We start from the raw sequence: 288,358 nt of genomic DNA on the forward strand, positions 1-288,358 counted from the left end.
TAAGATATATTTATAGAAAAAAGTAATAAAATTTTAAAAATGTGAAGTATTTTACTAATTAAATTTTATTGAAATAATATATGAAATGAAAGTATGAAAGATATCTATGAAATTTTCAGATATTCTAAGATTTGAACTTTCTGGTTTATGAATGCAAAATGTATTAAGATCGATCGCTTAAAGATAAAACTGCTCTTTACTTATTAAGACGACGTAAGTTTTATTTAACTAAAATTTTTATAGAATTAAGATTGGCAAATAAACATTATTTTAGATTTTCATATATAAGGGTAACTCGTACAGCTGGGATCAGGAATCAATTTGTATGGTTTGCAATTTGAAAGAAAGGGAAACATTATATCATTTTTTGTTCGTTTGTCCAATCTACAATACTTACAAAAATTTTATTTGTCAAAATTGGGATTGAGTGATGAATACAGTGAAGAGATGACTCATTGTCAGATGTGTAATGCACCCCATGACGAATGTATTAAAAAAATTTGTTTTTATATGCTAATTGTATCGCTTTTCAAAATCATATTGTGATCAAACTGACATCAAAATTGGTTATGAATGACAAAATTGATAGAACTAATACTAACTAAACAATTTTGGTTGCAATTTAAATTATTGAATACATTAAATTAATTGAATTTAGATACCTAAATGATTGTCATTTAAATATCAAAGTATAAAAGTTAAAGTTAAAAAAGAAATGCTGACAGTGAAGAATTATATTTATAGTGAAAAATATTTCAAGAAAAGCCGGTTTTCGTATAACAAATATATGAAATTGTTGTAGTTGTATTGTAGCTGAGTTTAGAGAGATTGTTTTGCTTTTTATTTTACTTTAACACTCATTTAACGTCGAGATGTGAATTATTGTCGAGTTAAGTGGCGCCCACGGTGTTAATTTAATTTCAGCATATGTACCAAAAGGGCTTTTTAGTACCATTACTTTTTTTTGATATTGTTGATTTATAAAATTTCTTTATAAATGGAAAATGACATACGATGCTTTGTTTAGGCAGCGCTTTCTTTCTTCCTTTGTACTTGAAAATAAAGTAAAGTTTTTTTATTTTGCTCTATTCGGGAGAAATAAGAATGGAGTCTCTTCTTTTGACTAATTTACATAGGTATCAAACCACCGACAGATTAGCTCGGTCGGATAAATGCCTGGCTCGGTGGGCGGACCAAGGGTACTTGGTTCGCGCCCATTAGCCTGGGATTTTTCCGGCACGTGAGATAATCTGAGCGGGAGGTTTGACGTCGAAGTATAATGATGTGCACCGTCGATTATTGTCCGGTACACACCATTAGAATTCGACTGTCGATAAACCGGTTGTACTCGGAGAGGTTTTCTACAGTTTTCCTCTCCACTGGCGAGAAAACCCATTCGACGGGTAGTCCAGGCAAATGCGAGTACTCCTAATTTTCAAGTCGCTCTGTAGGCGCAAAAATTTAGTATTAAGAAATGTTTGTAAGGAACACAGTAAATCGTTAGGTATTAAAATAACACCAAAAAGGATTAAAATAATCCAATTTAGTGTTATTTTAATCCATTTTGGTGTTATTTTAACACCTAACGATTTACCGTGAATGTTCTACGGTTGTAAGAAGAAGAAGAGAAGGGTTTTGATAATTACTGTACGTTTTAAAAATTAATAGATATGATTTTTTTTTGTAAAACTGTGACACGCTTCGAAAAGTGTGTCACTCCTTAGGTGCCCTATGGAGCAAATAATTTTCTGGTTATACTTAGGTTATTTTTTTCTTTCTCTCCAAAACTAAATCAGTAAAATTTGACTAATTTTCAATGACTCTATGCTTCTTTTATTCTATGCTTTAAAGCATAATTTTACCCCCTTTCTTCTCTGTAATTCGGTTAATATTTGTCCTTGATTTTCTGAAATTAATTTAATTTTTTCGCATATATGTTATCATTATTATTTTTATTATTTAGCATATGTCGAAAAAACCACTGATTCATAGAGCACTCGTTAACGGTTACTCATAGAATCGACAAAACCTGCTTTACGATCTGTAAATGGATGACACACTCGGCACTTAGAATCTGAATTCATTACTGGCATCATTCCGTTAATCGATAATAATTATAACAATAATAATAAACATAATAATAAAGATTACATATATTACAATTATATAATTAAGATTTTATTATGAAAATAATAAAATATAATAATAAATAACTACAAAAATAAAAAAAGGTATCATATGTTCCATTTTTAAGCTGAAAGAGGAAGTCTCATTAATTCTGTCTTATAAAAAATGGAGCAAATTATATTATGCAGCTTTAAAGTCATATATAGTGTAAACAATCTTTGTTCAAAAGTTGCAAAATGAATAATGAAATAAAATCATTTTGTTTTCATTAATGGAAACTTTTTCTGGCACTAAAACTTTAGAGGTTGTTTTCTAAAATTTTATTATTATTATGATAATTATTATTACAAAGTATTTGTTGAATAAAAAAAGGTTTTTTTAATTTATATTTCCATGTTGATCTATTTTTACTTGTGTCTTATCGGTTTTATTACCTCTTGTTTCGCATTAATTAAAGTCCCGAGAAAATTAATTAGGAGTTTATCGTAATTTAAAAGGATTCTTAACTGAATTCTGCAACAAGTTGTTGACAATAATAAAATTCAAGATTGTATATATATGGAATATAAATAACAAGCATAGTAGAATTTTGTTTTTGCACTGATTTACTTTTTAAAACATTTTTTTGTAAATTTCTTTTTTTAACGAGAAACAGGTTCTTAGCATAAAGGGTTTTGAATACAAAGAGACGAGGCAAAAAAATTTCAGATTGAATGAAAAGAATGTCAGGATTTATTTATTGAATTTTTTTTTATTATAAAAATTATAACACAAAATTAATTGATAACAAAGATATTTTAAAAAAAGCAAAAGGTATACTACATTTACGTAAAAAGAAATATTTTATATTTAAGAGGTAAATAATAAATAGTTTACAATATATGTACCCTTTTCCTTAATTGTTAAAGCTAGTGATGGGTTATCTTCACGGTAAGTTTTTTAAAAATTTTAATGTAGATAATTCTTAAATTTACTATAATTTTTTTAAATTCATTTTTTTAAGTCATGTAAATATTATTTTGACTATTAATTTCTTCTGAATTTATACTGATTCTCGCTTTTTATAATTAAATTTTAATTTATAATGCACTGACGTTCTCAATACATTGGTTTGGCGTTGAGAACAGGAAGGAAGACGGGACATCACGAAGCAATATTTATTTATTTATAAACGGGACATGCCCTTTTGTACATAAGTACTCTTAACTTAATATCTAACAATCGTGCGTCGCACGTTTCTCGCACCACATGCGACTCACACTAGTGATGGTATTTTGCGTGCAATTTAGCAGTCACCTGTGATGCAGTCACTGGTGAGAGTAATATGAGTCGCACCCAAGCATCACCGTATGCTTGTCGCACACTGTATCGCACGATGCGTTCGCACATGAGAGTCATCAGTGATGGGTACATAAGTGCGAGTCATATGAGTAGTATATATGAGAATTATGACAAAATATTTTTAAATCTTATTTAAAAAATCGCTATGAGTTTTTCATATTATTAGTTAAAATGTTGATCTTAAAGTCCGTGTATAAAAATAAAAATTGAAATTTTTCAGACTTAAAAAATTTTGGAAAATAGTTTTTAAATGTTTTAATGTTTAAAAAATAAAAAATTTACTTCAAAATCAAAAAGTCAAAATTTAATAAAGTAGTCAACGCCTAAAAAAAGTAATTAAGAATAATTTTTTTCTTTTTCATAAAACTAATTAGCAATTGAGTAATTGCATTATATTTCAAGTCTGAACCCAAATTTAAAGAGAATTTAAATTTAAATCTTAATAAATTATTCTTTTTCTAAAATTCAAAATGTAAAATTTAAATGAATACGAGTTCAATGTATTTATCGAGGCATGACTAAATGAACATAGTTATCCCGGTATTCAAGGTTTGTTGGTCACCCTATAGAATTATTATAATATATTATTAATATTAATAATATTAGTTACACTGTAAAAATAGAGTTTAATTTTTACTGCCTAAGGAAAGAATAAATTAAAGTTTTATAAAAACAAAAGTTATTATCGCAATACCTAATTTTATCATGTCGTAGCTCGAGTTCCATCTCGTATTAACGTCAATATTGGGATGTCTAAACTTAACATTGCAAGATTCGCAACAGATTTTAAGTTTATTTCTGAATTGTTCGGAATTCTTTCATATCTTAAATAGGCTTCGTAATTTTGAAAGAGGAGTATTGCAATTTATTATCTTGTGATCATCATCATCTTCAATGTCCGCATCAGATGTTGTAGGATCTTCGTCGATTTCAGGATCTTCATCTATTATAATTTCCTTATAATCAAGGTTATCATCTTCTAATTTTGATCGTTTCAACATGTCCTGCACTGACAAGTTTAAAACATGAGCGTAACACCGGAAATGTTGATTATCGCTATCAAACTCAATCAATGAAGACAGTTCTGTCATAAACGATGTGTTAATTTATGCGTTGACAACAGTGATACCTTGAATTTTGTTCTCTAAACCGTAACTTTTAACAACTTCGCATAAAACTAAAGCAATATCCTTGCCAGAGTATTCTCTGAAAATTTGAGACAAATCGGACCATTATTTGTGGAGATATAAATTTTTGAATGGAGCCGTCTCAGCCGTTACTGTGGCCAGGCGGAGATACTTAAAACTTTAAACTCGTTTTTCTCAAAACCATGTTTTGGGAGTGGGTGATCACTGTAACTTGAGAACGGCTTTACCGATCGGTTTGAAATTTTTACCACTTATTTGTTATATAATTGGCCGGACAAAGGATTTTTTCATGGTGGTGTTCCAAGATCTATTTTTACTTTAAAAAGCAGCTTTTGAATCCTAGTGCAAGAACCTTCATTAGTGCAAAACGTTTTCTAATTTTACAAATATTTTAAGAATGTCTTGATTGGATTTTTAAACAAATCAATAGGAAGTAGATTAGCCGCTGTAATACCTCACAAATAGAAATAAATAACTAATAGAAATAATAATAAATAAATAAAATATTTAATATAAATAAATATTAAAATATAAAAACTTACAGTGATTACTATCCGTTTTTAAAAAAGATAAATTGCAACTTCGCCGTTGTTCGATGTCTTCCTCTTCTTTCTTGTTCTCTTCCGTCACTAACTTCACAGTAAAAAGTAAATCTTAATTTCAGAGCTGCCTTAAATTCAACACTGTCTGCTATAATGTTAACCCTTTAATGGCCAGTGGGACACATACGTCCCACCTACTTCAAAAAATCATAACTTTCTTAAAACTTAACAGATTAATTCCACTGAGGTCTCATTTTAAAGGGCAGAGCGAGTGTAACAAATGCATATACATGCATTTTTTTTAAAAACTACCCTTTTTGAAATACACCCCTTCAAAAAAGGCAAAAAATCACAAGATTCAAAAAAACTGTATAAATTTAAAAAGAAATTTTTTTTTCAGCTTCCACAATAACATATGTTTAAAAATATTTCAAATTTTGTAAAAAAAAATAAATAACAAAATTTAACCCCCTGGAAAAAAAATTTAACGAAAACTACCCCCAAAAACCACTCAGGGGTTTTCGGGGACGCTGATTGCGAATATGATGACAGTTTTTAAAAATTCAAAATGGCGGATCCTACATGGCGACCGAAAATTTTTAAAATTCACTAGATTCGCGTGAAACTTGTCACTCGGGGGTTTTCGTGGTTGCTGATTACGAATATGATAACAGTTTTTAAAATTTCGTCGTGGAGAGGAGTGCATTGGGTAGATGAAATGATAATAACCAGTGAAAATTATTTTTTTTTATTGTTGAAAACTGAAGTCACGGTATAAGTTATGAATTAGGGGTGGGTTTTAATATTATTATATTTAATTATATATTTATATTCAATATCAGTACTTAGTTATCATAGAAATATTTTTTCATAATTTCGAAACATATGGAAACAATGGAAATTATTTTTTTGATTGTTCAAAACTAAAAAAATTATGAATTAGGGGTGGGCTTTAAGGGTAGGGGTGAGTTTATTATTATTATAGATATCTGTGTAATTTTAAAATATTTATTTATAATTTATAAGCAATTAGAATTTATAGATTTTTTTAAATCATTTATAAAAACTTTCACGACCGAGGGGTGGTAATTTGACTTAAAGGGTGGTTTTCTAGGGGTTGATTATCATTGTTTTCAATTTTTAAACATTTAGGGAATTTTTATAAATAATTGTAAAGTAGATAGGAACTGAAAAATGTTTAATTCTTCAATCAGATTAAATATCAATTTTTTGGGGTAGTAATTTACCATGAGGGTGGTTTTGAGAGGTGAAACATGTTAACAAAATTTTTTTTCTCATACTGAATACTTTATTAAATAAATCTAATATACATTATGACTTTACATTTACCACAAAAAACTCGGCCATTAAAGGGTTAAAGGATACGAAAAACGTGCGTAAATTCAACATTGACTGTCTTAAAAATGTTGCATCTTAATTTAAGGCAGCTTTCGTGCCTTAAAATAAGATTTTCTTTTTACTGTGTTTCTTTATTTTTTTATTAAATACATTAATATTGCAATTATTAACTAATATTTAAGATTACAATATTTCTGAATCGCAAACGATAATTGTACAATAAAAAGTAGATGTTAATTTTAAAAACATGATATTAACCCTCTGCTCTGACAAGACCTACAAGGAATTGCTGTTTATTTGCAGTACAGTTGTACAGAACGAATTATGGGTTGCACTAATTAATTAACAGACTTTGTAGAGAGGCAAATGAAATTTCGACAGATATAGATTGCTTTGATGAAAATAAAAGGAGATTCACCTCACTATTGCGGAAAATTATACACGGGAAGATAAATTTAGCAGATTTTACGAAACTGTTACGGAGTAGCGGATACAGCTTTTTACGAAACTGAGTTTTGTAAAATGTATGGAATATTTCAGGATAAACTTAAAAAATATTCAGTATAAACTACGAAAGTTCTGTACTTTATCCTGAAATATTCCTTACATTTTATAAAACTCAGTTTCGTAAAAAGCTGTATCCGCTACTCCGTAACAGTTTTGTAAAATCTGCTAAATTTATTTTTTCCGTGTATTAATAGATAAATAGTAGCTAACCTAATTTTTAAGTGATTTAATTTATATATATATATATATATATATATATATATATACAGTGCCGCTCAATAACTTTTGCCCACCCTACAGCGATTAAACACCTTACAAAAAGTTTTGTATTTTGTTTATTATTAAAGTTAAAAAGCTCAAAAAGGTCTCTTTTTAAAGTTCTGTTCCTGAGCTTTGACACTATATAAAACAGAAATTAAAAAAATTAATTTGTTAATGTTTAAAAAATGTTATTGCAACATAAAATTTTTCAATTTTTTGGGGTTTTTTTAAAGCGATACCGTTTTTTAGGCAATCATCGCATGTGAATCACACTTATATAATTTTAAAGCTAGTTTTATCACCTTTAAAAAGCATTTTTCAAAAATTGTTTACGATAATTTTGAAGAATAATATGATTATTTGTTTAAAGAATTAGCCTTTTTTCAATTGTTGATAACTCAAAAACGGTTCATTTAAAAAAAATTTTAAGCACATAAATTGTTCATTTTTACATGGTAGAATCAGAAAAAAAATTTTTTAACTTATTTTTCAAAAAAAATTTTTTTTGCATTTTTTATATTTTTAAGTTTTAATTGTAGAAATTCGCAATTTTTACTCACTACATAAAGAAATAAATTTATTATCATATTTATGTAATTATTTTCAACTAAGCAATTGTTTAAATAAGTTTTTACAAACAATAATCTTAATTATTTATCAAAAGTTATTTAAATGATTACTGAGTTAAAAGTTATTAAATATAATTGAATAAATACGATAATAAATTGATTTGTTTGTTGTGGTAAGTAAAAGTTGCGAATTTCTACGACTAAAACCTAAAAATACAAAAAAAATTTATTTTTAAAAAATATGTTAAAAAAATTTTGTGTATTTTTTTCTGATTCTACATGTATAAATGAACAATTTATGTTGTTAAAAAAATTTTTTTAAATGAACCGTTTTTGAGTTATCAACAATTGAAAAAAGGCTAATTCTTTAAACAAATAATCATATTAATTTAAATAATTTGTAGGCCAGTTTTTCCACAATTGTTTGTTTATTAACTTATGTTATTAAAACAACGTTTCGGTAGTAACCACTACCCTTATCAAGTTTAAATTAAAAGCAATAAAGCATTGTTTTAATTTAAACTTGATAAGGGTAGTGGTTACTACCGAAACGTTGTTTTAATAACATAAGTTAATAAACAAACAATTGTGGAAAAACTGGCCTACAAATTATTAAAATTAATATATTAAGAATCCACAAATAAAATTTCATCTAACTAAATAATCATATTATTCTTAAAAATTATCGTAAACAATTTTTGAAAAATGCTTTTTAAAGGTGATAAAACTAGCTTTAAAATTATATAAGTGTGATTCACATGCGATGATTGCCTAAAAAACGGTATCGCTTTAAAAAAACCCCAAAAAATTGAAAAATTTTATGTTGCAATAACATTTTTTAAACATTAACAAATTAATTTTTTTAATTTTTGTTTTGTATAGTGTCAAAGCTTAGGAAAAGAGCTTTACAAAGAGACCTTTTTGAGCTTTTTAACTTAAATAATAAACAAAATACATAACTTTTTGTAAAGTGTTTAATCGCTGTAGGGTGGGCAAAAGTTATTGAGCGGCACTGTATATGTATAATCACCCAGATAGCAAAGTGCGCGCACTGTGCCAGACACAGTGCTAGCATGCGTGCGAAATAATTCGCACCTCGTGCTATCACTGGACCACACAGATGCGTCCTCATATGCGTCGCATATGAATCGCACGTCATGATGGTCGCATATGACTCGCATGTCGAGAGAGTACATTGAGTAGCTAATCTATAATGACAATTAAAATACATTTACAATAATAATAATTATAATAAGCCTAATGCAGGACTGAACAAGACTGCTTTCACTGTTCCCAAAATTACGCGTGTCTCTCGCGTTCATTCAATATAACGCTTGTCCCATTCAAAAAACAAATAACTTTCAGAGCAAATTTAGAAAACAAGTAAACTTCAGAGACATAATAGAAAACACGTAACTTCCAAGTCCAAATAGAAACCACGTAACTCTTACAACGTATTTAGAATACACGTAAACGTCTTTTTGCGATTTTTCAGAATAGCAATTTTAATATTTAAAATATTCTGATAATTCGAAACATGAATAAATCACCTTAAAATCCATGCAAAAATGAAGTTTATAACCTTCTGTATTTGTAAATGTAGCGCGGATCACAAAAATCCTTTTGATAACCCCTAAATAATTACGTGAAAACTGCATTGTCGAACATTATGAACCCAAAAATGATTATTTTTGAAAATTATTTTAAATTTATAAGTTTAAAATTGAAGATTAACATAATTATAATTAATGTAAATTATCATTAATTTTTATTATTAATAAAAAGTAAAATATTAAAAATATTATTTATCTCTAACCACAAATGTAAAGTCATATTTCAAAATTTTTCTTTGTAATTATTTTACAAGCTTCTTTTCTGTTATTTAAATTTTTCAATAATTATAAAATTTATTTAATTAATTTTAGAAATAAAATACAATTTGTCATATTTTTTAATTATTAATTATTACATTTTTCAATAATGACAACATTTATTTAATTAATTTTAGAAATAAAATACAATTTGTTATATTTTTTAATTTTTAATTATTAAATTAAATTATACACAACATTAATAAGTGTTTTTTGTAGAATTAATCATAAAATTGAAACAACTTAAAAAATTATTTTTAAACGTTTTGAAATTATTATTTTGACTTTTGACTTTTTTTCTTGTAAGTGCGTTTCTGCTTAGATGAAACAGCTTTTCTTTTTCGTTCTCTTCCAATGACAGGTTCTTCGACTGTTTCTTCCTCATCTGATTCAATTACATTTTCCGAAGTATGTAATCCCTTGTAATAATCGTGATGTTCCACAGGAATATGATTCTGATCACAATAGAGCATCAAGTCCTTGTGTTTTAATTTAGAGATTGGAAGGAAGTCTTGGTAAACATTTTTCAATTCATAAGAATCGAAATTAACAGGTCGTCCAGCACCTTTTGTTGATACTGTAATCGGGTTATCATCAAAGTTCACTTTGAATTGAAACTCATGAGGAGTAGAACCTTCAACTGAAATTTGCCTTATTTTCGTCCAGGGAATGTGACTTTTATTAACATCATTATCGAGATTCAACTTGTCAGAAAGATCCTTCCAATCAAAAATAATTTCTTGATTAACTTTTACTAAGACAATTGGATGTTGTTTTGACCTCTTCGCTGATGCAATGCTGTCATACCACATGGATGGTGTAAAAAGTTGTAGCGGTCGCGTTTTTCTTTCAATTAAGCTGTGAACTGTGTCGGCAGCATTAAAAGTGTGGCCCTTTTCTAAAAACGTGTGTACAATTTTGACATTAAATTTGCTTGCTGCGTACAAGAACGCAGTAGTTACATTTCGATTTTTATTCTGCCCAACACAGTTATCACTGTAGAACCTAAATTCCGTTATTCCAGCTTCTACTTTTCGCTTCATAAAATGAAGAAGAAAACTGGCTACCTCGTTTGACCCTTTTTTCGCGATTGTTTCATCATATACATAACAACAGTCTTCAAATCTGCCAACATCGACAATTGTGAAATTGTTGACAGATAACTTTCTTCTATAATAATAAACGGAGGCGTTCGCTTTAGGGCAAATAAGAGCCTTTTCATAGTCAAAATAAGCAACCACGAGATTAGTGCTTGTTTGAAGTCGTGCCACTTTTGTATCCGCATCTTTCTTTGCGAGAACTGTATCCTTATTCATTATATGTTTCGAGTAACTTATTTGGATTGGTTCTCGTTCATTTTCAGGTGTGTTTTTCCAAGTATCGCAAACATCACAGAGATCTTTTTTCAAAAGAAAAAAACTGATGTTATATTCACAGTTAAAAACATCCATGTACTGTCTTTCAGTTGCAACCTTTTCGTCTGGATGTTCTTGTGACATCCACTGTTCGTAATTTGCATGTAAATCAACTACTGACTGAAAATCTTGAACAAGATATTCTTTTGTGGAATTTTGTCTCGAATAGTGACTAGGCATTCGCTTAAGACTGTCAATGTGATTCCTGATAAACACCTTCAATCCTTCAGTGGTAGACGAGCTAGGCCTAGAATTTTTACCACGCATGTCAGGTGTAATGAAACCTCTGTCTTCCTGCTTTTTAACAACAGTTTCAACCCAAGAATCGGTAATGTCCAAAGTGTCCAGGAACATGACTTTACAAACTTGTACTAATCCATTTTGTCCTGGAAGAAAGAAACTTCTTGTTGATTTCTTTTTCGGGGTTGATAGATTAGATTTTTCGATTTCATTAATTTTTAAATTCCTTAATATGAATCCCTATTTTTCAACCTGAGTAGGAATTTCCCAAAATTTTTGAAAAACAATTTGTCTATCAGCTTCTGTAATATTTAGATGACATTTTCGGCGGCAACTTAAATCACACCCGGCTTGTAATTTGCGAGATCTTCTGGAAATAACTTCCCCATTCTTATTCGTACGTTCGTGTTCTAATCCTTTAGCAAATTGCTCTTTCAATACATTTTTTTTCCAAATTTCAGGCTTAGCCACACGTTTTCGAGTTAATTTCTGATTTGATTTAGGTACCATTGCGTCATTTTCGCCATCAATATTAACTGCGGATAATGCTTAAGTTGAAGGATTAGGCTGCAAAGTGTTCAAATTTTCATCTGCTGGATTATGAAAAGAGATCTCATCAGAAATTGGTCTTTCTTCTCTAATATTGTCAAGCAGTAAATGAAATCTCGCATCAAAATTCCTTTCAAAATTTTCTTCACCTACAATAGAACAAACATGATTAAAACCAGTGATTTAATATAAATTTTCCTTTTTTATATATTTTCTATTTCATTAATAATTAATAAATTATTTATCAAAAAATTTTCGGAAACCAATGATGAAGTTTATAAAAAAATAAAAAAAATAAAAAAAAAATAAAATAAAAAAAATAAATAAATAAAAAAAAATAAAAGTAAATAAAAAGTAATTAAATAAAATAATAATAATAATAATAGTAATTAAATAAAAGTATTTCTATCTGGTAGTTACTTTGGAGATCATCTTCGTCAGGATTAAATGATTGACACGAATTTTCATTTCCTTCTTCCATATTTGAAAATAACTTATTCTATGAAGACGCCGTATAATCATTTCTAAATGAAAAAATAAAATTTATGCTGGATAGTAGAATAGAGTTTTAGAATGTTTTGATATTTAGGGGTTAAAATGTTAGAATCTAAACATACAATAAATATTTAAGAAAAATGTATTTAATTTAAAAATAATGCTTTGATTAAATATAATTAATATTATTATATAAAATATGAGAAGATATAAGTAAGTATACTTACAACTATTTAAAAGTATTTTCCAAACATGACAGTAACTTTCTGTGCGTCAAAGTATTGTTTACACGAACTTAACCACTACGAATTATGACAAATCACTATCAAATTTTTTTTCAGTATTGAAGTTACGTGTTTTTTGCACGGACTAAATTTACCAATTGCACAATATGTCATTTCGTAAAACGAATATAATTTTTTAACTACATTTAATTTTACTAAAAACAACTAATTAATAAAAAGATAAATTTATCCTCTATCGAATACGATAAAAATGTCCAAACTCAAAAAAATCGAGTTACGTTGTTTCTAAACATGTTGTAAGTGTTACGCGATTTCTAAAACGCTTTAGATGTTACGTGTTTTTTACATTGTCTCTGAAATTTACGTGTTTTCTAAATTTGCTCTGAAAGTTATTTGTTTTTTGAATGGGACAAGCGATTAATATAAATATATGAATTATTAATAATTATAATAATAAATATTATTTATATTATATCTATGCATATATGTGTATTTATATATTTAATAACTATATTATTTTCATATCAATAATGAATTACTCACAATATAAATGTCATTTAAAATAGTAATTTTAAAAAATAATTTTTGTAAAAAAAGATAATTTTTGTTAATTTGGTTCCTTTTTTTAACAGATTTTTAATATTATTTACAAACATGTTCACAAGTTTTTATTCACAACACTTATAATTTATACAAATTAAATAATAATTTTATTATTTTATATAACGCTTAGAATGAAAAATATCCCGCTCGCATGTGGGATCGAAACTAAGGTCTTTCCGCCCGACGCATACCGGAAGTCTATAACGCAACGCATTTAAACCGCACGGCCACTGATGGCTGGATGAGAACTCTCCTAATCTACTATATCAATGCCAGTGCCGTATATTTTCTGATTTTAAATGATATTTATTTTTATTAATAATATATTATTTAAATAAGATTGATAATGAATATTTATTTAATATGATGCAGTTTCAGGAATATTTATTGCACAATTTAATTATCATTTAATTATCTATAATAATTTTTTAAATATTTATAAAAAAAAATTTTTTCTTCTAAATTTATCTTTCTTTACATATGAGTGTTACAATTAATAATTAAATAAATAAAAAAAAATATTAATATTTATTTATTATAATTGATAACTTAATGTTAATTATTTTTATTTTAAATAATAATATAAAGATTATTTTTCTATTTGTAGGACCTTAATTTTTATATATAAACTTTATAAGATTTTGTGGCCTTTGGTCCGTAAAAATAAGGTGTTGGTTTCAAGAATAAATTTAATTGAAAATAATTTTATTTCTATCTAATGCATTTTCGCTGTCAACACAGCTCATCAATAATAATATAAAGAATTTACTAAAAATTTATTAAAAAAATATAGTACTAAATGATTTATATATTTACATTTAATATTATTTAATTAAGTCCACACGGTAATAAATAAACTGAATATTGTGTAAAGATAATAATTGATTCAAGTTTGAAATAAGAAAATCTATTTTTGATTGATAACAAAAGATTCATGAAATTTTCTTGAAACTAATTTTAAAAGATTAGGTAAATTAATAGGGTCAAAATTCGTGAAATTTTGACTTAAAATAAAAAGAATTTTTTAAATCGAAATGTTGAAAAAACATTTCTACTTGTCCTGAAATATTTTTAGTATTTTTTATTTTTTAGTATTATTAAAAATTATTTTTGTTTAGTGATCCTAATTCCTTTAAAATCATTCTTGCAAAATATTATTTTTTTTAAATTAGTCGGCAACGACTTTAGTTGAAGTTCAGAGTTAAAAAATAAAATTACTTAATTATGCTGGAAATAATTTTTTTTAAATAACAATTTCAGAAAGTGTTTAATTTCTTAAATAAACGTAATAAGAATGTTGTAAGTTAAAAAAACATGTTATTACATATTACTTACTAAAAATCTTTACTCTGATATAATTAGGTCTTGCAATGCAGAAACCTCTGGATTTATTATGTCAAAATAATGGAAATTTACTTCACTTGATTATGCATCAAAAAGAATGGTTGATTCTGCAAGAAGTTTGTAAATATTTAAAAAATTTCCAAGTTCTATCGAAACTTCTAAGTGTCGAGAAATATGTAACTTTGCCATATGTTGTAATTGGATTCAACATGTTAATTGATAAACTGAACGAGGAAGTAGAAGAGATAAATGAAAGAATATCGAACGGCTCCAATCAAAACCTAATTCTTGAACAATTCTTGACTGCACTCGAAGAAGCGCGAACAAAACTATTCAAACATTATGACAAGAGCAACTGCATATATTGTGCTTCTTTAATTTTAGATCCCAGACATAAACCCGTGCAGAAATTAAAATGTGGGCCTGATAGGGTACTGGACAGTTTTCCCGATCTCTGATGTGGCTCTGGGTAGAGAAACTGACCAGTGCCCGACTAGTGTGTGACGCTGTTCCCGACCAATGCCCTACTTAGGGAAAAACTGGTCAGGGCCTCGTCAGTTTTTCTTAAAATTGCCCTATTTTGTGAGGTTAATTTTATTCAAAAGAAATTACAATAAAATTACTGTAATTGAAAATATTATTATATTAGGAACATAATGAACACAACATATTTATACATAACATAATGAGGTATTATAGTCATTTTGACTAATTTAAAAGTGAAAATGATAAAAATAATATAATTTCAAGAATAGAAAAACTTAAAAATTTTTGAAAAATATATTTTTTGGTTTTATGATTAATTCATTTTTCTTTTGGAGGTTGTCGCTCTTTTCTGCCTCTTTAATTTTATAACATTAATAAAGGTTATAAATTTTGTTTTCAAATGTATAAGTCATAATTAATATTTATTTAATAAATATTTTATTAAAATTTATTAATTATGTTTAAAAAATAGTTATTAAATATTGAAGGTGTTAAATTTAACAATCTCTCCGAATCATTTTCTCACTTTAAGCTAATATAATATAAAATAATTATTATTATTAAAATAATATAATATATATATATATATATATATACAAACCAAATAATAAATTTTTAAATAAATGTATAATAATTAATTATTTAATAACTATTATTATTCGTTATTTATAATTTAGTTGTTATTATTAATAAATATACTTTATTATAATATTGTACTTAAAGGAAAAAAAATTATATGTATTTTCGTTTTTTAAATATATTACCATAATTATTTTAAGTGTTTTAAAAGAACACGCTTTTTTAACTTAAATAACTGTATTAAAAAAGTTAATTTTAAAAAATTAAATTTATTTACATGCTTTTAAAACGAGGAAAACTGTCGAGGCCCTGATCAGTACCCTATCTAAAATCTAATGAACACCCCACTTAGGGTTTTGGCCAGAATTTCTGGTCAAACCCATAAGATAAAAAAATTCTTAAAAATGTAGTATAATTACTCCGTTTAATTAAATTCTTCAATTGTTTATAATTTTATTATGGGAACTAATTTAAAAAACTTAATTCATTTACACTTTATTCAAACGAGGAAAACTGTCGAGGCCCTGATCAGAGCCCTATTTAATATCTAGTGAACACCTCACTTGGGGTTTTGGCCAGAAATTCTGGTCAAACCCACAAAGAAAATGATTAAAACGATAGTATAATTACTCTCTTTAATTGTATTCTTTAATTGTTCATTATTTTTTATTACAAGTAATTTTAGAGATTTAATTTTTTTACACTTTATTTAAACAAGGAAAACTGTCGAGGCCCTGATCAGTACCCTATCTAAAATCTAATAAACACCCTACCTGGGGTTCTGGCTAGGAATTCTAGTCAAACCCCTAAAATAAAAAAATTATTAAATAACTAAAATAATGATTGTTTTTCATTGATTATAGCTTCTACAACAAAAAGAAATTTTAAAAACTTTATTAAAAAAAAATTTAATAGGGAAAACTGTGCAGGCCCCGACCAGAACCCTGTTTTAAATAGGGCAAAGTGGGGCATTTTCTGCACGGGAAGTAGAAATGTTTAATGCAACATCATGGGGAAAAGAAATGTCAGCACATTCTTTTAAAGTTTTTTAAAATATATACAGGAATAATTATTATTATTATTACTAGCGTCATATTCCTCGCTCACTCGGAAGACATTTTACTTATTTATTTCCACTTACATAAATAGTTTTTGAGGTAAAAATTTTATTAAAAAAATTTTTAACGTCAAAAACTCTCCTGATTAAGCTAATTTTGTTTAAAAAAATCTTTAACTTCAAAAACGATCCTTATACCTCATACAGTATGAATGCAGGCTAACTGTTTATAACATTTTTATACCAATAGGTCTTTTTTAAAAAATTATGTAATATATGTTTTCGTAGTGGTTTTTAGCGTAGAATCAAATAGCGCTATAAGTTTCTTATAAAAATCGACTTTTCTTCATTTGTTTATAAAAAAAATTGGTAAAAAAATATTTTTTTAACATTTAACGACAAAAATTATCATTAGATCCCATGCCAGGATTCCAATAGTTACTTTCATTATATCTGCATTCTTTTTCCTGTAGGCATCAATGGGTTAATGTAAAAAATCTTTTCCTTAAAGCATTTTTTCAGTTAGTAGAAAATAAATTTGATACAATAACGTTTGACTTTTGTTCCACTGAAGACCATAAAAATAAAAAATTAGAAATATAAGCCTGGATAAAGTGTGGAGGAAAAGATTTTTTACAATAAAAAAGGAAAATAATGTTTATAAAAAAGTTAAAAATATATAGTTAAACTGTTTATAATAATAATATATACTCTCTAAATTTGAATCAGCGAAAAGTCGCTGATTCACCAGCCCAGAGTATGCAGCTGATTAAACAGCGTATATACGCTGGAAAATCAGTGCATATACGCTGTTTCATCAGTGTATATACGCTATTTCATCAGCTGCATACTCTGGGCTGGTGAATCAGCGACTTTTCGCTGATTCAAATTTAGAGAGTACGTATATAATTGATAAATGTATTAGAGGCGAGCAGTAAAGGTCATATCATCTTTTAAAATACACTGATATAGGCGCTACTTAGTTAGCGCAACGCACAAAAACTCGTAGCGCAAACTTCAAAAATTTTTTTCTCAAAAACATCAAAATGTACTTCTTTAAAAATTTAACCACTTATTAAGGAAGGTTTAAATTTTAAGAAAATAATTTTTTTAGGAAACTTCATGATGTCCTTAGCATATTTTTTTAACAATAAAAAATTATTGTTTAAACAAATTATTGAAAATTTAATTTTTCTTAACTTTTTTTAATATTATAAAAAATTGACATTTATTTATTTATTTTCAGTTTCCGATTTTTCAAATCTAAATATCTTTCAAAAAAATTTTTTTTTTGCAAAACTGTTTGGCAGTTATTAAGTACCCCAAATACTACAAAATTACAAACTTTAGGAAAAATCGGTGATCCACCATTTACTTTTCGTATGGAACTGCCCTTGATATAAAAATTTTAATTTATAGTATTAAATAAATAGTTATTTGTAGCAAATTCAAATTATTTAAGTCAAATGAATGGAATAATTGGATCTAATAAATATTGCTTTAAATCAATTAGGAAAATTACTTGATTCAGTAATGCATGGATTTTAATTCGCTTTCTCAGAAGACATTTTCTTATTTATTTCCACTTACATAAATAGTTTTTGAGGTAAAAATTTTGTTAAACAAATTTTTAACGTCAAAAACTCTGCTGATTAAGCTAATTTTGTTAAAAAAAATCTTTAACTTCAAAAACGATCCTTATATCTCATATAATATGAATGCAGGCTAATTGTTTATAACATTTTTACACCAATAGGTCTTTTTTAAAAAATTATGTAATACAGTAGAACTTCGATTTTCCGTCTCTCGGTCTATCGTCACCGCCCAGTGGGAAATTTCCAACCGGCGCGGATCCTCGCCTGTACCGACGCCGGAGTAGTGGTACTGGATGGGAACCGCCTGTCTACCGCCCGAGAACTGGTATTCTACCAAAAGATGACTTGGCCAGGAGCTGGCTGGCCATCCGTCTCGGAACTGGCATTCTACCGCCCGGTAACCGGCCGCGAAGAGCCGTTCCGTGTATAATTCAACCGGCTGGGACCCGGCACTGTACCGACTGCGGATCTTTCATTTCCTAGTCAGATGTGCGCTGGCAATGCTGGCATTCTACCGCCTGACAACCGGCTCGGATCAAAATAATAATTTCAACAAATATCAATAAAAAAATAATAATTAATTGCAAAAGATAAATACTGATAACAATTCATTGATAGTTCCCTTTACACATTTTTTTATACACTTAACGGTATTTTTTTATATTCACATTTGAAAAATCCTAACGCTTGGGGGTACGAACCTACGCCTAACCGAATATTTACGAACCGAAATCACGCACGCTAACCACTATGCTACGCTCGCATGGAACTCTCAAATCTTAAATGCTTTCAAGTTTCACTAGCTAAAATGAAAATTGTAAAATTACTACGCGGCAATAAACAATTTTCAAATACGGACTGATGTTATACCGGTATTTATGAATATTTTAATATTTCGTTTAAAAAGGAACTTGTTAAAATTGTTATTTTATTATTATATTTTTTAATATTTTATTACGTAATTATTAATAATTGAATGAAATTTGAATGCACAACACATTTTTTTAATTATTTAATTTGCAGAAAAGTGTCAATACTTAATATATTGTTTAAATTAAAAAGAGATTATTAATTAATTAATAAATTAATTAATAATCTGTTTTTTATATATTTATTTAATGTGTTATTTATTGTAGGTATTATTATATATTGAACACATTTTCTTTTAAGTTAATATTATTATTTATTAAAAATTATTTATTTAATTGCACATTAATAAAGTTGGATTTTTATAAATATAATGAAAAAATTAAGTTTCTTATATTCTTCCTTTGCATCATTACAATTAATTAATTTATTGGTTAAATAATAATAATAATAATCCCCGCCGGGTTGTCCACTACCGAACATCATCGATGTCTTTGACGTGCTGGGAGAAGCGGATCCACTGCCAAATGTCATTGATTTCTTTGATGTACTGGGAGAAGTGGATCCACTGCCGAACATCATTGATTTCTTTGATGGGCTGGGAGAAGTGGGTCCGCTGCCAGACATGATTGATTTCTTTGATGAGTTGGGAGAAGTGGGTTCGCTGCCAGACACGACTGGCATCTTGGATATGTTCGTTAGACCTTACCGTGGTGGCAGGGCTTTTCACTAAAGGACAACCAACAGGGTGGTACCCTGATTCTAAAACCAAAAAAAAATATGATTATGAATCATAATATCAATGAATTACCCCAAGGAGGAACCCCGAAAGGGGACAATACTCCCGACGGTGTCTCTTCGAACACCGCCGCAGGCCCCACGGATTTTGGGGGGGGCCAAACAATAATCAGCCGATAATCTATGAGACAAATGTCTCAGACCAGTTCCTGGCTATTCCGGGAATTTTCAAAAGCTTGCGCCAAGGATTCAAGCGCCAAAAGAACGTCAGTCGTGAAATCCAGGATGGCGTGACGGTTTTGGAAGGTGCGTTTGACATAATCTGTAAGAATTTACGTTTTATCCCCAAGCCTTTCAAAGACCAAGAGCCGCAACTCCCAACTGTGGTAGCTCCACAGCAGACGGAGAGCACTACTGCACCTCTGAACAGCGCAACGACATGTCCTAATAAGGCAAAAGGCGTTAATAAACGCCCCAGGGAAGGTGCAAGCCCAGATGCGAGTCCGCGACGGGCGACTCAAGGCGGGAAGAGAATTAAGCGAAAGGAGGTTCCACAGCTTGGTTCTGAGTCGCTAGTTGGAACAAAAGAGGCGCCCTCAAACAGTCCTGGCAAGTCGTATGCTGGGACCGTCTTGAGGGACGGAGCGGACAATGGAGACGGTTTCAAAGTTGTTAAAAACAAAAAGAAACGGACTCCAAAAGAGAAACCCTCAGGTGAGAAAAAAGAGCTTCCGAAGCCCCCTTTGAAGCTAAGGAGCACGGAAGCTGTTAAAATTACGGCAAGCGACCCAAAGTTTTATGAGGGTATCTTGCCGCTAATAAAAGCAAAGGTAAACCCAGAAGATACGGGTACCGTGATCCGGAAAATCAGAAGAACTTTTAAACAGGAGGTTCTCGTGATAGTGAAAAAGGGCGGAAAGACCTTAAAATTTACAGATGCACTGTCTTCGGCCCTGCATGGTAAAGCTGAGGTCACACCTCTAGTGAATAAAAGGTCTCTAGAGATTAAGGATTTGGACAAAGCCACCTCAGAGGATGAGGTAACTGCACTAAGAGAAAAGCTGGGTAAACCTGACCTGAAGATGGAGTGTCGACTTTTGCCGCGCTACAGAGGAACTAAGGTTGCTCTGGTACGTCTGACAGAGGCAGAAAGTAACACTCTGCTAAAGCTTGGTAAAATAAAAATCGGCTGGATAAATGCTCCAATTCGCGAGTATGTTGAAGTAGCTAGGTGCCAAAAGTGCCTAGCATACGGACACTTAACCCGAACCTGCAAAGGCCCCGACAGAAGTAAAAACTGTCGGAGATGCGGCGGAGAGGGACACCTCGCGAAGAGCTGTAACGTTAAGCCGAAGTGCCTTACGTGCTTGGACCTGGGGAAGCCAGAGACGGATCACGATTCCGGAAAGAGAGCCTGCCCGGTTTACAGAGAAGAACTGCAAAAGATTAAAAGGGCAAATCCTTAAAATTTTTGCAGGTCAACCTGCATACAAGTAAGGATGCACAGTTGCTCCTAATGCAAACAGCAAAGGAAAATGAGGTCGATATCCTGTTCTGCAGTGAGCAGTATCAAGGAAGCGACCTCGCCCCTTGGTATCAGGATAAGGCGAAGAGAGCCGCCATAAAGCTGTGCAACCCAGAATTGCGGGTTGACAAGTTTCTGGAGACGAGCAGTGGGTTCGTGTGGATAGAGGTGGCTAATATACGTATGTATAGCTGCTACTTCTCACCCAACGATCCACTGACAAACTTCGAAGCCAATATCGAAGACCTAGAAGCGAGCCTCATAGAATCCAGGCTGGATGCCATCATCACTGGTGATTTTAACGCAAAGTCGCCAGAGTGGGGTGAGACGAGACTCGACAAGAGAGGAATTCGTATTAGAGAAATGATCTCCAGAAACGACATATTGGCAGTAAACCGAGGCAATACATGGACTTTTAGACGAGGTGCGATCGGATCAATTATAGATCTAACAATCGCATCGTCTAAACTATTTAGCCGCATAACCGACTGGCGGGTCTCCGAGGAATATACCGCAAGTGACCACCAGTACATTGAGTTCTCAGTCTCGATGGGAGACACACGAGGAGGAAAAAGACAGGATGCTCCTAGTCGCAAAACCTCCTCGTGGGATATGAAGAGACTCGACAAGGAAAAGTTCGGCCGGTCCCTAAGAGAAGCCCTTTTAATTGAGGACTTGGGCTGGGTGAAGAGGCCGAGCAGTCTGGATGGGGAGGTGCGAGCGGTGAGGAACATGATAGTCACCGCTTGCAATGCGTCAATGTCACGCAAAGGCGCCACTCCCGTAAGAAAATCCTTGCACTGGTGGTCAGAGGAGCTAGCCTCCTTGAGAAAGGAATGCCTCAAAGCAAGAAGGACATATACCCGATCTAAGGGAGATCCCTTGCTGAAAGAGGCTTTCAAGGAGGCGAAAAAGGACCTCAAGAAAGAGATCCGCAAGTCGCGACGCCGTAGCTGGAAGGACCTAATCGAGGAAGTCGATAAGGACCCATGGGGTCTGGCTTTTAAAATCGTAACTAAGAAAATAGTGACGAGGCAAAAGACCCCCGGCCTGGACAATCCCGATTGGGTCAGAAAGATAATAAGTTCTTTGTTTCCTCCTGCAGAACCATACCTTAGAAGGGACTGGAGTTTTTGCAAAGTCGAAGAGGAAGAACTCTTCACACTTAGTGAACTGCAAAAAGCAGGCAAAAGATCGAAAACAGGCAAGGCGCCTGGAATCGATGGGATAAGTAACGAGATCCTAAAGTTGGTAATCGACACTTCACCCCAGATTCTGCTTCGATGCTTCAATCTTTGCCTTGAGAGAGGAGAGTTCTTCCGCGACTGGAAGCGACAGAGGTTAGTCCTCCTGAGGAAAGGTGAAAAACCTCTAGATAAAGTCTCATCATACAGGCCTATATGCCTGCTAGATACGATGGGTAAACTTCTAGAGGATATGGTTCTGCAGAGAATGCAAAGCCACTTGACCGGAGAAAATAGTCTATCGGATCACCAATTTGGTTTCCGTAAAGGCAAGTCCACAGTTGATGCCATCCAGGCAGTTGTGGACATAGCCAAAGCAGGAAAAAACAAGTTGGGACCCGGGGAAAAGCAGAGCTTCTGCGCGTTGGTAGCAATTGACATACGCAACGCGTTTAATTCAGCAAGATGGAAAGATCTCATCGAGTCGATGGAAAAGAAAAACATGCCGCCCTACTTGTTGCGGATAATGGATAATTATCTTAGCGACAGGTGGGTTATATATGAGGGAGACACCTGCACTCTCAAGGAAGAGATGCAGCGTGGGGCTCCTCAAGGCTCGAGGGTGGGTCCATTTGTATGGAATGTATCTTACGATGATTTTCTGCGAATGGATCTACCCGAAGGTGCGGTGATCATCGGCTTTGCGGACGACGCGTTGTTCGTGTGCACTGCCGAAAGTGAGGAGGCTCTTGGGACATTGGTGAACGAATGTCTGCGACTAGCAAAAAGCTGGCTGGATACCAGAGGTCTTGAAATGGCCCTGGAAAAGACCGAGGCACTGCTGGTCACAGACAGACGTGGTTATGAGCTCCCACGAATCGTGATAGACGGATTCGAGGTCAAGTGGAGTAAGCAAATTAAATATCTTGGTGTGGAGTTGGATGGAAGGTTAAACTTCCACCACTACATGGCTACGGCGTCAAATAAGGCGATCGAGTGTGCGGCTAATCTTCTTTCACGGTTAATGCCAAATGTAGGCGCACCCCGTGAACACAAACGGAGACTGGTGGCAAGTGTCGCCCACGCTAAAATGCTCTATGCAGCACCAGCGTGGGCCCCATCCCTGAGGTGCAAAAGATGTGTGACCATCTGTGAAAAGATACTGTCGGCGCAGAGATCGATAAGAACGCGTATCATCTCTGCATATAAGACGGTATCTACGAGTGCTGTGCAGGTCCTTGCAAGTGTCCCGCCAGCAGATCTTTTGGCGAGGGAAAGGGAAGAAATGTTTCTCTTTTCTTAAGAAAGAAGTTCCTTAGATGAGGAAATAAGACCAAGCAAGGGCCTGATCCACAAAGAAGCGAGGCACAGGCTCATAGAAAGATGGCAAGAAAGATGGGATGGTGAGGAAAAAGGTCGATGGACTTATCGCCTTATCCCGGCACTCGCCACCTGGATAAATAGGAAACACGGTCAGGTTTCCTATTATTTGACTCAGGCGCTCACAGGTCACGGGTGTTTTAACTCGTACCTGTGCCGCTTGAAATTACGCGAGGACGAGGTGTGTGCATATTGCCAGTTCCCTGAGGACAACGCGGAGCACACCCTCTTCTCATGCAAGAAATGGGACTTGGAGAGGCGGGCCATGTTCGAAGGTGTATACAGTCAAGTTACACCGGAGAACATGGTATCGCTGATGACCCAGTCAGAAGAGAATTGGCGGCAAGTCAAGAACTTCATAATCTCGGTTATGTCGAGGAAAGATCTCGACCCGCTAAAAAAGCGTAATTTAAACAGCTTTTAATTTGTTTTGTTTGTTTTTTATTAATTTATTTTGTGATTTATTTGTCCCTATACAATTTTAATTTATTCCGTTTTATGTTTTTAATATGATATACGCGTTTATTTTTTTTTCTTTTTTTTATATATCCGTTTGCAATTTTATCTTTTGACTGTTTACACTTAATTAAACATTTTTTTTATTATTGTTGTGCTGTTAATTCCGCTTTTATATTGAAATAGTTTTAAATTTTTAACTATTAACGCAGGATGACCGCAGAGAAAAGCAGAAAGTCGCATTAGCGACAGAGTTGGAGCGCCACCCTCGAAGGCTAAAGTCTTACGACAGTTCCGAGGGAGGGTAAAGGGCTCCAAAAGAAGGGTTACGGGTTTTAGTGGGTCGGGCTGGCAGTAGGTCGCCAGTTTGTTAAATTTATTATAACATTTATTTATTTTTCTTTTTTTTATATTTCCTTTTGTTTTTTTTTATCATACCAGTGCGGAATCCAAGGAATCTGTAGGCAGATTTCCCAAAAGTCCCTAAGCAAAAAAAAATAATTATAATAATAATAATAATAATAATATTATTATTATAATAAATGCAATTAGTTATTGTAATAATTAAGTAGCTATGATATATATAAAATAATAAATTTATGATTATACTGATAATGTGAACTATAACAATAAATGACGAGATCCGCAGTCGGATCCGCCCCAGCACCGAGCCAGTACAGACCTAACATCCGTCATTCTTCCGACGCCCGTAGAAGAATGAAATCCGCAGGCGGAACAAATCCAGTACCACGCCAGTACTGACAAAAGTAGAAAGGCGGATCCAAAATTCTGAGCCTAATCTGTTCCGCGCCGGTTGCATTTTAGGATCCGAATCGGTACAAAACATCGGTACTGGCAGTCCGCACGGGCGCGGATCCCAGGCGGTTGTAAACTCCGACATTCGTCCGACTTTTCCTCCTGGGCGCGGGTATCCGTCACTGTCCAAGATCATTTTTTTTTTATTTAAAAAATTGACTTTGCAAGTTCATTCCAATATATTTCTCTGAAGAGAAATATCTAAGCAGCCATAACCTCTAATTTCCTGCAGTTTAGATATCTTCTTCAGTCTGTTTTCGGCTTTTTTAAATAAAAAAATAAGATGTTACGTTTTTTTTAATACAAATTTTAAACTAATTGCGTAATTGTTTTGTAAAATTGTTTGTTTACATGTTGAAGTTCAAAATATAGACAAGTATCCTTAATATGAAACGAGTAGATATGCAAATTAGGTAAAGAGAGACAGTCTAATGTTACTTATCCTCGAAAGAGAAAGAAAGCAATAGCGTTAGATTTTCTGCGTTATAAACAGAGACCGATTTATGTTATTTCTATTTGGAAAGAGGAAGAAAGCAATAGCGTTAGATTTTCTGCGTTATAAACAGGGACGGATTTATGTTATTTATTTAGAAAGAAGAAGACAAAAAGATATATATATATATATATATATATATATATATATATATATATATATATATAAGGAAAGGTCTGCTCGAGTACCTGGCTTATTGTTTGAAGGGTTTCTTTCAACCAGTAGGCAGTCTATTGAGTGACCAGTGAGCAGAGAGAGAGAGAGAGTTGCATTGGTAGTCTCTTTTATACTTGAGTATATGTACACTGTAAAAAATTTAGGGAGTTAACGGACTCGGGAGTTTGGAGTGAAATTTTTCGAGTTAAAAATCAACTCCAAAAGAGAGTTAATTTCTAACTCCCTTCATTCAACACCCGCGCGAGTTATTTTTTCATTGAGAATTTAGCATTTGGGTGTGAAGTTTTAACTCTCTTTATTTAACTCCCCTGGCATTAACTCCCCAATGGGTGCGATTTTTATAGAATCCCCTGAGAAGTTAAAATTTAACTCTCTTTTTTTACAGTGTAGTTACAGTTTATTAACAGATTTTTGCAGTATATAATACAGAAAAATAAAAGTGGAAAGTGAAGAACACTTTTTTTCTCTTTTTAAAATTAAAAAAAAATAAGACGAAAAAAATGTTTGTGATTAAAAATAAGGATAAGAAGGTAAGTTTTTAAAAATTGTGTAAAATACTACATTTTAATGAAATAAAATGATTTTTCTTTTTTGTAATTAAGAAATGCAAGTAATAAATTAACAACTTTCCCGTCTAAGTCAATAAAATTATCTACTTTTTCAACAATTAAACTTGTAAAGAAATTTAAATAACTTTCTAGAATCATTTTAAAAATTCTTGATCTCGTACTTGAGTTTGCCTTGTTTTATTAAAAAATTAATATAATTTCAGAAATACTTTACATGGTTTTTTTTAACTGAATAATATTCAAATTTTTTTTAATTTATAAAAATTTTAAATTTTCTTATAAATTTAAATTTAAAAATAAATTAATATAAATAATATAATTTTTTAATTTTTAAACTTTATTATAAAAATGTTTTTTGTGTAAAAAAATTAGGTAGGATAGTGTTGTATTACTATGATTACCAGGAGTAAAAATGAAAAATTTAAAAAAATTTTATATTGTAAATGTTTTGAAAAGGACAATTTTTGTTTTAGCTTGATACTTTTTTATCCAGAAATGGCCAAGCATTTAAGTTAGGATAATACATAAAATTCTGTCATGTTTGGCTTTTTTATTTACATATTAACTTGTAGATTTTAATGTAAAATACTATTAGCATTAATTAATACTATTAACATTAATTGTATTAAAATAAACTGAATGCTTATTTCAGCTTTATCCAAAGAACATTAAAACATGTGAAGTATATTTCCAAAATTATATTAATTTTATTAAACAAGACAAAGTCAAGAAATTTTTTAATGATTTTGGAAAGTTAATAAAATTTTACTTTTAAGTTTAATTTTTGAATACTTATATTGAGTTTTAGTGTCTTAGACGGGAAAAATGTTAATTAACCCATTAACGCCCACCAGGACACAAAAAGTACCATGATTTCACGACTCTTATTTTGTATGAAATAATTAGTTAAAAATTTTAGGAAATACCATTTCCGACGTAAATTATTAGTTTGACATGAAAAACTAAAGAATATGGCCTCCAAAGCACAAAATATCGCGTCCTCGGTTTTTCGGGTCGCTGATTACGAATCTGATGTTACTTTTTCAAAATTCAAAATGTCGGATCCAATATGGCGGATATATTTTTTAAAAAGTGATTGGATTTGCTTGAAAATAGTTACTCGGAGGTTTTTGGGATCGCTGATTACGAATCTGATGTCACTTTTTCAAAATTCAAAATGGCGAATCAAATATGGCGTACATATTTTTTTAAAAAGTGATTGTATTTGCTTGAAAATGGTCATTCCGGGGTTTTTGAGGATGCTGATTACGAATCTAACATCAGAACAATAATATGTTTATCGTTGCTCTTACCACCAGGAGGTCGAAGTGCAAAAAAGCCAGTTTTTTAAAAATTTTATTTATAATTTTTTTTTATTTTGCCTTGAAAAATATAGCCACTATCATGAAAAGTGCAACAAAAGGACACAAAAATTGTGCATTCAATGTGGCATATATATGTGCGTCATTTGTTTTCAATCAAACCACATGTTGTGTTAGTCTCTTTTTTATCATTGTATAAAAAATGTCATAATTATATAAGTGTCATAATTATCGTTGATTCAGATTTAGAAAGCAGAATTAAATTTTTATATTATTTAATTAAAAAAATATTAAAATATCCAGAAAACAATTTTTAAATAAAAAAAAAAAAAAATTTTTTAAATAAAATAAAAGTAGCTTTTTTGCACGTCGACCTCCTTGTGATAAGAGCTGGGCAACGTCATTGAAATTTTGTTGACGGCTAACGGACGTGGAGGATAAACATAATATTGTTCTAAAGTCAGATTCATAATTAACATACTCAAAAACCGCCGAATGACCATTTTGTAGCAAATACAATTACTTTTTAAAAAATTGTCTGACATATATTAGATCCACTATTAATCCATACTCAAAAACCGCCGAATGACCATTTTGTAGCAAATACAATTTCTTTTTAAAAATCTGTCCGCCATATTGGATCCACTATTTTGAATTTTAAAGAAGTGACAACAGATTTGTAATCATCATCCCCAAAAACCCCCGAATGGTCAATTTAAAGCCAATCCAATCAGTTTTTAAAAAAATTACCGGCATATTGGATCCGCCATTTTGAATTTAAAAAAAGTTATATCAGATTCGTAATCAGCGAACCCAGAAACTTCCGAGTAACCATTTTCAAGCAAATTTAATCACTTTTTAATAATTTTTCCGCCATATTGGATCCGCCATTTTGAATTTTGAAAAAGTAACATCAGATTCGTAATCAGCGACCCCAAAAACTACCGAGTAACCATTTTCAATCAAATCTAATAACTTTTGAAAAACATTACCTGAAAATTTTTTTCGGCCTTTTGCATTTTGAAAAAATGTCCATTTTCATATCCGCCATCTTGAAATTAATAAAAAGTAATTATGGATTTTTAGAGCTGAGAGTTCAAGGACGCGATATTTTGTGCTTTGGAGACCATATTCTTTAGTTTTCCATGTCAAAATAATAATTGAAAAATTTTTTTTCATAAAAAAGTGTTTTTTTGCAATAAAAATGTTATAAATTTTTTTGAGATAATTATAAACAAATTTTAGCTTCATATTCAGAAAGAGCGATAAATATTAAGTCGGAAATGGTACTTCTTAAAATTTTTAACTAATTATTTCATACAAAATAAGAGTCGTGAAATCTTGGTACATTTTGCGTCCCGGTGGGCGTTAATGGGTTAATACATTTTGCAAAATGAAATAGTTATTTTTGTAACAAGGGCGCAAAATAGGTGATTTCGCCAAAGTCGTAATCACCTTTGCGCCCATGATGCGAACATAATTTTTTGTCCTAACTGCATTGAAAGTATGGCATTGAGGCACGCACGATTAAACGCTCATATTAGTTAAAAATAAGGCTCTATATAAACATTATATGGAATAAAACATACTATTTATTTAGAATGTAGTAATTAATAATTGAACAAAACTGAAACAAGTACTTTTAAAATTGACAATTTTGATAAACGAAATGGGAATAAAACCAAATGTCTCATTATTTTTTTAGAGAAAATAAAAAATATTGCAAATTTTTATAGACAAAATAAAACAAGTTGAAAATGTTTGCAGTTCTATAGTTAACATAAAAAGAAAGTCGAAAATGTCGCATTTTAATAAAGAAAATCGAATAATTAACAAACGGGCGCAAAATACTTTTCCGCCCGCTCCTCCACTTCCGGGCGTAATGTGTTACTTTGCGCCCGCCTTAAGTGCCTGAAATAACATACTTTTCGTACAGGTAGGACAAAAATATTATTTATAGCACTAAAATGTAGCATTTACATAATTTTTGCAGATAGTGTACAATTAATTAAAATTGATTTAATAAATGGTAATAAATCATTCATTATAGAATAATTTAATCCCAACAAAAACATCTTTGATGTTTTAATATAATGGGTTTCGACCCAATAAGGGAAACTTTTTCAAAAAAAAATTTTATTATTAAAGTAATTTGGTGTTAAAGTTTTAGATCATTTTATTTTCATGTTATTATTACTTTGAAACAAATAAAGAAACCGCTGCCAAGTTTTATATTTTTTTCTAACTTTAGTGCGCTTATTTCATGAACACTTTGCTTCCTCATAGAGACAATAGTAATAGGAAAATATATGAATCACTTTTTATAAAGATGGTAAAAGTGATTGAATCTTGGGTCAATCAATATATTTTTAAATACTCTACAATATAGTTATAATAGTTTAATAGTTAAACAAAAATTTTCAAACAAAAAAGTTGAGAAAATGTCATTTTCCACAATTTTTGGTTTTCAAAATACCAATAATTTCGAAATTTATTATCGAATTAGGTTCAAAAATAGGTCAATCGAATCGTTTTATAATGCTCTACAAGTTGGTAACGACAATTTTAAGATTTCTTCTACATTTTTTAACAAAATTTTCAAAAAAATATTTTTTTCTAAAATTTATGATTTTTAAAAGTTTAATATCTCCGGTTAATATGGACGAAAAATGTTCAATTAGGACTTAAAAGATGCGTTTAAAAAAACTCTACAAAATTATTGAAAAACATTTATAGGTGTCCTAACATTTTTTTAAAGTTATGGTCAAAAAACTTTTTTTTGGAAAATTAAAAATCCAAAAAAAATTTAGTTAAACTTTATTAATCTTTTACAAAGTACTCTCACTTTATGTCCGCAACTCCTGAAATCAAAGAACATAAAGATATATCAAAAAATCGAACTCGAAAAATTTTGGTATTACAATACTTCCTCTATGAAGAAGTGATAATTAAGTAATTTTTTTAAATTAAAACTTCAAGTCTATACTTTAATAATAAAATAAAGGGATTGTTAAAAAATGAAATTTTAAAATTGTTATTAACAATTCTTTAAAACAATTGCAAATTCAAGAATGTTCTCAATATTTTGGGAAAATTAAATTACCCTGTATTGATGTGCAAAACTCCAAGTATTAATATTATAAAAATTTCGCCTGTATTTTAACAGAAAAATCTACACAATTTCTATAATATAGAAGGTTACTGATTTTTCTTTTTTTAAATTAATCCTTGGAGTTTGTACATAATTTTTCAAGTCATTTGATTAATATTTTATTTAGATATTTTTAAAAAATGATAATTTTTAATGTTTTACAAAAATTGTAATGACTTCTAAAATACTGAATGCTTTTTAATGATTTTAGGCTTATTTTAAAGGTGATTTTCTCCAGAATGAGAATTTTTTATAGGCATTAACGTGTAATTTTTTATAAAAAATTCAATTCGTCAAACTTAGATTAAAAAAATTTTAAAACAATCTTATTAACAGAAAAATAATTTTTAAAATATAAACATATGTTTTTATTAAATTAAGATTTAATTTAAGGTTACATTAGGGTTTTATTTTGTGTGTGTTACGGCCGAACTCCGTAACTTTTATATTATAAATGATTATTTATAATACTTTAAAAACCAAATTACACACAACACAATATTTTGTTAACACGTCATAAAACGCTTACACAAAATAACCCTATGTAATCTCACAAAAGGACATTCCCTCTTTTGAATATTTTAATCCAGGGCATTTTTAATGACATAGAAATTCTAATTCTATATAAATATAAGATTTAATTGAATTTAACATTCCTTTAGGTTTCGCAATTTCGAGGTGAAAAACCTGACAATATAGTAAAGTGTTTCTTAATGAATTCCTTTTTCTTGAAAAACAGTTTATTGACCCTTTTGAAAATTAGTTAGAAAATATCAAAGTTAAATTGCTCAATATAAGGAGTGGTGCATCCAAGTCACTGAACTCGGATCACACCACTGCTTAAATCTGCAAGGTTGCAGAAATTGACTTGACAACAGTCAAGTACAATGAACTTAACATACGATTTCCCCACTAAATTGTCTTTCAATAAAATTGATTGACACTGGGAAATCTGGGCAGTTTAAGCCAGGCCGTTGTAGCCGGCAGTTAGCCCGGGCAGTTTGGGCCCGCAGTTTAGTCCAGGTCGTAGTTACCTGTAGTTGTAGCCGGCAGTTTAGGCCTGGCAATTCTAAGTCCGGCAATTAGCCGTGTTAATCGTATTGAAAGTTTGACGGTTGAATAAAAAGTTTGTTTAAAGAAAGTGAATTTAATTGAGAATAAAAAGAAAATAAATAAAGAGTAAACAAAGGTTGATTTTTAAAAGAATATATCGAAATAAAGAATACAATAAAGTGACAAGTGAAAAATAATTAAAAAAGTAAAGAAATAAAAGATATTGAAAATAAAGTGAAAAAGAAATAAAAATAAAGAATTTGTAAAAGAGCTAAAGATTAAAAGAAAGAATTGAAATAGTATTAATGAAATAAAGTGAATTTAAAAAAAAAAGAATAAACGTAAAAAATTAAAAGAGTGTATTTAAAAATCTAGCATCAGCAGAAATAAAACAAGCATATCTTAAAAAGAATATTGATTTTTGAAATATTTTTAAAGACAACCTTTAGTTACGGGGTTTGAGTCTTCAAATTTGCGCGAGCCAAGGAATATTAAATTAGAAAACGAAATATCAATCTAGTGAACCTAGATCAGGTATTTCCTCGTTTTTTTAAATAAACAACCTAAATTCTGTAATACTAAAAGAACAGAATAAGTCATTGGAATAACATTTCAAAGGATTGAATTACCAGACAGTGAGTATAGAAATCTTACTCATCACTACACACACACATACTTTTCTTTCATACACAAGTATAGAATTACTCTTTACTCACACCAATTTAGAGTTACTTGTATTAGGGATTTCTTTGGGTAAAATATATCTTATTTGTTTAATCTTATTTTTGCTTATAATTTAATTATTTCTAAAACTATCCTATCTTCTCTAAATTCAAGGAGTAGGGTTCTCAACCTCTTAGTTGAATCAATAACTAAGTAGAGGGGGAATCCACTACCTTTACAATTTCTTTGTCCGAAGGACACGTTAAGTTAAAGTTTATTTAAAAATTGATATTATTAAATTAATCAATTTAATTTTTCAAATTCGACTCTAACAGTGTGGTAAAGGCCAGGAGTGGGCGCGCAACGCGCGCCCTTTTGGTTCTAGTAGGTTATAAAAATGTCAAATCACTTGTAACTACGACTATGCGTCATTTTGGTTTTCCGTCAAGGTGTTGGTCTCGTGTCTGACGAAAAATCGAAGTTCCACTGTATATGTTTTCGTAGTGGTTTTTAGCGTAGAATCAGTAGATAAGTTTCTTATAAAAATCGATTTTTCTTCATTTGTTTATAAATAAAAAATTGTTAAAAAATATTTTTTTAACATTCAACGACAAAAATTATCATTAGATCCCATGCCAGGATTTCAATAGTTACTTTTATTAAATCTGCATTCCTTTGCCTATAGGCATCAATGGGTTAATGTAAAAAATCTTTTCCTTAAAGCATTTTTTCAGTTAGTAGAAAATAAATTTGACACAATAACGTTTGACTTTTGTTCCACTGAAGACCATAAAAATAAAAAAATCGGGCAAGTGCGAGTTGCACTCGCATTAAGATCGAGGGTTCCGTACACCAAAATAAAACTCATTTTTTATAAAAAAAAATATATATAAGAAATATAATTGATTAATATTAACATATATAAACCTATTGAGCTGAAATTCGGTACACATATGTATTTTTATTACATATAGATTAAAAAAAAACTATAACTATAATCCACATTAATATTAACATATATAAACATATTGAGCTGAAATATCTCCACCAATCAGGTTCGCTATATTTTTCCTGTAATCTGCACTTAAAACTGATGATCCCTACCGAATTTCAGCTCATCAAGTTAAGATTTGTAAAAGTTAAAGGGGGGAAACAGGGTAATTTTTTCAATTTTTTCGAAAAAATTGAATTTCTTTCCCTCCTAGTTCGCAAATATGTCCGTCAATTGGGTTCGCTATATTTTTCCTGTAATCTGCACTTAAAACTGAAAATCCCTACCGACTTTCAGCTCACTAGGTTGAGATTTGTAAAAGTTAAGGGGGGGGCAAGGGTCATTTTTTGCAATTTTTTCAAAAAAATTCAATTTCTTTCCCTTCTAGACAGCCCATTTTGCGTAGCTGGGACGGACACACGAGTGATTTCATAAGGGTTCCGTCAGTACACCTATGGTGTACGGAACCCTAAAAATTAGAAATATAAGCCTGGATAAAGTGTGGAGGAAAAGATTTTTTACAATAAAAAAGGAAAATAATTTTTATAAAAAAGTTAAAAATATATAGTTAAACTGTTTATAATAATAATATAATTATTGAAAATTTAATTTTTCTTAACTTTTTTTTAATATTATAAAAAATTGACATTTATTTATTTATTTTCAGTTTCTGATTTTTCAAATCTAAATATCTTGCAAAAAAATCTTTTTTTTTCAAAACTGTTTGGCACAGTTATTTAGTACCCCAAATACTACAAAATTACAAACTGTAAGAAAAATTGTTGATCCACCATTTACTTTTCGTATGGAACTGCCCTTGATATAAAAATTTTAATTTGTAGTATCAAAAAAATAGTTATTTGTAGCAAATTCGAATTATTTAATTTAAATGAATGGAATAATTGGATCTAATAAATATTGCTTTAAATCAATTAGGAAAATTACTTGATTCAGTAAAGCATGGATTTTAATTAAAATAAATATTTATTTGCATCAATAAAATAATTTTTTTAAAATAACTAAATATTTATGGGACATTCCGCACGTCAACACGGACAGAGCTCTAAACAAAAATTGCTTTGATAGATTTAAACGTTCTAGGGCTTAAAAGATTTCTACATTCATGTACTTTAAGATGGCGATAGGCATTTTTTGCAAATTTTTATTTCCGATGCCAATGGAGCTGTCAAAAGTCAAATGGTCCAAAAATCTCAAAATACTTTTATAAATTAAAAGCAAAAAACGAGGTAAATTATTCTGTAACTCATTCTTTAACAGTTTCTTAAGGTCCCCGAATATAAATCTAAAGTTTTTTTTAAAAAAATCTAAAATGTCGGATCCAATATGGCGGACAAAATTCAAATTTTATCAGATGCGATTAAAACTTAAAAAGTTTAAAACTTTTCGTTTTATCAGCTAATACAAACTATAAAGAATAGAGTACAAAATTTGATAAAAATCGGGATGAATTAAAAAAATTACGTCCCTCATTTTCAATTCATAATTTTTTTATTTTAAAGACAAATTTAAATTCAGCGACCCAAAATATCCTTAGATACTGAAATTGATAAAAATCCAAATGAATTTTAAAAATTTTGTCTACTATTTTGAATTTTTAAAAATGAAGGTCAAATTTGAATTTAGCGACCCGAAAAACCCCTAATTACTGAAATTAATAAAAATCCAAATGAATTTCAAAAATGGTGTCCGCCATTTTGAATTTTTTAAAATTAAGGTCAAAATCGAATTCACCGACTCCAAAAACCCTTATACACTAAATGTGACTTAAATTAAAAATAAATTTTCATAAATTTTACTTGTTTTTAAATTGTTATATTATTTAAAAATAATAAATAATCATTTATTTATTACTTAATTTAGGATCATTGCAATCAATAGTTAATAATGATATAAAACAATTTATTTTATAATTTACACAAGAAATTGCATTTATTTTGCGCTAAGAAGTTTACTGCCTAACGTTCGTTAACAGGCAACGGGTTAACAGAAAACTAATTTTTAAAATTCAAACATATTTTTTTACTAAATTTTCTTGAAAACTCTACATCATATCATGTTTTATATTTTTTGAAGGATAGTTTTTTGTACAAAAAAATTATTTCAAATTGAAATTTTTGTGTATAACTTTGCCGACCTGCAATTTCTACAAGTAATTCCTATTCTGTAGAAAATAACCTTTAAAATAAGCTTAAGATCATTAAAAGTGTTCATGTTTTTAGAAGTTATTTAAATTTTTGTAAAACATTGACAATAATGATTTTTTTTAAATATCTTACACAGAAATAGAATTGTTAAATCTCAATACTCAATAATCTAATTCTTTTCACTTACATTACAATTCAACACTTCTTATTTTGGAAATTTCATATGTATTTTGAACATTTTGGGCTTTGGAAATTTTGTATTGTAGAAAAATAATTTTTAGATTGTGTATGGATTAAAAAATTCAATTTTAAAGTTCTGAATGTTCTTCGCATGCTTTATAGTGATAGAACACTACTGCGAATATGTTAATATTATAGGAGATAAATATTTATTTGCATCAATAAAATAATTTTTTTTAAATAACTAAATATTTATGGGACATTCCGCACGTCAACACGGACAGAGCTCTAAACAAAAATTGCTTTGATAAATTTAAACGTTCTAGGGCTTAAAAGATTTCTACATTCATGTACTTTAAGATGGCGATGGGCGTTTTTCGCAAATTTTCATTTCCGATGCCAATAGAGCTGTCAAAAGTCAAATGGTAAAAAAATTTCAAAATACTTTTATGAATTCAAAGCAAAAAACGAGGTAAATTATTCTGTAACTCATTCTTTAACAGTTTCTTAAGGTCCCCGAATATAAACCTAAAGTTTTTTTAAATCTAAAATGTCGGATCTAATATGGCGGACAAAATTCAAATTTTATCAGATTCGATTAAAACTTGTTACTCGGTGGTTTTTAGGGTCGCTGATTACGAATCTACACTACCGGTCAAAATTGAGAGACCATCCATTTTCAGGTGATTGAAAAACATTTTAAAACATAAAATGTATGGAAACTAAAATATTTTGCTTTTTATTTTTTGAAAGATGATAAAATTTTGAAAAGAACAAGATCTTTTTGAAGTCATTTGGCCAATATTTTATTTAGCTATTTTTAAAAATTCGTCATTTTCAATGTCTTACAAAAATTTGAATAACTTTTAAAATAATGAACGCTTTTTAATGATCTTTTAAGCTTATTTTAAAGGTCATTTGCTACACTATATGAATTACTTATAGGCATTAACGTGTATTTTAAAAATTATTTTTCTGTAAATAAGAATGTTTCCAATTTTTTATATTTTTTTTGGTTCAAGTTTGACCGCCTTTATTTTTGGAGAAAAAAATTACACGTTAATGCCTATAAGCAATTCTAATAGTGTAGCAAATGACCTTTAAAATAAGCCTAAGATCATTAAAAAGTGTTCATTATTTTAGAAGTTATTTAAGTTTTTGTAAAACATTGAAAATTGCGATTTTTTAAAAATATCTAAATGAATTATTATATATTATTATTTTACTTGTTTTTGAATTGTTATATTATTTAAAAATAATAAATAATCATTTATTTATTACTTAATTTAGGATCATTGCAATCAATAGTGTGTTAATAATGATATAAAACAATTTATTTTATAATTTACATAAGAAATTGCATTTATTTTGCGCTAAGAATTTTGCTACCCAACGGTCGTTAACAGGCAACGGGTTAACAGAAAAATAATTTTTTAAATTCAAACATATTTTTTTACTAAATTTTCTTGAAAAGTCTACATCATATTATGTTTTATATTTTTTGAAGGATAGTTTTTTGTACAAAAAAATTATTTCAAATTGAAATTTTTGTGTATAACTTTGCCGACCTGTAATTTCTAAGAAAAAATTACACGTAAATGTCTACAAGTAATTCCCATTCTGTAGAAAATAACCTTTAAAGTAAGCTTAAGATCATTAAAAGTGTTCATGTTTTTAGAAGTTATTTAAATTTTTGTAAAACATTGACAATAATGATTTTTTTTAAATATCTTACACAGAAATAGAATTGTTAAATCTTAATACTCAATAATCTAATTCTTTTCACTTACAATACAATTCAACACTTCTTATTTTGGAAATTTCATATTTTGAACATTTTGGGCTTTGGAAATTTTGTATTGTAGAAAAATAATTTTTAGATTGTGTATGGATTAAAAAATTCAGTTTTGAAGTTCTGAATGTTCTTCGCATGCTTTATAGTGATAGAACACTAATGCGCATGCGTTATAGTAATAGAACACTACTGCTCATGCGTAATAATGATAGAACACTACTGCGTTTGCGTTATAGTGATAGAACACTACTGTGCATGCGTGATACTGATAGAACACTACTGCGCATGCCTGACATTGATAGAACACTACTGCACATGCCTGACATTGACAGAACACGACTGCGCATGCCTGACATTAGTACAACACTACTGCGCATGCCTGACATTAGTAGAACACTACTGCGCATGTCTGACATTGACAGAACACTACTGTGCATGCGTTATAGTGATAGAACACTACTGTGCATGCGTGATACTGATAGAACACTACTGCGCATGCGTTATAGTGATAGAACACTACTGCGCATGCGTTATAGTGATAGACCACTACTGCGCGTGCGTAACATTGTCCGAACACTACTGCGCATGCGTAATATTGACAGAACACTACTGCGCATGTGTAACATTGTCCGAACACTACTGCGCATGCCTGACATTGACAGAACACTAATGCGCATGTCTGATATTCATAGAACACTACTGCGCATGTGTATATGTATGTACAATGAGTATATGTATATACGATACTATGAATAAATGATAAAACATAAAAGTCGAACGACCGAACGATGAAGTACGGAAGTACACGAACGACGGACGAACAAAACGACGACGAATATGTTAATATTATAGGAGATTATTATTTTTATTTCGGAAGAAAGCATGGTCAAACATCAAACTTCTACTTAAACAATTTATATAACAATGAACAAAAAATAACAAAATAATCATAAAAAAGTAGGATATTCTTCAATATCCGTTGTTATAAAATGTTCGAAATCAAATAAATTTAAATTTGATAAGAAAAAAACCGGGAAAAATTAGGACAAAGCCGAAAAAACTGGGAAATAACCAGGAATTTTATTGAGCGAAAATATTAGACACCCTGATATCTAAAAAAATTAATAAAAAATTAGCAATTTAAAATTTTTTTTTGAAACTTCTCATTATAACGTTCCTAAAGTTGACATCGATGCTCAGCACAGAAAAATATTTTTTCTCATTTTTATAAGTTATAACATTTTAAAAATTTTTACTTCTTTCATTTACCTATAAAGTAAAATGCTTTTAAAGAGTACCTTTTTAACCTTAAATCTTGGAAAAAAATGAGTAATTTTTTTAGGTTTTGTGAGAAAAATATTTTTCGATGATGAGCATCATTAGCAACTTTAGGGACTTTCATTGTACATATTAAAAAATAGGTCACTACATTGATGAAGAGTGGAAAACGCATTCTGTTACATTGGATTTACTTCCGGCAAATGGTTCACACACTGGAAAAAGTGTAGCAAAACTATTCTACAGTTTTTTGAAAGAGTATGGTTTAGAAGATAAAATACAAGGAATCACGTTGGATAATACAGCTGCAAATACGACTTTAATTAATGAATTAGGTCAAATTTTAAATATGTCGAAATTGTCTGTTCAAGATATTCATTTTAGATGTTAACTAAAGCTACAAAACGACGAGGACCTTCAAGAAGACGATGATTTTGATGATATTGAAAATGATGAAGTGAATGATGAAATAGAAATATCTGCGAAAGATAAAATGAATTGTTCACCTATTAAGAAATTGAGAACTTTGTTTATTAAATTAAAATATTCAGAGAAACTTCGTATCAAATTAGAATGTTCATGTGGGTTTTACCGACATTAGAATGTTTTACCAAGCGCGGACGTGAAAACAAGATGGAATTCCACCCATGATATGATTGAAAAAGCTGCAAAAATGGAAGATGCTTTAATACTTATATGTGACACAGATAAAGATCTTCATGCTTTGCGATTGGAAAACTCGGGAGGTTTTGAAAGCTGTCTCTAAATACTTGCGATATTTCAACACTTTATCCACAATTCTTCCAGGTGAAAAATATGCCACGTCACCCTTAGTCATCGTCGGTTTTAATATGCGCTTATCGATAAGCTGGAAAATCAATTGAAGCATTAGATTTGAAGAAGGACCAAAATCAAATTGATGTTAACATAAAAAATGCCCTCAAATGTTCCTTGAACAAGCTGATGAAGCATTACACGAAGACTAACTGTGTGTATTGCGCTGTGCTGTTGTTTGATCCCAGATTTAAATTGGAAACATTTTATATGACAGATTGGGGTCGTGAAATGGTTCAATGGTCTCTATCTAAATTTGAAGATATTTACAAAAAAACTATTATGTTCCAGAAACTGAAGATCCTCTTTTCTCTGAAACTGCTGAAGACAGTGACGATGATGATATTGACCCTGCTGCTCTTTTTTTTCATCGAAAGAAAACAAACCGAATAATTCAACATCCCAAAATAAGTCTACTGAAAATTGGCGCAAAGAAATAGACTATTATTTAGATTCAGGAAGAGCCGGAACAGTTTAGCAAAAAGTACTTGCCGCCAGCTCTTGTGTTTAAATAGTAGGACAAGTCAAGCAAATTTTACAGTTTTCAATAATTTTAAAGAATTATAAGTGAGTTTGTTTTTTTGTAATAGAAATTTCAATAAAAGAATTTATTTAGTTGAATAAAAGATTAATAAAGGTTAAATGTTTCAACTAGCGATTTATATATGTATATATAAATGGGCCAGGAACATTTTTTTTTGGCCAAAATTCATAATTCTCAAAAAATTAAAAATTTAAACTAGTCAATTATGACATTCACTGTTTTTGGGGTCGCTGATTACAAATATGAAGTCAAATTTTGAAAATTCAAAATGGCGGATCCAATATGGCTGACATAAAAGTGAAAAAATTAATAGTTTTTAATAAAACTTTATATTTAAAAGTTTTTTGGATCGCTGATTACGAATATGAAGTCAGATTTTAAAAATCCAAAATGGCGGATCCAATATGGCTGACATAAAAGTGAAAAAATTAATGGATTTTAATATAACTTTATATTTAAGGGCTTTTGGGGTCGCTGATTACGAATATGAATTTAATATAATAGTTTTTACAAATTTATTGTGGCTGATTCAGTATGACAGAAATAACATTTAGAAATTCCAGTTTCGCTTTTGCTGAAGCTCGTCAGTACTATGTGAACAAATTTGTTAATAGTATACCGGAACGGATATTTAAAATATATACAGCATTAATTATTCACAATAATGTGTGAAAAATATGTAGGGGGAGTGTTAGAGTTGGGCATAGTTTTGACCATAACTTCTCCTGTAGAACGAATTTCGCGATTTCGCGCATATTGTTGGAAAGATCAACACAAATGCAATGTTTTTGCTGAACATTGTAAAAAACTTTGACCAAAAGATTCAGAGTTATAAGCAATTTAAAAAATAAAATGTTGTCAGAGTTGATCATGGTCGCCAGAGTTAGGCCACTGCAGAAAATCAATGAAATATTTACGTAAATGATTAAAAATGACCTTCAAATGATAGAACCCCAGTAGCACGTAATATTACAGCAATAGTGAAAACACTGCCTAAACATTACCAATGTTGCCTCAATGTTACAGGTATGTTCCCAATATTACGTGCTACTGGGGAATGACACTTGGGAATGAGGAAAGGAACCATGAAATTAAAAAAACAATCCCAAATTATGCATTTTCATATAACTTTAGATAATTTATTCCTCATGAACGAAATCAAAAATTAAAAAAATTAAAAAAGGTTATCAAAAAAATTTTTTTTCTCTTTCCAATGAAAATTAAGTTTTTAACACCTCTTTAAGTGAAAAAATAAATTTTTGTTGCAAGTACGCTTTGTAATTGAAAAATTTCGGGTGGCTCAATTCTAACAACCGCTCGTGGCTCAACACTGACACACGCGTCGTTTTGCGTTTGCAAAGAACATAAACGCGTGACACAAACACCAAATTACTTTACACATTTTCACATATCATCTTAATGAACAATTTTTGAAAACTTATTTTGTCTTTTCTTCTACTTCTCTTCTTTTGACACCACAAAAAAGTTTTTGTTGACCCTATATCACAGAGTCGCACAATACTCAAATATACCCCAGTAGCACGTAATCTTGGGAACATTCCAGCAACATTGAGGCAATATTGGTAATGTTAAGGCAGTGTTCTCAATATTGCTGTAATATTACGTGCTACTGGGGTACGTTCGTATACTTAACTGCGACTTATATAAAAAGATGGCTGACACTTAGTAGCAAGAATTTACGTAAAAAGATAGATGGCGCTAGTGTGACAAAATGAAATAAACGCGGTGGCTCAACCCTAAACCCTGCCCAACTCTGACAACTCTCCCCTATTTAAAATACATCTGAATCCTCTAAAACATTTGATGACATAGCATAAGTAAGCTTTTTTAAGAATAAAATAACACCGAACAACAAAATATGTAATATATGCAGTAAGAACTATATACAATATTTACAAATTTTTAAATAATAGGCGTGAACAATAAAACAAAAAGTCTAATCATTCTTCACTCGATAGTTCGAGTTCATCCAAGTATGCGCAACCTCGAATGAATTCAGGATTTTCAATGTCTCTGTTGACATTTGTTTCATCAGCATCACTGCTATCAGTTTGTGTGTCGTTCATAAAGCTGTAAGCATTAGTCACCTTTACTTCAGGAGCAGATAGTAGATATCTCACTTCAATTAGAATTAGGGACATTTTTTGTATTTTCGGCGTGATTCAAGATACAAACTGGATATCTTGATATCCGATGTAACTGTTACCGGCAAAACCCGAAGTCGGGAAATGCCTAAGAATCACTAAAAAATTCGGATAATTTTTGAAATCTCAGGATGTTTCCAAATTTCCTAGTCATTTTCGGAAATTGCCTAGGCATTTTGGATTTTGCCCAAGGCGATTTAGTTAAAATGGAAATTAGCAAAAAGTTTGCGAAATATTAAATAAAAATTTATTTAGTCATTGGAATTAAATATTATAAATGTTTGTTGGAACATGGCAAACTACTGTGACACTTGGAGTTACACAGAACTCCTTTTTTCCTGCACACACATTTTTTTGTCTTACAACGCGTCTGACAATGTGTTACGAATAGGATTTAACTGCCCAGATTTGCAAAATTTAGATTTTGACCACTTCGTTGTTGTGCAATAATTTACAAATAATTGAAGGAAACCTTACCTTGCGATATTAACATAAAAAGAAAAATGTACTTTGCTTATGTAGGAATTTGAATATAGCGGTTCTTAAATAATAGTTAATTATTATAGCGATTGAGAGCGCTGTTGTATGAATGAGTTTTGAGTTCTTGGTTAGCAAGCGTCACGAGCTGCTTCTGTGTAAAATGTTTAACCTTTACTTTTGATTACAATAAATTACTGTCTAATATTAATTATGTCGTGTTATTAAAGAATACCCCTACAATTTTGGGAGCTCGTCCAAAATGGAACTATTCCTTTTGTGAAGTTTAAGTGTCGAATAATAAAATATCGAACGAAAGTGACGAGAAAAAGTTGCAGTGAAAATGCGTGGCGTTTTTTACGAAAAGAAAATTGGCTAACCAAAAGAGACGATAAAAAAGAGCTAGTGCTAAATTATTTATTTATGAGTTAACGTTGAAATATAATGTGGAATTAAAATTGTGTGCGTGTTCCTCATTAAAAAGTTTACTTTTAAAAGTTGAGAAGACGGCCATTTTTATTGAAATGGAATAGACGCCCTTCAAGGAAGTCGACGAGTAACGACGAAAGACGAAATAAGCCGAATTATAACGACGGAAGACGAAAGACGAAGAAAGCCGATGTATTACGACGAATGCCGAAAAGTGACGAAGTGTGTTGACATATCGAGGTTATGTGTATGAAAACAACAAAGTAAACGGGAGGAATAAGTTTAACTCATAAGTTTATAACAAGCATTTTTATTGACAATGGAGAATTTATCTCAAATACCAAAGGTGAATACAAAACTTAAGTTGAGTTCGCGACAAACAATAATGGCTTTACATAAGCTAGTGTTTGAACAAGACGGCGATAGAAATAATCGAAAAAGATTGCGCGATTTTAGAGGATTTGAGTTTGGTCCAGATTCCGACGAATTTAATGACAAGTTAGTGTTTGCAGCAAGGCTTTCCATAGCTGAGTTAACGTCAATTTGTAACATTCTTGGACTGGACTATACAGGAGATAAGGAAGCATTGCGAGTTCGCATAATAAATAGTCTCACGGATTTAAATTCCCTTATTCGTAATGACGATGCAGAAGAAGACGAAAGTAGTAATGATGACGGAGACAATGATGAGGAAAATAATGATGACGAAAACAACAATGACGGAAATAATGATGACGGAAACAATGGTGGTGGAAATGGTGAAGTCGTCGACAATGACGAAAATGAGGTCGATGAGGTTAATCGAAGGATGCAAAATCGAAGACGAAACGAAGACGACTCAAATGTTAAATTTACTATGAGTTTCAAAGACGTAGAGGAATCTATTCGACCATTTAACGGCAGTGACAGTTACTCCATCGAGCGCTGGATTTTGGATTTTGAGGACGCAGCGGGAATGTTCAAGTGGACTGATTTGCAGAAGGTTGTTTTCGCAAAAAAATCGTTGGAAGGTCTAGCGAAACTTTTTGTTCAAGGTGAAAGTGGTTTGAAGTCCTGGAAAAAATTAAAAGACGCACTCTTAGAAGAATTTTCAGTGAAAATTACCAGTATTCAACTACATAAGATGTTAGAACAACGAAAAATACGTAAAAGTGAATCAGTGCAGGAATATTTCTTAGTTATGAAGGAACTTGCTTCAAGGGGAAGTATTGAACTCGAAGCTTTATTCGAGTATGTTATATCCGGACTATGTGACGATTCCAATAAGACGATTATTCTTCGTGGAGCAAAAACGATTCGTGATTTTAAAGAAAAGCTGAAAATTTATGAAACAATACGGACTGATAATGAGCGAAATGTGAATGTCGCTGAGAAGGAAAAGTTCGAGTCGAAGAAGAAGACGTCAGATTTTAAGAAGTATCCATCTGGAGCAGCTTCATCGCAGAAGACGAAGCCTGCCTCAGGAGAAGTTCGATGTTACAACTGCGGCGTTGTGGGTCATCGATCAAAGGACTGTGGTAACAAATCTTTAGGGAGAAAATGTTTTAAATGTAATCAGTTTGGTCATGTCGCATCGCAGTGTTCTCAGGTAAGGTCGTCCAATTCAAATGTAAATATTATTAATTGCTCGACGAATGACGTATTTAAAGATGTTTTAATTGAAAATGTTACAGTAAGCGCTTTCTTCGATACAGGTAGTAACATAAGTATGATTCGTGAAGATGTTGTCAATTCGATCCCAATTCGAGATATTCATAAATTGAAACATACTGTGACTGGATTTGGGAAAGGAGAAACTACCGCTATGGGTTATGTTCAGACTGTTGTATATATAGACGATTCAGATTTTCCGATGACATTGTACATTGTTCCATCCGACGCCATGAAAATGAAAGTAGTTATAGGACGAGATATCTTTCAACTAGCGGAACTTAAATTTGATGGAAGCAGCGTTAATATTACTAAAAAATCACCAACTGCTTTTTTAGCCGACATAACTGTAAACGAGACGACGCAAAATAATATTGGACCTGTTTCCGATAAGATTAATCTTAAGAAGGTAGAATCTTTAATTTCTAATTATAAACCAAATAAGAGTAAGTCGACAAATATTAAAATGAAAATTATTTTAAAAGAAATTAAGACTATTTTTCAGAGAGCACGACGATTACCTTTGTCCGAGCAGGAAGTTGTTAGAGATCAGATTCTTGAATGGATTAAATTAGGAATAATAGAGCCGTGTTCAGCAGAGTTCGCGAGTCCTATTGTCTTAGTTCGCAAAAAAGATGGAACGTATCGCGTGTGCGTTGATTACAGGTTAATAAATGCGATAATAGAAAAAGATCGATACCCAATACCATTCATTGAGGAATTAATAGATAAGTTACTTAAAGCGAAGATTTTCAGTATTTTAGATTTGAAGAATGGTTTTCTTCATGTTGACGTGGAAGAGAGTAGTCGAGATTACACAGCCTTTATTACTGCCGAAGGTCAATTCAGATTCCGTAAAGTTCCTTTTGGGTTGTGCAACTCCCCTGCCGTTTTCCAAAGATTTGTAAACGAGATTTTTCGACCATTAGTAAAAGAGGAAATATTGCAGATTTATTTTGACGATATAATTATTCTTGCTAGTACAGAAGATGAAGCTGTTGAAAGACTAGAAACGGTAATGCAACATGCTAGCGAGTACGGTCTTGAAATCAATTTTAAGAAATGTCAATTTTTAAAGAAGCGCGTCGAATATTTAGGCCAGATAGTTGAAGATGGGAAAGTTTACCCTTCTCCAAATAAAGTTAAAGCTGTTGTAAATTATCCGGAACCAAAGTCGCTTAAAGATATTCAAAGTTTTCTCGGGTTAACCGGTTATTTCCGGAAGTTTATCGAAAATTACAGTATTATTGCTAGGCCATTGAGTGATCTTTTGCGTAAAGATAAAGAGTTTTCTTTTAATACGAACGAACGAAATGCTTTTAATGCTTTGAAATGTGCACTTGTAAATGAACCGGTATTGCACATTTTTAACCCTAAGAACGAGACGGAATTACATACCGACGCCTCAAAATTTGGAATTGGAGCAATTTTATTGCAACGTTGTCCGATTGATGGGAAGCTTCACCCTACGCATTTTATGAGTCGAAAAACGAATCAGCACGAACAGAATTACACTAGCTACACTTTGGAAGGATTAGCTATTGTCGAAGCACTTGATAAATTTCGTGTATATTTAATTGGTATAAAATTTACTATTGTTACAGATTGTTCAGCGTTTAAACAAACTGTGCAAAGAAGAGACGTGTCAACGAAAATATGGCGCTGGGTACAGAAATTGGAAGAATTCAATTACGTTATTCAGCATAGGTCAGGAGATCGTATGCGGCATGTCGATGCTATCAGTCGCCATCCTGTCATGATGATCACAGCCGATAATATTCTTTTACGATTAAAGAAAGCTCAAAGTGAAGACCCCGAATTAACAACTTTGATCGAGAATTGCAGAGACAAACCGTGGAAAGATTATCTCTTACGAGCAGAGATACTTTATAAATTCAATAATGGAATCGATTTATTGGTTGTACCTACAAGTATGCAAGATGAAATTATCCGAACTGCACACGAGAAAGGACACTTTGCAGTGGAGAGAACTAAAGCAGCAATCGACGGTGAATATTTTATTCCAAATTTAAGGACTAAAATCGAGAAAGTTATCTCCAATTGTGTACGATGCATCTTGGGTAATAAAAAAGAGGGGAAGAAAGAGGGTTATCTCCATCCTCTTCCAAAAGCCGATGTTCCTCTTTTCACCTATCATTTGGATCATCTAGGTCCATTGGATTCTACGAGTAAAAACTACAACCACATTCTAGCCGTAATAGACAGTTTTTCGAAATTTATATGGCTTTATCCGACTAAATCCACGACGTCTCGTGAAGTCATCGACAAATTAGAAAAACAAAAAGAGATTTTCGGAAACCCTGTGCAAGTTATTACCGATCGAGGCACAGCCTTTTCGTCAAATGAGTTTCTCGATTATTGTGAGAAAGAAGGAATCGCAAGAATAATGATTACCACTGGAGTGCCGAGAGCCAACGGCCAGGTAGAAAGGCTCAATCGAACCATAATCCCTATTCTTACCAAACTATCGATGGACAACCCTACGAAGTGGTATCAACATGTCAAAAGAGTCCAAGCAGTTCTTAATTCTACCTATCATCGAAGCATAGGAAGAACGCCGTTTGAGCTGCTTATAGGAGTTAAGATGCGTTGTAAGGAAGATATTCTTCTTCAAGAAATTATAGACTCGGAAATCGCATCAGTGTTCGAAGAGGATCGCGAATTAATTAGATCGAAAGCAAAAGAGCAGATTCTTCACGTTCAAGAAGAAAATCGTCGAAATTATAATCTACGACTGTCTACGACGTCGTGAACCGAAAAAATATTCCCTTGGACAATTAGTAGCGATTAAACGAACTCAGATGACTCCCGGCAGAAAACTTCGTTGTAAATTTTTAGGTCCGTACGAAATCACAAAAATTAAATTGAATGATACATATGATGTAACGCGAATCGGCGACGGCGAAGGCCCTTTAAAAACAAGCACTTGCGCCGAATATGTAAAACCTTGGCTATAAAACTAAATAGATTCATTCGAGACGAATGAATATAAAGGAGGGCCGATTGTAGGAATTTGAATATAGCGGTTCTTAAATAATAGTTAATTATTATAGCGATTGAGAGCGCTGTTGTATGAATGAGTTTTGAGTTCTTGGTTAGCAAGCGTCACGAGCTGCTTCTGTGTAAAATGTTTAACCTTTACTTTTGATTACAATAAATTACTGTCTAATATTAATTATGTCGTGTTATTAAAGAATACCCCTACACTTAATTTAATTGTGCTAATTACCCGATTAAAAGTGGGTTGTTAAGAATATTGCTTAATGTTGGAATTTATTGGTGTTGCTAATAAATATGTATTTTTGTGTAAGAACGATAATTGTGTTTTTAGGTTACAAGTCAAAATTATGAAATGGATTCTATATAATTCAATTAAAATTCGTTGTTTCTATGTAAATATAAAGGTTACGAAGTCATACGTAACACAATGGCAACGGAAAAACTCTTGTCCATCCGTGTTTGATTGCTGTGTAGCTATTGATCGTAAGGAAATCTTCTTCATTAATGGAACTTCCTGCGGTGTAATTAAAGATTTTTTTGCACTCATCAAACTGTGACTCGTCATTTTGAAAAATATGCGTACAACGAAAAGTCGAAATAGACATTAAACAAAATAAGAGATCAATAACTACAAAATAATAGATACTTACCGATTACAATTCCTTTATTCAATTTTATTTGTTTGTTTACATCAATACACGACTTAGAATAATCAAATTTCCAATTTGCCTAAATCGCCTTGGGCAAAATCCAAAATGTCTAGGATATTCAGAAACATCCTAAGATTTCAGGAATTATCCGAATTTCCTCGTGATTCTTAGGCATTTCGCGAAATGCCTCGACTTCGGGTTTTACCGGTAACATATCTATCAATCTATAAAATACATCAGATAATGTAGCTTTGCGATTAATTTTTTCTACTGTGATGCATTCTGTAATTTTTAAAGTGTTTGTTTCGAGCTTCACTTGCTTCTTCTCCAAGCATTTCTAGAGGAAGAACACTTCCCGTGTAGAAGTTTCCCCATTTGTCCCTGTCCCTAGTAGGGCCCTTGCTAGATTCTGAATAGAATCTCTAGTCTAGAAAAACTAGTCGGGTCCCTATCGAATTCTAGTTAGATAATTTAGACTAGAAAAACTCACTAGAAAACAATTATATTCCGAAGAGTTACTTACGACAAACAAATGCTCGAAGCACTGGAAATAACATACCACGGCAATACTACTCCATCATACATCATTGTCTCATCATTCGAGTTTATACTTACACCTGTCTCAGCGAAGCCAATTAGATGTTTTTACTGTCAACGTTACAGACACACGGAAAATCAATGCAAATCTAAATACTCGAGGTGTGTCTTCTGCTGCTAGTCTCATAAACATGATAGGTGTCTATTCGGTTTAAGACGTGCAATTTGCTGTAACTGCACTGGCAGCCACCCGGCTTTTTCGATTACGTACCCAATATACCAAAAGAAAGCCAAAATACAAAAGATTCGATCTCAATATAGCGTGGGATACCAAGAGGCGGAAGAAATTCTTCGGGGACAGACATCAGAAGATTCCTTATCAGAGGCAGAGATCACTATAGTTGAAGACCCGGAAACTTATGCTAGTGATAAAATATTTCCAATACAACTACTAAAAAATAAAAATAATTAACTGCAAATTAATAATACAGCAGCACTTTTTTGGTAAAATATTACCAAAGAAGATGACAATAAATTTTATAATGCCGCGTAATGAGGATTTGGATTCATCCTATGGCAAATGCGGTAAAAAACGAAATTGTTACAGTTAATCGGAAGGCAACAGTAAACATGAAGCTTCTAAACAGTCACATACAATTAGTCCTCCTAACATTCCTCATAAAGAATACAAGAAACTCAGACAAAGATCTCCCAGCATTTAATCACATGATTCCGCATCTTGTTTTTTTGTTTGTTTTCTTTCTTTGTTTATGTCTGGAAAAATTCTTTTTTTGCAATTATTTCCTTTTCTTAAGTAATTAATTTAAAACTCTAATTCGAAGGCCGATAGAAATTAAGGAACCATGAGTTATACAAAAACTAATCACAAACCTTGTAAATTCGGTGCCGAACCACCTACTTCTATGTTCTTGCATGGAAGCACTGTGGTTTCATACACAGGAATATATTTTAATTAGGACTCTCTTATTCTGCGGGACTCTTTAAATAGAGTCTTTCGCAGAGTACAATAAGGAGCCAAACAAATGAGAATGAAGAATTAAAATGGAATCAACAAACGGTGTGCACAGTATAAAATAAATAATTTTCCCAATAAGTTATTTGATAATATTCTTTTGACCGTTAGTCTGAGAAACCGGGGAGAGAAAGGGGAAACAATTCCACTAGTTGAATGGAAGAAAAGAAGAATTATTTTTGTTATTTTTAGTTTTTATTTCTACTTTTTTATTTATTTATATAGTTGTTTTTACCTTGTTTTTCTTTTTTTATTTCACTTTATACATAGTCCTAAGGTTGATCAATAAGCAGCAGTCTGGAACTAATATAGCTAATTATTATTTGTAAAAACTGCTTCTTCCAGCAGGACTTGAAGGACTTTAAGTCCGTCCTTAACTGTCCTATTTACATTCTTCTTGATGTCACAAGAGTTACTCATCTTGCGACTTCCAGTTGTATTTTTTCAAGACACAATGCTTCTTTTCTCCTCAAATCGAAGGCTGTCCTCGCGATTCTCTCTAATCGCCTCGTCATCCACTTCCGAGTGTACGGTGCTGAATGCGGACCTTCCGCTGCTGCCACTCAACACACTCTGTAGGCTATTTCCACTTTCTCTTCTTGTTCTGTCCACGATGATCTGTGGAACCTTTAAGGCCAACGCAGAATAGATCTGTAACCAGAACCGCAATCGTAAGCGTAACCGTAAGAATGAGTTAAAGAAGGATAGGTATTACCCTGCAGGTATTCCTGTTTTTGACGGTCGCTCATCATGTTCATTTCTTTCTCTTTGGTTGTCCTTTAGTGAAAAGCCCTGCCACCACGGCAAGGTCTACCGTATATATCCATGATGTCAATCATGTCTGGCAGTGGATAAGCATCCACTAATCCCAGCACATCGAAGACATGGATAAAGTTCAGCAGTGGACAACCATTGGCGGGGACTTAAAGTATATTTAAAAATTTTCTTAGAGGTTGATCAAGACATTCATATACTAAAAATTCTATTATAAATAAGTATATAAATAAACGAATGACCAAGAAATTTACAATACAATATTAATTTATATTCAAATTTAATACACTTACAAATATATAAATACTCAGAATCTCTTATTATTATTGTTTCTAAATGCCGCAATATTCCACAAGCAAACATGTACTTTTATTTTAAAAATAAAAACAAGTACCGGTGACACTTTATGCAACAGAAATTTGAGGTTATGTTGCATTCTAGCGGAAAGTGATCGCGCCATGCAAGGCGCTATAGAAGACGTCTGTGCGAGATAAACTGCTATGCAAATTCCAGTGGTGGCGCTAGCATGTATCTATACTTCCATTAAATTTTTCTATCTGGGAAGCTCCTAATATTATAATTACCAAGTTCAATTTTCAATTAAAATTATTTAATCAACTAAAAAAATGTTAAACTTTTACTTTAAAATTTGAAATAATATTCACTTCGACGCCCCCCGTCAATAAAAAGTTTATTCGAACGCCAGTGCAATAAAGCGTTAATTCATAAAATTGTGCTATATGGTGTCTATATATATATATATATATATATATATATATATATATATATATATATATATATATTGTATATGAATAGACATTCATTTGTTTGTGTAATATAATCTCAATTCACGTTGAGTTCTTTAAAAGGTAAATTTAATTTTTAATTCCAAATTACAGATCTGCAATATTTTTCATTTTTCGATAATATTTTGTAAAAAAAATTACAATTAATTCATGAAATTATATTGCACAATTGTTTGAATATAAGCATCATATAAACTTTTAAAAATTAAATTAACCCTTTTTTGAAATCAACGTGAATTAAGACTATGTTGGACAAACAATTGAATAGACACCATATAGCACAATTTTATGAATTAACGCTTTAATGCACTGGCGTTCGAATAAACTCTATATTGACGGGGGGTGTCGACTTATTTTTTATTTAAAAATTATTACTAAACTAGCTGTCGTACCCGTCTTTGACGGGTTTTAGTTTCTACCAAAACATTTAAGTGTGTCTACCAATCTGGAAAATCAGGAAATAGCTAAGGAATTTAATTTGACCGGAAAAAAATAATAATTAGTTACCATTAGCTATTTCAGTAGGAAAATATTACTATTTGAATCAGTGATTTACTTTTTATTATCAAATTAGTTATTTTAACCAATTCAAATGCAGAGAACAATATTTGTCAATTTGTAGTACTTTAATTAATGTATTAAAAATTTCTCAAATTTTCCACACAGTTTTTGGAGTTATAGTAGAGGGGCCATTCAAGTATTACGTAAGCATATTTTTCAGGTTTTTAGACCCCCCCCTCCCCCATGTAAGATTTTTTATATGCATTAGCGCCATTTTTTCTAATGGAAATAAGCAATAGCTGGACCCCCCCCTCCACCTTAAATGCTTACGTAATACTTGAATGGTCCCAAAGTCTATTTGGAACTAATTGTATCGCAAGTAGACCCTACGTTACGACTGCTAAAACCTAACATAAGGCCTATATTTTAGGCTGAAAGTAGGGCTTAAATTTTGACTCTGGTCTGTTTTCATAAATATTCAATGTCAATAAAAATTAAAGTAAAAAGCAATTTTTTAAAAGCGAATTAATATAATATAACTTTTTCTTAATTTGATAGTAAAATTCCTGGTTCGGCATATTCCCAGCTTTTTACAGTTTTTTACGTTTGGTAGATACCCAGTTAAATGTATTAGTAGAAACAGAAAACTGTACGACAGCAAGTAATATAATCTATATTTATATGAACTTAAGAAAGAGTATTTTCATAAAATAAGTAAATTTTTATAGCCATTTGTAGATTTATTTATGGATATAATCAAATAAATTTAAATTTGACAAAAAAAATATAAACCGTAAAAAATTTGGACAAAGCAGGAAATTTTATTAAACAAAGATAGACACCGTGTTAACTTTTGTCTCTACATTGCTCAAAACATCTCTTAAAGTTAAATCTAGAGTTAAAATAAAAAAACATTTTAACATATAAGTTTTTGCCTAGTGGCATAATATGCTTGTATTATATCACAGGTGACTTACAATTCTTGACATCCTGCAATATCATTTTAATCATAAAAAATTTCCGTTTTCAATATTTCTGAAGTTTTTACAAATATATTAGATTAATTTGATAAATAATTCTGAATTACATTATTTTGACGACAAAATATTAATCAGAGACTCCAAAAATACTACTGAATTAAACTTCATAGTAATTAGTATCGATTTTTTGATATTGAAAATATTTTTATATTTACTTATAGGATAGTATTTTTTGCAAAATTATGATAAAATCTGACTAAATAACATATAATATTCAATTTTAGAAAGTTTAAATTTAAAAGCTACACTGAGAGAAATGGATAGTCAGATTTTGATGTTAAAAAGATGATGTTACACGATACTATCATTATGCTACTGCCAACCATCACAGATGCTAAAAAAAATATAGTTATGCTACCCCGTACTACCAAGATGTTACTCCTGATGATATTGATGGTAACGGTGACTATCTAGATAGCTGTCTGTATACGTAGCATTAAAGATGGTCACCCTAACCACAATTATGTTACCCACTACTATAAATTTCTCTCCGTGTATCCATTAAAAATTGTGAAATTTGGAAATTTTTCATTTTTTAAAGTTTTTAAAAATATTTTTATATTTGCATCTTAGTTGTAGGATAGTATTTTTTGCAAAATTATGCTAAAATGTGACCAAATAACATGTAATACTTAAATATAGAAAGTTTAAAAGCAATCCATGAAAAAATAAAATATTTTGAAATTTTCGATTTTTTGAAAACATTTTTATACTTACATATTAGTTATAGGACTTTATTTTTTGCAAAATTATGCTATAATGTGACTAAATAACATGTAATACTCAAGTATAAAAACTTTAAAAGCAATCCATGAAAAAATAAAAAATTTTGAAATTTTCGATTTTTTTGAATTTTTTGAAAAAATTGAATACCTCCCGTTCAAATTAATATTTTTTAAATCTGTAAATTTATAAACCTTCCTTGGGTCAATACCTAATAGCCTACCAAGTTGGACTTAAATCGATTTACATTTTTTTTTGTGATTGGGGTACAAAGTTTTTGTGACAGACACACATACATACGTACATACATAAATTAAATTTTTTAAGAATATTTTTGGAATCTCTGATGTCCATAATAACTAATCATGTTAACATTTTGTAGTTTTAAGCAATGTACAGACAGACATCTGATTTTATTAATAAGGATTAAATTTTAGTTTTAAATGAGATAATGAGATTTTCCTCCGGCGCTTCCAAAAATAGTATATTGTGTGGCAAGGGCGGAAAGTTGTCAATTCCTGACCGAGTTCGAAATTTGCCGCACGAGCGAAGCGAGGGCGGCAATCGTACGAGGTCAGAATTGACATTTCCGCCCGAGTTGCACACGATACTTTTTGTCTAAATGCGCGATAAACAAGACGCATCCGTAAATTCAAAAATGAATATGCACTAATTATTAAATGTGTATGAAACATTTTTATTTGGCCTAAGGCGAGTCTGAATATTTTTGATAAATTTAACAATAAAATTTTACTTAAAAATTGACTCCGTTTTGATTTGAAGTAATAGAAAGTGATAATATAATAATTAGTAGTATTTATTTAATACTGGTAAAGCAGCGGGCGGAAAAGTCGTTTTTCCGCCCGCTGTTGGTAGTCGGGCGGCAAAAGCTTACTTTCCGCCCGCTATGCATGCACGGAAAGTCGAGTTTATCGCACATGTAGGACAAAAAATTAATTTACGGTCTACACTCTAACTCGCTATAGAATTATCTAAAACAAAAAAATCAAAGTGCATTTGTTAAAGGAGATGTTTCTTGAGGCAACGCTGGGAGGATTTTTTTTTACTTTTCGACTTTTCGTAGCAGTTGAAAGCCAAAAAGTCGATTTTCGCTATAAAAAATCGATTACCCACACAGCACCAAAACTTTCCTGAAAATTTATAAAAGATTTACTTGCAAACTTCGAAAAATTTACTTGCAAAGTTCAGTGGAAATTGTGTAAAGATTCAAATGTCCAACTTAAATAAATGTTTATAGTCAAATTTTCCTAAAAATTTAACTTAAAACTTTCCTGAACATTTAAATTAAATTTTCGACTTCTCTCTTATAAGCGAAAATGTAACTTAAAACTTTCCTGAAAATTTAAATTAATTTTTCGCCTATATACAGTAGGCGAAAAATTTTTTTAAATTTTTAGGAAAGTTTCACGCTAAACATTTATTGAAGTGGGACATTTAAATCTTTACAAAATTTTCACTAAACTTTTCAAGTAAATACTTCGAAGTTTGCAAGTAAATCTTTAATAAATTTTTAGGAAAGTTTCGGCGCTATGTGGGTAATTTGTTATTGTGAAATTTGCAATTAAAAACAAAGCTCCCAGCTTTATCTTAAAAAACATCTCCTTTAATAAATGCACTTTGAATTTTTTGTTTTAGTTGATTCTATTGCGAGTTAGGGTGTACACCGCAAATCAGTTTTTTTTTTAAGGCGCCTGAGGAAAATCTTATTATCTCGGTCAATTCTCAATATTTTTTAATTAAAATTTAGAGAAATATTGTTTAAATGTTGCAATATTATATGCAAAGCAATAAAATAAATTAACTTTTTGCGTACCGCAAAAAAAAAATTCTTAAACATTATAATAACATTTTTCTAGGTGTAGACAAAAGAAATGAAAATTTTTTGCACTTACCAGAATGTGGTGATTTGATGATTTTGCTCTTGAAGCCTTTTGCGTAATTAGAAATAGTTGATCATATTTAAAACTAGATTCCTAATTAATACGTAATTACAATTTTTTTCGTTTTAAAATCCCTAGCTAAATAATTTTTAATTCTAAATTTAACAAAAAAATATTTGAAACACTCGGCGATAAATATCCTAATATAATTAGAGCTAAACACTAATCGAAGATTTCCAGGCAATTTCGGTGTCTTCTTGTGTCCTATTTTTCTTTACATCTCTTATTGATGGCTTCACAACAAAAAAATTTGTCTCTGGAAATTTTTTTTAATTAATTCTACTACTTGTACGGTGAGCTTGGATGAAATTCAACCCAAAAGTCATGACCCTTTCTGGTTTATTTTTGATATTATTTAAGTGATGTCTAATAATCATTTTAAGATAAAAATTAAAATAATCGTTGGAGGGAAACTCAAATTATATTGATTTTTTAATTTTTTTTCTAGGTTATTGTACATATTTTCTGAAGAATAATGTTTTAAACAATATTTACCCAGTAAAAAAAAAAGTATTCAGAATAGAGAAAAAGTATTGGTGGAGACGTTCGGTGAATGCGTTTTCGCGACAAAACCGTATTGGTGGGTCACGGTGAATACATTTCGCTTACCGTGAATACTTTTTTTAAAAACTTTCGATTTAAAGATTCCTAAGCAAAGTTGAGAATATTTATAAAGAGCGTAAGTGACCTGAAGTATAAAAATGACTATTGCGAGAAGGAAATAAGAAATTTAAAAAAAACGAAAAATTAAATGTGACAAACAGATTGTCAAATGTTGATCAATTACCATATGCTTTTCTGTGCCTACAACGTATGATGATTAAAAGGAACTTTGACGTTACCGGCGGAACTTACTGTTTCACATACATTTACTTGGATTTCTCAAGTTTCTGTCGGTATCGTCAATGTTCCTTTTCATCATCATACGCTGTAGGTTTGTCACATTTAATTTTTCGTTTTTTCTCAAAATTTCTTATTTCCTTCTCGCAATCGTCATTTTTATACTTCAGATCACTTACGCTCTTTATAAATATTCTCAACTTTGCTTAGGAATCTTTAAATCGAGAGTTTAAAAAAAAAGTATTCACGGTAAGCGAAATGTATTCACCGTGACCCACCAATACGGTTTTGTCGCGAAAACGCATTCACCGAACGTCTCCACCAATACTTTTTCTCTATTCTGAATACTTTTTTTTTTACTGGGTATTACTTGAAAAGATATCTTTTAACATTAAAAAACATTCTATTTAGTAAAAACAATATTTTAATATTTATAAAGCTAAAAAATTGTCGAAAAAGTCGAAAAAGTGTGAATTTTTTCGTTTTTCTGAAAATTACTCTTTTATAAGTCATTAAACACTACTATTAAATAAATATACTATTAAATATATTAAATATATATACTATTAAATTAAAAATCGTTAATGGAATTTCGTTGAATTTTCTAAAATAAATGAACATGATTTCTGTTAGTTCAATAAAAAGTTTATTTATTTAAAATTGTTTAAAATTAAACTTTTTTAAACATAATTATTATTATATGGTTTTCAAGTAAGGTCCAGAAAAAAAGATTTCACCAAAGAAACTGGACTTAATGACAAATTTCAATTACTTTTTCATTAAAAACGAACTTTAAATCATCATATTTCTGTAACGACAATAGATAGAATAGTTTTTCTTGTTTAGTTTTCCAGGAAATTTTATGTACTTTAATTTACATTTGCATAATAGTAGTGTTTAATGGCTTATGAAAGAGTAATTTTCAGAAAAACGAAAAAATTTACACTTTTTCGACTTTTTCGACAATTTTTTAGCTTTATAAATATTAAAATATTGTTTTTACTAAATAGAATGTTTTTTAATGTTAAAAGATATCTTTTGAAGCAATAAATATTGTTTAAAACATTATCCTTCAGAAAATATGTACAATAACCTAGAAAAAAAATTTAAAAATCAATATAATTTGAGTTTCCCTCCAACGATTATTTTAATTTTTATCTTAAAATGATTATTAGACATCACTTAAATGATATCAAAAATAAACCAGAAAGGGTCATGACTTTTGGGTTGAATTTCATCCAAGCTCACCGTGGCTTATTATCTTTCAATTGTAAAAAATTTTCTTATTTTAAAAAATTTTTAATTTATGTTAGAAAGAAATTATTAAAATAATAGAAATGATTAAAACATATCAATAGAATTAAAGAAAAGAAATTAAGTTATTTATAAAAATAATTCATTATTATTAAAAAAATTTAATCTAAATTATTAACATAAAAAAAGTAAAAGATCAGAGTTTTTCTCTCACGCACATTTACTGAACTTTACGATTACTTAAAATTATGAACACTTCTTCTTAATATTATTAATTTTATATAATAAGGAAAGTAAAAAATTAAATGTAGAAACAGTTCACTATTTATTTTTGCATTGAAAATTTTATTTAAAATATAATTTAGAGTAGGGTGGGGCATTGCTATTCGCGTGGCGTAACTATTCTTTGTCCTGGAGAGAAAACTATTCATCCGATTAAAGTTTTTTTTACACTGTATATACTTGTCATGTGAAATGAACATTGTACGCCACATTTGAGCTTCTGGCGCCATCTATCATAGGAGTTAGGTACCCAAATGTGATTTTGATATACTCGCTTACTTGTTTTCACTCATTTAGTCTGCCATTGTAAATAGTGATAAACGGTCGGAAAAAATTATTTCTTAAGTCAAATTGAGTGCTAAACACGAATATTATAATGGATTTTTTATATTCTATATTCAGGAATAAAGTTTGAAAAGCCAATTATAGTTAAATTGAAATAAGTATTTTTTTTTAAATTGTAAAATAATATTTTAAGAAATAAAAATAATTATTCAATTCACTTACTTGTTTTGATGAAAAAGTATTGCGATGAATTTATTGAAAGCTGGATGAAAAATGGATCCCTCTCCTCGTTGGGTCCACACTCCTTCAACTCTTCAGTAGAAGTGGTCAACAAAGATTGTTATGAAGGCGCAATTTATTAGACGCAAAAGTGTGGAAGCGCTGTAGTGGGGAGAATGTAAGAGGGAGGGAGTGGTTACCTGGCGATGGCTGCGTACACGTATGCGCACCAAACTTGAAGTAAAGGAGAGGGAGGCTTTCTTTCTCTTTCACACTCATTGTCCCCACTCCAACGCTTACATTCTTTTTCCCACATGAATCATTTATGCCATCTTTAATTGTTTAATAATTAATTTATTTACATTTTTTCTTATAAAAAATCATTAAAAGTAAAATAACTTTTATTATTAATAAAAAATAAATTATAATCTTTTGCAAATTAAATAAAAAATATGAAATGTTAATAAATTATAATAATAAATAACTCATAATTATGAAAATTATGGATTAAAGTAATAATTTATAAAAATTCTGAATGAAAATCATTTACAATAATTATAAAATTATATTTCATTTTATAATTTATATAAATTGTACAGTAAAAAATAATCTATATATAAATTATAAAATCAATAATTTTATAATTATTTATTTATAATTTATTTATTTATATTGATATAAATATAGCTTATAATTTATAAATTTCAATTTTTAAATAACGATATTTAAATATTTTTAATTTTGAAAATAATATTTTTTCTTAGCAAAATTATTCATGATGTGAGAACGAATAACAAAATAAATTCAAACTGAGCCCATTGTTTTCAATCCAACTTCAATACACTTCCCTGTAAATGTAAACAAGACTCGTCTTTGTTTATTACCTGAAGTATTTTCCAAAATTGAATATGTTTTTTCCGTATTATTTTAATAAGTATTAATTATTATTAACTAAATTATAATGAACTATTACATATTAATTATTATATAAATAGTGATAATAAACTTATCAATTATTAACTATTGACTAAATTATTACAAACTATTAATTATTATCGAAAAAATTTCTTTTTTCAAAAAGTCAGGGAAGAAAATGAAAAATAATAATAGTAATTTATAAAACGTACTAATATAATATTTATTGTTTTTTTTTCTTTAATAAACATCGTAATAATATAATATCACCTCTGGCACAATCTCACGTTGGCAAGACGTCGCGACAATAAAAATTTTCATTTATTATTCATTTTTCTTTCCTTATCTTATTATTCGCTCTCTTTCTTTCTCTATCTATCTATCTCACACACTCTATGTTTCTCTATTTTCTCTCTCTCTCTCTTTTAAATTTATGATCCATAAAATCGATCAGCAAAACTATGCGACACTAATCGATCAAAACTACTGTAAATATATATATTTATATATATAATCTAAAAAAAGTTATTTTTAAGCTTACAAGGAAGGAAGATGGAGAACGATCTAACAGATTAAATCGATCGCTGTCTCCAACACACAAAAGTGATCAAAAAAATGATCCACATTTACATATTAACGCATTTGCAATCAAAAATAACGAGAAAATACATTTTTCTTTTCATTTTTATTTTTTTCTTTCTATAAACTAAAAATCGCAGACTCTTGGAGAAATAAAAACATTTTCTATTTTTTTTCGATCTTTCGAATATTGAGCTTTTTTACATACGCTCGATCTGTATTTATGATGATATATATATTTATTTATTTTTATAATGAATTAATAATTATTAATAATTAATAATTACATTTACATACCGGGTGTACAAAAAGTATCAAAACTATATTTTTTTATTATTTTTTTAAAAAAATTATAACGTACTTATTTCTATAATTTTTGAACACCCGGTATATAAAAACAGCTCCAAGATATTCTGCCCGCGAAAAATGATCAATGCAAGAGAAAAATTTTCCTCAAATTAAATTTTAATATACAATTTCCAATATACTGGGAATCCCAGCGTTGAAAAATAATTCTTTTATTCGTTGTTTGTTGTAATTACTGTTTTTTTAATAATAATTGAATTATAATTTTTTAAAAGTTTTCTTATTATTAATTTCTTTGTTTTCTTTCTTACAAATTTTTTTTAATACTTCCATACCCTGGGATTCCTAGTTATTTACTTTTTTTAATGAAAAACATTTTTTTTTAAATATACCAATAGAAAAAATAAATAAAAAATTTCTTTCTAATTTTCTCTATTAAGAAATTGACTAAATCGTTAAAATAAAATTAAGTCAACAACTATTTTTTCATTAAATCAAATTTAGTCAATTTTATTCGTTAAAACAATTTTTAATTTTAAACCATAAATCTTTTGTTTCATTAAAAAATAAATTTCGTCAAGAACTAATTACAAAATCACTTTTTTTCATACGAATCTAAATTCATTTCTAACGTTCAATGAATAAAAAATACAAAAAAATTTAGACTTCAACTTCAATATAAATAAAATAACGTTTGTAATATCTTCATTAAAAAAAATTCATTTACAAAACTTGAAAATTAATATCACTATTCAACAAACAGAAATAATTGCGCGATAATTAAAAAATTAAAAATTCAATCTCTAGCATCGACCAAACACATAATAATATTAATAATAATAATAATAATAAAAATAATAATAATAAAAATAATATTAAAAATAATTATAATAATCATAATAAATTCTTTGACTTCATTGCTCCTAGAGCAAGAAGTTACAAAAAAATGGCTTATTCAATAAAATGTCATGGACCAACACTAATAAGTAAATCTTTGCCAAATTTCTCTCCTTCTATTTTCATTCTCTAAATAAAAAAACACTCACACAGACATAAACAAGTGCTCTTTTTTAGCTCATATCTCTCTCCCTCGGTTTGTATTATTTATAAAAATAACAATTATACTTATGTAGCTCTCTAAGACAATAGAATCAATAATAATAATAAAATAATATCTATATGTTGTCTGACAATAGATGTAACAAAATATAGTATACTCAATAATAATAATATGCATTTTACAAGCGTATTTTGATCGTTGCTTTGATATCGGTACGACGTGTAAGAAATATAAACATTATATATATATATAATATGCTATTATTATTATTATTATTATTATAAAAATGTGTTTGATTCAATGTAATATAAAAGTCTATTCTAACCTAACGGAGCTATCTTGTTTCAACTAGTGCATTTTTTTCTTTTTTTTAAAGAAAAAAAAATATTGTTAGTTTGCAGTCATTTTGATTTACTTTTGTTAATTTTACGAAAAAATATTTTCGAAATTTTATTATTTATTGCTTAGAAATATTTTACTTTTGAATTTGGCGTCAATTTTAGTCTGTCGCCAATAACTATGTATCTTTTTAATGGCTTTTTTTAAAATCATTTTTTCCCTTTTTTTAAATACTTTTTTTGGGTTTTTATTTATTTTCATTTTTTTATTATTATTGTTTCATTTGATAATAATTGTATAATTTCTGTTTTATAAAAAAAGAAAAAGGTTTTTCTATTTTTTACCAGAATTCTATATTTGAATTTGGCGCCAAATTCGAAAGAAATATCCCTAGATAGACAACATTGGCAATCTTTCACAAATGTTGTATTGGCAACACTGGGAAAAGCCATCGATTGTCGGGGGATACCCAGCTTTACAAAAACTTTGAATAGAAATTTTAGTTTTTAAAAAGAATCCATAAAACTATAGTTTTAAAAACTGTTTTTCAAAGTATTTTTGAAAATAATATCAAATATTTAAAGATAGACATTATGCATTTCGAAAAAATAAAAAATGTTTAATACTGAAAGCGTGTTTTTTAAAATTTAATAACTAAATTTTTAAAAAATCTGTTAAATTAAAAAAAATTTATAATAATAACTTTAGAAATATAAATATCAAGTTTGTCAATTTCAATATAAATCTTCAATCTCCGAGACATAATTCAATTTTAAAAGTGCAAATTAATAAAAATTGCATTTTTGTTTTGTTAATCGATAAATTTTTCTTTGTGCTGGCAATAAAATTTTGATGCCGATTTAAAAAATTTATATTTTATTTTAGTCTTTATTTTTTTTTAATTTCATTATGATTTTATTTTTATTTTAATTGTGACGAGTACCTAAGAAAGGTACCTTAGAAGCAAATTATTTTAAGGTTATGTTATGTTACTTTTACCTTAATTAAAAGTTGTTTAATTTAAATATGAGTTTCATATTTAAAATCAGTTTTTATTTATTATTTTACATACAAAGACTTGAAAATCGGTAGTTTGTATTTAGAGTTGATCCCCTTTTTGTATTTTTACTTCAAAAATTAGAAACATAACCCAAAATTTTTGCTTCTCAGTTACCTTTCTTCAGAGGGCGTCACATTTATATTTTCATTTAAATTATATTTTTATTATTTTAATTTTATTTTATCAAGAAATTGAATATACTATTAAAAATTAAAAATATTTTCTTTTCGTAAAATTTCTAGACTAATAACGCTTAATGAGCACTTGACGAAACTTTGGGAAAGAATTATATATCTATCTCTATCTCGCCTGACCATTCACTTACGATTGTTACATTTTTTACTTCCCTTCTTCAGTACATAAAATTCAAAGCACTTCTTAACTTTAATTAAATTCTCTCTCTCTCTCTCTCTCTCTCTCTCTCTCTCTCTCTCTCTCTTACGCTTACAAAAGTCTTAAAATAGAAATGATTTAAAAACTAAAATTGAAAATTTGATACACATACGTCATACGTACTATCAAAAAAAATATATATAATATATAACGTCGACCTAAAATCAATTTTGATTGATTTAACTATACGATCTGAGCTATCAATCTAGTCTAATAATAAAAACTATCTTATCGAGAGCAATGATTGCTTGGCTTGATTTACATTATACTTTCTTTTTTTAAAATAAGGGTCCACTTGATTGTTTTCTTTTTTCAATATTTTTTTTCTGTCATATTCATGAGAAAAGAATTCACATTTCAAGTTCACCCAGACATCACCACCGTCTTTTTCTTTAGATTGACACTTCTTTTTTTGGATATCAATTTCAAATATTAAAAATTTAATTTTTCAAAATTTTAAAATTTCAATTTTAAACCCCAATTTGATCCTATTTTCAAGTTAACATTAACTGTCAGATAATCATAAAAGAAATAAAATAAAAAAAACCGTCTACATCTTGATTGAAAAGTATAGCCTATTTTTAAGCTTAAAGCTAAATTTTTTAAGATTCTAGACTGTCTAGATTCTTAGGACTTAAAATCATACTCTCAAGGCTGAAAGTCAGTCAAAAATGCTCATAATGCAGACGGTTTTTGTTTAAAAGTGAACTGAAGAAAAGATTTATTTTTTAAATTATTCAACGGGAACTTATCGCAAAATGAATTAAGTGAGGCTTAATTTTTAAAATATTAAATTTTAATATTTAAAACTTTCTTCTTTGACAATCAAAAATAATTAACAAAAAAATTTTCCCAACCAAAAGATAAGAAGACTCTTCGCATCACTATTCAATTGACGGTAAAAAAATGATTTTTCAACAATTTTTGGCGCCAATTTTTTTCTCCTGTCAACTTAAAAGAAAAATTTGGCACCATTTTTCCCTAATATAGTTATTTTTTTGTTTGCTTTATAATATAATGATCCCTCTGTTTGTATATGCATGTGTGCGTGTTTGCATGTATACAATGGCCCCGGGAGAGTGGAGATCTATTATTATTATTATTATTATTTTGTTTTTTTATATTTACAAAATTGCAATTATATTAAAAAAATTTTTTAATTTTCTCACGTATTACCTGCGTCGTGCATATGCGCATGCGCGTGTGAAGATGGCGTTATTGGCGATTGTGGAAGTGGAATTGGTGATGTATGAAGTTCAATGAGTGTAACGTCGTAACCATGATTTGGTGGATCACCCGTGTCTTGATCGTCAGGTGAACTTGGATTGTGATTTCTGTCCGTTACCGAATCCGATTTAATACGCGAATGACTAACCTGAAATAGGAAGAGGTCCTCGTCCACATAGTAGCGAATCATGTCGTCATCAATTTTCGCTGTAATTCTGAAACAAATAATTAAATTTTCAAATATAAATTAATGTTTCCACAAACAATGTATTTTAAGAATTTTAAAAATATACAATAAACTTATTTTTAAAACTGTTTTGCATAATAATAAATATAACCTATATTAATATCCCACTATATTCAAAAATCTAATGATATAATATATCGAAAAACATATCGATATATCAAAGTACTAATCGATTTATGGATATTTTGTATATCAAATTACAAATCGATATATCAAAATTAAAATCGATGTATCAAATTTGTAATTAATATATCAAAATCATAATCGAAATATCGAAATTAAAAACGATATATTTAAGTACTAATCGAAGTATCGGAAATGAAATCGATATATTTATGTACTAATCGTAATTAAGTCCGATTATTTTACGTACTTTACTATGCCAAAATTATAATCGATATCTTGACATATCAAAATTATGATCGATATATCGATATTATAATCGATATATTTAAACTCTAAGAGAAATATCGAAATCATAATCGGTATATCGAAATTATAATCGATATATTATTGAAGTACTCAGAGAAATATCGAAAATAAAATCGAAATTTCGAGGTACTAACGATATATCGAAAATGTTTAATGTATAAAAAATACCTAATAATGATGAAGTAATTTAAAAAGTTTCTTACAAGATGGATTTTCTATTAGAAAAGTAAAGTGAAAGTGAAAAAAATTGATGTCACAAAAAATATCGAAAAAAAGTTTAGTAATAGATAGATGAACAATAAAATTATATTTGAAAAGTCCTTCAAAATTATTTCTAAATAATTAAAAAATAAATTTTCAATTTTTGAAATAATATTTTTCGATATTTTATTACGATTTTAATGTCAACGTGAAGTACAAAATAAATGAAAAAACATTTTTTTTAATTATAAAAAGTTTGATTTCTTTTTTGTGATATGAAAATTTTAAAAAATTTCAATAACATGCAATTTAAACCATTTTTTAATTACTTTTTTCAAAAAATAGTATTTTTATAATTCAAAGAAATAAATTTTTTTTCTGAATGTCAATGAAGCCGCATCAAAGTATGAAAATCCACAAAACAAGAAGTCTGCAACAGAAAGAGACAAAAAACTGAAACTGAAATATTTTTTGTTTTTTTTATATCTAGACATAAGTGGAAATGACGCTTAATAAATACTCCACAATTTTTTTTATTTGCACAATATCGAAAGAAAATATTCTTTTTTTTCCTCATAATTCAACACCACTTTGTGCTCTGATTTCATAATTAAAAAGAAAAAAATCACTTAATTTTCTCCACAAAGAAGAGAGAAAATTGAATTTTTTTGTTGTAGATTCGAGTCAAAAGTACGTGCAGGTAATTTTTTTTTAATCTGTTATTGAATTTTATAATAAAAAGCAAAGCTCCTCATTGACATTAATATTGACAATATTGAATTTCTATTAAACCGACCATCAGGAAAATAGAAAGATGAGAGAAGAAAGAAAATGGAAAAGGAAAGAGAGAGAGAAAATGTGTTTTGTTTTTTATCATAAATTTGTGTTCTGTTAAAAAACATAACCTTAAAATGATAAGCGTGCAAAACAACGCAAGCATTAAGGCGAATCCACAATGAAATTCAAAATTAAAATAATTATTATACAAAGAACAAAATTAAGATTCAAATTGCAATTTATTTTTTAAAACTACTATATTATATATTAATTTATTGTTTATTAAAAAAATAATATTAGTTAATATTGAAAATATTACTTAATAGTAATTAATACTATTAATTAATATTAATAGTAGTATTAAGTATTTAATACTATGAATTAATATAAAATAACATTATTAATTAATTTATAATATTATTTATAAATATTACACAACTTAACAAGAAAATAATATTAACTGAAAAAATTGAATAACCACTAAATTAATTGACTTAATTCTTTACTTTTTGTTATTTAAAAGTAGTAAAATACGTAAAAAATACTTTTAAATATTTATAACTATTAACAAGTAAAATGAAAAAAAATGCAAGAAAGTCAGCAATATTTTTCAGTACTTAATACCCCGCATGCGCAAAAGCTGCGCGTGCAGATTAAAAAATTTAAACTAACAAATTTCATTGCAGAATAACCCTAAGAAAGATTAAGTTTAAAGCTTTCATGACTAAATGTTAAAGAAAGGATTTTTGGTTTTTTGTTTAGTAATTAATATGCAGGGAAAAAACAAAAAAAAAATTTTGGCACATGCGTTGCTTTCTCAAGGACGAGTACAGATTGTTTTAAATAACGGTATCGTCAGCAATTTGAGTCAAGCGCAATGTCACCGTTTTTATGTCATGCACTATAGTAGGCGTGCATGCAAGTAAAGATGACACTCTACTTAAACTTACCCCTTTGTGTTTTTGCGATAGAGGTTATTAATACTCGAGGATGCAATTTTGTACTTTGACTCAATCTGTAAAATAGAAAAAAGTAGAATATTAGAATTTTGAGACAACGATTTTGCCGTTTTTTTCTACTAGATAATAAACATTTTTTTTCTCTTCTCATTTCTCAACAAATAAACAAAAAAGAAAACCGTAAGAAGCGCTAATTTTTTTTTTTTAATTTTAAAGCCCAAATTTATAATCTGGAAAATTTACAACGGCACACGGTCATAGCCATTAGAATTGAGCATGCGTCACTGTTTTCAAGTGATTGGTTATCAGAGCGCAAGCGCAACTACGACCAATGACATGAGAACAATAACGCATGCGCAACTCGTTTCAATATTAAGTTACGTCTACAAGTCGTCTGTCTGTAAGTGTCATGAAGACCTAGTGCCGCCTAGGAATTTAAAAACAAAATTCCCGAAAATTAATCAAATCAAAGAAATTCAAAATTAAGAAATGCAAGAATTGAGAAAACAATGAAAAATAAGAGGCCAAATATTTTTTTCCACTTTTTTCTCCTAACGAGTTATTAATTGTGATTTAAAACCAAAAAAGCACTCTGTTCTGTACTTTCAAAATATTTATGTAATTTTGGGGTTAATTTTTTTTTTTTTAATTAAGGAACGTATAAATTGATTAAAAATATTAATAAAGGGTCTAAAAGGAATGATTTGGGCGCATGCGCATTTGAATTATTATTAATTAGCAAATGGAAAACGGCGTTTGAATATTAATAAATGGCATTTTGCAAATAAACATGCATGTTTTAATATAAATTCATGGTTAGATTTCAATAAATTTTTTTTCCTGATCCTGCCAACAATATTCCAATGAAAACATTTTATATAAGACAAATAAACAACACCATGAGGGGAAGATTTTTTTATATCTTCGCGTTTAATATATAAATACCGTTCGATATGTTTGTGTAAAATTATTTACTACCTTTTTTATATGGAAATCAGAGGAAGTGGAGTTTGATTAAGCCTTTTAAAAAAAATTAATATTAAAGCCTTACGACTTTTTTTTAATTAACAGTTTTAGATACAAGAAAAGCATCCTCTACATCCGAAATATATTGAAAAAATCAACATAAAAGAAGTTTTACACTTTAAAATATTTTACTTTAAACTGAATTTAAAATATATCCAATTTTTTTAAATATACGAATTAACATAGTGACATAACCTCAAAAGTCACAATGACTAATTAGTAGGTTAAAATTCCGTCCAATCAGAAAAATTGTTCTTGGGAAATTTTCGAACATTAATAATATTTCGGACGTTAGAGAGTGTTAGATTGGTTCTTCGTAACATGAGCTGCTGAAGAAGGCTTTATTTTATTTTGTCAAGTACTTACTGTGAAATAGTAAGGTGGCGAATTTTCAGCTCCAGCATATCTACAACTAACATCAGCAGTTCATGATACAGAGATTAAAATTTTTCATTTTCAAAACAGAACAGAAAAAAAACAATTTTTTCCATCATGTAAAAGACAAAGCCATACAGATTTTCTTGAATATAAAAAGAAAAGAGATCTAATATTATAAAAATTTCCAGTTAAAAAATAATTTTTTAAAAATAAAATCACTATGAATTTTGAAAATTTCAAAGAAAAAGTATATGGCTTTTTCTTCAACAAAGAAAATTTTCAGTTAGAAATAAAATTGTAAATTGAAATTTTTTTTGGAATGTAAATTTATAAAAATTGTCAGTTAGACTTTGATCAAACTCCACTTTGACATAAAAGTATATAACTTGTCTCTCCCTGTTAATTTAATAAAAATTAAAAAAAAAATATTTCTTACAGCATTTAGAAGTCCTTGAACTGTTGGCGGTGTGACGTGAAGTGGCGTGTAAACGTCGTCGGCCTCCTGGCGCACGTAAAGCATAACACGTTCCTCGGCATCGCTTGCTCGCAAATGTTGTTGAGAGAGGTGTAATCGATTGCCAACGGTTCCAGTAACAACGGCACCGCTCGGTATTCCCTGTGGTTGTACGCTCTGAAGAACGGAACCCTGAAGCTCCTGGACCTGCATCAGCAATGAGTCCTTCTTGTCGTGGAGGGAACTCAGATTGTCAGGTGGAAAGTGATTGTGAAATTTGAGGGCCGGCAGGCTCGGTCTACCCCCGCATGCAGGATAAGGACTACTGCCCCCTGCCTTTAATCCGCCGCCCTCGCCGTTACTCAGAGACGAGGTGTCCGTGTCACCCCCGTTACCCCCACCACCGCCTCCGTAGAATCCCGACAACTCCATTGTCGAAAACTGTCATCGGAAAAATAAAAGGGTATTGTCATTTTTTAGAAACTTGTGATATTCTGGGGTAAATTCAATATTCTCTCACATACCGTCCAGATAGAAATCAGTTTTTACTTTAAACTGTGGCAGTTAAATTACCTTATCGATGGCATGCTCCGCTGGTGGTGTGAACAACACTGGTGGTTTATGAAGATCCGCCATACAGTAGAACTCGCTCCTCTCCGTCACCGAATGATATAGTTCGTCCAATTTCTTTCTCCCCGTTGCCGTCATTTTCCTCTTTGCCGCCCGCCTTTCTTCATCCCGTGTTTTCCTCTCCGCTCCCTAAAATAAAAAGAAAACCATTTTTATTGCCTAAGAAACAGTTTTCTTTGAAAACATGAAAAGACAAAAGTCCCTAAATTCAAAAAAGAAAAATTTGTTGCCTTAGGCTGCGGTTACACCTCTGCAGGCAGTCTGCCTGCCTGCAGGTTGTCATGGTAACGTACAAGAGTAAGAGAGTCAGTGACTTCAAACTTCTCCTGCGCAGGCAGGCAGCCTGCAGAGGTGTAACCGCAGCCTAAAAAACAGTTTTCTTTGAAAACATGAAAAGACAAAAGTCCCTAAACTAAAAAGAACAACTTTTTGCCCAAGAAACAGTTTTCTTTGAAAACATGAAAAGACAAAAATCCCTAAATTCAAAAAAGAAAAATTTATTGCCTAAAAAACAGTTTTCTTTGAAAACATAAAAAGTCAAAAGTTCCTAAAAGAAAACCCTTTTTATTGCCTAAGAAACAGTTTTCTTTGAAAACATGAAAAGACAAAAGTCCCTAAATTAAAAAGACAAGGTTGCCACAGGTCAGGGAAGCCGGGAAAAGTCAGGGAAAGTAGAATTGGTGAGGGAAGTCGGGAAAAAATTAGGGATTTTTATTATAAAAATACTGGAAAAAATTAAATTTTTAGAATTCATGAGAAAATTCTGAATTTTTGTGTTTCTTTTGTTTGCCCCATAAACTATAAAATTACCAAGAAACCTTCAATTTTTTCTAATTCTGACAATAATTTATAATTAAATAACTTCATTCATAAATAGATGAACTTCAAAAGCTATTTAATTTGAAACTTTATAAAACTTCAATTTTAAATGAATTTAATTAGAAATTTTAAGAAACTTAGATTTTTGATAAATTGTAATATTTCAAATTCTTCTGAAATTAGTTAAATTTTTTAATATATATATATATATATATATATATATATATATATATATATATATATATATATATATATATATATATATAATTAATTATCAAAAATAATGGATTTATAGAAAAATTTTAGTTAAAATCACTTAAAATATTTGCATTTTGGAGAAGTTACAAATGATTGCAAAAATTAAAATATGTTTAAAAGTTTAAAAAAATTCTCATTAAAATTTCAATTATCTTTATAAATAATAAATTTCGTGTAAAATTCAATTGTAAACCAATGAATTGGAAAATTATTAAAAAACTTTTTTAAAAATTATTAAAAATAATTGATTTAAAGAAAAATTTTAGTTAAAAATTTTAAAAAATAATAATTGAATTGAAGTGATGAAAATAATTTTGAAGAAGTTACAGTGATAATATTCTTTTATTATTACTATTACTATTCTTTTATTATTTATTATTAATATTATTTTTAATAATATTCTTTTATATTATAAAATAATGATTTTCTCACTCGGTCTTAAAAATTTTTTAAATTTATTGAATTTTAAAAGGTTTAAATTTAAAATTTTTAAAAATCTTAATTCCTATGGAAAAATAATAACGATTAAATATTTATTTAAAAAAGAAGTTATTGATGTTTTTGAATCAAAATATTCTTTAGGGTCAGGGAAAAAGACAAAATTAAAATTTTGTAACAACCCTGAAAGAACAATTTTTTGCCTAAGAAACAGTATTTTTTTTGAAAACATGAAAAGACAAAACTGTAAATAAATAGAGTAGAGTCTGCTGTTTCTATTTTAGTATTAATTGTTATTAGAAAGACTATTTTTCTATACCTTATCACAGAAGACTTTAATTTGACAGTAGCCCCTGTGAGACGGTGGCGTGTACGAATGAGCATGTGGTGGTGGTTCTTCGTAAGTATCTATTTGAATATGTAGAGGAAGTCCCTTGACGCCCTTTTGACTCGAAAAGTCCGTGCTTAAACATTGAACCGCGACGTTGATCTACAAGGAAAAAAAATTGACAATTAAGTTTTGAAACAAATATAGAAATGGTGAAATAAGTTAACATACCTTAGCTGACGATTCCAAGGGATTCCAGTAAACTGCAATCGCGTTATGTGCAACTTCCTCGATACATCCAACAAGTCCCACACTGTTCTTCGTATCTACAAAAAATATTTCCTTAAATACCAAATTCTACTTAATTTGAGATTATTTTCTTACCTACCATCCGAATGGGAAAACATTCTTTCAAATCGCAGCTTGTGCAAAAAGGATCAATGTTTAGTCAAGTATTTTTTTGTTAATCCTCTGCTGATGCTAACTTATCGCCACAGAACTTAACTCTCATAGTTCCCACCAGTACAAAATGACGACTTCTGATGATAATGGTCATTAGCATCAACAGAGGGATAAATTACCTCAAAAACTAAATCTATTTTATATTTAACAAAAAAAACTCACCAGCGTCGAGAATCCGTTGCTTCGCAGAATGTTGTCTCGCGTGCCAAAATTGCCACGACTTAATTTCATCTTCAGGACTCTTCTCCTCCCGGAACATTAACATCACAACACTCTGTAAATAAACCACCAGACTGTTATCAATTTAATTTCTTTTTTATTAATTTCCAGATCTATTACGCAAGAGAAGTTCTTGCTACGATATAATTTAATCAACCTGTATAAATTACTATTTGTTTTGTTGTTATTTTGACCAGCAGGAAGTATTGAGACGTATCATACGCCATTAATTCAGCCCCTGATAAGGAACAATATACAACACATGTTGTCAACGTATGTTAATGATTTAGAACTAGTTCGAGAGAGTTGTATAACCGCGAGTTTCTAGGTGCTGTACTAGATCACATAAAAAGGAGCAAAATAATTTTACCCAACAAAAAAAGAAATAAGAAAAAAATAACCTCTTCCCTTAAAGAGATATCTACTTTTTCCGCTCTAAAGGAACATGCTTTTCATCTTGTACATACTCGATTACAACGTCGAAATGATCAAAATTAAAAAATAAAAATATATTTCTAATCTTTATGAACGGAAATTCGTGCGAAACAATCTATGGATAAAATGAGACCATGAGGAAATAATTCTTGAGAAGTTCTTTTTTTCTTATCTCATTTGTCAGCTGATAGGTTAACAAATGGCAAAACTTCTTCTGATATAAGAACAGGAACTGGTGTTACAGTTAGACTATATAAACTACACAACATGAAATAACTTTTTCAATATTATATATGACTTGAGAAGACCTGGTGAACTACCGAGATTGGTCACAAAAGCAAAAGCCGGCGGACATGTATTACTTATGTAACAGAAAAGTTATGTTAATGAGCGTCATAGACATGGCTTGTGAAGTGGATTCATAAAACGATCAAATTCGCCCTCAAGGGGAGGCACGCCTGATATTAATGGTCTCGACACTTGGAGAACTTTCTCAGGTCCCGGTGCGCGCAACGTGTCTTAGATACAATATCACATATCCCGCAACACGATATCAGCATCTCAATGCGCGAATGACTCTCGTGTGCGTGAGATAGGAGGCAATTTTTCGTGATTCGGGTGAATGGACGAATAGTTTATATTTATATATAGGAAAAGGCGACTGGGTACATATTATCTTTAAAATTATTTACTTATTGACATTGTACAAAACATCAATTTATTTACAATTAATTTTGTGCGTATGTGAAAAATGATATTTTTTGTGAATGCAATAATTGATTTGAAAAAATAAATACACAAATTATTAATGAAAATATTAAATAGACAAATGCATTTTTTTTAGTTCCGAAAAAACAGTTTCTTTGAAAACATGAAAAGACAAATTAATTTTATTTATGTTCGAAAAGACAAATTCAATTTATTTAGTTCAAAAATAAAAAAAAAAATTATTAAAACATCAAACAGAAAAATGCACTTTTTTTAGTTCCGAAAAAAATGTTTCTTTGAAAACATGAAAAGACAAATTAATTATATTTATGTTCGAACAGACAAATGCAATTTATTTAGTTCAAAAATAAAAATAATTATATTAAAACATAAAACAGAAAAATGCATTTGCTTAGTTTCGATAAAAACAGTTTCTTTGAAAACATGAAAAGACAAATTAATTTTATTTATGTTCGAAAAGATTATTATGAAAAAGTTTTCTAAAGTTATCTTTAATGCACCTACTTTCGGATAATATATAGAGTTGCTACAAAGTAGTTGCATTGCAGAAAAGAAATATTTTTTTAATTTCAATGCACCTACTTTCAGATAATATAGAGTTTCTACAATGTGGTAGCATTAGAGAAAAGAAAATTTTTCTGAAAAAGTGCAATTTTTTCGCGACGCTAGTAGTGTCCCCTTTAATGAACGTAGAGAACTTTATCTTTCACCGGACTCAAGTCTTGGCTTCCTACTCTTGTTAACAAAAATTGACAACAGATATTCCTAACAGCATACACAAGAGATAGTCGACTTGTTCGTTCGAGTTGTCTGCAAGCTCGTAAATAATCGGCATGTGGCCGAGGGTGGAGAGAAGAAGTTCGATTAGTAATTAAACGAGGAAGTCGTAACTCTCGAGGATCATTGAAAGCAAGAGAGAGAAAGAGAGGCAAAAAAATTACAACGCTATTTATAGGGTCGCCAATTGTTAACGGTATGAAGATATTCAGCCAATTAGACTGGCTAGAACAAACGACCTCGTTTCATCCGCGTGGTAAAAAGGGGATTTTTAATATTCCACTAATTTTAAAATTAATCTTCTTCTAATAAAAGTAATCTAGTTCTTATCAAAAAAAATATCCATATATTAAATTATAAAATTATATATACAATTGAGGGTCTGGAACGGATAACTGCCTGCTACGCATGGTTGAAAAGGACTATACCAGTCAGACAGCAGTGAGAGGCCAAGAGGCGCTCACTGTTGTCTGACTGGTATGGTCCCTTTCAACCATGCTTAGCAGGCAGTTATCCGTTCCACGCCCTCAATTTTTATCAAATTTTTAAAATATCATTTTTGGGCTCTTGAGGCAAATGCGAGTAATTTTAATTCACTTATAAAAGCGTAATAAGGTATAAGACGAGTGTATAAATAAATATTTAATAACCTTTTTTTATTATTGTGTACTTTGATCCCATTATGTAGGATCATTAAAATTACTTTAGTGATTAAAAAAATACTAAAGTATCCTTACCTTGACAGTCTGACCAGGTTTAAGTTGAGGTTTATCAGGATCCGGTACATAATCCAGCGTGATGCCGTAAAACTGTCCCTTATTGATGTAAGTTATTCTATCGTCCTCGCGTCGTTGCGATGTACTGATTGGCGACTCCAGGTGATACTTGAAACCGTAGGGTGCATAACTGCAAAAATGATTAATGATTGTCGCGTGGGAATGATCCGAATGGAATGTCATACGGGCTGGGCATTGTTACCCAATATTATTTCGTCACCTATATTCCAATCCTATTTTTCCAAACTACATTAACTCAGTATGTTCTATTTTTATATAATATATCCGTTTCAAAACAATTTTATATTGATTACAAATGGCAAATATTTGTTTTCAGGTGAAATAAAATGGTGATAACACGAGGAAGTTGGACGTAAGATAGTCTGCCAAAAAACAGTTAGGGGGATTTTTTTTTCTTTTGCTATCCAAAGAGGAAGTTGGTATCTACTTTTAACTTTCCTGTCTAGTTAGCGTATCGGTCAAACATAGTCACTTGGCTTCCTTTTTATTTTCCCAACCCAAACGATATACATATTAAAAGTCTCAGGTGGCACACTGGACGTAAGTAAAGTAATGCTTTCGTATTTCAATTTTTTTCAGCGGGACAAAACTTTGCAAGAGATAACCGAGTGCAACTACTGCGGGTGAACGTCCTGCTCTATAGAGTTTGCCGCCTACCTTGTGTGCCTTATTATAACTTACACCTATCACCGTAATACCAAGTTCCTATCTAGCGCGACATTTCAATTTTCACAATTTCGATCCGCTTAGGAGAATATTTCATTCGCTGTGGTCATTAAGAGACATTTATTTCTTATAAGTTCTTTATAAATTACTGAAGAAATGATATCGCTTTACTGGTCTAAGCTAAGAATGGTTTTCTTTAATAAAGTGTTTGGAAAGTCTATAAAATCTCTTATTATTAGCGGTAATCTCTTTAGTGAGAGAACCCTAACCCATAAGTGGTTTCTTAATAAAGTGTTTGGAAATTTTTTTTATAAAATCCCTCTTTTACTAATTGTAATTATTGACACGTGGGAGGACGTTAAAAAATTTAGAAATATTCCAGACTTACAGTTTTGCTATTTGTATTTTATCGGCGTCATTCTGTCGTCCAAAGTCGTGCCACGGCCTTGACCTTGGTGGATTTGGATTCGGATTGGGAGTTGTTGCACCACTGACGAGGGCACTTCTTGGAACTTGTGTTTGGGTGTGTCCTTGCTGCAATTGTAGTTGCAGTGGTTGATGGTGAATGACGGCTCCACTCTCGAGCACCACAGTCGTTGCGGTTGCACTGCCTCCAGGACATAGTTCCGTGTAATCAAACGACGACTGAAGAAGTAAGAAGCAAAATTATAAAAAATTTATAGAAAAAGTGAGTGCTTAATAAAGTGTTTGGAAAATTTTTTATCACTAACCTATTATTAATTATTATCGATATTATATTGTTATTGTTATTATATAACATAATTATAATGTATCGAACTCACAATATCTATATAATGTATCTAACTTATAATACCGTACAATGTATCCTATAGTACGTAGAGTATATTCTATAATTATATACATTATATAACAATATTATACTTAATCTATTATACAACAATATAATTATATTTCAATATAATACTACACAACAATATAATTATATTGTACAGTAATTTATTATATAAACAATAATTCATGAAAAAAGGGTTGTATATATACTTAGTTTTAAAAATTTACCGATTCGTCTGTGAATGTTAATTTAATAATTAATTCACTTGTGAATATTAATATTTATTGTGTGTGTCTTACATTGTCGAATATGAAGACATAAGTCGCGGTTTTTTACAGACAACCAATTATTATTGTTGTTATTAACGACTGTGAAGGTATATACATATATACTCGAGCACGGTTTGTAGATGTGGTTGATTTTACGAGACCGCAAAACTTCCATTATTCTTCTTCCTTCTTTTTTATTTTTTTGTTCCCCTCCCCTCACCCTTCACTTTCTTACCCCCTAACTCTTCGTACCACCCACTCAACCATTTTGCTTTCTGGCTCTTTAACCATCGACGATTCTCTTCTATTATATATATACATACATATATATTCGAGAAACTTTAAACACCGAAGGGTCGTAAAGTGTAAACTCTTATTCACTGGCACACATAAAGGAGAAAAAGAGAGAGAAAAACAGGCATTCAAATCAATTACTTACATTGTTTTAAATCAATGAATTATAAAGGCAAGAGAGAGAAAAAAAATACGCGACTTAAGTTTATATTTAAATTATTCCGATAATTTACATAATTGTAGATTTAAGTGAATATGCGGTATAAATATCAATATTTAGCAAACATTTTTTCTTACTCTGTTGTTAATTTAATTTAGATTTAATTAATTTTTTATTATACTGTTTTTTTGTTAGGAACGACATTTATTTTTGATATTTTCTTTATAATTTATAAAAATAAGTATTTGCTATTAACAAAAATATAAAAAAAATGTCTTTCACCTATATTGCAAGTTTTAATCATTTTAAATGAGCGCGCGGAAAATTTAAACCAATAAAAAAGCAGGAAATCGATGAGATATCGATATTAAAATACTTTTTTCGATTATAAGGGCAAAAAAAGGAAATCCCCGAAGTTCTTTACGTACCAACGATTTTAAGACACTACGGAAGTAAGTTGATTCAAATTAAAAAACAACATTTTTCGAAAAAGAAAAGTAAATTACTGATAAAAATCCAATTTTTCCAAGAAATTAACCTTTTCTATTTGTATTTCAATACATAATAATTTTTCTCCTTTTAAAAAAATCTATAATTCCATTAATAAATAAAACGTTCTATTGCTTTATTTTACGCATTTGTGAAAGTGAATATAATTCTAAAAGGCAAAATTATTACTCATTCGAAAATTGTAAATTTTTTTTCTTCTCTTTTTTTATTTCATTAAATTTGCAGCCACCGAGAGACAAATAAATACGTCAAAATTATTATTACTCGATTGGTGTTATCGGGAATTACTATGGGGAGGAAGGACGTTGGTATAAATATAATAATGTTGGGGCATATATATGTGTATATGGTAGTTACATGTATTTTCCCGTAAGACTATCGATCTCGATATCGTTGTTGAGATACCATGAGAGATAAGCCGAGACACGTTACTCAATGAGCAATCGAAAGAGAAAAAGGTAAAGCGCTATACGTGTGGATATACAAAGACTAATATCCAACAGATTATCATCTACAATATCATTCCACAGGGAACCTGAGTTTTGAACAAATTGCCTTCCGCTTTAAATGAGGAATTGTAAATCTCACATTTGTCCATCGTATATATATATATATATATACACAATCGGTTGAATATTAATTTTTATTATTGGACGAATTTTTTTCTTTGAATTTTATTTTTTGTTTGTTGTTTTGGTTTTTATATCTCGAAACAATAGGTTCAATTGACTTCGATTTATTTAGTTAAATAATAAAAATAATTATTAAAATAAAACAGAAAAATGCATTTTCTTAGTTTCGAAAAAAAGTGTTTCTTCGAATACATGAAAAGAAAAATTAATTTTATTTATGTTCGAAAAGACAAATGCAATTTATTTAGTTCAAAAATAAAAAAAAAATATTAAAACATCAAACAGAAAAATGCACTTTTTTTAGTTCCGAAAAAAGTGTTTCTTTGAAAACATGAAAAGAGAAATTAATTTTATTTATGTTTCTTTTGCAAATTTAATTTTAATAAATGTTATAGAAAATGAAAAGTATCTAAAATCGCTTATATTTCCACTTTAGAAAGAATGAAAATTGTTATATTCGCAAGGGGCGCATTTTAATCTCTTTGGATAATCAGGGTAGTGAATCGAAACGCTATAGATGGTTAGTTAATGATGCCACCGTCAGAGGTCTCTGGGGCTAGTCCAGAAAATGCTTCGATGGTAACCGTTACTTTACATATATTATAGTTTTTCTGTTTTGAGACTTGGAAAATCAGCTTACAGATACTTGGAATTTCGCACTTCAAGATTATGTAAGGTTGGTAAAAAAGAAGAAAAACGTTAATAGTTATTAAAATAAAAAATTGAAAGAAAGCGAAAAATACCTGATGAAGTGCCGTTGGCGGATGATGATCCTGCCTCGGGGTGACAGCGTCGGCACCAATCCCCGAATCAGGGCTGGGTAGATCGACAGTGAGGACTTTGCTGCTACTTGATGTGGTGCGAATTGCGTGTGTTGTCGCATATGAACTGGGCACAACTTCGTACCTCGTGTAGGATGCAGTCGTTGTAGGTAGTGACGAGGAACTCGACGAGGCCAATGGTGGCAATTGTTCACTCGTCACGTAAACTGTTGCCTCCTGATGAAGTCCCCCGGAATTTGCAGCATTTGCCGCTGCATTCGCCGAAGCCGACGTATAACCCGCCGATTGCAGTCGCGGACTGCACGACGAATAGGGATCGTAGGGACTTCCGTATTGCTGTACCTGAAAAAGGAAAATTAAGAATTAAAACTTCAAGATTTATATTCCAAATTTTTCATGTAACCTCAAAAATAAAAATCAAATTTTCAAAAATCATCGAGAGTTGCAAGTTAACTCACTACCCTATAGACTATCACTCAGTTCATTTTCAGCTCGTTTTAAATTTTTTCAAAGTTACATTTGATTAAATACGCCAGAGTAAATTTAACATTAATGCAAATATCACGATATGTTAACAAACATTTCAAACTCTTTGATTAATTGAAAAACGATTACACAACTAAAATATCAATTTGCCATAGAACAGGAATTGCGACATTTCACCTTCTCTATTAGCCGAACTAAATAATTTACCAATATAATTATAATCAATAAGGAAGTTAATATAATTAAAATTAACGATAATTCGAATAAAAGTACTACTTAATAGTAAGAAAAAATTAATAATCATTTTATTGAAAAATATTAAAAGAATTATGAAAATGCATACTCCATACAATTGCAATATACATTAAGTTTTCTTAATATTAAAATCCATAATTAGCGTCGTCGTCAAGTAAATAAAGGAAAGTAATCTCTGTCCAATTAGCCCGCTGCGTCATGCAGAAGCTAACAGAAATTAATTTCCCTAATTAGTTTCTCCAACGGTTTATAATAATATTGCAAGAAAAAAAACCGCTATATGAGGACCTTTTAACCCCCCCAACTTCTTGAGATGGAACTTAATTCTTGTCTCCTTAATTTCCTTTTTATAATAATATTCTTTTTCAAGATATAATGCTAGGTAATGTAAAACCGGTATAAATGTATATGTGGAGAAAGAGAGGGACTTACCTGTAGCTGGTGCTGATGATGATGGTACATTCCCGGCGGCGTTGGACTGTCAGGTTGCGATTGTTTGTGACGTTTACTAGATTGTTGACCACCTCGTGATGAACTGAGATCCTCGGGTTCACGTTTAACCCCCTGTATACCGGCACTTGACGAACCATCGTGACGTAACGATTGCGGACTAAGGGGAAGAGAGAGACCACCCTGCAGACTTTGCCCTGGACTGTGCGATTGTTGATTATACTGATGAAATAAGTGATGAAGCTCCCCTCCACCTGTGCCTTCGGACGTTTCCATTCGATTTGTTGAGCCGGCACCAGGAGCCTCTTGCACCAAAAGTTTTGGTCCCATCACACCCCTTTAACATAAAAGTAAACAAAAAATAAATGCTAAGTCAAAAGGATTTTAATGAAGATAAATCGTAAACATATATAAAAGTCTTAAATGACTTTTGGTTGCGCCGACTGTCTGACGTTATGCGCGACTATCTGGAAAAGTTTTGGCGCCAAATTCAAAATTCTTCAGTAAATGAAAAGAAGGAAACGATAAAAATCTAAATTAAATATTTTAGTTCAAAATCAACAAAACGAAATAATAACCATCAACATGTTCTCACTTGGACAACAATTACTATAATATAACGAAACCTGTTATTACTTAAGTAGCATCATAAATGCCTTGTCGCAATGTCTCATACTAGATTTATCTCTTTCGACCATGATAAAATCACAAAACCAGAAACAGTTTCCAGTTTATGGTTTAGTTCCTCATATATTCCAGTTACATCTTGTTCTATAGCGTTTTACAACTCTCTTATCAAATTTTATTCGTAATTTTCATGAGATTATATGCAAAAATTAACACGAGATTATAAAAAAAAAATTTCACGAGATTATACGAGAAAATTTATTTTTAAATATTTACGTTTAAAAAAGTATGCTTATCGTGATGTACTGTGCTGACATTTCTCGCACTCATTACTTCGTTTACTTACAGTTAGATGCAATCTAGTGGCGAAATGTATGCTAATTGTAAGTCAAATTGTTTATAATAAGAATAAATCATAAATATTTTGGTAAGAACCGAAGTGTTTATAATAAAGATAAATCGTAAATATTTTGTTAAGAATGAAATCCAACGTTTCAGTGATTAATCCAACCTGAGACAAATTTTAATTTTACAAAATTTGGAATACTGTCCTATGAGGAAGAAAACGTTGTGGTTAGTGAAATACCACTTGGGTTGAAACACAAAAATGAACCGAATGTACAATGTCAAAAGTTTTTTCATTGTAGGTCTTTATAAATAATCATATACATTTAGATTTATATTACTTTTTATTATAACACTAGAAAAACAAAGTTTAAATTTTAACCTGATTTTGGGGTAAATATTCGCTGCAACAAATTTTCACCTAAGTGAGGGCGCCACTTTCTATGTGAATTAACATTGGTTAAAATTCCCCGCAACAAAATTTATACTATCTTTTTTTCTGTGAATTATAAGATTTGACGAAAATTAATGATTACCCTGAACGTTGGATTACTTAGCTCGTTGGTCGATGAAGAACCTAACTATATAATTGCACGTCATATTGTGAACTGTAGGACACATGAACATCGACATTTCCGACATTTTCCGTAAGAGTTTCCATGATTTATAAAAATTTTTAAACATTGCAATCCTAGGGCAGAATATAATTCAGATAAATTTTTAATAGGCGAAGCTGGGAAATTAATTTTTTCTATTCAGCGTTCAATCTTCGATGGATCAAGTACGAATGGGAATGGGGGGAGAAAAAATTGAATACTTAAAATGAGATGAAGTGAGAAGACAGAAGGAACGATGCGCGCATTATGTGAAGTAGTTAACATGTTATATTTAGCATGATAATACATATCTACAATGCTGGGACCCTTATAAACTGCCAACGCTTTCAGTATGTATATATGTGCTCTTTTCCTTTTTCCAGTTGATCCTCTCTTTCTGTCTCTTTTTCTCTCTTACCCCTTTTTCCTTCCTCCCTCTCTGTCTTTTTCTTTTCCATCTTCATTGTCTCTTTCTCACTCCTTCACATATCAACTCTCAAAAGAGAATCCCAGGTCTCGGCACTAGCTTCAAGCATACCTACGGTCAGATGCTTTCATACAATGGATTTTTTTTCACTTGATACCTGATCTCTTTCGTCTTGTCCCTGTCTATACGCAAGCATACCGCGTGCGCGCATATATTCTCTTTGCTTCTTATATATATATATATATATGAATATATATACATAAAAAAAGTAGGGAGAAAAAAAGCGGACGCGCTTCTTGGAGGACCGTCATAACCTGAAGCTATAAGATCCCTAACATGCAGTATAGAACCCCATGAATTTGGCTTAAATGAAATTGATCCATACGCGTTCGTGTGTGCACAGTGTCAATGAGAGTGAGTAAAGTGTACACACTATAACTACATACATGTATATAATGCGATGCTAATCCGCGCGCGATTTTTAAAATTATTTTGCGTGCGAATTTCCATCTATGCAAAGGTACACGTCTACTATTATTCTAGAGCCTACAATATTTATACTGCTAAACAGCTTGTTCGGCATTCATGCTCTTTTTACGTCAGATTCATCTCAAGATGGGCATTAATATTAATATTTTCTACTCCATGAAAGTATGCGTACAAATTTTATTCTTGTATCAAATATTTTCTGTTATTTATTTTTACTGACACACACTATCACTAAATCCCCCCAGTAACAACTTCCAAGTGAGACTAAGGATCTAACAAAAAAATTTGTCAAACTTTTTGAATTTTGAAAATCTGACTTTAAATTCTTGTTCAACGACTTCAAAAGCCTACCGAGTAATAATAAGTTTCAAGCAAAATTAGTCCGTCATCTTGAATTTTTAAAATTGACCTCAAATTCATGTTAAGCGACCTCTAAAACTTTCGAGTAACAAGTCTCAAGCTGATTCGATCACATTTTAAAAGTTGGTCCGCCATACTGGATCCGCCATCTTGAAATTTCAAAAACTGACCCCAAGTTCTTGTTCAGCAACCCCTAAAATCCCCGACTAAGATATGTTTCAAGCTAATTCGATGAATTTTAAAAATTTGTCTGCCATTTTGTATTTTTAAAAATTAACCCCAAATTTTTGTTCAGCGACTCCGAAAACCCCCGAATAACAATAAGTTTCAAGCTAATTCGATCAGCTTTTAAAAATTTGTCCGCCATCTTAAATTTTAAAAACTGATACTTTTTGTTCAGCGAACCCAAAAACTCCCGAGTAACAAAAATCAAGCTAATTCTATCACTTTTTAAAAGTTGGTCAGCCATAGTGAATCCGACATTTTGTATTTTTAAAAATTGACCCCAAATTCTTGTTCAGCGACCCCTAAAATCCCCGAATAAGAAGTTTCAAGTTAATTCGATCAGTTTTTAAAAATTAGTCAGCCATACTGAATCCGCCATCTTGGATTTTTAAAAACTGACTCCAAATAGCTATTTAGAGTTGGTTTTTTAAAATTATTTATTAGTTACAGTTTTTCTGAGACCACCTCCACTAAATCGTCATTATATTATAATAATGAAAATTACAAAAATATATCGCTGTCGCCGCTGTTTCAAGATTCCATCCCCCCTCCTCAAAGGTCAAAGGGCAAACATAACCTCAAAACCCCCTTCCCACTTACAGGTCACATGGCAAACATAACCTCAAAACCCCCTTTTTTTTTCTTTTTTTTACATTTATATTAATTATTAATGAATTATAATTATTATATTTAACAATAATAATAAAATTCATAATTTCAACATAGAATTTTATTACTAACCAATTTAACATATCATGTAAACTTAAAATTTTGTAAATAAATATAAAATTCTAACGCCATATATATTACAAAAAGATATCGCCGCCGCCGCTGTTTCAAGATTCTGTAAGAAACGCCCTATCCCAAAGGGGCCGTCAAAACTTATGTCAAAATTGACCTATTTTTTGACCTATAGGTTTAAAAGTGGTCTCCATGTGGGCCCTTACATTACGTCAAAATCCATGTTTAATTTTACCTATTTTTTGAGCTACAGGTTTTAATGGTGCTTTAATGTGGGCCATTACATTACGTCAAAATTTGACCTGTGTTTTACCTACAGGTCAGAGCTTGCCCCCTTAAATAGGAGCGCCAAATAGGACGTCAAAACCTATGCCAAAGACAAATTTTTTCCTTGAAGGCTGTTAGTTACTACAAAATTGATGACAAAGATGGTAAAATGCGATCTTATGACATTAGCCAATCTGAAATTTTAAATTATTATATGTAATAAAAATGATTAGAAATCTTTTTAAATTTGGTTTTTAGCCAAATTCTGTAAAAGTCAAGTATCTTATGTGTTTGAAATTTAATTAAAAATTTATTTTAAAATTCGAAAATTGTAAGTGCATACACATAAATACATTTATTTATTTTAAAATTTATTTTAAAATTCAGTTTTAATGAATTTGTTTCCAAGATGCACCACGAGGAGGTACACTAAACTTTAAAATTAGTTAAAATTTATTACAAACCAAATTTAAAAAGATGTGAAATAATCTTTACTATATATGATAATTAAGAATTTCAGATTTGCCAAAATCATAAAATCGCATTTTACCATCTTTATATAGGGGGTTGGCGCGCGAAGCGCGCAGGGGGGCGAAGCCCCCTTAGTATATATATATATATATATATATATATATATATATATATATATATATATATATATATGTGTATATATGTATGTGTGTATATATATATATATATATGTGATTTCAAAAAATTATCACATTCATGTCTTCTGAAAATTTTCGTTTACACAACATTCTTTTGTCCTGGAACAATGTAAGACTGTGTGCGGTTTTGTAGGGTCGTAAAAGGCATAAAAAATTGCGAAAAGAAAAAGAAAAAATGTTAACGACGTGCGAGAAGAGGTTATCGCACGTAGAGTCATATAGCCCACATAACCGGTGGTACTTATATATATATATATATATATATATATATATATATATATAAGTAGTTGCAGTTAACTAATTCTTATAGTCGCTAGTCAAGTTAAAGGCCATGAATATAGGCTCACTTACGTGTACACATTTATATATATATATATATATATATATATATATATATATATATATATATATATATATGTATATATATACTCAACGTGTCGTATATATCGACGACGACACGACAAGTGTACACCTGGTATACCAGTCAAGAGTTGTGGAGGTAGGGTCAAGACGCGAGGTCAGACCGCATACGGGCAACCTGTACTTTAAAGAAACTTGCACGGGCATGACGCGACCTGCCACCGGGAACCGGAATCGGGCGACTTTAAAAACCGGAAATCGAACCAGAATAACTGACCCCGAGAGACGTGTTATCCAAATAAGATGACGCGTGCGACTCACCGCGCAAATTACACCTGATATGCCACCACGATTAAATTCCTTTCACGAACATAAATAACTTTGTTTTTTTCCTACTTAAACTTTTCCCCCAAATTATCGTCACGTCTCTGTTGTATTCCACAATTTTCCTCTATTGCACTGCTTGAAAGGTTCATCACAATTTTACTGATCAGTTTTAAAATTTTTTTTTCACAATACAATCTGCGCAGTAGAAAACTTAAAATACTCAATGTTTTAATTTGTAAACCTATATAAGATGGGAAATATTTTTAAATTCCATCCCAAGAGTTCTCTTGACGAAATTTTTCTTGATTTAAAGTTCTTATTGGATACATATGTAAAACTAACTGTAGGTGCAGTGGAGTGTGTAAAAGGTTCGATATTCATAAATTGAGGGAATTTTAATATGAATCGAACGCCTCTGTATATGGATGATGTATAATCCAATCACATAACTGTCGAAGAATCACTCTAATGCTCAATCTTCAGTTTATGAATATTGAAAACAACATTGACATCAGAAACGCTCAATGGAAGGGGGGGTTATTTTACATGACGTCACTTCCGCGCAAAAAAAAACTAGTCTTGAATTTACTTTTCTCTGAATGTTACTGCTCGGTTGATGTCTCCAGCAGTACTTTACTGAATTGGTTCTAAATACAGATTTCTGCATCGACATTTACCGATACTTTTTTAGCCTGGACTCAAAGCATTTTATCACTCTTCTCCTTATGGTTTGAGTCCAGAGTAAAAAAGAGTCGGTAAATGTCGGTGCAGGAATCTGTATCTAAAACTAAAATGCTGAAGTCAAATACACGCCTTTTTTAAAAGCGCACTGACTCGTATATTGTTATGATGTTTTGCACTATGTTTCACTCTCATGATTGTCATTGTGTAATTCTGCAATTTACTCGCGATTTTTGTTTGCATAAATATTAAAAAAACCAATCATCCACTCGAATCATGATGTCATAGTAATCATTTAATTTACCCATTACAAGAGTAATCAGCAAGTTAATGAGTCTTTGGAAAACTTCATAAATGTCATGCTTCATCTAACAACATCCATTCTTTTCTTCTATTTCGTAAATTTTTTTCCTCTACTTATTAAAAATTCTATTTAACATTGAAATTCTATTCTAACTTATTTAATTTATTATCGTAAATAAGATAAATTCGAATAGTTTTTTGGTTACTTATTTTCCAATTGTTTACAAAAAAAAGAAATGTCGATTAAAAAACGGTTGCTGGTGAAATTGCGTTAGAGTGGCGAAAAGGTAAATGGCTCACCGTGGTCAACACGGTGGCGCTGCGGCTACTCCGGTGATCTTTAACCCGCAAGTAACCGGTGTCACGTCGTAAAACGAAATGGGACTTGAAAAACCAGAAATCTGCTTAGAAGAATAGTATAAAGTATATATAAAAAGCCGCCTCCTTATGCTCGACACGTATATTGCCGTGAGCGCACGTTCTCGTTTATTTAAATTTACGATTATAATATTGTTATAAGACTGTGAGTCGACAGTGACAACGGTTCAGGCTATACACACTGAAACTTCTGGTTTCACCGGTGGAAGTAACCCTAATGCCCCACGCGAGGGTCATTTTCAGAGATCAACGGTTCTCGTTACGCACTCTCGACACATACTGAATTTCATATTGTATATACTCGTATCCATAATCTACAATTTTTACACATTCTATCCACATTATGTTTGAATAGACAACAAAAAGGAAATTTAGAAATATTTTTTGCAATTGTTTAAAAATTATTTCATTTTTTAAAACTTTTACTCAATTTTTAAAATTTTCACATTTTCTTATTTTTTTTAAATCCACGAAAATAAAATTCACGGAGTAGGTAAGTATTTTTAAAAATTGTTAAAAAAGACCCACTTTGGGAAAGTATAGTGAATATAAATAATTTTTTCAGGTTCTTCTTTTGAAAAACTGAAAAGACATTTCCTGAAATGGATCCACTTTGGGTAAGTAGTAATTAAAAATAACTTTTGTAGGGTTATTTGTTGAAAAATTGAAAAGACATTTTTTGAAATGAATCCACTTTGGGTAAGTAGTAATTAAAAATCATTTTTGTAGAATGTTTTGTTGAAGAATTAAAAAGACATTTTCTGAAATGGAACTACTTTGGGTAAGTAGTAAATAAATAAAGCTTTAAGGGTTTTTTGTTGAAAAATTGAAAAGACATTCTCTGAAATAAAAAAAATTTTAGGTAAGTAGTAAGAAATCAAAGTTTTAAGTGTTTTTTGTTGAAAACTTGAGAAGACAATTTTAAAACTTATTTCCCGCAAATCAAAGAAAACAAATATTTTCGCGTGGCGAAATTATTCTAAAAAGGTTCAATTTAACGGCTAATTCTCGACATCAGTGGGAAAGCATCGCGTATATATTTTTCTAAGCGGTAACATACCGTTATAGTGGCGTTAAGAAAAATAAAATAAAAGGATTAAGGATATAATGTTATATGTAGATAAATCTACGGAGCGTGAAAACCCGTATTTGTCGACGGAAATGTAAATAAACCTCTCACAATCAGTTAATTCCATAATAGTTGACGTACCCTTTTTTAAAAAAGAAATATTTATTTTATAAGCAACCCTAGAAGATATTTTTTAATAGTAAAGAAAAACTGAATAACTATCTAACAAATTACTTTTCTTACATTTTTTAAATGTAAACCCTAAAAAACTTTTTTAACTACTAACTACAAAGTGGATCCATTTCAGAAATTCTCTTTTTAATTTTTCAAGAAAAAACCCTTAAAACTGTATTTTTTGGTAAATTTACGCTTTAGTTAATAAATTTACTAGATTATTAAATCTAGTAAATTTACTATACTTATTTACTTAAATTTACTTTAAAATAGTATTATTAAATACTTTTAAAAAATAAAACTAAAAAAAAATTAAAAAAAAAGAATTCTATATGGCGAGAAAGAAGACGCGCGAAGATTAGAGGGAATGAGAGTCGGGAATTATTGTGTTTTATGACGGTGAAGTGATGTGACTATATCGATGTTCATCGTCAAGAATGTCGTGTACCGACGCGATACCCCCTGCCAGTACGACCCTCGACCTTCTTCAAGGAATAAAGAAAACCTGCAAACCACGCAGTCTTTGAAGAAAATTATCTTTATGATACGACATTATAGTCTACGCCTAACTCTCAAGACTTTCATAAACGCTTAAGAGTGCGAAATCACTCTTGCAAATAAACACCACAAAACTACCATTTTCCAACGCGAATTTATATTTAATGAATATATTTTATTTATCTCTCGAAAAAAACTTCCTTTCTTTCAAAGTGAGCTTTTTTTCAAAATCAAATCACAATTAGAGATAAGAATTTCCAAAGAGAACATGATTATTCATCATGTATTTTAAGATTAGAAAGAAGTACAAAATTTTACTGCGATCTGAAAAACTTAACTTAAGGGTCATGACCCTTAATAAGTTAAGTTTTACAGATCGGAGAAAATTTTGTTCGATGACCTTTCGAGTAAAGAAAAAGATCTCTTTGTGGAAAAAGAAGAGAAAATATAAAGTTGGGGCAAGGAAGGTTTATTTTTATATAAAGAGAAAAGGTCGACAACGAGAGAAACGCGCAATGATGTCCTTCGTGTAGGACAACATTAGTCTGATGATTCTACATTCTTATTACGCGCGTTTCGTTTCCCAGTTTATCGCGCGCTGAGATCTTTCTCTCCCTTGACATTGTTGCTGTTAAACAATGTACAAGCCGACATTGAATAATGTTAAGATTATTATTTTTAATTCAACTATCTTTATTTTACACCTACAAGTCTGTATATATTGACATTATAAAAAACTTTATTTTATACATCGAATTTATTCTTTTTTCGTTTTTTCAAAACTGCCCAAGAACTATTTGAGGATGAACCGATTTTTGATGCTTAACCTATAAAATATAAATGTATAAATTAAAATATACATTGATCCGAAGTTGAGTGTTAGGGAAATGCAACATCCACTAGAGGATGAGCCAATTTTCAACGCACTTACACTCAACATTCATCCACGCAGATATGAGTGTTTCTAATTCCGATTTATTGAAAAACCATTTTTTCTCATCTTCAGCTTTCAAGATTGCCTGTAACATTCATTCGAGGATGAACCAATTTTCAACACTTATGCACTGGATATGTGATTGTTGCAAACAACAAAATGAAATTGGATTAAAATCACACCTTTCCCGCCCCAGTGGTTTACGCGCGAAACGATGGGAGTTTTAACGATCAACCATCGTACAAATTGTCGAGATGCTATCTGTACACACAACAACCTATAGCAGAAGAGCAAGTGCGACAGAGAGAGAGAGAGAGAGGGGGTAAGAAAGAGATGGAGATTGATGCAAAAGATTACAGTAGCAAGTCCCCACGGCCTCCGCTTGGTATCGGTAACAGAAGCATCATCGTCTTTCTCTCTTTCTCTTTCGCACTGCAATGGCAAGGTGATTTTTTTCTACCTCTCCTCTTTCAAATATGTACGTTGAGGATTCTCAACAGTAAATTACGAGATATGCTAAGCGACCGATATAAATCAAAAAGTGGGACCACGAGGGGTACGTCTACAGTCATAATGGTATGAGAGGGTTTTCTAGCCACCCCATAAAGTTGGAGCCTTCGCGAGTTTAGAGGCAACTTTGGGGTCTCTTATATTCTTCATCGCGGAATGGAACCCACGGTAGTTTGCAAACGAAGCAAATGGACCGGAAGACACCACACTCCAAATAAAAATAGATCAATGGCAATGATAGAAATGAAAACTATTAATACAATTGCATTAATGAGGAATTTCAAGAATGCAGTTGCTTTAGTGACAAAGTTTAGAAAATTCAACAGAATGAATGGAAATTTAAAGAAAAAATGGATTTAATCCAATTAGTAATAATGTGGAAAATAAAAGTTAAATGTACAAAGTTTTTTAGGGGATTTCTGCTGGAGAATTAAAAATACAATTTCTGAAATGGAAATAGGTAAGTAAATAATAAGAACTGAAATTTGCAGGAGATTTTTGTTGAAAATTTGAAAAGACAACTTCTAAAAAGAAACATATAGCTTCGGGTAAGTAGCAATAAAATGAGCAAAGTTTCAAGGGTTGTTTGTTGAAAATTAGAAAAGACAATTTTTAAAATGGAACACTTCAGGTAAGTAGTAATTAACAATAAATTCTTTAAGGTGTTTTCTTAGAAATTTGAAAAGACAGTTTTTCAGATGAAACCATTTCGGGTAAGTTGTAATTAAAATAAATTCTATTAGTGTTTTTGTTGAAAACTTGAAAAGATAACTCTTAAAATGGAATCAGTTTGGTAAAGAGTAAGTAAACCTATGAAGTATGAAAGGTTTTTTTTTTTTGAAATTTGATAAGATAATTTTTAAAAAGAAACAGCTTTGGGAAAGTAGTAATATAATGAATAGAGTTTTAAGGGTTTCTAGTTGAAAAATTTAAAAGACAATTTTTGAAATGAAACTACTTTTAGTGAGTAGTAGAAAAATTAGAAGTTTTAAGGGTTTTCTGATGAAAATTGAAAAGATAATTTCTAAATAGAAAGGTTAAAGGTTTTTTGTTAAAAATTTGAAAAGACATTTTCCATAATGAATCTACTTCGGCTTAAGTAATGATTAAAAATAATTTTTTAGGGTTGACTGTTAAAAAAATGAAAAGACAATTTCTGAAATTGATCTACTTCGGGTAAAAAGAATTAGAAATCATTTTTTTTTTTTTTGGGAAAAATTGAAAAGACAAGTTTTATAAGAAACAATTTTATTTAAGTATCAAATGAAGAAAATTTTAAGGGACTTTTGTTGAAAAATTAAAAAACAATTTTTGAAATAGATCCACTTCGGGTAAAAACAATTAGAAATAATTTTTTGAAGATTTTTGTTGAAAAATTGAAAAGACAAGTTTTATAAGAAACAATTTTATTTAAGTATCAAACAAACAAAATTTTAAGGGACTTTTGTTGAAGAATTTAAAAAGACAATTTTTAAAATGGATCCACTTTAAGTAAGTTATTAATTAAAAATAATTTCTATAGATGTTTCTGTTAAAAAATTAAAAAGACAATTTCTGAAATGGATCCTCTTTAAGTAAGTATTAATTAAAAGTAATTTCTATGAGGGTTTTTGTTGAAAAACTGAAAAGACATTTTTGAAATGGATCTAGTTCGGGTAAATAGTAATTAAAAATAATTTTTTAGGGTTTTTTTTTTTAAATTGAAAAGACGTTTTCAGAAATAGATCCATTTTGGGTAAGTAATAATTAAACATAATTTTTTTAGGGTTTTTTGTTGAAAAATTGAAAACACATTTTCTGAAATGGTTCCACTTCAGGTAAGTAGAAACTAGAAATAATTTCTTTTGAGTTTATTTGTTAAAAACTTGAAAAGATAATTTCTAAAATGCATCCATTTTAAGTAAGCAGTAATTAGAAATAATTTTTAAGGATTTTTGTTGAAAAATTGATTTTAGGCAAGAAGAAAAAATACAAAGTTTTATAGGTTTTTTGTTGAAGAATTAAAAAGATAATTTTTAAAAGGGATTCACTTCGAGTAAGTAGTAATTAAAAATAATTTTTTAGGGTTTTCTGTTGAAAAATTAAAAAGACAATTTCTGAAGTAGAAATAATTCGAATAAGTTAGTAATTAAAAGTAAACTTCAAAGGGTTTTTTCTTGAAAATTTGAAATGACAATTTTTGATGTGGAACAAGTTTGGAAAAGTATAGTAAGGAATAAGTAGCAATTTTTAGGGTTTTTTATGTTGAAGAATTGGAAAAACAATTTTAGGTGAGTATAGAAAATATACAAAAATTTAAGGGTAATACTAATAATAATACTTTCTGAAATGAAACAACTTCGTGCAAGTTGTTAATAAACAAAATCTTCAGGATTCTGTGTTGAAAAATTGAAAAGAGACGTTTCGAATGAATGTAAAGTTTAAGAAATTCAATTGAATGAATGAAAATTTCCAAAAGTAATTCAATCTTATTATATAGCAAACATGTGGTATTTAAAAAGTAATAAAAATAGTTTTCTTTAAGACATTGAACGAGTATATAACAATTTGCCATCGACAATGTGTCAGGGCTGGTCATTAATATTTCTCTCTCTCTCTCTCTCTCTCTTACTCACTCATACTCAAGAGAGCTAAAATGATAACGCGAGGAGTCAATTCATACCACACGGTGGCTTTATTGCGACGGGTAATAATTTTTTTTCCTCTCATTTTATTCTCATGAAAGAATCTCGATTGCATTATATATGGACTCTCAATGTGTGCGCGTCGCACTGCGTGGAAATTAATTAACGGTGTAACTTCGCCCTTCGATATGACAGCCATGGGACGTAGAGAAATCGATGGCCTCTCTTAGGACTTGAAAGTATTAAAAAAAGGAGAAGAAATAAAATAAAATCTCATAAGTGTGATATCATATATAGCTTCTTCTTCTCCACGACATAGAAATTAGCTCATTAGTGAACGATTTGAAAAAATAAAACTACGCATCATCGTATACTATTTATTTACCCCGCGTTTCACAACTATATTTCTGTTTCACGTCTGTTATAAATCTTAAATTTGAAAATTTCCCCTCCCTTCTTTCCTGTTAAAAAAAAAATAATTTCTAATCAAATCCAGGAAGTTGGAGATAAATTATTTGTCAACAATTAATGAGAAATAATCGATTGACATTCCGCTTATCACTATTCCGGTTCAATTCTTTCGTTTTATTATATACGTATATATATATGAATTATTATTAGAATTCGATTTCCTGCTTGTCGGGCTAATCAAGCGCAATTCTTTTTTATTTTCTTTTTATCACTTATTTGTGTCCTCTCTATTTTTTTATTATCTTAATGAATATGGAATAAAGTGAATACGGGAATTTAAAATCTGGGTAATTGAACATTTGTCATTTAATGATTAAAATTATTTACAAAACGTTTTTCTCGCATTTTTTTTTGTTCCTTCTTCTTATAATGATATAAAGGATGTAATTACCGATTCACAAGAAGCTTATTAATATATATTATTAAAAAATTCAAAAAAAAAATTATTTAATAAATAAGATAATAATGAAAGTTAATTAAATGTAAATTTATGAAAAAGAAATCAATTTGGAGGATATTATAAAAGGAGTTGAATTAAATTCTTAATAACATCGGTATACTAATTTTTTCGAGGTAGGAGAGAGAGAGAGAGAGAGAGAGAGAGAGAGAGAGAGGAATAATTTTTGAATAAATACGAATGAGAAGGAATCTTTAAGGAAAAAGAAGAAATAAAAGAAGAAGAAGAAGAAGGAAAAAAAGAAACAAACAAATGTCAAGACTGTTGGGTTTGTCAGAGTTCTTAATCGTGTATGCTTGCTATACGAAAAGGTTGTTAATTGCTAATTTACCGACAAGCAGGAATTCCGCTTTATACGGTGAGCTTTGCTTTTCGCCTTATTTAGCGCGTCCTGATGCAAGAGAGGCGAATATTCGCGTGTAAAACTGTAAACTCATTTGCGAGTTTGTGTTGATAAGTACAAAAACCCGATGCGCTGACACCTACACTCGGTTTGTGGAGGGTACACACAGTGTATATTCAACTGAATTATGCGTCATTGCAGAATATAAAGTATAATGTTTCGACGGTATAAAATCCACGCTTCTCAGCTTTGTATAACCTCTCAAACGTTTTTTAAATTTTTCCCCCACTCTCCTCGCACTATCCATATACAAAACTCTATTTTTTAAAACTAACCCTATGTTTATTCTCTTCCTTATATTTATTATTTTCGAATTCAACCTTAAAAATAACTTCTGACCCAGTCGACTATCGATTTAAAAAAAATATATTTTTTATTAATTAATTTACATTTTAAATTTAATCAATTAATGTAACTCGCAAAATGATTAGATACACAAAAAAATGTTCATTACATTTATTTGCAAATTTCTTTAATTGAAAAATTAATCGAAAACATCAATAATTTCATTTTTAAATAAATATTTAATCATTATTTCGCCACAGGAAATAAGATTTTCAAAAATTTGAAATTCAATAAATCAGCATATATAAGAATATTATTATAAATTGAAGTTTTTTGAAAGGACCTTAATTTTATAGATAATAAAGTGAATATTTTTGTGGCGTTTGGTCCAAGAAGATGTAGTTTCTTTAATATTTAATTTAAATGTTTATTTTCTCAAATGTATTTTCGCCATAGAACATGGCTCATCAGGACTACAAAAAAAAATAGGAAAAATATTCCAAGAATTTTATTAAAATTTTTGAAAATAATTGAGTTTCAGAGAAAAATTTTATTATTTATAAAGAATTTTGAAATTTTGTAAATTTTTGAACATAATTAAATTTCTGCAAAGAATTTTCTTATTTTTGAAAATAATTGAGGCCTTGGATCCAATAACTCGCCCGACGCTCGGAGGAACGCGCTAATACCAGTCGGGTAGCAGTGAGTGGCCCAGAGGCGCTCACTGCTCACTGACTGGCAGTTGCGCGTTCCTCCGAGCGTCGGGCGAGTTATTGGATCCAAGGCCTCAATTGTATTATTGAGACGAATTTTATTGAAATTGTAGACATTGAAAATAATTGAATTTTGACAAATTTTTGAAACTTATTAAATTTCTATGAAGAATATTATTAAATTTATTTTGAAAAAATTGAATTGGTACAAAGAATTTCATTAAAAGTTTTGAAAATAATTTAATTTTTTGAAGAAATTTAATTAAAACTGTATTGAAAATAATACTTAAATTCTAATATATAAATTGAAGCAAAGGTTTTTAAAATAATTGAATTTCATTAGTAAATTTTAATATAATTTTTAAGAATAATTACATTTTTTGAGGAATTCCATTAAAATTGTATTAAAAATAATTGATAGTCTTCGATGAATTTTATTATTTATGAAAATAATTTAATTCTTTTAGATTTTTTTTTATTAAAGTTAAATCATTGAATCAATTAAAATCATTGAATTGAGAAAAATTTTTGAAAATAATTAAAATTTTGCCAAGAATTTTATTACAATTTTTGAAAATTATTGAATTTTTGATAAGAATTTGACTACTTTTGAAAATAATTGAATTTCTGCAATTATTTGTAATTGTTTCAAAATTCAATTTGTTTTAGTGTTTTTAACTAAAATTCTTCTATAAATCCATTATTCTTAATAATCAATTAAATATGTATTAAAAAATTTAACTAATTTCAGAAGAATTTTAAATATTTTTTTTAAAAATCTAGGTTTTTTAAAATTTCTAATTAAATCCATTTAAAATTGAAATTTTACAAAATTACAAATTAAAATCTTTTGAAGTTGATCTATTTATGAAAATTGTAAACGCATCTCTTTTAAAATTGAATTAATTTTGAAATATTTAAGAAAAATCAGATTTTAAGAATAAACACAATAACTTTAGAAAACAACAATTTTCCAGGATTTCGATCAAAATTCCCTGACTTTTCCAGGTTTTTTCAAGGTTTATAAAATTCCCTAACATTTCCAGGTTTCCAGGTTGCGTGGCAACCATGTATAAATTAAAACATTTATATTTTAAATTAAAATTTTATAAAATATATAAAACTCACAAATTGTCAATTTAGAGTTGTAGCCAATCAAAATTCACCATTTCACTCACCAACCAATCACGTTTGGTCTTCTTGCAGAGCACTCCGAGCGTGAGGTCGAAAACACCCCCTACCTACGAAACAACTCACAGCGCTCCCTGCGCAAACAATTAACGCGCGAAATTTAAAAACCATTTAAAAATACTCTCTACGAACAGCAATTTTCTTCTCTAAATAAAAAGATATAAAATTTTAAATGTCTTGGAATGTTCTTCTCTGATTATTCTTATTCTTAATCTTCTGCAGCAAAAGAGAGGGGGACAATTTACATGAAATTTATAAGAAATCGTAAAAGACGAAGACTACAATTTCAACGGATTGAAATTTGTTTCCAATTGAATTTATCTATACAGCAAATTTCATATATATGCAAACTTTATAAATTTTGTCTACGAGTGTATAAAGCTTTATTAGTTTGCGATAAACATTCACTCCAGACGTATAGTGCCGGGCAGGGAAATCATTTTGATTTTTTTCTCTCTTATGTCCGTGCGTAATTTTACAACTTATGAGGAGACAGAACGTAATGTTTATTTGGTAAATTTCACAAGAGAATTTTCTTCAGTCGTTCACTGATCATATATACATCGAAAGCACTTTTTATATTTATAAAATCCCCTGACTTGAAGTATCTTGCTTTTTAAAGGACGATTTATAAACTCGGTCGACCTCTGCTTGAGGTACGTTCTCTCTCTCTCACTCACTCTTTTTCTTTCTTTCTCTCTCTTTCTTAAAAGAGATTTATATATAAGAGAGAGAAAGAAGGAGGGAGAGGGGAGAGAGAAAAGAGAGAGAGAGAGATATCTATACATGTACGAGATATACTAAATTTCAGTGCGCAAATTACGCGTAGGATATAACGCGATTTGCACCGTGAGCTATATATTAAAAACGAGATACGTAAGTACTTAAAGATACGTAGGCGCTCAACTTGATTATACATATATGTATATATGTGCGCGGCAAAATGCATGTGCCGTGAGACAATAAAAGGAGGTTGGATGTAAAGAAAATATAAAGAAAAAAAAATGAGTCTCGAGAAGTTGCGAAAATTGTATCCGCGCCGCGGTGCAAAAAAAAAATCCCCAAGCCCTCAACACCGATTTATCATTCCAAATTGGTGCGCGCTTCTTATCGCTTTAGAATCACGCTTTCACCAACTGAGAAAGACCGTATTTTGAAAAAAGTTCATTTCTTGTCTGTAACTTATTTTCTACTCTAGTTAAAAAAAATTCGTTACAGAAATATTAGATTCGAAAAATTGTTCCTGCTACCCTCTATGCGTACAATATTCACTAGGGACACTTTTTTCTCGCAAGTTTCCCATCTATTAAAAATTCATGTTTTAAAATAACTTCTAACCTAGCCGACCCTGTAAATTCCATACGCGAATCGAATAGACACGTGTTCGGAAAAGTGAACTCGGTTAATAAAAAATAAATAAAATCGATTTAAAAAGAACTAAAAGTTAATTAATAAATATAAAAAAAATGTAGAAAGAGAGATAAATGAAAAATAAAACTTACGTGGACCAGAGTTCGTGCGTTGGTGGTAGTTTGACTTCGGTGGCTTTCTCGGGAATTTTGTAGTACTCGTAGACGTAGGATGCGGCCGGATCGTCATTATGACTGGAAACGGCCGTCACCTGATGTTGCTGCTGAAGATTAAGCATGGCTGCGGTAGCGACCGATAGCGGATGCTCGCAGTAGGCGCGCCAATCGCCCTCCATACCCTGCACTTGTACCTGCACGGCCGCGACCCTTTTGTGGACTTCCGGGTCGCCGGGTTCGGCCGCACCCTGGACCCCGGTCGCGTTCTGCAGGGACTGTGCCTCCTCGGATCCTAAATTTTCTTCGTCCTCAGGCTCACGTGATCCCGCCACTGCTCCGTAGCCAGCCTGATCCTCCTCTGTAACGCCGCCCGAGTCCTCCTCACCTCGACTTCGTCTTCTGCAAAACGAAAAATGTAAGTATAATCAATTATTATTTTCATTAACAATTTATTATTATTTTATTCAATAATTTTAATTAGTAGATAATTATTTTTAAATTAGTATATTATTCTTATTAATTAAAATTCTTATTATCTTCAGGAATTTAAATAGTTATTATTAAATTTTATAATTTAATTATCATTTTAAATTAAAAATGTAATTATTTCTTAGGATCAGTATTTATTTAATTTAATGCTCTTAACAGACATTAATGCTTTATTTTGCTACAGGTGGAAAATTACAATTTCTGGTGATGTCAATTTAAAATGGAAACACTTCGGGTAAATAGTAATTAAATAAATATAGATTGAAAGGTATTTTGGTGAAAAATTGAAAAGACAATTTCTGAAGTGGTTTCACTTCGCGTAAGTATTAATTAAAAATAATTTTTAGGGTTTTCTGTTGAAAAATTGAAAAGACATTTTTGAAATGGATCCACATCGGGTTAATAGTAATTAATAATAATTTTTAGTGTTTTCTGTTGAAAAATAGAAAAGACATTTTCTGAAATGGATCCAATTTACGTAAGTATTAATTAAAAATAATTTCTATAGGTGTTTCTGTTGAAAAATTAAAAAGACAATTTTTGCAATGATACCAATTCGCGGTTAAAAATACAATATTCCTCAAAAGTTTCTTATTTTTGCCTCATTAGATTTAAATAACAATGTATCAATAATAACCACGTAATTTATAAATCACAATCAATTACACCATTCACGTGTCTATGCGCCCATTTACAAATAATCATATACATCGACGACAAAAAATGATCAATCTTTGAATTTTTTCTATTTTCAATTCTCTAATTCCCGGATGTTCTCCCTGTCTGTCTATAATGCACACATAGCAATAATAGAAAAATCCTTTTCGATAAAAAGATACTTGTAATTTTTTCTTTTATTTTTCAATTTCTTTCAAGGTTCAAGATTTTCTCGTTTCATATTTCTTGATTCCTTCCCACCGACATGCTATCGATAATCCTCTAACATACGATACATCCCGGCTTCGTGATCGGCCGTAGGCGTAAGTCGTTGACTTTTAAGTGAGAGAACCAAAAGGATTGAAACTTTTAAAAGAGGCAAAAAAAAATCACTACGTCTCCGATTTCAAAAGATATTTATCTAGTTCTCAATTTTCGGTAATGAAAAATGTATCCATTATTCGATAAATTTTTACTAAAAGTTTTATTAGTCAAAAATTATAAATTTTTCCTTGTTTCTTTGAGGGGAAAAATATTAATTTTCCTTTTTCGCAAAAAAAGAATTCAGTAATTTATGGATATGATATTTTTTGAAAGTAATTGATTCGTGGCTAACGAACCACCCTGTCTTCGTTATATTGACATCCTTGACTGGTTATGGTGTATAGTGATCGATGTTGGTTCGCCTCAGTGACTCGCTCTTTGATTCATAAAAACAGAAATACCAAGATCCACTGTCGTGATTGCTTTCTACGTCCTCGATATAGTGCTCATTGGAGAAAAAAGAAAACTTCTCTTTTTAGGGAAAAATACCCCTTCTCTCTTTTTTTCTAGAACAAATTTATCAAAATTCTAAATCAGGACGTTCGCATTTGTCAAATTAGAATTGCGCACTTGTAAGTATTTAACATTCTAGACAACTGTTATTAATGATAATGACCTTCTTCAAACATATCCGTCTTATTCACTTTTCCAATTAGCCAGGTTAGTTTGTACCTCAACCATTTGTAAATTGAATATTTCTCTTACCCTAACAAAAAATGTTATCAAAATACAGTTACAATTTTTACTCGGTAGTTTGAGTTTATTTATCTATTTCACCACAACATAAATTTTACTTTTTTAAGACAATACAGACCAAGTTTTCTTAGTTGCGTTCAGTAAAAGTATTAGCGCTAGTTGGATATAGTTTTCGTATATATAATATATTAATACAGAAATTTTTTCTCTGTATTTTTTTTCGGAGTGTAAAGGAAAAAAAATAATTTTTTATCGCCCCCGACAAAAGTCGCGAGGCAGATGCCATATAGTGAAGATATACACAGACATATGCGAAGATTAATTATTATAGACCCCTTGGCTTTTGCCAACAGTCATCAATTTATACTCGCATTTCTCATGTGCGCGCATCCCAATTCCAATTGGAATACCGACGCATAACGCGGAATAAAGGCTTATCCTCTCTAATTTATGCATGTCGAATCAATCTCGTACCCCCCACTCTACTGCAATTTTTGCTCCTTCACATTTGCACTCTACTCTTCTTATATTATTATTTCTCTTCATTCGCCTCTCTCTTATACTGCGTGAAACTTCTTTTTCGTGTGTCTACTACCTGCAACACCTGGACAACCTATAGAGAGTTTAGGCCCCCAATTCGTCTCCTTGTCCTGATAATGAGGACCTGAATTATCCTGTGCAAATATTTTTCTCTTTTATAGTGTTTGCATAGGTTTCGTGCAAAACTACACGCTTCACTGCGGTTTCAGTGAGTTTCATCATGATGGGGTTCACAATAGGGATAAAAGTCTTGATTAAATTTTGATGATAAGATCTCAAAACTCCTTTTAGATTTTAACGTTTGGTTTTTTACATTAAAGATATTGTTCCAAAATTTTTATGCTATTTTCATGCTTCTTAAAGTTTGTTGTTGTAAATGTTACGAATTATTTTTGGGTTTCTTTTATAGGATTGATGATGATGATTTTGTTTGTTGTACTTCGGAAATTCACGGATAACTGTTAAATTCTTTATTAAAGAAAAATCTTTTATATTGAAATGTTTATATTATTTCATTAAAGAAGTTTAGCGTTAAAATATATTTCAACACGAAGATATAGTTCAGCCTTTAAATACACTTTAGCATTTATATTGTCGTTTAGCATCAGAATGTGTCTTATAGCATATAAAGATCTGATTTAGCACTAAGATCTAATTCAGTATTAAGATCTAATACAGCATAAAGATCTATTTCACCATTAAGATCTATTTCAGCATTAAGATCTAATTCAGCATTAAAATCTAATTCAGAATTAAGATGTAGTACAGCATCAAAATTTAGTTTAGCAGTAAGTAAAGTCTTAGCCTCAGGATATAGTTTAATACCGATTTTAGCTTCAGAACAACGTTCAAATTTTCAATATGATTCTATATTAAGATGTGCCTTATCAGGTTCACCTTTAGGATAAAGTGTAGCTGAGGTTTAGGCTGAGATTTAGTATCAGGATACAATTCAAGAATATGATCCAGAACCAAAATAGGATCCATCATCAGAATAGGCTTTAACATTAAAATAACCCCCATCATTAAAATATCCCCCATCATCAAAATAATCTCCAGTATCAAAATATCCTCCATAATCAAAATATCCTCCATCATTAAAATACCCTCCATCATCAGAATTTTATCCAGTATCAAAATAAAGTCCATCATTAAAATAATGTGCTTCAGAAATAGAACAAAGTTATAATAAGCATAAGATCTCAATTCAGCATGAGTTTGTGGTTCAAAAATAGCACATGCGGTGCACAATGTCAAATTAGAAAATGCTTCAAAAGTCAAGAAGCAGAACAAGGAGAAAAATTCTTGAAAGTGTTTTCAAAAACAAGGATGCAAACGAATTTGTGCGTGTCACGAAAGTTTTTAGTATACGACTCGACGCCACTGCTTGTATATATATACAGACACGATTCTACATCTTGATCTTTTACAGAGGAGTACACATTCACGCATACATTATGAGGCATCATTATCTATTCCTTCATCTTAACTGACTCTCTTAACTCATCATCTCAGTTGGCAACCTTTCTCGTCATTTTTACCATTTATTATTGCCTACCATCATTCTACTATATGTGTGCAATGCAGTGCGCTTCCTTAACGAACATCATTTAATCTGAAAACGTCCCTTCACATTATCTTCGTATTAATTTTCATTCACAAAATCCATATGTCTTTTTGGACGTCACTAGCTTTCGTTACTGTTTTCAGTTGCTAATTACTTATAGTTGTTAGTTTTACGGATTGCAATATCTTTACTAATTCTGCCAAGTGCAAATTTTGATTCTGGAATTTAAAAACAATAAATGAAAAGGGAAGGCAAAAAAAACAAAACTGAAGGAACAAGGAATACTTTTATTCGGTATATTCCCTTTTCAATTCCGGAATCGTCTCCTCGCTTCTGATTCTTCATCTTCAACTTCAAGGACCGATAAAAAGCGTATCAAACAAGTAAGCAATGCGTCGAGAGTGAAGAGACAAAGAGGCAAGAGAGCGTAAAGGATTCGTTGTTGGTGAGCGGCGGGGTTGGAGGATTTGGTAAAAAATGTCGGCTCTAACTGAATCGATTGCCTGTTGGTTGAACGCGACGTTCGTCGTATGAATTTTGAAATAATGCGAGCACGTTAAGGATCTTTCTCTTTTTTCCATCCATCCCTCCCTCTCTCTTTCATTCTTTATCTTTCTCCTTCTGATGTACAGCGTACTTGGGGCGCGCACGTGGCTTGCTTTATACGTGACCGGTGTATTTTATAGGTTATGTAGTATAAAATTGTTTTCGAGTTGATGCGAAATGCGCGCTATGTGCTTTTATAGCGATTTCACGAGAATTTGAAATCAAGTAATGGGGCGATTCCACAGAGAGAACGAGTAGACTGATATTTTCATTTCCTTATTCTCTCTGTCCACCATATAGTGTATATAGTAGCAACGATGGACTTTCTACTGAAAGTTGATTCGGTCATCATACATGTATATACACCATATATATATAATATGAACGGTAGTGCAAACGATAATGTATATATATGAAAATAATTTATACACTTTCTGTTGGAATTGGACCAAGATTTTGATCGTGCTTCTTTTTAAAAATCAGGTTTATGGAGGCTAATAATATTTTCCATTTTTTTGTTACGAAATATATATATATATTTATGTACTTCTTTAATTTTTAAATATTAAAAACGGAAGTGAAATGTGTATTATTTTGTTTGTTAACTTTTATTACTGAAAATTAAACTCCTAATGGTATATATGCTAATGATAAAATTGATAATAAATTAATGAGTAATATTGTATTTTTTATTTGCAGATTTTAACGATCCTTGAAGAATATTATATTTTTCTCATTACGGCTGGGAAAAATATTATTTATTTATTAAAATGTAGAACCACCTTGGGTATGTAAGGTAAACCTGTGTTTTTGTTGAAAAACTGAAAAGACAATTTTTTAAATGGATCCACTTCGGGTAAATAGTAATTAAAAATAATTTTTCTAGGGTTTCTGTGGAAAAATTGAAAAGACAATTTCTGAAATAGATCGCAACTTCGAGTGAGAAGCAACTAGAAATAATTTCTTTGGAGTTTTCTGTTAAAAAACTGAAAAGACAATTTTTAAAATCAAACCACTTCTGATAAGTTGCAATAAAAAAAATTCTTTTAGGGTTTTTGTTGAAAACGTGAAAAGACAATTCTTGAGATGGAACCAGTTCGGTAAAAAGTAAGTAAACAAAGGGTTTTTTTATTGAAAAGTTGAAATGCCAATTTCTGATACATTTTCTGTTCTGAAAGACAATTTTTAAAATGGATCCACTTGTAGATATAGTAATTAAAAATACTTTTTTTTTAAGTTTTCTGTTGAAAAATTGAAAAGACAATTTCTGAAATAGATCCACTTAGGAGTTACTAAATTAATTTTTTTGGGGTTTTCTGTTGAAAATCTGAAGAGACAATTTCAGAAATAAAATATGAAATAAGAATATTAAGAAAACATAGAAGTTTTAACGGTTTTTTTCAGCTGAAAACTTGAAAAGACAATATTAAAACATGACACCACCTTAGGCAAGTATTAAAAAAAAATTTTTTAATGGTTCTTTTTCGCCGTATGTCGGTGAAAAGAAGAAAAAATTTATAAATAAATAATAAATGAGAGGCAATAAGTAAAATGGATTATTATATAGACATGTGTGTTTTGCATGTCGCTTCTGGTTGGTCGCAAAAATATTGAAAGAACTTATTGTTACATATGCTAATATAAAGTAACCCCATGAGCCTTTGGGGACTTCACCTGCGCATCCGGTTTTCGCATGCTTCTTTGATTTCATCCTCGCATGTATCACGAGACAATTTCTCTCTCTCTCTTTCTCTCAAGTTTTTCACTTTGGAAAAATTTTTCTCTTTCTTCAGTACCATGAGTCTTTATAAATATTAATTTTTTTTATACAAAAAAAATATATTTTATATCAATACATTTAAAAATATTTATAAATATATATCTTGACCACAAATAAAGATTTATTTTGACAGAAGAATTATAAGGTGGAACTTTTATAATAACTATAATTGTTAAAAACATGCTTATCAATCATATCATAGTTTAATTTTCGAATTTTCTTTGCGTGGAAAAACAGCAAATCATATATATGTGAAAAGTGACTGTAACAAAATTCAATTGTTGAATATATTATATATACACACATATATCCCCTAATTTTATGCAGACTCACATACTGTATATATATTTTGTCTAGTCATTCTTTTTATAAATTTATGAACTACTGCAAACATATATATATATATATGAATACTTTTGTACTTTTAATCTTCATAGACATTCAACACAAACAGAAAAATTATTTTGTCTCCTGAGACGCTTTTTCTCACGTCTAGAAAATTTGAATTTTTATCCAATTTGTTGAAAAGCAAAAAACATATGTGTATATATAAAAAATTTTATAACTTTCGGAAGTCTAGAAACTTATATATATATATATATTATATATCAGAGTAATAAAGTGAAAGATATTCGGTGAATTTAAATTGTGTTAATTACCAACGGAATGAGTGAAATTCGTGGAATTTAGAATGAAAATATATTATTTTGAAATAATTCTCTTAACCGTTAGAAATTTCTATATATATAATAACAATTTCCTATTATGACTGCTGTTCTAACAATAATAATAATTACTAATAGTATTTGATACTATAATTATTTTATTGTTATTATAAATTGTTTATAATAATATAACAATAATAATTTATGATGAAAATAATTTTGCCTTTTAGGATCCATTTATTTTAAGATTGGCGATTTTTCAACCCCACAACGAGGTGACGAGTTCTTAAGAATAAGAAAATCATTTTAAGGTCATTTTTAAATAGTATAGTTTCTATTCTTTTTTTCTTGTATCTCGTGATTTAGAGGAATATAAGCATTGTATACATAAATTTATACAAAATGTAGAAAATATGATGTAAAAATGTGCCGATTAATATTCAAGAAAAGTATTGTCCACGCGACCTGTGGAACCACCCTGAAGATTTCTCATACGCATATCAATGAAGCCGCGCTTCTTCTTTGATTCATTACAAAGCCACATTTATATATATATATATATATATATATATTTGAGTGAATGTTTTCCGTCATTCCGACATTCGTAACACGAATAATCTTTTAAGGTGGGACTCACTTGCTGATAATATATCTCTCGTTAGTATAAAAGTTTTGTTTTATGTCAAATTTCAATCCGCTTTGTCAGAGTGTCATTTATGTGAACTACTACTTCTAGTAAAAAACTTATATATATATAGAAACGAACAAAATTATCAAAAGATTGCGTGGGGAATAATTTTCTATTGTTTGAGAACGTTTTGAAATAGCAGATGTGTAGTTAAAAGAACAGTTATTGTAGAAGTGCCATAATTCACTGTTAAGAAAAATAAAGCAAGGTTGGGCTGTGACGCTTAGAAAGTTTTTAATTGGCTGGTAATATTTCCAGTAATATTTCGAGCCAATCCAGAACTTTCCAAGCGTCACTATTATAGGCCTCAACCTTTCTTCACTGTCCGTAATAAAAAAAACCTCTTCACTTGTCCGCAATACTTTTGACATAACCTCTAAACTTGGGTTAAATGTCGAAGGCAAAAATAATACCTAACCTTACATTCCTTACACGTAAGAATATATCATATATAAATATATTTCTATAAATCATATATAAATTTTATAATATAATTATATTATATTATACTATATTGTAATGTATGATATTTATATATAATATATTTTTAGTTATTTTATTTTTCTGCATAAATATCTACAGATGGATGAAATATATACTTAAACACCGTTTTAAGATTTATAAATAGTAAATAATAAATAATTAAAGTTCATTTTAGTTGGAGTATAAAACTTGAAATTTAGATATATACGGTACGCGTGTAAATATACATTCAGGTACAGATATTGAAAATAAAATGAAGAAATTGAATTCGAGCATATCATTTGTTTTACCTCTCTCGACTACTCAATTATTATCTCACCTATATATACATCTCCTCAGCATTATATACTAACACACACATTCCATTATAAACTCAAACGGTTGCACGTATCCAGGGTAAAAATTTGCAAGGTCGCATACTTAGATTCTCGAACTCGATACTATAGTCTGCATAATAATTCCCTTGGTTGTAGACGCGAATTGAGCGTCTACACTTGCACTCATTGCAACTGCATATTTGTCGTTCCGCACCCCACACGTGAGATTCACACATATACCTTGTACTTCATATGTAATGAATATAAATATATATAAATACATATAAAAATAATAATATGTACTTATAAATGTTAGTATATATTTAACTTTTTATTTCTAATGTACTTTTTATATTTATTTATAATATGTTCTTTTATTTATAAAGTGTCGTTCATAAACTATGTTACTTTTTTTTAAAATTTTAACCCCCCTTCGCTATTGATACATACATTAGCGCCATTTTTTCCTCTTATCGTAGTCAATAGCTTGACCCCCCCCCTAGCTCTTAAAGGCTACTTGGTAAGAAGAAAGGGACCTAAGAGGCAATATCTTATAGGTTATGTTTATCTTCATTACATTTAAAATATTCAATAAAAATTAGTTTTTAATTTACAAGCTTAAAAAAAGTCGATTATTTAAGGCGAAAAAGTAAGAATGCGACTATAAAACCTATGAGACTTTTGCTTCTTAGGTATCTTTCTTCGCGACGTGACTTAAATCTATATTTCATATACAAATAATAATAAATAATATTTATATTTAGCCTGTATACTTTATAAAGAAATGATATTATAGTGACTTGGCTTCTTCACGCAAGCATGCATTCACTCACACCAATAATGACTGCGTGTCTTTTCTCAAATGTCTATGTGGACCAACACACAGAATTATGTTGGAAGACCGTGAGAGAGTAACCTGTCGTATGAGGAATTATCTGTGGAAAAATAAAACAAATATCGGGGCCTGAGTGGTTCGTGAACAAAAAGAGGAGAAAATTTTTCTGGGGCCCTGACGGAGAAAGAGAGAGAAAGATGATAGTCCCTGGATATCAACAGCGATTGGAGTGGGGGGAAGCAAAAAAATAGTGGAGGGAGATGGTTGACGCGAACTCCTCGATCCATCAAAGTCACTCAGACGCGACCCTCTCTCTCTCTCTCCTTTTTTTTCTTTCTCAGTTTTACCCTCTTTTTTTAAACCTCCTTGTCTTTCGACCTGTCTCTTTCTCTCTTACTCTTTTTTCTTTCTCTCTCTCACTCTTGGCAGTTCTCGTCTTCAGGTCGATTATATTTTTACAAGCGTGTCCAATGTCCTCGAGGAATATATTACTTGCGCGCTTGGTATGATGATATCTGGATTTGCCTGGGCCAGGAAACTGTCACAGGAGAAAAGGGTCTTTTTCTCTCTCTCATCCCAAAAAGGGGTTGAAACTGTATATCGTGCGAGAACAAAAAGTGACAACATCAATCATTTATTGAGGTGAGTTTAAATTAGTTTTCAGTTTTTTCTGTATTGTGCGTGTACTTTTCTTTTTTAATTTTAGAAGTTTAGAAATTTTTCAGAAATGTCAATGGAGGAGCATGATGGCCAACGGTAGATGCAAGAACTATAAATAGTTTTGGTTTTTTATTCATCGAAAGGATCATTTTTCAAATGAAAATATTTTTGGTAAGCACGTATTAAATTATAAATTATTTTAAGGGTTTTTTGTTGAAAATTTGAAAAGACAATTCTTAAGATGGAACCACTTCGGGTAAGTTAGTAATTAAAATAAATTCTTTAAGGGTTTTTTGTTGAAAATTTGAAAACACAATTTTTGAGATGGAACCACTTCGGGTAAGTATGTAGTAATTTATAATAAATTCTCCTAGGTGTTTCTTTAAAAACTTAAAAAGACAATTCTTGAGGTGAAACCACTTCGGGTAAGTTATTAATTAAAATAAATTCTTTAAGGGTTTTTGTTGAAAATTTGAAAAGACAATTTTTGAGATGGAACTACTTCGGGTAAGTATATTTATAATAAATTCTCTTAGTATAATTTTGTGTAATTAGTATTTAAAAATAATAACATGAGTGTTTTTGTTGAAAAATTGAAAAGACAATAAACTCCAGTTCTCCCTTTTAAATTAGTTGATAATTCTTACTCCTTAATAAATTAAAAACATCATTAAACGTAGAGTTTAACTTCTTGAAATGCAATTTTATAAATGATCCCTACAAATCTCTCCACGCGTCTCCTATACATATACACACACCTGTAAGACATGAAGTGCGTATTATTTTTAATTCCTTCCTTTTTCTTCCTCACTTTTATTTATTTATTTTCGCCTTCATTTTTCCGTAAAGGCCACTTACGGAAGATCCTTCCGATTTCTTTTATTCCCTTTTTACGCCTTTCAATATGTATAACTTTTCTATCTCTTTTTTTCCCTTAACCTATGGTTTACAATCATTTGACTGGCGCGCAGCACGACGTGGTAGCAGCCGGTTTCCGTTGACGAGAGAGAAAGAGAGAGAAAGAAAAAGAAGCAAAAGAAGATGAGAGGAGCAAGTGGTCTATTAATTATGGTCGCTCTCTCTGTATATTAACGGACTATGATAACGTCTTGAAAATATATCGAGATGAGGGGAAGAGAGTGAGACAGTGAATACGATCGGTCGAATTAAAATTGCACACCTGCAAAATGCTACCGCGTTTACGCAAGGCTATATCTGCGAGGATTATTATTTTAATTTTATTATTATGATTATTATTACCATACGAACATTTACGCTATGCTGGTTTATATATATATATATATATATATATATATTTAAAATTACACGCGACGCGATTCTAATTGGCTAAAGGAATCAAGGGTCGTTGGGGAGAGACGAAAATCAATTTTAGAACTGGAACCTGTTTAGCTCCTGTTATTTCTAACTTTCCTTTCTATGTTGCAGCTAATTGAAACTAAATTATCGATTAAGCGTGCAACATTTTGCAGTTGAAAATTATTATTATTAATCAACTCAGACAGTGGATTATCTATATATTGAGAATAGTGTAGATATGAAAATTTTCTTGAAAATTAACAATAAATTCTTGTCATTTATTTTAGAAAACTTCCAATGCTATTTATTTTCTATATTTAAATTATTTTTTAAAAATAAATTCTTAAAACATCTTCTAAAATAAATTCTCCTCATTCTTCTTCTTCTTTTTCTTCTTATTCTTAAAATATTTAATATATTTCTTAACAAAATTCTAGATTTTCGCCAATTTTCAAAATCTTTGAAATTTTCGATTTTTTGAATTCCAAACGTTCTTTCAAAATAATGATCAAAACGCAATTTATTGCTGAGGACATTTTCTATATTTAGTAAATTATAATATTGTTCCCCTATTCTTCGATTCGATATACTAAAGAAAAAAATTTGATATTCATTTCGTGGGATGAACAATAATATTCTTTTTTTGGAATTTATTTATTTCTGAGTGTTTTCGAAATGATCGTTTTGACGCGGATTTTTTTTTAAATTTTTTTTCAAGGCAATACATGATTGAAGGATAAAAGGCAGAGGTAAAAAAAAGTGTTCCGTATAAGAGAGGAAAATTGATGGCACCCACGTTAAGCGATCGTACCCACATTGCATCTTAATCGAATGTAAATTGCTGATTTGCATCTAAATTGCGGATATTTTGATCGAGTTATTACTTATTTTTTTATATGTATATATATATATGCCCATGCAGAAAGTTAAAGAAAGAGTTAATACTTTGTGCCTTTACGTCAATTATTTTTCTTGAGCTTCTATTTTTTTCGATTTTTTTTTATTTTTTCCTTTTATTTCATCGTTTCTTTTTTGTTCGTCAATTTTATTTTGTCTCAATTATTTTAAGTTGCATCAGAAGTTATGGAGACTATTAGTAAGAATAATTTACTACCAGATTATTATCAATGATTGTCGTTATTTTCTATGTATATTACGCGGTCGCATCCAAGACTAGGGTGAAGCAGACACATTTTATTAGCTTTTTCTCTTTATAATCTTCATTGCTTTTATTTTCAACTCGAAATTATTTTCTCAAATTGTTTTCTTTCGTGAAAAGGCGTAAAATTAAAATAATTTTGAGGTTAGGTACGATTAATGTCTAATTATCTGGCGCCTTATTATTCTCTCACAAGCGGTAAATTGTGTACCACAGGGGCGGATCCATCCATTGGTGCATTAATGGCCCAATATTGGAAGCCATTGGTTTTCTCTAGGTTTATTATTGGCACCCAATAATGGACCATTAATGGTAAAATCGTGGGATGTCCACGCCGATGCCAATAATTGGCAACCATTATTGGCACATTATTGGCTGCCATTAAAAAACCAATAATAAAAAAAAATTTTTTATTAAATTTTATTAAATAATAAATTTATTTATTTAATAATAATAATTATTATTATTATTATTTATTATTAAAAATATTAATTTGTTTTATTAATTATTTTATTAAAATGGTTATTATTTTCTATCACATCGAAATGTGAATAACCCTTTCGTTCAGAGTCTAAAAATTATTTACTTCACATCCATCAGTGCAAAAATAGGAGAGGACGGGCAGAATAAAATTCCACAAATATTCGTGAGAATGCTGCCTCCTTATATAGTTTTCAAGTTTCATGTTAGTTGCGAGAGAGTTTGAAACAACACAGCGTTGAGCGAACTACATATTACTTACCGACGCTGCAGAAATTATCATGTAGTAAGTATGTAGTTCGCTCAACGCCCCATAGGAGGTGTTGCGCGAAACTCTCTCGCAACTAACATGAAACTTGAAAAGTATATAAGGAGGCAGCATTCTCACGAATATTTGTAGAATTTTATTCTGCCCGTCCTCTCCTATTTTTGCACTGATGGATGTGAGGTAAATAATTTTTAGACTCTGAACGAAAGGGTTATTCACATTTCGATGTGATAGAAAATAATAACCATTTCTATAAAATAATTAATTAAAAAAATTAATATTTTAAATAATAATAAATAATAATAATAATAATAATAATAAATAAAATAATTATTAAATAAATAAATTTATTATTTAACAAAATTTAATAAAAAACATTTTTTTTATTATTGGTTTTTTAATGGCAGCCAATAATGTGCCAATAATGGTTTGCTAATTATTGGCATCGGCGTGGACATCCCACGATTTTACCATTAGCGGTCCATTATTGGGTGCCAATAATGGGACAATAATGGAATGGTGGCTTCCATTATTGGGCCATTAATGCGCCAATGGTTTTTTCCCATTGGGTAGCTTGATGACCTATTATGAATGAAATTTTTATTTAAAAAATTCCAGGAAGTTTGAATTCTCGGCGGGGCCATGCCACTGTGGGCCCCCCCCCCCGGATCCGCGCCTGGTGTACCAAATATAAATGCATAATTTATTTAATTATCAACAGTACGATCTGTCACTGAAAAACACGTGTTTAGTGAAAAAATTGAATGCGGTGAAAGTCAAAGTCAAGTCAAAATCAAATTAATTTACGTAATCGACCCCAAGATTTTTTTTTTTTTTTTTTTTTTTTTTTTTTTTTTTTTTTTTTTTTTTTTTTATTGTTTATACTCCTGCTCTATTAGCCTTACGCACTTCGACAAGAGTCCCCGAGAAATACTATTAGGAGTACTCGCATTCGCCTGGACCACCCGTCAATTGGTTTACCCAGATTTCTATTAAAAGAGAATAATTTAGGTGTTTATAATCCTACTAAGGGGCCCGCCCATGCTAATTTTCCCAGAGTCAAATCACGCCAAATAGTTTAAAAACAACATTTTCCATTGAAATAATGCATATATATAATGAAATCGAATTTAAAGAAACAAGAATAGAATTATGCGGAAAATTAAAAATTACACAGGACCACAAAAAAAATTCATTGAAAGGTTCCTTTGACCAAACCTGGTGTATTATATGCTTTTGGGGTCGCTGAAAGCGAATCTGAATTCCGTTTTGCTCCATCACGTCAGGATTTTTCCTAACCTCAAAATACATATCAGATTTTACGTGACAAATAAAATTCTATAAATATTAACAGATTTACCTCAATCTCGGTATTAAGGCTTTATTGGGTTTGCTGATTACGAACTTAGAGGCAGATTATCAAAATACAAAATGGCGGATCAAATATGGCGGTCGGATTTTTAAAAAATTCTTGAATCTTTACAGAACTTGGTATCTAGGTGTTTTTAAGGTCACACACTGAGAAAACTGGAGTATTGGACTAAACATCTGGAGGGACAAATCGTTCATATTTGAGAGTTAGCTATTGGATAACAATCTAAATGTTCAAATTCACCATTAACAGATATTCGTGCCATTTCTCTTGGAGGGAAAATGAGTTTATAACAGAGGAACAAATTAACCACCTTGAGAAATCCCTTCTTTATCCGGCGCGAAATGAATAAATATGGCAACCTAACCCCTAAATTAAATACATAAAATGTCAGAAAAATAATTTCGCGCGCATCAGATCGTACACATTTTCTGCGCAACTTTTAACCCTCAGATATAATGGGAGAGAATATACAAGTAGATTCCCATTATCAATTCAAAATTTATTTTAGAAGGACTATTTAACTCTCTTCATAAGCAAAGGAAACATACACTTTTTGAACCTCTGAATTTGACTCTCCAGTTTTCTCAGTGCAGGAATTCTTTTGTAAGTCTGTATCCAGGGCAACTTCACGTTGTAACGTCGGGCAACTGAGTTATTTCGTTATGTCAGAGTCCAAAAACTCACAGCTACTAAGTTCTGTAAAAATTCAAGAAATTTTCATAAATCCGACAGCTATATTAAATCCTTTATTTTTATTTCGAAAATCTGACTTAAAATTCGTAATTAGCGGCCCCAAAAACCCCTTGATATCAAGTTTTGTTAAAAATCATGAATTTTTTAAAAATCCGACCGCCATATTTGATCCGCCATTATGTATTTTCATAATCTGCCTCTAAGTTCGTAATCAGCAACCCCAATAAAGCCTTAATACCGAGATTGAGGTAAATCTGTCAATATTTATAGAATTTTATTTGTCACGTAAAATCTTATATGTATTTTGAGGTTAGGAAAAATCCTGACGTAATGGAGCAAAACGGACTTCAGATTTGTTTTCAGCGACCCCAAAAACATATAATACACCAGGTTTGGTCGAAGGAACCTTTCAATGAATTTTTTTTGTGGACCTGTGTTATTATACAAATTTGAAAGTAATTCAATTAATTTAAAAATATTTGCCATATACTTGACACGTTATTCAATTCTTCCCACGACTATATATTTAAAAGAGTAAATTCTATATTCGGAAACGTCATCTTCTTAAAACAAGTTCTCTAATCACTTTATCATTTAATTTAAGACATTTTATAAATATATTAAAGTTGGAAATTAGATAAATTCTTTTTATTTGAACAGATTGCAGGAAAAAGGTAGAAAAATTCTTATCAATGATCGATATCTGAGAAATTCCGGTAAATGCGGGTCCTAATTATCAGCAAAACAAACTTAATTAACATAAATGTCCGAGAGCGAGTTATAAATGCGAGGGAGCTTATAACTTCCTGTATATATAATTCTTTATTTCATCTCAGTGCAAGTTGGAGAACTTGTTGAAGTCGACAAGTGAAAAATAGATATATTAAAAAAAGGAAACAAACATTGCGATATAAGTGCATGGACATCATTATGGCTGAGTCCATTAGGTCACTTGTGGGTAAATTGTGTTTTATCATTTTACCCTCACAAAATATAATGTAGATTCAATATAAAAGAATGTAAGTAAGACAGAAAACAATTAACAACTATGTTTAATAAAATATATATTATATTAAAAATAGTTGTTAATTGTTTTCTGTCAGCAATTTTGAAGCCATGTAGAAAGTCGGGTAGCATCGTTACCCTATCAGCGCCATGACGGACGCATTTTGTATCTTTAGATATCGAGGACATGTTCACAATGACATTCAGATAGTCATATATACATATACTTGTGGTTGCTAACAAGGGGGGACGCTTTTAACCTGGAATTGCTTCGAAGCGCATCGAGGGAGAGAGCGAGAAGCTCTTAAACAGAAAAAAAGTATCAATTTCTAGACTGCTTTTGAAATCAGTGTTAGATATTTAGTTAACTAAAAGTCAACATGCATGTCATTATAAAGTCAGGAACAGTGTAAGAGAAAAATATTTAGTAGGCGAATTTGCGATAGCTTTAAGTGTTTGCTGCAGTAGAAAAAGGTTTGTAATAAAGTTAAATCGTAAAAATTTCACCAAGAAGACTGAAAATTGAATTTTTTTTCCCTAAATGAGAGTAGTATGAGGAAAAATTTCGAACAGACGAATTTGAGACAGTAAGGTTATCTAGGTTAAACTCGTATTTACCATTACTCTGAATCAGTAAGGGTAAAGACCGAAATTTAAACAAGTAAAACAATTTTTTGCTGTGCATCAAGTACATAACCTCAAATTGTTAAGACCAATGTCTTCATAACCTTATGTATAATAAGGGTCCATCCACACGTGTAAGAAATAGTATGAAAAATGCAATTTAATATATCGCATATATCTATAGCCGAGATTAAAATTTGCATTGGGGATGAAAGAATTTACTTTTTTTAATTTCGCTTTACGATTCACGTTGATAAGGTAAATAATATTTATTAATTGATTTATATTTTGAACTATTTGTCATGGTTACTGAAATGTCATATTTAAAAGAGAGTGTGTGTGTATATTTATAGGTGTATCTAATCCGAGTCATGAATCTGTCATGTTTTATTTAAGATGATCATCGTCCTCGTGAGATGAATAATGAATATCTCGATGCAGTATACTAATTGCTGTCGTCGGCCACAGTCATGAAATTTACTAGTTGACATTTTTCCAAATTTGGCATACGTTAATTATTACTCAGTTTCACGCGAATCTCTCTCTTGATGCTACTATATATTTACACATATACCCATGCACACAAATATATATATATATATTTGTGTGTACCTTGAAGATAATTAGACTGCGCAAAGTACAAGACTGATATTCGATCTCCCTTCGGATGGTCGAGTATAAGACACTACCTACGCTTGGAATCAAACATCCAACCAATTTGCTAATTAGGCACGATGGTATGTCTAATTATTCGGCGCCTGATTCTCTCACAACTGTTGTATACGAGCATAGCACTAAGGCTACGTGCACAACGTACTTTTTTTGCAGTGTGAATATAATTGACACAATTTACGAGGTTATAAAGTCATTTTGAAGTTATATGTTTGCAAATTAAAATGATAATTCAATATTAAATTCATTTTTGCAGTAACAAAATCACGTATGTTTAGGTTATGTTAAAGAAATAAATGTAGAAAGAAAACAAATCAATCGATAGTTTTAGTATTTTTTTGAAATTTTAAATTTGGGATACAAAGAAAAAAATTTAAGACATCCTGTCTATGGGTAGCGGAGCGAGCGCGTATCACAATGAGAAACAATGGTGTTTTGTTTATTGTAGCAAGGTTTTTGCCAGGTATAGAAGTGCAAGGAGGTGTGAAAAAGGATAATAATATAGAGTTACTCTGGCAAGGTGGCGAGAATATTTCATATTCAGTGCCGAGAGACACTACCGTTTTTTACCCCTACTATACCTTCTATTCTCAACGCGGATTAAATTACACAAACTTTTATATATCTAAAATATAAAAAAAAGTTACAAATGAATATCGTAAACAAATTTTTATTTCAAATTAGTAAACAATACAAATATGAAATTATAATTTTAAAAAACTATTTTATTCATACTATTTTGGAAAACAAGATTTTATTGCGATAACATAACCTCAAAATTAAAATAGTTTTTTGTTATTACCTGCAGTGTTGCCTCAATACAAGTTATTTAAGAGGGTATACTCTTAAAGATTATTATTATCAATACAATCTTAAAACAAATGAAGTTTATAGACTTTTCTAGTACGGCAGAGTTAATACTACAATTAGAGAAACAGACGAAAAAATTTTTTGTCACACGGTTCAAAATCAATTGTGTCAATTTTTTCCCTATTATAATATTATCGTGTGTTATTGTCATATTTGAATATATAGATATATATTTATATTGAAATAAGGCGTCTCCTTTCATTGAGAGTGCTACATACTAAAGGCATCCCTTTTTTGTACATATAATAATCAACCCTTTCTCGGTCCAGCGCGTCGACGTTTCATTTTGATCTCCACAGGAGAACCCAGGGGGTCTTCTCTGTGGAATATTCGTAGGCATTATTGCGCACATGTAGAATGCGTGAAAAGTCATTTGCAAAAGGGTAGTGCACTCATTCGCGAGAGGAAGAAGAAAGAAAGAATGGAAAGAAAAGAAGAATGAAGGAAAAAAGGAGAGAGAGAGAGAGAGAGAGAGAGAGAGAGAGAGAGAGAGAGAGAGAGAGAGAGAGAGAGAGAGAGAGAGAAACTCGAGACAGCCCTGCATCACACGCGAGCAAGAAGCGTGCGCCAATTTTTATTCCACGTCAGGTTCAGCATTGTCTTCGTTTGCTAAAGACCTCTCTCGCTATTGTCACAAACGTGGATGAAATTAGTCTCTTTTTAAACCATCCTGTCACAATATGAACTGTATTCATAAATTTCTAATTTGGGAGTGTAGTTAACCTTTAGAGGGCCGGAAAATTTTTAAAAATTTTACTAGTTTTTTATTAAGTAAAATTAAATAAAAAGTCAATTCGATGAAAATAGTAGTGAAAATTAATGGTGGCCACTATAGTGGCCACCCCGGCCCTCTCGAGGTTAACACTTGTTATTATATTATAAGTATGAGGCCTTTCAACTAACAAGTGTCAGAGTATAATAATACTTTAGGTAAGTATCAATTAACTTGGTTCAAAAAGTTGCAGGGTTTAATTGTTCACGACTTGAGAAGAGAATTTTTAAATGAAGCCAATTCGGGTAGGCAACAATTAATTTAAAACAAAAGGTTTGTAGGTTATTTTGTTGAAAAACAGAAAAGACCATTTTTTAAGAGGAGCCACTTCATGTATAAGTAGTAAATTAATAATACATTTTTTTAGGTGCTCCCCAATTAAGAACTAAGACTACAATTTTTGAAATGAGACTTCATCGGGTAAGTTGTAAGTAAACATAATATAAAGTGTTTTTGTTGAAAACTTGAAAAGACAATTATGAAATGGAACTACTCTGGAAAAGTAGTATATTTAAAAATAATAACATGAGGGTTTTTATTGAAAAATTGAAAAGACAATTTTGAAGTGGAACCAGTCTGGGTAAGTAGAAATTAACAATAAATTCTTTTAGGTGTTTCTTTAAAAATTTGAAAAGACAATTTTTGAAATATAACCACTTCAGGTAAGTAGTAATTAATAATTCCTTTTTTGTAGGTGCTCCCCAATTAAAAACTATGACGACAATTTTTCATATGAGATTTCATCGGGTAAGTAGTCAGTAAACAAAGTAAAAAGTGTTTTTGTTGAAAACATAAAAAGACAATTATGAAATGGAACTTCTTTGGATAAGTAGTATTTAAAAATAATAACATGAGGGTTTTTATTGAAAAATTAAAAAGACAATTTTTGAAATGGAACCACTTCAGGTAGGTAGTAATTAAAAGCAAATACTTTCAGGGGGTTTTTTATTAAAAACTTTAAAAGACCATTTTTTAGATAGATAAGTTGTAATTAAAATATAATCCACTGCAAAAAATATGGCGTCTAAAAATAAGACGTTTAGACGTTTATAAACGTCTTATGTAAATAAGCGTCTTATTTGAGCGTCTTAAATGAAAAACATAACCTCTAAATACATGCATTTTAGAAGGCAAATAAGACGCTTATAAACGTCTAAAAAGTGACCACGTAAACGTCTTAAACCAAGACGCTCTTTTTTTACAGTGTCTTAGTCGATTCTTGAGATGAAACCATTTCGGGTAACTGGTAAGTTGTATGAAAAGTTTTTCTTTGAAAATTTGGAAAAACAATTTTTTAGAAGGTACCACTTCGGGTAAGTAGTGAGTAAACAAAGTATTAAGGGTTTTTTGTTGAAAACTTGAAAAGACAATTCTTGAGATGGAACCACTTTGGGTAAGTAGTAATTAAAAGCAAATACCTTTAGGGTTTTTTGTTGAAAAATTGAAAAGACATTTTAAAAAGCCCACAAAGGTCAATTATACAAAAAAGAATATCAAACATCAGTATTAAAATATACCACGGCAAAAAGAGGACTTTTTCAAAAGAAATCATTTTTTGCACACGTTTTTTTTCGCATACGAGGAGACCTTAATCGGTTTACGTGTCTCGATTTAATTTACGAGCGATCAACGGTCGGATTGGATTAGTCTAGGTAGTCAAGAGACAGAAAGACACAGATAGAAAGAGAAGTAGAGATTCATCCTCGTCTTGCCTTCCTGGATTTTTCCTTCCGTCGCTATATGGTGCGCCAGCTGCATAAAATAATTCAATGAACCGCCTCATTACGGGAAATACGTGGGAGAGAGAAAGGGGGGACACTTCTCTTCACTCTGGTTAAAGATGGTGATTGAAGGAATGATGGGACGGTAAGGTAAAAGCTTATAGAAAAACTATGATAAAAAAAAATAAAGACCAGAGAATAGTCAAGCACGGTTACGCACGCCCGGAGGTGATTCGATGCGTGACATTGCTCATTTATGAACAGAATATAACCTATACACCGCTATCAGCGCTTCTATTCAATATCGTTTGTCGGCGCAAAAAAAATTCACTCCGATCGTGAAATTCTTTTTTTAATTTTTCCCTTGATGAGAAAAATCAACAATCTTGTTAGGATACAATTATTTCTTTAGGTTTTGTTTTTTTGAAAAAAGTGCACTTGGAACAATGCACGAGTATTGAAAAAAACTAATATTTACCTCAAATTGTCGGAGAAATAAGGATAATGAAGTACGTACCTGAAACAAAAAAGAGGATAACGTTAATATTTTATTAGAAGAATAATAATAAAATTTTATTTAAATTTTCCAGTTCTGGAGTCTTTTATAAAATACTGAACAATAAATATGTTTTTGATTAGGATTGATTTAGAACTTTAATTTTGGATAAAGACGATTTTCCTTTCAATATTGTAGTGTCTTCGAAAATGAAATTAAAATTTAAATCTTAAAGAACCTTCACAGCTGTGGCATGACCACGTCAGTTAATTCTTTTGTCATTTATACAATATGCAGAAAAAGTAAAAGTGCTGGGGAAGAGGAGACAAAAAATAATTCGACGAATTCTAATCATTATTGATTAATCAAGCAATAATGGATAATAATGGGCTCTTGGTGTTGCTGTATTCATACGATTAAAATGGATTGCCATCGCTATTACGTCCTCCTGTCTTATGCAATAAGTCGTTATCTCTCCACACCGTTAGGTAACTAACTTCATTGGCGACTTTTAAAAAAACAGTATCAAAATTACTGTCGTCAGGTAATTAGTCATTAAAAAAAAGAAAATATTTGTCTTCAATAACTTTTAAACAATAAAGATAAAAAAATTAAAACAAATTATAGATAGCATTCCATTTTTGTTTGTTTTTTTAAACTAATATAACTTTAAATACTTTACTATTTTAAAACTAATGCTTCAAAACTAATTCTTATTCTATATAAAATATCATCATCCTCGTTTTTTAAAAACACTAAATCTTTCTTTTTCTTTTTAGACCCAATGCGTTAAAATTTGTGCAAATATTTCTATACAGTCAATAACCGAAGTTGACTTTCTTATTCTTATTTTTTTTTACCAAGGTCAATGACGAAGTGTCGACTTGTTTTTGGACGAGAAAGAATAGTGAAAGTGTGATGAGAAAGAGAGAGATTGAAATTTGTCACCTGTGTCTATGGTTTAAAGGAGACGATAAAGCTTCTTCTGGTATTATGCATGCGCGCATAGAGGTGCATACAAGGTCTTTAGTATATATATATGTATATGTAGTAAGAATAAGAAAGAATGGCGCACGACGGGCAGCACGTGCACGAGGAGGATGCTAGATGGTAAATGGAAAATTGTAAATGGTAGACCACTCGTGCTCTGTACATGAATGAATGGAACCTGCTTCACCACTTGCATATCCATTATAGGAACTCGGCATGGTACCGCGTATACTCTCCTCCTTATGAACGAACATTTGGAATATATCTCAGATATCTTAAATAACCAAGACGATAAGTTTTCACATGCAGCCACTTTGGGAATAAGTATATACAGTAATTAAAAATATATATTCCTATAGGGTTTTTATGTTGGAAACTCAAGACAATTTTCTTGAGTCGAATAACCACTTCGGGTAAGTATAGTAATTTATTAATTTTTTTTATTAATATCAATTAAATTAATAATAAATATTTTAGGTCTTCTTCAGGCGTAAAACTAAAACGACAATTTTTATAAATGAAATCACTTCGGATAAGTAGATTCAAAACAAAAGTTTAAAAATAAAGTTTTTTCAGGTTCTTTGTTGAAAACTTTAAAAGACGTTCACTCTGAGAGGTGGGAAACACTTTGAATAAGTAGCAGTTAATTTGATACAAGAGTTTTCAGGGTTTTTCGATGAAGACTTGAAAGGACGGTTATTCTAAAATGGAGACACTTCGGGTAAGTACAAAAGTTAAAAATAAATTTCTGTAGTGTTTTTGTTGAAAAATTGAAAAGACAATCTATATAAAACGAAGCCACATTAGTTAAGTATCAATAGTAATTAAAAATAAGGGTTTTTTGTTGAAAAACTGAAAAGACAATTATTTTAAAATTAAGGCACTTCGAGTAAGCATAGAAGTTAAACATACATTTCTTTAGGGTTTCCTCTTGAAAACTTGAAAAGACAACACTTCTTGAGATGGAACCACTTCGGGTAAATATAGTATAACTAAACACAAAGAATAAATGGTTTTATGTTGAAAAATTGAAAAGACAATTTTAAAAATGGAACCACTTCGGGTAAGTATATACCTAATTAAAAATAAATTCTTTGAGGGATTTTTTGTTTAAAAATTAAAAATAGTATATTAGTAATTAAAAGTAAATTCCTTCAGGGCATTTTGTTGAAAATTCGAAAGGACACTTCTCGAATTCGTAAAATGCTGTAAAATCTGAAATTTCTCAGAAAATTGAAAAGACAAATTAAAACGTTATGTCGGCGCTATTAACCAAGTATTTCCAAAAATGTTTTAAAAATCAATGATTGATGAATCCACTTTAGCCAATAATGATAATAACAATAATAATGAAAATAATTCCTAAACTATAGCGATAACCAAGGTGCAAAAGAATCTTTTTCAAAGACAAATTTATTAGCCTCTCTCTCTCTCTCTCTCTCTCTCTCTCTCTCTCTCTCTCGCCTTCTCTCTAAAGAATTGTGACGAAATTTTGGAAAAATGTTCCCATCGAAAATGAGTCGAAAAGATCGTAAATAAAAAGGAGAATAGATATAACTTCTGATGTCATAAATACCAAAAAACGATGATGAAATCATAATCACGAATTAAATTACGATAAATTTTTCTTTTTCCGCATGAGTTTGTATATTTCCATTATATATCACGATAAGCAAAACTATTTAGTTGTACCTTTTCTTAATATTTGTATTCAACACGCTAATATAAAAACAAATTTTTTTCTTATTCCGAAAAAATATTAGGAAAGAATTTATCGCGTGTATTAAAAAAAATTCTGTATTTATAAATATATGGACATTTTTCCGTCAAAAACTTTCGTTTAAATAAAATATTTTCATAAAATATTCATATATATATAAATAAAATTTAAAATATGAATTTCGAATAATACAATATTTTGTATATATTCGACATTATTCATCATATATAAAATATACAATAATATAATAAATAATATATAAAATAATATATAACATTCACATGGAAATATTTTTCATAAACATTCTTACAAACATTTTTCATACTTTTTTCCAATTATTATTGAAAATTATCGGAATTTCTATAGAGAATTTTCCATTAGGAATTCCGATAATAATTTTCAACTTCATTTTCCGAGTTCAATCAGATTTATTAAAAATCAGTTTAAAATTTAGATTTCAATCAGAATTTTCACCGCGAGGATTGGTTACTCAACATCGGAAATTAGACCGAAATTCCGATATCTTTGAAATATTCATTTAATTATTGCAAATTGTTAAATAGAAAAAATTAAAAAAAAACAATAGTAAAGTTTTGAAATACCGAATACTGAAAGTATAATAAAGTAATAATAAGTATTTAAACGGATATCAATTTTCCTTTACCATCAAAGTATATTTTCTTGAAAAGGTTGCGCGCGTCGTTTACGCGTTTCACCCCAATTTCATGCACGATTAGACGAATTGACGAGGCGTACAACAGTATAGATTTTAAGACTCGCGATTATATCTCACGTTGACTATTGGGTAATTCACAAAGAGAATGAAGGGGTGAATTACGTGATTTTAATCAGAGACGACCGCTCATAAATTAGTTCCGCTTTTGTATTTATAAACATATACAACAAAAGGCAAGCGAATTAATTAGCACCTACAGAAAGCGAGATCTGCGATTAAGATTTCATTTTTGTGAATATATATCTCTTTACAACATTTTCGTATAGATTTAACCGAATCTTATCTCAATTGTAGAACACAATTATAATTGTTCAAATTTTGAAAAAAATAATATATTTTTTTCAAAATTTAAAGGATTTTTTTTGAAAAGACAACTTTTGAAATGGAACCACTTCTGAATAATTAAAAACTAATACCTTTAGGGTTTTTTTGTTGAAAATTTGAAAAGACAACTTTTGAGATGGAACCACTTTGGGTAAGTTGTAAGAAAAATAAATTCTTTTAGGGTTTTTGTTGAAAACTTAAAAAGACAATTCTTGAGATGGAACCAGTTCCGTAAAGAGTAAGTAAATCTATAAAGTACAAAGTTGTTTGTTGAAAATTAGAAAAGACAATTTTTGAAATGGAAAACTTCAGGTATGTAGTAATTCACAATATATACATTTTTTTAGGTGCATCTCTGAAAATTTGAAAAGACAATTTTTTAGATGGATTCACTTCGAGTAAGTTGTAATAAAGATAAATTCGTCTAGTGTTTTTATTGAAAACTTGAAAAGACAATTCTTAGGTCACTTGTAGGTCACCAATTAATTTTACAGCTTTAGAAATCACTTCTAGTTGAAAATACCTTTTAGCACTAACTCAATTTCATTAACAACGCAGTCATTCTTTAGTCAATTTTACGCTTCACGAAACTTTTTTCAGAATTTTTTTTTCCTTTTTATAAACGTTTTGTAATTTTTGACAATTTTTTTTTCAATTTTCTTTCAGTAAACTGACGTGGTAATTGAAAGGTTAACCATAAGCAACGTGGGCTAAACGATTCTCTTTTTTTTATTGTTTAGCAAAGAATTTTATTTTTATTTATTTTATTTTATTCCCCTAAAAGTCACGTGCGTCTATATACTTGTTTGGCGGGAGTTTTATTACAATATATATGTATATATAGATTTCAAGTCCCTCGCGGCTACCGGCGTGCAAGAAACTTGCGGCTTTACTGGTACAACATTCTGGAGAAACCAGTTTGAAATTCGGTGAGTCCTCTCGATATATAAATTGGTCTTCTGCTAATACACAATTCGTGTTCGTTGTTTTTTCTGCTTTTGATTTAAAAGGCTACTATTTTTTCCATAGGGAGTTTTTTTCCACTTTTCTTCATTCATTTTTTTGGTTAAGTAAATTGATTATTTGTATTGGTAATCATGATGATGATGAAAGTGATGACAATGATAATAATGATGATGATGCTAATGTTGATGATGATAATGATGATAATGTTTATACTAATGTTGATAATTCTGATACTGATGATGATAATGCTTATACTGATGATAATGCTGTTACTTATAATGATAGTGCTGCTACTAATGATGATGATAATTATGATATTGTTAATGTTAATGATGCTAATACTGTAATATTGATGATCATGATTATAATACTGATAATGATGATGTTGATAATGATGAGAATGATGATAATTCTGTTAATAATGATGATGATGGTAATGATAATGGTGGTGGTAATGACAATGAAGATGATAATTATGATAATAACGATGGTAAGGATGATGAAGATCGAAGATGATTACTCATTGTATTTAAGAATAATTTATGTGGACTTTGTTACAGTTTCCGTATATGCTACAAATTTCAAAAATGTTGGTTTTTCCTAATGTTTGGAACATTTTAATTCTGTTATCATCATTATTAACAACATTATCATCATAATCATCATAATCATCATTATTAACAACATTATCATGATCATTATCATAATTATTTTGATGCTTCTTAATCCTCGTTTTTCCTAATATTTGATACATCATAATCATTAATATTCCTAACATTTAGTGCATCTTAATTCTTAGTATTCCTAATGTTTTACAATAATTTAACTCTCAACGTTTCAAATTCTTAATATGCTTGGTTCCAGCACCTCTTATTTCCACCCCCAACGTACATATCGCAATACAGAAACTCGCACACAAATATTCATTCACATGGAAAAATTGTTTTACGGCATTTCACTTTTACTTTATGCAACTTGGCAAAAGATCAATTTGTCATTTCCGTCTTGAAAGTAACAGCCCATCGCACTGGATTTACCTGCAATTTTAATGCTACCGCCGCACCCGGCACATTTAAAATTCACATGTCGAGTGTAAATGTCGACTTACACCGCTTCTTTGTGTCAGTTCACGGTTGAATGGCAATAGTTAGAGACGTCCAAGGACATGCTTATTTTTGCTTACGAAGGACGAATATTATTTTTTTCTCTCCTTTTTATTTCTGTGTCAATAAGATCATAATCATTATGATGTATTGATATAAAATGTCAATAGTATCTCATTTATATAAACATTTGTATATATAGATATAGGCATTTGTACATATAGATATATATTGATATTCAGTTATTTATATTCAGTCACTAATCAAGATTGAGAAATTAATTAATATTATAATCGTTAAATCATGTATGCAAGTTTTCTTTTTTTTCACTATCGAAATTGTCCACACGGTAAATTGTATCATTTAATAAAGAAACTTTTTTTCTTGAATAAGTGTTTATTTAAATGACTAAAAGTTTCCAATCTCTAGTGATAAGTATCTTCATTTCCGTTTGTATCTTACGATAATGATCGGTTCGAATGATAAATCAAAATGTTCAACAAGACTTTGATTACTTCTTCTTCTTCTTCTTCTTCTTTTTCTTTTGTGATGTGAATCCTTAATAATTATATTACAGAATCTTGTTCTTTTTATCTTTCTTACTTTATTTATATACTTTATTTTTATTCACGAATATATTCACGTCTTTGAATTTTTGTACCAAATATCATGTTAATGGCTGATTTAAAATATCTGTTTAGAGGAGATAATATCGATTATAAACGTATATATAGATATTTAAGATTTGATTCTTTTTTTCTCTTATTTAATTTTAAAGGAATTCTGTAATGATGCTGATTACAGAGTGATTCGAATTTGCGAGAGTTTAAAATGTTGCAGAACGCTGAATCTAAATTGGTTGAATTAATTAAATTAAAATAGTAATCAGGCTTTGATGTATATAAAATTGTCAAGAATAATTATTTTCTCTCTCTATATATATTTATATATGAAGATATAGACATATATTTTAATCTTTACAATAAATATAAATGTTTCTCTAATGTTTGCTATTACCAGAAGTATTAATTATTATTTACATAGACATCCTATTTGTATTTGCGACGATTTTTTGTCACAAATTTAATTTGATTTTTGTTTCAGTATCATTGTTGACGTTAATATATTAACTATTGCTAGTAGCAGGGCTCGAACCAGTGAAAGTATTTAAAAATACGGACTTTACGGACCAAAAATGAAAAATTACGGACCATTTACGGACCAATTACTGGCAAAAATATATAAGAGAACATTTTACTTAAAACTATAAATTAGATTTTTTCATAACTAAAAAACATGAAGATATCGATAACTCCGAGTCTTCGACTCGGAGCGATCGATTACTTCATGTTTTATAATAAATTAAAGATAGAGTGATAAAATCATTATCAATTCAATTATTATTTTCAAGAATTTTTAACTAAAATTCTTCTTAAAATCGATTATTTTTAATAATTTTCGAAAAAGTTTTTTGACAATTTTCAAATCCATTTCTTTACAATATTCAATTTTACGAAATTTCAATTATTTGTAAATTCTTCAATTAAATATGTATTAGAAAATAAAAACTTCAAATAATATAAAAAAAAATTCGCAGTTAAAATTTCTCAAAAAAATTAATTCCACAGAATTGTTACTTAGTTAAAAATATGAAAAATTCAAATTTTCAAAGATTTGAATCTGAAACCTTTTCAAAATTTAATTATTTCTAAAACTTTACGCTCTAATACTTTTAATATTCAATTATAATCTAAAATCTTAACTGAAATCCATTTTTAAATCAATTTTTATGAGAAAATTCTACGAGAATCTCATTATTTAAATACAAAAAAAAACAATTTATTGAATAATTACATATGAATTATTACATTGAATTCTTTTAAAAAATTGTATCAAAATATTTGAATTCCCAATAAGAATTTTATTATTTGCCAAAAAAATTAAATACCTGTAAAAATTTTATTATTTATGAAAATAATTGAATATTGCGAAGAAATTTATAAAAAAATTTGTAAATAATGAATTTCCTGTAAAATTTTTAAGATTTTTTGAAAATAATTAAAAGTTTGTGTAGAATTTTATTAATTTTTTTTAAATAATTGAATTCTTTTGGAAAATTTTAATAGAATAGTATAGATACCTATTAAAAATCATTGAATTGAGGAAAAATGTTGAAAATAATTGAAATTTTTCCAAGAATTTTATTAAAATTTTTGAAAATAATTGATATTTTGGAGAAGAATTTAATTACTTCTAAAGATAATTGAAATTTTGACGAGAATTTTTAAACAATTTTGAACATAATTGAATTTTTGCGAAGAATTTTATTACTTTTGAAAATAATTGAATTCCTTCAATCATTTGTAATTTCTCTAAAATTATCCAAATTATATCGTATAATTTACGTACTTTACGGACCTTTTTCAATCAAATTACGGACTTTACGGACCTTTTTTCAAAAAACGGACTTTTACGGACTTCAAGCAAAGTTACGGACTTTTACGGGATTTACGGACCTAGTTCGAGCCCTGTAGTAGTTGCAATGCTGCTTTTAATACTTCGTGTTAATGATGCTAATAGTTAACGTTAAAGATGATAATAGTTAACGTTAATGATGATAATGGTTTACGTTAAAGATGTTAATAGTTAACCTTAATTATGCTAATGGTTAATGTTAATGGTAGTAATATTTAATATTAATATTAACTTAATCGTTAATGATCCTTTCAGTTAAGTACTGATTATGTTCTTGCATATTCCTAATGTTTCTTCAACTTAATCGTTAATGATCCTTCTGTTTAGTATATTGATGCATTAAAACAAAAATCGAGCACAAAATTGAAGTCTCCAACAAAAAAATAGGATATCGAAAAAATGTTCCTTCATACATACTGCTTAATTATTAATTAAGTGACTTTTTGTTTATTTCCTCAAAATGCAAATTAGTACGCGTTGAAGGCTATGAGAACATAATGAGAAGGCAAAAAGGATGCCCCCGCTGTGGATAAAGAATTTAACAATGAATTGTTTAAACCCCACATACGGTGTATATATATAAAGTCGTAAGTGAATATAAAGTTTAATACGTGTAACCCTCCTATTTGAAGTTATAATTACCTATTAAATTACAAATTCCCATCTTCAACAAAACACACGCTACAACACCTTCGACGACAATACAACCACGGGAGCACTTTCGTCAGTGCCTTCTATATATATACACACTATCCTTTTTGCCTTTATTGCAACTTCTCCTTCTTTTGCCCTCCCCTTCATCATTGCCATTCACAAAGTGAAAATAGCCTACCATTATTGCCATTGTCGGGATAACAAGAGCGACCGCCACGAGCAAAAGAACTCCACCTTGGACATTCTCTGCGTCAAGTTAACGATCGTGTACCATTACTTTGACAATCGAATTGGCAACTGTCAAGTATATTAACAGGTCAACCCATTTGTGATATATATACTTTAAATGACGGTGGTAAAATAATTTACCATTCCCCCCCACCCCACTCTTTTTTTTTGTATTTAATTTACACTGGCGTGGCTTTTAAAATTGTTTTGTGCCGACGGCGCGACAATTTTAATTCCACGTTATTATTCTCACGGGGTAATTGTTAGTATTATGACTTAAAGTCATATACTCATTCTATTATAATCGCCACGTTATGTGCGGTGTAAAAGTGCCCTTTTTTTACTTCGATTCCAACAGCGCTTAAAAATAAATTCTTATACACAAAAAGCAATACTTTTTGCGGAAAAAAACTTTAATTAAATCATTTCGTTTCATTCAAAATTTAAAATTCTCTAATTGGATTACACCACATTGCATTATTTATCTTTTTTTTTTGCCTTGTTTCCCATAGAATCGGAATTCTCTCGGAAATAAGCGGAAAGGAATAAAAAATGACTTTCAAATGGGTATTAAAAAAAATTTTTTTTTAGATTTTCGCATTATCAAAATTCGTTATTCATGCATTATAATTGAATTTAAATTGATATATTTGAATGTTACAATTTGCAAATAAAAAAAAATAAGTTAGTAACAAAACAAATGGTATTAAACTTGTTGTCCTTGAATTATTTACAACGTTAAATAATAGGAAGAGATAATAAAAAATAAATACCAATGTGGAAAACATGATAAGCAAAAAAAAATGGAATAATATTAAAAAAAAAATAAATAAATAAGTATCTGAAAATTATTTTATATTTGCTACTTATTGTTATAATAGTAAAGAAAAAAATTGCTAATTTTTTCCGCAGGTGGGAAATAATTTTTTAAAAAATAATGTTAAAAAAACGCAATTAAAAGTCGGAAATTAAAAATTGCGTTAGTTTTTAAGGTTATGTTGTCATTTAGGGTTCTTCTTACTTAAATTCTTTTTTTGCAACTAATGTACTTTAATATTTCGCAAATTATAAAATATATAATTTTATACTTATAATAATGTATAGTTATAATTATAGTAAATATAATGAATAATTAATTACATTTTGAAAAAAATTTTTTAGTAAGGATCGAACCCTGGTCCTTCTGGTTGCAAATGCAAAAAAGTAGCTACTAGGCCATCTCCCATAATTTAGAAATATTAATATATATAATATAATATATACATACATGTTGACATAATATATCAACCTTACTATATTATCGTACACACACTTGTATAAAATAGTAAAAATAACACACGTTCGGTAATTTACAATTTTGCAATAATATCATTGCCATTATTTAAATGACATTTTACGGTTATTACGGTTATCTAGAGACCGTTAGTTACTATTATTTCGAATTTATAGGGTGTCTCTCAAATTAAATCTCTGCGTGGACACACTGAGAGACCTTTGGGTGAGCAGCAGACTTTCGATAGATACAGGACTATACTTTTGGGTTGCTGCGGTACAATTTTGGGCGCGTGACAGTTCAAAAGTTGATTAGCTGCAAACCATTGACGGCATCCCCACTACTTCGGTGAGCTTCTCACCAACATTTTGGACTGTCACGCGCCCAAAATTGTATCGCAGCGCAATAAAACCATAGTGGAGCTGCTATCTCATACGTTGTTCCGCTGCAGTCCAAAAGGTCTCTCAGTGCAGTAATTATTTTTCAGAATAAATTTCAACAATAAAAAATTACAATTAAAAACATAACCTCAAAAAAATATCTTTTTTTAATTCAATAATTTCCTGTACTATTAAATTTTAATCGTGGAAAAAACCATATAACCTCAAAATTATTAAATTCAATAATTCCATGTATTATTAAATTTAAATTTATTCTTAACGACACATTAAAAAACAATATTTTTTTATTGAATTCTCAATATATGTCAGAGATGATAATTTACTTCGGCTTTCTTTAACTGATGATTGAAAACAAATAAATCATCGCTTTTTTCTATGTGTCATGAATTAAGTTTATATTCAATAATAACTTTTAAATGCTAGTATATACTATATTATATATATATTATAATATAATATAATATAGTAATTTTGGGGGGCTTATATTATATTATATTATATTATATTATATTATATTATATTATATTATATTAAATTATATTATATTATATTATATTATATTATATTATATTATATTATATTATATTATATTATATTATATTATATTATATTATATTATATTATATTATATTATATTATATTATATTATATTATATTATATTATATTATATTATATTATATTATATTATATTATATTATATTATATTATATTATATTATATTATATTATATTATATTATACTATATTATATTTACATTCTTTTATATTAATATATTTTTCCATTGTAATTAATTTTAAAACTTAAAAAAATATTATATTCTAAATTTTGATGTGCATGTTTATAAACAGAAAATTTTACGAGCATGCGAAGACGAGGAGAGAGATGGAAATATAAAAGTAAAACTAAAGAGCACCCTGTATAGGAGTTTTTTTGGCCGCCCGGGAAAATATTGTGTGTCCGGTCGTCGGGGGTTTTGTTAAGACCGTCAAGCGGTCACCCATTCGGCAATTTCTAAGGGTCAATTCTTGGCTCTCACTTAGCATAAAAGGGTAACTAGCAAATGCTCAATGCCTATATGTGTATATATGGACAAACCATAATAGAACGAGTGTCCCATGGTCATAATTAGGTTCTGACCATGGGAAATTTTAGCCCCCCAAAGACTTCGTGTTTTACTTTTCAAGAAGAAGAAGAGGAAGAAGAAGCAGCTAAAAAAGGGTGAAAGTGTTTAGAGAGACAATCATTTTAAATGGTCAGTTATTGCACTTTGAAAATACGCTATTAGCTCTTAAATATGCTTCTTTTCAATATTTTTAGTGCAAAATTTGTAACCACATGGTACAATTTTTTTTCACAATGTAAAAATTTACCTCTTTTTTCAATTACATGGTAGAGATAGTTCTCATAATACTAATTTTAATTTAATATTCAATTTAATTATACTATTTCAAGTCCTTTGTAAGTGCGAAATTGGATGATTTTCTTATATTTTGAAGAAAAGAAAAAATTTGCTGCAGATATATAGGAAAAATTTAACAAACTATATACAAGAAACTACGATAAAATTGATTTAGAATTAACTCAAGGACATTTTATATATTATCAGTTTTCAAAATTCATTTTCGGAAAGATCTTGTAAGAATTATGCTAATGGACCAGTTCGACTGGATTAAAGTGCATTTTTTTGCAGACGATCACCTCTATCGAGAAAGTGTGTGTGTATGTTTATGTGTTTCTTTTACTTTTGCTCATCCCTCTCATTCTGTTGAAGGAATTAATAGCAATTCAACCAAAATCAAAGTGTGGAATTTTAAATTTTATTTATATCACTGAAAGGTATAACATTCGTTTTTGTACAAGAGACAAATGTGATTTAGGAATTGTGATTCTGTTATAATTACTTTTTAAAATATTTTTCAGTATTTTTAAAAATACTATTATTTCAGTATTATTGAAAATAATATTATTTTAGTATTTTTAAAAATACTGTTATTTCAGTTTTTCTAAACATACTTTATAAACCTTGAAGTATTCTTAAATTAATTCACTTGTTTTATTTTTGAACCTAATGTTGAAAATAATAATGATGCTATTATAAACTGAATCTGCAAACTAAATTTGGATCAATAGAAACATCAACATCCGTCATTTATGAACCTAATAATCAAGATAATGACATCAAAATGATATTCAAATGATATCAAAATGATTCAACAAAAGTGTCAACATTTGTAAAATTTTAAAATTATTAAACAAAGTATGCAGCAAGTAAAATTGAAACGTCCAACAGAAATATCAACTTCCATAAAAATTTTAAACCGTAAATTTGTCATTAATTTTTGAAACATTAAATACAATATGATGCAAAAAAAGTTTGGTTAACTAGGATTGAAGTATCAGCATCCGTAATTTTTTAAACTGATTCAAAAATTTTGAGCTAAGTTCAAAAATTACGGATGTTATTGGATTAGGTTCAAAAGTTACGGATGTAATTGAACTATTATCAAAAATTTTTGAACTAGGTTAAAAAATTACGGATGCAATAAAACTAGGCTCGAAAATTACGAATGTTGATAAAATAAGAGTGTCAAAATTTGTATAATTTTTGAAGCATTAAAGACAGTACGCTGCAAGTAAATTAGAATCGTCTAACAGCAACATCAACATCCGTAAATTTTAAACCTATACAGTGATCCGAATAATTGTAAGAAGATTCAACAAGTGTTAACATTCATAATTTTTGAAGCATTAAGCAAAATACGATGCAACTAAAGTTTGGTCAACTATATACGATTAATGTATTATCTTAATTTTTAAATCTAGTTCAAAATTTTTGAACCAAATGATACAAGAAAAAATCAACAAGAGTGTTAAGTTTTGTAATCACTAAACTTTTATATCGTTAAGCAAAATATGATAAAACTAAATTTAGATTAAATACAATATTAACATTCATAATTTATGTATACCTAATACTCCAAAAGACGATATACAATTTAGATTAAAAATAATAAGTCAGTAATCCAAATAATGGTGCAAGTAAAATAGTACTAAAATGGAAATATCAACACCTATTCTTAAATTATTACAAAATCCAAATTCTAATCGAAATACTAATTTAAACTCTAATCGTAATACTAATCCAAATACTATTCCAAATAATAATCTAAATAAAAATCTAAATAATACTTCTAATATTAATCCAAATAATAGTCCTAATATTCTAAATAATAGTCCAAATGAATCTAAATAATAGTCCAAATAAATGTAAATAATAATCCACAAGCACATTCCAGATGATATACCATAAATCCGAAGGAAACAAAAATCTCAAACAACTATACCACATATCTATACACGAAACTAAAATTTTGTCACGTAGAGCAATACAATTAAACCACTTTAAAGAATTGTTTAAGCACATTTAAGCACACAACAAGCAAAAAAAGAGAAATTACCAAGTTAAAACCAAATTATCCTTTTCCGAGGATAAAAACATTTCTTGGAAATTGTATCGTATCTAGTGCGGATGAGGGTAGAACAAAAAAAAGGCCGGTGCAAGTGCGCGCGCTCTTGCGGGGGGAACAATTCCTTGACTTTAAAAGAAATTAAAACGACAACTTGACAAATGAAACATGGTATATACAACCATATAAAATCATTGGAAAACGGCACTCACATTTGCACTTTTCCGTAGCACGTTCAAAATGATTGGCAGTATAACTTGCAAGTTGCTTCTCTGGATGCCGATGAAGCCTCGTGTCTTCGGCGAACTTGATGTTGCTTGAAGAACTCGTCCCATAAGGATTCCCAAGAAAATCGCATGCTCCCATACGAAGAATCAAAACAAAATGTATAGATGAAAAAACTGATCTTCACTTAAAAAGAAGAAAAAAAAAGAAGACAACTACAGATCCAGTACAACTACACACGTAACGTTTTCTTCTTTTAATTCCACGCAACACAATTTTTTTTCTTCTCTTTTCTCTCAAATCACAATATCACAAAATAGTCTACAATTCACTCATCACAAATTTTCCCGCGCTGTCCAATTATCAAAATTAAAAATTGGAAGACTGTGAATCACCATCATCCTTGGTAAATTCTCCTACTAGGGGGGTAAAAGAAACCCTCTTTTTTTTTTTTTTTTTTTGAAGAAAGGTAAAAGGAAGAAGAAGAAGAAAACTGGTAGCCGTCCCGAGGACTAATTTTGGACGAACTTTCCGGTTCGGTGTCTTGTATTGGACTGTGCAGAAGTGGCACCACCTTCCTCCAGAGTTTCTGAACTTACATCTTGTCAAGTAAGTGTGAGCTTTAGCAGCGTGTGCCAGCCGCGACGATCAAAACGGTTTAATGTGGTGTGCGTGGCGGCCTGTCCCCATGCACCAATGCATGCGTCGACCACGTATGAGCTACGTGAGATACGCCCCTTTTGCCCCACTCTTGTTAAGTGAGCCGCCATACGTGTGATGGGATGTTCAGAATTGTTGTTTGTGTCGGTTACTATCGGTACATAGTGTGTTTATTTTCATCAGTGTGCATGAGGTTGTGTGTCGCCTACTGGTTAGAATATTATCTAGCCGCGCGACTATAAGTGTAGCGACGACGATGATGATGGTGGTGGTGGTGGTGGTGGTGGCGCACTCCCGCCACGGGGCTTTAGGGACTTCGATGCCTGGATGTACCAAAGAAGAGATGTCACACAAACACCGAATGGAATATTTGTTAGGAGATCACATTGGAATTTCAAGGAATTTCCGTTCAGCATCGAGACGGTATTATTTTCATTCAAGTTTTTAAAATCCCAAAATGTTGTGGCATGCCAACGTTTCCTGATGATGGTATAAAAGGACTAATAATCTATACTAATATGACTAAATCTACTATTTTATTGACTTCTAATATTGTTCTTTAGCGCCAGAAAATGTAAAACCGAAATCAAGTGTTACTTAATAAAATGTTTGGAAAATAATCTGATAGTCCATAAATTCCTCGTTCCCTCTTCTTATTCTTGTTAACTTTCCCCTACCACAAAAATATGTATACTTAATAAAGTGTTTGGAAAATTAAGTACTTAAATAAAATCATAAAATAAACGGCTATTAGTACTGATCAATTATTTAACAAAATTTTTATACAATTCTTCACAATAATTCAATTACTTTCACTAATAATAACATTTTTCATGAAAATTCATAAATAATAATAATAATACTCGTCAACGAATTTTAATTATTTTTAATACCATTTTTAATTAATTAATCGAAAAATTCGATTATTTTTAGAATAAAATTTTTCCACAAGAATTCAATAATTTAAAAGGGGACGTACATAAATTACGTAAGACATTTAGGGGGGAGGAAGGGGGTCAGCAATTTCTTACGAACAATAGAAAAAATGGTGCTAATGTATGTAAAATATCTTACAAGGGGGGGGGTCAAATTTTCCAAAAAAATGTCTTACGTAATTTATGGACAGCCCCAAATAAAATTTCCATAATATTTATTATATTTCGAAAAAATTAATTATTTAAAACAATGTTAATAAAATTCTTATGAAGAATTCAATTATTTTCAGAAATAACAAAATTTTTCACAGAAATTCAAATCCTTTTAAACACTTCAATAAAATTTTTCGCAATAATTCAATTTTTTTCATAAATAATAAAATTTTTACAGGAATTCAGTTATTTTGAATAGAATTCTAATTAAATTTTTCTGAAATAATTCAATTATTCTTTTAGATTTTAATAAAATTCTTCCCAAGAATTCAAGTATTATTCACATTAATAATTCTTCGCCAAAATTCAATTATGTCGATAAATAATTCTTCGACTGAATTCAATTATGTCGATAAATAATTCATCGACAGAATTCAATTATGTCGATAAATAATAAACTTATTCCCGAAAATTCAATTATTTTAAGGCATTTTAATAAAATTATTTGCAAAATTAAATTATTTTCATAAATAGCAATAATTATCACAAGAATTCAATTATTTTTAAAAGTAATAAATTTCTTCTTGTAAATTTAATTATTTTAAAAAATTCTATAATAAAATCGTTCACAAGAATTAAATAATTATTTTCATAAATAATATAATGCTTTTTAGGAATTCAATTATTTTTAAAAAAAATTTTAATGAAATACCACACAGTAATTTCAATATTCTTTTCATGAATAATAAAAATTCATCTCATCAATTCAATTATTTAAATTAGAATTTGCATAAAATTAGTCGAAAGAAATTAATTATTTAAAATTTTTTATTAAATTCCTCGCAAGAATTAAATTATTTTTATAAATATTTAAATTCGTTCATGAATAATAAAATTCGTTGAAGGAATTCAATTTATTAACAGGATAAGAAAGAAGTAAATAGTTTTTATGAAAATTAGAAAAAAAATCAAGAAAATAAAATATAGAATGGAATTTTTGTCAGTTTTGTGAATGTGTATAAAACGAGTTTTTTTGGTCGTCAAGTTTAATTTTTCGAAAGCTACTTTTTTACTACTTTTTTATTTTCAAAGATATTTTTTCTACTTTTTTAAAATTATCTATCGAGTGCGAAGTCTGTTACAATCTTTCTCTAATTTGTATAGTTAGAAAATTCTAACCTCAAAATTTACGAAAAAAAAGAAATAAAACCAAAATGTTTTCCAGAACAGAAAAACTGAATTATTTTCAAAAGAAAAGAATTGTTTTCTAAACAAAAGAATTCACAGTTTTTCTAAATATATCAAATTGAGACAAAAAAACGAATCAAAAGTGTTGATGTGTTAAATTCTAACTAAAAACCAAAATATAAACCAAAAAAACTAAATTGTTTTTAAAGAAGAACAATATTGTTTTCAAAACAATGTTGAAGTATATATAATCGAAAACACACTGAAGAACAATATGCAATAAGATTATCAATTTACCTTTTAGTGTATAAACATTTTATTTTCCGAATGATCTCGATAGCAAAGTGTGTTATTTCAATTTCTATCTTTCAAAGTGCGAATGGAATAATCTTAAAATTCATTTTATAAGATTTCAAGATATCTTGGAAATAATGAAAATCTAGAACTCTTGAATGTCACGTTTCGATCGTTGTGTTGATAATTTAAAATCTTGTTTCCTTTCCACACGTAGTCTTCCTTAAAACAAACGAAAAAAAAAGAATTCCGCCGCCTTCGGTGTTATGTAAGACATTGTCAGGACTTCCCAGAATCGCGAACAATTTCTCGTTTTTAAACTACATTACAAGTTCCATTTCGCAAAATCTTTTCTATCGTTGCGCCAAAAAAACAACAGTTTAAACAATTCGATTAAAAAAATATTTACAAAACAATTTTTAAACTGGAAATTTTTTAGGGTGGAAAATATTTAACTGCAAAACTAGCTTAACTGGCGAATTACTAGACAGCTACTGCATAACACTGTTAAAGAAAATATAAAGTTGAACTTGATTATTACTGCATAGAAGTCCTGTACAGTTATTTTCATGGCACTATCGAGGCGTTCCGAGAAATTATGTTCCAAAGTTTGTCGTGGCGTTAGCGCTACCGCCAGTTTCAGTAACTAAACAGTTGTGTATTGACATTTTCGAAATATTTTCTATAAAATAAATCTTTTGGTTTTACAGTTTATAGTTTTTATATTTTTAATTTTGTTCTTTTATTTTACTGTTGACAACTAAATAACAAATTTTTTAAATTATTTAATATTAAAATTTTGATTTAATAATAATAATTTCTTTTAAATCAAAATTTATTTTTAATGAAAATTCCTTTAGAAAAAAAAACTTTTAAAATTCGCTTCAATTAATTGAGTTAATTAAAATAACTAATTTTTTAAATTCAGAAGACAATTTCTTTTCAAGATTATATACTCTTATTATATGTATAAATATTAATTTAACAAACCTGTTACATACAAAAAGTTAGAATTGGTCCAATAAAGTGAGGTTATGTTTTACATTGATGTATTGACGTTGACATATGTATAGCTCTCCGATCTGTATAACAGAACTGTCTATAATTAATGACAGTAGCCAGTAACAATTTATTACTAATTCCTTACGGAAAAAATAGACATAATTCTAGTTATACCCGCGAATTATTTCTTTCAGTGTATACACTCCCGTGCAGAAATCGCCACTTTTGTTCCCGATTACCGCCCTGGCCCCGGTCGGGATTTCATGATCTGGCCCCGACTTCGTGGCCCCGACCAGGACCAGACCGGGTTTGCCCAAGGATCTACAAACAGCGCACAATGGGATTTTTTTTACAATTTACTGTTCAAAACTGTCTACAGCCTACAATTCTTAACCGGTTTCAGTATTCTTTATTTTAAATTAAAGGCGAATAAATTCTTAAGACATCCCTTAAGGTCAATTTTTTAGTTCTTAATTGTTTATAATTTTTATTTTCAATCAAAGTTAACAAATTAATACAATTTTTCAAAAAAGGAGGCTTATTTTCTTATTCCGTTGCTGCATATGATCTGAATCAGTTCAAATTAATACAATATGACCACCATATAATTAATAAAACAGAAAGTAATTTATATCAATTGTTATAAACAATATTAATTAACAAATAGTTAACTTTGATTTCTTTCCACTAAAAAATGTTTTTTTTACCTTTTCTTTTTAATTTAAGTTCATTTAAAGAATATTTGCCCTTTTTGATTATAAAATAACTTATTTAAATTGTTATAAACAATATTAATTAACAAATAGTTAACATTGATTCCTATTCCACTAAAAATTTTTTTTTCACATTTTCTTTTTAATTTAAGTCTATTTAAAGAATATTTGTCCTTTTTGATTAAAAAATAACTTATTTAAATTGTTATAAACAATATATTAAATAACAAATAGTTATGTAACTTATGCTCCTGTCCACCAAAAAAATTTTTTTTCACGTCTACTTTTTAATTTAAGTTCATTTTAAAAATATGTGTCCTTTTTGTTTAAAAAATAACTTATTTAAATGGTTACAAATAATATTAATTAACAAATAGTTAATTTTTGTTCCTTTCCACCAAAAATTTTTTTTTCACGTTTACTTTTTTATTTAGATAATGTTAAAAGACCACGGATATATAATATTAAATATTTAAATAAGTTATATTATAAGCAAAAAAGACATATATTCTTTAAAAGAACCTAAGTAAAAAAGAAAATTTGCAACAAAAATTTTCTGTTGGACAGGATCATAAGTTAACTATTTGTTAATTAATGTTGTTTATGACAATTGAAATATATTACTTTATGGGTTTTTAATTGTCTGCTGGTAATATTGGATTAATTTGAACTGATTTAGAGCATGTGCAGTAACGGAATAAGAAAATAAACGTCCGTTTTTAAAAAATTGTGTTAATTTGTTAACTTTGATTGAAATTTGAAAATAAAAATTATAAACAATTAAAAACTCAAAAATTGTCCTCGAGGGATGTCTTAAGAATTTATTCTCCTTTAATTTAAAACAATAGGACAAACGCACCAATTGTCGAAGGTGAACCATTTGTCGATGTTATCATGGTGATAACCAAAAATATTGCCTAAAATGTTAAATTTTTTTGTGGTTATAATATTAACATATTATTTTTGACATTTATAACTCTTAAAAACTCTTAATTGTTTTTCACACTTAAATTGAAATTCCATGTTTAAGGCAAAAAAATAAATTATTATTAATTAATAATTTTTAGTATTATTGTGAATTATTAATAATGAAAAAATTTTTATTATTTTAAAAAATAGTTAAATTATAAATAATATAGAATAAATAATTAAATTAACAATTTTTACCATATTATTATGATAATATATATATATATATATATAACATACATTTTTAATAATTTTTCTATAAATAAATATGATACAGTCAATTTATTATGATAACACTGTATATAACGGTCCCATGATTCAAAAGGAAGTTTAAGCGAGGTCGCTTCCAAGCTTGCGTGGCTATGCGGTATGTGTATTCGACTTGCGTCCTCGAGGTCTAGGGTTCGGTCCCCCGTGCGTGCGATATTTTTCCGTCTTAGTTTTAAGTGTTTTGTGTATAATTCTTAATAATGTTACATAAAGTATAGGTTTAAATAATTATTAACAATAATAATAATTATAAATAATTATTAATTTAAATAAGATAGTCTGTCTAAATTAATGAAAGAAAATAAGAAAAATATTTTTTTTAAAAACTTAGTCCAATAAAAGCAATTCTAATAACTATTTACATTTTTAATGACACTCATAAAAGTTTATTTACTACAAAAATATTAATAATAATCATTAATATTGAAGTAAATACTCCCCATTCTTTAATAATCAAATAACAAGCTTTAATATAATAAAATGCAGTCAGTATTGGAATTCTACCTGGGTAGCGAAAAGATCGGGGGAAATCCCATGGCCCCGACCGGGTCCCGACAGGGCGGCCAGATCGGGCAAAGTGCCATGGCCCCGGTCAAAATTTCTGCACGGGCTGATGTATTTATGGAAAATGTCTACATAACACTGTTCAGATGCTGGACTGACGGTAGCGCTAACATAACGCCACGACAAACTTTGAAACATAATTTCACGGAACGCCTAGACAGTACCATGAGAATAACTGGACAGACAGAACTTCTATACAGTAATAATCAATAAGTTCAACTTTAGAGTGTTATGCAGTAGCTGTCCAGTAATTCGCCAGTTGAGCTAGAAAATATGAAAAAGGGAACTGGTTTACCTGTCGGTAGAGTATGGTTCTTATTTTTCCGGAATCGTCCATCGACTAGAACGGCCGTGATGCGTAAGCGAGCGTTTAGGTATTTCGTCCCAGTGTGACCCGAGTTCGCTCCCCGATACCGCTAGATATTTTTCGTTTGAACTGAATTAGTTCTTCATGTTAGGGTTTACTTATAAGTTTGTAGTGTGATAAAATAATAATATTTATTTCAGTGTTGTGCTTAATTCAAGGAAAAAGTGAATGTCTTGCGTTACCTTTTGAAAACAACATAACCTCAAAATAACACTTGAATGAAAACATTTTTAAATTAATGTTCAAAGCGTATATTCAAATTCTATTAATTATATTTTTTATATTATAACTAATAAAATGTAAAATTAGTAAATTAATACGTATTTAGAGGTAAGAGATGTAAATTTGACATTTGTGATTTTAGAGAAATTTCTATGAGAATGGTAAACTGTCAAATATTTCCAATATGGATGACCAGTGAAATTCATTTTCTCTATATCAGAGAAACAGTTTGACTACTACATTGGAAATCATTCACTGAATTAGTTGAATAGATTCTTTATGTTATTTATTTTTGAAATTAGCTGTTCCCCACAGTAAAAATTTTTTTCCGTGTACTTCAAAAATATATATAATAATAATAATAATAATAATAATAATAATTTATTTAAAAAAAAATAAAAAAATAAATAAAATATTCTTAACTTCAAGAATATATAGGTAATAATAATAATAATAATTTATTTTTAAAAATATAAGGAACTAATTCTGCTGGGACTCAAATTAAAATTTTCGTTTTAAAAACTTTTAAAAAATTTTTGAAAAAAACATTTTGAAAAATGTTAAAAAATTTTTCAATGTTAAAAACATTTGAAAAAAATTTTCTCTTTCGATTTCAATAATATTGGGTGCAAAGTGATTGTTTATAAAACAAAACAAAAGAATGAAAAATAAATTAAACTCGCAATAAACTAAGAAAATTATTGTACATATACGACTTTCTAATTTAGACGTTTGAAAATTGAACAATTTGTTTTAAAGTCTAGACGCTCGAGTGCACCTAATATTAGAAAGAGTCTCGAATATTTCTTTTTTTTTGTTGAAAAAATACAGGTTCCATGATAATTATAAAGAACTACAATGATTGTTATTTAACGTACATTGAGTCAGAACTTGTTTCTATTGTCGTGTGTTGTAGTAAAACTCACTTCATTCAAGTAATAAATAAATATTGACACGTTAATTCAATGTCAACACTCTACTAATTCTGTACCTTCATTTATAATAGTAAACTGGATAATGACTTTATTTAAAAAAAAGTTGCAATAAATACTTTTTGTTACCCTATAAAAATGCGGTGAATCATTTCGCATCTTATTATATAAATAAGGATAATTTTAAACAAAAGTACCTAATCTAAAAAATTTTTTAAATCTATACTTAAATTTTTTTTTAAATATTTCAAATCCTACATTTAAAAATTTTTTAAAATATTTTATTTACTTATTTACAGAATACTTCCTAAGGCTATTCGAGCCCTCTATAAGAGACAACTATAGGATTTATTTTCGATTCAAATTTTAAAATATTACATTTTTCTCGCACTTGACCATATTGCATCCGCCATTTTGTTTTTTAACTTCATCAACACTTATGAAAAGGAATTTTTTTGAAAATTGAAAAATCAGCATTCACTGAAAGACCTAAATTACCCCCCCCCCCCTTTTTTTCTGAAATAACATTAATTACTATAGTTTACACTAAAAAAAAGTGATTAACTCTCGTGTTTTTCATTTTAGGTTATTTTATAGACCGTAGGTAAGTAAATCATATTTATGAATCTAATTAATGATAATGATTAACTTTGTGTGAAGAGAAAACTAGGTAAAAAGAAACGACAGACCCGCAAACCCCAGGAGACTTCAGGATTTCATGTAATGTAGAAAACCCCATGGAAGAAAATGATTCATATACTCGAATATGTATTCGACTTTTTTTTCACAGAATATGAATTATTATACAGAATCATCGTTGCTTACTTATTCTTTTTTATTGTTATTATATTAATATCGATTTTCATCAAATGTTTCATTGATCTTTCTCGAGTATCGTGTATTTAATTTTTTGTTTGATTTCCTTTTTTTTAGTCAGATGCAATATTTCACGCAGTATGACAGTATATTTTCAATTTTTCGAAATTTAAAATCTAAAAATACTTTTTATAGAAAAAAGATAAAATTATAACAATTTATTGAATATGAAGTATCCCAATGGGAAATTTACAACTGGCGGAGTACTGCGCCAGCACTGGCAGTACTGGCAGCTACGCTGACAGACAGCACTGGCATAACTCTGGGATGATAACGCTGTCTAACGCTGGCGAAGTACTGCCTGCCAGTGCTGCCAGACAGCGCTGGCGCAATAAATGCCGTATTGTTATTAATTAGTCGTAAATTAATAATTATAAATAATTCAACAACAAAATGGTAAATAATATTAATAAATAGTTATTATTCATAAAATACTTCTCTTCTTAAAGAAATTGTATTAAAGTTAGAGACTAACAATGGATATAGTTAATTAAGTAGAAAAAAATTGTTTATAACATTTAAAAATTAAATAATAGACAATTACAATAAGTGTGCATTAGATTTTTATATTTTACTACCTAAAGATTGGAATCTAGAAATATCGCAAACCTATGAAAATAAACAAAATTGCTGACGAGGGGAACCGAACCTACGACCTACGGACTAACGGACTAACGCTCTAACCACTATGCTAACGACACATGTGTACAGAAAAGTATTAATATCTCAGTATCATTCAGACATACAATTATTGAGTCAAAGATGAGAAAAAAATAGGGATACATTAGAAATAATAAAATAAAATAAACTAAATTCTTAAAAATTAAATTACTTTACTTATTATTGTATTTAACATTTTACGTAATTCTTAAATTACGTGGTAATTTTTTAATAATTTTTTATTCATAGTAAGAAGTATAATATAGTATTTTAATATGATCCAAATTATTATTGAGATTAAAGTTTAAATTTTGTTTACAATTTTAATTTGTTTAAATAATTTATTATTTAGAAAATTAGACAATTATGTTAAATTGTTATTATTAAATTTAATAAAAATAAAAAATGAACAACTGAAAAGTAAAATATTAATTTTTTTCAATAAATTTATATTTAATTTATATTTATAAACATTCATAAACTTTTTTTATAATTTTTTTCAAGTTTATGTCAAAAAAGCAATGTTGGCAAAGAGCGTTGTGAACAATTTTTCTATACTCAGCCAGCACTTGCCGCCGTGGCTTGTCCAAGCTTTGGCGAAACAAAAATTCTGTACTGCGCCAGCACTAATTGTCGAGGCTCGGCTAGACTACGCCGAACAATCGTCTGATTACTAAGCCAGTGGTGAACATTGGCACTACACTGGCATTTCCCCCTAATTGGGATCAATAAAGGGTGACTCGAAGGATCGAGCGCTCCATGGTGGCGGAAAGGGGGAAACAAACACGACGCGCGAAATTTCAAAATACTTAACGAATTTTCTGTTGAAAATTTCTTTTGTCGAAATAATAATCGAATTAAGGGTTAATTTTAAAATCTAGAAGGTTACTTAGTGTAAAACAGATGTTCTACTTTTATTTTATTTATATGTATATAAAACATTTGAAGAAAGATTCGAAATGGGAAAAAGTCGTTTTCATATGAGGGAAACGAGAAGACAGTTTCGAAAAAGTTATGTCGATAAATCGTGTTTATAATGCAGCGAGATTGCTCTAGTTGGCCTCTATATAGTTGGTCTATCGGGTGTGTATACAACTATTATGGGTGTGAGACACGACAAAGAAGGAAAATCACGCGACAGTTAGATATCCGGTCGTGAAACTTACACCTGATGATCGTCTTCTAGATATCCAGGGACGGTTTTTATTTAAAAAAACAACGAAAAATTTTCTTTTTTACAAAAAAATTTCTCCCCTCAGGACCGTTTCTCAAAAATTTAACTATAACGCAAAAAAATTCAATTTCTTCCAACGAGATTCAACCCTAAAAAATTTCCTTTTTCTTCCAGTCAAAAGAGAATTAAAAAATTTTTAAAATAAAAAAAATATTATTATTAAGAAAAAATGTCTAAATTTATATTTTTTAAGATTAGAAAATTTTGAAGAAATTTCAATTTTCGTTCCATTTCCTCCGGGTCTGGAGAATGACAAAGACAGGATCGTTATAAAGATCGAGATACTCTCCGTGGGTGAAACTCCAACGGGTTTCTATGGAAAAACGTCGATCTCGAGAGATCCGCCTTTTTTTTTTTGTTTTAAAGGTTCCGATCTCTAGACGTGTAAAAATGCAGCTCGTGAATTTCTCCACAATGCGCGAGCACGAGAAACGCGATCGAATGCGAGGAAATTTAGAGGGGAAAAAAACGTCCGTTTTCTAGTAAATTCCAAAAAAATATAGGATTGGCAGTTGAGAAATTTTTATTGTTTTCGAAATCCTACGAGAGTTTGAATTTCAAGATCAAGTTTTGAAATTTTTTCAAAACAAATGTTTTGTTCTTAAATAAATTTTCAGTGGAAAATTATTAAAATTCAGGTATAAAATTTATTTTACTATAATATTACTTTAAAATATTAAGAAAGTAACAGTTTTTTCGGAAGAATTATTATCGACCAATCAAACGAGAGTATGGATTTATTTGAACCACAGTGACCCAACCCTGTCTGTTCCATGTATTTTATTTCTTTTTGTTTAATACAAAGAACCCTAACCTCAAAATATACAGAGAGCCAAAATTCGATTTAACAATAACCCTATGACTAATTTTTAATTTTCGTCACAAAATTTATAATTTCAAAGCCTTAAAATACTGTTGAGATTTGAATATTATTTCCATAGAAATAAGTTTCGTGGAATTTTCAACAAAACCTACGGAATAAGAAACAGAGTTGGGTAACTTCCGAATGAAAACAATAAACGGGATGCAGGTCTTCTTCCCAGATAGAAAAGAGCATAACGACTATTAAGTCTAATTCACAACTAAAGAATTGCAAGTTTCACTAATTTCATTTGAAACGAATTGTAAATTGAACGAAATTCGTTGCTTCTGTAATGACATTTAACCTAATGTGAATGTAAACAAATCATATTTATAAAGAATTACAATAATTTTGTAAACGAATAAATAATAAATATTATTTTCGAATATTTAAACGTTTATTATTGCGAATTTTCTTAATGGAGTAATATTTATTGATATAATTTCAATTTTTGTTAGGTAATAATGAAAGTAATTTTTAAATGCTGAATTAATTAAAGATTTCAAATTTAATTTTAAAGAAATTTGAATTAACTTAATTATAGTTGACACTGTTTTCCTTGTAACGTAATATTATTTTTGACAAAATCTAATGATTTGTAATTCACAATAAATCGAATTCTCTCCAAACCTAAAAAGCAATGTTTTATCTACTGAATTAGTTATGACTTCATTTTAGAGAATACATTTTTACAGTAATAATTATATTAATGAAATAGAAATGAACTTAATTTTTAAATGCAGAAATGACACTCGGTATGAATCTTTTTAGATCATATATAAAAGTTGGAATAATACCTGTTTGCAACAATTAATCATTGAGATAATTTATAAATTATAAAAATATGGCAGAAAGACATTCTGATAGGTAGTGCTTAAATAAAAAACTATTTGATATAATTAGATATATAGAAAATATAAAATAAAACAAATAAAAATTACACTATACAACGATTCAGTTTATTATACATTGAATTACATTCATTAATAATAAAAATTAGTTTATATTAATTTACATAATGTATACTTAAACATTCCCAACGGGAAGTTGCCAATGTTAACGATTGGTTCAATCATTGGTTTGGGCCATGCTTGGTGCCCAATGGTTTTTTCTTGGTAAAACAATTGGCAACCATCATTGGACCACCAATGGTTTAAACTTGGGATGATCACGCTACTGCCAATGATCGGTAGCCAAGCATCGGGCCAATATTAGTTGCCAAGGAATTGCCAAGGAAACAAAATCGATTTTCAAAAGCTTGATTTTTTATTGGCAGCCAACAAAAAACCAAGGTTTTAAAAATTGGTTTTTTTTAATTATTAATTAAAATTTATTTTTAAAAAATATATTTTTCAAAAATTTATTTTTTAAAAATATATATTTTTTTAAATTAATAGAACATATTAATTTAATTTGTCACCTCTGGTAAAACAAAGATGAAAGACTGATAAATTCCCTCACTTTATATCTTACAGTGGAGGGATAACTGTGAATGTCTTTGCGAGAGAGGAGCAGGTACTTATATAGAGCCAGTGAAACAGGTCACAAGCGAGAAAAAATCACTAGCATGCACTCTGGCGGCGCTTGTCGGAACTGTTTTCTGGCGCGCATGCATATCCTGACGTTATCGACACAGCGCTTGGCAACCAACGTTGCGCCACTTCCGACAAGCGCCGCCAGAGTGCATGCTAGTGATTTCTTCTCGCTTGTGACCTGTTTCACTGGCTCTATAAGTACCTGCTCCTCTCTCGCAAAGACATTCACAGTTATCCCTCCACTGTAAGATATAAAGTGAGGGAATTTATCAGTCTTTCATCTTTATTTTACCAGAGGTGACAAATTAAATTAATATGTTCTATTAATTTAAAAAAATATATATTTTTAAAAAATAAATTTTTGAAAAATATATTTTTTAAAAATAAATTTTAATTAATAATTAAAAAAAACCAATTTTTAAAACCTTGGTTTTTTGTTGGCTGCCAATAAAAAATCAAGCTTTTGAAAATCGATTTTGTTTCCTTGGCAATTCCTTGGCAACTAATATTGGCCCGATGCTTGGCTACCGATCATTGGCAGTAGCGTGATCATCCCAAGTTTAAACCATTGGTGGTCCAATGATGGTTGCCATTAATGTTCCAATAATGGAACGGAGTTCGCCAAGCATGGCCCATTATTGAACCAATCGTTTACTTCCCATTGGGTTACATTAAAATTTAATTTTTAATATTATAATTTTGTTATAAATTAATTAGAAAATATTAAATTTATTAAAAACACAGATTCATAAACATTGTTTTTAGGTTATACAAACTTTCGATTCCTAAAGAAATATGCAATATTAAATTTCGTAAAAGTTCACATTGTATTAAAAAATAATTTGACAAAATGAAAAATAGGTTAAATCAATATTCAAACAAGTTTTAAATAGAATTTGTAACAAATTGGACATTTATAAATTATGTCAATGATTAATTGTTGCAAACAGGTATTATTCCAACTTTTATATATATGATCTAAAAAGATTCATACCGAGTGTCATTTCTGCATTTAAAAATTAAGTTCATTTCTATTTCATTAATATAATTATTACTGTAAAAATGTATTCTCTAAAATGAAGTCATAACTAATTCAGTAGATAAAACATTGCTTTTTAGGTTTGGAGAGAATTCGATTTATTGTGAATTACAAATCATTAGATTTTGTCAAAAATGATATTACGTTACAAGGAAAACAGTGTCAACTATAATTAAGTTAATTCAAATTTCTTTAAAATTAAATTTGAAATCTTTAATTAATTCAGCATTTAAAAATTACTTTCTCTCTAAATCTGAATTAGTAGAATTCTACTAAGAAATAGTAAAATTTTACTAATTTTTAGTAGTTTTCATGGAAGACTTTTCCCCTTTTCAATTAGTAGAATATTACTAATTTTTAGTAATATTTTACTAATGTTTTAGTAAAATTCCACTAATTGAAAGTAACTTTTTTACTAAATGAATTAGTGACACTGTTTTATCGACTATTAATAAAACAGTTCTACTAATTGTTAGTAGAATTCTACTAATCAATTAGTAAAATCTACTAATAATTAGTAAAATTTCACTATTTGTTAGTAAAATTATTACTAAATCATTTGGTGGAAGACTTTTCGTCATTTCATTAGTAACTTTCTACTAATTCAGATTTAGAGAGTTCATTATTACCTAACAAAAATTGAAATTATATCAATAAATATTACTCCATTAAGAAAATTCGCAATAATAAACGTTTAAATATTCGAAAATAATATTTATTATTTATTCGTTTACAAAATTATTATTTTAAATATTTATTCTAAAGAAACTTATTTATTGCAAACTACACTTATATTTAATCTACTTTATAAAACTAGAAATTTATAAGATTTAAAAATTTTGTTACATAAATAATTAAACTGACACTAGTCACAGTAATTTAAAAGTATTGATTATTGTAATTCTTTATAAATATGATTTGTTTACATTCACATTAGGTTAAATGTCATTACAGAAGCAACGAATTTCTTTCAATTTACAATTCGTTTCAAATGAAATTAGTGAAACTTGCAATTCTTTAGTTGTGAATTAGACTTAATAGTCGTTATGCTCTTTTCAATCTGGGAAAAAGACCTGCATCCCCAATAAATAACTCGAGCAAAATATAACCTATCCAATCTCAAAACTATTTCAAATTTTTTATCTGCGACAAAAAAATCTCACGCACATATTAGTGACACGCACGCGACATCAATTTCTTCGATAGCAATATACATTTAAACAAAGTTTCACGACCTCATATACCATAAGAATCACATTTTAAACGATTTCTAGGCGATAAATTAGCACTTGAATAATATATACTATATATGTAAAATTAAAAAAAAAATCTGAAAGATATGAAGGAAAACGAGCTCAACTGTGTTGTGTGTCCGCAAAAGATCTCCACACTATAAGCAGCCAAAGTAATTGCCTTCGAATGTAATTACAGGTTCCGAGATCACTGACATATTGCAACCTCTATTGGCAGCAGGCAAAGTATAGATGGATAAATAGAGAAGACAAGAAAAAGAAAAGAACATGAAGGGAGAAAAGATTGCAATTCGAAAAGTCCATGTCCGTGCGGAGATTGCAAAGCAAAAAATTTGCAAAATGATAATTAACTACTCGTCTTCCTCTCATTTTGCATGAATGCAATCATGTTCGCGTGTGCTGTTCAAAGTATCAATACCGGTAGCGCAACGATCTTGGGCATCGACGGTTTGATATCGTTTGAGAATTCTCTCAATGGGGGGTGGGTCCTGTTCCGTGTCCCCCCCCCCTTGGCGAGTACGAGACAACTCCTTTTTTTGGGGGGGGAGGAGAAAAATTTATTGCATATTTTTTATTTTCGTCGAGTTAAAAAAATGTACACCCTCTACATAAAGTTTATATATGTAGATTCATGTTACTCGCAGTAAATCAATATTCTTTTTTTCCTGCGTATTTAAAGTGACTTTTTCTTTTCGAATTTTTGAAAAGTGATATTTTTCTATAATAAAGTCTTTAATGTCTCAATGTTTTTTTTACTTAAAACAACAAAATTACTCTCAGCTAGAAAAAAATATAGAAATGAAGGAAGAAAAATTAACTCTAAAACCTACTTTTCGAGACAAAAATTTGCACTCATTTTACTTTTTTTCTACCATCTTCTATTGTTTATATAAAAATTTCCAAACACTTTATTAAGTACCTACAACTGCAGACTCCAAGTTCAAATTAAATCTGCAATGTGGCGATGGCAAAAGGCCTAAGCACAACTGAGTTGGGTGCGGGAGACGGTTACGGGATATGTAAGATTTACATACATTTTGAGGTTAGGAAGCCCATATCCCGAAGTCGTCTCCTGCACCCGACTCAGTTGTGCTTAGGGAGCGTTCACAAATTACGTAACATTATAAAGGGGAGGGGGAGGTCTAGCTATTTGTTATGTACAGCAGAAAAAATGGCGCTAATGTATGTAACAGTGTGTTACATGGGAGGAGGGGGGGTCAAAATTTTCAAAAATTAGCGTTAAGGCCAACGCAGAATAGATCTGTAACCGGAACCGCAATCGTAAGCGTAACCGTAAGAATGAGTTAAAGAAGGATAGGTATATTGTTTATCTTTCTCTAACTCATTCTTACGCTTACGGTTACGATTGCGGTTCCGGTTACAGATCTATTCTGCGTTGGCCTTTACGTAATTTGTGAACGCTCCCTTAGGGCTTTAGAGGAAAGTAAACAGCAACGTTGGGTTGCTAGGCGTACGAAATTATCCCCCTTCTCTGATTGGCTGATAAATTTCCAGGAATATTACCAGCCAATTAGAAGCAAGACGATACTTCAATTCGATATTATCTAAACTATTAAATTTAAAATAAACCCGAATTTGATGATAACGAATAAAATAATTAAATAATGAATAAAATAATAATAATAATGAAATAATTATAATGAAATAATTATAATAAATAATAAAAATATTATTCAAAAATGAATAAATTTAATGGAAATGAATAACAAAAATGAAAAGAAAAGAATAAAATGAATTTTATGAAAATTAATCAAAAGCGAGAGGAAAAGAATAAAAAATATTAAGAAAATAATAAACGAAAAAAAGACACAAGTTTGAAGAATAGCGTCCCAAACCTGGTTGTACGTCAGTGACCTATCTAGATGTATCTTATTCTATGGCGTCACGTCATCAATAGTACGAGGAGAGTTTGCACATTTTCATAAAATCTTAATTTCACAAATTGGAACTTTGCTGTGAATCTAATTCGAAAAAAAACAAAGCAGAACCTAAACAATGCAAGATAATATAAGTATATTTATCTAAAATATTTGGCTAAACAAATTTTCTCCACTTGATGTTATATTTGCATTATAATGAAAACTTTCTTTCAGATTCGAACAACAATTTTTCAAAGGGAGAAACAATAGCGGAACAAGTCTTGAAGAATAGCGACTCAACCCTGGTTGCATATCAGTGACCTATCTAGATGTTTCTTATTCTCTGGCGTCACGTCATCAATAGTACGAGAGTTTGCACATTTTCATCAGGAAGTCTTAATTCCACAAATTGGAACTTTGCTGTCGACCGACAGATTAGCTCGGTCGGATAAATGCCTGGCTCGGTGGGCGGATCAAGGGTACTTGGTTCGCGCCCATTAGCCTGGGATTTTTCCGGCACGTGAGATAATCTGAGCGGGAGGTTTGACGTCGAAGTATAATGATGTGCACCGTCGATTATTGTCCGGTACACACCATTAGAATTCGACTGTCGATAAACCGGTTGTACTCGGAGAGGTTTTCTACAGTTTCCCTCTCCACTGGCGAGAAAACCCATTTAGACGGGTGGTCCAGGCAAATGCGAGTACTCCTAACCTCAAAGTCGTTCTGTAGAAACGCAAAATCAAGTTGGTATATAAGAGTGTGTGTTCTGACAGTTGGCCAAGCCTCAAGTCATTTAAGAAAAAAAAAAAAAAAAAAAAAAAACTTTGCTGTCGAATTTTTGGTAAGTATTGCTCTACAAGCGAAAGGATTGTAATAAAGATAAATCTGTGACAAGAAGGAAACTCAAAATTAACCTATGGGGAAAAACGTCAATTCGTCCACTTGCAGAATAGGAATAATGTAAAAATATTCCGAATAGATTTGACGTTGGTAAGTGCCTAAAAGGAAAAGGATTGTAATAAAGGTAAATCGTAAATAATTAAAATGTGACAAAAAATCAGGTAAATGTAATAAAAAAATATAAATATAATAATAAGGAGTAATCCATAAACTACATAACCAATTTAGGGAAGAGGGGGTACAAAAATCCATAAAAATAAATAAAAATAACAATAGAGAAATATTATAAAATAATTATGCAAAGTGCGTGAAAATTACATACAATTTAAAACATTTTTAAAAAATTTTCTCACGCACTATTTATGGAGGGATATTGTTGAATATTAAAAAAGAGTACACGTATACGCGTTGTTTTGCGGCATAATCGCAGGAACATTTTGCATTCACGTAAACACATACACACACGCATATTAGATGCTAATTGCAAGCAGAGTATCGGGACAGTCGAGAGAAGTCAAACGAGCATGGAACTCGATTCAAGCGTCCTTGCCCTTTAAATCGTAAGCTTTACATCTTTCTTTACCTCTCTTTTTCACATTTGAAGGTGAAAATTCTCTCTCTCTCTCTCTCTCTCTCTCTCTCTCTCTCTCGCGATTGAATCCACCAACGCAATTTTAATGCTCCTCTCTAACTGCAAGTGCCTGGCTTTAATCGACGCAATTTACTGTAAAATATTAACTATTCCATAACGCCGATAGTAATATGAGTCTAAAAATACGATCGAATCTTAAGTACTGAGTGATTTAGTAATCAAGGGAATGTTGGCAATTCTTAAATACGTTTTATTCTTGCCATTAATTTTCTGCCTTTTATCTTTATAATTCAGGAAAGGAAAATTCTCGTCGACTTTATGAGCTTATTTATTCATAATTAACATACTTATTAACAGTTACTTTTCAGAAAATTCATTTTTAACATATTTCGAATTGTTATTGTGTCTCTTTTACTATAGTGTCACTATCGTCAACTTTAACACTTATTATTATTACTATTACTATTACTACTATTGTTATAATTATTATCTATTATTATTACACTCGAATCTCGCTATAACGAGAAGTTCGGGAGTCAAGTCTCCCTCTATTACGAGCGCAAGAGGAGAAATGAAATATCCCCACTTTTAAGATTCTTCATTCATTTTTTTTGTGTTTACAATTTACGTAATGTCAAAATTACAAACGTAACCTAGTTTAATTTGAACTTCAACATACAGAAAATTTATATAAGCTAAAATTTTGAAGATGTTCGACTCCTTGACATAATCTAAAAAAAGAAGTGACTTTTTATGCTCGTTATGATATATAAATAAAATTTATTTTAACCAAATTTAAATCAACAGAATGTGCATTTGTTTATAAATAGTGGGGGTAATCGGGAGGAAATTTTTCTAGCTATACCGAGAGACAGAGCCCTCGTTATAGAGAAGGTCGTTATAGCGAGATTTGAGTGTATTACATTTTAATTTTTATATGAGAGGGAAAAGGATACAAACATCTTCTGTCCTTTTCTAGAAAAAGACAAACGATATTTCTGTCCTTCCTTCTCTCATATAAAAATTAACCTATAAAATTAAAGTTACATTAAGGTAGTACGCTCGCGACAGTCACTCTCAAAAGTAAATTTTAATAAAATGCTATAGTATGGTGCAGTTACTGTAGCATTTTTTTGCTTGAACTGTACTGAATACATAGTTAGCCCTATGTACAGACACACTCACACACAAGTATACTAGTCAGATTAGAATATTATATTGTATCTTTTAACTGAAACGGTTAATATTGTTAAATCTTTTTGTTCTAAATTTTTCAAATATTCATTTATAATATATTAGTTTTTGAAAACAGTCTATAGACAATTTTAGAAGTTATTAGAAGAAATGTGCAATTTATATGCACTCTTTATAGGTTAACCATGTTAAATAACAAACTTTTAACTTAAATATCTTGTTTTAGAAACGGTCAATTGTTTTAAAATTGTGCAAGTTTGTAGATCTTGTTATTAACTATTCAGATTTTAAATTTCAGGGAATTCTATAGAAAAGTGCGATCGCGAGCGTATTACCTTAAAGGGCAAAGCATTTTAAGCAAACCATCCGATTGGATGGTAATATTTCGAGAAATATTTTTTTTTAAACTAATTAAGATAGATTTTTTTGTTTTTGTTTTTCCATTAATAGCAAACAAGAGAGGCATAGAATTCTCACTCATCTCGTGATATTTAAAACGATTGAACGTCTTTTATTTCTTCATATAAATACCTACATAGAAACGCATTTAAATTTATATATATTGTATCAAGCTCTCGCGAAGATAATCAACACAAATACATTTTCCCTTGCGTTCGCATGTGTTCGGGCAATAATGAGAGTGCACGTCACACACGACTCCCATCAAAAACGCACTTTTATAATCGCGTCACTTGTTGCGACGGATTAAAATATCAAAGGTGCATGCGATCAACGTGTATAGGTTGTGGTCGATTGAATACAGCATGTGTGTGAATATATATATATATATATATATATGTGAGCTCTACATGAGATCGAATAAGTATTAATTTTTAATATTTAAAATAATATTGATTAATATAATTAACTTTAATGAATATTAATTAATTTAATTAGCTTTAATCAATATTAATTAATTTAATTAACTTTAAATTTCATTAATTAATATATAATTAACTTTAATTAATATTAATATTATTTTAAAAGAGGAACACACTGTTGGCACTTATTTTGTGATAAACTTACAAGAATCCTAACCTCAAAATTCTTTTTCCTATTTTCGTCAAATATCGTTCAGCAACTTTTAAATAATTTACACTTATAAAAATTTCCTTTCAGATTTGGGTTTGGTAAGTATGCTAAAAGCGAAAGGATTGTAATAAAGATAAATCGTAAAATTGTGACAAGAAGAAAACTCAAATTGGACCTAGTGACAAAATTCACATTCGTCCATTTGCAGAATACGAATGATAAAAAATTTTGAATTGACGAATTTGAGTTTGGTATAAGTGCGCTAAAGGCATAAAGGTTTGTTTGTAATAAAGGTAAATCGTAAAATATTTAGTGCCAACAAATTTCAAATAAACCGAGTATTTTTTTTGTTACACAGTTAGCACTAGTTAAACCTAACCTCAAAATTCAGTTCATTTTATTCAATTGTCCTGTATCAACCTAAAAAAACCTTTTCCCCACATTCCAAAAATATAGAATTACTAATGAACACAAATATTTTTTAATTTTACACGAAAATAAAAGAAATCTATACTATATATATATGTATAATTTGTCATGAAGGAGTAACGTGATCAAGCAAAAAAAAAGAGCGAAAAAGAGACTATAAGAGAGAGACACAGAAAGTGCTCAATAGAAAAAAATAAAGTTTTAACATGTATCTCATCTCAGTCACCTTTTAATTAGTCACATGCAATTAATAGCATTCCCGAAAACAAGAATTTCGATTTTGATAAAGATCTTGGGTGTCGACAGAAGTCAAAACACACACACATACAAACGCAACTTCCTTTCACTGTATTTAATTGGATATAAATCTCGTGATAACATAATTATACAATTTTAATTAGTTACCGCGATACAGTGAATTTTTCCCCCTTATTTTTTTCCCTTTTATGCATCAGTGTTACGTTAGAGGAAAGACCCCACCTTTCTTCTCTACATTGTACATACAATGAGTATAGCACAATAATCCCTTATGGGGTCATCACCTCAAGATATTAACTTTACGTTCTCGCCCCCTCTTCTTTCGTAGAAAAAAAGGGAGGGGGTATTATGCGACGTCACATCCCTTTCTTCGTCGATAATATCAAGAGAAAAGAGGTGAGGGGGTCACTTTTATTTCTTCCTCGATAACATAAAGAGCAAAAGGGAGAGAATGTGAGAGCAAGAGAGAAAAATAGTGAAAGAGAGAGAAAGAAACAAAGAAAGAAGAGGAGAAATTCTAAGGGAAAGAAAAAGAAAGGGGTGAGGAAGGAAGAGACACCAACAAAGAAGGAAATTAAAGAAAAATATAGAAGAAAGGGTCAGTGAAAAGAGAAGGGTAGCACAGCTTTTGCATACATTTAGTTATTTTACCTCTAAAGAAAAAGGGGTTGGAATATTGACCACGGGATACTATATGCCATACCGTTCCAGGTGGTACTCATATACAAATTATGGTAATAGCTGATCGATCTTCTTGGACACTGTGTTCAACTTTTTTCCTCTCTCTCTCTCTTTCATCTCTACATCTTTTTCCCTCCTTGTTCAACCCTTGTGTGTATATATGTATAAATTGCCAAGACATAAAGTTTATATTATCGGCAAGCGTCCAATATTGCGCAGTGGTCTCCTGCTGATATTTTGATCCAACTTGAAATGTGATACGTAATTCTGCTTTTTTTCTCTTTTTAATTGACGGTTTTGAAAGGTGCACCTTATAAAGTCTCTCGTACAATGAAACCATGATTTTGCCATCTTACCCATTAGGTAATGGATCCTTTCTTTAAAAAGTATTCATGGTACTTTAGGGTTTCAATAACCCCAAAGATATCTTTAGTTCTTGAAGATATTCCTTAGTCTTGTTAATTATTCGGTTTTTTTCCAATTCGAATCTTACAAGCACCTGCGATTTGTTCACAGGTGTGAAAAAAGCTGCTTTCTGGTGTGAACTTGACTTTACGAAACACGAAAATGTACTATGAACTTGACTTTACTACCTCTGAAAGGATCTTCACTTATGAACCTGACATTATGAATTGACCTTTAGAAAACTATATACACACCTAGTGACATTGATGTTTCTGTACTTGTGAACTTGACTTAATAAATAACTGTTAAAAGCGTTAAAAGATATTAATAAACATAAAAATTTGAAAACAAAAAAATAATTTTTCTCCTTTTAACGACCACTTGTTTATTGCCTCTAAAATTTCTATATTTCGAAGATAACCTCACTCTATAGAGAAACGAAGAAAAAAATAAGAGAATGTATTTAAGGTTATGTCTCTTTTCCCCTATTTGAAAAAAATTTTCTTTTCTTTTATTTTCATAAATAATAATTCACGCATTATATATATACAAAAAAGTGAAAAATCACTTAAGAAAATAATATGGCATTAATAATGGAAATAAGATAAATCTTAATCCGAAGATTTTCATAAATTTTGCAAGAGTATTAAAATCTTCTCAAATGTAAATTACACATCAAATAGTCAACTCTCAAACGATAATGACTTAAAATCCATCAAGTTTGTGTAAAATATACTCCTATAGACTTCGTAATGTATATACACATTTTCCCTCTCTCTTATTCACTAATATTTCTTTCTTTCTTTCTTTTTTATCATCTCTTTAAACGTATGGATGATTAATCATCGGTATAAAAATTTCTGGCGGCAAAGACTTGTCATTACATTGATCGATGGCCTCTGTCTTTCTTCGTCTATCTCTTTTTCATGTCCCGGGAAAAACCGTTTAATGAAAAATCAAACGAAAAATTAAAATTCCAAGAAGTATATATTGTATATATGTACGTATATACATACGCGTGTTTCGCGCGCGTTAGTTGCGCGCTTTATGTAATTCACCCGTCACTCCGTAATCGCGCCAATGGACGTTTGCGAACCACTCAAGCGAGATATTTTTGCGTGTTTCTTTTTTTTTTGTTTTTCTGTCTCATTCTCTCACTACTTCTTTTTTTTTTGCATGGCGGAGAGTTGAAAATTTAAAACATATAATATTCCAGCACAAGTTAAGGCTCCATCGAGTAAAACTTGAAACGATAAGAAGCGACTCAAAATAAATAAAAAATCACATATGTACACTATAAAGGCTAAAGTAGGAAGTGTTACATTTATATCCATACAGGCAAAAACTTTCCACTATTGCCAAATCGAAATCAATTTATTTGTGTTTTTTTTTTACTTAATTTATCGAAAGTTAATACACTTTTTTTAAATACGCATTTATTAATCTTTGACTATACGCACATTTCACTTTGTATTATTTTCTCTCTATTCACTTCTTTCCTATGTATATACATATATAAGTTTGTTAACAAAATTAATTTACTTAATATTTAGTATTAGTATTTAAATTCATTACTTACTTACTTTTTAATTAAATTATTATTTTTTTAAATTTATCTAATTATTAATTTAATTTAACTAATTTAATTATTTACAGTATTTACATTTAGAGAAACTTGACCTTTACGGAAACAAGGACTAACCAATTGGAAGGGAGGAACAAGCGGAACAAGTCTTGAAGAATAGTGACCCAACCCTGGTTGTATGTCAGTGACCTATCTAGATGTTTCTTATTCTATGGCGTCACGTCATAGTTTTCTTGGTTTGCACATTTTCAGGAAGTCTTAATTTCACAAATTGGAACTTTGCTGTGAAATGTTTGGTAAGTATGCTCTATAAGCGAAAGGATTGTAATAAAGATAAATCGTAAAACTGTGACAAGAAGAAAACTCAAAATGAACCTAGTCTATAATTAGAATACAGTCTATATCCCGATTAGAGAAATTTAATCATATTTTCCAAATACGTAACTATCATATTTCAAAAATTCATTAAATTCAAACCGGACTTCATAAGATAAGAAAATAATTAAATTAACAATTTCAAAAATCATGCAATAATCAAGAATCGAAAATACAAAATTACAATCTTAATTTCAATTTAATTAAATATAATTTCTAACTAGTATGTTAAATTTCAATCAGATATTTCGAAAAACAAAAAAAAATGTTTACTTTTTTAAAACAAAAATAGTCTATAGACAAAAAATAAATTCGTTATATACTATATGTACATGTGAAAATTTGTCGGGAACTGATAGACATCAGTGGTAGTTTTACACATAAGTTGTGCTTGCATACGGCTTATCAAGGAATAATATTTTTCTCAATAATCTGTCGTCTAGTTTATAAGCCGACCGGGTGTCATTTCACACTAATATAACCTCGCTTTCTTCCTTATAAATCAGCCCACGACACATTAAATTTTTATAATTACACTTCTCTTAGTTAACTTATATTGGGAAAAGAAAAAGAAATTATCGCAATAAGTTGTTTTGAAATCGCCTACAACTTATAAATATATATCTTATTATTTTTTTTCCTAATTGACTCAATTTAAATTAATATCCTTCTCTTTGTCTCTCTGCATTTTAAAAATCAATTTGGAGAAAGTTGCACAATCTTTCGAAAATCCATGCTTAAAATTTATTTTTACTCTTAAGTCTTTTTTCTTAATTTTCTTATTTTGAAGTTTATTTTATATTTTCCTACTTTTAGGTATTTTTTGATTTATAAAATAGTTTCGAAGAAGTTACAGTAACAATAATTCTTATAACATAAAATGTCATCTTTAAATATTATAAAGCGCCCCAATGGGAAATTTACAACTGGCGTAGTACTGCGCCAGCACTGGCAGCACTGGCGGCAAGGCTGAGAGCCAGCACTGGCATGGCACTGGGATGATAACGCCGTCCGGCGCTGCCGAAGTACTGTCTGTCAGTGCTGCCAGACAGCGCTGGCTGAGAATATTGCCGCAATAAATGCCGTATTGTTATTAATTAGTCGTAAATTCATAATTATAAATAATTTAACAACAAAATGGTAAATAATATTAATAAATAGTTATTATTCATAAAATATTTCTCTTCTTAAAGAAATTGTATTAAAGATGGAGACTAACAATGGATATAGTAAATGAAGTAGAAAAAAATTGTTTATAACATTTAAAAATTAAATAATAAACAATTACAGTAAGTGTGCATTAGATTTTCATATTTTAGTACCTAACGATTGGAATCTAGAAATATCGCAAACCTATGAAAATAAACAAAATTGCTGACGAGGGGAATCGAACCTACGACCTACGGACTAACAGACTAACGCTCTAACCACTATGCTAACGACACATGTGTACAGTAAAGTATTAATATCTCAGTATCATTCAGACATACAATTATTGAGTCAAAGATGAGAAAAAAATAGGGATACGTTAGAAATAATAAATTGAAGTAAAATAAGTTAAACTAAATTTTTAATAATTAAATTAAATTATTTTATTTATTGCATTTAACATTTTACGTAATTCTTAAATTACGTGGTAATTTTTTAATAATTTTTTATTCATAGTAAGAAGTATAATAGTATTTTAATAGGAACCAAATTATTATTGAGATTAAAGTTTAAATTTTGTTTATAATTTTAATTTGTTTAAATAATTTATTATTTACAAAATTAGACAATTGTGTTAAATTGTTATTATTAAATTTATTAAGAATAAAAAATGAACAACTGAAAAGTAAAATATTAATTTTTTTCAATAAATTTATATTTATAAACATTTATAAACTTTTTTTATAATTTTTTTCAAGTTTATGTCAAAAAAGCAATGTTGGCAAAGAGCGTCGTGAACAATTTTTCTATACTCAGCCAGCACTTACCGCCGTGGCTTGTCCAAGCTCTGGCGAAACAAAAATTCTGTACTGCGCCAGCACTAATTGTCGAGGCTCGGCTAGACTACGCCGAACAATCGTCTGAGTACTAAGCCAGTGGTGAACATCGGCACTACACTGGCATTTCCCATTGGGAGCATGAAGAAATAGATCACAAACAATACTTATAGAAGTTGTTTAATTTAAAAAGGGTTGGAATTTTAAATTTTTGAATGTCTTAATTTCTGTGGAAAAATAATGATAAATTAAATATTGATTTAAAAAAGAAGTATTGATGTTTTCGAGTAATTTTACAATTAAAGAAATTCGTAAATAAATCTAATAAAACATTTTTTTGACTAAAATTTTTTTCTTTATTTTCAAAAAATTGAAAAAGTTTCAATTTAATTTTCAATTAAAATTTATAATTGATAACTAGAATTTGTAAACATTTTTTTCCTTTATTTTTAAAAAACTTTGAATTTTATTAAAGCAATATTGTAATTAAGAAATAGAAATGATGCAAATTATTTTCATATGAAAATTGAGAATTTTCTACAAAAATATATATTAAGAAACGGGAATATGTACTTACCTAATATTTTTTTTCAAAGAAAAGAATCAGTTTGTGAACAAAATTGTTATTGAGAAATAAAAATTATGTATAAAATGGGTATATTTTCTATTTTTTAATCATAATTTTTTAACAATGAACAATTTTATATTTTTTATAAATAAAAAGGAGAAAAATTTGCATAATTTAGATCAGTCAAACGAAATTTGTTATAAAAAGCATATAATAAACAAAATTTATTTGTTAATAATTTTTTAGTTTCAAATATTATTTTATTATAAATCATGAAAAAATATCTGCATACTCAATGGGAAATTTACAACTGGCGGAGTACTGCGCCAGCACTAGCAGTACTGGCATAACTCTGGGATGATAACGCTGTCTAACGCTGGCGAAGTACTGCCTGCCAGTGCTGCCAGACAGCGCTGGCGCAGCACTGGACCAGTGCTGGCTGAGAATATTGCCGCAATAAATGCCGTATTGTTATTATTTAGTCGTAAATTAATAATTATAAATAATTTAACAACAAAATTGTAAATAATATTAATAAATAGTTATTATTCATAAAATATTTCTCTTCTTAAAGAAATTGTATTAAAGATGGAGACTAACAATGGATATAGTAAATGAAGTAGAAAAAAATTGTTTATAACATTTAAAAATTAAATAATAAACAATTACAGTAAGTGTGCATTAGATTTTCATATTTTAGTACCTAACGATTGGAATCTAGAAATATCGCAAACCTATGAAAATAAACAAAATTGCTGACGAGGGGAACCGAACCTACGACCTACGGACTAACAGACTAACGCTCTAACCACTATGCTAACGACACATGTGTACAGTAAAGTATTAATATCTCAGTATCATTCAGACATACAATTATTGAGTCAAAGATGAGAAAAAAATAGGGATACGTTAGAAATAATAAATTGAAATAAAATAAATTAAACTAAATTTTTAATAATTAAATTAAATTACTTATTGCATTTAACATTTTACGTAATTCTGAAATTACGTGGTAATTTTTTAATAACTTTTTATTCATAGTAAGAAGTATAATAGTATTTTAATAGGATCCAAATTATTATTGAGATTAAAGTTTAACTTTGTTTATAATTTTAATTTGTTTAAATAATTCATTATTTACAAAATTAGACAATTATGTTAAATTATTATAATTAAATTTAATAAAAATAAAAAATGAACTGAAAAGTAAAATATTAATTTTTTTCTATAAATTTATATTTATAAACATTCCTAAACTTTTTTTTATAATTTTATTCAAGTTTATGTGAAAAAAGCAATGTTGGCAAAGAGCGTCGTGAACAATTTTTCTATACTCAGCCAGCACTTGCCGCCGTGGCTTGTCCAAGCTTTGGCGAAACAAAAATTCTGTACTGCGCCAGCACTAATTGTCAAGGCTCGGCTAGACTACGCCGAATAATCGTCTGAGTACTAAGCCAGTGGTGAACATCGGCACTACACTGGCATTTCCCATTATGGGTATTTTCGATTTGTCAAACAATATTTTTTAAAGATAAAAAACAAAAGTATACATAAAAACTAACTTCAAAGTGGTGTACAGACAGAATGAATGAATGAAATACGAAGATTATTATAGTTAATTTTTCCTAAATTAAAATTAAGTCATAAACTTTTTTTTAAGAATGAAATATTAATATATTTAAGTTAACTTTTTTCGAGGGAGTAGTTAAATTTAATATTTCCGGGGATGGGGAAAAATGAATTTTTTTTTGTTTTGGGAAAAAAATTTCTTTGTAAATTAATATTAAAATTTTGTGCGAAAATAATGTAATTTTATGATGTGGATTTTTTAGTCTTTATGGGAGAATGCGGAGACTTTGGTGCGCTCGTATATCATCGACCATAGGTGTACATGCGTGCACGAATAAATATAATTATAAGTAAGAGCAAGGCCTGGACCACGCCCTGTCTCCGCTATATTCTCTTTCTCTCTCTCTTCTTCTTCTTCTTCTTCTTCCCCTTTCACGTCTCCATCTCCTGTCTCTTTTTCTTTCTTTATCTCTCATGAGTGGTCTACTATACCACCTCACGCTGTGTTCAGTATACTAGGTTAGGTTTGCATTGCTTCCTTTTTTTCCTAGATTGCGCATGCGTGTCTTCATAACTTACATAAACCATAATCTTTTTGATCCTCGTCGACTCTTTTTAATAAAATTCTGATTTACAGTAACAGTTTTCAATTTTACAGGACAGTTCTCTCTCTCTCTCTCTCTCTCTCTCTCTCTCTCTCTTTTTCTCTCTATAGTTCAATTTTATATCAGAGACTCAATTTTAATCTCGAGTATAAAAAAACTTGAATAATTAATTTTCACATCAGCCGCGAGATGGCGTTGTAAATCTTTCTCGCGCAGTTTTTGTAAATTTTATAATCTTATCGTTGATTATATTATAGGTTGTTATTTTCGTTTACAAGTAAATCGAAGCGCCTTCGATTTAAAATAAGCGATAAAATTGAAAAACCCAATAACTTGCGTTCATTTGACAAAATAACGATCAGATAAGCGGATCTTGAAACTATATGTATATATACATATTTCGTTTGGCATGAACCTTAAATCGATAGAAAGATCGGATTCCACGTTCTCATAAAGTGACAAGTCAATTCTGGCTTTCGAACTAAACCTAACCCCCTTATCTCCAACCCTATTACGTTTCACCTTCCTTTATCTCTATTTCACTGTCGGTTTAATTATTTTTAAGAGACCGCCATATAATCCGCCTTTCGATCTTGAAACGATAGAGTTGTACATGTCCAACTTGGTATCGGCAGCAATTCCATTTGTCACACACGAGAGCGTAACGCACTCAAATCGTGTACATATAAAGCCTTTACCGACGGTTAATAATAATGATTTCTCAAAGAACATTTCAATTTTTTCCCCTTTTATTATTGTTACAATTTTACATTTTTTTAAAACAATTTTACATAAAATTACCATTTACAATAACAACTGCAAAGATTTATTTCACTTTTAATAAATGATAATTTGAATTTCGCGCCAATAATTATCGACTGTGTCTTTAATTCTAACTTAACTAACCTAACCAAGCTCTTGATAGGGGAAAAAAATGTGAATATTTTTTTCGAGAGAGTATTTATTTGTCTGCAAACGAGTGTTGAAAAAAAGGAGCAATCAGAAAAGTGGACTGCGGTAAAGAAAGTAATCAAGAAAAAGAGAGAGAGAGAGAGAGAGGAAAAAAGGTAGAGTTTGTTGTAAATCAAAAGCATTCTTCTTGTCGTCGTTTGACGGTAACAAAAACAGCTGTGCCCTGAATCGGCCATCTTCGTTTAATTTTAATTCATTCTCTGTCAGTGTGTTAGATGAGGGAAATATATAGCTCCAAGTACATGTGGCGAGGAATGTAGGCAACAAGGCTCGCTAATTTTCAAGCGATTGTACTTCGCATCGAGTGTGTGTCCTTAGAGAATAATAAAAAAAACAGAAGAAAAAGAGGAAGAAGAAAAAGAAGAAGTAGCGGAACCACACAGATTTGTTAGCAGCTGTGAATATAATATCCTTTTTCATCATCAAGTATTCATTTTTTAGTGACAGTTTTTTTTCCTCATATTTCTATCATACGAGAGCAGGTCTTTGACTTTATACTATCAAAAATTTTATCCTCACTTTTCTAAAACCTCTTCCTAACCACTTCATTTTCTAGACTTTTTCAAAAAAGTATGTTCTTAATAAAGTGTTTGGAAAATAATAACTCATTATACAATGAGAAAAAAAATTATAAAACTACTATAGTACACCTCTTTTTTATTTAAAAAATTTTTTTACAAAACGGAATTTTTGCTTTTGAGAGAAAGAAGAAGGGGGGGGGGGGAGCTAAACGAATTATGTGGCTGATCAAAAGGATAAAAAGCATTTAGAGATTTATATAATTGTTCGACCTTTCCGTTTATCTCGAAACCGTTCATTTATATTCCGTCTTAGCGAATAAGACATTTCCTTATCGTCTTTCAAAAGTTTCTAACATCAAGATTTGCTCCATCAATGAACATAGGATTTGCCAAGTGTATCAATCAATTACCGTGCGCACAGAGATTTCTAATGGTATATACAACAATAATTTCAATGTACATCCTTGCACAATAATTACCACGTCCTGAATATTTATAAAATATACAATAAAAATAATAATAATGAAAAAATAATAATTATTCGAAAAATAATTAAAAAATAATAATAATAGTACAAAAAATAGTAGTAAAAGAAATATTATAACACGAAACAAATTATTTTTTCCGGTGAGCACGAAGATTCGTCTTAATTGCTGCTGGACATTTTGGAAGGACTCTGGACTAAGAAATTTAATAGGTAAGTATATTCTTCTAAAGGATTCAGCTTAAAATTTGCTCCACTTGCTGGAAGATAATCTTCAATTTTAAAAATTTTTACTAATTACATTTTAAATTCCAATGAAACATTTTTTTCAGATTGGAACTACACACTGAAAAAAATTCTTAGTAGATTTGACTACTTTTTAACTACTTTCCTTAGTTCAATAAGTCCCCAAAGATAATTTTGAACTTACATTAATTATCAGATATGTAGTTGAATGAAGTGATAATACAGTTGCATTAACTACTTTTCTTAGTTAAATAGGAACCAATGACAGTTTTGCAGTAGAATTAACTGCTGATATGTAGTTAAAGTTACTAAGATAACTTAGTAATAAAGACAACTACTGAAAATGGTAAAATAAAATTATTTATAATTTATTATAAATATTATCGAGTTGTATTTTTTTATATTTCCCCCTACCCACTTTTGTTTACCTATACCTTATTTATTTAATGTCTATATACCTAACGGAGAAAAATCTCTAAACGTCGGGAGTTGAACGCTCGACCCTAACATTCGTAAACCGATAACCTAACCACCTAACCACGCTCGCCCGCTTCGATGAGTTGCTTAATACTTAAAGGCATTCCAGACACAGTTCAACTGATAACTGTAGTTAATTTTACTACTTAAAGTAGTTGCATTTACAACTTTTCACAGTTGATAATCTTCTATAAAAATCTATAACATAAATTACATGGAAAATAATTCAACTCCTAGAAGAAGTAAAAACTACTACAAAATTAGTCTATCGAACTACTTTAAGTAGTAGAATCTACTACTTTCTGTAGTCATTTCTATAACATACCTGCAGTTACAAAGTTAACTGTAAAATTACATTAATTTAATTAATAATTTTTAACTACATAAAACAGTTAAAATAAGTATCAAAAGTAGCCAGACTAACTAAAAAAGTAGTTCGTTTTATTACTTTTTACTCTACTAAGGGGATGTAGTTGAAAATGTCTCATGTATTTTTTTCAGTGCAGTTTCTAAAACGACATCCAAAGCAGATCACAATCGAAGTATAAGAAAACTTCCGAATTGAGGATTTTTGTTGGTGAGTATGCTACAGGCAAACGGTTATTGTAGTAAAGATAAATCGTAAAATTGTGACAAGAAGAACACTCAAAATGGACCTATAGTGAAAAACTTCAATTCGTCCACTTTCAGAATACGGATAGTATGGAGCCCAAAAAAACTCAACTTTTGAATTTCCATAACGCAACCTCAAAATTTTATTCTTTAGAGCAAAAAAAGAAATAAGTATTTTTTAAATTTATTTTTATTAATTTTTAGAGGTCGCGCTAGTCGATTTTTCCTGAAAAATGGATTTGTTTGGTTATTCAACTATTATACAAAACTATCATGGAATGTCGACTTTGACGAAAGCAAAGATAAATATATGATTTAAAATTTAATATAGTCATTAGAAGTTAAGAATTTAAATTTAAAGTGTAAAAATGGGCTCAAAAGATCTGTAAATCTATTTTTAACTGATTAGAATTAGTATGCTCCTGTTGTATGCATAATTAACTTTAATTTATACTACATGTGACTTAAAAATGCATGTAAAATCTTGAGGTATCCTTAAAATCAGCTAGAAATCTCTTTTTTTGTTCTAAAGAACAAAATTTTGAGGTTGCATTAAAGAAATTCAAAAGTTGAGTTTTTTTGGATATCCTTAACGGACAATGTAAAACTATTCCGAATAGACGAATTTGAGGTTGGTAAGTGCGCCAAAGGCAAAGGAGAGTATAATAAAGATAAATCGTAAACTGAAAAGTATCAAAATGATATACTGATTATTTGGATGAAATTTTCATTTTAAAACAATTTTTGTAATTTTATTTTCTTTCATTAATTTTTCTTCAATTATTTTAATTTATAATTCAATTGAAAAACATTGAGGTGAACGATCACTCCAAGTCAAATATTCTAATATTTTTTCTATTTTTATAATTAATAATTTATTAGGGTAGCCGGTAGAGGGCCCCAAGGTGGTCATCCTAGGGAAATTCTTGTGTATTATTTGGCAGCACTGAATGCTTCAGGTTATTTTCATTGTTTATGAAGAAGAAGTTTTTGATTATGTTTAGACGTGTATAACTAAACACGTTTGTTTTTAAGAGAGACATCGTTAAATTTCGGTTATAAAAAGTTTGAAAGCATTGTTTTTAAAGCGATACTGTGATTACAGTTAATACTTTAAAAGTTCTAAACTTTGTGGTAATTTTGTTTACATATAATACAATAATGTTATAAATGAATATCGATAAAATATTGAGTGATATACAATTTTTTGATAACTTTTCTTCTTCTTCTTAATTTCTGGCTTCGATTACTCAGGCCAATTCCATTTTGATAACTTTTAGAAAATGTCGTTCTGGTCCTAAGGTGGTCACTTTTTTGGTCCCAAGGTGGCCACCATGTGTTTTTATGTAAAATCACTTTTGAATTTTTTTACGATGTAATATTTATCAAAATATATTATGGAAAATGTAAATTTTATTAATTTGGAAAATTTTATGATAAATAATAAAATAATTTAGTTTTTAATGTATGAAATAGGATAAATAATTAACAATATTTTATAATGGCTCCTTATAAGCAAAAAAGAGTTTGGAACTATTGATTCTTTGATTATAAGCCAAAAACAATACATTTCAAATAAAATTACCTTAAATTGATTTTTGCAACTATTTTTTTAATTTTCCATTGAAGTTTTGAATGGTGGCCACCTTGGAGCCATACTTTATTTGAAAGCAAAATTTCAGCTGTTTTTCCAAAGTCACATAAATTTTATTTTCCTTAGTAAAATAAAAAAATTTTTTCGCTAAAAAGTTAGCTAAAGAGATACAGTTTCAGGGCGAATATTATTAATTATGTTATATAATACCGTTTAGGAATTACAGTCGTTCAAAAGATGGGTGTCCACCTTGGGGCCCCTTACCCTATAAATTTCCTAATAATTTGATTCAAGAAGTCTACTTCTTTTTGTACAAACCACAAAAAAGACCTGTATCGTTAAATTATATCATTTACTTTATGATTAATTTTATACAAAAATGATAAAGCATAAAAAATTTAACGATCGTCATTTATTGTGAAGAAAAGAGAAAATTTTACGATAAAGAAAACACTTTATAGAGAATTTTCTCTTTTCTTTTAAACCACCCTTCTTCACGTGAGTCGCGTAGGAAAAAAAGCAGAAAGCGCAGTTAATTTCCGGAACAATGCATTCCCTGGAGCAATATATACGTATACTCTGGAATGCATCCAATATGATACTGCATTGAAGCAACATGAATCGAATGTATTATAGTAGCTTTCTCCTGCCAGTATATAATCTGGTATTCGGTGTCTCCCCCTCCCTCTCCCTATGTCTTTGAATCGTCTCGTTTGACAACGACGACGTTCATATTCACACTTTTATACGCCCAATACGCCTACTCGATTTGTATATTTAATACCCACACAATAAGCAAGTTATGTTGAGTATATCCGCAGTGTTTGTGTGGGTATAGCATATGATATGAACACACAGACATACACACGAGATTAGTAGTGATTCCTCTCTTTTATAGAGTTGGTGCACGCGATTTGATGGTCTAGGGTCTGTGTACGTGTGACTTGGAACGAAGCAAGTCTAAGTATGGACCAAGTGGCGACTTTCAAGTTTGCAGCGGCGGCGGCGGCAACAGCACAACCGGCAGCAAGCGTCGCGACCCGCGGTAAAGCAAAGCAAACGACCTTCCGTGGAATCTGGACAACCTGTCTGCACCGCCTGCTTCGAGACCAGGTCTGCACTTGTTCTTCAGGTCTCCCTTCTCTGTCTTTCATTTTCTCGTTTTATCTCTCTCTTTCTTTCTATATATCTTGTTCCCTCTCAAGCTGACCTAGCCGGATTCGCCTGTTTCTGCTTCTCTCTCTCTCTCTCTCTCTTGCACTCTTGGTAGCAACCACCGGTAGAAGTGGTTGCAAGGCGCCACTTGTTGTTGTTGTTGTGACAACCCCGTTGGTCGAGGTTATCTTCGGAGGCGTTACCGTTAGAGACCAGTCTCTCATCGGAACCAGCTTCCTCGTCAAGAAATCCTCCTGGACCGGAAAGACCTCAGACACTCCTTATCCGATCAGGGATTTGGCTACCAGTTTTACTTCTTGGTAAACCTCTAAAACTGGTGTTATGTGTGGGTCTCTCTAAGTCGTTCCTCCTGGTCCAGTTTAAGGAATGCCGAAAAGTGAGGCAAGTTTACTGGCCTTGAGGGGAAAAGAAGCGTGGATCAGCTGATTTTTGTCAGGTGACCTTGAAACACGAATTTCAGGTTCTTTATAGTTGTATCAGTTGTAGCTGCGTATTCAACATTGGAAAATAATCATTCAAACAAAATTCTAATTCAGAATCAAACCGTTTATTCAATGGACAACTTTTTTATTTCTTTTCAGGTGGGCCGAAGGATTCATCTTAACTGTACATTTTGGAAGGACTCTAGTCTACGAAATCCAATAGGTAAGTATATATTCCGCTAATTTGGTTTAGAATTTACTCCACTTGCTGGAAGTTAATCTACACTATAAATAATTTTAAGTTCTAATGAAAAATTTCTTTCAGATTGGATCAACAATTTCCAAAACGGCATTCAGAGGAAGATGTAAACTACAAAGAAAACTTCCGAATTGAAGATTTTGGTTGGTGAGTATATGCTACAAGCAAGGGGTTATTCTAATAAAGATAAATCGTAAAATTGTGAAAAGAAGAAAACTCAAAATGAACCTAGTAAGAAATTCGTATTCGTCTATTTGCAGAATAAATGATGCAAAAAAATTCCGAATAGACGAATTTAAGGTTGGTAAGTGCGCTGAAGGCAAAGGAGTGTAATAAAGATAAATCGTAAAATTGTGACAAGAACAAAACGCCAAAGTGTCAATTAGGTCTCTAAATTCTCCACAAGTACATCGTATACAATTATTTTAAATTACTTTAGAATAATTTTCCAATCTCACTTATATCGATAAAATTGCAAAACAATATCGTACGTACTAAGCAAAAATTACCGTATAAATATCGTCAACAAATAATTATATCGAAAATTTTTCAATTCGAATTAAAAGTTCCTAATATTTACTTACGTCTCGATTATAATCTCTTAAATAGTTTCTTTAGTGTATTATTTGTGGTCTATTATTTGTCAATTTTATTAGTATAAAATCCGGATATTGGTCGCGATAATACTACTGCTGATATTTCATTAATTCTTTCCCCTTCCCCTTAAACATTTTTTTCTCCCCTTCTTTCAATGTTCCTAGATCTCTATACAATTTTATTAACATTTGATTTAGAAACCGATTTAATTACATTGCTCGGTCGTTTGGCGTTTATATTAAATTGAATCTACTAATTCTCGCCACGAAGACCAATCTCAGCGTTTGCGATATATATAACACACCGTTAATGGGGAGGGAAATAAATTAGACTAGATAGTTGCGCCGCGAACTATAAGCGAGGTGGCAGCGATAATTATCCCCTGAGATAAGACACGATTACACAACAGCCGTTATCAACAATTTACACGACATTTCCCGTTATGATAATTATCCGTATCTATTCAATGGCGAGCAAGTAATCCATTTCGTGTGTGCTCTACCAAATCCTTTTTGCATTTTTTCTTTCTTATTTCATTTTTTTTTCGTTCACGGAATTTACACCCTACTTCCGGTATCGAAAGGTCTTTAAACAAGTTTCTTACTTAATTTGTCATTAAAACTTATATTTTTGTTTTTTTCTTTTATATATTTATCTCTTTGGAAATGCTCTTTACCCCTTGACTTTTATAATTATAGAATATTATACCATTATGGAAATTTTAATATTTCTAAATTATCTTCAATCTCAGTACGTTTTCTTTCTTTTATTTATTTTTAGCTCCTTAAAGCTGCAGATATAGAGTAAAAATTAGCTTAGAGGAAAAATTGAGATGAATATTTAAGAAAAAAAATTTTTTTTTGCATAAGTGTTTATGTGTGTGAAGTGCGAGGAATAAAAGATTTCTTGGGAGACTTTTTGTTAGCGATTGGCGAGAGAGAGGAAAATCGTAAAGGTTTCAGAGAGGATATCATCGAGATGAAATGAGATTCAGACGTGCATGTATGTATGTATATATCTGATGATGCAGCAATTCACGCGAGATTTAAAGCCGAAATCTTAAACAATTACGACGGACATCATTTCTATTTTAGGGCCCCAGTGAATCATGCAAGATTTTATGTCGCCTCATGCTTTCGAATCGCGTTGACTATAACATTTATTGCCAAGCACTCTCGGAATCGTTCTTGGATTCCAAAGATCTTTTTCATAGTACCTTCTTTTTTCATCCCGCCAATAACTTTTGAATTCTTCCATCTTGTAGAAATCGCAATTTTCTTATAATTTTATTTTTCCACTAATAGAATTTTTTTAAAACTCTTTATTAAAAACTTTTTTTCCAAACTTTATTTTCAAACGTAAAACCAGAAGAAATTAACAACTAGATAAAAAAATAAAACAAGATAAACAAAATTAACCCAAAGAATATAAAATTAAAAAGAAAAATTCATAAGGAGGGGGAATCGAACCACGGACCCACGGGTCTGCAGCCTAACGCTCAAAAGCTATGACATATGCGAATACTTTTACTTTCTCAAAAATTTTACAATTTTAAATAAAATCATTGAAGCGTGATTAAATATTTTCTTTGACTTTGAAATATTTTTTAAAAAGTTCCCTTGTAAAATTAAACGTTAATCAAACTTTTTTAAAATCTGCTTTAAAACAAAATTATCTCTTTTAAATACATTAAAAAATTTTTTTGTATGTAAAATTATAATCGATTTCGAATATAAAAATAAAAATCTTTGTCGAATAAGGGCGTCCTCGATTGCGTTCATCGATAAAATATATTCACTAGTGCGCGCAATAAGTCTACTATAATTATTAACAAAACTCGTGTGTGTGTGTGTGTATGTGTGATCAAGATCAAAAATGTTGCATGCGTATATTAATGCGCGGTTGCTGTTGATCGTCAAGGGATAATCGATCTTCGATCCTCTTTGGATTCACAGCCAGGAAAACGTTTACTAATATACACCCGACGACTATTACAAAAAGGAAATGACCTATCTGTATCATTCAGCGACCAGGAAATTGTATAATTAACGGCTATTAACGCTCTTTCACATTTATATGTAATTTATACATTTTTATGCTTATTAATTATCCGATAATGTAGTATAATATAATATAATATTTTAAAAGTAAAAAGTTAATTCACAAGTCGGGAAAAGTTGCAATTCGTAGGTCAAGGGGTGAACATAACCTCAAAAGCAAACAGGTTAAGATCGTACATAACCTTAAAATTTAGGTTAGAAGGAGAATAAAACCGATTTCGAAATCGTCTTCTATATTGTAATTTATAAATATACAAAAAAATGTGGAGTCATCACTGTATTCTTTAAAAGAAATAAGAAGAAATTACTTTTAAAAGAAACATAACCTAAGAATGTTATTAAGAGGAAAATGAATATGTAAATTCAAACCAATACTTTTTGTGCGATTTAAAAAAAAGAATCCCATTAGAGATTGAAGAATATCGTAAAATTTAAACACTACATCGTTACAAAGCATTTTGAATTGTTAGAGGCGCGATTTTCGAGAGTTGTTGAAATGCTTTTTCAGCCTCATATTTTTTTCTCCGTTGCTTTTATTTTAGCGTATATATGCATTTAAAACGAAAACAATAATGTTTCACGTATATTTAAACGTTTGTAATTCTTTTAGAAATATAATTTTTATAAAACCCCATGGTAGTCGGAAATGTTTTTATTTACCTGCGGGTTATACAATTATTGTTAATCGTATGTAAACTTAACGGGCGCTCGAGATGATCGGGTAGCATATTCGCGCACTGTATAATGTATATTTTTCGTTGTCGTGCGGCAACTCTTTGCTACTTTTTTTCTTTTTTTTTCATGTCTGATGCTGTGTATGGTGTGCTCGGACCTTCTCTCTCTTTCTCTCTCTCAAAATACCGCACAGCGAGAGACTTATAATTTTCTTACCGAGTTGAACGAAAAGAGATATTGTCTCTCTTTCTCTTTCTCTCTCTCATACACACACACACTCTTACATATTATAATCGATATATGTATATCTATGCATTCATTCAAAGTCTCTTTTTCTCTCAATATATATAATGAATACGTTTCCAATGAATGTGCATATTGTATATTGCTCGAAGGAATTTCTCTGACTTTAATTACACTACTGCTATTAAGATTTTAATAAGTTCACGCACATTGATGCCAGCAATAAAAAAAATAGTAAGTTTTATTTTTTATATTAATGTTCTTAATTACTATTTAGTATTAAAAAGTCGTTTTAAAAAAATAAAAGAATTACTATTCTACGTGCGGAAATAAAATTGAAAAGAATTAGGAAAAATATTTAATTCTTTCTGAAAGTCATTTTTTTCAAAATAATAAGATCATTATGAGTTAGTTGGATCGAAAAAAACTTTTTTGAAAACGACAGGCTTCTGGTTGAGTCCACAATAAAATAAATCGTCTCGATTTCGATGCGCAGTAATCAAAAATGTATGTACGCGCATCGAATCGTCTTGAAAGTCGAGACGATTTTTAGCTATTCTGGATCAGCCTCCAGGAATAACGAATCTTGTGTAATGGGCTTAAATACACATTTCTAGGGTAATAATTTAGCGACCCAACCATGCTATAACGTCGTAATATGGTCGTAACTATGCTAAGTTGACAAATGCGCCACTTTTTTCTTAACTGCCCAACCTTTCTTATTGAAATATCCGAAAATTCCATCCAGCAAGGTATTGGGAAGTTAGTAAAAATTTTTTAAGCTGAGTCTCCAATAGGTGCCAATATGGCATGTGCAAGTGCCAGTGCCAAACCCATTTAAAATGTATTGGAGATTGGCACTGGCACTTGCACATACATTGGCACCTATTGGAGACTCAGCTTTAAAACTAACAGCAGGGTTGGGTAGTTGACAAAACAAATAAGAAAATGGCGCATGTATCTCGTGGCGCAAATGGCCAGGGGCCTAAAAATAATAGTAACCTAAAAATAGTAATTTTAGGTTTATATTTCTAAAAATAGTAATAATAATAACCAAAAAAAGTAATAACCTTAAAATTATATTTCTATAAAGAAATATTTTAATTTCAACTATAAATATTTCGAATCAAAATGAAATTTTCACCTGAGTGCATCAAATAATAAACCTTTACGACCTTGTAAATTTTACCAAAAAAATAATCCTCCCTCCCCCTTCTACCAAGCAAAAAAACAACGGATGAAAATAATACGTAAACGTATATATTGTTCGCCAGTGATGGTAAACCATAAAAAGGAATGGAATAGAATCGGAAAGCAAAAAAAAAATGTTCTATTGAAGAAAGACGAAAAATACGAATGTGTGAGTGTATGTGTGTGTGAGAGAGAGAGGAGACGAAAAAAAAGAATTGTGGTGTGGGTTGTTGAGGGGGACAAAGACGACAGAGGAGATTTGATATCAAAGTAAAGGGGTGGGGAGAGGACGGCATCGAAGTCACGAGAGATCCGAGAAGGCTCTCGCGGTGAGAATTAAAAGGAGACGGACTTAAGGTCCAACGTTTCCTCTCCATGCGTGTGTATAGATGACTGGACCACAGCGGCCATTTTGTCTTGCCTGACTGCCATATATACACGTTGCCACCACACTCACATATCATCTTACTATCTCACTTTCAATATTCATTCAATTATTAAAAAGAAATAAAATAAAGAATCCATTTTTTACCACATTTAAATACATGTTAAAATTCAAATAAAATTAATGAGACAAGTAATAATTTTTATTAATAATTACTTTCTAGTCCAGTTACGTAAAAACTTCACTTCTTACCTACGTTCTAATCCTCTTATAAAAATAATCAAAATTGACATATATTTTTATTTAGAGTACAGACTTATTTTAAAATACTTATTTTTAAACCCTAAATTGTTTAATCCTTTCTACACATTAAAGTTCCTATTACACCCTGGGTATGCTGACTTATCCTTACTCTGGCGCTTTTGAATGTATATTTATATGAATTTGGGATATTTGTCATTATAAAAAAATGGGACAATTGAAATATAAAAATTTTAAGGAATAAAAAGTGTCTCTTGTGTAAGTTTGGCTGGAAATGTGGAATGTGAAGCCCCTGAAGTTTTGTGTCTGAGTTTACCCTCTCCCCCCTTGTGTCGACGACGGCGACGGACCATCGTCGGTGCGGTCATCTTGCGTCCGACTTGTGAATCTCCAAGAGTCACCCTGCTCGCCCACTTCTTTGGGACAGTGCTCCCTTTAATGATGACGCTCCTCCAGTGAATTTTTGTGTTTGTAAGTATTGTTTCTTGCGTGACTTATTTTTGTTGTTATTGTTACTATTTCCACTAGTAATACTACAAGGTACTATATTGCAACTACACACTACTCATGTTTAAGCTATTATTATAAAAATGATCTATTTCTATATATTCTTTACAAAAGTATTATAATAATCAAATCTTTAATGTCCGAGTAGTTTTTTAATAAGGAAAATAATTTTTATATTTATATAATGTATGTACTCTCTAAATTTGAATTAGTAATTGACTTTTTGCTTTTGAATTAGTACATTTTACTAATAAATTAGTAGAAATTACTGTCTATTAGTCAAATTTACTATATCAAAAACAAAAAGTCAGTCAGTCACTAATTTAAATTTGTAAACATTTTTACTAATTCAAATTTAGAGGTTATTAAAGTTATGTTTGCGTTATTTATATTTACTAGCGCTTCGTCGACCGCTTCGCGGTCGACTTCTTTGCTTTCTTCTTTTTTTCTATTTAAATTGTTCCTTTTATTTAATTTTAAATTGTTTATTGTGACTCATTTAAAATTACCTAAATTTTTATTTAATTTTTTTAAAGTTAAGTTGATTAAAATAAAAATTGTCACTTCATAATGATCTTAAAAAGAGCGACTGTAGCTCCATCTTCTAGCTATGTGTAAGTTTTTAAAGTACTATATTTCTTTAGATTTGGAAATGTGAGTGTGCCCTTCTATGTTTCATTTTCATTGCTATAACTGCGAGAGTACATTCGATTATTTTTGATTTAAATTCGAGATTTCTCACTCATGCCTTTTTTTCTAAAGGATAATTATAATTATATTAATTTTAATTTACTGTGTTTTATAAATATTTTATATAATATATATAATTATATAAATATAGTATGTATTATAAAATATATATACGTATATTTATTATAATTATAAATGTAAGTCCCTATTTTTATTATATTCTATCATATTATATGCGTGTACACATGTATTTGTGCGTATTAATATAAAGGTATCAGAGCTGTGCACTTGAAGTTCTTGCGCCGAAATTATACACCACTCAAGAAGAGGAATCACGAAAAGGGTGCAGACTTGTGCATTGCAATCACGAATGCCCCCTAAATGAAGAACCGAGAAAGAGAGAGACAGAGTGAGTCATATGTTATTAAATTGTACGAACTTTTTTATACCAAGGTCATAATTACAGGATTGGCACAGTTTTACTTTTTTTCGGCAATTTACAATCATTTTCCAAATATGATGTTTCTTTCAAATTCTATTTATAAATTTCATTTAAATGTTCGATTAATTGCTACTTGTTAAACAGAAATAAAGACAAACTGAAATGTCTTTGTCAGAGCGGGCTTAAATGTATATATAATATAAGTATATATATATATATATATATATATATATATATATATATATATATATATATATATATATATATACATATATTTATACCAACATATACATACAAATAATATATAATAAATATATATTATTATGTATCCTATATACATTTTTTTCACTTTAAGAGATTAATATACAGACCGGATTATCTATACTCCGTTGGGGAGAACCTTGAGCACTGGACCGCCTCATCGTCATTGGTATCTACTCAGTGATTCAAAATAAAAATATTTTTACGAAAATTGTATTTTCAACTCTTCTTTCTTTTCATTCTATAGTAAATCATTTTGTATTTATTCTTGTTTCTAACGTTATACTTGATTGTAACTAATTTTTTTTTTCTCTCTCACTCTCTAATTGCAGATGGATACTCAGTGATAGATGCCGTTTTGTTCGATGACAGTCAATTACTACTGAAATATCCCTGGAATTTGTGAGGTGATATTTTCTGGCCACCCAGTAGAATTACATACATCTGTATCGGTGGTCGGCGAAGTGAAAGGGAAGGCGAATTTTTGAAGATCGCACTTCTTGCTTAACCGTTTCTTCCTTTCTCCCAACATATTCTTGAACGTCGGCACGGCGGCGGCAGTGGCGACATTGCTCGATTCGTTTTTTACTTTTTTTGGGCAAAAACAAAAGAAGCAGAAAAAGAGGAGCGATTTCCGAATCGAGAACTAGTGAACTAGCTGTCGGTGATGGATGAAAATTAATCAGGTACTCATTTTTTATTATTAAAACTCATGTACTTATGGGACTCAAGTTTTTGATTCTTGATACATTTTCTAAAATAATTTTTGTTTTTTAGATGCTGAAGAGGAGCGAAATCCGTTAAAGGAGGAAGAATAGGGAAAGAAGAGGAAGAATAGACAATACTGCAACGAGTATAACATCTTCATGATGAATTTTCCATCACTATCATAACTGATTCATACCAAGTTTTTAATTCGGGATATATTTTCTAAAATAATTTTTTGTTTCAGATGCTGAAGAAGAGCGAGAGCCAATCAAGAATTTATCGTCACTATCTCAACTCATACTGTTAAGTTTTTATTGATCCACTTTCTAAAATAACTTTTGTTTTTCAGATGCTAAAGAAGAGTGCGATCAGACCAAGAAGGAAGAATAGGTGATTTCTGTTGAAAACCAGAAAAGACAATATTGAAACAATGTAACCTTTGAGCAGTGGTGCGGTGAATTTATCGTCACACCATCATAACGCATCGTAGGCAGATGGTTAAATTACATTGAAAGAGAGGAAAGTGTTTTTTGTTGAAAACTAGAAAAGACAATATTTAAACAAGTATCACCTCTGCAGAGATGGTGAATTTATCGTCACCATCATAACACATCGTAGGCAAAGGTTTAAGTTACATTGAAAGGTAGAGTATAAATGTTTTTGTAGGAAACTAGAAAAGACAATTTAAATGAAGAAAAAAATAATTAAATCTCCAGTGTACCTTCATTGCATGTAAAGAATGATAATAGTGATTCATGTGAAGATACATGAATACACACATTTATCCCGCAACATGTAATGGAGACATACGGAGTACATATGTTTAACATAAATATACATACAAACATAAATTCGTAGATGTACACAAACACAAGCCTCCTGTGCATGGATTTCTATTCATGTGCGTGATTCGTTTAAGGATTCTCTTGTGTTTATGTTTATATTTGTATATATAGTAGTAGAGTAGAAGTAGTAGTATTAGTAGTAGTAGTAGTATTAGTAGTAGAATTAACAGTAGTAGAAGTAGTACATAGTAGTAGTATTGTGTCTATATTTGTACTTATATAGTTGTGCAAACATATATTTATATATTTGTGCATAAATATATATTTCTGCAAATGTATAAATTCGTATATAAGTATAATATTTGTGCATATGTATAAATTTCTCTATATGAGTTTGTATGTATATTATACGTTTGTGTGTATGCAGTGTATGTATAACATATGCAGTTGTTTTCGATGCTTCAAGGTCCTGGTGTGCATATATTATGGCGGATTAATTGCCGTTGATTTTTATTTATTGCAAAGAGCAAGGTGGCGCGCTGAGTAGTTAATGGTTATTGGTTTGCAATATTTATATAGATATATATCGTTCGTAAGTTGGTTACCCATGTATACGCATGCAACTATATAAGTATGAATGCAGCGCAATAATAAATTCTATCGTGCAACGTGACTTACTCCGCGCGCCGCTTTCGCTATTACACGCACCCTGAACACGCCTCACATATTTGTGTTAGTGTAATAATTGTTAATCGTTTCGTGAAGATATTGAACACACAAACACAAATGTATCTCGTATGTTGTATTCGACAATTTTTGCATAATTATCCCACCCCTTTCTTTCCCCCCTCCCCTAGTTGTTACTTTTTTATCATTTATGTGTATTTAAAAACGAACCCTCTTACATTGAAAGGTTTAGAGTACAAATGTTTTTGTAGGAAACGAGAAGACACAATTTAAATGAAGAAAAAAATAATTAAATGCTCGACAAAAAACAACAAACCTGTAGTCTGTTGGGGACTATGCGAATCATATTTAAAACCGTTAGAGTGGGGGGTAAGTCTAGACAGGTGAGAGTAAAGGGTTAAAAAAGTATTTAAAAGATTAAAGTATGGAAAAGTATTTAGAAAATTTTAAATAAAATGTTAGATTCGGGAGAGCATGAGCATGTCCGTGCCAATGACCCTTATGGATTATTCCTGTTTTCTCGGTTAAGAATTTCGTTTTTTATAATTTTTTTCATAGTACGTTATCGAGGTCGATTAGTAGTGAGGTATAAGTCAAGTGCGCGTCGGCAAAGGTCACAAAGTGGAAAATGAGAGAAGAAAAATGTCAAGAATCGCGTATGAATTGGGTAAGGGGTGAGAGAGTGAGAGGGGGAAGGTTGATTTCTTGTTTAAGTGTTGTATGAGTGGCAAGCGAGCGAGACGACGACGACAACGACGATAATAACCGGCGGGCTTTTACGAGGTATGACCGAGACCAGAATTCCCTCTGGCGTTAAACGATTTAACGTGAATTGCAAGATCTTTCACTGATGGTTACAATGAGAGAAAATAGAAGTATTTATCTCCCATCGAAAGAAAAAAAAATTTTGATTCTTAATTTTTTAGAAAATTTACAAAAAATATAAAAACTTACCCAGCACGAAGAGATGCAGCTGTGAGTGTCAATTGTTGTGCGGCGGCAGCACTTGCAGTAGGATCGGCGGCAACAAGTTCGGATAGTACCAAAACGGTGGTTGTTGTTGTTCCAGCGGTGCAATTCGAGACATTGGACACTGTTGAAACGCCTCTTGGTAAATCGTCATCGTGTTGTAATTGCAATTGAGGATAGTGTAAATGAAGAGTTGATGTTGTTCTTGGTGTGACACAATTGACGGGCACTAGGCCACCTCTTGGCGGCGGTGATGGCGATGGTGGTGAGGGTGGCGGTGGTGGATATTCTACGACTTGTACCCTATCAGCCTCGTTCTCGTAAATAATCTCCTTGTCATGTGTGTACATGATTGTTTTTTGTCCATCATTGTAGATGAGGTCAATCATTTTGTGTTCGCCAACTGCCAAATTTGAATTGTTACCAGCCGATTCGGGTGTTACTCGATCGTCCTGATCGTCAGGACCACGGGAATGATCGTCGTCTTGCTGAATATGCGAATGATGATGCTGATGATGATGGTGATGTCGATGATGATTGTGATGATGATGATGATATTTTAAATGAAGTGGATGTCCCGGTGGTTCATGGAGATCGAGAACATTAACCGGTTGCATCGTCGCCAGTAACGTGTGCTCACTGTCATTTTGATTTTGATTGCTCAATGATGACGCCGGAGACACTGGGACCTCCTGTTTTTAAGAAAAATGAGAATGTAAAACCCCCTAATAATTAGCAATCCTTATAATTAAAAAACAATCTAATTGTCAAAAATTCTTAATTCCTTTACAAAAGACATATTCTTCAAATGTTCCAGAACATCAAAAATAAGTATTTTACAATAAAAAGTTACTTAAAGCAACCCAACCCTGCTTGTCATTCTAGTAAATTTTTAACCGGACCATATTTATAGTAATAAATATAATAATAAACATAATAATAAAACACAAGACCTGAATAAATGAAAGTATAATAATCAAACTAAACCTCCACTCTCGGAATCTCGACAATAATAAAATTAATAATTCCGCAGATATGAATGTTTCATGATAATTCATTAGCATTGCTAGAGTACTTAAAAAAATTACCTTTTGAAGATCAACCGATCAATAATAAGCAAAAGTCTTTTTCAAAGACTTTCTACACGTGAATGTAAAATATAAAATATTTTTTTCATTTAATAAGCATAAAATTGCGTAAAAATGATCTCGAGAGACTTTGATATATTTTATTGACAAGATAAATAAAAAAAAAATCTTTGAAATCTACGATTTCGAGAAACTGGCACGATTGGTACATAAAATGACACACGCACACTCACACAAGCACCTAATATATATATATATATATATATATATATATATATATATATACAAGATGAGCCATAATTTTTCCCAGAGTCACAAAATTTAATACCTCATTATGAATATTGTGGACTTGTGCTAAAAATATATATATGTACTCGAAACGATTATTATTCCTTATTATTTATTATAAATTCGAATCAAGTGGAAATGAAAATACAGTAGGTGGTATTATGTAATAAAATTTCGATTTTGCGTATTTATGAAAAGAGGGTAACGAGAAAAAGTTTTTTAATGTGCGATTCTTTCGTTATTGAATGTTAAATTTTCCATTTTAGTGGATAATTTGCCTTGAAACTTAATTTTGGGAGAATATTTTATTAACAGAAATGAAAGTAACTTAGCTTGGTTATAAAATTATAGGGTATCGGTTACCATATAGCAACGGTTGCTATATATGGTAACGGTTACTATGACTACAGTTGCTAAGGTAACGATTACCATAACAACGGTTTGCTGTATAGTAGCAATTACTATACCTTATAGTTGCTATGGTCTCCGCTACCTTAGCAACGTTTGCTATAAAATTAACAAACTATAACACTAACATAATATAAAAAAATTTGATAAAAAAATTTAGTCCAGAATTCTAGACACTACGAGATGCAAATAGTAAGAAATAAAAGTCTTTCTACAATGAGAGTTAATTAGCAAAAGAAAGCCTATAAACGGCGCATACATCATTTATATATTGTTTTAACTATATACAAACCCAAACCAGACACTATTTGAATGTTTTCAATTGGCGTTCATTTGCAACTAACTTTAAACATTCACTTATTCTTGTGGTGCGAGTATATACATATACATAGATATAATAATAATTTGCACGTCTACAATTTGTAATGAATGGAAAAAAGAAAATAAGTAATGACACAGTCAATATCCGTTATAGACTTTTTATTTTAATTTTGATGCGGTTTTGTGTATACGCGTCTGCAAAATTGTGGTAAACAACGGTAATAATGATTTTTTTTCTCTTACATAAATGCGCGTATATAATGCTCGCGTGAGTGAAATACTTAACTTTTGCATGAAAATTTGGATTTTTATGAAAAATCGTAATATCTCTGGATGGCCCTTTAAAATTAAGGTTGTTTTACAAAGTTATTTTAAAACTTTTTTAACTGAAATTAAGATATTGTAAAACAGCCTTAATTTTAAGGGTAAAAATAATGATTGGGGTACAAAAGTTCCAAAACGGAAGTTCCAATCGAAAAGTTCCAAGAAAAAAGTTCCAAAATGAAAATATCCAAAATTTATTTTTCCAAAGTACAAAAGTTCCAAAATATAAATTTACCAAAGTATAAAATTTCCAAAATAAAAAGTGTTTGTTTGAAAAAATAAGTTTAAAAATGTAAATTGTAGCCGATGGCCCTAAGATATCCGAGAATGTCATTATTATCCACACAATCTTGAAAATTTAGAACGATATTAAAAATCCTGTCTTCGGCGATTACCGCGAACATAAGTAACCTATAATGTTAGTTAATTTTAGTAATATTAGTTATATTTATTTTTTTTTATTTTTAAAACAATTAAATATATTTTATATAACTTTCCATCCGAATGCTTGCAATATAGAAATCCTTCGATATGTAAATAATTTTTTTTTCCGACTTGTAATATTTCTGCCATAATTAATCAAAAATATAATTTTACTGTTCACTATTTTCTAATTTAAATAAAGTGTTTCATATACTTTACAATTTAATACAATTTCACTGATTACTATTTTTAATTTGAATACAATTTTTAATTTCACAACATGATTTTGGAATGAGCACACGTCGAAGGACAATTTATGAAAATAACAACGATAATTAAATAACAACTGAAAGTTTCCTGACGTGAAGTTGTACTTTGAAATTTGAAAAATATTTCAAAAAACAATGTTTGTAAAAAACGACGATTGGAAAAAAAATACTTTGGTAAAAATGGTCTTTGGAAAAATAATATTTTGGAAAAAATTTAATTTGGGAAAATAATAATTTGGGCCCTTCGGAATTGGAACTTTTGACTCCATACCAAAATAATTTATCCCAACCTCGAATAATGAACCCAAACTTTTAAAAGTTTGAGACAAAAAGGTCTTGAAGTTCAAAAAATATGGCCTTGATGTTAAAAACTAATCTTTGGGGTTATGTTTCTACTACGATCTTTAGTTTAACCCTCTGCCTATTCACTTGACATAGGCCTCGAAAAACAGTGGAAACGTTTTAATTTTAAGGTTATATTATGAAGACGCCTTGCAAAATCACAAAACTTTCAGGAATTTAAACATTTTAAAGCTTATATTTTTAAGATTTAGATTTTAAGGTTATGTATTATGCCTTGCATAATTTAAAAATAATTTGCAATTTTGAAAATTAATTATCAATTTTAAAATTTATGTGCACATGAGCCCAGGGATGTCCATGACTCAGAAACGAAACTTCCATTAAGATTAAGTATGCTGTGTACTATGTGGAGCGAAGGGGGACACACAGATGGAGAGGGAAGAAGGGCCTTGAGGTCCAGACTACGCGCCCCCGGATTTCAAAGCTCCTTCACTTTTATCCACTTTGCTCATCAGGATAAATTATATGCCCCTTAAAATTTATTCTAATAATTTTTGAAAAAAAAGAATTTAATCGACTAAAATAAGGGTCTTTCGAAAATATCTCAGTTTATAGATAGGATCGCTGAAGTTATGTGCGCGCGCATCTACTCACGAATGTGGGGTAAGGGTTAAAAATTAGTCCAAACTAGCGTGACGTATGAACGATCCTTAACATAACCTAAAAATGAGGTCACATTTATTTTATACCGAACAACCTTTAATATTTTTAATATTTTCAATATTTTTAAATATTAATTTTAAATAAAAAGATCTTGTTGTTTTATAGGCGAAGATAAACGTCTTGAGGCAAAGATAAACTTAATATTAAGGTCAAAATTTAAAGGTCCCACTTCAAACGTATATCTTAAAATTTAGGGCAAAATTTTAAATGTACTAGGCGAACATAACCTCAAAATTTAGGACATAAGTTATCAGTACATTTCAAAATATAAATTTAAATAAAAAAAATTTATTAAAATTTTAATAAAAATTTAAATTTTAGTTTGTTATTATTAAATACCAAAAATGCGTTTTCATTAAAAATGCGAAAATTAAAAAATTTTAAGAAACTTTTTATCTCACTATTTTAATGATTCCGCGCGTATATATTTATATCGTGTCCATATCTTCCTGTATCAATCTACCTTAATTCTCTGAAGAGTGAAGTGGCCATATAAAATATATATAGGTATGATAGAGCGAAACTAATTAGGCCGCAGGGCTCTTTTGAATCAGATTGAAATAATTGAGCTGCTCGAAACTAAAGTGGTGCCAGTTACAAAGTCATCAATTATTACTGCTCGCGCATCGATGTAATAGAGCAAAAGCGTTTAAACGTCTAATCTATGTCGTTCTACTGTTTTTTTTGTATTTTATTTTTTTCTCTCTATATACTTTAACAGGCAATTGATTTCGGAAAGTATTTTAGTGTCAACTCTTTACTTGGAAAGCACACAACATTTGAAATTATTATTGCAATTCGTTTTCATTTTTACTTTTCACGCGGCACATTTATATATTGTATATATACATTTGTCGCTTGGCGACGATTTATTGAATGTGGCAAAAAGGAACAACAATTATTCCACTTACGTCTTTTTAAATGTTTCCCAACTCGATAAATTTTGCCATATTTTTTCTCTTCATTAATTACCTTACTTTTTAAGTGAAGGATATATAAAAAACGAAAATTGAAAAATTATGATTTGAAAGCAAAAAATATATTTTTTATCATAAATTTAGTAAAATTTAGTAGATAAAATAAATTTTACTATTATTAAAAAAAATCTTTTATTAAAAAAATAATGCAAAAAAAATAATTTAAAAAAAAATAATTTAAAAAAAATAATTTAGAAAAAAAATAATTTTTTAAAATAAAAAAAACGAACTTACGTAATAATAAATTACGAGAATTTAAATCGATTTGCAAGTCAGTGTACGTCGAGAAGTATAAGTGACAATTTGGAGAAAGAGAGAGAGAGAGAGAGACCTAAAATTTCCATGGTGGCAATGTTAACGATAATGGCCTCCAGAGGAGGGAATCTGTGCGGGTCCGCAAGTCGTTAAGAATTCTCGAATGGTGCCTCCGCCATTCGCGCGTCTCTAAGAACTCTCGCAGATTTAAAAAAACGACTCCTCTTTTTTTAAAACTCAAACAATCAACTTTAATTAATGTATACCCAAACGAAATAAAAAAATAATAAAAATCCCTCATTACTGTAAATATTTTTATAAAATCTTTTTTTTTCTCAAATTAACCTCGAATTTTATTCAAAAAATAGCCCAGACCAAAATAAAAATTAAAAAAAAAATTTTATGCATTCACTCAACCGTCGATATTTTTAAGAATTTAAAAAATTTAACGTAGAATGATTTATTTTTATTTAGATTTAAAATAAGTATGTATAAAAAACGAATAAAACCCCCAAATTTTAGGTCAATTTTTGGTCAAAAAATCAGGTCAAAAGTCGAACGTAACCTTAAAGTCCCACAAATTTAAAGGTCGAAAGTTATAAATCTTGCACCGCACGAACACCTTTAGGTCAATTTAGGTCAAAATATAGAGTCGGTTTCAATTCTGTAGTCAACATGCGAATATATCCGAAAAATTTAGGTCGAAAGTGCGACAAATCTTAAAATTTAGGTCTAAAGAGAATATAACCTGAAAATTTAGGTCAAAAGTTACGAATAAGATTAAAATCTTCGGTTTGAAATTTCTGTAAATATTATCCAGTTTAGTGTCGAACATAACCTTAAAATTAAAGCAATATTTTTAGGTCAAGAGGCAAATATAATTCGATCTTAAAATTTAGGTCAAAATTTGTAGGTCTAGTTGGGAACATTTAAAAATTTAGGTTAATATACAAAGGTTATGTACTCCAAAAGTGTGGATTAAAATTTAGGTCAAAGTTTTAAAGTAGGCGCACATAAATTTAGGTCATAATTCCTAAGTCAAGAGACAAATATAATCGTTCTTAAAATTTAGATCTAAATTTTAAAATTGAGGTCTTGAGGCGAAGATAAACTTAATATTAAGGTCAAAATTTAAAGGTCCCACTTCAAACGTATATCTTAAAATTTAGGGCAAAATTTTAAATGCACTAGGCGAACATATAACCTCAAAATTTAGAACATAAGTTATCAGTACATTTCAAAATATTGATTTCCGAATTTTAAAAAATTCTCCGTCATAGAGACATATTTTAAACATCTCAAAATATAATAAAATCTTGAAGGTATATCTTAAAATTTGGGTTATAATTTCAAGATCAAGAGGCGAACCGAACCTCCAAATTTAAGATACAGTTTTAGTAGAAAAAAATTTCCTATTAGTCACATGTTTTCGTTAGAATGCGCATCATAACAAAAATATTTAAAAAAAAAATAAAAAACTGAAAAAAGAGATTATAATCGTATGACGCTATATATCGCGCACACAGTGCCGTATTATGTCAGCAATAATTCAAAATATAAACGTCTATATAATTATAAATTTTTTCCACCATGCGTCATTTACCAACTTTGATTTATTAATGATATTATGATAAGCCTCTCTTAAAATGCAAAGTGTCTTTGTGAAAAGAAAAACGCAAAAAATAAATCCAAAAAAAATTTTTTTTGTTTTTTTTCCATTCAATTGAATTGCAAAACAAACTGATTAAAGAAATTCAATATTATGAAAATTCTAATACTTCAAGAGGTAGGTTTAATATTTATATTGAAAGGGAAAAAAAAGTGTGTTTTTTTTTTGAAAAAATAAAAAAGAAAAGAGAAAATTGTCTATTGTTAATGGTGTGTAACAATTTTTCTGAAATTTTTTCTTGTGTTTTATTATAGAGGGAAAAGATTTTGTCTAAAGAAAAGAGAGCTCGACTGCTGCGGTCAACCAGTCTCGTTATTCAGCGCAACGGGAGGTAAAAGTTGGAGAGCCACAGAAGCAGAGAAAATATACCGAGGGGTTTATATGTGTATATAAGGTGGTGAATAAGGTGAAATACCATAATAAGGAATTCAGTTTGTTATATGATTTGGGTCAAGCCCCCCTCCCTTAAAAAAAAATTGTAAAATAATAATCGTAAAAGGGTCGAGAAAATTGGTTTTTTCGAAAAATGTATACTCTAAGAAATGTTCTTTTTAATCTTTCTTTAAGAAATATTTTCTATACATAAATGTTGTTTCTGGGAGAAAAATTATTTTTTATTCACAATACAATAATTTTTTTTTCCGGGCAGGACATAAATTTGACTCTTTTTTTCAAGGGAGTAATTCCCAAATCCTTTTGGTATTCTTAAAATTTATTACTCGAGGTTAAGGGGCAAATTTTTATTACTTTGAAAATGTTTACCTCGCCATTCACTTTTATTTGCAGCAACAAATATAATTTTCTTGAAGTGAAGCAAATTTTCGAAAACCGCTTAAAAATTTAACTTAGAAAGTTAGATGAAAATTGTATTAAAAATAATTGAATTTCCGAGGAAATTTTTATTATTTATAAAGATAATTGAAATTTTGACGATTTTTGAAAAAAATTGAATTGTTACAAAAAGAATTTCATTAAATTTTTTGAAAATAATTTAATTCTTTACAAGAAATTTAATTAAAAATGTATTGAAAATAATACTTAAATTCTAATAAATAAATTGTAGCAAAGGTTTTTAAAATAATTGAATATCTTTGATAAATTTTAATAAAATTTTTAAGAATAATAACATTTTTCGAGGAATTCGATTAAAATTGTATTAAAAATAATTGAAGTTCAGCATTAAAGTTTATTATTATTTATGAAAATAAAATTGAATCTCCGTAAAAAATAATATTATTTAAGAAAATAATTGAATAATAATTTATGGAAATAATTTGTAAATAATTGAATTCCTGTGAAATTTTTATTATTTATGAAAATAATTAAATGTTTGCGTAGAATTTTATTAAAATTTTTTTGAACTAATTGAATTCTTTTAGGAATTTTTATTAAAGTAGTAGATATTCAAAATCATTGAATTCAGGAAAGTTTTTGAAAATAATTAAAATTTTGCCAAGGATTTTATTAAAATTTTTGAAAATAATTGAATTGCTGAGAAGAATTTTACTACTTTTGAAAATAATTGAATTTCTTCAAAATTCAATTTGTTTTAGTGTTTTTAACTAAAATTCTTCTATAAATCCATTATTTTTAATAATCAATTAAATATGTATTTAAAAATTTAACTAATTTCAGGATTCCAGGTTGCGTGGCAACACTGAATGTACGATTTTTGGTACCAAATGTAATTTTTCGAAGTGATGCAAATTTTCGAAAATCTTTTAAAAAATTTAACTTAGAAATTATAAGATTTTTGTCCTCAAATCCGTAATTTTCTTCAAGTCAATCAAGTCTTTGAGAATCCCTTAAAAAATATAACTTAAAAGGTACAACTTTTGGCACTAAATATAATTTTCTTTAAGTGTAACAAAATCTCTTTAAAAAAAATTGAACTTGGAAAGTAAAAGTTTACTTTATAAAAAAAGTGTACAACTTACCGGCGATAAAGATTCCTGCATATGCAGGGATGTATTTTCGGCTTCGTCCGCACAGGTAGACATTCTGCGGACTAGATTCTTCACCTGTTCCTTGATGAGATCGTGCTCTTCAATGGACCGTGATCCTGGTTCTAAGGTCATTCGTTTAGTGTAATGTCCTTTCAATAGTCGAAAAATTTTCCTCCCTTTACTACTTCTAGATTTTCTTTTCTTTTCTTTTGTTTTCTATTAGTGGCACATTGACGTTTCGAGATCTGGGGTTCTTTATCACAGACTATACTGTATGGCACGTGAAGTAGTTGCTTGAAGTAGTTGAAAATCGCCTGCAATCAAAAAGAAAAGAAATTTAAAAAATAGACTTTTAGAATGGAATCAAATTAAATTATTGCAATTAATAATTTAAGTATTTTTATTTTTAAAATGGAATTTTTACTTTACTAATGATGATTCTTTACAAAAATGCTTGTTTTTCATCAAGAGGGTCTATTTTTATGGGTAAACAATCATTTCGTAAAGACTTTATTAACCTTTAAAGAGTGAATAAGTAAAAGTAAATTTGAAAAACAACGTAAGGATGATTTTGAAACATGTTTTACTGGGTTATTAGGGTTTTAAATTAGTACAAAATTTTTACCACCAATAGTAAACGATCCAAAAAGTTGTAACGAATAGGGAAATAAAGCACAGTTTGATTTTGGATAAGAGGAAAAAACAAAAAATCAGTATTTGTTAGGAACCATCCTGAACCGTATACGGATGATTTTTAAAACATTTTACTGGGTCTTTGATATTAAAAACAAATTCTGAATGTTTTCAACAAGCAGTAGTCGTAACAAAAAAAGCTATCCTGGTTGAGATAGTGAACCACCATGCTCAAAAGGTTACTTCTAAAAATTAATAATATCGTTTGAATCAATTAATGGATGTATGTTAATGTTAACCATACGGATGATTTTTAAAATATTTTACTAGGTCTTTGGTATTAAAAATAGGATTTTATCTATTTACAAATAGTAACACCGCCAAAAAAGTGTTTCTGTTTGTAACAAAACTTTCTAATTTATAATAAAAAAGTATATCAACTAAAAAAAATTTTGAAACAAAATTCAAAAAACAATTTCTAAAATTGTTAAAAAAATGTTTAATAAACTAACAAGAGAGAAAGGGTGAAAGAGTAAGAGAGATAGATAGAAAGAGAGATGAATAGAAATAAATAAGCTAATTTGTCTAAATTCCAAGAGCCGAGAAATTCCACTATATATTTATAAGACATTATTTTGAAAATAATCTCAACGACAATTTCTTACTTTCCATTCTGGTGAAAATAACGATTTTTGCTTCCGATAGAATTGGTAATTAATCGATTAAGAAGTCCGATATAATTAGTCTCTAAAGCTTTTACGATTAATAGAAGCTAAATTTGTAACGTGAAAATAACCCAGTTGTGAAAGCCACTGGAAAACTGCATTTAAAAAAGTGTGACGTGAATAAAGAATTGAGTGTAAGGATAGAAAGTTAGTTTTCAATCTAAATCTAAATATATATATATATATCGAAAGAAGAGAAAAGAGAGCAGAAATATACAAGCTCGTCCAAATGGAAAAGAGAGTGACACGATATATTCCTCTCTGATAAGGAAACTGTCATCATGATGGAGAGAATAAAGAAAACGTTTCACTTTGACTCATTCGTAAAAAGAGAAAAAAAAGAAGTGCGTATATAAAAGATCAATTAGCAAACGGATGTCGTTCTCCAATCAGATCAGGGAGATTTGTAACAAAAAAAAATTGATGACATTTTCTTTTTCTTCACAGAGATTAGATACATATACATTTCAAACGAGAAATGAAATTTATTTCTAATTTTAGAAAATCACATAAGGAACACATCCATTTCTTAAAACTTTATAATGTGAATAAAATAAAAATTTTAAATGGCGGATCCAACACAGTAAAAAAAAAGTCTGACTCCGTTTACACCTTAAATTCAGCCCATGTATTTCACATAAGTCTGTCCTTGTTTAACGGGGCTGACTCCGTCTACATCATAAATTCAGCCTCAAAAATAGGCTGAAAGTAAAACTTTTTTTTTAGTGTGAATATGGCGAACTTTCAGTCCTTTTTAAACACTCTTTTAAAGTCATCAGTAACTTTCAACCCAATTTAAACATTAAGAAATGTAAATTAATTAATTAATTAATTTAAAATTAATTAAACTTAAATTCTCAAAATTGACGTAATCAATTAACCTTAATCTAATTATAATTTTTAGTAGTTTACGATAGGGTTACCATTTGATAATTTTAGGATGAAAACGGTTTTTGTAACTTTGTTTTTATATTTCTCTGGTTGTTATTACTATATCCAGTGTTTGCGCGCGCGCCCACTTATCCTAAATCTGGTTTCAAAAACCTGCAGACGAGACTATACGAGGTATTACGTCGTCCATTGGAATTCCATAGTATGGACCGGGTTGCATAGTCTGCTCTCGTAAAACTGGATTTCCGCCAGATGGTGGCTTGCCACTGACTGACTGATAGACAGGTGTAATAATAGACGTAACGAGGAAGAGAGGAATCAATCGAGAGTGAATGTGTTCAAAAGATTCTCTTTCTCCTTTCCCTCTGTGTATATATATACAAGTCCAGGGTTATAGATATAGTATATACATACCTATATATATATATTCCTATTATATAAAAACATTTCTCCGCCGCCGCAGTGTCAGGATTTTTTAAGGGCCCCCTCATGAGGGCCGTCATCAAAAGGCCCCCTAAATAGTAATTTATGCTAACTCCAGGTCAAAATATAGGTCAATTTTGACCTTTGTTATAACCTACAGGTCAAAAAGTAGCCATACAAGGCCTCTCTAAAGGGTCTGTCCCTAGGTCAACATTTAGGTAAAATCTGACCTATTTTTTAACCAACACGATAAAAAAGCGACCCCATTAGGGTCCTTCAAGGGGTTGTTCCCTTAGTCAAAATATAGGTCAAATTTGACCAAATTTTCGACCTGTAGGTTAAAAAATGTGTCACATTTGACCTAAATTTTGACTTAGGGTAATGACCCTTTGGAGGGTCCTTATGAGGCCTCTTTTTGACCTGTAGGTTAAACAAAAGTAGGTCAAAATTGACCTATTTTACATCTAAGGGCTAAATTTTCGATCTGCAGGTTAAAAAATAAGTCACATTTGACCTAAATTTGGACTAGGTTGTAAAGTTATGTCAAAAATTAGATTAAAATTGAAACCGCTTTTAACAATTTAAAATTCAAAATGGCGGCTTCAAAATGGAGACCAAAAAAATTTTAAAGTTAACGAATCTCTCTAAAAATGCCTACTTAGGCGTTTTCGGGGTCACTGAATACAAATCAGTGTTCGAAAATTCAAAATGGCGGCTTCAAAATATCAACTAAAAAATTTTAAAGTTAAGGAATTCGTTAACTTTTAAATTTTGTTGGTCGACATTTTGAAGTTTCGACCACTGATTTTGATTCAGTGACCCCAAAAAATACAATGTCATGTTTTTAAAAAAAAAAAAAAATTTTTTTGAACATTTATGGCACAAAAACTTTATTTTCACTGGACTGTGAGGGGATTAAATAAATTCATATCAATTTTAAATTATATTTCAAAAAATGTAAAAAACAATATTGTAAGGAGCAAAAATATAAATACGAAGTTTGTAAAATTTGTTCTCTTTCATTCACATTCGAGCGAGAAATCGTTGGAAAAAGATCGAAATAAACGAGAATCTCGTCAAAAATACAAGGTAAACAAATGAATACCTAAGTTCTGTCTTTTTTCTTTTATGAAAGGAGAGATTCTCAAATGCAACACTACATTAGAAAAAAAATTTATTTGATTCAAATAACTGATTACTTGACTATTATCAATTAAATTTTTATTTAAATCAAATAATATTTATTGGAATCAATTAAATGGTATATGCTTCAAAGACTGAAATTCTTGGTTCAAATACCATTTAATTGACTCCAATAAATATTATTTGATTCAAGTAAATAGATAATAGTCAATTAATCAGTTATTTGAATCAATAATAAATTTTCTTTCTGTATATCTTTCAAGTAATTAAAATTGTAAAATTATGCACAAAAAAAGACAAGATATAAGAAAATCAAGATAAAACCAAGTAAAAAATAAGGGGTTGGCACAAATTCTGAACCCGTTTATACATCTTAAAACCAAACATTTTTTAAAAGTACCCTATACGCTACTTTTAACTTTAAATCTAGAGTATAACAATTTTTTTAAAGAATTTTAAAATCATAATTTCGAGGCTGAAATTCAGTCAAAAATGTTTCTATAATGGAAATAGTTTTAGTGAAAAGTGGGCTCTGGGTTTAATATAAACCAAAATAAAGCATTGGTAGATTTCGTAGATATTTTTAAAAAATTGGTAGAATTATAATATAATACAATTTATTAGGTAAATATATATATATATATATATATATATATATATATATATATATATATATATATATATGTGTGTAAAGTATTTATACATAGTATACATATAGTACATATATACTATAAATATAGATGTAAATATACATGTGTAGGCAAAGTGGAAATACCGCCGCCAGGAACAAAACGGGAGATTTTAACCTCACCTACTCAGGCTACCTACCAATTTATACTACGCGGAAGGAGATTAAGGAGAAGGAGTTGTAGGTTTGCTTTACACATATACCGGGACAAGAGAGAAGTCCAGAGAAGCTGGTTCGGCCGGTCTAACCTGATTCTTAAACCCTGGCCTGGCTCTCCTGATCAGATTGGACCCATCACCGTGGGGTCCGTCTCATTTCAAGTAACCTCGACGCCCTCGCCACGAATGGCAGAATTCTCCCGGAGCTCCATCACTGCACAAATATCTTCTTCCAATTTTATTCCTTTCGAACATTTTTTGGGATATTTTCAGTAAAATTTCTAGTAGCAGTTGCATAAGAAGAAGTTTTAATACTAATAGTAGTTGTAGTGCAATATTAGTGATAGTTCCAGTTGCAGTGATAATAGTTTCAATAGTAGTGATATTTTTGGTAGCAATTATAGTATTTTTAGTATTAGGGATTGTAGTTACGGTACTGATTCGGTAGTTTTAATAGTAGTGATTGTTTCAGTAGTAGCGGTAGTAGTTTTAATAGTAGTGACAGTAGTTTTAATAATATAGTGACAGTAGTTTCAGTAATAGTAATAGTTTAGTAGTAATTTTTAGCAGTACTCGAAAACAATCCTATAGTTAGAAACCTAGCATTCTTTTAGCATCCTACAAATTCGGTTGTGATTTCATCATTTCCAATTGGATTATTAACAAAGGAAACCATAGTGATTATGCCGATGATGTGGATGATGATGATGATGATGATGATGATGATGATGATGATGATGATGATGATGATGATAGACCAGTGTATATAGTGAAAGTGAAAAAAGTGAAGTGTTCCTTAAAAAACGAATCATTCACTTTACCTAAAGATTTTTGTTTCTTTCTGTAAAAACATTTTAAATAAAATCTACCATCTGGTATAGCAGAATAAAAAAGGTGTTAACAATTTCCCTCCTATATAAAATTTTGGAACAGTTGGTTAACAGCATTCTCCAAATATTCGCTTTCAAGTGGTGAAAATCCGGATAAGAAATAAGTAAAAATTGAAAAATTGAAAACAAGAAGCTTTCTTAAAAATTAAAAATTCGGATCATTGTTAAAAACGGAAAATTAAAATCTTTTAAAAAATGGAAATTAGAACCTAGTCTAAAAGGAAGGTGATTGAAAGGTAGCTGATAAAGCTTTAGTCTTTTAGCTTAAAATCAGATTTAAGTCAATTTAAGTCCATTCTAATGTAAATAGCGATAAAAGTATAAAAGTGCTAAACAGTCAAACTCTTAAAAATTTTCGTCAAAAGTGGAGTATAGAAAGTTAAGATTCATTTTTCAGTGTTAGAGAGAATATCCTTTGAAAATTAAAAATTAGAATCATTCAAAGTATATACACATGATAGTAAGAATAAGCGTTTTGGTCTTCATTAAAAAAAGGCATTTCCTAATGTTACTTATGTAAACAAACACACTGAGTATAAGAAATTTCGAAATCGACCTTCAGACTCATGTACACCTCTCTACCTATCTATATATATATACACTACACATCAAATAAATCCTTCAGAATTTATCAAAAATGGATATTCATTACCGCACAATTCAATTATATTTTTGAATACTATTCCTTTCGATTGCTATCGATTGAGGAAATTATTAAAAATGACAGTATCTATAATTAATAATCGCTGTATTATTATTTTTGAAAAAGCGATAGTTGAAAAAATAATTTTATAGTGAAAAACGTCATCATCCCTTTTGCAGATTATTATCATCTTCTGCGTGTAATTAATTGCAGTTCTTTACTCAATGAAATAGTTATTACTCTAAATAATCAATTGAATTCTAAATTTTTATTTTATTTATTTATTTTATTTTAAACAGACGTATTCTAAGAAAAAGGAAACAACTTAAAAATTACTAGTGAATAATTATAAAAAATATTGTTAATCATCTGTAGAAGCAAGAAAATGTTTATGTTCAAAACTATAGTTGAAAATATCCAAAAACAATGCGTAAAAATTTTGAAACGCTTGTGCACCACTTTCTCTAAAGAATATATTCATTATATATCCATTAGGTTTGCAGCTTTAACCAATTGTGCGGGTATGAATACAATCCTAATTGTTTGCGAAAATCCATATTTTATATTCCATAAGTCAACCAACTTCAATTGTATTTTGCTTTCCCTAAATTCAAGAGTATACTTTTTCTTTGAAACTTTATACTTTACTGTTAGAAACGACAACAAGAACAACAGGAACATTAACAAAAAGACTAACAAAAATATTAGCAAAAACATTAGCAAAAACAGCAAAAAGAACAGTAAGAAAAATAGTAGAAAAAAAATATTAATAACAGTACCAAGAATAGTAGCAAGAACAGTAACAATAATATTATCAAGAACAGCATTAAGAACATCATTAAGAATAGTATTAAGAATAGTATTAAAAATAGTAGCAAGAAGAGTAACAAGAATATTATCAAGAACAACATAAAGAATATTACTAAAAATGGTAGCAAATACAGCAACAAAAATAGTCGCAGAAACAGTAACAAGAAAAGCAGCAAGAACAGTAAGAAGAATTTTAACAAAACTAGTAACAAGAATATTAACAAAACTATAGTTACAAGACTAGTAGCAAGCAAATAAACATTAATATTATCATGAACATCATTAAGAATAGTATTAAAAATAGTAGCAAATACAGCAACAAAAATAGTATCAAGAACAGGAATAAGAACAGTTCCAAGAATGGTAGCAAAAACAGTAACAAAAAAGGCAGCAAGAACATCAAGAAGAATAATATCAAGAACAGCATTAAGAATATTTTTGAAAATTGTGTCAAGAACATTAGCAAGAATAGTAACAAGAATATTACCAAAAACATTATTAGGAATAGAAACAAAAACAGTATCAAGAATAATAGCAAGAACAGTAACAAGAATAGTATTAAGAACAGTGATAAGAAGAATAGCAAGAACACTAAAAGACTACTAAAAGGAATAGTAACAAAAATAATAACAACAATGATACAACAATCAAGAAGCAGCACGACCAGAACAGAATCCAATATGGTCAATGTTGAAACCAATCATCCCACTTCACCTTGACTGTCAACCCTCTTCCAAAAAAAGTAACTCCTCATCGACAAACTAATACCGAAAAACTCTAAAATTCAATGTTTTTCCCAAAAAAATGTCCCTAAATCCAAAAATAACTTTCTCCCATCCCTTGTTGTCTCATATCTTTATTTCTCATCTCAAGGAAAATTTCTCTTTTCAGTAATTACTCCCAAAAACGAACGAGAGAGAGAAACACATCGGGGAGTCTTCTAAAGGGAATAAGTGGATCCCCTCGAGAACGATAACCTGACGTTTCCAGAAGAGACCTTGCCACCACCTGTCGGGGCAACACAGGTACACACATAACGCGCACAGGTCTCTTGGAAACACGCATATATCTGAGAGGTTAGAAATCTAGGCTAGCAAAAGAGGAAAATTCAAAATTCTCACATATGTACTCACTTGTTCAAAGATTGCGAGCATTGGTTCCAGTTGACACTATAGGGAGATTTTTTCCTTGGGTGGGGGACTGGGGTTGATAATGGGCGGACCCCAGTTTTAAAAAAAATGGGGGTGGTGGGAGGGTGGAAAAAAGGGGGACAAAACTACAAACTACTAAGCGTCCCTCTTGAGTTCCGGATCACATCTCCGCGGATAATAACATTTTTCCCCACATCCGAGGCTGTGCCTCAATTTTTTTTTCGTTTTTCAAAACAATCTCTGATGATCCGACGGCGCAGACACTAATTCACCTTTTTCTTTTAATTTATATATCCTGACACAAAAAATTTTATCCACAAATGGCACTATTTTTTTTTTTTTTACTTTTCTTCTCTCCCAAAAAAAGCACTCTCACTTGATATCGAGTTTTCACTTTAGTATCATCTCTCTTCTCCTCTCGTGGTGATTCTTCCGGTTTCACAGCGTGTACCGGTGTCTCTCTTTCAAGAAAGAGGTGGGAAAATGGGGCGGTGAGGGTGGGGGAATGGTGGAATTTTCTTCTTCGTTTGCAGTATCAGGAAAAAACCAAAACACGAACTTAATTTTTGTCGTAGAGAAAGCGAATCAATTTGATTTGGATTTTGAATATTTTTTTGAGAAAAACAACACTTGGGAATGGATGGTGAGATGATGATATTTGAAAACCAAAGTTAGCCGCTGCAAGCAACGAGCGAACCTTGGCGCTCGGTCCTCGGAGTTCTCTCTTCTCTTGAGATAGGCAACATGGCCGCCGCCGCCTTCCAGCATCCAAACCTTCTCCCCCCACCTCGCCTCTCTTTTTCTGACTTCGTCTTTTAACTTTTATCTCACTCCAACACGTTGAATTCTGCCATTCACCATCGAGACTCTCTCTCCTTTACCTGAGTTTCAATGTCTCTCTTTTACCTTTGAGAGTAATTCTTCCCTCTCTTTCTTTCTCTCTCTCTCCCCCACGCAACCACTTTGGATCCGTCCCGAGACTCCCACTCCTAAAGTCCCTCGGGGCATTATCTCTCTCTCTCTCTCTCTCCTTCAGAAGAGCACGCAGGTAGCCAACAAAACGGTTAGAGATTATTATGACGGACAAGGATATACAAAAATTGAAACAATAGAAAAATAGGATTCTTTCTTAGAGGAAAGAATTTCAAATTCCTGATGATTTCTGGTTAAAAGTTGACTCTCTTTTTTTAAGAGTTAGGCTAAAGATAAGAGTGAGACGCACGCGCAAAGAGTGGGGAGAGTTGGGTCCAGTGTAGGAGGAGAGGGGGGGGAGAGATTGGCGGAGGGACGGACCCAAGTGCGTGAAGCTGTGCTGGCGCGCAGAGGAAGATTAAAAAGAAGAAAAAAGAAGATGGAATTAAAAGAGGAAGAAAAAAAAAGAGTCGTGAAAAATGGGCACCAAAGAGAGAAGAAGAGAGAAAGAGAGATAGCCCTCGGGTTACGCTTCTTAATGCGACCCTGTTCAGGGAGGCATCACATATGGGCCTTGACTACACACATATATGTGTATGTATCAGTAAACCGTAGCTTTTGCTGCAAACACCACAAGCACCATGGAAAATTTTCAATTGCTTCCAGCCGATGGCTAATCGAATATGTTCTTTCTCTCTCTCTCTCTCTCTCTTTCTTTCGTGGTTAACTTGTGGTCCCCTTTCCCCACCCTTCCAGCAATATAGTTACTGCCAGAGTGCCGGACGGTCCCAAACTCTCTCCCTCTCTGTCTCTCTTGGTAATGGCGCGAGATTCACAATTTCGTTTCGTATATATCGTTGTCGTCGGTACGTAACGCGTGGGCGTAACATAAGAAAAACATTCGCGCGTTTCTCTCACTCCAACGCGAGACCTAACTTAACCCTTTGCTGTGAATGGCTATATAGTAAAGGCGCTTCTGTATAAAGTGACCTTGAAATTGACTGTCGATTTTTAATTATTTTTTCTAAAAGTAAACTATTGGAGAAATAAGTGGATGGTAATTTTTGTTTGATATTGTTACTATAAATGTATTGCTTTTGTTAGTGTCACTATTAGTGACAGTAAAGTCCCTATTAGTGTCAGTAAGTACCTATTAGTATCTCTGGCGTCGTTATAGATGTCGATAGTGATTTATTAGCGTGTGTGGCGCGAATGTCACTACTAGCGACACTATTAGTTTTACTTGCGTTACTATTAGCCTCACTATCATCACTACTTGTATTTCTATCGTCAATATAATATAGTAATACTAATATTGACGCTAGAAATACAAATAGTGATGCTAATGATACTAATATTGAGGCAAGCAATACAAATAGTGATGCTAGTGTGGCTAATAGATTCACTATTTGTATTTCTAGCGTCAATATTATAGTATTAATAGCGTCATTATTAGACTCACTAGCATCACTATTAGCAATACAAGCGTCACTATTAGTGGAAATATTGTTTTAGTGTTCTTCTAGCATTAATACAGTCACTATTAGTATTGCTGGTGTCACTATTACTAGAAATAATGCGGGGTAGTGTTCTTCTAGCTTTATTAGCGTCACTCTTGGTATTATACTAGTGTCACTATTATTGTCTCACTAGCATAACTATTTGTATTACTAGAGTAAATATTAGTGTCGTTGGCGTCACTATTAATAGAAATAGTGCGGTAATGTTCTTTTAGTGTTAGTAGCATCACTATTAGAGGTCGTTCATAAACTACGTCAATCCTTAAAGGGGGGGGGGTGGAGTTACAGTTGTCACGCAACCTGGAAAAATCAGGGAATTTTGATCGGAATCCTGGAAAATTATTGTTTTCTAAAGTTATTGTGCTTATTCTTGAAATCTAATTTTTCTTAAATATTTCAAAATTAATTCAATTTTAAAAGAGTTGCGTTTCCAATTTTTCTTCGCAATAATTCAATTATTTTCATTAATAATCAAATTTTTTAAAGAGATTCAATTATTTTCATAAATAATAAAAAACTTTATAGTTTTTCAATTATTTTCATAATTAATAAAACTCTTCGCAGGATTTCAATTATTTTTAATACAATCTTAATGAAATTTCTTGAAAAATGTAATTATTCTTAAAAATTCATAAAAGAAATTCAATTATTTTAAAAAGCCTTCCTATAAATTATTTATTAGAACTTAAGTATTATTGTCAATACATGTTTAATTAAATTTTTTGCCAGAATTAAATTATTTAAAAAAATTTTAATGAAATTCTTTTTAACAATTCAATTTTTTTTCAAAATAATTTAAATAAAATTCTTCGTAGAAATTTAATTAATTTCAATAATAATTTATCAAAATTCAATTATTTTCAATATCTACCCAAGTACAGGGTTGCCACAAATATTTAAATTTATTTTTCCCTGACTTTTCCCTGATTTCCAGAAAAAATTCTCACTTTTTCCCTGACCCTAAAAAATATTCTGATTCACTCTAAAAATTATTAGATACTCGAAAAAATGTTTTATTATATTTATTTACAAATTTCATTAATTGTAAAATTATTCAAAGACATCAATAATTAATATTTAATCATTATTATTTTTCAGTAGGAATTAAAATTCTTCAATACATTCAAATTTAAACCTTTTTGAAATTCAACAATTTATAAGAATATTATTACGAAACATAATGAAGATGATCACTCCGAGTCTTTGACTCGGAGTGATCGCCTTCTTCATGTCTTGTTATAATTTAAATAAGCATGAAATTTTTCAAAAAAAAAAAATTATTTACAAAAATCCTAATAAAATCCTTCGCAAGAATTCAATTATTTTTAAAAGTAGTAAATTTTCTCAAAAAAATTCAAATTTTTAAAAAAATTGTAATAAAATTTGTTGCAATAATTCAATTATTTTCATAAATAGGGGAGACTGGGGCGAAAAGTTAAATTTTGCATAAATGATTTTTTTTAGACAATATAATCCGCTTAGATGCAAATATTTATACATCAATATTGTAGGGCAACTTGTCCCCTACAACATTCAATAAAAAAGTTTCTGATATTTTCGCAAACAATACATGTTTTGTCCTTTTTTGAAAATTTTGTTTTTTTTAACTTTTCGCCCCATGCTGGGGCGAAAAGTTAAATGGATGGGACAAAAAGTTAAATTCTATTTTTAGCCTACATAAAACTATTTTCTGATAGGTGTTAAGTAGTAGATAAGTTAAAGTATACGTAAACAAGTAATTTCGTTAATAAAAGATCTTTGTTTACTTAACAAAAGCTTTAGAATAGTTATACCTAAAGTTGATAAATTGAAATTTCAAAAAAAAAAAAATTTTTTTGGTTTATTTCACCTGAGCGGTCTTGTTTTTTGATAGAGTACTTGCCTAATGTCAAATAAATCATTTTTGAACAAATAAACCCAAAAAAACGAAAAATAAAAAAAAAATTTTTAATAACATGTAAAAATACATTTAACTTTTCGCCCCACCCATTATTTAACTTTTCGCCCCAGGGTGCGTTTTTGGCTTTAACAACAAATATAAAAAATCTGACTAAAGATATTTAGCAAATACCTTCAGGTATGTCTTCAGGGGACCCAAATAATGAAGTAAAAAAATCGCGGTGAGAATAAATGCAAAAAATATACTTAAAAGTTGATATTTTCTTTTACGAAAAAATTTTCAAAAGTAGGGTGAAAAAAAAATTTAAATATGGACACCACAAAAATTAGCAGAATTGCACACAACTCCGGACATTTATTTAGGGTGATAACACCCTTCTATAATTAAAATTGCAATGCTCTAACTATTTCCGTTCGAAAGATAATGAATTTTAACTGTTTTCACAATTTAACTTTTCGCCCCAGTCTCCCCTAATAAATCGATTATTCGGTAATTCATTTTTCAATCTAATTTTTAAATAATTCAATTATTTTGACAAATTTTAATGAAATTTTTAAGAATAATTACATTTTTCGAGGAATTTGATTAAAATATTGTATCAAAAATTAATTAATATCCTGCGATGAGTTTTATTATTTATGAAAATAATTAAAAATTTTCCCAAAAATGTTATTAATTTTTTTCTAAAATAATTGAATTTCGGTGAAGAATTTTATTATTTATAAAAATAATTGAATTCTTGAAAACAACTTTGTTAAATTTTTTTTAAATAATTGAATTCATGCGACGAATTTTATAAAAATCTATTTAAATATCACAGGGAAAAAAAAGTCTGACTCCGTTTACACCTTAAATTCAGCCCATGTATTTCACATAAGTCTGTCCTTGTTTAACGGGGCTGACTCCGTTTACACCTTAAATTCAGCCTCAAAAAGAGGCTGAAAGTAAAACTTCTTTTTTAGTGTGATAATTGATATTTTTCGAAAAATTTTATGAAATTTTTTATATTAAATAATTGAACTCATGTGAAAATTTTATTATTTATTAAAATAATTAAATTATTTCAAAGAAATTTATTCAAAATTTTATAAATTATTGAATTCCTGTGAAATTTTAATAAGAATTCTATTCAAGTTTTTAAAAATAATAGAATTTTGAAGAAGATTTTTATTTTTTATATTCAATAACAATAATTGAAATTTTGACGAAAATTTAAAAAAAAATTTTTAAATAATTGAATATTGAAGAATTTTATCATTTATAAAGATAATTGAAATTTTGACCAAAATTTTAAAAAAATTTTTTAACAGAATTGAATTTTTGCGAGGATTTTTATTACTTCTAAAAATAATTTAATTCTTCCAACCAATTTTATTTAAGTTTATAAAAATAATTAAATGTCGGTGAAGAATTTTACTATTTCTAAACATAATTGAATTCTTAAAAAAAACATTGTTAATTTTTTTTTAAATAATAATTGAATTCTTTCGACGAATTTTATAAAATTTTTTTTAAATAATTGATATTTTTTTGACAAATTTTTTGAAATTTTTTATATTAGATAATTGAATTCCTGTGAAAATTTTATTATTTATGAAAATAATTGATTTATTTCGAAGAAATTTCGTCGGGTTAGCGCAATATCATACTTATTCGATAAACAAGGCAAGAACATACTTATTCAGAAAAGAGGCAAGAACATGCTTATTCAAAATATAAAGTAAAAACAAACGAATTCGCAAATTAACCTTTTTAGTCTGACTTTAAATTATCAAGAATATTATAATTTTATTTCAATAATACTTTTCATATTAGAAAAACAAAATATTAAAAAAATTATTCTCAATGGAACTAAATAAAAGTTATTATTCGTAAAACAATTGTACAAAAGTAAAATTTAAAATCTGACTAAAAAGGTTAATTTGCGAATTCGTTTGTTTTTTCTTTATATTTTGAATAAGCATGTTCTTGCCTTTTTTCTGAATAAGTATGTTCTTGCTTTGTTTGTCGAATAAGTCTGATATTGCGCTAACCCGACGATTTATTAAAAATTTTGTAAATTATTGAATTCCTGGGAAATTTTGCCAAGAATTTTATTAAAGTTTTTAAAAATAATTGAATTTCGAAAAAGAATTATATTATTTATAAAAATAATTGAAATTTGGACGAGAATTTTTAAAAAATTTTTGAACATAATTGAATTTTGGAGAAGAATTTTATCATTTTTAAAGATATAATTGAAATGACCAGAATTTTTTTTAATTTTTGAACATAATTGAAATATTACGAAGAATTTTTATAACTTTTGAAAATAATTGAATTTCTGGAATTATTTGTAACTTTTCAAAAAATTCAATTTTTTTTAGTATTTTTAACTAAAATTTTTTATCAATTTAGTATTTATGAAAATTGTAAAAATTATTCATTAAATAATTTCTAAGTAATAATTTTATGATAGTTCTTGTAAAATTAAGTAATTTAAGAAGAAATTTTTGTCTGAAATAGAAAAAATTCAAGGTTTTGTATTAAAATTCGTGATGGTTTCATAGTTTACGAGGCCAAAAAAAAATCAAAATTCAGTTTTTTCATGAATTTTTAAAATTCAATTTTTTACAGTACTTTTACTAAAAATCCCTGACTTTTCCCTGACTTCTCTGACCAATTTTACTTTCCCTGACTTTTCCCTGATTTCCCTGACCTGTGGTAACCCTGAAGTAGCACTACGCTGTAATAGTTATGTCGCTGAAAACAAAGAATTAGAATACATAAAACTTATTGGTCACCATATTCACATGTAAAATATAATAATGTCGCTAATAACCCGGTAAGAAGAGGTTGATTAAAATAAATGAAAATGTCTACACAAAATTTCAAAAATGACATCGGTTTGGAATTAAAAGTAATTGTGAATTTTGACCATATATATGCAGTCATTTTAATACATTTTATTAATTTTTCATTAAAATTAATTAAAGTGTCAGCCCTTATAGTGAAAATAGTGACGTAATGTTATTTTAGCGTTAGTAGCGTCACTACTAATGGAAATAGTGCGGTGGTGTTCTTCTAGCGTTAGTAGCGTCACAACTAATATTACTCGCGTCACTATCAGTAGAAATAGGGTCATAGTGTTCTTTTAGCGTTATTACCGTCACTATTAGTGGAAATAGGGTGATAGTGTTCTTCTAGCGTTAGTAGCGTTACTATAAGTAGTAGCAAATATTAGTAACAATAAAAAAAAATAATAATAATAATTATTATATACTACTAATAATAATAAAAATTATACTTATTGTTGTTATTATTATTATCATTATTATTATTGTATAGAGTCCTTGAGACAAATATAATTTCTTTCTTTAAATTTTATATTTAACTGTTTTGTTTTCTTTTTTTGTTTCGTTCTTTTTTTTCTTTAAATTACCAATATAAGTAATTGTATATATGAATTCGGTAAGTATATTTTTGTTGGCGTTGTTTTGTTGCAATGTCAACCTTGATGAATCGATGTAAGACTGAAAATTGACTTTAATCAGGACATTGAAAGCACGACGGGAGACGGTTATACTTTGGGGCCGTGCTTTCGACCAATTAGTAATTCACTGGTCTCGAGAGTTATTTTCTCGTTTTAAAAATGAACGCCACCAACAGAAAACATTGCTCGCGCGGGCGTCGGGACGTTGAAGTCTCCGCGGGTATACATATATATATACACATATATATATATATATATATATATATATATATATATATATATATATATATATATATATATATATATATATATGTTACCGGCAAAACCCGAAGTCCAGGCAAAACCCGAATTGCCTAGGCAATTCGGGTTTTGCCTATGATTTTAGGAAATACCCGAATTTCCTAGAGATTCATAGGCCAAACCCGAATTGCCTAGGCAAAACCCGATTTCCCTAGGCAATTCGGGTTTTGCCAAGGCCGTTTTAGGCAAATTGAAAATCAAACTAAATTGAATTAAATTAAATTAAATTTATTGCAAAAAATATTACTATGACGCAATTGATCATAAGAAAATAGTCTTAGTTGAAAGAATTTCTTTTTCAATTTACCAAATGGCTTGTATTGAGGCATGCATTGATGTAAACAAATAGTAAACAAACTGTTCTTCATAGCTCACTATTAATTAGTGTCTCTTTTGACTTTAAATTGTACATACCATTCGAAATGAGTAACGAAAATTTTATTCAAAAATGGAAAAGCGATTTTTATGCGGCGGTAAATAAATCTGCAAATAATAAAATAATTGTGCAAGAAAAATATGATGATATTTTAAAGGATGTGAAAAGTGGAAAATTAAATGGAGTAAAAAGTAGCCTTTTAAGTACAGAAGGTTGAAAAGATATGACATTTTAGAAGTTGCGGGAGTACCAAAATTGATTTTAAAAAAAAATTAACCGCCGCATAAAAATCGCTTTTCCATTTTTGAATAAAATTTTCGTTTCTCATTTCGAATGGTATGGGCAATTTAAAGTCAGAAGAGATACTAATTAATAGTGAGCTATGAAGAACAGTTCGTTTACTATTTGTTTACATAAATGCATGACTCAATACAAGCCATTTGGTAAATTGAAAAAGAAATTCTTTCAACTAAGACTATTTTCTTATGATCAATTGCGTGTTGCGTCATAGTAATATTTTTTGCAATAAATTTAATTTAATTTAATTCAATTTAGTTTGATTTTCAATTTGCCTTGGCAAAACCCGAATTGCCTAGGGAAATCGGGTTTTGCCTAGGCAATTCGGGTTTGGCCTATGAATCTCTAGGAAATTCGGGTATTTCCTAAAATCATAGGCAAAACCCGAATTGCCTAGGCAATTCGGGTTTTGCCTGGACTTCGGGTTTTGCCGGTAACATATATATATATAATATTTATTGGAGTCAATTAAATAGTATTTGCTTGAAATACTGAAATTATTGGTTCAAATACCATTTAATTGAGTCCAATAAGTAATATTTGATTCAGGTAAATATTTAATTGATAATAGTCAAGTATAATCGGTTATTTAAAGCAAATAAAATTTTTTTTTAGTGTACAACAATTATACATTATTAATCTCGCAAAAGAAATATTTCATTAAGCAGCGCATAATTTATTAAAAGCGCCCTTCTCTCTTAAAAATGAAAATTATAAATCTAATTAACGTCGATTAAAAATTATCAATAATCTTGAGAGAAAAAAATTCTGCTACAAAATAAAAAACAATGATAAACTACTTTTTTCATTTAGTAGTGTACTATATTGAAATGAAAAAAAAGATAATATTGAAAATCATATCTATATATCTATGCGCATAGATATTACAGATTTGCAATAAAAATCTCGTGGCAATGTTTTTTATGCTTCTTTTCCTTTTTTTAAAAAATTAATCAATGGCAAAAATGCAAATGAGAAAAATCAATGATGCAAATCATCATAACTGTCATGCATCAAAATGTACAATTTTCAAATCGATTGATTGAAGTGTTAATGTAAATTCATTTTTAACGCGCGAGTGTATTACGCATAGTATATATATATATATGTAGTGTATATATGTAGTGACTAATCAAACGTTTATCTATATATTATACTCTTTATATTCCATACAGTTACCTAATGCTTTTCGCGCTTAATAAGTGAGCTCAAATAATTTTTCACACGTAATAATTTTCATGTTTATAATACGTGATGTATATGTTGTAAAATGAGAAAACAAACACAATATGTATAATATATATATATATATATATATATATATATATATATATATATATATATATATATATATATATATATATATATATATATATATATATATATACTATAAATGTAATGTATATTAGTGCGCTAAAGTATGCAGTACATATTATGTAGCATACAAAGTAGTTTTTATTATATTACCCAGGAGCAAGAAAGACCAAGACTGACGATAAGTGTAAGATTGGTTCTAGCTTGGAAGTCCAGCCTGGGTAACCCAGACTGTAAACAGCCACTATAAAAATTTTAAGTCAATATTGGTTCAAGCTTGGATACCAATTCTCATTCCAAGCTTGCTTCAAGACTCGTTAAATGTTCATGAGTGAAGCTTAAACAATGTAATTTTGTTTGAAGCTTGAATCAATCTTGACACAATATTGTTTATTTATTAATGTGTACTAAATTGAATAGTATTCAATATAATTATTATATAAAATAATATATAAATATCAATAAATAATTTATATAATAAATTATTTTATATTATATTGTACTGTAAATAACAATATAATAATATTATAAAAATATGTAATATATTATATAAATGGGACGCGCTCGGCTCCCAAGCCCCAGTAGAAATTTGTCATAGTATCTTTAAGGGCACTGTACAGTTCCACTAGAAAATTTCGAGGCACTTTACAGTTAAACTGGCTAAAAACTATAAAGTGATGTCACGCTAATTTCTTCAAGTTATTGTCCAGTCAAATTTTACAGTTTCTGATCATCAATCCTGTAGAAAAACTATACAAAATAATTCACTTGGAAATGTCAAAACTTTCTTTATATTGACGTTTCGTATTAAACACGTACAGATTTGAGAATATAACGTTAAATTTTTTTGTCAACAAATTAAATAAATTAAAATTTTACGAAACAATATTTTTACTGTTAAAAAAATTTTAAAAAAAGATTAAAATTAAAAAAATTAAAATAATAATTAAAAAAAAATTATGAACATTACTGATTCTTGTACACATGTCATTTTTTTACATTAAACAACATTCACTTTTTCCTTGAATTAAGCACAACACTGAAATAAATATTATTATATTATCACACTACAAACTTATAAGTAAACCCTAATATGAAAAACTAATTCAGTTCAAACGAAAAATATCTAGCGGTAACGGGGAGCGAACTCGGGTTACACTGGGACGAAATACCTAAACGCACGCTTACGCATCACGGCCGTTCTAGTCGATGGACGATTCCGGAAAAATAAGAACCATTCTCTACCGGCAGGTAAAGCAGTTCCCTTTTTCATCTTTTCTAGCTCAACTGGCGAATTACTGGACAGCTACTGCATAACACTCTAAAGTTGAACTTATTGATTATTAGGGTTGAGTGGGGTGAAAAAGCCATGGTGTAAAAAAGCCATTTGAGTTTTATTTAAAAACTATTAAGCCGATTTATCAGCTGTTTAGAATATAAATACTATTAGGTAATACGCAACTTTTGAATCTAGTTTGAATGTTGTACCTAGATTAATATTGTTTTTATTGTAATTTTAATTTTTTGTTGCTTTTTTGAAAACATTTTGGTGAACTTTTCAAACATATTACAATCTGATTAAGTGAACGAATAATAAAAGTAAATGTTTGTACATAAGGAGAAAAATATACCGAAAACGTATACAATGTTAATTTTTGGAAATTGAACTGAATTAATAATTTATTTTTGCTTTCCTAATAAAACTGGTCTTGGGTGTAAAAAAGTCAGGGCAAAAAATCCATTGAATACTTTGTGAAATTCACTTGTTTTCTATTTAAACTAACCTTCTTATTTTACAAAATATCTTGTGTTTATTTAATAAAATAAATTAAGCACAACGAAAAAGTAGTTCAAAGTGCATTAAAAAAATAAACAGTGAATAAACGGTTGCAACGAAATATGTTATCTGTGGTGAAACTTAAAGAGAACTTCTAAAAAAGGTACGAAAAATTGGCAGTGCAAGTCGAAAACAGGTAAACTTAATATAATTTTCAATTTTGCTTGCTAAAAACTCTTTCATATTTATTAAAATATTTTTCAAATAAGACTATTTGTCATATAAATAAAGGAAAACTATAAAAATACCTAAATTGATAACATGTTTTGCTAAAATCGTAGGGTGGCTTTTTCACCCCACCAGGTTGTGCAAAAAAGCCACTTGCAGTGCTTTCGTAAAACTCTTATAACTTAGTCCTTTCATGGAATAAAAAATATTTCTGTTAAGAATATTCAAGCTTAATAACTAAACTTTCAATAACAATTGGAAATTTGAGAAAAAAATTTTAAGTACAGATTTTACAGCATCAAAAGTAAAAATGTGGCTTTTTTACCCCACTCTACCCTACTGTATAGAAGTTCTGTCTGTCCAGTTATTCTCATGGTACTGTCTAGGCGTTCCGTGAAATTATGTTTCAAAGTTTGTCGTGGCGTTATGTTAGCGCTACCGTCAGTCCAGCATCTGAACAGTGTTATGTAGACATTTTCCATAAATACATCAGTGTATACACTGAAAGAAATAATTCGCGGGTATAACTAGAATTATGTCTATTTTTTCCGTAAGGAATTAGTAATAAATTGTTACTGGCTACTGTCATTAATTATAAACAGTTCTGTTATACAGATCGGAGAGCTATACATATGTCAACGTCAATACATCAATGTAAAACATAACCTCACTTTATTGGACCAATTCTGACTTTTTGTATGTAACAGGTTTGTTAAATTAATATTTATACATATAATAAGAGTATATAATTTTGAAAAGAAATTGTCTTCTGAATTTAAAAAATTAGTTATTTTAATTAACTCAATTAATTGGAGCGAATTTTAAAAGTTTTTTTTTCTAAAGGAATTTTTATTAAAAATAAATTGTGATTTAAAAGAAATTTTTATTATTAAATCAAAATTTTAATATTAAATAATTTAAAAAATTTGTTATTTAGTTGTCAACAGTAAAATAAAAGAACAAAATTAAAAATATAAAAACTATAAACTGTAAAACCAAAAGATTTATTTTATAGAAAATATTTCGAAAATGTCAATACACAACTGTTTAGTTACTGAAACTGGCGGTAGCGCTAACGCCACGACAAACTTTGGAACATAATTTCTCGGAACGCCTCGATAGTGCCATGAAAATAACTGTACAGGACTTCTATGCAGTAATAATCAAGTTCAACTTTATATTTTCTTTAACAGTGTTATGCAGTAGCTGTCTAGTAATTCGCTAGTTAAGCTAGATTAAACTTCCACGACTAAAACTGTGCAGTAACTTGAATAAATCTAGTCATGCCATGACAAATTTCTACTAGGGTGAAAGATACCTTAGAAGCAAACAATTTTAAATTATATTTGTAATTTTTGAAATGGAAATACTCAAAAAGAATCTGCTCTCAATGTAAATCACTGATGTTAAGTCAAGACAATATCTAAAATAATTGATAAAAATTAATTTTAGTTTTCAATTAAATACAGAAACTTTTAATAAATGTCAAAATAACTTCAAAAATAACCTTCAAATACACTGAAAAAAAATTTATTTAATTCAAATAACCGATTAATTGACTATTATCAATTAAATATTTAATTGAATCAAATAATATTTATTGGAGTCAATTAAATGGTATTTGCTTCAAATACTGAAATTATTGGTTCAAATACCATTTAATTGATTCCAATAAATATTATTTGATTCAAGTAAATATTTAATTGATAATAGTCAATTAATCGGTTATTTGAATCAAATAAATTTTTTTTTCAGTGTAATGTACTTCTTATAGGTTCGGAACGCGTCACTATTACATTATATCCATATATTTTTTTATAATATATTCAAGCACTGATGGGAAGTGGTCTATAAAATGTATAGTCTTTTCTCCCTCAATATATATATATATATATATATATATATATATATATATATATATATATATATATATATATATATATATATATATTCAGAGAGTGGATTTTGATGATCTTGGTTCGGGTTAACAATAGTGGATTTCCGGGAGCAAGGATAATAACAGATAATAGTAGAGTTGTGTATAAATCTCGGGACGTAGGGGTTCCAGAACCACAAAAGAATTGATAGGAAATAATACCTTCGGCAAAACAATAGAATTTCGAGGAAAAAGTAAAAAAAAGAATGTTGAAAAATTTTAGGGATTTTTTAAAGAATTTTTATTTCTGTGTTCCAATTGTAATGCAGTAAAAAAAATTTCACAAAATTATAAAGAGCCACAGAATGTTGAAAGTGTTAATTTATATTTTTATTGCTATTATTATTATTATTATTATTATTATTATTATTAATTATTATTAACATTACAAAGTAACTTAACAATAATAACTATAACAATAAGTTAATTATAATATTTGTTTGTTGAACCGTTTTATATTATTAATAATAAAAATTTATTTTATTTATTTATTTGAATAATTTAAAATTAAATATTAAAAATACTCCAATAGTAATAATAATTATGAAAATAACATTAATAATGTTAAAAATAAAACTAATAACATCATTTGAAATTTAGAAAAAATTATACAATTACTGTTAAATAAAACAAACAATATTTTTCGTTTTCAAATTGGCATAAGCAAATGAGTCAGAAATGTTTGAAAAAATAAAGTATTTAATAATTGCAATTACGATAAAGTCATGAAAGCTTATCTCTTATTTAAAGAACTTTATGAAGGTCAAAGTTTCACTTTTTTAAACCGCAGATATATATTAATTAACATGTAAAAAAGAATGCACGAAACAATTGCAATAATTATGTTCTTGAAAAAAAAATACAAAAATAAATAAATAAATAAATACTTATCAAAAAAGTATACTTTGTCATATAATATTAGAAAACAAATTTTCCATTGAAACAATATATTTATTTAATAGTTTTATACTACTTTCAATAATAATAATGTTAACAACAGTAATAATAATAATAATTTAATTAAAAAAAATATATTAAATAAAAATTTGGTAATTATAATAATTGTTAATATTCTTAAAATTATATAAGGGGCCGTACACATAATACGTCACACGGCTAGGGGGAGGGAGGGGGTCTGAGAATTGTGACTAAGTGTGACATGGGGGAGGGGGGGGGTGAACTCATGTGTTACGTCACAATCTTTTAAATTCAAAGATTATAAGAAATTATATGTGACAATGTCACTTTTTCTAAATAAAACAAGTTAAAAATGCTTTAAACTATTTAATATCTATTATGTACCTATTTAACATCTATTGGTTTATTATTTATAATATAATATGATAAATAATATATTCTCTTAATTTGAATCAGTTAAAAATCTTGGTTTTAACTGACAATTAGCAGTGACTGACTTTTTGCTTCTGAATCAGTTAAAAAAATAACTGAAAAATTATCCACAAAACACCGAAACTTTTCTAAATATGTATATTAAAGATTTGCTTGCATACTTCGAAAAATTTACTTGCAAAGTTTAGTTAAAATTGTGTAAAGATTTAAATTTCTCACTACAATAAATGTTTATCGTCAAATTTTCTTAAAAATATAGCTTGAAACATTCCTGAACATTTTAATTACATTTTCGACTATAATTTCGTGAATATTTTCAGGAAAGTTTCGCGTTAAACATTTATTGAAGTGGGATATTTAAATCTTTACACAATTTTCACTAAACTTTGCATTTAAATATTTCGAAGCTTGCGAGTAAATCTTTAATAAATTTTTAGGAAAGTTTCGGTGATATGTAGGTAGTTAAACGTGACTAAATGAATTAATCAAAAAAAATTGTATTGAAACATCAGTTATTTTTAACTAATTGTCAGAAAAAAATATTTTTAACTGATTCAATAATTTTGAGTGTAGGATATAATATATAATGTCAAATGTATAAAATTCACATTAAAATTTACGTGTGTGACGTGACGTTATAGGGGGGAGGGGGGGTTCAAGGTTTGTGACGAAGTGTGACATAGGGGGAGGGAGGGGTTAAAAATGGTCAAAAATCGCGTGACGTATTATGTGTACGGCCCCTAATAATAACAATTATTATTATCACCAAATTTTTATTTAATATTTCTTACTTTTTTTAATAAGCAAGAAAAGATATAAATATTAACCATCCGTCACACACGACCTTAGAAATAATTACAATACACTCGTTTAGAGGGAATCCCTCACCACATTGTAAAATAAGCGGCATTACAACATAAACACAGGAATCAACAAAAATTTACTTTTAACACAAACTTACAAATATGTAGTAAATTATTCCAAATCATAAAATTAATCAAATTAATTTTCGGTCTCAAAAATAAAAATTAATTACACGAATGCACATCTTCGAAGGAATTTCATTTATTACATAATTATGTAAAAATAATGTAACATTAACAAATAAGCAAAAAAAAGCATTAAATAATTCATTTCAATTATATTTATAATCTAATTTAGTCAATAAAACCAAAAATGGAACAAAAAATGTTTTGAAAACTTGATTTTTTTTACTTAAGATTTCTTTATTTTTTCGAGACTTTTTAGCTTTGAAGCCACATAATGAGGAAAACAAAAGTTATTTAAAAAATACTGAAAACGCCGGGGAGGGAATCACTCACTGGGTGTGTGACGGATGATTAATCAATATTCTTTTCTTAAAACTTTTAATAAATAAGAGCAAAAAAAACTAAAGAGAACAACAAAAAAGACGAAAAGAAGGAAAGGAACAAAAAAAGAATAGAAAAAAAATTCTATCCCAATGGGAATCGAACTAAGACTATAGAAGTACGCAAATCATGTAAATTAGGTACTATGCAATCACACTAAGATAAAAATGAAACTTTCCCCTTTACTAGTTTTTCTACATCGATAACGCTCTTTGCTTAATGTTTCTTAAATTTTATGTAATTTTAATTGTTTAAATATTTGAAAATAATTGCATACCGAGATCGCAATAACAAAATGCGAATTTTAAATCAAGAATTATACCATATAGTTATATATATTTATATTTTGTCTTGTTTATTAAAAGAATGTTAAAAATATTAAATAAATATGTATATATATACATATATTCACTACTATAAACTCACCCTTTCTTAATTAGCATTATCTCGCGATGTTTTATGTTTTATCTAAAAGCAAGATCTGATTGAGGCTCTTTCGAAGGTTCTTTTTACACGTCGTGAAGGCGAAAAGGCATCACTGCGCGCTAAGAAATCCCCGACGAATAGGATCTCAAATTCCCAGCATGTCAGACAGTTAAATGGCACCGGCACACACATAATACCAAAATACCAAAAAGAGATGCACTTGCCATCCTTTTTCACACATATGTATAAACGTATATATATACTATACTATATTTTATGGAGTAAAAGAGGGAGGAAGAGAGTGAGAGAAGAAGAGAGTCATGAGGACGGATTAGAGAGTTACATTGGAGAAAATCTCTGGAGGAAAAAGGCACTTGGCTTTTTACGCTCTGGCAGGTAGAGTCTCTGATGGGGGTGCTCCCTTAACACACCTGACAGGTGCACCCTTCCCTTTAAATCTTTTTCCTATATATATATAAACCCACACACTTATAAACATAACCAAAAGACTGAACTATGTTACCAAAGTCACAAGAAAACATATAATTCACACAGTTGGGAGCATTTTATTCAAAAATTTCCTATTTCAAAAGAAAACTGTGTACATTTCAAAAGGGAAGGTCATATAAATTAGAAATTTTAAAAGCGAAAAAAAAGTAGTAGGACTTTTATATTGCTTACGATTCATCTTTATTACAATCCCTTTCCACTGTAGCATAAACAGTTAGATTAATAAATAATATTCAATTTACTATAAATGACTATATCGACATGCATGTCGACGTCATTCTAATAAAGTATCGACTGACAAACTGATGATGGTTTTATTTTATACTACTAGCAAAAATAATTAACTATTAACTATAATAATTCAAATGTTCTTTCATTCATTCACTTCTTCTGTCCCTCACACTCTGAAGTTGTCTTTTATTTTTTGTTATCTTTAGATAGATTGTATATTATATTATTACTAGCAAACGCGCAGAACGTGATATTCAATTTATTATTGTTATGCAAATTATAAAAATTTTTTATTTTTAAATATAAATTATTTAAATAATTTCATAATCAAAATTTAAAAAATTCATTTATTAAGTACAAAATTAATTATTACTGTTCATATTTTTAAAAATTTTAATAAAATTGTTTTCGAGAATTCAGTTATTCTTCTAAATAATAAAATTCTTTGAAGAAATTCTATTGTTATTCAATTTTTTGATAAAATTCTTTGCAATAATTCGATGATTTTCAATACATTAATTTTAAAATTGAAAATATTTTAAAAGAAAAATTATAAAAAAGTTGAGAAACAAAAAAGCAAACAACGATTAACTTCAAACTGCGAACAGAGTATACCGGAACACGCACTTTATTATTATTAATTAATTAATTAATTAATGTTATAATTATTTTCATTATATAATTATATAGCTTTTTGTTCTTTACTTCTAAACAAAATTAGAAAATTGTTAAACAACTGTGATTAAGAAATAGAAAATTTATTTATTTTGCATTATTTTTCTTTATGACTCACAATTTTTTTTAAGAAAATTATCATTTTGTTTTAGAAAAAGAAGAAAAATATTCGCACAATTCCTATTTTTCATCATATTTTTGGAACAGGATTTTCCACAGGAATTAAAACATTCGAAAATTTCAAATTCAAACCTTTTTTAAATTAAACAACTTATAAAAGTATTGTTATAAAACATGAAGATATCGATTGCTTCGAGTCGAAGACTCGGAGTGATCGATTTCTTCATGTTCTCTAATAATTAAAGATGACCGAGAGATAAAATCATTATTTTATATTAGAAGAATATTGTTACTGTAACTTCATCAAAATTATTTTCATCATTTTAATTCAATTATTATTTTCATAAATATAATATAAAATAATGATTTTATTACTTGGTCATATTTAATTTATTAGAAAACATGAAGAAATCGATTTTTTAATTTAAAAAAAGTTTGAATTTTTGAATGTCTTAATTCCTGTGGAAAATCCTGTTCCTAAAATAAGATTAAAATAGAAATTGTGCAAATATTTTTCTTCTTTTTCTAAAACAAAATAATAATTTTGTTAAAAAAATTGTGATTCAAAAAAAAAATTAATGGAAAATAAATAAATTTTCTATTTCTTAATCACAGTTGTTTAATAATTTTTCCATTTTTTTGAGAAGTAAAGAACAATAATCTGCATAATTTCAATTTGACAAAACATAATATTTAACAAAATTTTAGTCTTTGAATGAGAAGAAGTGAAAAAAATTCTGATGATTTCTATTTGTCGTTACAATTTTGAATTAATTATGAAATAAAAATAATTATGACATAATAATATAATATACAATTTATCTAAAGTTAATAAAAAACAAAAGTATAAACAAAAGACAACTTCAGAGTGTGAGGGACAGAAAAAGTGAATGAATGAATGAAAGAACATTCAAATTATTATAGTTAATTGTTTACGATTGTTAATGATAAAATTACTGCATGTTAGAATGAATATATATATATATATATTATAATGTTAGAGAAAAAAAGTCAACATCAACCGAGAGGGTAATTACTGATTAAAATGGTGTACACTCTAAAACACTAAATTTTCCTGCTATTACGCGTATTATCCAGTATTACAGGGTATTACAGAACTATTACAGGGCATTATTGATTATTACAGAATATTACCTCTACATTATGTGGTATTACACTGACGTAATATTGCTCTATTACACTCCATTACGTGACTATTACATGACTATTACGTGAGGAGCGTACATGCTTAATACACAAGTAAATACCCCCTCGACATCAACTAACAATAAAAACAAAATCAAACATTTATGTGGTTAATTCCACTAATTAAGTCGAGTAACGAAAAAAAAGTAGAGTACGCATCCGGCGATGAAACAACAATAATTATTGTCATTCTCAAGACGCCGTGAAGTTTGTTGACTGATGCTTCGTGAATATAGGTACACACACATAAAGACAAAGATGCGACATCTATAAGAGAGGAAGAGAGAGAGAGAGAGAGATGACTTGAAATCGTTATCAGATCGAATTCTAATAAACTTTTGATCGATTGCTTCCGAGAAGTGTCGTGGCTAAAAATGGTCATAAGTGTGCATTGAGCGGGTAATTCCTCATTTCTTAGTGCGCCCAGTGAGTGGTTTGACCTGTTCCCTTCCAAGATAATCGCGCTAATGGGCGCTTCGGTTACAATTTGTTACTGCCATAACAGACTTGAATTAGACAAGTGAGCATACGCACAGATATATACACATACATTTTGCTATTATGTTGACCATTCACTATATGTTTCTATATAGATACGCCTACCGAGAGAAAGATTTCTCTGAAAGAGAAGAGTCACGTCGTTTCTATAACTGTTTAGTTTTTTTTCTTTTTTGCAAAAATGTTAACGGCCCTTTTGCAAAAACCAATTTCATCTATAAAGGAATGTTTATTTTTCAATTGAAAATGCAAAAAAGGGGTATTGATTTTAAACGTGCGGCTATAAACTTTCGAACAATAGCGAATGAAATGTTTTTGAAGCTTTTATAATGGTACTTCTGCAATAACTGTTACCTTTTGCATCGATTTTTACGAAATACTTTGTAAAAACTTGTAACTTTTTTTTCCGGAAATTTTGAACATTGTATTTTATTACTCTCGGGGGGAGAAGAAAGTTATTGTAGAAGTATACCTTAAAGAAGTGTACAGGTAACTGCATGATTATTCTCCAAATGTCATTTGACCGAACTGTCATTTTACCGAATTGCATTTATTCGAACAGTTATTTTAACGAAATGTCACTTTTGCGAATCGCCATTTTTACGAATTGACACTTTTGCGAAAAGTCATTTTTGCGAAATAGCATTTTTACGAATTGTCATTTTTACGAATCGTTATTATTCCGAAAAGTCATTTTTTCGAATTGTCATTTTTACGAAATGTCACTTTTGTGAATCGACATTCTTACGAATTGTCACTTTTGCGGATAGACATTTTTGCGAATTGCCATTTTTGCGAATTGTCATTTATGCGAACTGACATTTTTTCGAAGTCGAAAAAATGACATTTGGGAACAATAACGATTCGTAAAAATGACTTTTCGCAAAAGTAGCAATTCGTAAAAATGGCGATTCGAAAAAGTGACATTTCGTTAAAATAACAGTTCGGATAAATGCAATTCGGTCAAATGACATTTGGGGAATAATCATGCGCTTCACTGCGGTTATATGTCCTTCCGGTTTTTACACCTATTTAAAAAGCATAGCCCTTCTACCGTAATGTTATTATAGTTCATGGCAAAGTGTATAATGTTTGATACGAAACTAAAAAATTCTTTTTTCATAACAAGGGGTAAAAATGCTAACTTTCTTCCCTAGGGCGCGAATACTAGGGAATAAAAGTAAATTTTTCAATCATGTGGACAGAAATTGCTTGTATATATAGACGTATAGAGTTTAAAATAACTCCTTTCTACCCTAGCGAGTAAAAATCCTTGTTTTTTTGGAGTGGGAGTTTCTTTCGAAAAATTCTATAGAGAAAAATGAACTTTTTTATATACCTTTACAGAGGAAAGAAGACTATTGAGTAAAATTAATTCCCTCAATTATATTAAGAAAACATTATAAATTATAAATACTCCAACTAGGACAATTGCTATCTATTTACAACTCACATAAATTGTTATCTCTACTATTAATTTTATATATAGCTATAGATTCTCTACATTATTATACATTTTCTTATCATTTCCTTTATTCAATGTAATTACCTCTATATACTTTTTTACAAGAAAAATTTAATTTTTCTCCATTACGTTAAAAAATACAGAATTTTTTTCTCTTTTTGAAAAAAAGAATGAAGACGAAGAAAAGGGAGAAGAAAATATATACATATATAAAGAGCTACTAGAAAATTGAATTGAAATTGATAGTTACTGTTAATTAGATTCAATCAACAAACATGTAATGCCAGGAAAAAAGTATAATTTCCCCCCTGAAATTGTTCATTGCATTCGCAAATTACGTAATGATTAGTAGGCAAATGTTCCTTTTTATAACTGCGATATTATGGTTTTTGAGAACGAGTTTTTTTTTCAAAAAATGTACACGAAGAAGAGGTAAAAAAATCCTGTAATTTATTTCCTTACAAAAGAAGAAAACAAAAAGTACAATACGTATCTTGACGCGGTGAAAGGGATACCTTACGCTTAAAAAAATTAATTTTGAGTTATTAATGTCATTTTATCGATTGAAAAAATCTAGATAAAATGGCATCAATATCTCAAAATTAATTTTTTTGGACATAAGGTCTCTTTCACCGCGTCAGGACACATACTTTTTTATGACTGAATATTTAATTACTCTTTGTAGCTCTGAACGGGTTTTATGATGATTCTACAGTGGAATTAATGTGGTCAATAGGTGAACATAACCTCAAAAGGATTGAATATTTAATTAGCCTTTTCGCTCTCTACCCAAGATTATAATATTATTGTGATTCTACAATGAAATCAATTCACTATACACGGAGAAACTTTTTCTTATAATATTAAATATATTTGGTTATGTTTATTCTAAAAGTACGTTAGAATGTGAGGATTTTTCGTGCGTTGTGCTAATAATTTCAACATTAATACGAAAATATGATAAGTTCGTTATATATTAAGCAACCTTCGGTGTACAAAAATTACTATCTGCATTAGAAATAGTCTTATTTTTCTTTAGAAAAGAATAAAATGCTAGTTTTTGTTTGTGAAATAATACGGTAATTCTAACCTTTTTTACACATATAGATAGAATATATAAGAGACATTCTAACGTAACATACCAATTTTGGAAGGACTGCGGGCGGACTTAACCGATTTCACCCGAGCATCACCGAGTCCATCACCTGACGTCGCGAACTAACCCTTATGTTTTCGAAGTTGAAATTCACACGTGTATGAAAGAAAAAAACCTTTTATTAATAAACGTGAATGTCTCCTCATGCCAAATTAAATTCAAGAACTGTTCCTCAATATAACATAATTTTTTTCACGACTTTTACTTATTTACATAATTTGATTAGAAAGTTATTTAAAAAAATGCTCTCTCTCGAAGGTACATATTTTTCCACTCGTTTAATATATAAGGACGATTCAGCTGTGTACTTCTAACGAATCGTGCGATCTTTCGGTTTCCGTGACCAATCGTCGTGTCTTTACTTGCGTGTGCGTGTGTGCGTTAATAATATAGGTTAGGTTCTTACGTCGTGTTTAAATATATTTACCTACAGTTACAGTGACATACACTAATGCCATCTACCATCAGATCCAAGTATCACTATCGTCTCTATGAGTATCTATAGACAATTAATTTGTTGTGTTTCTTTTTAATTCATGGCTTTCCCAACTTTGCAAAAATTATTATTTTCTTTCTAAAACAACATACTAATTTTCGTTAGTTTCCTTATGAAGAACTGTAAAATATATACTGAATGAGTGTTTTTGATAGTCTCAATAGCAATTTCTATAACCTATGTCGTTTTTCCCTTGAATCTAACCTAACATACTAAAATGTCTCACCAGTTTTAAGAATTAGTGGTATTAAAAGTTTCTCCGTGTAGTTAAAAATACACTTTAAAATAAAAGCTTTAAAATAAAATTTTCAAGTAAAAAACAAACATAACCCTAAAATTTCCAATAAGTCAACGCACTCTCTGATTCTGAATTAATTAAAAATAACTAATTGTTGTAGTAGATTTTTTACTGACTGTTTCCTTCAGGAATAAAAGTAATAAATATACTTATATAGAAAATAATATCACTCAAATATATCTTATATCTTAAAATCATAATAATTGAAAAATAGCCTAATAAGCCTAAAACTAGTTAAGGTCAATATAATTCTTAAATCATATACCCCAAGGCTAAAACTGAGTAAAAAACGGTTCTAAATTTGAATGCCTTTAAAAAATTTCTCATCATATAATATAAAAAAAATAAATTCCAAAAGACAATTAAAAGGGGTCCTTGTTTTTTTCTTTACATAACCTGTACGCATACGTAAAATATAAATATAAATATACACAAAAAAATGAAAATACATAAATTGCAATAATAACGAGAAGTCGCGATGGAAAAACCATTTTGCAGAGTTAATTAAAATCAGAAGAGGGAGAGAGAAAGGAGAGAAAATAAAGTAATAAAAATGTAATTTTCACTTTTTTCTCCCCTTCTTCTGTTTTTTCTTCTCCTTTTAATAATTTGCATATATTGTGGGCATAAAATTGTCAGACAGTAATGACAATATTGGCCGCGAAGACCAAGTGATGAAGCTGTGTGCTCGATGGATCAGAGTAATCCGCGCACATATACATACTCTCTCTCTCTTCGTCATCTCTTTTGCCGCTGTATAATAAGATGCAAAAAATAAAAATAAAATGAAAATAATGAACGGTATCGACATTGCGTAAAGAGTTCAAACGCATATAAAAGACATGCATGCACATATTGATACACACAAATATACTATACGATACTATGTGCACATATACACTATATATGCACTACTAATACTATAACTATATATAATACAGAAATATATATGTATATGTGCAACTATACATATATACAGTACACACATATACTTAGTATAACATACATACTTATATGTGTTGCACACACATATATACATACAAATAACACCCAAAAATATATATAGTTATAATTAGAGGTGTGCAAAAAGCTCGAATAGCATGGTCGAGCATGCGCATATTTAGACGCCATTAGTTCTTACTAAATGAATTAGTAAAATATTTATTCTTAGAAATTTTAACAAATATTTAGAATTAAGTATTTTTTAAATATACATTATTAATTTACACAAAGAAAATAAAGAATAAATAGATCAAATTAAATATTAAACGAAAATTTAGTTCATTTTAAAATAGATTAAAAAATTATCACAATTACACACAGACAACACTATCAAAATTTTATTATTAGCACTTCCAGAGTTTTTCAAGAAATAAAAATTTCTCTAAATATCACCAAAATCTAAACGATCTTAGCAGATTTATCACAAGAATTCTTTTCTAGCACTTAACACTTACAAAAAGTATTCAAAATTATACGAATCACTGGATATACTGTGTACACTACATTTAGTATTTACCCAAAGTGAACACGGGGAGCGCTATCTTCTGCGTCACATAGCCACTTTACTAATTGAATTAGTAAAAACTACTTATTCAAATAGTGAAAATTCTTACTAATTTGAATTAGTTATAGTCATTGCATAGGAATTCTACTAATTCATTAGTAAAATATTAACCTACTAATTGAAAAGGTAAAATTTCTACTAATTCAGATTTAGAGAGTATATATATATATATAGTGTACATGTGCATATAGTTTCATATAGTATTTGTATATTTATATGTGCATGCATGGCTTTTATATGCATATAAACACAAATTCGTTTTGCGTGTGCGTATTGGTATAAGATAACTGCAAACAATTCAAGTTGCTCATTGTTGAACGGTCATATAAATGTGCATTGTATAATGTACATTGTCACTTTATATATATATATATATATATATATATATATATGTAACACTCTTAACGGAAGCAATTATTTACTACTATGTGACACAGGTGAAATATACCAACCGATATTGCGAAAGTAATATTGCCCCCACGCAATTTTACAGAAAAGCTGCGCATAATCGACTTTCACATCGATCCTTTTTTTCATTTTAGACCTATAATATATATATATATATATATATATATATATATATATATATATATATATATATATATATATATATATATATATATATATATATATATATATATATATATATATATATATAAATATCTGAAAACCCTGTAAAAATATAGGTGTCTTTTTGATATATCTTAAAATAAGACGCAAGGATAGAAATTCACTACTAACTTAAAATTAACAAATTGACACCAAAAAGTGGATCAATTCATAATTCGATCTCAATTTTTGGTATCATTTTGATCCAACTGGGTATCAATTCGATACTTTTAAGAAAACTGTAAAAATGAGTCCGAAAAGTTTTAAAATGAGTTGAATCCGACTCATTTTGAGTTCAAGATAAAATTACAGTCAATACCAACCATGCAGCATAAAATACAAAAATTTTAACACTGCCTGAAAACCAAAGATAATGACGCCAAATTTTAAATTAAAACTGCACTGACCCAGTGAGAAATTGCCAATAGACTTTAATCGGTCCAATATCGGTTCAAATATTGGTTGCTGTTTTGCATATTTATCATAATGTTTTAAACAAGAAACTTTTATTTTTGTATAGCAAAATATTAATAAATTTCTTAGTTATGAACAATTATTTTATATGAGTTTAAAAAATCGACCTTTAGCGTGGACACGATAACAGATGTCAGGATCATCTGAAATCAAAAAGCAAAACAGATTTTGTTTATTTCTCTCGGGGGTGGACAAAGGATTTTCAAAAAAATTGAATTTTTGATTTTTTAGAGAAGGTTAAATTTTAACTAGTGATTTTTGTTTAAAAAATCGACTATTTTTTTGTTGTAAAATGTATTCAAATAATTGAAAAAAAATCCTTCGTCCACCCCCGAGAGAAAGTATTCTAATAACAAAATCTTTTTTGTTTTTTGATATCAGATGATCCTGGCTTCTGTAATCGTGTCCACAGAAAATATCAAAATTTTTAAAATAATAATTTATAACGAAGAAATTGATTAATATTTTGTAATAAAAAAATAAATAGTTATTTTTAATAACATTACAATCAATAAATATGCAAAATTTTTTGAATAAAAATATTGAACCATTCCAAAGAAAATAAATAAAGAAAAAGCGCCTTTTTTTGACCTCCTGACTGTTGTGACGTTATTTTTACGATTTACGTCACAATAGCACTAATCTGAGAACATTTTTCAAGTATTTGAATTTTGGTAATATTAATTGTCTTTGTTAAAGTAAATTTGTTACAGTGTTTTGTTTTTGTATTTGTTTAAGCAATTATTCTTCACTTAGCAGAAGTCCAATTGAAATGTTGGCGCTCCACATTAAGGAATTTTAATAAATTAGTTTAGTTTTAGTGAGTTGGCAGGCTTTGTCAAACGAAAGCGACTTCGTTTGGCAAAGAAGCTCTCCTTTTGGGTTAATTGACAGGTTCCTATGACCAAGAAGGTCGCAATCTTGCCATAGGAAAAGTCCCCTCCCAACGGGAAGTTGCCAATGGTAACGATTGGTTCAATAGTGGGCCATGCTTGGTGCCCAATGGTTTTAGCTTCGGATGATCACGCTACTGACAATGATCGGTAGCCAAGCATCGGGCCAATATTAGTTGCCAAGGAAACAAAATCGATTTTTAAAAGCTTTATTTTTTATTGGCAGCCAACAAAAAACCAAGGTTTTGAAAATTGATTTTTTAAATTATTAATTAAAATTTATTTAAAAAAAAATATTTTTTAAAAAATATTTTTTTTAATTAATAAAACATATTAATTTAATTTTTCACCTCTGGTAAAACAAAGGTGAAAGACTGATAAAAATTCCCTCACCGTATATCTCACAGTGGAGGGATAAATGTGAATGTCTTTGCGAGAGAGGAGCATGTACTTATAGATTCAGTGAAACAGGTCACAAGCGAGAAGAAATCACTAGCATGCACTCTGGCGGCGCTTGTCGGAACTGTTTTCTGGCGCGCATGCATATCCTGACATTATCGACACAGCGCTTGGCAACCAACGTTGCGCCACTTCCGACAAGCGCCGTTAGAGTGCATGCTAGCGATTTCTTCTCGCTTGTGACCTGTTACACTGACTCTATATAAGTACATGCTCCTTTCCCGCAAAGTCATTCACAGGCATCCCTCCACTGTGAGATATACGGTGAGGGAATTTTTATCAGTCTTTTACCTTTGTTTTATCAGAGCTGAAAAATTAAATTAATATGTTCTATTAATTAAAAAAAAATATTTTAAAAAATATATTTTTGAAAAATATTTTTTTTAAAATAAATTTTTTTTAAATATTTTTTTTAATTAATATGTTCTATTAATTAAAAAAAATATTTAAAAAAAATATATTTTTGAAAAATATTTTTTTTAAAATAAATTTTAATTAATAATTAAAAAAATCAATTTTTAAACCCTTGGTTTTTGTTGGCTGCCAATAAAAAATCAAGCTTTTGAAAATCGATTTTGTTTCCTTGGCAACTAATATTGTCCCGATGCTTGGCTACCGATCATTGTCAGTAGCGTGATCATTCCAAGCTAAAACAAATGGTGGTCCAATGATGGTTGCCATTAATGTTCCAATAATGGAACGGAGTTCGCCAAGCATGGCCCATTATTAAACCAATCGTTTACTTCCCATTGGACTGTTGTGTTAACATCGTTAGTTAATTTCTTCAGTTTTTAGTAAAATGTAATATATTCAGAATCAGTTCCAGTTTAATTATTTTATGGTTTCAAATTGTTAAATACTAGCACAGTTAATATTTCAGTTAATTATTAGTTTAATGTTTTATTTAATAAATAATAAATTAAAAGTGTAAAATGAAATTATGATTCTATAATATATAATATAATATATTATATATAATATATTTTTTTTAACTTATCATCGAAACAGAATAAAAAAAAATATTGGAAAAAAATTTTGTAACCCAAGAGTGTTTTCCCCCCATTAAAATTAAAATACATAGTGAACAAACGGTGAATATAGTAAAAGTGAGTAATAACGAATTAGTGTCGAGTGAATATTAAGTGAAAATTTAGTAAATAATAACTTAATACTAAGTAAATATTCAGTTAATAACAATTATTATTAAGTAAATTAAGGTAATTAAAGTAATTAAGGTAATTAAGTTATTTAGTAAAAAATTAAGTGAATAATAAGTGAATATTTAGTGAAAAGTAAGTGAATATTTAGTGAATAATAACTTAATATTAAGGAGGAATGGTATACCTAATCGGGCCAAAAGTTTGTGACACTTAGGGGAATTTGTAATTTTGTTATTTAAACTACATATAGCAGTTTTTCTTATTAAAATCATAAAAGTAGACATCAATGAATATTAAAAAGTAGGGGAACATAGTCTAGGTCGGCCACCTTTTTGACTTTTGTTTATAACTTTTTTTTAAAAATGAATTTGGACAATTGAAGTATATGGTTGGAAAGTCCTGTTTAATAGGAACATTTTTTCTGTACAAAGTAAATTGACAGGTTTAAAAATGAAAAAGTTATAAAGATTTAAAAAAAAAAAAATTTGTAGTCCAGGTTGGCCATTACAGTCAAGGTCGGCCATGTTTAAAATTCAAAGGGCATTAATCGTTAAAAAATAAAATAACATGTTTGGAGTTACGGAAAATTGATTCTTTATTGTTTACAGTTTGTAACTTAATGAAATAACAAAATAATAACAATAAACAATATAAAAAAATAAATATAAATAAAAAAAAATTTTGCACTAAAATATTAATAAAATTAAATAAAAATATTAATAAGATGATCAATTATATTATGAGTTATACAGAATTGCAGTTTTTGCAAATGAAGTAGCTCGTCCTCATCTTTGCGCATTTTAAACACATAGTGGCCGACCTTGACAGTAAGTAACATTACCGAATTGTTGTAACCATAAAGAAATACGTTTCGGGATTCGATTTTTTACTTTGTTTTCCTTTCAACCATGAGTCCCACAAATTTTCTGCATACTTGCCTTGACGATTCAATTTGTTTTTTATCTTTTATTAATGGTTTTTCACATTATGCACAAAACTTTTTTTGAGCTTTTTTTGTACCGACGTCACAGAAAACACAATTTTCGATTTTCCGAAAATGTAATTGAACAAAAAGTTAGGTTTCACTAAGACAAGCTTCGACAAAAATGCGCGTAGGTGGCGCTAGTGAACTTGACAAAAAAACGCGAGTGGCCTACCTAGACAGTAGGCCAACCTTGACTACATTCCCCTATATATTAAATAAGGAAAAGATAATAAATTAATCAAATTAATTTTTTTTATAAAAGCAGAAAATAATTTTTGTTACTGTCTGTACGAATGTAAAACCTAAGAAAATAAAAGTTACTGAAATTCTTTAAAATTTTTTTTCGGATTTATCGAGTATTCCACAGCAAACTTTGAAAAAATGCTATTATTACGTATATATGTGTCTTATTATGCTGTAATATTAATGTAATTAATTATAAACATTGTCAAATAACAATTTGTAATGAGCGTTTAATCGTGACAACCTCGCAATGCAAATAGTTTGTTTTTTGATCGTTGGTAACAGTGTCAAGTGTTATGATTTGCATTTCTGTGGTTAAAAATAATGAAAATTTGTCATTTTTGGTACCTTTGGCGCCATCTCTTGGTTCTATGTACCACTAAATAGCTGTCACATGTGAGTTTTTATATGCAGTGTTGCCACGTTTTCTCTGTTTGTCTGTCATAAAATTAGTTTTCTTCCAGAAACTAATTAATTACTTTTAAACTAATTAGTGAATAAAAAAGAACGTTCGTGATTAATAAAGCTTAAATCTTGACCTTCAAGATACAATTTTTACAAAAAATTCTGAATGTTTTAAGTATTAAATTTTTAATGATAAACATGAAAATTCGTGCTTTCCCCATAAGAGGTAATGTTAAATTAAATAATTTTTAACTTGTAAACTATTTAGTGAAAAATTCTGAAATTTGGTGGGTAACTTTATTATATAAAAGCAAATCATTTCCCAAAATATCAAAAGATTCTGAATGTTTTGAATTTCTATACCATTCCTCCTTAAGTGAACATTAAGTCAATAATAAGTGAGTATTTAGTGAAAATTAAGTGAATAATAAGTGAATATTTAGTGAAAAATAAGTGAATATTGAGTGAATAATAAGTGAATATTTAGTGAATAATAAATGAATAATTAGTGAAAAATATGAGTGAGTAAGGCAATGCCCGAAAAACAAAAAACCTGGAATTAGTCTCATCGGTGTCGTCGGTACGAATGATGTTGATCCCGTGGAATGTTGGTCCCGTATCTTGGGACGTATGGTCCCATCGCCGCCCACTCTTCACCGCATTTCGGGCAGGTCCTTGCGACGTACCCTCGTCGGCCGCCTGTCAGAACCTGGTCCTCGGCTCAGGACACCAGCTGAAGTTGTGACCCGGTATCTGCCAGTTCCAGCAGAGGCGTCGACGGGTTGGAACTGGTACTAGGCCTAGAGTTGGTGCTGTTTCCCGTGATGGGCCTGGAGTTGGTGTTGCTTCCCGTGCTGGGCCTGATGAAGTGGGTGGGCTCATCAAGTAGAATGCGTTTGTATCCCATCTTTGTCTGGTTCGGGGGCTTCTTAAAATACCTTCGCCTCCTAGGTGGTCTGTTGGTTGGCTTGTCTGAATGGTGGCCGGCAGAGTCCTCTTCTGTCCACCAACTAGGTTTTTCTGGAGGCTACATGGATTTCCTGAACGGATCGAACGGCCCTTCTGCTTCTTCCAAATCCGAAGAGATTGGGTCCAGATCCATCCTTAATTGGGAGGGACCAGGAACAGGTTCTGCGGATGGTCCAGGATCACGTTAAGATGGCGTCCTGGGGTAGGCTGTATTCTCCTTCTGCATCACCACCTCGCCAACTACTGCTTCAGTTTGGATGCTTTGATCGTTGGTGGTTGGCACCGGGAGTGGCCGGGATCTCGCTTGGCAGTGCGGAACGGCCAGCCAGGTTGGTTCTCCATCTTATGGGGCACTCCACATTATCTCGGTGACTGTACCGATACGCGCCATTTCATGTATTGCCCGGAACAGACCTGGCTTGTATTGTTCCAACCACATTAGAGCTGGGACGAAAGGCCTAATCGGGTCTTTAAAAAAAAACTTTTTCACGGCCCATTAATTATTACCAAACGCATATGAAATGTAGTTTATGTTCTAGAGGATCTACAACGGCAATCAATGGGAAAGATCTTAGTACAAGACTTAAAACCTTAGCATGCACCTCTCCAAGATGATCCACATTAACCTAAAGTAATAAACTAGTTACAGTACTTAACAAAGATTGTTACAGAATTTAAAATGTCTTAGATAATTAACGTTACAGTATTCTTCACGACTCAGTTGTTCAACATCAAGTTTGTCTTTGTATTTGTCTGTATTTGTATTCCTTGTACTCCTGTACACCAATTCCGAATGTTGTATTTTGGTATAATATTCATGTTCAGAATAATTTACAGTATCATCTAGTGTTCTAGTATTTCTAACAGGGTTACAGTTTATCAGTAAATGATACAGTGAAATCGTCTTGTTACCGTCCAGGTGGTGGATATTTTATTCTTATTCGAATATTACAATAAAAGAACGTTACAGACTAACGATGGAGTATCCCTCGCCTGACACCACGTAACAAGTAGATGAAATGAAGATCCTTCAGATCTCCGACTCTGAGGATGACCAGTCGATGGTAAATAGTCTCGATGATTACCTGCTGGATGATGGGGAGGGCGAAGAACGTCAACCATCCTCACCAAATTCATCCAGCTCCAGCATCGAGATAATCGAGGATCCGGACATGGGGAGAGAAATAGAGAACGGGGACTGGGAAATGGAGGAAGAACCCCCAATCGCTGACGAACCACCCCAGGCCAACCCAAGGAAGTTCCACGAGTTTCAACTCCACCCCCATGGAACCCACCAGAACCAGATGTTTACGGCCCAGACGACATCATTGGACCACCGGAAGAGGTGGAGCTGAGTCTAGAGGAAGATCCTTCTAGGATCTAGGTCCTTCTAGGACCCGATTAGGCCTTTCGTACCAGCTCTAGTGTGATTGGAACAATACAAGCCAGGACTCATCCGGGCAATACATTAAATGGCGTCTCGGTACAGTCACCGAGATAATGTGGAGTGCTCCATAAGATGGAGAACCAACCTGGCTGGTCGTTCCGCACTGCCAAGCGAGATCCTGGAATGGCCACTCCCGGTGCCAACCACCAACAATCAAGGCATCCAAACTGAAGCAGTAGTTGGCGAGGTGGGGATGCAGACTGAGAATACAGCCTACCCCAGGACGCCATCTTAACGTGATCCTGGACCATCCGCAAAACCAGTTCCTGGTCCTACCCAAGTAAGGATGGAGCTGGACCCAATCTCTTCGGACTCAGAAGAAGCAGATGGGCCGTTCGATCCGTTCGGGAAATCCATGTGGCCTCCAGAAAAACCTAGTTGGTGGACAGAAGAGGACTCTGCCGGCCACCAGTCAGACAAACCAACCAACAGACCACCTAGGAGGTGAAGGTATTTTCAGAAGCTCCCGAACCAGACAAAGAAGGGATACAAACGCATTCGACTTGATGAGCCCACCCACTTCATCAGTTCGAAGAACCCTGAAGCAAACTTCCCACCGACTCCAGGCCCATCACGGGAAGCAGCACCAACTCCAGGCCCATCACGAAAAACAGCACCAACTCTAGGCCCAGCACCAGCTCTAACGCCTCTGCTGGAACTGCCAGAGACCGGGTCACAACTTCAGCAGGTGTCCTGAGCCGAGGACCAGGTTCTGCCAGATGTGCGGCCGACGAGAGTACACCGCAAGGACTTGCCCGAAATGCGGTGAAAAGTGGGCGGCGATGGGACCATACGTCCCAAGATACGGGACCAACATTCCAAGGGATCAACATCGTCTGTACCGTCGACACTGATGAGACTAATGCCAGGTTTTTTTTGGTTTTCGGGCATTGCCTCACTCACTCATATTTTTCACCAATTATTCATTTATTATTCACTAAATATTCACTTATTATTTACTAAATATTCACTTAATTTTTACTAAATACTCACTTGTTACACAGCCCCACAAAAAAAAAAATTGTCGTGCGCGGCAGACCAGACTAGTCATTTCCTATGTATTTTGACGCGCTGAACACGAATCCGAAGTCCGTTTTGCTCCATCACGTCAGGATTTTTTTCTAACCTCAAAAAATCTGTCGGATTTTGAGAGGTAGGCTATTTTTTCTTAAATTAATGGATTTACTTCAAACTTGGTAACTAGGGGTTTTTTGGGTCGCTGATGACAAATTTGAAGTTAGATTTTCAAAATTCAAAATGGCGGCTCTAATATGGCGGACGAATTTTTTAAAAGTTAATGGATTTACTTCAAACTTCGTAACTAGGGGTTATTTGGGTCGCTAATGACGAATTTGAAGTTAGATTTTCAAAATTCAAAATGGCGGATCCAATATGGCGGACGAATTTTTTAAAAATTGATAGATTTGCTTCAAACTTGGTATCTAGGGGTTTTTTGGGTCGCTGATTACGAATTTGAAGTTAGATTTTCAAAATTTAAAATGTTGGCTCCAATATGGGGGACGAATTTTTTAACTATTGATGGATTTACTTCGAAGTTGGTATCTAGGGGTTTTTTGGGTCACTGATTACGAATCTATAGTCAGACTTTCACATTTTGAACCCCCTGCACGGAAAAAATGTCCGTGCACCGCTTGTCTCACTTCCAGTGCAGTTGATGCAGAGGTTGTCCGTTGGAAGTGCGTTTGCTGTCTCTAAAAAGGGCCGTATATGATCCCTTTTTAAAGTGTAAGATTTGTACTGTAATTAAGGACCATTGGTGCACATATAGAGATAAACAGTGCACAGAAATTTTTTCCGTGTGGCTGCTCCGAAAGATTTTTTGGTAGAGTGTTGTTTAGCGGGAACTGTAATTTTTTGTTTTGTAATGAACTACTCTCAAGAACTGACAGTTGGGTCTCATTGCATCATAGAGATCAATTCGGCAAATGCACAAAACTTTTTTCATTGAGGTAATAATGTGACAATAAGATGTAAAAGTAAAATAATAAATTTTTAAGCAACGAGATAAAAAGGAACTTTAATATCCTCTATCCTTCACTATCTTATTCCTTAAAAATACATTGTTTACCTTGTACGCTTTGCACTTTTATTGTGTTTCAGCACAATACTAATCCTGCTGCTTAGATAAATGTAGTAGGCGATGACAACTGCCCCGAAAGGGGATGTGTAGAATGATTCGCTTCCTGTTTATCGAAGTAACGAAGCCAGCGTAGGCGCGCTGCCCTGCAGGGAGACGTTAGGGTGTGAGGATGATGCCGTAGTGTGTCTGACGACGAGTTGACTTTGTCCTCGTCAAAGTCGGAAAGCTCTCATACTTAGGCCTGGGGAGGTATGAGGGTTATCACCCCTAGGACGGCGGACTCACCTGCGATCGGGCCAGGATCCCTAACGTGCAGGTTTTCACATAAATCATGGCTTCTCAAAATCAAAACAATAATAAAACTCCAAAGGCTTCAAAACTTAATTTTTCAGTAACAAGGTCGGAACACTTATGCGACAGCAATGCAGATGCATTTTGTTACATATGTGGACAATTCGATGTCCCCAAAAATCGTAAATCAATAAATGAAAATATCAAACAGATCTACAAAGATTATTTTGATCTTTAGATAACCAATCAGGATAAAAATTTTGTTCCACACAAAATTTGCAGTTCCTGTTACACAATGTTAACTAGTTGGAATCATAAAAAAGAGGATAAACTAAAGTTTATAAAGCCAACTTTGTGGGAAAAACCATTAAATCAAAAAGATTGTTATTTTTGCAACACCAATGTGCAAGGATATAATAACAAAAATAAAAAGAACATATTGTATGCTAATGTCCCCACTGTAAAAAAACCAGAAATTTCATGCAATCCACCTTCTTCTCCCAAAACCTTGGAAATTGACAGTTCAACTGAAGATGTTCTAGATTTTGAAAATAAAGACATGAGAATCGATGATGAGGACGACTATTACCTTCCGTATGATGAACAGGAGATAAAGATTCGACAAACGTTTAACCAAGAAGAACTTAGCAATCTCATTAGAGATTTAAAATTGCCGAAGGATTGTGCAGAACACCTAGCGTCAGTGTTGAAGAAGAAAAACTTGTTATCAAAAGGCACAACAGCTAGCTTTTATCGAGACAGAGAAAAAGAATTCCGACAATATTTTACAAAAGATGAAAATCCGTCGTTGGTATATTGCTCAGATGTTGTCGGACTCATGAATAAATTAAAAACAAATATATACAAAGATGAAAATTGGAGACTATTTATTGACTCTTCGAAAAGAAGTTTAAAAGTAGTACTACTACATAATACTAATATTTATGCTCCAATTCCAATAGCGCATTCAACGGAAATGAAAGAAAACTATGAATATATGAAACTAGTTTTGGATAAAATTAGATACCGAGAACACAACTGGAAAATTTGTGGAGATTTTAAGATTTTAAGCATACTACTTGGACAACAATTAGGTTTTACAAAAACACCATGTTTCCTGTGTTTGTGGGACAGTAGAGATCGAGCAAATCACTACATTAAAAAACAATGGCCAAAAAGAAATTCTTTCGAACCAGGTTAAAAAAATATAATAGAAAATCCCCTAATCGACCCTTCAAAGGTGATAATTCCATCCTTACACACGAAACTAGGAGAAATGAAACAATTTGTCAAAGCCTTAGATAAAGAAGGAAACTGTTTTAAATACCTGGAACAAAAGTTTCCAGAAAAATCTGATGCGAAACTAAAAGAAGGGGTTTTTGACGGACCACAAATTCGCAAATTGTTAAAAGATGAGCAATTTATCACCAAGATGAATAAAAAGGAGAAAGCCGCATGGCTTAGTTTCAAAGCAGTTGTCGAAAATTTTCTGGGTAATCACAAGAGTGAAAATTGGGAGCAAATAGTTAGTGATATGATTAAAAATTTTGGTAAGTTAGGATGCTTAATGAGCATAAAGATGCATTACTTAGACTCGCATCGGGATCGATTCCCTGAAAATTTGGGAGATTACAGTGAAGAACAAGGAGAACGATTCCATCAAGATCTGAAAGAATTTGAGCGTCGTTATCAAGGAAGATGGGATGTAAATATGATGGCCGACTACTGTTGGATGCTGAAAAGGGATATTGTACCTGGAGGCACCAATTTGAAACGAAAACCATTACACAGATCCTTTGAGGACAAAAGAGTGCGCTACCATAAAAGGACGTGAATACCTTACTTATGTATATAAGAATTTCCATTTCGAGTTTTGAAAATCTAACTTCAGATTCGTAATCAGCGACCCAAAAAACCCCTAGTTACCAAGTTTGAAGTAAATCTATTAACTTTTAAAAGATTCGTCCGCCATATTGGATCCGCCATATTGAATTTTGAAAATCTAACTTCAAATTCGTCATCAGCGACCCATAAAACCCCTAGTTACCAAGTTTGAAGTAAATCCATTAACTTTTAAAAAATTTGTCCGCCATATTGGAGCCGCCATTTTGAATTTTGAAAATCTAACTTCAAATTTGTCATCAGCGACCCAAAAAACCCCTAGTTACCAAGTTTGAAGTAAATCCATTAATTTAAGAAAAAATAGCCTACCTCTCAAAATCCGACAGATTTTTTGAGGTTAGAAAAAAATCCTGACGTGATGGAGCAAAACGGACTTCGGATTCGTGTTCAGCGCGTCAAAATACATAGGAAATGACTAGTCTGGTCTGCCGCGCACGACACTTTTTTTTTGTGGGGCTGTGTAACATTCGGTAAAATAAATTCGGAAATTTGAAATCGGAACTCTGTCTTTCGGAAGAAAGTTTCTTCGGAAAACTGTCTATTCGGAAAATTGTATTCGGAGAAATGACCTGGAATCTATTATAATAGAGTGTAAAGACTTAGCAACGAGTTCAAAATTTCCAGTTGTGAGGCATTATTCCTGAACTGCCCCAAAAATAAAAAAAGTTCTTGGATTTCCTTTATACTTTGGAAATATGTTACCCTAGTAGGTACAAGTTACTACACCAATTTACAGGTCCAACCCCCCACCCCTATCAAAAGGGTGGGGGGTTGAAATTTCAGCTTCAACTCGAACATGCATTCTTTAAACATTTGTAGTTTCTACTTAAATTATTCGATTAAAAAAAGTAAGTAGTGTTTTGGAAAGGTTTTTTTGTGTACTTTTAAAATATTTTATTTATTTAATAAAAAAAAATTTATGAAAAAATTTTTAAAAATAAATAGTTTTTTGCAATTTTGTGCAAGTTCGGCAGTTTTTATTTTCTTTGTAATAATCTCAAGTGAAAGCTTGGGATTTCCCCTAAAAGAAGATATAAGTCTGAAAATGGACCGAAAAAGTTTGCCAAAGATATAGTGTAATAAGTAAAATTTGTCCGTCCGCTCGCGCACTCCAGCGCGATGAACAGTGAAATTTTTTTACAATTTACTATTGAAAATTGTCTAGAAACTACAAATTTTATCGGATAATGATGTTCTTGGTCTAAAATTACTAAGAGATCCATCAGAGTCGATTTTTGAATTTTTATTTGTTTATTTTTTTCCTGTTACTCAAAAAGTTGACAAATTACAATATTTTTAGAAAAAATCATGTTTATTTTTTTATTTTTCCATTGCACATGATCGAAATCAATTTAAATTAGTCTATATAGTATCACCACCGGACAATTAATAATGCATAATACAATTTATTTAAACTGTTGCAAACAATGTTAATTAACAAATAGATTACTTCGGACCTTCCTCATAAAAAAATTGGCTTTTTTGCAGACAAGTTTAAATTTAAGTCTAATTTAGTAAAAAAATTATTTTAAAGTTAAAAATTATCATTGTTATTAACAATTATATAAACAATAATTAACTTCCTTTTGTATTTGTAAACATTTTCGTCATTTTTTAAACTACAAATATTTATATCATATGTATATTTTTTCAAAAAATTCTTCATTTTTAAACAAATAAGTAGCTTTCTTCAACAAACAAAATTTTTTCCTTTTTTTATATTTACTATCATAAAAAAGAACTCCTTAATTAAATAGGAATACCTTAAATAATTCGTATAATTTTAATAAACATTATAAGTTAAGAAATATTTACATTTTTAATTTTTTAGTTAAAACAGTATACATTTAAATGTATACAAGTAATTATATTTTGTCTGTGAATAAAGAACAAATTTAAATATTTGTTAACTTATAATGTTTATTAAAATTAAAAGAATAATTTAATGTATTCCCATTTCATTAAGGAGTTCTTTTTTATGATAGTAAATATAAAAAAAGGAAAAAATTTTGTTTGTTGAAGAAAGCTACTTATTTGTTTAAAAATGAAGAATTTGTTTATAACAAATGTAATTGTATAAGCTAATAATTTTTTTAGGTTTTTGAAAAAATATACATATGATATAAATATTTATAGTTTTAAAAATGACGAAAATATTTACAAATACAAAAGGAAGTTGATTATTGTTTATATAATTGTTAATAACAATGATAATTTTTAACTTTAAAATAATTTTTTACTAAATTAGAAATAAATTTAAACTTGTCTGCAAAAAAGCCAATTTTTTTTATGAAGAAGGTCCGAAGTAATCTATTTGTTAATTAACATTGTTTGCAACAATTTAAATAAATTGTATTATGCATTATTAATTGTCCGGTGGTGATACTAGACTAATTTAAATTGATTTCGATCATGTGCAATGGAAAAATAAAAAAATAAACATGATTTTTTCTAAAAATATTGTAATTTGTCAACTTTTTGAGTAACAGGAAAAAAATAAACAAATAAAAATTCAAAAATCGACTCTTTTTCGGCTCATTTTCAGACTTATATCTTCTTTTAGGGGAAATCCCAAGCTTTCACTTGAGATTATTAAAAAGAAAATAAAAACTGCCGAACTTGAACAAAATTGCAAAAAACTATTTATTTTTAAAAATTTTTTCATAAATTTTTTTTTTTATTAAATAAATAAAATATTTTAAAAGTACACAAAAAAACCTTTCCAAAACACTACTTACTTTTTTTAATCGAATAATTTAAGTAGAAACTACAAATGTTTAAAAAACGCATGTTCGAGTTTAAGCTGAAATTTCAACCCCCCACCCTTTTGATAGGGGTGGGGGGTTGGACCTGTAAATTGGTGTAGTAACTTGTACCTACTAGGGTAACATATTTCCAAAGTATAAAGGAAATCCAAGAACTTTTTTTTATTTTTGGGGCAGTTCAGGAATAATGCCTCTTGTATATAATAGGATAGTAATTATTATTAAATGTATAAATAGGAGGGGGAAAGAAAGAAAGAAGGAGTAAGTGAGAAAGAGGCTTTTATACAAAAATAATATATTTATAAGTGGACAATAAATACCCTGCGAAAGATAAAGATAGATGTCATAAAGAGTCTAATTTGTACAGTACAGAAAAGTATAAGTGAGGGTGGTATCATTAATAATCCCCTAGTCACAGTGCTATTGGCACGTGCATTTGTCAAAAGGAATTGCATCGATTTCACGCTCGAGGCACATAATAATAACCAATGTTATATAGGGTAAGTGTATTATAGTCTTTTTCGTAACTTACGTTCCGGCATTTAATTCTATATCCACAATACCACAAGCACATATCTAATTATTATATTATATTTTATATCATGTATACATATATTAATATCTATCTGCATGCATATCTATTGTTTATATTATTGTCTAAATTGTCTTTTATTTTCCCTATCGTAATGCACCAAAAACGATCAAGGGAAGCTTTAAGGGGTTACATGGGTTAAAATGACCAGACAACGTATGTTTCTTTAATAATTTTTTTATTTCAACACTTTGGTACCTAAAAGTACACTATATTAAATAAGTAAAATATAAAATTTTTAATAAAAAATATTAAAAATCAGGCCCGTAGCAACAGTTCTTCGGGGCCCTTTCCAAAAAAATTACTTTTGCGGTGGTCAAGATATCTTTTGACTTCTTCATCTAAAATCAAAATACAGAAAATTTTATGTTAGTGGGGTCATTAAAGAAATTAAAATTTGGATTTTTGACCTTTTGTCAAAAGTTACAGTTTTTAGAACCATTAAGACCATGTAAAATCGGTTCTAATCAACAAAAAAAATATTCCTTCGTTCAATCACGAGCTATACTCATCGACTAACAGAAAATATTAGGTTTTTTGATTTTCGATGAACCGGTAAGAAGATATAGTGACCACCGCTTTTTTGGGAGGGTTCTGAAAGAACCTGTTGCTACGGGTCTGATTTGAAATATTTCTTAACGAAAATTTTACAAGATACTCATTTAATAGTGTACTTTAAGATTTGAAAGTGCTAAAATAAAAGAAGTTATTTATTTTATAAAAAAAATAATTAAACAAACATCCATTGTCTGAATGTTTTGCCCATGTAACCCGATAAGAAAATGGCCAAGTCCACGTTTTTTGGCTTTGAAATCTGGCAAAATTAGCACATTTCACATTTTTGGTCCGTTTTTTAATACATTATCAACATTAACAAACTATGGAAGGATATATTTCTAACAATTCACTAAACAAATAATTCATTAATGCATTATTTTTAAATTTAGCGTGGTCTCATTCGAACCACGTTCTGGCTTTGAGGTCTGACAAAAAAGCACATTTCACATTTTTGGACCGTTTTTTGGAAAAAGATGTGAATTGTGCGCTTTTTCGAAAAGTCATACTATTGTTTTATAGCACAAACGTAAAAATTTCTAAGAATTTAAAAAAAAAAATTTCAACCAAAAGTGAAAGTATAATTTTACACAAGTTTTGAAATATTGTGCGAATCTAAGAAGGAGGGGGGGGGAGAGAAAGATATTATATGTGGAGAGGAAGTGAAGGATCAAATATACACTATATATATAGATATATATATTGGACCTCGAGAATAGGCGTTTTCTATCAGCAAATTGCAATTTTACCCCCGGGGGCCCTTTTGTGTGGCAGCTTTGTGCGCGCTTTTACATTATTAATTATGATCAGGCATGCGAGACGATTCGAATCCGCACGCGGATGTTATACAGAGAGAGAGAGAGAGAGAGAGAGAGAGAGATGCTGGACTACTGCCTCGTAATTCCTTCAAATATCGACAACTCATGATTTTATTCCGTGCACCCAACAACACGTGTCTAGCAACCATTTCTCATAATAAAATTTATTGTACAGTATTTTAGATTCCGATTTTAAAAGAACAGAAAACAAAATCACTGTAATTCATGTAACTTTTTTCCTTATTCATTTTTAGTCTTTTTTATTGAAAAAAGGAGTATTTTTTCTTCCTAGTGCCAAAAAGACTTGTTTTGTACACCAGGGTAATAAAGATAGTTATTATTCTTTGTATTTATTTATTATATTATTATTATTCTTGTTTTTATTATTATTACTTCTTAGGGTTAAAAACGATACTTTTAAGACCAAGGACTTTTCTCCCTAGAATAAAAAGCATTTATTTCACTCCTTAGGGTTAAAACCACTTTCTTTATAGTATTGTTCTTATCGAAAAACGACTATTTGCTCCATAGGGTTAGACATTTTTTCTTTATATTCCACTATTTTTTTCTTTAGAATAAAATCAATTATTTTACACCCTATAGGGTTAAAAGATGTATTTTTAAGTTCCAGTATTTTTCTCTATAGATTACAATAAGACTGTTTTCCTCCCTAGGGTTGAAAGCGATACTTCCACGTCTTAAGTTTTTTTTCCTACCAAATATTTTACTCTCTTTGGATAGAAGCGATAATATTAGAATTAGAATTTCCTCTATTTTGTTCTAGGAAAACCATGAGAACAATTTTTAAAGTACAATAGAATGCGTAATATACATTATTCATATAACAAGAATTCATAATTTAATCTTAATCAAAAGTTGCATAACAATGATGAAAATACAAATATTAACTCTTAAAGAATCTACAAAAAGATAAAAGAATAGTAAAGCACACAACATACAACCGAAAAAGACTCTGCTGTTATAAAAGTTATAAAAGTCCAAAGATATTAAAATTAAAGTCCTAGTATTTGTTCCTCTATAGAGTAAAAAGAGATTATTTTACTCCCTAAAGAACAACAGATATTTTTACGACCAAGTATTTCTGCCCAGAGTTAAAAGCGACGATTTTACTCCCTAGAGATAAAAAAAGCACATTAAAATACTATTTTCTTCTCTAGAGTAAAAAACACTATCTGACTATTTCAAGCCTTTTCAAAAATTAATAACTTTATTAAAAAAAAAAAAATGAACAAGGAAGCAAAAATTTTCATAAACTTATTAATCGACAATAAAAAATCTCTGTAGTGCATTAAAATTTATTTCCATAAACCTTGAAATTTAAATATGGAAACGATCGCACAAATTCAAGGAAAATTTTTACATCTGAAAGATTTTTTGATTCTGAAACTTATGAAGAGAATTTCTTCATATTTCTGAGAATGTAAAATATAAATACATAAGAGAGAAAGAGCAAAAAGAAAGAATGATTGGCAAAGAAAATAAAAAGAACAAAAAACTGCAAAGTGCTGATTATTTTTGACCATTTTGTTTTTGTTTGTTTGGTTTTTTTTACAAAAAAGGCGACATCTCTTCTATATAATAACCAAAGAGACATGTTCCACGCCCGAGGACGTTACGTCGATTCCTCTCCCATTTATGTGCAAAGTACGCGATACATTTCACGAGTTTTATTGCACTGTCGAGCTCTCATTGAATTTTACTGCGATTCTTTTTGCATCAGACCAAAAGTAGGTATATTTACACAAATAAAATGGCATTCGCGGTGTGCTCTTCAAGATAGAGAGAAAAAAGGAGAGAAAGAGAGCGAGAGAGAGAGAGAGAGAAACGCGTGTCGAGTAAAAATTTTCGATAAAGACCTTGTAATTTTAAATAAATATATTTTACTAGTCGATCAAAAACAAAAATATAAAGAAAAGAAAATAAATATCGATAAGTTCAATTGCACGTCTTATTTGTATATATAAAAAAAGCAACAAATGTTATTTGAGTAAAATGGCATCTAATTTCTTTTAATTAAACGGAACATTTATTATAAATGTATGTTTCTAATAAATTTAAATGATATTTATTTTAAATGCAAAATACATTTAGTATTTTTTTTTACTTTTCTTGAATATTTTTAATCCCTTTAAATAAATTAACTCGCCATTTACGAGAAACTGGTCACAGAAGTTGACAAAGTACGTTACTTGAATTTATTTTTCTTTACATTTATTTATTTTTATTTATCACAATTTATATTATAAACATACGCAGCTAATAGTTTAATAACAAATAGAATTAAAAAAAAACAGAAACAAAAATTTTATAAAAATTATTTCTTTATAGTTTCTTTAGCAGGTTGCGCACACAATAATTAATTTTAAAAAAGTATAGCTTTAAGACTGTAAAAAGTTGTAAAAAAGTAGCAGCCAAAAAATTAAATTTGACAACTAAAAAACTCGTTTAAGTCGATTCATAAAAATTGCAAACATTTGATTCAGTATTTCCATTCTCCTCATATCCATAAAAAAATCCACTTTTTTTCTTATCTTGGTAATAGCTTAAATTTTTAATTTTTATGAAATACAATTATTTTCCAAACTTTCAGTTAGAATTCTTCAAAAATTCGATTATATTTCAAAATAGTTTTTAAAACTAAAAAAATTAATTTTTTTAAAATATAAAATTTACTTCAATGAAATTTCCCAAAATTTCCAATTAATTGAAAATTTAAATAAATATTTTTAATTTTTACGATAATTTAACTATATATTATTCATTTAATATTCAATTATAATCTAACATTTTAAATGAAATTTATTTTTAAATCAATTTTTATTAGAAAGTTTTACAAGAATTCAGGGGCTGTTCATAAACTACGTCACACTATTTTGCATAATTTTTCCACCCCCCCCCCTACCCACGTCACAAATTTTACATGCTTTAGCGCCATTTTTTCTACAGAACGTCACAAAAAATTAATTCCACCCCCCCCCCCCCCTCCAAGGCGTAACGTAGTTTATGGACGGCCCCTTCAATTATTTAAATACAAAAATAAATAACTGATCGAATAATTGATTATTTCTCAAAATTAAATACTTATAAAGAATGTTATCAAAATTTTAGAAAATAATTATTTTCATTCGAAGAATTTTAATAAAACTTGAATTCTTTTGAAAAATTTTATTAAAATAGTAGATATTGCAAATATTTGAATTTTAATGAAAGAATTTCATTATTTGTAAAAATAATTGAATTATTGACAAAGATTTTCCAAAAATTTTTGAAATTAATTGATTTGTTTTGAAGAATTTTAAAAAAGTTTTGAAAATAATTACATTTTTCGAGGAATTCATTAAAAACTTTATTAGGATAAATTATTGAAATAAATAATAATAATAAATTTTATTATTTATAAAAATAATTAAATTCTTCTAACGAATTTTATTATATTTTTAAAAATTTGGAAATGAATTTTTTTGAACGGTTTTATGAAAATTTAAAAAGATAATTCAATTATTTTGAATAATCTGATTAAAATTACGTAAAAGATAATTCAATTCTTGGGATGAATTTTATTATTTATACGAAAATAGTTTATTTCTTATAAACAAATTTATCAAAATTTTAGAAAATAATAAATATTTTGTTATTTATGATATCAATTCAATTTTTGAGAAAGAATTTTATTAATTTTCTTTAAAAAATTTAATTTTCGAAAATAATTAAATTGTTTCAAAGAATTTTATAAAACTTTTTGATTTGTTGGTAAGAAGAATTTTATTAAAAACTCCCTGATTTCCAGACAAAACTTTGACTTTTTCCTTAACTCTAAAGACTTCTAATTCACTCGCAAAATGGTAAGATACAAAAAAAATGTTAAAAAAAATTTGAAATTCAATAGATATAAGAATATTATTATAAAACATGAAGATATCGATCACTCCGAGTCGAAGACTCGGATCGCTTTCTTCATGTTTTATAATATAATTAAAAGTTGTTAATTTGTTACTGCAACTTCTTTAAAAATTATTTTCATCATTTCTATTATTCATTTCTAGAATGTTCAACTCAAATTCTTCTTTAAATTAATTTTTTTTAGTAATTTTAGAAAAAGTTCTTTGAGATCTTTCAAATCCTTTTGTTTACAATTTAATTTTACGAAATTTCGATTATTCTGACATTCTTCAATTAAATATATTAGAAATTAAAAACTTCAAATAATTAAAAAAAAATTTTACTAAACTTTTTGAAAAAAATTAATTCCACAAAATTCTTAATTAAAACTATGAAAAGTTTAAATTTTCAAAGATTTAAATTTGAAACTTTTTAAAAATTCAATTATTTCTAAAAATCCAAGCTTTCAATATTCAATTATAATCTAAAATGTTTAACTGAAATACATTTTTAAATCGCAATATTTATTAGAAAAATTCAACGGGAATTCAATTATGTAAATAAATATTTCATTATATTGAATGTTTCTTAAAATTGAAATTTCATAAAGAATTTTATCAATAAATTTTTAAATAATTGAATTTTCTTGACAATTTTAATAAAATTTTTAAGAATAATTTCATTTTTCGAGAAATTTGATGAAAATTATATTAAAAATAATTGAAATACTGACAAAAATTTTATTAAAATTTTTGAAAATAATTGAATTTTGGAGAAAAATTTTATTATTTATAAAGATAATTGAAATTTTGACAAAAATTTTTGTAAATTTTTTAACATAATTGAATTTTTGCGAAGAATTTTATTAAAATTTCATTTTAAATATTTGAATTCTTTTATGAAATTTTATCGAAATAGTAGGGATTGAAAATAATTGAATTTTGACAAATTTTTGAAATTAATTAAATTTATATAAAGAATTTTATTAAAATTATTTTGAAAAAAAATTGAATTGTTACAATGAATTTCATTAAAATTTTTGAAAAAATCGAATTTTTAAGAATAATTACATTTTTCGAGGAATTCCATTAAAATTTTATTAAAAATAATTGAAAGTCTGCGATGAGTTGAATTGACTAATTGAATTCTTTTGAGTTTTTTTTTATTAAAGTAGAAGATATTAAAAATCATTGAATTGAGGAACATTTTTGAAAATAATTGAATATCTACAATCATTTTTAATTGCTTAAAAATTTAATTTGTTTTAGTGTTTTTCACTAAAATTCTTCCATATCCATTATTTTTAATAATATATTTATAATTTCAAGAATAGATACTATAACTTTAGACAATTTTCCAGAATTTGGATCAAAATTTCTAGACTTTACCCGGTTTTTAAAATTTCCTGACATTTCCAGGTTTTGTGGCAACTCTGAAAAAGAGACTCTTTTATTTATAGAAAACTCTTTCTCTTTTACGAAAAAAAATGATAAAATTCAATGTTTGTAAATTAATTATAATTATCAATATTTACTATTATTATTATTATTATTATTATTATTATTATTATTATTATTATTATTATTATTATACAATATTATACAATATTATACATTATATTATATATTATTTATTATTATTATTATTATTATTATTATTATTATTCCACCTGCATATTGTATAAGATATTCATTCCTCGTTATATATTATTATCATTAAATTTTTATATAAATATTTTCCCATCCAAATGCCTTATATCAAATAATAATTCCTTTACTTTTTTTGCATATAAAGTCTATTTCGTTTGGTCATGTGGAAGTTGATGCATCCGGTCTCACTTACGATTATGTCTCTCTCTTCCCTCTCTCTCTCTCTCTCTGAAAACCCGCTATCGCCCGCATAAATCTGAATTACAGAATTCATTTAAATATCTTGTATAGAGCGAAAGCAAAGGCGAGATAGTGAGGAGGAGGCATTAAGGGGCATCCACACCTCGACCATAAAAGCCACAAACAGTAGTCCCTTTTAATGTCCAGAGTTCCCCCACCCCTCACTCATCTCTAGCCTAGGAGTGGGGACTAGAACTATTTCTAATAAACTACCCATTATTACCCTGAGCAATAATGGTCACTTTATTGACCAGTTGAGAAATAATTGTCACTTTAGGGGCCATCCATATATTACGTCAAACTATTTTTTACCATATTTTCTAACCCCCCCCCCTTCCTACCCCCAAAGTCACACACTGTTACATACATTAGCGCCATTTTTTCTTATGGTTGTCAAAAATTGCATGACCCCCCTCCCCCTTCAAGTGTGACGTAATATATGAACGATCCTTTATTGATTAGATGGGTAATAATAATCACTTTATTGTCCTGTTGGGTAATAATAGTCACTTTATTGACTAGTGACTCAATATTGACCCCCTAAGAGTTGCATGAAATAATTTTCTTTCAGTCAATTAAAAATAAAACCTACTGTAGAAGCACCTTAAATCAGGATAATTCTCAACAGGAAAAGTGTTTCTTTCTAAAACAGCAAATTCTTAATAATTCAATATATGAAGTAAAAGGAGAAATATATATATAGAAAGAGGGTAAAAGAGAAATGAATTTTATTATTACTCGACTCTCGATAACAAGTGGATTGCAAGGGGATTAGTCTCTTCACAAATCAAGCATATTGCCGCGCGCCAATGCGCCGCAATCGCGTCAATGTATATGTATATTCATATATACACAAGGGAAATAATCTAATACATTCATAATTATATCTTTTTAATTATCATACTTAATAGAGCAATGATATTGAATCAGGTAATTATGATAACGTACAGCATCTACATAAAATTAACATCGAGTTCCGGTATAATAGATTCACCCAAGAATGGCAGATATATATGCGCGTTTATACAGTATATACCCATATCAAATTGACAGATTCAATATAAGTAAAATTCTATGCGCATGTTTTAATAATATGAATTGAGAGTGCGCGTATATATTGCAAAAAAAATTAATATTCAATATTTAGCGCTTGGTAAACTATTATCATAAAAAATTATTTTGCGATTGAATTTTCTCATTTTTATTAAATGACAAATCAATAATATATTCAATAAATTGAATGATTATTAATTTAATATTATAATTATTAATAATTTAATGATAATTACTATTCAATAATAATAAATATTATCATTAGTAGATACTCAGGATTTTCTAACGGCCCTCCATATAGAATATTTATGATAAGTTCAGGTCAAAATATAGGTTTGTGATCTATTTTTTAACCTAAAGATAAAAACCGGGCAAGTACGAGTTGCACTCGCTCTGAAATGGCGGGTTCCGTACACTATAATATTTAGATCATTTGGTACCAAAAAAAGTTATTTCTAAAAAATTTTTTGAAAAAAATGTCCTTAACCCTTGTGTTCATACCCAAGAAATTCTATGTTGTCTCGCACTCGGGGTTAAAGTATATAGATATGTAGTGTCTGCACTCCGGGTGCCTGAGACAAATTATTTAAAAATTCATTAGATTCACTTGAAATTTGTTATTCGGAGATTTTTGGGGGGCTGATTTTGAATATGTTGTCAGTTTTTAAAAATTAAAAAATAGAAGATTAGAAAACGCCATATTGGATCCGCCATTTTGAATTTTGTCAAATTAACATTAGATTCGTAATCTGCGACCCAAAAAAACCCCCAGTATAAAGTTTTAAGGGAATCTAATGAAATTTTCACAGGTACCCGGAGTTTGCAATGACTTTTTATAGGTTAGAAATTTTTTTTCATATTCTCTATATATTTTTCCTCTATTCCTGACTAAGTAAGCTTTCATTTCCTTTTTCATTTATGAAAATTGGTCAAGTCTGTAAAAAGTTCTATGAGTGGCCTTACGAGGCCTCTTTTTGACCTGAAGACCCTCTAAAGAGTCTATACTATTCGTCAAAATTTAGGTCAAAAGTGGCCTATTTTTATTGTTAAGGGACATTAAGTTACAGAAAAATGTATCTCAAATTTATCTCAAACAAAGCAGCGCGCTCTGTCATAAGGGTTAGCAGTAAACCACAAAAAGTGAGCATCTTTCTTTTCTGGGAGCAGCAGTTGCCCTTAAAAGAGTAACTGCGTTCCTTCCAATAGAAGTTTACTGCTGTCACGCATAAAAGAAAGCACCTCTATCTACAAGGATCGCATCTGTCTATAAATTTTTTCAGTGTACCTTCAAAGTTATTCAATGTCTATGCTTCATAATATAAAGAATTAACGTAATCTTAATATATTAATAATATATTATATAAAATTATTATATGATATTATCAATCGGTTGTTTTAAATATTTAATAAACATTGAATTTAACTATCATTCCGAGTCAGGTGTATAAAATAAAACAACAAATGTTGTTTAACGTTACGACAGAGCGGCTGCCCTCTTCAGAAACTATAATTTATTTAACAAAAAAAGAAAAAAATAATTAAATTAAAATACATTCTTACAAATATGAAGTTAATAATTATAAACTTATTTTTAAACCATTTTTTACCGAAAAAATAAACAAAATTAGAAACAGTTCCGAAAGGAACGTCTTTGTCGTGGCGATTACAATTGGACACTGGTAAATAAAATGTATATAATTCTCGAAGTATAATTAACTGACGTGAGGTGAATGACCGTGTCAGTAAACAAAATTCAGGAAATATCAGGGCAAATCAAACAGATTAAGAATATTTCATTTCATTTATAAAATGATTATAGCAATTACTAAGATCTTGTACGTCTTCCTTTTTATTAACCGGATTTTTTTGGTAAATTAATATGGATCATTTCCGATATCAAACGTTTTTTGTAGTTTGCTTCTTTGTCCAATATAATGAGAAAATTTTTCCAATCAAATTTGTGTCTAAAAAAATCGTTATGAGTAGCAATTACATTAGAAATCGAATTTTTATGCTTATTAATACGAACACTTACCATTCTTTTTGATTGTCCCACATAACATGCAGAGCAATTTTCACAATTAATTTTATAAACAGTATTGGTGTTCTCAGATTTTACATTTTTATCTTTGCCTTTTTTAACAAAATTATGATTCATGTTATAATTCTTGCAAGGAATGGATAAAATAGCGTAATTATTCAGAAGTGAGGAAGTTTTTTCAAAAAGGTTCGGAACATAGGATAAGAGAACTTTTGGTGATCTTGTGTAAAGTATTATGACATTTTTGTCAATAGAACATTGAGAATTAGATTCTGTAAAAGAAACACGTATCATTATATGCTTGTTTATAAATTCTAATGGATAATTATTTTTTAATAAAATTTCTCTCACATATTCCATATTTTTTTAGTGTAATTGTTTGTCAGAGAGTTTTATAGCTCTATCAATTAAGTTAAAAATTATTTCAATTTTTTGAGCCAAAGGATGTTTAGAATGGTAATTAATGGTTCGTCCAGAAAATGAAGGTTTTTTATACCAATCAACAATGAGATGATTTCTTTCGTTAATAATAACAAGAACAGTGTTAAAACAGCTGTTAAACATATTAATCATTTCGTCAATTTTATCTTTTTGTATGCAAGTAATTATATCATCAACGTATCTATAGAAAAAAGTGGTTTAAAAGACAATTGACCATTACAATAGGTCTCAAGGTCTTCTATGACAATATCAGCAAAAGACCAGAAATTGATGATCCCATGGGCGTACCATAAATTTGCTGGTAGTATTTATCATTAAATTTAAAAAAAAGTATTATCAAATAGAAATTGACATAAGTCAAGTAATTCATCTAAATTAATATTAAAATTTTGAGATATTGTTCTATATCGTTTGATGATAGAATCACGTACATGTCCAGAACTAACATTAGTAAACAAAGATGAAACGTCAAGACTAATTAAAATATCGTTATCGGGAATAATAAAATGTTTAATTTTTCAATAAAATCAAAACTGTCTCGTACATAAGATTTTGGTTTCATCATGGATTTATCAAGTATTTCGAACAATTGTTTGGATAAAAAGGACGTAGGCTACTCAATTTGAACCTAGGTTTTTTCAGTGTAGTTTGTAAAAATTTGTTCTCTTTCAAGTAATAAAAATGATAAAATTATGGACAAAAAGATGACAAGATGTAAGTAAATCAAGAAGAAACAAAGTAAAAAATATATATAATTTGCTATAATAATAATATTATTATTATTATATAAAATAAAAACGTAATATTCGATGTATAAATTAAAGAAAAAAATTCACTTGCCGATTGTCGATTTCTTTGAAGCAACGTTGATAACACTTCCAATTTGGGACTGAATCCGTAATAAATGTACATTTTTGGTATTTTACTTTCCATAAATTGATCTAGAAAAAAAATGAGGAAACAAATTTAGTATATTATTAAAAAATTAATGAAAGAAAAAAAAATTTAATTTTAATCTACATATATATACATAATTTCTAAATGAAAACAATTGAAATAAAAAAAAATAAGTCACTTATGTGAAAATTAATATTTCCGGTAGATGAGAGAACCAATCGTATAAGGTGGAATGTATAAGCGCGAGAAATGTTTATGCTTTATGATTTATGATAACAGGTATTGGTAGCGCACTTAAAAGAAAAATGAAGAAAACGAAGCACTCGCCTCGCGCCACGCTTCTAATTGCGCATGTGTCACATATGCGCAGCAATTTTCGAATAATATAAAAAATTTTCTAATTTCAAATAATAAAAAAAAAGAAAATAATAAATAATTTTTTTATAGGGGAGAGTCTCCAGTTGTGAGACACCTCCAGTTGTGAGACAGTCAATTTTTTTTAACATGCAATACTAAAAAGCCGATTGGTTTATATAAAAACATTTCTTTTTATATGAGCCAACTTTTTCGTGTACGCCGAAGCGGATATATAAACTGTTTTTGTTAAATACCAACACTGTGTGTGATAATCGACTAAAAAGCGTTTTTTCAATAAATGCAAAGTACTTTTTTTCCAAGTTAATTTATTGGAAAAGGTAAATGTAAGGCATTTTCTTTTAGTGTCTTCCTTATATTTTGTAATGCAATATTGCATTGTTCCAATCTACGGTTGAAAATAATTTAATTTTCCTTTTTCAAAATAGCGCCAATTTCTGGGTGTGAGACACAGCATATCACCAGTTGTGAGACGGTGTCAACACCCATCTGGGCAGCATAAAAAATACGACTTTGCAGGCATACTATTTAAATGTTGTTTTGATTTTTTTTCTAGCATTTTTGGGCATGTCAAGTGGAAAAAAGTCAATTGATTCAGAAGAAATCAATTTTAATGCTCTTGTTGAAGCTTTTAAATTGTGTTTATTTAATAGTCATATTTTGGCGAATAAATATTATTATTTAGTATATAATAATATATATTATTAATATATTTAATTATTTCTACTAAACATAACGTTTTATGTCAAACTTATTAAATTTTAGCAATTTTTAATGAGTGTCTCACAACTGGAGACATTTTTTTTTGTTGAAAAAAGCGATGTGCTCGGAAAATGTATCGTAAAATTTTTTGAGTTCATCGAAACACTATACTTTCTTTTAAAAAAAGTTGCGTATTTATGTTACCTTTCGAACGGTGTATTTTATTTACAATTTCGTTTACCCGTTTACAATTTACGGGTCAAAAATAAAACCCGTCTCACAACTGGAGACTCTCCCCTATATATATTAAATTTGTAAATTGTTAAATTTTTTATTATTTTTAAATGGTGCTAATTTGAAAATTATATAGAATATAAAATATCTTACTTGAAAGGGGGGTTAAAATTTCTAAAAAAAATGTCTTACGCAATTTATGGACGGCTCCTAATATTTATAATTACTAGCAATAACAATTAATAATAATAATAATAAAAAAAAAAAATTTCCACACTTGAGTGACATTTTCAGCTTATAAAATTAATTAATTTTCAAAAGCGGAAATTGACTTTTTATACCCGTGAACAATTAACGATTAGATACGCGAAGAGTTAAATATTAGAGAGTAAACGTTATAAAAGGTATTTATCACCTCAACTGCTTTTACGATTTGTTTACAAATTACCGCGGCTCATAATCAACGGCTAACATTAATTACATAGTAAGACACTTATTTTCTTGGCGAAAAAAACTTATGTACATATATATAAAAACCAAGAAAGAAAATAACATATATACTCGCTCAAGTATCACATCAACCATCATGAATAGATGCTTAAAAAATAATTAGTTGAGATAATTAATTTTTTTAATAACACTATAAGCGCAGAAAATGCAACCACATATACCTACGCATTATAACTTTATTAAAATATTTTTATATATTTTCTGAATTTTGTAAAAATAACGTTACATTAATTTATATGCATAGATATATGAATAATTTAAAAGAATTTTATAAATTATAATTTATTATTACTATATAATATTATTAAATTACTACTAAATAATTACTATTTAATTAAATTAAAAATATTCTAATTTATATGTAATTTCACGGGGCTTCGACATAAAAATAAAATTTCTTTTAATTTTTCGTATGTATAACGAATTGTTGACAATTTCCACAAATGTGAATATAGTTTGATTGTTAAGGACATTTGAAACTTGATGACGTCACACATGCTTTGCACAAACCGAAACGTCATCAAGGTTCAAATGCCCTTAATATACTCGGTAGACATTTATTCGTTTTTTTTGAGTCTTTGAAAATTGTTTTCTTTTTCTTTTTTTAGAGTTTTAAACTGCGGAGGGGAATATAATATATATGGTAAATCGATAAATAACCGATTTCAGGTGAAACGTGTGTAAAAGAACGATTAAAGGTGTGTATATAAACCGTGTTGCATCGACAAAATATATGTGCGCACAGACAGCCGCTCGGTAAAATTTATTTAAATAAATAAAATAGAAAAAACTATATTTATATATATATTTTCCCTTAAATCAGAAATTAACAAAGAAAAAGAAAAAATTTTAAACCTTTTAAGTGACTAAAGCTACCATATGGACGAAATTTATAATCAACTATATTATCTACCATAATAGGTCTATATTAAATCTATATCATTGTATTTAAAACACGATTAATTTCCAACTGGAAGTTATCTCGGCAGTTATTGATTTAAATTGCTAAACTGTACCTTTAATTTACAATTTTTAAAACGTATTTTCCAAGTTTAAATTTTTAAATAATTTTAAATTAAATTTTAACTTTTTAATCACTTTTTAATTGTTTTAATTAATAAAAGTTAATCAATCGAAATTATAATTAACAACAGTTTACATTAATTGCAGTTATAATAAATTATAGCGTTAATTAATTGTTCATCGGTGTTTTAAATAATTTTAGTATCAATTAATTTTAATTGTAGTTTTAAAAAATTAAAATTGCAAGTATAATAGTATTAATAAATAATAGTCGATGTAAAATCGATAATTGTAGTTTTAATTCACAGGAGTTTTAAATAATAGCAGTTTCGATTAATTTGAATTAATTGTAGTTTTAAAAAATTGTAAATTTAAGTAATAGTATTTATAAATAATTGTTGATGTAGATAATTCTAGTTCTATGAAATTCTAATTGTAATTAATAGTTTTTAGTATTAATTGTAGTTGATGAAAATATATTATACTTTTAAAAAATAGTACTTGCATTTAATTAAATTTTTCATAAATTGTAATTTAAAATTAGCATTAAGATTAAATTAGCATTTTTAATAATATTTTCAAAATAAAAGTGGTTTTAAAAAATTCCAGTTTTCTGCAATAGAATAAACTTGAAAAATAAAAGACAGGTAGAATCATAGAGAGAAAAAGAGAGGAGAGATAGAAAAAAAGAGAAAGAGAGAGTGAGAGAGAGCAAAATGAGCGGCATCCGCAGGAATTTTTGGAGAGAGGACGTTGCTCGGTATTTTTGGGCATTAAAATCGCTCCATAAATTAAATCCCCGTAAAAAGAAGATACAGCATTGGGAATGGGGCAGAGCGCGGCGGGGACCGTTTTAGTTTTGGGTCCTCGATATTCCCCCCCTCTCTCTCTCTCTCTCTCTTGCTTGCTCTTTCTCGATGAGACGACATCGTTCCCCGCTTCGAGATAAGACCCATAACATGACCTGTCTTAACGCTTAGTCGAAAAAGGTCCTTAAAAAGGAGCATTATAAATATCATCTCTTGCTTCAATAACGAGAAAAAATAGAGATAAGGATAGAAATTCTTACCTAATGACAAAAGAGAAAGAAATAGATAAACTTTTTCCTTCTTTTTTATATGAAATTAATTTTTTAAAAAACATTATTTTTCTATTTATTTTATTTAAAGTATTAAATGAACAATTTTTACTATTAAGTATTTTTAAATTTGATAACAACGATCAGTTTAAGCAATATATATTTGGGGAAAAGATTTTCATTATCATTCGATTTATTGAAATCCAATAATTGTTACGTTCAGTTTAAACAATAACCCATTTTGGAAAATATTTAGCAAAATTTTTTGTCATTTGATTTATTGAAGTCCAATAAAATTGTTACGTTTAGTTTAAACAATAATTTCATAAGATGTTTACTTTAGCAAACTTTGAAGTTAATCAGTTTGCTATTCATCAATTCATTGAAATCCAATAATTGTTACGTTCAGTTTAAACAACCCTTTTAGAAAATATTTAGCAAAAGTAGCTAAATAATTATGACCAATCTTTTGCCATTCGACTTATTGAAATCCAATAAAATTGTTACGTTCAGTTTAGACAACCATTTTAGAAAATGTTTACTTCAGCAAACTTCGTAGCTAATCAATTGAAGCCAGTTATTTATATTCGATTTATTGAAATCAAATAATTGTTACGTTCAGTTTAAACAACCTTTTTTAGAAAATATTTATTTCAACAAACTTTGGCCAAAAATTCTGATCAATTCTTTCTCTTCGACACCTAGAATTTCAATAATTATTAGTTTTTGTTATTATACTATTATCATTAGACATTGAAAACAATTTTTTTTATTCAAGTAACCGATTATTAGTCAATTATGAAATAAATATTTACTTGAATATTAAATAATATTTAAGTCAATTAAATCGTACTTGAACTAATAATTTCAGTATTTGAAGAAAATACCATTTAATTGATTCAAATAAAAAGTAGTTTATTCAAGAAAATACTTATTTAATAAAAGTAATTATTAATTAATTAATTTATTTTTGTAATCGGTTATTTAAATCAAATACACTTTTTTCCAGTGTAGTATAATATAGCTGTAATTAAAATTATAGTTTAATAGAATTCAAAATTGTAATAGAATTACAATAATTATTTGCAAAATTAAATTTAATCCTGTTGTTAAAATTGTCAAAAATGATTCGTACAAATTTTTTTTCTTGGCAAAAGAAAAAATTACTTTTCTTTTGCCAAGAAAAAAAAACAACTGCATATATCGCTCTTTTAATTTCTTTAAGAAAAAAACTTTAAAAAAATAATATTAAATGACTTTGAACGTAAAATAATAATTCTGAATTCTTTTCCTTTTTTGATACAACCAAGCATCTTTGAAAGTGTCACCGTCTAGCAGCCATTCGAGGTGGATGCCAGGGCCATAAATTGCCCAGGTGGGTTGAGTAATTTTCGGAAACATACTAAAAGCCTTGCCTCCTATATCCACTAAATGTCAGATTGATGTCCTTCGAGGACGGTGATAGTTATAAGCAAAACTCTTTCTATTTTTTTTCTCTTTTTTTAAATTTCATTTTATAAATATAGCTTCGCACCAAAAAGATACACACACCACTTGTGGTTATATAAAGAATATTCAATATATTAATAAATGAATTTTTGACTATAAATTTTTTTTTCAATATATCTATTTGCAAAAAAAGATGGAAATTATTTTATGAATTATTCTAAAAAAGAAATTACAAAAAATGAAAAAAAGTTTTATTTATTTTTCTTTATTTCCAATGGCCAAAGTCCAGAGTTTTTTCTACGATTTCTACGAGGAATTTGATGAAATTTTTTGTAGAAGGATACTTTTAAGCATTTTAAACTATTCTTACTTTAAATCGAAAATTTCTAGTCTCAAATTTACTAATGTGTGTTTACTATTGTAAATTTACGATACTGTCAATAAAAAGTATATATATATATATATTATAAATAGTATTGTTAATAGCTTAACGTCTTTAATCTGTTTTCTTTGTTAATTATTAATGTTATTTTAAATTTTTATTATAGTTTTTATTAATTATAATTATTAAATTATTAGGCCAGTCAATGAAGACAAAAAGTGCACAAAAATACAAACAGCAAAGTCTAAACGGTTTCTGGTAGTTTGGGGGCTCCTTATAAGAGTCCCACAGTTTGCTCTCGATTTCCGGGTGCGAAAAACAGTGTAAACAATCGCCAAAGTTTGGAAAACATGGTTTTTCGATGCTCGTCGCTTCCGGTTAAGTTTTAGGGGAAAAAGTTGTTATTGAAAGTTATAGAGCTTGGAAATACCTTACAAATGATGGGTCATACGTTAAAAAAGGTTAATTAGTTTAGTTGCAAATGAATTTAAACCATTAAAAATAGCACTTCTTTAATTGTTTAATAACATTGTTAATAATTATCGAATTTGTTCATAACTTACCAGGAATGTTCTCCTTGCGTAGCTGAATAAATCCCAAAAAAAATTAACTAGATCGGAGAAATAGTTTATGCATAATTCCATTTGTTAACTAAAAACATGTAATTTTTCAACGGAATTTCCCCACTTTTGGTCCATCGAATTTCGATTTTTTTTTTGGAAAGTACACTTAAGAAGTCAAACTTTCATCCTACTTAAATGGCCAATTGATTTTTTTTATCTAAGTGCATAATAATGGACTTCAAAAAAGGGTATGTTTTTTTTACATAAACAAATGGAATAACTCAGTCAATTTTAACTTTATCAATTTAGTGTAAACGGCATTTAATTTTATTTGTTTTTACAAAACTTTTTCAAAAAAAAAATCCAACCTAGTTTCAAGGGGGGGAGAGTTAGTTTTTATTTTTCAAAAAATTCCTGACTAGATAATAATTAATATTTTTAATTGAAAATTGTGCCACTTATAGTTCAATACATGTATTTTACGAAAAAAAATTGAACATAAGGTTTTGTGCATTTATTTTTCATTTACATCAAGTAAAAGTAAATATATCCTTTTTTCAACCTCTAAACGTCGGAGTGGGGGTACTCGGAGGAGCGTGATTCACGCCGCCACAACTCAATTCAGCCGTTCAAATTTGCAAAAATTGTCATAACTTCGTTAATTATTTACCGATTTTAATCATTCTTTTTTTAATTTGATGTATTTTTTTACGCTGAATCCAAAAATGATTTTATATTTTTTCAAAATACAATATTTTTAAAAATAAAAGAGAAAATTTTTTTAACAAAAAATTTTTAATTATTATTTATAACATTTGACAAAAAATTCTTTTCATACATATAATTCCGTTGAATTGAAAATAATATTATGACATAAAAAAATTCAAATTATTTTTATATAAGTGTGTAGCATTAGGTTCACATATGCACGCCTGTTCAACTATCAGTACAACGATGCTACACACTTATATAAAAATAATTTGAATTTTTTTATGTCATAATATTATTTTCAATTCAACGGAATTATATGTATGAAAAGAATTTTTTGTCAAATGTTATAAATAATAATTAAAAATTTTTTGTTAAAAAAATTTTCTCTTTTATTTTTAAAAATATTGTATTTTGAAAAAATATAAAATCATTTTTGGATTCAGCGTAAAAAAATACATCAAATTAAAAAAAAAATGATTAAAATCGGTAAATAATTAACGAAGTTATGACAATTTTTGCAAATTTGAACGGCTGAATTGAGTTGTGGCGGCGTGAATCACGCTCCTCCGAGTACCCCCACTCCGACGTTTAGAGGTTGAAAAAAGGATATATTTACTTTTACTTGATGTAAATGAAAAATAAATGCACAAAACCTTATGTTCAATTTTTTTTCGTAAAATACATGTATTAAACTATAAGTGGCACAATTTTCAATTAAAAATATTAATTATTATCTAGTCAGGAATTTTTTGAAAAATAAAAACTAACTCTCCCCCCCTTGAAACTAGGTTGGATTTTTTTTTTGAAAAAGTTTTGTAAAAACAAATAAAATTAAATGCCGTTTACACTAAATTGATAAAGTTAAAATTGACTGAGTTATTCCATTTGTTTATGTAAAAAAAACATACCCTTTTTTGAAGTCCATTATTATGCACTTAGATAAAAAAAATCAATTGGCCATTTAAGTAGGATGAAAGTTTGACTTCTTAAGTGTACTTTCCAAAAAAAAAAATCGAAATTCGATGGACCAAAAGTGGGGAAATTCCGTTGAAAAATTACATGTTTTTAGTTAACAAATGGAATTATGCATAAACTATTTCTCCGATCTAGTTAATTTTTTTTGGGATTTATTCAGCTACGCAAGGAGAACATTCCTGGTAAGTTATGAACAAATTCGATAATTATTAACAATGTTATTAAACAATTAAAGAAGTGCTATTTTTAATGGTTTAAATTCATTTGCAACTAAACTAATTAACCTTTTTTAACGTATGACCCATCATTTGTAAGGTATTTCCAAGCTCTATAACTTTCAATAACAACTTTTTCCCCTAAAACTTAACCGGAAGCAACGAGCATCGAAAAACCATGTTTTCCAAACTTTGGCGATTGTTTACACTGTTTTTCGCACCCGGAAATCGAGAGCAAACTGTGGGGCTCTTATAAGGAGCCCCCAAACTACCAGAAACCGTTTAGACTTTGCTGTTTGTATTTTTGTGCACTTTTTGTCTTCATTGACTGGCCTATATTAATTGTGACGCTTTCCCAAGAAAGGTTACTAAGAAGCAAAAAATTTTTGGTTACGTTTGTAGTTTTTTGAGTAAAAATACAGGAAGTGAAGTAATTACTATATTACAAATAAAATTATTGATGTTCAAGCAGGGATGGGTTTTGACGCGTCACTCGAGGTTTTATACGTATAATACATTTTCGACGTATTATACGTATAAAACTGTATAAAACTAGGTAAAATACATAATCATGATGGCAGACTTATTTTTACATATTTACCCTCTTTACCATAACCTCAAATGTTTGTTATTTATTATTTATATTCCCATTATTCCTATATTTAAATTTAAAACAAAATTTTAATTGATAAAAAAAGTTTTGCACTACTATGACACTAGTGAATATAGGTTATGTTGTATGCTTATATATACATCATATACATATATTACTGTGACGGCTATGATTAAATTTCTAAATAAAAGAAATTAAATATGTAAAGAGTTTAATTAATAAACATTTTATTTTACTATTAACAAAACGATAAAAATTTTGTTAATTTAAAAACTAAGAAATTTCAAAATACCACCTTTCAGTTACTGAGTTACGTCATCACATGTAATATACATAATGTAGAAAACCTAGGACGTAATATACGTAGTATTATACATGTATAAAACCACGTATTATACATCACCCAGCAAACATTGTTACATAACAGTTATGTAACAGTTATGTCACAGAATATCACACGTGATATAACATGATATGAACATGTGACACGAAATGTCGTAACATGAGGGTCACAGTTACATAATTGTTACAAGAAGGGTGATATAACAATTATGTTGCAGCGTGATATTTAATTATTATATCACAGTTATGTAAATATGTTACATAATTAGAAGAATTTGATACATAATTGTTATATCACACTTATATTACGTTGTGACTTATTATTATATCACAGTTATGTAAATATGTTACATAATTGTTATATCACACTTATATCACGTTGTGACTTATTATTATATCACAATTATGAGATTCTGTTACATAATTTGATGAGCTTGTTATATAATTGTAACATCACTATTATGACCTACGTGAAAATTATTGTTATTATTTTTATTCAATAGATAATAACAAATGCCATTTGACATGGTAATATCCAAAAATAATTTTAGTAAAAAACTGATTTATTAATTAGTACATTTTTTAAACTTGATTTTTTTACAGATCTTTAATATTATTTATAAACATGTTCACAAGTTTATTTTATTCACATTTCACAACACTTATATACAGATTAAATAGTAATTTTATTATTTTACATAACGCTTAGAATGAAAAATATCCGCTCGCATGTGGGATCGAACTCACGTCCCCCCGCCCTTGACGACCCGACGCAACGCATATAAACCGCACGGCCACTGAAGGCTGGATGAGAATTCTCCTAATCTACTATATCAACTGCAGTGCCGTATATTCTGTTACTTACTGTTATGTAACTATTACGTAACAAAGACAAACTTGTGATTTTTTTATTTGTAATATACGATTAACGTGTTAATAAAAATATCTACCACACATTAGTCACAGTGTTCAGTAACAATTCTGTAACATTTACGTAACAATGTTACACACATATAAGTAACAATTTTGTAGCATTTACATAACAATGTCACACACATGTGAGTAACAAAAAGAAACGATTACAATTATACTAATCGGGATTACAAATTTTTATTTTATTCTGAAAATTCTATTTTTCTTCACATAAAATTTGAGAGTTATAAACTTTAAATTAATTTTAAATAAATTTGTTCAAATAAAAATTTTTCTTTATTAATTTCTGACAACTTTTTACAAAAAAAATTAAGATATTTTTTAAATTATTAATAGACAAACTTTTCAGAGTACGTTAAAAAATTTTAAATAAAATTAAAAGTGAGTGATATATTAAATATCGTAAAATGTTCCAAAAGTCGGCTTCTTCACCCCACTTTACTTTTACGTACTTCTTTAAAAGTTTTGGACATTAATAATTATAATAAATAATACTGATAATAATTATTAATAATAATTTATTGTAAATTAATAAACTTAAACAGTTAAACTAGATTTATAATAAAAAATATTTATTCGAAACAATAATTATAAAATAGTGTTTCATGTTACATAACAGTTATGTAACAATTACATAATTTTATTGCGTAACAGAGAGACTACAATTTTACGTAACAATTTTGTAACGACAGTTACAGAACATTGTTACTTTTATGTTACATAACAATTACATAACAGTTACGTAATTTAGCTCTTATTACTACAGAAATGTTACGTAACAGTTACAGAACATGTTTGCTATTTAAATAATTTGTTTTTAAATATTTTAGTTGTAATAAAGACTTAAAATGTCAATTATTTATATTGACGGTTGTTACTTTTTTGTATTTTCATTTAAAAAATTTCAAACATGGCCTACAATTTTTTGCTTCTAAGTTCCCTTTCTTCAAATCGCGTCACATATAATTAATAAAAATGTAAAATATAATTTTTTAATTTTTAAATAATAAACTATAAAAATACATTATCATTATATTCACGATAGTAAAAATGAATATATATAATATTAATTCTGTTTATAAGGTTTAATCTCTTCATTGGATAAGTTGTGAATATTGGAATAAATAAATTTATTATTTCATATAGTATTCTCTAAATATTCAAATTAAAATTTGCCTTGTTATGTTAAGGGGGGGGGGGGTATAGTTAATTCGGTGAAAAAAACGCATGTTTTTAAGAATTTTTTTTGGCGATACGCAGAAAGTTAATTTATTTTATCGCTTTGCATATAATACTGCAACATTTGAACAATATTTTTCTAAATTTTAATTTAAAAATATTAAGAACTAAGCAAGATTCTAACATTTTCCTCAGGCGCCTCCAAAAATTTGCGGTGTTCACTCTAACTCGCAACAGAATCATCCAAAATAAAAAAATCAAAGTGCATTTGTTAAAGGAGATGTTTTTTGAGGTAACATCGGAAGCCATTATTTTTTTATTAAAAAATTACCAATTTTACAATAACAAATTAATCGATTTTTTACAGTGAAAATCGACTTTTTGGCTTTCAAGTGCTACGGAAAATCGAAAAGTAAAAAAACAAAAAAATCCCTTCCGATAATACCTCAAAAAACATCTCCTTTAACAAATGCATTTTGATTTTTTTGTTTTGGATGATTCTGTTGCGAGTTAGAGTGTACACCGCAAATCATTTTTTTTTGACGCGGCTGAGAAAAATCTCATTATCTCGCTCAATTTTTAAAATTTTGAAATCAAAATTTAAAAAAATATTGTTCAAATGTTGCAATGTTATATGCAAAGTGATAAAATAAATTAACTTTCTGCGTATCGCTAAAAAAAATTCTAAAAAACATGCGTTTTTTTCACCGAATTAACTATACCCCCCCCCTTAACCTTAGGAACGAAAGCAAAAATTTCTTTTTAAAAAGAATAAGCAATTGCTTTGCGTGTATTGCTTTTGTTTTTAGGAAAAAATTGCCTATGTAAAAAAAAACATTCTGCCTATTATTTATTTAAGTGCAGTTTAAAAGAATGTATCACATTGTTGTATAATACGTATGTTATTAAACTATGTTACTGTTATATCACGTCCCAGTAACAGTGTTAATATTTCATTATATAATAGTTACATAATAATATTGTCACAGTGTGATATAATAATGTGACCTACTTTATTAATTATAACAAAATTATGTATTTATTATGTCACACAGTTTCGTATCAGTTATGTAACAATTAGAGAACGATGCAATAAGACAAAAATTATTACTCTGTGATGTAATGAATATATCACACAGTTATATAATAGTTATTTGAAAAAATTATGTAACTGTTATATCACCATCCAGTAACAGTGTTATATAACAGTGTTACTATCTCATTATATAATGGTTACATAATAATATTGTCACAGTGTGATATAATAATGTAACCTACTTTATTAATTATAACAAAATTATGTATCTGTTATGTCACACAGTTTCGTAACAGTTATGTAACAATTAGAGAACAATCTAACAAGACAAAAATTATCACTCTGTGATGTAATGAATATATCACACAGTTATATAATAGTTATTTAAAAAAATTATGTAACTATTATATCACCATTCAGTAACAGTGTTATATAATATTGTTACTATCTCATTATGTAGTTGTTACATAACAATATTGTCACAGTGAGACATAACAAGGTGCTTTATTTGTTATGTAACACTTACGTAACGTGTTTGCTGGGCATGTATTACCTATACGCACCCATCCCTGTGTTCAAGTCTTCATTTTATCCAAAATAATAAATAAAAACTGGTTTCAAATTTACAAAATTAAAAAGATACACTCGATTCTTGTTATAACGAATCTCGTTACAACGAACATTAAAACTCTCGATATAACGACAAAAGAAAACACGAACGAATTTAAGAATTTAATTTAACCAAAATTTTGGTTAACTCAAAAAAAAACCACAAAGTTAATCAACCCTTAACTTTATTTAACCTTAAGAATCTAGTGATCCCTTTAATTTAAAACAAAGAACACTCAAATAGATTAAAAATTATACGCTGTAGACAGTTTTAAAAAGTTAATTGTAAAAAAATCCCACTGTGAAGCTTGCAAGTGATTTTTGAAAATGTTTTAAAACTCATTTAACACATCAGGCCCATTTCGGGACTTTTTGGAAAATCTTCTCTATATTATTAGGTAAAAATAAATTTTAAAAAAATAAAAAAAAAAATCCGGCCCAAAGTTAAAAAAAAATTAATTTGTTTATAAAAAAAAAATTTTTTTTAATAAAAAATTTAAAAAAAAATTTTTTTTACATTTATTAAAATTTGAAAGAAAACTACAACTTTCATTTTTTGACAACTTTTTCCTAATCTCAATATTTTCGGACTTATAAGCTACTGAATATAGGTCTGCAATTAAAAGTCCAAAATTTCGAAAATTCATAACTCGAAAATTTGGACAATTAAACAAAAATAAAAAAATACGTATCCGTTTTTTTCGATACAGAATAGAAAAAAAATATTTTTGGCGAATTTTAAGAGGTCGACTAAAATCTCACGTGGAATTGCCCCTATACTTTATAAATTAATCATAAAATTGATCATAAATGTGATAAAAAAGAATTTACAATTTTTTACAAACTTACGCATTTGGAAAATCCTTGAAAGCTCGAGTATCTCGTAACTAAATGACAAACTGTGTTCAGTTTAAGCAATTCCTCTTTTCCTGTTTCCTATTTCCTTTTCTAAGCAGCAGGCAACGAAAAGTTATTCGTTTTTGGTAAAGTAGACTTCTATTCTTCTTCGATTGACTTTTGAGACAATGAATGTTCTCACTATAGACACCGTGCGCGTTGATGAGAAACTACACGACTAGAACGTCACTGCAGTAGTGCCACTTGCGGGAAAACAGTGAAGCTACGAATTTTCATTGCATCTTCTCTGTTTTTGTGTAAAAATCTTTTACACAAAAATGTCACGTTTACAATAGTTTTCTTTTTAATAAAAACAAATAAGTCACAATCTGTTTATTTTTTGTGAATATTAATTGAAAGATAGAAGTAAATTATTACGAAACAAAATAAAAGTGTGGACATGTTCTATCACAAAGTGCGGTTTGTATAAAATTATGACAAAAGAAAACAGTTTTTTTTGTTTACGATTATTAAAATCGTAAACTAAAGAAAACAAACAACAGTTTTCTTTAGCGGTACAAACGTAGCGTCGAGTTAATTAGCTAATTAAGGTTAATTTACTCCTGACGAAATAAATCTAATGAACAAAATTCACTTTACAAGAAAAAATCATTGTTCACGAAATTTACACCAGGGATTGGTAACTCGGACGTTTTCTACGTTATGCATGCGTATTTCTCAAAATGGAAAAGCATAATAACTATTTAGTCGATTTCACAGGTTTGTTTTTAATTCATCCACAAATTTTTATTTGGAATACACGGAAAAAAAAGTTCACGAATCTCTCGTGAACTAGTATATCACTTTTGGATGGGACACAAAATTCTTGAAAATCAACAAACACAGTTCTTCAAAATTTCATCAACTCCTTCACTAGAAACATAGTACTGTTTCCGAACTTTTCGTCAAAGTTAACGAAAAATTCATGAACTTTTAAAAAATGCTAAAAACAAGAAAAAATAATTTCCAGACACTACTTTTTTATGGTATTTCACTTTATTTGATAACTTGACGCCTATTACGCACCCAACTACACAAAATACACAATTTTATCGCCATTAAAATTCGTAATTGCTTCACGGGATTCGAACCTAGTACCTATACCCTATAACATAATATTTCTAACAACTAACCGCCACGGCTAAATCTAGATACACTGTCCTTCGACAAACGCAACGATTAGCTTTGTCTGCTGTAAAACTCAGGACCGTGCAAAGTAGAAAAAGTCCCTTATCGTAACTTTTAATTCATTTTATGAATTATTTGTTTCACAAAGGAAATTAGCAAACAAAAATATTCACTAAGTAATAAAAAACACTGATTCTAAATAATAACTTTCATCAAAGAATTTTCCCGAATGTAAACACCGATGACACCGACTGAATGATGAATGCTTGATCAGCCATATTTGATGCGCATTACGAACTGCGCATACTACTGACACTCGCGAGTTCACGATTTTTTCGTGAACTTGTACCTCTACTTTTGACGAACTACTCTTCATTAACAGTTCATCAAAAATTCATTAACTTTGTTTCAGTTTTTCGTTGACGTTCGCCATTTCTAATCAAAAGTGAATGAAAATTTTGAAATTTTGTGTCCCATCCAAAAGTGATATACTAGTTCACGAGAGATTCGTGAACTTTTTTTTCCGTGTATTAGTTCTTAAAATGGTTTTATTTTTAACTATACATTCGGAATGAATTAATTTTACTTATATTTTTATTTTATTTCTAAAACTAAAAAGTGGAAACGTTGGAAAGTTAGAGTATACAGCTAACTGCTTATATGCTTTCCTTCCGGTTGCCATTCATTTTTAAAAACCATAGAATTTCTACCTTTAAGTCAATAGTTCGTGGCAAATTTATTTACCATTTTAGTCACTAACTAAAGATTGTAATAGAAATGACGCAGTTCTCAAAAAGGTGTGCAAACCGAAAGAACAGAATATATGCAGTTACCTGTATAAAAAATCAATAAATCATAAAGTAATTGAAAAATTAAAAGTTTACAAAATAACAATTATTGTTTATTTATATTCTTAAAAAATATAATCGTAAATTGTGAACTTTTATATGAGAGAGAAAAAGATAGAAACATCTGTTGTCCTTTTCTCTCTCATGTAAAAGTTTGCAATTTACGATTAGACGTTATTCGTTCTTTTTATACTGATTCTTTATTAACTTTCATTTTCAATTTTTTTTTACTAATTCCATTCTTTTATTATTACCTAATTATTAATTTTTGAATAAAATTTTAATTTTTTTTAATTATTTCAATTTTTTTTTATTTTATCAATATTAAAGGGAAAGAAGCAGTTGTAAAATCTCATTGAAATATGCATATTTTTAGGTACCATTTTCTCAGCTTCAAATGATTATTTTTCTTTAAAAGAGGTTAAAAAGAGGTTTTTGGAGAACTAAAAGAGGGTCTAAATTTTGACTCGGGAAATTTTTATTTTTGAATTTTCTGTGCTATTTTGAAAAAATAATTACCGCTCTCCTGAAAAATCACATTTTTCCACACTTAGGTACCATTTTCTCGAAAACAACAACGGATACGGTTCTCTTTTTTTAAAAATTTGTACATTAATTAGTTTATTTAAAGTTATTTGATTACTTAGCAAAAAAACCAAGAAAACGAGTAATTATTCCTTCGAGGGCTCATTAGCCCTAGGAACCGTTAAATAAATAAATAATGTTTTCGTTTTATTTGCCTTATTACAATAAACCTATAACAATTCGAATATCTTATTTTTCGGATATCTTAAAACGTTTTAAAAATAGTTGTTTAAACTGAACGTAACAATAAATTTGGTTTTAAGAATTGAATGGTAAGTAAATATTAGTTACATTGTTTTTATTCAATGATTTCTAAAGCCAAAATTTTAAAATGGTTTGCTTAAACTCAACGTAACAATCATTGTGTTTTAGAAATCGAATGGTAAGTATATTGGTCACAAATTTTTGTAAACAAAATTTTCAAAATGGTTGCTTAAACTGAACGTAACAATCAATTTAGCCTTAGAAATTCTTGAAAAAACTTTGTTTTTTAGCCATTTACAGCACCGAAACTTTCCTAAAAATTTATTAAAGATTTACTTGTAAACTTCGAAAAATTTACTTGTAAAAGTTTAGTGAAACTTGTGTAAAGAATTAAATGCCCCACTTCAATAAATATTTATCGTCAAATTTTCCTAAAAATTTGGTTTAAAACTTTCCGAACATTTAAATTACATTTTCGACTTCTCTATTATAACCGAAAGTGTAGCGTAAAACTTTTCTGAAAATTTAAATTAAATTTTCGACTATTTTTTATTCGAATTGAAACAACTTCTTAATAATAAAAAGAAACATAACCTCTTAATAAAGTGATTATACAAAAAATAAATCTAGTTCACAAGGGCAAAATTTGTCCTTGAATCGAAATTGACTTTTGTTATTTTGTTTTTAATACCATGGAAAAAAATGCAGGTTACTCATCAGTCATCACACGCACATGACAAGGGCTGACTATATATATATATATATATATATATATATATATATATATATATATATATATATATATATATATATATATATATATATATACAGTGAAGGTGCAATGCACATGGTGTTTCGATATACATATATACACTTTATATTCTATCAAAAACCGGATTTCGACGAGTGATAATTTATGCGAATGGACACTTCTCTCGAGGATAGAAAAAAGGGGAGTCCACCCCACCGCCAACCTCAAACACGCAGGTCGTGAGTGGCAAGGGTTGGCGCTTAAAGTAGCCTCTCTTCGGTTCTTTATAAATATACAGGGATTGCTTCCCTTTTTTTATTTCAAAGCATCCAAAGAGAGGTCCCGTGCAACGATGACCCCCGGAATCCGGAAACTTGCTAAACCGGATCTATTGGTCAGTTTTACGTGTGCCCCCCTCTTCCTCAGCATTATGTTTCTAGGTAGCCCACATACAGGAAAGTAATATATATATATATATATATATATATGTGTGTTTGTGCATATATATAAATGTCCAAGCTGTATAACTTCTTGTGAGTTTTGTCCAGTTGTATTTTACCCCCTTTGGTGAGAACTGAACAGTAATTGCACTCTCAGAGAAAGAGAGTATGTATACGATGAGAATGAACGGAAGAGATGGACGAGTTTTGTTAAGCTCGTAATAATAATTCTCAACGGCGACCCGTGTCCAGTATCTGCATCATCTTTTATCGAACAACAATATACATAAGAGACGACCGTTGCAAGAAAATCATCAAGGGAGGCATTACTTTTTTTCTCTCCATATCCGTTTTGGTATCTATCCTTATAGAGGTGACTTTTAAGCTTCTATATTCCTTTCCAAGGTTATATGTTCCATGAGATTTACCTGTTTCAATAATTGAAAGAGGTAAATCTTATGATACGTTTACTGTACGTTTGATTTATTGTTTTGCGAAATTGTAGACGTTTGGTATTGCCCTTCAAGTTTTTGCTATTGGAAAAATAACTCTTTTTTTTGAAAATATGTAATACGAATAGATTTAAAATTACCATCTATTTAGAATCTATATAAAATTAAGATCTGAATTAAAATTTAAAATATAAATGGCTTAAAGTAAATTTAAAAAGTTACAATTAAAAAGGCTTAAATTTGCGCGCGCTTCGTTTTTAAAGTTAGACACGTCACTGTGGGTGGCAGTGTTGTCGATTATAGGACCAATATTTACAGACGATGCACATTCTTGTTAACGCGTTGTTAAGGCATTAGTATACGGCTGACTTTGTTATTTAATTAAAAAATAATTTGGAATAGAAATTTTCGAGTAAAGTAATTTCCTATAGGAAATCGTCACCAAAAATTAAATAAAGGATAAATAGGAGCAACAAAATTATTGCTTAAACTGAACGTAACAATTAACAATTGAGTACTGCAGTATCAAGTATCGAATGGTAAGTATTGGCCACAACTTTAGATTCAAAGTTTTTTAAAGCCAAGGTTTAAAAAGAATTGTTTAAAGTGCGAACGTAACAATTTCTAAAAACAGCTTTAAAAACATAATTACCTATTAAAGTTTTAGGAGCGTATAGTAAGTATTGATTACAATTTTTTTAACAAGAGTCTCTAAAGCAAAAGTTTTAAAAATAGTTGTTTAAACTGAACTGAAATTTTAATAATCGAATTGCAACTATTGGTCACAATTTAAATTGAGAAAGTTTTTTAAAGCTAAAGTTTTAAAAATTACTCTTTACACAAATAAATTAAGATAAAAAACAAAATTTAACTAAATTAACTTTTAATATAAATTAAGTAATATATGTAACAAATGGATGAAAATATATTAAAAGATTCAAACACACAGGAAACATTGAAATCTAATTCAGGTGGGGTAAATTTTAAAGAAAAAAGTTTTAAACTTCAAAGTAACGAAATGAAAGAGAAATTAAACAATTAAAAACTAATAAGCTGAATGAAAACATTGATTAGAGTGTAGAAATTGATAGAAAGAAATATGATTTAAAATGAAACGTATAGAAAACGTATAGAAAAAACAAATCACATTTGGACAAAGAATTAATATTTGTGAAATTAACATTAATATATAAATATATTTAATATTATTTTAATATATTAGAAAATAACGATAATACATAAGTAAAAATTCGTGGATTAGATAGAGTATCCATTACCAAAGAATTCCGGAAGTATAAAAGAACGCCCCAAGGTATTTCTAAGAGAATCAAAAGATTAAATGCCCCTTTTAACGATAATTAATTAATTAAATTAGTAATTAATTTTTAAAAAAAATTTAATTCAAGCATATTTAGATAGAATAGCTAAAGAATGGTGAGTTTAGTCAAAGAGGCAGTTTTGGTAATTTTAAAGAAAAATTCATTAATCGATTTTGGAAGCCAGATATTCGATTTAAGTACAGTTCAAGCTTATAATTCAGTTCTTATAAGAAAAAAGGAAAATTTTCAACGTCAGCTTACGAGAAAAAAGTATAATAAACAAAGCCAAAGACTTTATTCCATCATACCTTTAGAGATTGAAATCGTTTTGAAAATTGCAAGTAATTTCGATGAAAATATTTAAACAACTATTATAATAAGAGAAATTAAAAAAGTAAATTATTTATTACATTTCTAAAGTTAACAATTTCTAAAATAGTCCTTTAAACTGAACGTTATAATTATTCTACTTTAACGAATTGAATTTGAAGAATCGGTAATTTTCTCGCGATAGACTGTTAAAACTGTTCATTTAACTTTTTTCGTTATAAAGTTTTCTAAAATACGTCACCGGAATTCAGACTTAAAAGATTATGTTAATTATATAGCAAAACTAAAATAGATACGAAACAGTTTTATCAAAGGTCAAAACATCGCGAATATAATTAAACTTCTAAGTTTATGTTATTTGAATTCTGATGGGGAAAGTTTTTAAAAATTGCGAAATAAGAGAAGACTTAGTTATTAGTTTTACTAATTTTACGGATTTTAAATGTACCTTTTTGAAAAAAACAATGTAAAGAAAGAATTTGAAATAATAAAATCTAAAGAAATTGTTTAGGTAAATTTAAAATTATTAAAATCATTAAAATAATTTAATTTTTATTAGTAACTAGACAATGTTCAGCATTGTCTAGTTATAATAAAAACTATTTTTTAAAAAGACGACAAATCTCCCCTTGGTGAAAACAGGGCGTGCCTATGATAGTTTAGAATTTTTGCGTCATCCCCAGGGATGACCATAGTTGACCATCCTTGATCTCTTCCACATAGGGGTTGTCGCTTCCTTTTTTCCTCTCTTTCTTCTTCTTTAAATTACATTATATAGTCTCTTTGACCATCGCCATATCTCGTCTCGCCGGTGGGAACGAAAACCTGATTGCGGGAATCGCGGCCAGCAGGTTCCGTTCCCTCTCATTGAGGAGTGGAAGGCCGAAAAGTGCGACCTATGCCTGTCCAGTTAGACATATGGACGCCGCGGCGATCAGCCCGTCATGGGAAACCAGACGAACCGGACGACCTGGTCAGCGGAACAGCTTTTGATAAAAGTGACGCGCCATTCGCTACCGTATACATATATATGTATGTATATATATACACATCGCGAAACGCCGTTCATCGAGAACCAGATTTTTCACTCGCACATATTATTATGTATGTATAGGTGTTACACACCAGACACACCAGGACAAATAGATAGACAGACGGTCAAGCACGTGGCGTGACAATGCAATAAGAGAGCGCATGTAACGCACGTACTAAAGAATACAAAACGCTAACGGCGGAATTTTGATGGCAATTGCGTTAACGCCCTCGAGAAACAAGACGGTTGGTCTATGTGCCATCCGGTTTTTTAACTTCTCAAAAGCAAATGCTTTAATACAATTGGATTTTACCGTTGCACCTAATGGATATTGTATACACTAAACCTCCATATAGTTTTCATCTATGAAAACGGTTACTTGACCGACCGTTTTTCAGTATACTGTCTTTTTATTATACACTTAAAAATCCCCTATTTGTTAATTGCACTAACTGAAAAATAGTATTTAAAACTGATTAAAAATTACAATACCATACAGGGAAGTATTATTAAAATTAGGCTATTTTGATGTTAGCTACAGAACGTCCGAGACATATCCGGAAAATAAGATAATCCTAAGATGACTTCAAGGTATATCCATGCCGGCTCCCTTAGGGCATCCTACGAATATCTTATTATTTTTCGGACATCTTAAGAAGTTATATTACTCAGCGAAAAATTAAAAATAAATTTTTTTTATTCGATTAAATGATGCATAAACTATTCAAGAATGATATTATGTAAATACTATATTTTGTCGTGGAAAATTCAATAAACTACTTTTAACATAATAATTTTAAACTTTAAACGTATTATGTTTGTTGATAATTTTAAAGGGTACAAATCAGTTTAATTATAATATAAAATATAAATCATAAATATAAATAAGCAATGGTTTATATGGTGCTGGGATAGCAAAGAAAAAGTGAAAAAATTGTTAAATCGCTATTTTAAATATGTCATATATAGGTAGTAAATGCATTATAAATAAAAATTTTTTTCTCTACCTCAAAATGTGTATAATAAATATAATAAAGACTCAAAATTTTATTTTGATCCATAGAATAGTTTCCGCAAGAAATAAATTCCCAAAAAGACGTTTAGAATGGGTTGCTTAACCATGTGTTTTGTGTAAAAAGGGAAATTCGCCTAATATAAGAATATAGTAATGTGATAATGACTTACTATTCGATTATATAATTTATATTGAAAAATACGCGTCACACTCGAAAACCTTTGCGAGCGTTCTCGAGGTACTATATTGTTTTCTTTTTAAATAACTATATTTTTATGTATCGTGCCAATTTATTATTTTAATTCAATTTCCTTTGTTAATTACTTACTTGAAGTGTGACGTTTAATATATTATTAAATCAATTAGTTAACCCTTTCACTGTCACTGAGCTCTATAGAGCCATAAAAATGTCGTGCCCTGTATGTCTATGTGGGCTTTTAGGGCCATCGAAAAAAAAATTCATTTAAAAGTTAACGAATCTGGCTAAAAATGCTTACTCGGAAGTTTTCTGGGACGCTGAATTCAAATCCGTTGTCAAAAATTTAAAATTCAAAATGGCGCCCAAAAAAAATGTTTAAGTTAACGAATCTGTCTGAAAATGCCTACTCAGGGGTTTTCGAGGTCACTGATTCAAAATCCGTGGTCGAAAAGTCAAAATTCAAAATGGCGGCTTCAAAATGGCGACCAGAAAAAATTTTTAAGTTAACGAATTCATTAACTTTTCAATTTTTTTTTTGGTCGCTATTTTGAAGCCGCCATTTTAAATTTTGACTTTTCGACTACGGATTTTGAATCAGTGACCTCGTAAAAATACAATATGACAATATCATGTCTTTTAAAAAAAAATTTTTTTTGAACATTTATGCGGCACAAAAACTTTATTTTCACTGGATTGCGAAGGGGTTAATGATATTTACCTTCCATCGACTTAAGGGATTTTACCACTTTTATAATTAATGAAATTATTCTCATTCTGGGATTATGTGACCTGTAAATCTGCGAAATATCTCAAAATGTATATATTCTAAGAACAAATTGCATAGTCGCTCCTAAATAGAAGGCAATTCGAAGTTCAAAAAATCATATATTCGAGGAGATCATGTTGATAAGTATTCCTCGTTTTGTTTATTGTTGAATCGAATGATATTTCATATTTTACATAAATATTTTTATTGATGAACGTTATTGATATTTGATATGGATTTGCTCATTTATTTTATTTGTTTGACTTTTCTTGAGTAATAATCTTATAAAAATAAAGATTTACGTATTATTATAACTAGACTTTATGGTATTTTATTATAAAAAATGAATTTTAGTAGCAATAAAAGAAAGTGAATTGTTACACAATCAATTGAGTTTTAGAAATCCATGGGGATAAAAAATATGTATGTATAATATTCTCGAACATAATGAAAAGTGAAAAAATACCTTTCTGCGATGAGCTAAAGAAATCAATCTCACCTCTATATTTGTGATAAAAAGAAAATGCAGTGTGGTATTTTCGATAATTGTCGTCTCATTATCTCCCTGGCTCTTAAGTGGGTCCTTCCCTTTTGCGAGGAGGGCAAGTAGCGTAAGTGCATTAGTAGGTAGCATAGGCCAACGGCTATCTTACTTCGAACATGGATGGCCGTGACTCGCAAGAGCTATTAAGTGTACCAGATAAACGTTCGTAATTGTTAGCTCTGGTTTAAAGAAAAGCAAAAAAAAAAGGAAAAAAAATGAGAAAAAACAAACTGTTATTTCAGCCAATCGTGATACGCATATACACACGCGAACCGAAGTCTATAGATCCTGGGTATAGTTATATACAGAAATAAATAACACTTGTGTGCGTGCGGCTCCGGACTTTTCATCTACATACATGCGTGAGTTGGGAATTATTTTTTTTTCTTCCATTTGTACATGCAAACTTACAACAGTAAACAAGTTTACGCGAATAGGTACCCTATTGAAAATCCCCATATAGGAAACCACATGGGAAACCACATGGGATCCTATGTCAAAAACCATGTAAAACCCTACTTCCATGAAGGAAACCACGTGGTTTACCATGTGGTTTCCCATGTCAAACCATATGGGAAATTGAGACAGGATTTTAGTTAGGAATAGACATGGGGAATTTGAACAGTTCATCTATGCATAAAACCATATCAAATCCCACATGTTTTTCCCAGTCAAATCCTAAACTGAATCCCATGTGAAAAACAGTATCATTTATTTATAATTATTTTCCCATGTCAAATCCTAAACCAAATCCCATGTGAAAAACATTATCCGCCTTATTGAATATCCCTACATGGGAATCCACTTGGAATTTTACAAAGAATTTCACATAGGATTTTATATGGGAATTGACATAGGATTTCATGCAAGATTTCACCTAGGATTTAATGAGATATCACATAGTATTTTATTAAAGATCCAATGAAGAAATTTTCAAAGGATTAAAAATTATTTAATAAAAAATTAAATAATAAATAGTATTAGTGTTACAAGTCATCAAAAAAGTAAAAAAACGATCATTTGAAACACGTCCTCTCTGCTACAGGTTCTCAGCTTTTATATACTTCCAGAGTCGTCTCAACAGCGAGAGAAGTCACTTTCGCCACCTAGCGGTGAAAGTATAGGAGCGACAGTAATCTTTAACATTACTAAGAAAACCATGTGGAATACCACGTAGGATTCCATGTGGTTTCCTACGTGGGGATTTACATGGGATTTTACTTAGGAATTCATTTGGGAATTTATTTCTACTTAAATTCCTAAGTAAAATCCCATGTAAATCCCCACGTAGGAAACCACATGGAATCCTACGTGGTATTCCACATGGTTTTCTTAGTAATGTTAAAGATTACTGTCGCTCCTATACTTTCACCGCTAGGTGGCGAAAGTGACTTCTCTCGCTGTTGAGACGACTCTGGAAGTATATAAAAGCTGAGAACCTGTAGCAGAGAGGACGTGTTTCAAATGATCGTTTTTTTACTTTTTTGATGACTTGTAACACTAATACTATTTATTATTTAATTTTTTATTAAATAATTTTTAATCCTTTGAAAATTTCTTCATTGGATCTTTAATAAAATACTATGTGATATCTCATTAAATCCTAGGTGAAATCTTGCATGAAATCCTATGTCAATTCCCATATAAAATCCTATGTGAAATCCTTTGTAAAATTCCAAGTGGATTCCCATGTAGGGATATTCAATAAGGCGGATAATGTTTTTCACATGGGATTTGGTTTAGGATTTGACATGGGAAAATAATTATAAATAAATGATACTGTTTTTCACATGGGATTCAGTTTAGGATTTGACTGGGAAAAACATGTGGGATTTGATATGGTTTTATGCATAGATGAACTGTTCAAATTCCCCATGTCTATTCCTAACTAAAATCCTGTCTCAATTTCCCATATGGTTTGACATGGGAAACCACATGGTAAACCACGTGGTTTCCTTCATAGAAGTAGGGTTTTACATGGTTTTTGACATAGGATCCCATGTGGTTTCCCATGTGGTTTCCCATATGGGGATTTTCAATAGGGTAGCTACTTCCAACTTTTCAGTATTTGCCCAAAATTAGTACCACAATGTTTGTTGTATTGTTTAAAAATTTATTTTAATTCAAAAGTTTTTAAATTGAAAAAAAAATTTCAAGAAAAATTCAATTGAAATAATTTTAACCTTAACGTATTTGAAGTCAGAATTGCAAAATTCAAAATGGCGGAACAAACATGGCGGACAATTTTTGATAAGCTCAGCGGATTTGCTTGAAACTTGTCACACGCGGGGGTTTTTGGGCAGGCTGATTACGAATCTGATATCAAATTTACGAAATTCAAAATAGAGGATCTAATATAACTAAAATATTAAAAAATGACTACACTGTTAGAAATTTTTGTTGGAATTTTCAGAAAAAAGCAACTGAAGTTTTCTGCAGTTACGTTTTACGTAAAATTTTGAAACATTTCATAATTTTCAGAACCATGTGACTGCATAAATCTTTAATCACAAGTCACTGAAAATTTTGTTACAGTTTCGTAATTTTACGAAACACGTAACTGCATAAAACTTCAGTTGCTTATTTTGGAAATTTTGTTACAGTTTCGTAAATTTCTGGAACACGTAACTGCAGAAAACTTCAGTTGCTTATTTTGGAAATTATGTTACAATTTCGTAAATTTCTGGAACACGCAATACAATAATACTTCCGTTACATACCTTATAGAAAAATATGTTACAGATTCGAAAAATGCAATTAATTCTTGGAAATTTTATTAAAATTCTTCAAAAGAATTCAATTTTAATAAATTTTGATTAAGTTCATTATAATAATTTAATTTTATGAAAATTCAATAAATTATATTTATTTTTGTATTTAAATAATTGAGTTCTCGTAGAATTTTTTTATAAAAATTTATTTCAAAATGAATTTAAGTTAAAATTTTTGATAATAATTGAATATTAAAAGCATTACAGCATAAATTTTTAAAAAATAATTAAATTTTTGTATCACGTTACAGCTTAAACTTGCTGTTGCTCCTTTCCGAAATTTTTTTTAGTTTCATAATATTTCATAACATGTCATAGCTTGAATATTTTTATTTTTCCTAAAAATTTTGCTACCGCTTTTTCCAGTTTTGATTATTAAACAATAATATGTAACTCAAATGTTACATATTGCTTAATAATCAGAACTGAACAAAACTGAAACAATAAATTTTAATGACACTCATCAGTGATAGCGAACATAATTTACATTAAAATACAAAGTACAATTTAATATGTATAACTTCATTATTTCTAAGTTTGTCTCACAATTTTTTCTATCCCACTAGATTTTCAGTAAAAAATTATTTAAACTTAAAAATATTTAATAATAACGTTATTGTTTAAAAATTATTTATTTATGGTTTATAAATCAATTTGATCAAAAAACAACTGGTAAATAATATAAATAATATTTATTTCTTACTTTTTATGCACAAAACTATTTATTTAATCAAATAATATTAATCATTCATTTATTAATAAAGTATCAAAAGTATCATAACTTTGATTGCTCTGAATATCAATAAGCTCATCATAGTTACGGTACTGGTTCCTAGCATGGACATTCCATTTTGCAGGACGATTTTTCTTCAAAAATATCTATATAATACGTGTAATGGAGCATGAATAAAAATAGATTTTGTACATACTTTTTATATGTGGAAATATGCTTCAACTTTTTAATCCCAAGAATGATCACTTATGAAACTTTAAAAATAATTTATAACACTTTTTTACTTATTTAAATAACTTTATACAATGAAACATTTTCTACGCACAACCACTTTTTCGAAGGGCATTTTCAGTTATGTATTTCCTGCAACAGACCCAAGCGGCGCGAAAGTAATTGTGCGCATCTTAATTCAGCTGTGGTAACTGAAAATTTTGTTACAGTTTCGTAATTTTCAGTTACTCTTTATACTTTTTGAAACTATTCCCAAATTTTCAGTTACATTTCATTAAATTTTCTTAACTAGTTACTGATATTAGTTTAACTGAAGTTAGAATTCCGTTACTCATAAGGATTTTTACTAAAAATTTTGAATTTTGAGTAACATTTAGAAATCATAAGAAACGTGTAGTAAATTTCAAGCAAATGTAACATATAAATGCTTTCAGTACCATCATTTGGAAAATTTTGTTACATTTGTGTCTGAATTTTATCGGAATATTCAGAACATTTTTAACAGTGTAGATTCTGGTCTGGTCGGCCTGTGTAATTGTTACGTTCAGTTTAAGCAATACCTTTAATTTCACTGACTCTTGTAAACCAAAAGTAGGTTTAATATTTAAAATAATAAATACGAAATCAGCGATCTTAAGTGCCTAACCCAGGAGGAAGTTTATCAAGTACTGAAGTCCTACAATTTATTTTTCTAAATTTCCCAATTCGAAACAGAATTTTAGCAAAGGATTTGGATATTTTCTCTCAATTAGCAATGCCCTTAGTGAAATTGCTCATCAAATGGAAAATTTCGATACCAGATCATGGATGGTTAGTGATGGAAGGGTTCGAATGCAAAAATAGAAAAAAATTCCAAAATATGCACTTTCAAAAGCAAACGAACAATGGTATCATCGCATCGATAGTGCTTTTAAAGGCCTAGTGAAACAGATGATTCATCGGCATCAATGAAGTCTCGTGTTTCATTCACAACCGGTAGAGACGCGGCAAGAGTTGTATCTCTCCAAGTCTTATGCATCTCTCTCTCTCTTGGGACCTGTTTGCACCAGTTTGGTTACAAATTTACTCAAAACTGGTACCACGACTTTAGGGAGACTAGTGCAGTGAAAACAATCCGGAAGTTCTCCATTTAAAATTCGACCTTGATAATTCCATCCTCTAAACTCCAAGGTTGGATCCAAGGTCTGAAGTCTAGAGGATCCAAGGTCAGCTTATAATTCAAACTCCAAATTTAGTTAAAAATTCCAAATCCAAAATCAGTTAATAATTCAAATTTCAAGATCAGTTACAACTCTTAAAACACCAAGGTCAGTTTTAAAAAATTACAAAAACTGAAAAATATTCATCCAAACAGATAAAAATATGTTTTCCGTTTTTAAAAACAGTTTTTACTGTCCTCCATATCCGTATAACTACAAGCAAAAAGATTGTGTTAAGTGAGTTGATTTAAAGAAATGATTTTCTACCAGAATAAGAATCGTAAAGTGATATCAAAACTTGAGGAAAAGGATTTTTATGAGTGAAGAAAAGAGAGAGAGAGAGAAAGGGAGAGTGAAAGAGAGAAAGAAGGAGAGATAAAAATCGAAAGAAATATATGACAGGTATAAAATGTTGGAAATTTTTTATATCATTAGTGTGCGAGCACACACAACACGATTCAATAAAAACAATGTCTGACGTTATGTCCCGACAGAAAAATTTTATCTTCTCCTTTTCTTTTTTTTCACTCTCCAGGCCTATATATATATATATATATATATAAACGTTATTACCAAAAATGGAAAAAATTCTTCAACTCTTATATACTAAGATGAAAAAAGCGGCCATCTTGATGCGTTTGAGAAAAACAAAACCCATGTCAAACCTAAGGAAAAAGTTGTTCATTGCAATCCCTGCAATCCTGTGAAGAGCAGACTGTACATCAAGCTTGGCATTCTGTACTTTGAATCTTTGATGTACCTGAGAAGGAGAGAGAGAGGCGATTGGCTCCTGGTACGTGACGGTCATTCTGGATCGCTTGATAAATAATTACCGATAGCTCTCTTTATATGTGAAGTAAGCAATACGCACATGTAGGAGCACATATATACACAAGGTAAGAGTTCCACAGGGACGCATTTCTCTCTCTCTCTCTCCTTCTCTCTTTCGTAAAGGTCTTTGGCCATCCCATGTCCTCGGCATTGAAGCTCGATGCAGCTTAAAAGGGCCATTATATTATTCCTCGTGTCCAGTGACAGTTTACATTAGGTCGCTTATATGACGTCGTTTACAACGACGCCTAAACGCATTTATAAATTCCAACGATATCCATGCAATGTCCACTTGGAGACAAAGTTTATTCAATGACGATGAAAATTCGATGTATTCATCATCTTAATAATATTATATATATATACATATATGAAAATATAATTATGCACGTGCGAGAAAAGGCGTGAGGCAAAATTGGAATTTCACTTCCTTTTATTTTAGTGCGAATTTTTAAAATACATTCCCTTTTTGTTGGAAAAATTCGTGAAATGTTAAATTTCTAGAATTTATTTTAACATCTTGATTTAATTTTATATTAATTAAGATATTAAGAAAAGATGCTAACGCATATCATCTATAGATGTTATGGTTTAACATCTCAGATGTTAAAAAGTATATAATCTGTAAATGTGAGGTTATGTTTAAACAAGTCTTTTTCCAATATCTGTATAGATACACAGGAAAAAAGTAGTGTTAAAACAACACGCAACATTTTTAACCGACACTGTGTGATTTTAACACTTCATTGGTGTTAAAATAACACTAGAGTGTGTTAAATTAACACTAGAGGGTTTAAAGTAAAAAAATAAAATAATAAATTATTTTTCAAAGTAAAACCATGTATTTAAACCAACTTCTCTTTCAGCAACTCAAAAACAATGTCAGAATTGCTCCATCATCCTCTGTTTTTTTAAATCGAAAAAACTACCCTTAAATGCGTATAAATTCCAAGTTTTAGTAAAAAAATGAAATAACAGATTGTTTTCAAAAACTGAATAATAAATTTATGTACTTCTCTCACAACAACTCAAAAAGACACTGATTTCTTGTTTAAATTCAAGAAAACTACCCTTAAGAGGATAAACTCAGACTTAATAGGAAAAAAATAAAAAAAACCTTTTTAAACAGAAGCATACGATTCTGTATTTTTATTTTAACAACGTACTCCAAAATGCATCAGAATTGCTTCATCACCCTCCAATTTTTTTATATAAAAAAACTACCCTTAAAAAGAAGAACCCAGAGTTTACTAGAAAAAAATGAATTTTTTAAACAGAACCATACGTATCTGTATTTTTGTTCTCACAACTAGAAAGCAGAGACAGAATTAAATCACAACCCTCTAATTTTTCTTAAATCGAAAACTTTCACCATTTTAAGGGTAGTTTTTCAAATTTTAACAGAAACTTATGGTGAGGTTTTAATTTTGACGCTAAAATTGAGTTTTTAAAACAAAAATACAGAAATGCATGCTTCCTTTAAAAAATCAATCTTTTCTCTCATTTTTTTCCTTTTAAGGGTAGTTTTTTTTAAATTTTAACAAAAACAAGGGGTGATGTTTTAATTCTGTCAATCAATTGACTTTTAGGGATCGAATGGTATCTGTTGGTCAACATTTTTTCAGATAAACTATTTTAAATCCAAAATTTTTAAGAAGGTTGTTTAAAATGAACGTATAACAATCAATTGAGTTTTATATATCAAATAATAAGTATATTGGTCATAATTTTTTAAGAACTTAACTGAACTTAACTGAACATATCAATTGAGTTTCATGTATGGAATGGTAAGTATTGGGTCACAATAAAATTTTTGTAGATTAAACTGAACGTAACAATCAATTGAGTCTTAGATATCGAATAGTATAAGTATTGGTTATTACAGAATTTTAAAAATAGTTGTTCAAACTGAACGTAATATTTAATATACAGTATTAGGGATCGAATGGTTAATATTGGTCCTAAAAGTTGAAATTTTAACAAATTTCATGAGCTTTGGAGCTAAAGATTCCGAAGGTGTCAGTCAAGCTAATTTTAACTTTTAGGAAACTTTTGATGTTATACGTGGAAAGTTTCCAAACTATAAAATATATAGCATAGAGTATATATATATATATATATGGGTTCAAATTCTCTAGCCAAAATTTTAAAAGTAATTGTTTAAACTAAATGTATAAGAATTATTGAAAGTTTTTAAATCATGATTCATGGATTCAATTTTAAATTTAGGTCCAATGCCTGACTGACCTAAAAATTTAGGTCAAATGTTACTAGTCAAGAGCCGAACTATAGCAGGTTAAAATCTAATCTTACAACACTAATTATAAAACTCGACCCCCTATCATCTCTACAAGCCCCTATCATCATCAAATTTTACAGATAATTTCTAATCGCAATTTAAAATCAAATTATTTCAAAAAATAAAATTCACATTTCTCAAGGAGATAAACTGCAACATCTATTCATATTCACATAATTAAGAAAATTATTTTACGATATACAAAATCACTACAATTACGATTAGATAACTGAATATTGATGCTAGTGCAAATGCCATTATCTCCTTGATCTGTCAATCAGCATATCTATCATTTTGTAAAATTTTTATCTCATATCTCAGTATTTGATAAGAATAATAAAATATAAATATAAGAGAAATATATATGAGAGAGAATAAATAAATATATAAATGAATGAAAAAAATCGAATGAAAAGCATATAAATGAATGTTTCAAAAAAGAATGAAATATATAAATGAATGTTTCAAAAAAAAAGAAAATGAAGTGTAAATGAATGTTTAAAAAAAATGAAATAATATACAGAAATTCTTAGGATAAAATAAGAATCTAAGAATGAAACAAAGTTATATGCGATAAGATTATATCAAGAGAGGCGGCGCCGTGACGTTAAGTGCGCCTTCCTACAAACTCCTAGATGCAAGGAGAAGGGGATTCATTGGCCACCGCGATGACCAATCATCATTTGACATTCTTTCACTTCACTCTTCACTCTACACATGTACGTATGTAAGCGCGAATGCAATAATATAGCCAAGCATTGCACATTTTATTTCTTTTTTGAACAAAGTGCGCATGATTCAACTGTTGTATTTTGCGCCTCTCGCTCTCTCTCTCTCTCTCTCTTTCCTCTCTATCTTTTTCTCTTTCTGCCCCCCCCCTTTCTCACTCTCTCGGTCGTTTCGAGAAAGAGAGAGAGAGAGAGAGAATTGCTCCTTTTTACCCCGGTTCACTTTTACCCCGAATGGGTAATTTTTTATAATAATATTTTTTATTTACAGAATTTTTCACTCCCTTTCTCGCTCTTTCTTGATCGATCGATTGATCCATCGATCGATGAAAAGAGAGAGGGGTGTGTATGAGAGAAGGGAGAACATGCGTGTGCCATCTTATTCACATCCTCTTCAAATGATTTTCTTGTAATTCAAAATGTATGGTGTCTATAAGCCTCTGTATGTGAAAGTGTATACCAGGTTACCGATAACCACAAATTGTTGCGAGTAAACCACCAAAGAAGCATATAAAAGAACAAAAAAAAATTAGATCAATTCCCAATCGAGTGAAATTCGAGTACAATTTATATTTATATTTTATATCAATCACGAGTATATATATGGTTTTATTTTTCCTTCTATTTCTATTTTATTCATTTTTATCAAAAATTGCTTTTTTCTACCCCAGTTCACTTTTAACCTGGATGGGTATAATAGAATAATATTTTATATTTATAGAATTCTCCACTTCATTGCACAGTTACATTTGTTACTGTACTGCTATTGAACACAATACTTTTACCCTTTTTTTGACCCTCTACCTACTCACAATCATCGAGAAAAAAAAACAGTTCATGGGAAGCATTTAAAAGCGCTGTGTTCAATATTACCCCGTTTGGAAGTACTATTTACCCGTCTCTGCTTTTCATATATTACTCCTTTTTAAGGGGGCTGTGTATTTCTGTGTTTCAATTTACCCCAAACGGATACAGTATTTTAATGATAACACTGGATTTAAATCCAACACTAAATAAATAGGTGTTCAATATTACCCCATTTTTACCCTCTGCCAGAGTAACTTACTCACAGTCAACGACAAAAAAAAAGACAATTAGGTCACCTCGTGGGGACTATGGAAATTACATTTAACCCTTTGAAGCATACATATTTTTCTAGTCAAGGGATTCAATAAACAACCCGTGCAGAAAATGCCCCAATTTGCCCTATTTAAAACAGGGTTCTGGTCGGGGCCTCGACAGTTTTCCCTATTAAAAATTTTTTTTTTTAATAAAGTTCTTAGAATTCCTTTTTGTTGTAGAAGGTATTAACAATAAAAGGAAATCATTATTTTAGTTATTTAATAATTTTTTTTATTTTAGGGGTTTGACTAGAATTCCTAGCCAGAACCCCAGGTAGGGTGTTCATTAGATTTTAGATAGGGTACTGATCAGGGCCTCGACAGTTTTCCTTGTTTGAATAAAGTGTAAAAAAATTAAATCTCTAAAATTACTTTTAATAAAAAATAATGAACAATTGAAAAATACAATTAAAGGGAGTAATTATACTATCGTTTTAATAATTTTTTTATTTTGTGGGTTTGACCAGAATTTCTGTCCAAAACCCCAAGTGAGGTGTTCACTAGATATTAAATAGGGCTCTGATCAGGGCCTCGACAGTTTTCCTCGTTTGAATAAAGTGTAAATGAATTAAGCTTTTAAATTAGTTCCCATAATAAAATTATAAACAATTGAAGAAATTAATTAAACGGAGTAATTATACTACATTTTTAAGAATTTTTTTATCTTATGGGTTTGACCAGAAATTCTGGCCAAAACCCTAAGTGGGGTGTTCACTAGATATGAAATAGGGCTCTGATCAGGGCCTCGACAGTTTTCCTCGTTTTAAAAGCATGTAAATAAATTAAATTTTTTAAAATTAACTTTTTTAATACAGTTATTTAAGTTAAAAAAGCGTGTTCTTTTAAAACACTTAAAATAATTATGGTAATATATTTAAAAAACGAAAATACATATAATTTTTTTTTCTTTAAGTACAATATTATAATAAAGCGTTTATTTATTAATAATAACAACTAAATTATAAATAACGAATAATAATAGTTATTAAATAATTAATTATTATACATTTATTTAAAAATAAAAATTATGAATTTAAAAAATAATAATTAATAAACAATTGAGGGCGTGGATCGGATAACTGCCTGTAGCGCATGGCCGAAAGGGACTATACCAGTCAGACATCAGTGAGAGACCTAGAGGCGCTCACTGTTGTCTGACTGGTATAGTCCCTTTCGGCCATGCGCTACAAGCAATTGTCCGATCCACGCCCTCAATTATTAATAAATTATACTTAATAAATTTTAATAATTATTAATTTATAGGATGAATTTATCATTTGGTTTGTATATATATTATATTATTTTCATAAAAATTATTATTTTATATTATATTAGCTTAAAGTGAGAAAATGATTCGGAGAGATTGTTAAATTTAATACCTTCAATATTTAATAACTATTTTTTAAACATAATTAATAAATTTGAATAAAATATTTATTAAATAAATATTAATTATTACTTATACATTTGAAAACAAAAATTATAACCTTTATTATTATTATAAAATTAAGGAGGCAGAAAGGAGCGACAACCTCCAAAAGAAATTAAATTAAATTAGTCAAAATGACTATTAATATATAATGAATATGTTCATTATGTTTCTAATATAATAATATTTTTAATTACAGTAATTTTATTGTAATTTCTTTTGAATAAAATTAACCTCACAAAATAGGGCAATTTTAAGAAAAACTTACGAGGCCCTGACCAGTTTTTCCCTAAGAAGGGCATTGGTCGGGAACAGCGTCAAACACTAGTCGGGCACTGGTCAGTTTCTCTACCCATATGGGTAGAGATTTCTGGTGTGGCTCTGCAGAGCCACACCAGAGATCGGGAAAACTGTCCAGTAACCTATCAGGCCCACATTTTAATTTCTGCACGGTAAGTACCCTTTAGGAGGTTTTCAGGGTCGCTGATTAAGAATCTGAAGTAGGATTTTTCATATTTTCAAAATTCAAAATGGCGAATCGAATATGGCGGACTTATTTTTTAAAATTAATCAAATTCACTTGAAACTATAGTTACTCGGGGGTTTTTAGGGTCGCTGATAACGAATATGAAGTCAGATTTTCAAAATTTGAAATATATTAATATATATAAGAAGATTCATATAAATCAAATAAATTTTGAAGAATTTGTCTTCTAAACTACATCAGACATTTTATGTTTTCAAAAGCTGCATTCATATTTGTATTCAGCAACCCCAAAAACCCCCGAATAACAAGTTTCAAGTGAATTTGAACAATTTAAAAAATATTTTGCCATATTGGTTCCACCATTTTGAATTTTTAAAAACTGACCCTAGATTCGTAATCATCGACCCTAAAAACTGTCTAGACATGATACTCAAAGCACTTTATATTGTTGGTTAAACGCAATTACATTTATTGTAAAAAAAGGTTTTTTTAAGTTTATTTATTTATAACATTTACTTTATCAACAAAAAATATTTTTTTTTCTTTGTTATAGAAAGGAATGTTCTCTAATACAAGTAGTATGCTTTTTGTCATTGAAACAAATAAAATAGTGCTTGATAAATGGAGAAAAGTGGAGAAAAAAAGTTGTCACTCAGGGTAAAGGGGGTAATGTGTCACTGCGTTTCAATTTACCACAAACAAAAACAATATTTCAATGGCGACACTGTATTGAAAGTTATACAAACTATAGTGCGTGAAATGTAACAAGTTAAAAATGCGAAAACAATTAATTCCCATCATGGGGTAAAATGACACATAAAAAAATCAAATATCAACTTAAAAGGGTAAATTAATTACTAATTATTAATAAAGGGGTAAAATAAATACACTGACCTAGTGTAAAACGTCACAAGATAAAAATGCGAAAAAACTCATTCCCTCCATGCGGGGTAAAATGACCCACGCTTCATATTTACTCATTTGCAAACGAACAAGTAAAACAACTATATTGATACCGGAGAGAAATGAAATACAATCCCATAAAATATATCAAAAACATAAGAAAAAAAATTTTTCTTATCTTATCCTCACATATAGTATAGATTGAAGTAATATGCGACTCTGCGTGCAACTCTGCGCTTAACAGTCGACGCCTTACATACATACATATATATATATATATATATATACATATCACACTAAATTTACTCGGTAGGCATTCTTATTTTGCAAAATTATCGTAAATATATTTTTTTTCTCTATTTCACTATTTACACTGATAAGAGGAACACTATTTCATTTCGATCATGACACTAATGTGCAATAATTATACAATTAGAAAAAATTTGTTGCAACTGTTAAATCGAAATATATATTTTTCTCTATTTTATGTAATTTGTAAATTCGACAGAGTGAGTTAATTCGGTCACATGTGAAACGATTTTAAATCCGGCTACGATATATAGTGAAAATTGTATTAGATATCGTTTAAGTTGTTTTTATGGAGTTTCAAAAATCGCGACAAAATATAAGCTGAATGTTAATAATAAAAATAATAATTAATAAACATGTCAATGACAAAAATACCCTGTAAATTTTATAAGGTTGTGTTAAAACGTTTGCCATTTTTAGCCGTAATGTGTAAGCTCTCTGTGACTTGTTAGGAAGATACAAAAAAGCTAAATTTCATTTGTGTTTTAATTTACCATTAATTTGCAATTTTTTGCCTTTATGTGTCATTTTACCCCGTATAGAGAAAATTCGTTTTTATAAAAGTTTTCTGTGATTTGTAAGGAAGGTTCATATAGTTACATTTAATTTGTTATTTAATTACAATTTTTAGCCTTTGTGTGACATTTTACCCCGGTTTCTCTGGGTCAAAAAAGTAAATAGGTATACTTTTATGCTTTTTTTCAGTGAATTCTTTACCCCTTATAATGGGGTCACTTTACACTACATTTGAAAAATTGTCAATAACTTTAATTATACAAAAGTCGTGAAAC

At 29.5% G+C, this 288,358-nt stretch overlaps 1 protein-coding gene across 3 annotated transcripts; it reads right to left on the reverse strand.

Moving 5' to 3' along the window:
• Positions 1-63,187: 63,187 nt before the first annotated feature.
• On the reverse strand, positions 63,188-199,597 carry LOC122498534 (protein grainyhead). 3 transcript variants are annotated; one of them, XR_006301239.1, is made up of 16 exons: positions 198,780-199,597; positions 190,634-190,956; positions 181,634-182,340; positions 98,350-98,772; positions 80,707-81,061; positions 79,495-79,875; positions 76,461-76,717; positions 75,347-75,515; positions 72,612-72,723; positions 72,219-72,313; positions 71,979-72,149; positions 70,088-70,273; positions 69,497-69,955; positions 69,049-69,094; positions 67,648-67,712; positions 65,237-65,255 (listed from the first exon to the last, which is right to left on the reverse strand). XR_006301239.1 is itself a non-coding variant. In XM_043606305.1 (15 exons), the coding sequence occupies exons 2-15, from the start codon at positions 190,772-190,774 to the stop codon at positions 64,979-64,981; spliced, it is 3,798 nt and encodes a 1,265-aa protein (XP_043462240.1). In that variant the 5' UTR covers positions 190,775-190,956; positions 198,780-199,595; the 3' UTR covers positions 63,188-64,978. The 3 variants fall into 3 exon arrangements, 2 of the variants coding, with proteins under 2 accessions (XP_043462240.1, XP_043462241.1); XM_043606305.1 differs by lacking the exon at positions 69,049-69,094 and having other exon boundaries at positions 63,188-65,255; positions 198,780-199,595; XM_043606306.1 differs by lacking the exons at positions 67,648-67,712; positions 69,049-69,094 and having other exon boundaries at positions 65,103-65,255.
• Positions 199,598-288,358: the final 88,761 nt, after the last annotated feature.

This window comes from Leptopilina heterotoma, unplaced genomic scaffold (genome assembly GCF_015476425.1).
Source record: "Leptopilina heterotoma isolate Lh14 unplaced genomic scaffold, ASM1547642v1 Lhet_15, whole genome shotgun sequence".
Lineage (NCBI taxonomy): Eukaryota > Metazoa > Arthropoda > Insecta > Hymenoptera > Figitidae > Leptopilina > Leptopilina heterotoma.

What these genes read in the sequence shown, in the direction of transcription:
- LOC122498534 (XM_043606305.1), bottom strand. Translation starts at nt 190,774, where the DNA reads ATGACCTTAGAACCAGGATCACGGTCCATTGAAGAGCACGATCTCATC. An exon ending in TTAAAGTCTTCTGTGATAAG is followed by an intron (nt 70,274 to 71,978) that starts GTATAGAAAAAT and finishes TTTTTATTTTAG; the next exon opens with GGAGCGGAGAGGAAAACACG. An exon ending in TTCAAGGACTTCTAAATGCT is followed by an intron (nt 67,713 to 69,496) that starts GTAAGAAATATT and finishes TCTATTTTACAG; the next exon opens with ATTGAGTCAAAGTACAAAAT.